The 239,074-nt window shown below is 54.1% G+C and overlaps 2 protein-coding genes across 2 annotated transcripts; both read left to right on the top strand.

The window, feature by feature from the left end:
• Positions 1–26,958: 26,958 nt before the first annotated feature.
• On the top strand, positions 26,959–175,859 carry HMCN2 (hemicentin 2; the record flags this gene model as incomplete). The annotated part of the gene is made up of 98 exons (XM_081237656.1): positions 26,959–27,208; positions 47,202–47,272; positions 48,467–48,625; positions 49,692–49,814; positions 55,982–56,153; positions 56,814–56,920; positions 57,799–57,919; positions 59,809–60,072; positions 62,513–62,657; positions 63,193–63,314; positions 65,137–65,409; positions 66,507–66,648; positions 67,125–67,252; positions 67,953–68,066; positions 70,326–70,475; positions 77,631–77,819; positions 78,542–78,637; positions 78,934–79,061; positions 80,708–80,852; positions 83,993–84,105; positions 84,233–84,392; positions 85,444–85,609; positions 94,771–94,898; positions 97,343–97,597; positions 98,254–98,340; positions 101,634–101,828; positions 102,741–102,871; positions 103,208–103,355; positions 103,766–103,892; positions 104,711–104,865; positions 105,851–106,129; positions 107,632–107,913; positions 108,570–108,678; positions 108,924–109,093; positions 109,977–110,131; positions 110,574–110,670; positions 111,143–111,238; positions 112,797–112,973; positions 114,731–114,888; positions 115,733–115,856; positions 116,283–116,458; positions 117,481–117,577; positions 117,773–117,892; positions 120,381–120,542; positions 121,380–121,661; positions 122,689–122,856; positions 124,013–124,126; positions 124,558–124,644; positions 125,378–125,569; positions 126,430–126,603; positions 126,733–126,846; positions 127,349–127,491; positions 128,082–128,232; positions 128,833–129,051; positions 130,686–130,799; positions 131,208–131,395; positions 132,039–132,135; positions 132,903–133,064; positions 133,239–133,352; positions 134,319–134,521; positions 135,231–135,312; positions 136,894–137,025; positions 139,724–139,867; positions 139,956–140,115; positions 140,203–140,327; positions 140,787–140,970; positions 143,229–143,326; positions 143,872–144,138; positions 144,868–145,058; positions 145,522–145,603; positions 145,698–145,834; positions 146,455–146,596; positions 146,683–146,827; positions 147,705–147,832; positions 148,673–148,829; positions 149,628–149,749; positions 150,602–150,766; positions 152,039–152,146; positions 152,379–152,513; positions 152,827–152,961; positions 153,518–153,708; positions 155,315–155,528; positions 156,805–156,939; positions 157,946–158,136; positions 159,543–159,624; positions 163,836–164,105; positions 166,243–166,392; positions 168,054–168,191; positions 168,293–168,414; positions 168,751–168,988; positions 169,136–169,198; positions 169,310–169,432; positions 170,121–170,255; positions 171,337–171,465; positions 172,050–172,367; positions 173,117–173,236; positions 174,085–174,211; positions 175,226–175,859. The coding sequence occupies 98 exons, from the start codon at positions 26,959–26,961 to the stop codon at positions 175,569–175,571; spliced, it is 15,219 nt and encodes a 5,072-aa protein (XP_081093782.1). The 3' UTR covers positions 175,572–175,859.
• A 10,362-nt stretch (positions 175,860–186,221) lies between these two features.
• Positions 186,222–237,270, top strand: ASS1 (argininosuccinate synthase 1). Its single transcript, XM_081237771.1, has 15 exons — positions 186,222–186,333; positions 193,325–193,434; positions 195,350–195,418; positions 197,082–197,270; positions 203,122–203,178; positions 205,158–205,232; positions 208,503–208,573; positions 209,148–209,178; positions 214,165–214,255; positions 217,147–217,231; positions 217,763–217,827; positions 225,971–226,102; positions 231,546–231,702; positions 235,694–235,759; positions 236,987–237,270. Exons 2-15 carry the CDS (start codon positions 193,330–193,332, stop codon positions 237,030–237,032), a joined length of 1,239 nt encoding a protein of 412 aa, XP_081093897.1. The 5' UTR covers positions 186,222–186,333; positions 193,325–193,329; the 3' UTR covers positions 237,033–237,270.
• The last annotated feature ends 1,804 nt before the right edge of the window (positions 237,271–239,074 follow it).

The following is a 239,074-nucleotide window of genomic DNA, read 5'->3' as shown; positions in this document are numbered from 1 at the left end:
CCAGATGGAAAGTTACAACAAAAGCAGGTCTTAGGTCAAATGCTGCCAAATGTCCAAATATTTACTAGGAAGCAAGTGCAAAGGTATAAAAGACTTGTCTGTCCAGCGAGTGGGGAGACCCAGGACCCCAGGGACCCCAGAGCACAGCCTCTGGCTGTGGGCTCTTTTCCCAGTTGGTTCAAAGATGCGAGTTCCCGGGAATCTTTCTAGCTATCGTTTATTTCCATCACCTCACACTTCTCCTATGAAAGATGACTTCTACCATCCTTTTGTAAATGAATCAACTCTGTGGTATAGGTTTCCATAACAATACATATTTGAAATGCTAATGTGACCCCTTCTGGAGAGCGGATTCCTGACCAGGGTATTTCATATACTAAGGGAGGTGGGGACGGGAGGTAATTAACACGCAGGCACACAATCTCTAATTCCACGATTCCCCCGAAGCACTGAAAGTCAGTGCGTGCATGGCAGCACACCCTTTCTGGGAAGCCCAGGATCTGGCTCAAAGGGCTGATGTGGAGGTAGCTGGGGCAATGGATCCAGAGTATGGTGAGCTCTCAGTGGGTGTAAACTGTCTCTGGAGGTGGCTCTGGTCTTTCCCAGGCAGTCTTGGGAGGTGTCTACAAGGACATGGTTCAGAGCCCCTGCTTCTGTGGGCGCATGACGGGTCATGGTCTCTTGTTCTGGGTCAGGTTGTAGTCTGCACTGACCTCTCCCTGGCGCAGCCTACCTTGGGATGAGGCCCTAATGAAGGCACAGATCTGGCCACTTCCTTCCTATCTGGGCCTCCTGATTTACCAGGATGGCTCAGACTGGCTGCCGTTCTCTGGGTGTGTTATTAGCATGGCTGAACCCCCCCAAGATGGACCCATTTTTTCCCACTGCGGGCCTTCCACCCTGTCCCCCCTGCCCTCTCGAAACCCCAAACTCATGTCTGCATGATAGAAAGCATCTCCTTAAATCACACTCCCCAGTGCTCGGATCAGGGCATCACCAGGCATGGAGAGGAGAGAAGAGTGGGTGGTGGGATGGAAGGTGGGGAATGCAATGCAGACCCCTGCCCTGATGTGGCCGCCCCCTCCCTGCCACCTTCCTGGTGGGCCCCCTGCAGCCTGCCCTGCCACCGGGGCACATCCCACTGTGACAGTGCCTGCCTCACATCCAGGGACAGAAACGTTATGTCCTCTGGTGCCGTGGGCTGGGGGAGCCTGATCAGGGCAGTGGCAGGAAAAGGGCTTTGAAGGTCTCCTGAGTTTAGGAAAAGTGAGCTTGCATAGGTATGGAAGACTCTTCTGCTTATTCCCATACCCTTTACCCCGCTTTAGCTGTGCACCGGGCTGCATGGATGGAAGGACTACATTTCCCAGCCTCCCTTGGAGCTGAGTGTGGCCACATGACTCAGTTCCTACCAATGGGGTGAGAGTGATGAACACAACTTCCCTTCCACTTCCCCCGTCCGGCTGGCTGGACCTTGGATTCCAAAACAGCTTCCCGGGAACCTGGGCCCCCGCCCCCACAAAGCGGCACACCAGCCCCGGACCGTTTACACTGGAATGGTCAGGAGGGAATCAAATAACCTTCTGACACGGTTAAGCCATCTGGGTCTCTGTGTCAACAGCCACATTTTTTTTTTTTTTTTTTTTTTTTTTTTCTTTTTGCGGTATGCGGGCCTCTCACTGTTGTGGCCTCTCCCGTTGCGGAGCACAGGCTCCGGATGCGCAGGCCCAGCGGCCATGGCTCACGGGCCCAGCCGCTCCGCGGCATATGGGATCCTCCCAGACGGGGGCACGAACCCGTATCCCCTGCATCGGCAGGCGGACTCTCAACCACTGCGCCACCAGGGAGGCCCAACAGCCACATTTTTATTCCACCTAATATACTGAGTGATCCCGCTGGGTCATTTTAAATGAGCTCATGTCACCTACAAATGTTTGCATCTAAACTCTCGATGTTTGCCAAAGTGATTTAGTAAAAAAACCGTACAGTGCAGCGTGCTCCCCATGTGGGCTCTTCTCACTCACGCCTTCCCATCCCCTCTTCCTTTTTCCTCTTCCTTTCCTGCTGTGCCCTCCTCTATGGGCTCAGGGGACTGGGGGTCCCAGTGGGAAGGACTCTTGGGGGAAGGGCTTTCTTTTGCTGAAGGACTAGGGATGTAGGGGGCGGGGCAGAGGCTCCCCTTGAGCCAGGAGGCCCTGTAAGGCTTGGCTAGTTGGGTTTTCCCTGGGAAACCTCAGTGAGGGTGGATACTGTGAAGGCTGGCCTCGAATTGGGCACAGGAAGGACCTTGCCAGGGGTTTTAAGATGGGGGGATGGGTACCAGACCTCCACACAGTCTATTCAAACTCCCACCTCAGAAACTGGGCCCTTTCCCCAGAGAAATAGTCATCACAGAAGCAGGTCTTAGAGGTAACAGATGTGATGAAAACAGCTTTCAGGAATTTCCTGGCGGTCCAGTGGTTAGGACTTGGTGCTTTCACTGCCGAGGCCTGAGTTCGATCCCTGGTGGGGGAACTAAGATCCCGCAAGCTGCAAGGCATGGCAAAAAATAAACACCCCCAAACAAACAAAAAACCCCACAACAGCAACAACAAAAAACAACCAGTAAAACGGCTTTGTTTAGAGACCAGGGAGGAATGGTGGAGAATTGCCATCTGACCGAGGGGGTCTCATTTTAGTCTCTGGACTGTTGGATGCCCCAGAGGTGAGGGGAAGTCTGTGATATTGTGGAGGGCCCACTTTAATTTTTGAGGACTCTAAAGGCCCAATTAATATGCTATGTATCCAAAGGCCTTCTTGCTTTAGAAGGAGATTTGTGCAACGTCAGAGGCCAGAGCCAGGACCTGGGGTGAGGGTGCAATGGGCCGGCCTGGGAGCAGAAGGGAGGGGCTCCCCGTCGCTGGGAGGGAATCATCATCGTCATCAGGGGAAACCTCCAGCCTACTCTGAAATCCGAATTCTACACCAAAACGCATGCCTCACACCAACTAACCCAGTGCTGGCTGTTTTCTCAATGATTTCCAGGCAGCAGCCTAAGGCTAACTGGAGTCCCTTCTTGGCTCCTGCAGGGATGAACCAGAGCCCAGTATGTGTATGCTGTGTGGCCACAACGTCAGCCCATGGCCTTTGATGAACGTGCCAGTGGCTCAAGAAGCAGGACACACCCCAGAAGATCATGAACCCCAGCCACGGGTGGGCAATGCCAACCAAGAGCCCCGCTATGGGGGTGTGTTGAGCCTTTTTCCCCACGTGCAGCCACCAGAGGGCCTCCTGCAGGAGAAGGAATAGCAGGATCTAGATGGGGAGGAGGTGGGGGCAGGAAAGAGCAGGTGCAAAGGTGCGGGGGTAGGATGATAGGAGAGAGCCACGTGGGGGGAGGGAGGAATGCACGTGGAGCTAGTGGCCACTGCCTCCGTGTCAGTGAAGCATCAGAGTTTTGCAGAATGTGTATCTCCCCAGAAAGCGGGGACTCAGGCCATGTTCCAGGAGTCGGTATCAGCACAGGCCTGGCAGTCTGAGCTCATCACCCTCTTTCTGTGCTCCTAGGGAAGGCTGGCTTCAGGGCTCTTCTCTGGAACGTGCCCATTCTGGTAGCAAAGTAATCCTAACACTGTAGAGCATGATAAAGGTAACAGCAACCCTGAACTGTTTGCTAGGATCTCAGGCATCATCTCATTTACTCCTTACGGCAGTGTCCCCTTGAGGCCAATCCTTGTATTACACCCCACATTTTCACACACAAGGCTATGGAGGCCCAGAGAGGAAGTGGCAGGTCCCATCTTCCAGTCTGTAAGGGGCTTCCAGGCTCCAATACAACTGTCTTGGCCAGAGGCAGGGTGCGGCGGGAGTAGCTTCTGTTAAGTCCAGATGTGGGCAGTGGCTGGTTGCCTCTGGTCTCTCCCAGATGCTGCTACTTGGGGAGGTGAGGTCTTCGGGGAAGGGGGCCTGCCCAGCTGGTGCACATCAGCAGCGGGGGCCTTGCATCTGGAGGGAGAAGCAGCTCAGAGGCAGGCTGGGGGAGATGAGGGGAGGGGGGCAGGGGCTGGGCCCAGGGAGGAGAGTCCCACAGACAACCTGCTGGGTGCTGGGGGCACCAGACCCTGAGAGTGCCCAAGCCTTAGAGCCCCTCTCTGGGCGGGGAAGCCAATCAGGCATAACTTACAAGAGCAGGTGGGAGGGGGCCGGAGGGGTGCAGGAATGGAGGTGGCCAGCGGGGCAGGGTCCCAGGGTGCCTCCTGGGCCGGCCTGGAGCTGTCAAATGGGGTTGATCAAGGGACTCACCCTGCAGGGTGTGGTCGGTAGCATCCCATGATGGGGGGCAGGGAGAGCTTGGCCCTCCCTGCTGGGCTGGGCCACATACAGCTGCTGCTCCCCTTTGGCTCTGCCACCACTACACCTGTGTGCTGTCCTCTTACACCCAATGGGGTAGCTACTGTCCTCATCCCCATTTTCAGATGAGGAAATTGAGTCCCAGAGAGGTTCAGTGGCTTCCCCAGAGTCACACAGCTAACACATAGAAGAGCAGGGATTTGAAGCTAGGCCTACTGGACACAAAGCCATAGCCATCACTGTGATCCGTCACTTTTGGCCTGGCGTCCCCTCTCTCGGGATGCCTGGAACTGGCACTTCCCAGAGTCTGATTTTCCACCAGGCCATAGGCTGAGTCCTCATGTGGAGAGATGTCACCTTCTTGATGCAAAGACGAGTCTGACCCTTGGCTCCCTGGTGCTGCTGGCCCCCAGCTGGGCATCCCTAGCAGGCTACTCCCTGCCCTGGATGCTGCAGGAAGAAAAAGATGCAACAAGCCAGCCACTCCCATGACCCCCACCCTCACCCTCCTGGCCGGTCTTGGGACAGGGCAGGGAAGGGTTTCTTCCACAAGGAGGGGTCAGATGGACCATCGTGGCCCAGGGAGGCCTGGAATTCCAGGGGCAGGGTGGGGCCTGGGAAAGCCCGCTCTCTTCAGTATTTTTTGGCTGGCTTCAAGACATCTCCAAGCCACCCCACTTGCTGTACCAGCTGGCTATAAATTAAACACTGCAGAGGAGGCGAGGGGTGAGGGAGGATTTTCCTCTTCTCCCAAAGTTTTCCACCTCATAATGTAGTTATGTTTTTTCCCTGGGTTCCAGTCCTGGCTACACCCCTACCAGCTGTGGGATCTGGGCTAATATCGACTGTGAACCTGACTGAGCCTCAGTTTTCTCACCTGTCAAGTGGGGATGAGAGAAGCCAGAAGCCCATTTCTCATAGGACCGTTGGTGAGAATCAATAAAATGATGTGTCTGAAGCCCTTCTGTAAATGGAAGCAGTTACTATTAGTGTTTTTATCCAGTTCTCCCTGCCCCAAAGTTGCTGCCCTTTCGTTTGGTCCAGTTTTGGTCCAGCAATATGGCTCCTAGCTTCTGTTTCTCACTGCCCCAGCCACTGGAGAAACTGCACTCCAGATCCTGATCCGGGTCCAAGTCCGAGAGGAAAACACCTTGAGTCAGGAGCTCATGCTGAGCCAGCCAGTAGCAGAGGCAGGCTCCCTCTGCGCTAACACTGCATCTGCCCTGCCTACAGATGCCCCTACAACTGCCCAGGGAGCTCTCTCTGGAGCATCTTAGAGCCCGAAATTCCTCGAGGTGGGAAAGGGACATTTTGTGCACACAGCAGGAGAAAGCCCCTGCCTCCCACTCAGGTGGGGCCCAGGTGTTCATGGTCAAAGCTGCCAAGCGCATCTAAGGAGGGGTTTAGACCTGCCCTTGCCCTTGCTGCTCCTCGCCCCCCCACTTTTCTGGAGCCAGGAGGATTCACAGGGAAGCTGGCCCCAGGGCCTGTGTTGAGTCTGCATCAAATTCAGCCCTGCTCTTTGGCAGCCTCTTTTATGAGAATCGATTCTTGGAAATTCCCCAGGTCAATACCCAGTGCAAAGTGGGCTGAGCTTCACTCGGGCCAGAGGAAAATTGAGAGGTTAGAAAGATGCAGGGGATGGTGAAGGATGTTAAAATGTTTCCCATAAAGTGAAATGAAATGATTTATAATGTGTCTCTATTACTTTACAAGTGGAAGGAGCTTCTCCAGGGAGCGCCAGCCAGGAGGACACACAGCCACTTTCAGGGTGTCACCATAACAACGCCCTGGCCTCATGTCAACCAGACGAGGTTCAAATCCAGTGGAAGCACGGGCTGGTGACTCTGACCAGCTTCTGTCCCAAATCTTTGTGTGTGCGTGTGTTTTACAATTGAAAGCATTATATCTATCTATCTATCTATCTATCTATCTATCTATATATATATATTTTTTTTTTGCAGTACACGGGCCTCTCACTGTTGTGGCCTCTCCCGTTGCAGAGCACAGGCTCCGGACGCGCAGACTCAGTGGTCATGGCTCACAGGCCCAGCCGCTCCGCGGCATGTGGGATCTTCCTGGACCGGGGCACGAACCCGTGTCCCCTGCATCGGCAGGCAGACTCTCAACCACTGCGCCACCAGGGAAGCCCGAAAAAATAATATATTTAACACCCTGGTGCTGTGAGTGTGCTACAAAAATGAAAGACCAAACTAAATTGTATCAGTGGAACGGGTTCAAATATTTAACAGATCCTACCAAAAACACAGGGGAAAAAAGATCTTTTTATTCCCATGAAGTTTGAGCACTACTTTCTGATACTATGTGTTACTGACTACACATCAGCAGTTACTAACTGAGAGTGTAAACACTCTAATTGTTTAGACATTAGGCAGCAAAGTTGTTCCTCTCCTGAGTCATTTTCTTTTAAATCGAGGTAAATCTCATGTAACGTACAGTTGACCATGAATCATTTTCATGCGTACAGTTCAATGGCATTTAGTACATTCATGATGTCGTGCAGCCATCACCTCTGTCTAGTTCCAAGGCATTTTCATCACCCTAAGAAGAAGCCCTGTTCCTATTAAGCAGTCACTCCCATTGTCCCCTGTCCCCAGTCCTTGGCAGCCACTAGTCTGCTTTCTGTCTCTACGGATTTGTCTCCTCTGTATGCTTCATGTAAGTGGAATCATGCGGTATTTGTCCCTTTGGGTCTGGCTTCTTCCACTTAGCATGATGTTTTTGAGGTTCATCTACGATGTAGCAGGTATCAGGGCATCCTTCCTTTTTATGTGCTCCCTATCCTTTAAGATGGGGGTCACCAAGCCCATATAGATCCCTGGGAGAGGGGGAAGCTCCACTCCATAGTGGGTTTGATTAAGGACAGACCCTCCAAGTGGCTCCCGGGATCTGCCTCCTGGGGTCAGTGTGAGACTCATACAGTGATGCACAGAAACTTTGTACATAGAAAACACTCAACATTCCTTAATTTTGTATCTATATGAGATGATGTATGTTCACTAAGCTTATCGTTGTAATCATTTCAGGATGTATGTAAGTCAAATCATTATGCTATATACCTTAAACTTATACAGTCCTGTATGTCAATTATATCTCAATAAAACTGGAAGAAGAAAAAAGAAAGAAAGAAAACACTCAACAAATGATACGATGATCCTCATTGCTATTCTTCCTCCAGGCAGACCTCCACAGGAAGCCCCACTGGTCAGAGGGTCTTTGACACATTAAACCCTAAGGGCCAGAGGCTCAAGTCCCATCCTAGGAATTCTCCAGATCTAAAGGCTGAAGTTTTCTCTCTCTGGACTGTGCTGGATGTCACTGTTCACTTGTGCTTTAGTCCCTGTCTTAATTTCAGATCCCCCAGAAAAGGTTGTGAGTTAAGGATTCGAAGGCAAGAGGTTTTTTGGGAGGTGATCCTAGGGAACTGAGGGCAACAACCTTGGAAGTGGGTATTATTATCCCCATTTTACAGATGAGAACACAGAGGCTCAGAGAGGCTGAGTAAATAGATATTAATATTATAATTGGACTCGATAGATTTTTAAATTGTATTTTTCTTTCTTTCTTTTTTTTTAAAGTGTAAAGAAACTGGAGGGACTAAGTGGTCTGTGGGTAGACAAGTTATTCTGGTTCTGTTTGGTACCATTGGATAAGACTTGTTCTTTTTTTTTTTTTTAATGCTAGGCTTATTTATTTATTTTTGGCTGTGTTGGGTCTTTTGTTTCTGTGCGAGGGCTTTCTCTAGTTGTGGCAAGCGGGGGCCACTTTTCATGGCGGTACGTGGGCCTCTCACTATCGCGGCCTCTCTTGTTGCGGAGCACAGGCTCCAGACGCACAGGCTCAGTAGTTGTGGCTCACGGGCCTAGTTGCTCTGCGGCATGTGGGATCTTCCCAGACCAGGGCTCGAACCCGTGTCCCCTGCATTAGCAGGCAGCTTCTCAACCACTGCGCCATCAGGGAAGCCCTCGTTTTTTTGTTTTTTAAAAAAATTTTATTGTAGTTGATTTACAATATTGTGTTAATTTCTGCTGTACAGCAAAGTGACTCAGTTATACATGTATATATTCTTTTTCATATTCTTTCCCATTATGGTTTATCACAGGATACTGAACAGAGTTTCCTGTGCTATACAGTAGGACCTTGTTGTTTATCCATCCTATTTATACTAGTTTGCATTTGCTAATCCCAAGCTCCCAATCCTTCCCTTCCCCACCCTTCTCCCCCTTGGCAACCACAAGTCTGTTCTCTATGTCTGTGAGTCTGTTTCTGTTTTGTAGATATGTTCACTTGTGTCGTATTTTAGATTCTACGTACAAGTGACATCATATGGTATTTGTCTTTCTCTTTCTGACTTATCTTAGTGTGATAATCATACTGATTATCTTAGTATGATATTCTCTAGGTCCATCTATGTTGCTGCAAATGGCATTATTTCATTCTTTTTAATGGCTGAGTAGTATTCCATTGTATATATGCACCACATCTTCTTTATCCATTCACCTATTGATGGATATTTAGGTTGTTTCCATGTCTTGGCTACTACAAATAGTGCTGCTGTGAACATAGGTAAATTGTATTTTCTTAAAAACACCACTTTCATGGCCAGAAAGCATGTTGAAAATGTTCAACTTAATTAGTAAACCAAGACATGTAGACAAAAATAAGTAAGAGACATTTTCATCTACCATATTTGTACAGATTTTCAATAGTGGGGAGGGTAGAGGAGAGTAAAGACTTCCACCCGCTGCAGACAGAAGGATATATCGGTACAGACTTTTTGAGGGCAATTTACAATATGTACCAAAAGCCATAAATACACACTCTCTTCAACTCAGAAACCTGCTTGTGGAAAATTTTCCATTGAAAATGATTATGGATATGTGCAAAAATTCAGCTACAATGTGCTCACTGAGTGTGAATAAAAGTAATAGCCATGATCACCATTGCTTTGTTTGTGTTGAGAAAAACAACTCAAAAAATGGAAATAAGGCAAAAATAGGGCTCGGAATCCCTTTAATGTCGTGGTAGAGCATTTTCTAACAAGCCCACGTGAGGGCCAACTGATTCTCTCAGGAGTTGTAACTTCCTTTGACTTTCTAATCGCCATCAATTAAGGATCAGACATTTTACAACTCTGAAGTTAGAGGATAATTTGTAGACAACTGATTAGGTGCAAAGGTTGTCTTTTCTGCCAGGTTAGAAAATAACCTCAAAGATGATCCCAGTGCTGTATCTAATTTAGCAATCTATATCCACATTCTTTCTTTCAGCAGCTATATACAACCCCAATCATTTCCACTCTGCCGATCCCCTTGCTAATGGACTTGGCCACGCAACACTATTTATTTGTTTGGGAAGTTTCATCATTTTGAAAAATTTGCCTTCACATATGTAATATTAAAGACAGGACACAACATACATGTCTCATTATAGGGCATTGGCTAAACAGGTTATGGTATACTCATGGTCCAATGGATTACAAAGCAGCCACTAAAAATCCGGTTGTAGGGCTTCCCTGGTGGCGCAGTGGTTGAGGGTCCGCCTGCCGATGCAGGGGACACGGGTTCGTGCCCCGGTCTGGGAGGATCCCACATGCCGCGGAGCGGCTGGGCCCGTGAGCCCTGGCCATTGGGCCTGCGCGTCTGGAGCCTGTGCTCCGCAATGGGAGAGGCCACAACAGTGAGAGGCCCACATACCGCAAAAAAAAAAAAAAAAATCCGGTTGTAGAAGACCCTTTCATGACATATTGTTAGTAAAAAAGAAGACTCCAAAACTATAGACACAGGATGATGTCATTCTTGTTAAAAACAGGGTGCTATGGACAGAATGTTTGTGTCCCCCACCCCCCAAACTCATATGTCGAAATGCTAACCCCCAAGGTGATGGTATTAGGAGGTAGGGCCTTTTGGAGGTGATTAGGTCATGAGGGTGGACCCTTCATGAATGGGATTTGTGCATTAAAAGAGGCCCCAGAGGGCTCCCTTGCCCGTTCTGCCATGTGAGGACACAGAGAGAAGAAGGCTGTCCATGAACCAGAGAGCGGCCCTCACCAGACATGGAATCTGCCAGCACCATGATCTTGGACTTCCCAGCCTCCAGAACTGTAAGAAAATAAATTTTTGTTGTTTATAAGCCACCCAGTTTGTGGTGTTTTTGTTATAGCAGCCCAAATGGACGAAGACACAAGGCAAAGACAGAGGTCTGAAGTTGTACTCACCAAGGTAATAACAGTGGGGTATCACTGGGAAACTGGTTTAAGGAATGGTTAAAATTCCATCATGTCTTCAGTTTTTCTAAATTTCTGTAATGAGCATGTCTTGTTTTTATGATAAGATAAATATTTTAATTTAAAAAGTCATATATACATTAAGTTCTTTTCAGAACTATATGTTGATAGCTCTTACTAATCTACATTAACTTTTTAGGCTTCTGTATTTTTTTTTTTTAAGAAGATGTTGGGGGTAGGAGTTTATTAATTTATTTATTTATGTTTGCTGTGTTGGATCTTTGTTTCTGTGCGAGGGCTTTCTCTAGTTGTGGCAAGTGGGGGCCACTCTTCATCGTGGTGCGCGGGCCTCTCACTATCGCGGCCTCTCTTGTTGCGGAGCACAAGCTCCAGATGCGCAGGCTCAGTAGTTGTGGCTCACGGGCCTAGTTGCTCCATGGCATGTGGGATCCTCCCAGACCAGGGCTCGAACCCTTGTCCCCTGCATTGGCAGGCAGATTCTCAACCACTGCGCCACCAGGGAAGCCCTTCTGTATTTTTAAATTTTATTTAATCATTTAATTATTTACTTATTGGCTGTACCATGTGACACGTGGGATCTTAGTTCCTGGACCAGGGATTGAACCCGCGCCCCCTGCAGTGGAAGCATGGCCTCTTAACCACTGCACCAGGGAAGTCCCTATTTTGTTTTTTGAATTGAAATACAGTAAAACTGGTTTTATTTTTTGGTGTAAAGTTCTGTGAATTTTTTAACATATGTATAAACTTGCATAACTAGTACCACCACCAGGATACAGAACAGTTCCATGACCTCAAACAAATTCCTGTATGCTGCCCTTGTAGTCACACCCACCCCTCCCCTAACCCACAGCAACCACTGACCTGTTCTCATCACTGTATCACTGTAATAGTTTTGTCTTTTTGAGAATATCATATAAACGGAAGTACGCAGTGTTGGAGAAGGTCACCAAGAGGACGTGATGGCTGGTCCACCCAAGAGCTGGATCCAGGCAATGAGAGGCTCCTCACTCCCTCCCTGTGCTTGGAGTGGACTTCTGCCCACACTTCCCACAGTGGGAGCTGCTCTCAAGGACACAGCCTTGCGCGAGTGTGGTGTAGTTGAGACCCTCTGGGCGACAGACGTGACTGCATCCAGGTAAGGCCTCTATAGACACTTGGAGCTTCTGGCTGGTAGGCGTGGAGATCTACTTGTCCAGCAGCCACCCAAGACAAGCCCCGTAAGTCAGTCCCTTTGCTTATGAACCCTGCCACCTACCAATCTGGAGTGACCTGCCTCTCTCTTTGGTCTCTCCTGTCCTCCAAATACAGAGGCCAGTTTCAGATTTCACCTGGGAAGCTCCAGAGGGTGTGAACCAAGATGCAGTGTGTAACCTTCTGAGGCTGCCTTCTTTCTCTCAGCCTAATGTCTTAAGATCCATGCAAGTTGTTGCTTGTTTGTATCAATAGTTCATCCCTCTTTGTTGCAGAATATTATGCATGTAGCATGAGGCTTGTTTATCCATTCACCCATTGAAGGATATTTGGGTCATTTCCCAGCTTTGGTGATTATGAATGGAGCTGCTATAAGCATTCACGTATAAGTTTTTGTATGAACATAAATTTTCATTTCTCTAGCGTACATACCTAGGAGTGGGACAGTTGGGTCCCACAGCAAGTGGATGTTTAACTTTAAAACTGACAAACTGGGGCTTCCCTGGTGGCGCAGTGGTTGAGAATCTGCCTGCCAATGCAGGAGACACGGGTTCGAGCCCTGGTCTGGGAAGATCCCACATGCTGCGGAGCAACTAGCCCCGTGAGCCACAATTACTGAGCCTGCGCGTCTGGAGCCTGTGCTCCGCAACAAGAAAGGCCGCGATAGTCAGAGGCCTGCACACCACGATGAGGAGTGGCCCCCACTTGCTGCAACTAGAGGAAGCCCTCACACAGAAACGAAGAGCCAACACAGCCATAAATAAATAAAACAACACTGATTTATAATCTCAAAAAAAAAACAAAAAACTGACAAACTGTTTTCCAGAGTGGAGGAACCATTTTGCTTTTCCACCTGCAATGAATGAGAGTTCTGGTTTCTCTACCTCCTCACTAGCATTTGGTATCGTTGGTCTTTTTTTTTTTTTTTTTTTAATCTTGTTTTTCTGCCAGGTATGTAGTGTATGTCACAATGGCTTTACTGTGCATATCCCTGATGGCTAATAATATTGAACATTTGCCTTCTATATGTCTTCTTGGGGTTGTTTGTTTTCTTATGGTTGGGTTTTCAGAGTTCTTTATACATTCTGGATACAAGTCCTTTATTGGGCGTGTGATTTGCCAATATTTTCTCACAGTCTGTAGCTGGTCTCTTCATTCTCTTAACAGTCTTTCACAGAATGAACATTTTTGATTTTGATGGGGTTCGTCAGTTTTTTCTTTTATGGATTGTACTTTTGGTGGTATGTTTAAGAACTCATTGCCTAGCCCCGGATCATGAATATCTTATCCTCTATTTTTTTTTAAGTTTTATAGTTTCATGTTTTTTCATATTTAGATCTATGACCCATTTGAGTCAATCTTTGTATAAGATGTGAAGTTTAGGGCAAGGTGTTTGTTGAGTTTTTGCATATGGATATCCAATGGTTCCAAGACCGTTCATTGAAATGATTATCCTTTCTCCATTGAATTGCCTTTGCACCTTTGTCAAAAATCAACTGGCCATAATTATGTGTGTCTATATCTGGACTTCCTAGGCTGTTCCATTGATCTAGGTAGCTATTCCTTCACCAGTACCACACTGACTTGATTGATAACTTCTGCTGTATAGTAAGTCTTAAAACCGAGTATTGTGAGTCTGTCCACGTTAGCCCTCTTTTCCAAAATAGTTTTGGTTATTCTAGTTTCTTTGTCTTTCAGTATAAATTTTAGAACTGGTTTCTTTATGTCTTAGAGACTGCTAGGATTTGTATCGGAATTGCATTAAGTCTACAGATCGGTTTGTGGAGAATTTACATCTTTACTTATTGAGTCTGCAATCCATCAACACAGTATGTCTTTTCATTCCTTTAGGTTTTCTTTGCTTCCTTTCATCAACACTTTGTAGTTTTCAGCATATGGATCCTATAGATGTTTTGTTAGATTTTTACCTAATTATCTCATTTTGGGGAGCTATTGTAAAGCAGTATTAAAAATTTTTTTTTTGATTTCCAGTTGTTCACTACTACTGTTATATAAATAAGATGAATTTTTGTGTGTTGATCTTGACCCTGCCACCTGGGTAAACTCACTTATCAGTTCTGGGATTTTTTGGCAGGGGGTAAATTCATTGGAATTTTCTATTCTGACAATCATGTCATCTGAAAAGAAGGACAGTTTTCTTTCTTTCCAGTCTATAGCCAGCTCTCTCCCCACCCTCACCCACTTTTTTCTTGCCTTGTTATACTGACTAGGATTTCCAGTATGATGTTGAAAAGGAGTGGTGAGAGTGGACATTGTTTCCTTGCTCCCAATCTTAGGGGGAGGGTGTTCAGTCTCTCAGCAATAAGTCTGACGTTAGCTGTATGTTTTTGTTTTTATTTTTGTTTTGTAGTTGCCATTTATCAGGGTGAGTCAGTCCACTTCTATTCCTATGGCTGAGAATTTTTTCAGGAATGGATATTGCATTTTGTCAAATTCTTTCTCTGAATTGATTGATGTGATCATGTGGTTTATCTTTTTTTTTTTTTTTTTATGGTACGCGGGCCTCCCACTGTTGTGGCCCCTCCCGTTGCGGAGCACAGGCTCCGGACGCGCAGGCTAAGCAGCCATGGCTCATGGGCCCAGCCGCTCTGCGGTATGTGGGATCCTCCCAGACCGGGGCACGAACCCGTATCCCCTGCATCGGCAGGCGGACTCTCAACCACTGCGCCACCAGGGAAGCCCTATCTTTTTTTTTAAAAAACATCTTTATTGGAGTATAATGGCTTTACAATGGTGTGTTAGTTTCTGCTTTATAACAAAGTGAATCAGCTATACATATACATATATCCCCATATCTCCTCCCTCTTGAGTCTCCCTCCCACCCTCCCTATCCCACCCCTCTAGGTGGTCACAAAGCACAGAGCTGAGGGGCTTCCCTGGTGGCGCAGTGGTTAAGAATCCGCCTCTAATGTAAGGGACACGGGTTCAAGCCCTGGCTCGGGAAGATCCCACATGCTGTGGAACAACTAAGCCCGTGTGCCACAACTACTGAGCCTGAACTCTAGAGTCCACAAGCCACAACTATTGAGCCCACATGCCACAACTACTGAAACCTGTGCGCCTAGAGCCCGTGCTCCGCAACAAGAATTAGCCCCCGCTCACCACAACTAGAGAAAGCCTGTGCACAGCAACAAAGACCCAACACAGCCAAAAATAAATTAATTAATTAATTTAAACAAACAAACAAAAACCAAAGCACAGCGCTGATCTCCCTGTGTTATGCGGCTGCTTCCTACTAGCTATCTATTTTACATTTGGTAGTAAGACAACCCTCAGAATGGGAGAAAATATTTGCAAATGAAGCAACTGACAAAGGATTAATCTCCAAAATTTACAAGCAGCTCATGCAGCTCAATATCAACAAAACAAACAACCCAATCCCAAAATGGGCAGAAGACCTAAATAGACATTTCTCTAAAGAAGATATCCAGATTGCCAACAAACACATGAAAGAATGCTCAACATCACTAATTATTAGAGAAATGCAAATCAAAACTACAATGAGGTTTTTCTTCTTTAGGCTGGCCATATAGTGGGTTACACTGATTGCTTTTGAACAGTGAACTAGTCTTAAATTTCTGGGATAAACCCAACTTGGTCTTGGTGTATTATTCTTTTCATCTATTTCTGAATTTGGTTTGCTGATGTTTTGTTGATGAGTTTTGCATCTTTGTTCATGAAAAATATTGGTCTGTAGTTTTCTTTGATTGTTTGTCTTTATCTGGTTTTGATATCAGGTTGTGTCATAGAATGAGTTACAAAGTGTTCCCTTCTCTTTTATTGGGTAGGATTTTCTCACCTCTTTGAATATTTGGTACAATTCACTAGTAAATTATTCAGGCAAGAAATCTTCCTTTTTGGAGGGCTTTTAAACGATAAATTCAATTTCTTTATTAGTTATAGGATGAGTCAGGTTATCTATTTCACCTTGGGTGAGTTTTGGTACTTTGTTGTTTTTGAAGAATTTCTCCATTTCATCTAAATTTTTGAGTTTATGTGCACAGAATTGTTCTGACTATTCCTTGTTATTCTTTTAATGTCTGTGTGCCTGTAGTCATCTCTTTTCTTTCATTCCTGATATTGATAATTTTTTTGTTTTCCTTTGTCAGTTTGCTGGCATTTTATCAATTTTATTCATCTTTTCAAAGAACAAGCTTTTGATTTCACTGATTTTCTCTGTCATTTTCCTGATTTCAACTTCATTGATGTCAGCTCTTATCTATTTTCTTCCTTATGCTTTGGATTTAAGCCTCTTTTTCTCGTTTCTTAAAATGGAAGCCTCGATTATTGATTTGAGACCTTTCTTTTCTAATATGAACATTTAATGCTATAAATTTCCCCCTAAACATCATTTTTCTTATCGATTTCTAGTTTAATTCCACTATGATCAGAGAACATACTTTGTATATTTTAATTCTTTTAAATTTGTTAAGGTTTGTTATGACCCAGGATCTGGTCTATCTTGGTCTCCTAGTTGCAATTAAAAAGAATGTGAATTCTGAAATTGTTGGGTGGAGTGTTCTATAATATGGCACAAATGAACCTAACTACAAAACAGAAACGGACTCATAGAGAACAGACTTGTGGTTGTCAAGGGGGAAGGGGAGGGAAAGGGATGGACTGGGAGTTTGGGGTTGGTGGATACAAATTCTCACATTTAGAATGGATAAACAACAAGGTCCTAATGCATAGCACAGGAAACTATATTCAATATCCTGTGATAAACCGTAATGGAAAAGAATATAAAAAAAGAATGTATATATGTGTATAACTGAGTCACCTTGCTGTACAGCAGAGACTGGCACAACATTGTAAATCAAATATACTTCAATTAAAAAAATGAAACGAACCAAAAAAAGAGTTTGAAATGTCAGTTAGATACAGGTGGTTGATGGTAGTGCTCAGTTATTCTGTATCATTGCTAGTTCTATCAATTACTAAGAGAAGCTGAGTCACCACAAGTAGCAGTTGCTCAAGTAGGGGTCAAAATGGCACTTTTGAAGGACAAGATGGCTGAGTCCTCATGGCTGCATTGGGTTGTTCATTGCACCATCTTGGGAGGCAGACACACATGGGTTTGAATCTCCACAGTCCCCCTGCTTCCTATGGGAGAATTCATGGTTAACAGCTGAGCTTCAGACGTCACCTATGTACATCCAAACACACACATGCCTAGAACTAACTTTTCATTTCTTATGACATTTTTGAGGAGGGAAGCTTCATGGAGTCTGGGTATTCACTGCCTTTCCCCCTCCCTGACCTCCTAATAAACGTTTTGTGGTTTTCTCTGAGACTTTGTGGGCTGATAAGGAGTAATGGTTAGAGAAGTTGGGGTAAGTTGAAAGGGGCTAAATTAAGTTGCATTTAAAAAAGAGCTCATTGCTATGAAGGAGAAAATACTTCATTTGGAAGGGAGTGAAGAGGAGAAATTTAGAGGCGCAGCTGTGAGGATGAGAGGGCTTCAGGGGAGACGTGTTGAAGGGGGACTTTTAGGGAGCTGAGCAAAATATCATGAGGTGTAATTCCCCCTCTGCCAATACTCCAAGAGTCTTCGGTAAAGACTGACTTGACTCTTTGATGCTTTTGAGTAGCACTTGTGTTTCTTCGGGCTATGATGTCTTGCCGAATTGGGCCTGAAGGTCAGACAGAGGCCAAGCTGTCATTCAACGCATTAATTTGTGCGACACCCTAAAGGAGCTTGGGGGAGTAGGGTTTCTTTCTTTCCAGGCCCAGAAGGCACAGAACTATGCTCCCTACGCCAGCAGGGGAGAATTGGCCAGAAGTTTACACGTCGGAATTCAGCGAACTCCTTAATTTTGAAAGAACTGTATTTAAAGTGGATCACTTCCTCCAAGAGCAGGTCATCAACTCCCTCAGAGCACAGTTGTCTGGTTACTTCAAAAAATATATTTTTCCCCTTTGTCAAGTTCACAGAACTAGGAGGAACCACTTTGGTAGTGGTGGTGGGGCTTTAATTAGAAATGTCTGGGGGAAAGAAAGGGGCAACAACCCATCCCAGATCTTGAACCCACTCCCTCCTGTCACTTGCCCCCAACTCTCTGGGTTTTAAATGGGAAGGAGATAATTAGAACCAATGATAATAATAGCTTGTTGTACCCAGCAATTATTGAGTGCTTGCTGGATGCCAGATCATTTCACATGCTGTGAAAGTGCCTAGGCCAGGACCTGACATTAGGAAGATGCTCAAAAAGTATTTGCTGACTGACTAATATTGGCCTATTCTGCCAATGATGTTTCAGTGCTCAGGGATTTTGTTCTTTTTAACCGTAAGTCAGCTGTCATCTCAAGAGAAAGACAGGCCCATGACGCCATCTCCTGAATAAAAGCAACACTTCTCCACCTTCAATATTTCAGACTTTTGTTATAAATGGCAGAAACCCAACCCAAAAGAGCCTAAACAAAAAAAGGGAACTTATCAATTCATATGATCACACCACAGAAAGTAGGGGGTGGGGAGCAGGGACTTCTCTCTCTTCCTCCCTCTGCATCTTGTCTCTGCTGGCTTCCTTCTCTCCTAATGCAGATGCCCTCCCCCCGCCCCCCCGCCTGGGGGTGGGGAACATGGCTGCTGGCATCCCCCCCCACTCACAGCCTCTGAGTCTTGTTAGCCTGGAAACAAGAAAGATTCTTCCCCAGTAGAAATATCCCAGGGAAGGATGTTGATTGGCCCCACTTGGGACACGTGCCCATCTCTAGACCAATCCTAGGGAAGTATTTTGATTGGCTCTACTTGGGTCACATGCCCATCTCTAGACCAATCACTGTAGCTGGAGAGATGGGACAGTATGATTAGGGTCACGTGACCCTCTTTGGTTGGGGGAAGTCTGTTGGTATCCGTTACCTGAAGGAATGGAGCAGTGTTCTTAATTGTAGGCAACAGAAGCTAACTTTTGCTGATTTAAGCAGTGCAACTGGGTGCTCACACGTGAGCTAGGGAATCATGCTTGGTGCTAACCAGGTGGAAACAAGCCCCCAAAGCCATCGCAGCCCCAGTCTGATAACTACAGGCTGTGGCTAGCACCACTGCCCCACCATGCCGGGAACGTGATCTTGTTGTCACTGCCACCAAGGGGCCAGCAGCTTCCTTGTCTGGCTGTGGACCCAAAGGCCAGCCTGAGTGTATATGATGGGTGCAGCCCATGACACCCATGCTTCAGCTGCAAGGGAGGATAGGAAATCAAGGAGCTGTATTTTAGTGTTGTGGGTGGCCAAAACTCACAAAAAACGTACACCACAGGGTATATACTGTACATTTGTGCGCGGCCACTAACCACTTTGTTCCTGGAGATTTTGTTCCTTCAATGTAGACCTGTTTCTACTAAATGTCAAATGAGAGGTAACCAGATCTCCTTCTGCAGTGGAGTCCACCCCATTAAATCTTGGCACTTGCAAGCGGCTCCTCTTCATGCTAAGAAGGTCACGACTTGATGTCTGGGCTGGCGAGCATCATTTCTCTCTCTCAGATTTTCCGAATGGGCTTTCTTGGGAAGCAGCTCCAGGCATCATCAATTTAAACATCTTTAATCCGATTTCTTCTGCAATTCTATGCTTTAAGCAGAGGTCAGCTGTTACAGCTCAGTTGTTAAGATGGGTCAGTTTCCTTGACGGACATCATTTCCGTGACACCTTGGATCCTTTGCTGGAGATTTCCTGAGGGCAAACTGAACTGGCAGGAAGTGAAAGGAGACACGGGGGTAGGGGTCCCGGGTGGTGGGAGAATTCATTATCCTCACTGCAGCGGCTGAGCTCAGCTTCACTCAGAGGCAGAGGGAGGCCCTGGCTGCCCTCCCCAGATCCCCTGGTCACTGGGAACGCCTTACTCTACTTTTCCATCCGCCCTCCTCAGGCAGCCAGGCCCTGCCTTAAAAAAAAATCTTTTTATTGTGGTGAAATACACATACCGTAAAGGTCGCCATTTAAATTACTTAAAAACATACAGTTCGGAGACAATTTGTACATTTACAATGTTGTGTAACACCACTACTGCCCAGTTGGAGAACATTTTCATCACCCCAAAAGGAAACCCCATGCCCACTAAGCAGTGGCTCCCTCCCGGCCCCTCCTCCCAGCCCTGGGCAACCACAGGTCTGCTTTCTGTCTCCATGGGTTTGCCTATTTTACATTCTGGGTATTTCCAGATTTGATGCACGGGATTCCATATACGTGGAACCATACATACGTGGCCTTTTGTGTCTAGCTTCTTTCATAATGTTTTTGAGGTTCATTCATATTGTAGCATGAGTCAGTACTCCATTCCTTCTTATTATTGAATAATATGACATATTTTGTTTATCCATTTATCTGTGATGGACATTTGGGTTGTTTCCACCTTTTGGCTAGTGTGAATAATGCTGCTGTGTTGGTGTACAAGTTTTTGTTTGAACACCTGTTTTCTATTTTTTGGGGTATACACTTAGGAGTGGAATTGCTGGACCATGTGGTAATTCTGTGTTTAATTTTTTGAGGAACTGCCGAACTGTTTTCACCGTGGCTGACCCATCTTACATTCCCACTGCCCTGCTCTTCTTGACCTGGCGTCTTTAAATGTTTTGCAGTGATTTTTCTTGGCTGTCACGCTTCCCTTCCATTACCTTGGAGTCAGGCTTTCAGAATCTTCTGGTTGACAAGAGCCAGTCTGCTGAACAGTCCAAGCTAATGTACTGGGAGAGGGTTAGGGATGTCTTGTCTGAGCCAAGTGCTGTATCACGGGGGCTTCTGGAGTTAATCCCTTCATTTGTGCCACTTAACACAGAGGAAGTGGTGCTGACAGTGGGCATTTAGTCCTGGTAGGAGGGGAACTATGGCTGTGACAGGAGTGGGGGGGGTCCCAATTTGGGGGCAGGTGGAGCTTTATAGAATCGCTGGCTTTAATGACCCTGTCCCCAATACAAAGACTGTCCAATTCTGACCTTGTTCTACAACCATCTGAGGGAAATTATTCAAATAATGGGCGAGTATAAATTAAGGGGAATTACTAAAGAAACTTGGGTACAGCTTATGGTGTTTTAAATGTACTGATTAAGCTCGTGAGTTTATCAAACAATGAATGAAAGGGCTTGGACTCTTCTTGTTCTATCCATCCATTCACACCACTTATTTATTGAGCTCCTACTATATGCCCGTGTGTGCTAGGGCTTGGGGACATGAAGGAGACTGAGTCAAATGTGGTCTTTGTCCTTTGGGGGACACTTTCTCATGGGTCACTTTCTGCAGTGGACAATCACAGCTCTTTCCTCAGGGCACCTCAGCACCTCCTCCAGGGGCTGGATTCCAAAGGCAAAACATAAGAAGTCTAGGTATAGAAAAATTGTTTGTTGATTCCTTTAACTACTCATGAAGATCACTGTACGTGGGTTTTTTGTGTGCTGCTTGAGTAGAAATAGTTGGGTAAAGCTGTGCACCATATGAGGGGAAACAGAAGGACAGGAAAGTCACAGTGAGTATGCTATTGGCTGCAAGTAACAGAGAATGCAATGCAATTGGCTTAACTCTGAAGGAAAATGCATCATCACATGTGACAAGAAAGGCATACATAGGGCAGCTCCAAAGTTCTCTTCTCTTTGCTCTTTTCTTCTCCCCAGGCTGGCTTTCCTCATGGTTTCAGGCTGCAAAGTTCCAGGGGTCCTATGCAGACACGACATCACTGGGTGGAAGAAGAGGGGCTCTTTCTTCCTTGTGCCTCTTTTTCTAGAAGCTTTATAGCTTAGCTTTTACACTTTGGCCTATGAGTCATCTCAACTTAATTTTAGCATACGGTGTGCGGTTGGGATCCAGGTTCATTTTTTTCCATACAGATATCCAACACCATTAGCTCAAAAAGACTTCCCTTTCCCATTGGCACCTCTGTCAAAAATCAATTGCCCAGGGATGTGCAGATCTATTTCAGGACTCTTTTCTGTTCTATGGGCTGATTCATCTTTCTTTTTGCCTATATAACTCTGTCTTAATTACTGTTGCTTTAGAATAAGTCTTCAAATCACGTAGTGTAAGACCTCTAACTTTGTTCTTTTGTGTCTCTTCTGGAGACACACTAGCAGGGTTCCTTCTTGTCCCATTGGCCAGGACAGCCTCAAATGCCCATTCCCAGCTCAACCACTGGCCAAGGGACTGGGACCACATGGGTGACCTAGCCCATCAGAATTTCCCTTGGAGAGGGGAACGGGTCACTTCTTCTTCAAATCACGTGGAAGAAGAGTAGACACCTGAACCTGAAAGTCAGAGGGGAAAGCCAGGCTTTCCAGGAAGAAATGGGTAAGACTTTAGGGTAAGAAGCCAAGAGTGTCTGCCAAAATGCACAAAGCAGTTCAGTGGAATTTTTAATTATAGGAGAGAGAGAGAACAAAAGAATAAAAGGGACATACAGTAAACCTCAACTCATTCTGGATATTCTTCCCAGCCACTGATGACGATGACAAAGGTGACATCATGGCCATAAGTGACAACAAGGCTTAGCACACAGCACAGTGAGCAATGACCCCTGCCAACGAGGCCAACGAGGCGGGCTCCTTCTCCCCCGATGACAGAATCAGGGGCTCGGCAATACATGAGCTCCATCCGGGGGATGACAGGCCAGGTCTGGGTGGTGGGGAGCGAGTCTTTGAGCTCTTGGCTCTGGCTTAGCTCTTGTCATTGTTCGTTCTTGAAGGCATGGGGATGAGTAACAGCTCCTGTAACTCTTGAGCTACTCAAATATTTCTTGGGACCATCTCGAACCATTCCTTATGGTACATGTGACTTGGAGGGTGGTCCCACAGAGGGACGGCTTCAGCAGTACATCACTCAAGTGCCCGCACACAGCTATGCCGATTCTGACTCCCTTGTCCCCCTCCTTACCCTCAGTAGCTCCATCTTCCCAACTTATTTGTCAGCTCCTTCGACTCCCCACTAGTCCTGTCCCCCGGGGCCCTCACTTAATGCTTCAATTCCTTCTAGAAGAGAGAAACAAGGCTTTGAGGCTGTTTCTACTTCTCAGGCCCTGGGCGTGTGACAGCAGAAGGATGGGCAGACTTATCTACACCATTGCTTCTCTCTCTCCCTTTCATTTTCCCCAGGCACGTTGGTGAGACATGGTAGGATATGACTTTACGGCATTTCAAAGGTGCTGAGGGTCTGAAACTTGAGTCCAAGTCCAGCCCAAGGAGCTGCCCACCCAGGTCCACGTTAGCTCCAGAAGTGCTGCTTGCAGGGAATCCTGTACAGATCATCCCCCCGTGTTTCTGAGGCAGAGTGGAGGAGCTGATCCTGGGTCCTGTAGAAAGGAAGGCATGGATGCCAAGTCCAGCCTGGACACAGGACTTCACCTCTCTGAGCCTCAGTTTCCCCACCTGTCACATGAAGGGTAAATATCGACCTCAGCGGAGATCTAAGGGGGTGTTTTGCAGGGTGTCTGGCACTCAATAAGAATCTGGCAACTGCTATCCATCATTAGTCTTTTCACTCTTTCAGAGGAATAAAGCAGTTTCCTTCAGGGAGAGGGCTGGGGTGGGATGAGGTGAGAGGTGGGTGTTAGAATCACGGAGCGTCTGATAGGACGGAGACTAGGACGCCTTTAGGGAGTGGGACGTGAGGAAGCGAAGGGCCCGTTGGCCGGGAGGGGCCACTTTTCTGGGACCAGCCAAGTATCTAGAGCCCTGGGTTCTGATCCAGACGCTCAGCTGGTCTTGGATCCCAGTGAAGACACAGTAGACAGGCCTGGATTTCCAAGCCAAGGCTGAGAGCAGGTGACGGGTGGGGGGAAGCCATAACAATGCACGCCTCCTTTAAGCTGATGGGCCAGACCCACGGGGCTCTCCGTAGCAAACATGTGGTATGCTAGGAAACAACTCCACTGAGACTACTCTTTCTGGAAACAGGGGGAGAATGTGGATTATCTCGAGTTCAAAAATGTGGGCTCCCAGGAGGTCTGTAAAGTCGAGGTGGGGTGGGATGGAAGTTGGTTGACGAGGTTCGGTTGTGTTTTCTCTGGCCTCCTGGGCCTCCTGTGCTCAGGCTTGGCACAGTGGGCCTCGTCACTTGTGTGACCATGTTTACATTCTTGGGAGCACTGAGCGCTGGGAAAGGCTCAGCTAGGCCATTCTGGATGACAGGTGCCTGCCCAAGGCTCCCTTCCACGGCAATTGGGGGAGGCTTTGCTACCATGAGCTCAGACGTTCCCTTGCATCCTTCTTGTGTCTCCAAGGGACCCCGGAGATGGTTCTAGAGTGGGGGAGTTGCAAGAACCACTGGAGGCCATCTTGTCAGCCCCCTTCCATCTCCCAGATTCTACAAATGAGGAACCAAGACAGAGAGGGCGAGGACCTCGGTCAAGGTCACAAGGCTATTTGGGGACTCAAATCCATGGTCCAACTTGTTCTTGTGATCAGCCTGAGGAGAAGCATCTTGCTTTCCTTGGGACCAGTTCTGCTCTCAGCTCCTCGGGGAGAAGGTTTATGGCTTCTTGGCATCTACAAGTTTGACCCTCTGAACTTCGACCTTTCTGAAATGCAAATTGGAACAGGTTGCTTCCTGAGGGACAGTCTTCAGTAGCTCTCCAGGGCCTCTGCAGAAACCCCACGTCCTCTGTAAGACACGTAAGGTCCCTCAAGATCTGGCCTTTGTCCTCTCATCTGTCGTCACCCTCCAGTTGTATGGCGTAGCAGTGGATCTCTCGTGTCCTCCTGCCTTTGCACATCCTGTTCCTACTCCTCGAATGCCCTTCCCCTCTTGTTCTTGAAGGCTTCTCAAGCTCACTCTGTGGCCTCTTCTGACTCCTGGGCTCAGCCACTCCTTCCTCTGAGCTCCCAGAGCTCTCGGTAATTCCTCTATTAGCACTTAGCTCACTGACTTAGAATTATTTGTTTACATGTCTCTTCTCCCCTGGGTAGGAAGCATGTCTTACACATCTGCATGTCCCCCCTCCCCCAGCAGGGCCTAGCAGAGTGCTGGACACCCAGCTTAGGCTCAGCCAATGTATGTATGCAGAGTGAATGACCGAAGGACTCATTTGTCCTCAAAGGTCCCCTGCACGGTGCCTGAAATGTCACCGTCTGTGAGCCCTGCCTGGTTCCTGGCTCCTGTTCGCCTTTGCCTTCCCACAGCTGGGGCCTCTTTTCTCTCTCCAACAGCTGGCCCAGCCCTGCCCAGATTTTGGGGCCAGCCACAGCCTTAGCACAGGAAGATTTAAAGAGCCAGTGTTCAGAAGTGCAGGTGACTCAACCTCCCATGAGCTGGACCGTGAGTTCTACTGTCACCTGGGTCTAGGCACTTGGTTCCTACCCTATCCCATGAGACAGGCAGCTCCCCGGAGACCATTTTCCCTGGACCCTAGTCCTTCTTATAAAAGGTCCTTGCCCTGGTCTAGAACTGGGTCCCTGAGGATGTGTGTCACTTCTTCCCCATGGCCAGCGCCCAGACATCGGGCCTCTCTGATACCCGCTGACCCATTTAGGTGGCAAACCTTCATCGGGCACCTACCATGTGCAGGTACTGGGTCTCTGCTGCCCCAGAGCTCAGAGTTAGGGTGGGAGGGGCAGAGAAGACATTGGTGATATAGTGTGGTCAGCAGTAGGACAAGGGGTCAGACAAGGGGCTGTGGGGTCACAGGGCAAGGTGCCGAAGTGACCTCAGAGGCGGGGTCTGAGCTGAGATGGAGGGGGAAGGAGAAGTTATGGGCAGGAGGTGGGGGGGCGCTTCCTCCTGGTTGAGGGCTCCGGAAGGGAGGGGCTGGAGAAATCCACCGCCCCCACCCCCCATAGAGACCCAGAACTTTCAGCCATGTCCATGGGGCTGCCTGTCCCTGTCCTGGAGCATGATCTTCTCAGGGGAGGGACTGAAAAGTGAGAGGACCAAGCTGGGCTCCCTCCCATGTTTCTCAGAACCAGGCAGGCCCACAAAAGCTGTCTCTTCTTTATTTATTCAGTCAATATCGAGTGAGTCCCCCCCACGTGCCAGGGACTGGGCTGGGGAACTGGAGGCTGACTGGGGGAAACAAGATGCAGCCCTGCCCTCAAGGGGCTCCTAGGCCGGTAGGGAGAGAGACGCAGAAATAAGCCATGAGAGCACAGGCTGAGCTGAGCAGTGGTGGGGTGCCCGACCCTCTCCAGGTGGTGGGAGGGAGCACTGTCTGGGAGGGGACGGCTATAGGCACCCAGGCAGCACCACTAGCATCTCCCCTGTGTCCCAGAACCCCCACATGAGATCCAGGGGATCTAGCGAGGCGGGTGGACAGAGGGGCATCCCCCATCCTCTGGAGTCATCAGATGACCTTAGACAATGTCTGATAACACCTAGAAGGCGCAGCAGAGCCCAGGGGCCTCGGAATCTTTCCAGAGCTGCCTTCTAATCGACTCTCTACTACTTGAGAGCTGAGTGACTGTGGGCTGATGACTGAGCTTCAGTCTGCTCATCTGTAAAATGGGTTTAGTGTTAGAGCCCCCCTCTAGGGTTGCAGCGAGCACTCGAGGAAATCATAACTATGTGAAAACGCTTAGCACATAGTAGCTGCTCAACTTCCGTTGCTTGATTATGATAACAGTAATAGACAACAACTGGGAAGCACAGATTCCTGAGGAAAGAAATGGAGTTACTGTGTGTGTGTGTGTGTGTGTGTGTGCGTGTGTACTGGGGGGTCAGTTTTTAGGGGGCTGGGTGGAGGGAGCCACAAAAGCCAGGGCCCGTGGGCAGCCCTCCAGGGCAGGGGCAGCGCCGTTCCCCCTCCCTCTCCCGCCCCCGCAGCGAGGCGCGCGGTCGGCGGGAGGCGCAGGTGTCCAGTGCCTCCCGTGCGTCCCCATCCCTTGCGGCTTTGGCCGAGGGCCCAGCTCCCTTCTGCCGTCCGCCCCGCGTCCTCCCCTAACCCCGGGTCTGGACTGGCGAGCAGCGGGGCCGGGAAAGTTTGAGTCACAGTGAGGGGAGCGGAGGAGGCGGGGCCGTGACCCTGAACGGGGTGGGCTCTAAGGCCGCCTCGGTCTCCCAGCAGGGGGACCCCGCCGCAAACCCACGTCCCGCGCGCACCGGCCGCGGTCCGACGGAGCGAGGCGCCGCGCTGCAGCCGTGCGTCGGGTGGCCGCTGGGTGCACCAGGGCGGTCGCGCTCTCAAGGCCCCGCGAGCCTCCACCGCGGCAGCCGCAGCCCCTCGGCCGCGCTCAGCAAAGATGCCCCGGGCGCTGCTCCTGCGGCTGCTGCTGGTGGTCTCGGCAGCAGCGGCGGTGGCCGGCGAGCCCGGGACGGCGCTGCCCCCTACCACGGGGGATGCCACCCTGGCCATCGTCTTAGACGTTACCGGCTCCATGTGGGACGACCTGATGCAGGTGATGCACGGCGCCTCGCGCATTCTGGAGCGCAGCCTGAGCCGTGGCAGCCAGGCCATCGGCAACTACGCGCTGGTGCCCTTCCGTGATCCAGGTAGCGTCCCCCCGAGCCCCCGGCGTCCGCCGCGCCCCTGGCCCGGTGCCCTGGCGCGGTGCGCTCACCTGCCCGCATTGCGCCCCGGGCGCACTGGACGCCCGCAGGCTGTACCGCGGCCCGGCGGGGGGCGCCTTCTCGACGCCTTCACTCTGCCCGAGGCCGGGCACCTGGGGCAGGCCTTGCAGCCGCCGAGCCCTTTCCCCGGGAACCTGCTCTCCCCTTCTCCCGCGTCTCCCAGCTTGCGTCGTCAGGCCAGTGACGGAGAGGCGGGGGCACTGCGTTCAAATGCCGCGCAGCCACCTCCTGGCTCTGCGACTTCAGCAAGTGACCTCACCTTCCGGAGCCGCACCTTCCCCCTTTAGGAAACGGGGCGAGAACTGCCTCCCAAACTTGCTGAGATGTTGAAATGGGTCCTTCGTGTCCAGGGCCTGGCACGCATGAGCCTCCGCAAGGTTTGCGGATTTGCCTTTGTTAATTCTTCCAATGCGCTCCCGTCGTGGGCTTCGGGGGCCAGAAGAGCCACCCAGGATGGAGAACTTCGCGTCTTGCCCCTCACCTGTTCTCGCGAGAAAAACAGCAACCACGTCGCCTCTACCCGCAGTATTCTCACTGCCAGGTCCCCCCACCTAACCCCTTCTACCCTGCAGACAGCAGCTCCTCGTCTGCAGCCCCCTATCTTTCAACTAGGTGTTTCAACTAGGTGTTAGGGGCATGCCCTTGAAAAGATCCCTGGGAGACCCCACTGTGGGGAGTTTCAGGGAAAAGAGCTGTGGAGCGTGCTTAGACTCCCAACTTTCTGAGTGGCAGCACTGCTTTTTCTCCAACATTTTTAATGAAAAACTTCAGACTTACAGCAAAATGGGGGGGGGGGTGAGGGTGGGAAATACATAAACACCTGTCTGCCCACCCCCCAGATCCTGTGATTAATTTTACTCCGTTTTATCACGTTTCTGTTAGTCACCTCTCTATCTAGTAGGATAGCTTTATAAAGCCAAAAAATAAAATAAAAATGGCAGATTCCTTGCAGAATTGCTCTGCAAAGTGTTCTTGTGCTGAAAAAATACACAGTGGCCCAAGGCTATATGAGCTAGTAAGCCCTTTTAGAAGAATTTTTCTTTATTAATCACAGCATCATTACAGATATTTGAAAAATGGGCCACAGTCGGTGTACATAATACCATGCAGCCCTTCGGCTGAGTGTGGAGTCCCTCTGCTTCCAGGAGTTCTGGGCTCTGTAGGGCTCTGCAGCTCAAAGCACAGAAGTCAGGGGTCTAGAAAAAGTTTCCTGGGAACATCAGAAGGACAGCTCCCGTCTGAGGGTCAGGGGGCAGCAAGGCTGGTGGAATTGTGAAGACGTGGGGTGTGAGGTGTGTCCTGGGGGTTTCAGCTCTGACGCAGGTCACCCTCTACCCCCCTAACTTTCTCACTCCCTTTCTGGGTCATTCTTGGGCTTCCAAAGATATTGCATTGAGAGAGCTTAGGGATCATTTAATCCAACGCTTCTCTTGCAATTGGAGAAACTGAGGCTCAGGACACGGATGGGACTTATGCAAGGCCACCTGCCAGGCTGATGTAATTTCTGATTCATAACCCATATTTGTCTCTAAAATGCTTGGCTGCACTTGTAGGGCAGGAGAGCAGCCTGTTGCAACCAGACATAGTGTCCCGGGACCCATAGCATCCTCACTGCCCCCTCTCTGGCCATCATCTTCATGAAGCCCTCATGCCATCCCCAACCTCTCCTCTCTGGGCGCCGAGCGCGTGTGTGACTCTCCAGCCTTCACTCCATCTTCTATGAAACAAAAAATCCCATCCTTCTCCCCACCCCTTGCTCCCCAAACCATACTCCCTACAGGCACCCCAGGTCCAGGGGAGGGGGACCTCAGCGTTTATTGAGTCTCTGCTGTGTGCACAATCTTGTGAGGCTTCCGGTGTGAAGGGAGCAGGGTTCACACCAAGGAGCCGGCAGTCTGCTGGCGACAAGCCAGGCAGAGGGTGGAAGTTGTCACTGCTGACGGCTCCTGACTATCGGCTAGCAAGGGAAAGGACTAACCAAAGGCTCTCTGAGGAAGCATCATTGGAGCAGGACTTGAAGCAGATGAAGGGAAATTTAGCAGCTTTGGACCATTTGGCAATGCTATAGCTGCCAGGGATGCAGTGGGACGGAGGTCTCCCTGAGCACATGGAACTCGCTGGGTGGTGGCTGACATGTAGGGGCAGGTGTGTGTGGGTGTGGAGCCAGGGCGTAGGAGGGGTGAAATGGGAAAGCGGGGAGAGACGAGATTGGTCCTGGCTGTGACTGTGGAGCTGAGGACTCGGAGCACTTAGATTTCCTTCTATGGGCCGCGAGCAGCCACTGAGGGCTTCTGAGCAGGGATTGGATCTGTGGTTTAGGTTAGGCTGTGTTTTTTGAATCAACCAATGGAATTCCCTTTGGTGGAAGAGGAGCTGAGAGTCAGGGGTTTTAGCTGACAGTTCAGGCCCCCCTAGGGCTGCATCCTGGGAGGGCCTTCTTAAAGGAACCCCCTACCTTCAACCCCAAAAACCATGCTTTGAAGGGCAAGTTTCAGTGGTTCTGGACTGCACATGCTTGGAGATAAACCAGAACCTGTGCTTTGGAAATATTTTTTTAAGTGTTTAAATGAAAAAAAGTGGTATGTTCCCAAACTGCAAAGTTAGACTTTTGCTAATGGTTTTATTTTGGCTGAAATTTAGGTTGTTTTCGGGTTTTCTCTATTAAAATGTTGCAAAAAGCACTCTGGTGTGTAAATCTTTGTCTGCATCTTTGATTGGTTTTTTCATTGGATTAAGTTTTTGGAAGTGGAATTCCTAGGTCATTATAAACACACTGAGTGGGTAGGCAGCTCTTCGAATTGTTTTCCAATGTTCTGGGAGTTTAAACTTCTATCAGAGGCATTTGAGGGGACCGTTTCAGAGCAGCTGCCCCCAACCCTAGGGATTAGGATAACATTTTTTTTCCTAATTCAAAAGATGGAAAATGATATCTTCTTATTTTAATGGCTAGTGAGACTCAGTAAGTTCTCAAGTGTTTACTAGATGTTTCCGTGTGTGAATTTCTTCTTTTGTAAATTGTCAGTTCCTTTACTCATTTTTCCATTCGGGGTTTTTAGTGGTCTTCTTATCAGTCAGTATGGGGACTTTATACTGATGATATTAGTTGTTTTTTGTTATGTGGTTAGCATTTCCTAGTCGTTTGTCTTTTAATATTTGTGATTCGTGATGTTCTGAAGTTTTAAATGTTTATGTAGCAAAATCTATTGCCTTCTTCCCTTTGTAATTTCTTCACTTTCATTCTCAGAAAGATTTTTTTCTATCACAAAATCAGTTAGGTACATGTTCTAGGTTTTTTCATTCGTTTTCTTTTTTTTCTCTTCATATTTAATTTTTTAACCTGGAATTTAAAAAAAATTGGCAGAGATATTAAAAATAATTTGATGTAATTCTTCCAGAACAGGATAATTGATGGTATAGTTACATTTTATCAAATAATCCTTTCTTTTTCATTCATTTAGATCCTGCCTTTATCCAAAATTACTTTATATCTATTCGTTTACCTGGGCTTTCCATTCTGTCCCATTGTATGACAGTTCTTGTGCCAGGAGCACATTGTATTCATTATTTGGCTTTATAATAGGGTAAATCCTACCTCCTATTCTTTTTTTGGGGGGGGGAGGGGGGATAGGCGGGCCTCTCACTGTTGTGGCCTCTCCCGTTGCGGAGCACAGGCTCCGGACGCGCAGGCTCAGCGGCCATGGCTCACGGGCCCAGCCGCTCCGCGGCGTGTGGGATCCTCGCGGACCGAGGCACGAACCCGTGTCCCCTGCATCGGCAGGCGGACTCTCAACCACTGCGCCACCAGGGAAGCCCCTACCTCCTATTCTTAAAATATATATATATATATATACCCCCAGCCTTATTGAAATATAATTGACACATACTATTGGGTTAGTTTAAGATGTCCAATGTATTGATTTGATACATTTATATATTGCAAAATGATTACCACCATAGCAGTCAGCTAATGCCTCCATCATGTCCCATAATTACCATTTCTTTTTTTGGGGTGAGGACATTTAGGATCTACTTTCTTGGCAATATTCAAGTACATAATACAGTATTATTAGTGATAATTACTATGCTGTTCATTCGATTCCCAGCACTTATTCATAACTGTAAGTTTGTGCCCTGTGACTAACATCTCCTCATTTCTCCCACTCCCTGATTCCTGGAAACCACCACTCTCCTCTCTGTTTCTCTGAGTTTCACTTTTTTTTTTTTTAGAGTCCACATATAAATGAGATCATACAGTATTTGTCTTTCTCTGTCTGACTCATTCCACTTAGCATAATGCCCTCAAGGTCCATCCAAGTTGTCCCAAACAGCAGGATTTCCTTCCTTCTTGTGGCTGAATAGTATTCCACTGTGTATATAAGCTGTATCTTCTTTATCTTTTCATTGGCTGACAGCTTTAAAATTTTAATAAACTTTTAATTAGAACAGTTTTTTAAAAAATATATATTTATCTTTGGCTGCTTTGGGTCTTCGCTGCTGTGTGCGGGCTTTCTCTAGTTGCAGCAAGCTGGGGCTACTCTTTGTTGTGGTGCGCGGGCTTCTCATTGTGGTGGCTGCTCTTGTTGTGGAGCACAGGCTCTAGGCACACAGGCTTCAGTAGTTGTGGCACGTGGGCTTCAGTAATTGTGGCCCATGGGCTCCAGAGCACAGGCTCAGTAGTTGTGGTACACGGGCTTAGTTGCTCCGTGGCATGTGGGATCTTCTCAGACCAGGGCTCGAACCCGTGTCCCCTGCATTGGCAGGCGGATTCTTAACCACGGTGCCACCAAGGAAGCCCTAAAACAGTTTTAAATTTACAGAATTATTGCAAAGAAGTTCCCATACACCCAACACCCAGTTTTCCCTTTCATTAACATCTTATATTACAATGGTACATGTATCACAATTAACAAACCGGTACTGATATGTTGGGGGTTTTTTAAAGATTTTTTTTGATATGGACCAATTTTAAAGTCTTTATTGAATTTGTTACAACATTGCTTCTGTTTTATGTTTTGGTTTTTTGGCCTCGAGGCATGTGGGATCTTAGGGATCCCAACCAGGGATCGAACCCGCACCCCCTGCATCGGAAGGTGAAGTCTTAACCACTGGACCGCCAGGGAAGTCCCCATATGTTATGATTAACAAAAGTCCATTACTTTTTTTTTTTTTTTTTTGGCTGCATTGGGTCTTCGCTGCTGTGCGCGGGCTTTGTCTCTAGTTGTGGCGAGCTGGGTCTACTCTTCGTTGTGGTGCGCGAGCTTCTCATTGCGGTGGCTGCTCTTGTTGCAGAGCATGGGCTCTAGGCGCGCAGGCTTCAGTAGTTGTGTCACGCAGGCTTCAGTAGTTGTGGCTCACGGGCTCTAGAGTGCAGGCTCAGTAGTTGTGGCAGACGTGCTTAGTTGCTCCGCGGCATGTGGGATTTTCCCAGACCAGGGCTTGAACCTGTGTCCCCTGCATTGGCAGGTGGATTTTTTTTTTTTTTTTTTTTTTTGCAGTACGCAGGCCTCTCACCGCCGTGGCCTCTCCCGCCGCGGAGCACAGGCTCCGGACGCGCAGGCCCAGCGGCCATGGCCCACGGGCCCAGCTGCTCCGCGGCACGTGGGATCCCCCCGGACCGGGGCACAAACCCGCGCTCCCCGCACTGGCAGGCGGACTCCCAACCACTGCGCCACCAGGGAAGCCCGGCAGGTGGATTCTTAACCAATGCGCCACCAGGGAAGTCCTAAAGTCCATTCTTTATTCAGACTTCCTCAATTTTCCCCTAACATTTGTTCCAGGAGCCCATTCAGGATCCCATTAAGTTGTCATGTCCCTTAAGGCTTCTTTTCGTTGTGATGGTTTTTCAAACTTTGTTTTTGATGACCTTGACAGTTTTGACGAGTATTGCCCAGATGTTTTGTCCCTCAGTCATGATTTGCCTGATGTTTTTCTCTGGTTAGACTGGGTAATGGGAGGAAGACCACAGAGGAACAATGCCGTTCTCATCATATCATGTCAAGGGTACATTCTATCATTATGACTTATCACTATTGACGCTGACCTTGATCACCTGGCTGAGGTTGTCAGGTGTCTTCGTTGTAAGCGTACTCTTTTCTTTCTCCTTTTCTGTACTGTCCTCTCTGGAAGAAAGTCACTTACACGCAGCTCACACTTAAGAAGTAGGGAGTTGTGATCCACCTCCTTGAACATGGGGTATTTACATAAATTGTTTGGAAATCTTCTGCATGAGAGAGTTGATTCTTTTCCATTTATTTGTTTATTCAATCATTTATATACATCAGTATGGATTCATAGTTTTATACCTTGGGTTATAATCCAATACTACTTTATTTTGTTGCTCAAATTTTTCCAACTTCAGTCTTTGGGACTCTTTCATTTAGCTTCTGTGTGCCTTTGACATACCCCTATTGTTGTGAATTTTTTTAAAGCACTTTCTTACTTTCTGGCACTACAGGATATTTCAGACCCATCTTATGTATTTCCTTCCCCAGTCCTAGAATTAGTCATTTCTCCAAGGAGCCCTGGTTCCATTGATGGAAAAATGGTATTAGACACCAGCATCTGAGTGCTAGGTGTGCTTGTTGCTACTGGGGTGTCACTGTTTCTGCATCTTTAGCTGACAGAGCAAGGAGATACATGTTGTATATGTAACCTTTGTGTATACCCATATCTATAAATAGTTCTCTGTTTAACTGTATCTGTATTAAGCTGAACATGAGTTCATTCTGATGTCTCCAGCTCTCATTGATTACCACGTGGATCCTTCCAGCCTCCTATTCTTGCTTATCTATAACCTCCCGCTCTGACAGTGACTAACCTGGCCCTTACCATTCACCACTTACTCGTCATTTACTTAATTTTCAGTTCTAGTCCACATTTATCGTGGTTTTAGCATTGCTAACTTGCACCCCGTGGAAAACAACTTTGTTCACTAGAGTACAGTTCTTTTGCCTTTAATCTTATAGATGCAACTCATTTCCAGAGTTACTTAGCCCTGCAGCTTCTTCATGTTCTTATTACTCATCTTCTTCGTTTTCAAAATATTCTTTTTTTTTTTTTTTGCTGTACGCGGGCCTCTCACTGCTGTGGCCTCTCCCGTTGCGGAGCACAGGCTCCGGACACACAGGCTCCGCGGCCATGGCTCGCGGGCCCAGCCGCTGCGCGGCATGTGGGATCTTCCGGGATAGGGGCACGAACCCGTGTCCCCTGCATCGGCAGGCGGACTCTCAACCACTGCGCCACCAGGGAAGCCCCAAAATATTCTTGAACATGTTTTCTTTTCAGGTGAAAAGTAGAAAACATAGTCAACTTCCAAAAAAAAAATTCCTACTGTGAATTTGCTCAGAATTGGGTTAAATCTTGATTTGGGGAAGAATTATCATTTAAAAAAATCTAATTGTTTTCCTCTAGGAAACCTCTTCCTTTTTTTTTTTTACATATTTATTTCCTTTTGTAAAAAACTTATAAGCTTTTTTTTCCCTTATAGGTTCCACCCATTTCTTTTTAAGATCATTTCTAAATATTTTGGGTTTTGTATGACTATTTTGACCAGGAATTTTTTTCATTACATTTTTTGCAAATGAGTATTCCTAGTATGTTGGAAAACAATTTATCTTCATATATTTATTTTGTTTCCAACTTTCTTACTGAAGACTTTGTAAAAAAACTAGTTCTAATTTTTTGGGGGGTAATGTTTTGAGTTTTCTTGGTTGACAATCACAGCCTGTCCAAACTGTAATATTGTCTCCTCTTTTCCAATCATATTTTTTGCTTGTTTGGAATGTTTTGTGGTATTTAGCACAGTGTTAAGAAATGGTGGTAGCTGAAGTCGGTCTTGTCTTGCTTCTGATTGTATATCATTGTATGATATTGGTTCTTCGTTTGAGGTTTTCTTCATCAGGTGAAGGAAGAGACTTTCATTCTTAATTTTCTAAAGGTAGAAAAAAACACCCCCAAAACAAAAATCCCAAATGGGGATGGTGCTGAATTTTAGCCAGTGACTTTCTGGCTTTGTTGAGATATTTGTAAGATCTTTCTCCTTTTGACCTCTGGATGTGATTCCTTCATTTTAAACCATTTCCACATTCCTTGCATAAGCCCTCCTCAGTCATTGTGGATTATTCTTTAATATACAGCTGGATTCTGTTTGCCAGTGTCTTCTTTAGGAGTTTTCCATTTACTTCAATATGTATGATCAGTAAATGATATTCTTTCTTTGTGCTCTTTGTCAAATTTGGCACCAGGGCTTAGCTCTTTCAGTGAATAACTGAAGTTATTGTTTCCTCAGAAAATTACAAATTTAAAACATGCTTTTTAAATGTTCTAATAACTCTCAAGAGATGCAAACGCTTTTAATCATTTTGTGTGCTTCCAGACCGTGTGTGTGTGTCGTTCACTTGTATACATATATACACTTAGTTTTTTTATTATATAAAAAACGGGATTATACTCTGCATACTGTTTTGCAACTTGCTTCTTCTCCCCCACATGCTATATCATGGATCTCTTTTTATGTTAGGAAATATTGATCCCCTGCATTGTTTTAATGACTACAGAAGGTGTTACAGGAGGGATCTTAATTTATCTTACCTTGATTTATCCAACCATTCCCACATTATGAAAAATAGTTTGCTTTCAGTTTCCTTACAATATACACACACATTTGCAAAAACATATCTATAGGAACGGGACTTCCCTGGTGTTCCCAGTGGGTAAGACTCTGTGCTCCCAATGCAGGGGGCCCGGGTTCGATCCCTGGTCAGGGAATTAGATCCTGCATGCATGCCGCAACTAAGAGTTCACATGCCGCAACTAAAGATCCTGCATGCCGCAACCAAGACCCGGCGCAGCCAAAATAAATAAATATTTAAAACCCACAACATATCTATAGGATAGATTCTCAGAACTGTAATTGGTTCGTTGTTAAAGCATATGAACATTTTAAAAATTTTAGTTGGTATCAGCAAACCGTCCTCCAAAAATGCTGTACCATCTAACCCTCCTACCAAGAGGAGTGTGAGACTGCTTTTTCCCCAAACACTTGCTGGCATATGGGGACGTCACTCTTCTCTTTTTTGCTAATTTGATAGGTGAGAAATGGTGACCTGTTTTAATTTGCATATGTCTGATAGAGAGTGACTTTGAGCATCTTCTCTGGGTCGCCAGGTGTGCTGTCAACTTTCCCCAGGGAAGAGGTGGTTTTAGGGACTTTGCTAGTGGCGCAGTCGTTAAGAATCCGCCTGCCAATGCAGGGAACACAGGTTTGAGCCCTGGTCCGGGAAGATCCCACATGCCGCAGAGCAACTAAACCCATGCGCCACAACTACTGAGCCTGCGCTCTAGAGCCTGCGAGCCACAACTACTGAGCCTGTGCTCTGCAGCAAGAGAAGCCACTGAAGTGAGAAGCCCTCACACCGCAACGAAGAGTAGCCCCCGCTCGCTGCAGCTAGAGATAAAGCCCGCGCAGCAACAAAGACCCAAAGCAGCCCCCCCGCAAAAAAAATTTTAAAAAATAATAAAGTATGTTCTGTTATAAAAAAAAAGTTTATTAAAAAAAAAGAAAAGAAACGGGAGGACTGAGTCCCGGAGAGGGGACACAATTTGCCCACAATGGTGGCAGATGGTGAGACCCTGCTTGGGGCCCCTGCAGCGGGAGGAGGGGGTATGTGCACACCCAGAGTGGCCCCAGGGTGCAAGCCCTGCTTTCAAGGAGGTGGGAAAGGCAGGCTCGGGGAAGAGTCCTGGACGTGAGGTCTTTCTGAGACTGGCTTTCTAGTGCCTGGCTGTGACCGTGACCACTGGGACACACAGACTGGGTGAGGGACTGGAGGATCCCCCACGTGAAGGGCTGGGTAGTCTTCCTGTGTGTGATCCTCATATGTCCTATAGGCTCCACACCCTCGTCTTATCGAGTGGAAAATACTTCCCTATGGAGAGGTGGTTCTGGGCCAAGCTTCTGGGGCTCATATGCTCAAGGGCAGCACAGTGGAGACAAGGTCATGGGTTTAATCATCCCTGCACCTGGCAAGCCCTGCTCAGAGGGAACCCGCGCCACATCTGCCCAGCTGTTTGGCAGGGGCCCACCTTCAGTCACGAGCCTCCTGCCCCCTCCAGGAGCAGAAACGAGGGCCTGGGGAACAAGTGCCATATGTCTGCAGCTTCATGCATGGTTGAGAGCTTGGATCTGGGGTCAGACGGACCCAGGTTTGAATCCTATCTCTGATGCTTCCTCATTGTAAGACCTTGGGCAGTTTGCTCTACCGCGCTAGCCCTCAAATTCTCACCTATAAAATGGAGATAGTAAATAGGAGACTTCATAGGTTTCTGTAACGTTTTTCTCAGTGAATGTATGTCAAGTGCATAGAACAGAATCTGGTGCTTAATAAATATTAAAACAATGGTAGCTGTCATCATCATCATCATCACCCTCATTTTTGGAGGCAGTATAGCCAGTGGCAAATAGAGCAGGCTTTGGAGCCAAATATGTGGATTTGGACATTATTCTAGATTGAACAGTGTTGTTACAGAATTCCTGTCCTTCCTAGAACCTCAGAATGTGACCTTTTTTGGAAATAGGGTAATTGAAGATGTAATTAGTTAAGATGAAGTCACACTGAAGTAGAGTGAGCCCTTAATCCAATGTGACTGGTGTCCTTATAAGGAGAGAAGAGACACAGGGAGAAGGATTGGAGTGATGGTGTGTCTACAAGTCAAGGAATACTGAGGATTGCTGGTATCACGAGAAGTGAAGAGGAAGAAGGCATGGAGCAGATTCTCCGCAAGAGCCTTCAGAGACAGCACGGGGGCTTCCCTGGTGGCGCAGCGGTTGAGAGGCCGCCTGCCGATGCAGGGGACACGGGTTCGTGCCCCGGTCCGGGAAGATCCCACATGCTGCGGAGTGGCTGGGCCCGTGAGCCATGGCCACTGAGCCTGTGTGTCCGGAGCCTGTGCTCCGCTACGGGAGAGGCCACAGCAGTGAGAGGCCCGCGTACTGCAAAAAAAAAAAAAAAAAAGAAAAAAGAAAGCATGGGCTGCTGACACCTTGATTTTGGACTTCTAGCCTCCAGGACTGTGAGAGAATGTACTTCCATTGTTTAAAGCCACCGGGTTGGGCTTCCCTGGTGGCGCGGTGGTTGGGAGTCTGCCTGCCGATTCAGGGGACGCAGGTTCGTGCCCCGGTCCGGGAAGATCCCACATGCTGCAGAGCGGCTGGGCCCGTGAGCCATGGCCGCTGGGCCTGCGCGTCCGGAGCGTTTGCTCCGCGGCAGGAGGGGCCACAACAGTGAGACGCCCACGTACTGCAAAAGAAAAAAAAAAAGAAAACATAAAAGCCACCGGGTGTGTGATATTTTATTACGGTGACCACAGGAAACCAGTACAGTTATTGACTACCACTTGCTAGCTGTATATGACCTTCAGCAAGGTCTTGGCATCCTCAATTCTAACAGGGAGCTGTTAATAGGACTGAGCTAAACACTGTAAAATAATAAGTACTCGATGCATTGAAGCTGCTGTCAGCATCCTCACCCACTTCTACCTCCACCACCATCATCATCATCATCACATCATCATCACCATCAACATCAGCAGCATCATCACTGTCATCATCATCATCATCATCAGCAGCAGCAGCAGCATCACCATCATCATCCACATCAACATCATGCTAAGAAGGGCTTTTTATCCAGATCCAGTCCTTCCTGGACCGGGTGAAGGAGGGAGATGGAGAGGGGCTCAAGCAAGCCCTCTCAGTGGGCAAACTCACATGGGGACATGCCAGGTGTCCTGCCCTGTCCTGGTACCTCACTCCGTCCTGCCGGAAGACAGGTCTTGAAATAGTTACCCTGCTGAAAACACCCTGTCCTGGGGAGCTTTGGCATGATGAGTGATGAAGGTGCGGTAGGTCCCAGGAATGACAAATGAAGCCGTGGACCGGCATTAATTAACGACAGGAAGGCATCTATCTCTGTCTCACTGCCTGGAGCTGTAGATGGATGGGTGGGCAGGTGGACAGTCGGGCAGCAAGGAAGACAGATGGAGAGAAGACCTCCGTGCTCCCAGCCCCGTCTGGGCATCTTGAAAGCTGGTCCAGCCCTGGAATGATGGGACTGGTCAGTAGCAACCAGCACCCAGAGCTGGTTTGGGGATTATCTGTTCAGTAAAAGGAAGAAATCAGACTAGTTTTCGCACATCAGTGCATCTGTGTATGTAAGTGTGTTCTCCCCTGAGAACCTTCTTTGTTCAGAGCTTGGGGCAGAGCTTTTAAAATGCCTGCCGTCTAACTCAAGAGGAATCACAAACACTTTTGTCCATCTGGCCAGCTCTCCCTTAATACGGCCAACCCCTCTGCATGCCCCAAATAACCACATTTGGTTTCCTGCCTCATTTTGGATCTGTTTCTCTGAGTGACGGGCAGCGGCGTGCTGTGGTGGGAGCGCCTGGGGATCAGGCAGGCTTGGCATTCAGAAATATTTGCTGGGTGTTGATTGTATGCCTGGCATTGTGCTGGGCACAGGATGTAAAGATAAAGGGTCCTGGACTTACCTGGTGGCGCAGTGGTTAAGAATCCTCCTGCCAATGCAGGGGACACAGGTTCGAGCCCCGGTCTGGGAAGATCCCACATGCTGCGGAGCAGCTAAGCCTGTGTGCTACAATGAGTGAAGTCCACGCACCTAGAGCCTGTGCTCCGCAACAAGAGAAGCCACCACAATGAGAGGCCCGTGCACCGCAACGAAGAGCAGCCCCCCTCACCACAACCAGAGAAAGCCCGTGTGCAGCAACAAAAGACCCCATGCAGCCAAAATTAAATAAATAAAAATTAAAAAAAAATGATAAAGGGTCCTGACTTGGAGCTGCTCAAACAGTATACTCAAACAGTATTTGTTATGAGTAAATAAATGTTATTCATTTACTCATTTGAACAGTATTTATTAAGCACTTACCATGTGCCAGACGCTGAGGTTGGCAGGAGTTCTGTGACGATGAACAAGAGAAGGGGTCACTGTTGGTGTGATGTAGCCAATCAACCCTAGTACCAAATCTTCCCACCTGACCTTGAAGGACTCTCTTCCCCTCTCTGACCTCAGTTTCCCCATCTTTTTAAAGGTGGGGGTCTTCAGATCCTTTCATTCTCAACATTGTTATATTTGGCACATAGGTTTGTAGTCAAATCATTTTTCTCCCCAGCGCATTCCTTTTTTTTTTTTTACTTTTTATTTTATATTGGAGTACAGTTGATTAACAATGTTGTGTTAGTTTCAGGTGTACAACAAAGTGATTCAGTTATACACATACATGTATCTATTCTTTTTCAAATTCTTTTCCCAATTAGGTTGTTACAGAATACTGAGCAGAGTTTACTGTGCTATGAAGTAGGTCCTTGTTGGTTATCTATTTAAAATATCACAGCGTGTACATATCAATCCCAATCTCCCTAACTATCCCTCCTTCCAGCCTTCCCTCCTGGAAACCATAAGTTTGCTCTCTAAGTCTGTGAGTCTGTTTCTGTTTTGTAAATAAGCTCATTTGTATCATTTTTTTTTAGATTCCGTGTATAAGAGAGATCATACGATATTTCTTTTTCTCTGTCTGACTTACTTCGCTTAGTATGATAATCTCTAGGTCCATCCATGTTGCTGCAAATGGCATTATTTCATTCTTTTTTATGGCTGAGTAATATTCCATTGTATATATGTACCACATCTTCTTTATCCATTCCTCTGTCGATGGACATTTAGGTTGTTTCCATGTCTTGGCTATTGTGAACAGTGCTGCTATGAACATAGGGGTCTAAGCCCATTCTTGAAGGAGACAGGATGGTGGAGGCTATGATAGGCAGGAAAATGCCCCCCCCCTCCCCTGCAGATGTCCATAGCACCTGTAAATCTCATACTTGACATGGCAAAAAGGACTTCGCAGAAGTGATTAAGTTAGGAATCTTGAGATGGAGAGATGATCCTGGATTGTCTACTTGGGCCCATTGTGATCACAAGTGTCCTTTTAAGAGGGAGGCAGGAGGGTCAGAATTAGAGAAGGAGATGTGATGACAGAGGCAGAGGGAGAGGGAGCTATTTAAAGATGCTACATTACTGGCTTTGAAGATGGAGGAAGGGGACCATGATCAAGGAATGAAGGAAGCTTCCAAAAGCTGGAAAAGACAAAGAAATGGATTCTCCCCTAGAGCCTCTGGAAGGAACACAGCCCTGCCGGAACCTTTATTTTAGGGCTTCTGACCTCCAGAAATGAATGTGTGTTGTTTTAAGACACTGAGTCGGGGACTTGCCTGGTGGCGCAGTGGTTAAGAATCCGCCTGCCGATGCAGGGGACACGGGTTTGAGCCCTGGTCCGGGAAGATCCCACATGCCGCGGAGCAACTAAGCCCGTCCACCACAACTACTGAGCCTGTGCTCTAGAGCCTACGAGCCACAACTACTGAAGCCCGCTTGCCTAGAGCCCGTGCTCCACAACAAGAGAAGCCACTGCAGTGAGAAGCCCGCGCACTGCAACGAAGAGTAGCCCCCGCTCGCCGCAACTAGAGAAAGCCCGCGCGCAGCAACGAAGACCCAACGCAGCCATAAATAAATAAATAAATAAGTTTATTTAAAAGAAAAAAGACACTGAGTCTGTAGTAATGTGTCACAGCAATAATAGGAAACTAAGACAGAGTTCTTAAAGTCCTTTCCAGGGATCTCCAGCCCAGGGGCTCCTCCAGGGCTTCTGGAATTTCCTGCGTCCCGTGTTTGCATACAATCCCTAGTCCTCAGCATGTGCTGGCCGAGTGCTTGGGATACCAGGAGGTTGGATGAGGCGGTAACTGCTGAGGGGCATTGCTGAGAGGTGTGCGGGAGTTGGAACTGGGCAATTTCTCAGAAGAATCTTCCTCCCTCTCAAAGCACAGAGTATCTCAGAACATTGTTTTTCCATGAAAGAAAGAGCGATTGTCAGCTCCCCGAGCAGGAAGCAGATGGACCGAAGAATAAAGGGTGGTCCTTCCAATTGGAGCACATTTAATTTATGATAACCCACTTTACCAACTTAATTTTTCTCATGTGGCTGTGAATGGGAGAGAATGTGGTCAGCCTAGCTCTGGTCCAGCCTTGGGAACTGTTGGGTAGTCTGACACCTGTGATGGGAGAGGGCAGGGCCACCCAGATTCAGAACTGGGTACCGCAGAGGCTTCTCTCAGTTTCCAGGCAAGGAGAAGTTGCTGTCGATTTTTGAGCAGGGGTGATGTGAGCAAAACTGGCCCCAAGGGCGGCTTCTCTGGCAAGGACAGGTAGATGGATCAGAGGCAGGAATGTCTGGGGATGAGGAGGACAGTTATGAGGTTACTGAATTTGCATCCAACGTCTTTACAAATGCCCTTACCTTTGGCCCAGCAATTCTGCTTATGGGCATATACCCCAAGGAAACAGTGGAACTAGTGCTTGAATGTAGCGGATATAAAGATGTTCTTTTTTTTTCTTTTCTTTTTTTTGCGGTACGCGGGCCTCTCACTGTTGCGGCCTCTCCTGTTGCGGAGCACAGGCTCCGGACGCGCAGGCCCAGCGGCCATGGCTCACAGGCCCAGCCGCTCCGCGGCATGTGGGATCCTCCCGGACCGGGGCACGAACCCGTGTCCCCTGCATCGGCAGGCGGACTCTCAACCACTGCGCCACCAGAGAAGCCTTATAAAGATGTTCTTAATAACATTGTTCATTATAAAAATTGGAAATAAAACAATATGGGCAAGACCATTATTGGACATTTATACAAAGGAAATACTTTGTAGCCATTAAAAATGATTTTGAACTGAGTATTTGACCTTCTGGAAGGATGCTTACAATGTGTTGTTCAGTGAAAAGAGTCAAATTAAAAATAGTATGTTATTTATACTTAAATGGAAATTCTGCTTCAAATAGTGTGCACTTATATAAGATTTATAAATATGCATGAAAGTTTTGAAGGTTATATATAAAAATAAGCGTATCTCTGGTTGGTAGAATTCCCTTCTTTTTCTGCATGTGAGGAATTTCTATGTACAGTTCGCAGAGAACAGTTGTCAAGAGCTCAGATTCTGGGACTCCCTGGTGGCGCAGTGGTTAAGAATCCACCTGCCAGTGCAGGGGACATGGGTTTGAGCCCTGGTCCGGGAAGATCCCCCATGCCGCGGAACAACTAAGCCCGTGCATCACAACTACTGAGCCCACATGCCACAATTACTGAAGCCTGCGCGCCTAGAGCCCATGCTCCACAACAAGAGAAGCCACAACAATAAGAAGCCCGCTCTTCGCAACTAGAGAAAGCCCGCGCGCAGCAACAAAGACCCAACGCAGCCAAAATTAACTAATTAATTAAAAAAAGAAAAAAAAGAGCCCAGATTCTGGAGTTGTACAGACCTAAGCGAATATTCTAGCTCTGCTGCTTACTGACTGTGTGTCTTTGGGGAAGTTACTTAGCCTCTCTGGGCTTTCATTTCTCCTCTGTAATATGTGGGTAAGAGTTGGACTTAACAGGTGGGAGGGAGGATTCAGTGGGCTAATAATACACAGGAAGCATCTCAGCACATAGGCTGGTACATAGTAAGTGCTTAGGAAATGTCAGAATCATTAATGTATATTTTTTAATGAATGTATATTATTATGTAATAAAGAAATAACCAACGTTGAGTAAAATTATTACTCTCCTCAGTCAAACTAACATTTGAGGACCTCATTGGAGCAAGACTGTCTTTGCCTGTCTGCCTCGTGTGAGATTGCCCAGCAATTGTGTGTTCAACCAGCCAGAATGGCCATCGTTAAAGTCTACAAATAACAAATGCTGGAGGGGGTGTGGAGAAAAGGGAACCCTCCTACACTGTTAGTGGGAATGTAAATTGGTGCAGCCACTATGGAAAACAGTGTGGAGGTTCCTCAGAAAACTAAAAATAGAGTTGCTATATGATCCAGCAATCCCACTCCTGGGCATATATCCAGACAAAACTATAATTCAAAAAGATACATGGACCCCTATGTTCATAGCAGCACTATTCATAATAGCCAAGATATGGAAACAACCTAAATGTCCATCAACAGACGAATGGCTAAAGAAGATGTGATATATATTTATATATACAATGGAATACTACTCAGCCATAAAATAGAATGAAATAATACCATGTGTAGCACCATGGATGGACCTAGAGATTATCATACTAAGTGAAGTAAGTCAGAAAGAGAAAGACAAATACCATGTAATACCACTTATATGTGGAATCTAAAATATGACACAAATGAACATATCTACGAAACAGAAACAGACTCACAGACATAGAGAACAGACTTGTAGTTGCCAAAGGGGAGGGGGGATGGGAGAGGGAAGGACTGGGAGTTTGGGATTAGCAGATGCAAACTAGTATATATAGAATGGATAAACAACAAGGCCCTCCTGTATAGCCCAGGGAACTATATTCAATATCCTGTGATAAACCATAAGGGAAAAGAATATATATATGTGTAACTGAATCACTTTGCTGTAAAGCAGAAATTAACACAACATTGTAAATCAACTATACTTCAATAAGATTTAAAAAAAGAAAAGAAAAAAAAAAGAATTGTATGTTCAGATCAGCAGGGCCAGCTCCTGTTTGCTGAGCCTTTTGCTCTAACCCAAGCCAGGTGTTTCCTTCCCTGCGTTTACTGGATTCTCACAATGATGGTTCTCAGCTAGGAGAAATGCATCATTTTACAGATGGGGAAACTGAGGCTTGGGACGGTGAAGTAAGCTCTGAGAAGCCGCATGACTGGTGAAGGGTGGAGCCAGGATTCCAGGCAGCTCTGCCTGAGGTCAAAGGTGAGGGTTTGGCTGAATGAGTCACTGCAGAGTTCAGGAGGAAGGCAGTGGAGAAGGCTTGGTCAAGGCCAGAGCAGGTGTGGAAGGGGCCGTTGGATGTGGGAATAAATACAGAGCAGAGAGGCAGGGCCCTCCAGGCAGTGATTCTGAAAGTATACAGCAGAAGAGCTGGTGTCCAGACCCCTCCTTGGTAATGGTGGATGAATGCCGGATAATTCCATGCGCTTCCTTTTCGAAGAAGGACTAAGGTCTGTTGACGAGTTGCCAAGTATGGAAATTTTTCTTAGGGTGACTGGAATTTAGAATTTTTTTGTTTTGTTTTGTTTTGTTTGCCGTACGTGGGCCTCTCACTGTTGTGGCCTCTCCTGCTGCGGAGCACAGGCTCCGGACGCGCAGGCTCAGCGGCCATGGCTCACAGGCCCAGCCGCTCCGCGGCATGTGGGATCTTCCTGGACCAGGGCACGAACCCGTGTCCCCTGCATCAGCAGGCAGACTCTCAACCACTGCGCCACCAGGGAAGCCCTGGAATTTAGAATGTTTGAACTAAAAATAGTCCATTACTAGAGTTCACCAAGGACTCAAATGAAATATTTCCTGAAGAAATCTGATGTCCACACCATCTTGCAAAACCCGCACTGTGCACATGTCCACATGGCGAGTTGGAATTCTGGCCATGTTCTCAGTGCACTGGTAGCCTTGTCTTATGTTAGCTGTGGCTTTCAATTACTGCTCTTTAATAAAAAACTATTTATTAGGGAAAATTTCAAGTATATACAAAGTAAGCAGAATAGTATAATGAATCCCTATATCCCCCTCACCCAGCATCACCAAATATTCAAAAAAATCTGCCATTCTTGTTTCATCTATATCTCCTCCCACCCTCCACTCCCCCACTCAACGATGATCATTTTTTACGTTTCTTTTTTTGTGAGGTAAACTTAACATACATTAAAATGGGCAAATCTTCGCTTTACACTTTTGACAAATGGATACACCCGTGGAACCCACATTCCCATCACAATATAGAGCGTTTCTGCCTTCCCAGACAGTTCCTTGGATCTCCCTATCCCACAGACAACCTCCGTTCTGATTTTGTTCACCTTTGATTAATTCTGCCAGTTCCAGAGCTTTCTGTAAATGGAACCATATAGTAGGCACTCTTCTGTGTCTGGCTTCTTTCGTGCAGGATTATGTCTGCGAGATTCATCCATCTGGTTGCCTGTATTGGTAGCTCGTTCCGTTTTCTGGCTGAGTGGTATTTGATTATATAAATGTACCTCAGTTTGTTTATTCATTCACCAGTTGATGGACATCTGGCTTGTTTCCAGTTCTGGGCTATTGTGAAAACAGCTGCTATGAACATTTGAGTACAAGTCTTGGTGTGGACGTATGTTTTCATTTGTCTTGGGTAAATACCTAGGAGTGGAAAGACTGGATCCTATGGTAGGTGCACGTTTAACTTTGTAGAAACTTCCATTTGTTTTCCAAAGCGGTTGAACCATTTTGGCATTCCCACCGGCAGTGCGTGAAAGTTTCAGTTGCTCCATCTCCTCGCCAACATTTGGGATCAGCCCTTGTAATTAATCCTGCTCTTTTCAAGTGAGCTAATATATGGATGGAGTTTCTGGAAGGTTTAGCTTTTGTTGGTCAGTCTGGTGTTGGCCAGTTGCTCTGCGGTCCGAAGCTTTATTTGCTCAATTCTCTGTTTCTTTGTCTTCCCAGAATTCCCTTCCCGCTGATGCGGGGTTGGGTGGGCTGGTAGCGGGGAGGTTTCTAGGGGAGTCATAGTCACAAAAGATCGGGAACTGTGGGTCTGGGGGCGGAACTGGAGGTTTGCCCCCTGCTCCATCTCTGGACCCAAACTGGAGCTCTGGGTCCAGTTTGGAGCGGGCGGAGGGCCAAGTGGCCTGACCTCCCTTCCAGATCTGACCCTGGCAGCCCTGGAAGCTGCTCCCCTACCACTTCCCCATTTGTGGAGGTCTCTGAGGTCCAGGCCTCAGCTTCTCTCCCCTCTGATGGTGGCACATCATGCAGTTGCTGCCCCAGCCCATGGGGGCTATGCTTCGGGGGGTCCAAGCTCACCTGGTCTTCTCTATCTTCCCTGCAGATATTGGCCCGGTGACCCTCACGGCCGACCCAGCGGTGTTTCAGAGGGAGCTGAGAGAACTCTACGTGCAGGTAGGCTGCCTCGCCCCTGGCTGCTGGCCCTCTGTGTCCTTTTGCCCAGCCCATGCCAGAGGCCAAGGTCTTTGCCCCACCTGGGGGCCAAGGTGGGACTTCCTGCAACTGCTATGACCTGCCTGCCAGCTCTGCCTGGGGCTCCCCCCCAGCTTGGGGGTCCTGCAGATTTTGTATTTTGGGGGGTTCCTTCCTTTATTCAGTGAACCAAGTACCTACAGGAGTCCCTGTGCCTGGCATGTAGAAGGTAGTTATTATTTACTGCATGGATGCAGGCTTGGAAGGAGGGGGTATGTGGTAGCTGAGCAAGGATTCAAGAGGGGTCAGTTCAGACCCCCAAAACCTGGCCCAAGACTGGGTCAGATGTTCCATGGCCTCCTCGGCTTTTGGGCCACACTGAACACCCTGGTTCAGCATACGTCTCCCCCACCCAGCCTCCTGAAGGCGGGGATCCCTCGGATAGGTCTAGCTCACCGCCAAGTCCCCCAGGGCCCAGAACAGGGCCCGGCACACGGAAGGGATGAGTGAACCAAAGAGAGAAGCGCTTACTGAAGTTACCACGTGCACACCCTGCTTCTGGTGCTGGGTGTGCGAACCTGGCGGGCAGAGAGCTCCTGGCTGGTGGGCGGGGAGGGGAGGGCTGTGTGTTTCTGTGGAATCGGTTCCAGGGCGGGTTACAGAGAGGATCTGAGGAGGCGGCGTGGAATGCTGTCCTCTGCTCGCCCCTCACCTCTCCTTCTCCTGGCGACCCCGCTACCCCTCTATCCTCCAAGCCTTGGCTAACACGTGGCTTCCTTGGCGTGTCTGTTAGATGTCCCGGTGGCTCCCATCCCTCCTTTCCCACTGGTAGCTGTCCTCACGATGATAACTAAATGCTCGTGTTGTGCTTGTTAATGTAAAGTCTGCCTCCCATCCAGACTCTGTGGGAGGGACCGTGTCGCTCGGGCATGGGTGAGTGAATGAGTGAATGAATGAGTGAATGAAGGAATGAGTGAGTGAATGAAGGAGTGAATGAATGAATGAGAGATGAAGCGGATTGGATGCTACACTGTGTCTCAGGGAAGGGAGTGGCTGGGGCCCTGGCCTGACCCTGGATGGGTGGGACAGGGGCCACTGGAGGGGACCCCCCACCTCCCTGGGTGGTCCCCACGGCGAGGAGGTGGGCGGCAGCCGCTGAGCTGCCCTGTCCTGCAGGGAGGTGGGGACTGCCCAGAGATGAGCATGGGGGCCATCAAGGCTGCCGTGGAGGTCTCCAACCCCGGCTCCTTCATCTACGTTTTCTCGGACGCCCGCGCCAAGGACTACCACAAGAAGGACGAGGTGCTGCAGCTGCTGCAGCTTAAACAGTCGCAGGTGAGCCACCATGAGGGGCTGCTGGGGAAGCTGGGGTCTCCGAGGGCCGCCCCAAGCCCCCCACTCCCTCCCTCCAACCCCCGCCGGACAGCTGAGCTGGTGCTTCTCGGGGTCAGCCTCCGCCAGCGGTGCCGACCAGCCCACTGACCGAGCTGGGCTGTGAGGTCCAAGTGTGTTCTCATGCTCCCGCCCCGTCCGCCAGGCCGCAGGCCTCCCTGGTGAGACCCCTTTTTTTTTTTTTTTTACATCTTTATTGGAGTATAATTGCTTTACAATGGTGTGTTAGTTTCTGCTTTATAACGAAGTGAATCAGTTATTCATATACATATGTTCCCATATCTCTTCCCTCTTGCGTCTCCCTCCCTCCCACCCTCCCTATCCCACCCCTCCAGGCAGTCACAAAGCACCGAGCTGGTCTCCCTGTGCTATGCGGCTGCTTCCCACTAGCTATCTACGAGACCCATTTTTGATAAAGGCCACACCACGCCGCTCCCTTCACACCCCGTCAGAGCCCGGGCAATCCATCTTCCTCCTGGCGTCGCCTCTGCTGCCCGTCATTCTCCTCCCATTGTCTAAGGGTCTGGAAGATGTGCTGGGGCTTTTGCTTCTTGCTTTCACAGAGAGGGGTTGGGGAGGAGATATGTGCAGGGAAGGAAGGAGGGCCCGCCCGCTGGAATCCTTGGGAAAGACCTCAAGGGCTGGGACGCCTCTCTGCTCTCCCGTCTAGAACAAACTCGGGTTCTCCAAGGTTCTTCTAGCTCTGCCGCCTCCAGGGCCCACTTGGAGCGGAGTCGATTTCCATTCCCTTCCTCGTAGATTTGAGAACGGCTCCCATTTATCGAGCACCTACTGTATTCCTGGCCCTGTGATGAACACGTGACCTGCATCAGTCCTGACCCGCACGGGGTGGGAACTCATATCATTCCCATTTTACAGACGCATCGCCTGAGCCCAGAGAGAGGAAGGGGCTTTCTCCAGGTCACTCCTCCCTGGTTCTGGCCCTGCGACTCACGCCTGTAGAAGGTGGCAGACGAGCCATGAGCCAGGCTGCCTGTCTCTCTTCTAGGTGGTCTTTGTGCTGACGGGGGACTGTGGTGACCGTACTCATCCTGGCTACCTGGCCTATGAGGAGATTGCTGCCACCAGCTCCGGGCAGGTGTTCCACCTGGACAGGCAGCAGGTGACCGAGGTGAGCTGGCCCTGACATGCTGCATCTCTGGGTGGCTCGGCCCATGGGTTGGTTGCCGTAACAGATGAGCAGTGCTGAGCGCTCACGTCACAGCAGGAAGCACAGGAAGCCCGGTTCTCAGGGATTTGGGGCATCATCTGGCCAAACCCTCTCACTCGCCCCAAAAGCAGGTGCTGAGGGTTTCTCAGTTTTGCCGGTAAAAAGATTGGGGCTTGAAGGAGCACCCTGGGTTTTAGCCCAGGTCCCCCAGGAGGTCCAGGCTGGTAGGATAGATCTAACAAAGACTGGCAGAGTGGGGGGTGTAGGGGGAGCTTCTCCCCAGAGTCGAGGAGCCCAGGAGTGGGGGGTGGAGGAGCATGGGGGGCGGCCATCAGATTTGGGCTGTGTTGCTGGGACAGGAAGTCGAGCTTGGGGACTTGGCAGGGAGAGGCTTGCTTGGCCCCGAAGCCTGATGTGCAGGGCTGCTGATGCCCCAGCACTGACCAGGTGTCTGTGTCCTCATCTCGGTCTTGGACCAGGTGCCTGCCCTTCCTCCCCTCCAGGCTCCATCAGTTGCTCAGGTCTCTCCCCGCTTTCCCTCTGCCCAGCACGTCCATTCCTCCCCAGGAGCCAGAGGGATCCTTCCGGTGGCATGTCAGTAAATGTTTCACAACCATCTCTCTCTGGAAGGAACAAGAATGCCCACTTCCATGGTGTAAATACTCCTACTTTGGCTGGTTTCAAGCTGCCGTCATGAAGTCACAGAGCATGGGATGTGATGCTTATAATCGGCTTTCTTGAGCCTGTATGAGCCGGTCCTGCATCCCACTGGATCCTCTCACTCACTGACCAACAGGTCCCACCCCATTGTCCCCTGGAACAGGTCCAGACCCTTATCTAAGCTCCGTCTCTCTGAGCCTATCACCTGTGCTCTCCCCCTTGCCCACTGCTGCCGCCCTGCTGGCCTCTCTGCTCTTTCTTCAGTGCCCCGTGTCTTTCCTCCCCCAGGGCCTTTGCTCGTGTGGCTTGTTTTTCCAGCTTCTCCTCCCCTGGCCCCTCATCTTCCCAGTCTTAGCTGAAATGCAGCTTCCTCGATTTCCCATCAAGATTAAGTCTCCTTTCATACCCTCTCCCAGCTCTCTGTACTGCTTTATATAATCGTAATTTTGCAGCTGTGCGATTATTTAATGCCATTAGGCTGTGAGCTCCCTGAGGCCAGGGCCCTTAAGTCCCTGTTTGCTACTGTATCTCCAGCACCTGGTACAGCCACCAGCATGGAGCAGGTGTTTGGTAAGTAGCTGGTGAATGGATGACATGGAGTCCCTTGTGCGTAAGGAAGAGGAAGATGAGAGGAACAGCATCTCTGAGGCCACCGCGGCCTCGAGCCAGCCCTGCCCTTGCCTCCGGGAGAGGGTATGGTATGTTGTATATTTATGATCTCCAGGGCCGTGTTTAGGTTAGCGCCTTCGCTCCCTGTTGAAAGATGGCGTTTATGGTTCTCTGCTACACATTAGGATTTATTTCTTTTGGCATGTCAGCTTGCTCTGGCACTAAGCCGCCCAAGCAAGGGTGGGAGGCATTTCAGAGTGGAATGATGGCTTGGTCCTTGTTTGGGGGGTTGTCCTGTCTGGGCAGTTGCTCAGGACCTGGGTTCCTGCTGGGGCAAATCAGATGTCAGGCATCTGGGTGGGTCGGTGGAGGACCACTTGCTCAGGTGTGGGGCTGGTCTCTCCTAGCCTCTCCCTCGAGCCATGGAACCTGGGGCGAACCCCTGGCTCCTGGCTGTGGTGCCAGCCTTCTGCCGTGGCAGCCTGGCCAGGCAGGACACGTCTGATGTGGTAGGATATCTGATGGCCAGGATTGGCTGCCCCTGGCTAGGGACCTGGATCCCTCTCCTTCCTGAATAGAGCTTCTGCCGTGGCAGCCTGGCCGGGCAGGACACGTCTGACGTGGTAGGACATCCGATGGCCAGGATTGGCTGCCCCTGGCTAGGGACCTGGATCCCTCTCCTTCCTGAATAGAGCTCTGTCATTCGTTAGCTTCATGCCTTGTACCTGGCCCCAGACATTTGGCAAGCCTGGGAAAGTAACCGGGGCAGCCAGGGCTCTGGTCATCCCCCCAGGAGAGGGAACAGTGCCTTTGCCCAAGCCAAGGGGGCTCCAGCTAGAAGAAGTTGCAAAAGTCCCCCAAACCCTGCCTGTGTAGTCAGTTCTTTGACCATGTCAAAGTATGTCCAGTATGGCAGGAAAGACACATTTTGCATTCTCTCTTCCCTTCATTTATCGAGCACCTTCTCTGCGCTGGTGCAGCTTTAGGTGCTGGGCGCCGAGAGATAATCCATCAAGCTCAGGTCTCTGTGCTTTCGGGCGTTTAGCTTTTTCCACCTTTGAGATTCCAGAGTAACTAAAGGAGGGTGAAGATCCTCTCCCCCTGGGAGGGGTAATCTGTAGCTTTTGCCATCCTTCAACGGACAGGGGAGGCAGGCAGTGTGACCCCTTGGGCCTGTCCCAGAGGTGTGCATTTTTTTTTTGGCCATGCTGCGCAGCATGTGGGGTCTTAGTTCCCCGACCTGGGATCGAAACCGTGCCCCCTGCATTGGCAGCACGGAGTCTTAACCCTTGGACCACCAGGAAAGTCCCCAGAGGTGTGCATTTTTAATTAGGACGTAGCTAGGTCCAAGAACCTCCTTGCCCCAGCACATCTGTCCCACAGGCTTCCCCCCAGCTTAGACCCAGCTCAACGTCCTGTCCCCAGCTCCAACAGAATGGTCAGAATTTCTGGGAAAGCCCATCATCCTGAAGCCCTCTGGGGTCCTGGAAAGTCCCATTCCGGGGACTCAGGCTCTTTCACTGTCCAGCAACAGCAGGTACAAATATGACAAATTGCTCAGAATCTGGGCATTAACCAGGGGAAAGGTGAACTGCCCTCTAAGACAGTAAGGGGGAGGGGGAGGGGGAGGGGGAGGGGAGGTCAGATTAACAGGTGGTTTGGATTAACAGATCAGGAGACAGGCCCTGGAGATGACCTCATCCTGGACCCTTCCCAGAGGAGGTGCGGTGGTGGGGGGTTAAGGTCACATGCTCTCTTCAGACCCCAGCTCTACCGCCTGTCTGCTATGTGACCTTGAGCACAGCACTTAACCTCTCTGGGCCTCTGTTTCCTCAGGTGCGCAGTTGGGTTATGAGGGCTACTGCCTGGAGAGATGGTGACAAGGGTAGGAGGAAGACCTCTGCATGAGGCCAGGCACCAGGGAGCCCTGGGTGAGGGTTAGTGGTGGCCATACCTCCAGCCCCTGTGCTTCTGTGTGGAGCGCAGAATACACCACCCCCCGCCCAGCTCTAGCGAAGCCCCCTCAAGGGTAAGAGCTTTCTCTGGAAAAGGTTCTCAGGAAAGTAGAGGCTGGGCCCTGTGCCCAGTTGTCAAAGGCCCTCAGTTTTCTGATCTGTGGTTCTTGAGGCCCATTTGGCGCCCCCGTCCCCAGCTTCCCCTCTCGGCTTCCTCACCCTGACTGTCAGATGCTTTGGGGGGGAGCCTCGGGGGATGATTTATCCGCTGTGAACGGCTGAGCGGCAACCATCTGGCCAGGGTAGCAGCGCCAGATTCTCTCATTCCTTCCCCATCAGCAACAGAGATGAGCCCCAGTGCATTGCTGGCTCCCAGGCACCCCCGTCCTGCTAACATCTGGAAGCCATTACCTTTGCAAATAAACATTACGCTTGCCCGATGAAGTCTCTCTGCTCAGAAGTTTCCCCCGATTCCTCTCTGAGTCCCCGGGCCATCGCCAGGTCCAGAAGGCTTTGCCCGCAGGCCTGGGCCCGCAGCCGCAAGAGGGTCAGCACCCCCAGGTCCCGAGGGGTGATGTGCTTCACAGGGCAGCCCTCATGGGCGGGCCGCCTCCTGATGGGGTCGCTGGCCTCCTGTCCCATCTCAGCCCTCTCGGTGCAGTAGCCTGAGCTCTTGGGCATCTTCTCTCCATCAGAAAATCCTACAAAGAGCTTGTAATGACAGTTGCAACACAGTAGCGGGTGTGACTCGTCTGGGTGATTGTCACCTGGTGCTGCCACCCACCTCCTGGCAGCTTTGCTCATTTCTGATCTCCTCCTGACCCCTGACAAGGCCTGGCCCCGGGGGGAGGAGGACAGTGGTCACAGAGCTGTTGCTTTGCTGCCGGGGAGCCGCCTCGCTTACTTCACCAGCTTCTGTCTGCCTTTCTAGCTGGGAGCCTTGGCTGCTGCTTCTGGTCTACCTCCACCTGGACAAAGAACCTTGTCCTCATTTCTTAACCAAAATAGGTGGGATCTTTTCAAGAGAAACATCACTTAGAAAGTTGGGCAAAACCAGATGAGTGAAGTAGCTCCAAATATAAAAACAGAGGAGTTTTCAGAACACAGAATTCTTGTCCAGTGATAACTGAAATCTAGCTGTACAATCTAGGCGCATATGCTCCAGCTCAGTCTGACCAAAACATATTCATTTTCCAAATCTCGAGCAATTCTTCCAATTCCCTTCTGTTTCCTTTCCCTTCCATGGAAGATCACATGGTAGGCAGAGCTGGAGGACTGTCATTTAGAGCGAGGAGGGCCAATATGTAGCATGCTAGATAGACACCACGTTCTAATTCCAGATCCATGGCAGACATTGCTGATCAATCACAGATGTTTTTCTAATTGAGGCTGAATGTGGCTTCACATTTCTCCAAACAGTATTCCAGGAAGTCACTTCCTGTTGATTAGAACTGGTAAGCGACAGGATACCCCTATGGTTGCTCAGGTATATTCTAAAGTCATGCTTGTAAAGACATACTTGTTCCTTTTAATTGATTTTTGCTTAAAAATTTTCTGTGAGAAGTGTCAAAGATATAGAAAAGGAAAAACAGGGACTTCCCTGGTGGCGCAGTGGTTAAGAATCTGCCTGCCGATGCAGGGGACACGGGCTTGAGCCCTGGTCCGGGAAGATCCCACAAGCCGCAGAGCAGCTAAGCCCATGTGCCACGACTACTGAGCCTGCGCTCTAGAGCCCGTGAGCCACAACTACTGAGCCCAAGTGCCACAACTACTGAAGCCCACTCACCTGGAGCCCATGCTCCGCAACAAGAGAAGCCGCCGCAATGGGAAGCCCCTACACTGCAACGAAGAGTAGCCCCTGCTCGCTGCAACTAGAGACAAAACCCGCTCGCAGCAACGAAGACCCAGTGCAGCCAAAAATAAATTAAAAAAAAAAAAAAGATAGACTCCAGCATAACCCACAATATCACCTGATAAAATGACTAGTACTTCGCTAGTATCAGCTGATGCCAAGCCCATATTCAGCTTTCCCTATTTGTCCTCAAAATGTCAAATCAGGATTTAATCAAGGGCTGTGCATTTCATTGGGTTCTTATGTCTGTTAAGTTTCCTTAAATCTGGAGTAGTCCACCATGTTTTCATGCCACTAACTTGTTGGAGAGGTATTGATTATACAATGTCCTGTGTTGTGAATTCATCTGATTGTTCCCTTATTCAGGAAAATAAGTGGTATGGTATTTTGGAGAGAGAGTTACCTGTTACCTGATTTTCAATGGGACCTGTCTGAAAGAGTAAGATTTCAGAATGAATAAAAGCAGTTGTAGAAACAAAGGATATAAGATTTCTCAGTGTTGTGACAAGGGTCAGGAGGGGGCTGCCTTTGCTGTCTGCTTAGAGACATGGTCCTGCTTAGACAGCATGGTGTCCAGATGAGCATGTGGTCTGAGGCCCCTTGGGCAGGGGATGGTGAACCACATTGCTCTGGGAGAGATTCCGGATCTCCAGAGTTCATCAGTGTGTAGGAGGCATCAGGAGGGCTTCCTGGAGGAGGTGATGGGTGTCACAGAAGTTGGCCATGTGACGAAGGAGGGAAGTCTTCCCAGCAGAGGTCATCCTTTGCTCCTTCTGTCCCAGCTGAGTCCTCTGGATGCCTTCATTCAGGTGTCACAGTTCTGAGCCCACAGGCCAAGAGGGTAGTGACGTGTGAATCGGGCCTAGTAGAGGGCAGTGGGGAGTGGTGTGGCCTCAGGTGACCTGGAAAGCCTGTATACTGCCTAAAAGCCACTGGGGGACCGGATTTTGCACACAGCTGGCAGCGTGTTGGGGACCCACCTCCTGTGGGCCAGACACAAGCAAGACATCACGGGCACCTGCTAGTGTCAGCTTCTCACACCTGCCTTCCAGGTGCTGAAGTGGGTGGAGTCAGCAATGCAGGCCTCCAAGGTGCACCTGCTGTCCACGGACCACGAGGAAGGCAGTGAGCACACGTGGAAGATCCCCTTTGACCCCAGCCTGAAGGAGGTCACCATCTCCCTGAGTGGCCCCGGGCCCGAGATCGAAGTCCAAGACCCGCTGGGTACGTGCGCCCCAGGGCTGGCCTCCACCTTGGCCCTGAGACTGAGCTGGGAGTCCAGAATGGGACAAAGAGAGAGGCCCTGGGGTGATAGGGGGTTTGGACATAAGGCTCCAGGAGCAAGGAGGGTAGGGGGAATGCCAAGTGAAGGGCACAGAGGGTACCCGTGGTAGGTGAGGAAGCAGGAAGGCCATTAGCAGCCCAGCTGGGGAATTAAAATAATGACAGTCCCTGGGCTTCAAGGATCACATGGCCTCTTCCCCGTGTTCCCTCAGGGGAACTCTTCAGTGTCCTGGAGAGTCCGTGGGGGCAAGAATTAGTGGCACATCGTAGAGATGGGAAGCTGGGGCTCTGGGAGGTGGAGTGACTTGTCAGGTCGCCCAGGGTCAGTGCGACTTAGACCCGGTGTCCTGGCCCCATGGTGCCCTGCGGATGTCCTGAGTGTTCAGGTCCAGAGGCCAGGGGTACAGCTGGCACCTGGGGAGGGATGAGGATGGAGATCAGGGTAAGATAGAGGCCCGGGTACCACCAAAGGCCTCTTGTCAGTTCCTCTAGGAAGCCCGAGGCTGGTTTTTGGAGCACTGTGGGTTCCAGGGGACAGGGTGGGCCGCTGTCACCCCCAGGAAGTGGTTGGGGACTAAGCGGCCCTTGGGGCTCCCACAGGGCAGATCCTGCAGAGGGACGAGGGCCTCGACGTGCTCCTCAACATCCCTGACTCGGCCAAGGTTGTGGCCTTTAAGCCTGAGCATCCCGGGCTGTGGTCCATCAAGGTAGGGGGCCTTGGGGTCCTGGGGTTGGGGAGACCAGCTTCACTGACCTGAGATACCACCTCCCTCTTGCCTGGCCCCAGGGAGCCTGGGGCCCTGCGAAGCTGAGAGCTGGAGCGTGGATAGTGATGTGGGCATATCAGTAGAAGTAGAGGGTCAAGAACGGAAGAGGAGTATTCTGCCTTGCGTCAGTGAGAGGAAGTGGAGTGGTTTGGGGTTAGTCAGGGAGCTTCTAAGAAGGGCTTACAGGAACCACTTGAGTGTCCAGGTGGGTGACTGAGCTGTCCTGTGAAGAGTGCACAGAAGCAGCAAGGGTGACCTTGGGCTCAGAGGGACAGGGCTGGCAGGGGGAGCGGGGTCTGCTCTAATCTGCAAGTGCTGGGGGCAGGCTGGGCTCCTGACAGAGTATCCTGGGATGGGGCAGGCTGCTGCTTCAGGAGGATATGACTCTTGCTGATCAGGCAAACACGTACGGAGCCCCTACTGGGCGCCAGGCACAGGGCTGTGTGCTGCAGGCACCGCTATCCTTCAAACTCTGAGCATCTTTGAGCCAAGAGCTCTCCTGCCAATGGGGAAGGCAAGGCAGGGGTTAGACGTGCAGGGGGACAGACCAGACCCGCGGGTGTTGGGGGCGGTGGTAGTGGGAAAGGCAGGGCAGCTTCGAGAGGGCCGCTCAGGACAGTGCCCTAGCTGGGTTTCTTCCACTTCATCTGGGGAGCATCGTGCTGGGCCCCCAGGGAGCAGGTAAGTTGCCCACCTGTATGCAACGGCGGGAGAATTCCAGCTGCCAACCCCAGGCCGGGTCAGGTGGGCCGCCTCCCGCCTGGAGCTGGGGTGCTGGGTTCGGATGCCCCGGTGACGTGGGCCTGGGCCTGTGCTAGGTCTATAGCAGCGGCCGCCATTCGGTCAGGATCACGGGCATCAGCAACATCGACTTCCGAGCTGGCTTCTCCACTCAGCCCTCCCTGGACCTCAACCACACCATCGAGTGGCCCCTGCAAGGTATGGTGCTCCTGGCCCCAGGGCGATTCAGGGCCACCACTCCCTCTGTCGGCTCCAGCCCAGGTGACCGTGGGACCATTTACCTTTAGAACTTCCTCCCTGCCCCCCCAAGGCTTCCAGGACCTCACGCAGTCCCCCTTACTACTCCTTCCCCTTGCTCTTTGTCGAGATTTGTCTGTCCAGAGCCCCACTTCTTCCAGTAAACACCAGGCTGGTCCAATACATTCAGAGGTGCTTGAGTGGACACCTTTCCCGAAAGGGGGACCAGTGTCTCACTCCAAGGGAACGAGTGTCCTGATGGACATTTAGATGCCCCTGGAGGCTGATAGCCTGGGGGGATGTTGGAGGCGCAGGATCAGTTTTCCAATGAGAAGCCGCGCACTGGGTTCTGAGGTTGCCTACATACCCCATCATGGCTCCACCTGGAGAAAGCTGGGCCCCCGAGCAGGCAGAGGCTTCTGGCTCAGGGTGCCAGAGCCTCATGCCAGGAAATGCCATCGGGTAGCCAGACCAGGGTCCCCATTTATAGTTTGGAAAATATGGTGTCTTGCCACGGGTCCATCCAGAGGATTTTGCTAGGACCAGCTGAGCAGAGATGGGGGGGACTAGACCAGGTCAGGCTAACTTGGGACCACAGAATAGTGACCCCAAATGGTGTGTGCTGGATCCTTAGGGCTTTCTTTCTAGTCTGTATCTCCTCTAATGTCTGTCATTCTTGTCAGCCCTTGTGGGTTTCCCTGCCAGGACCAGCAGTAATATCTTCAAAATGAGAAGGGGTTTGCTTGCTCATGTCGTGTTTGTTTTTGCCAGTAGGAGGGAGGGCAGGAGGCAGAGAAACTTAGTTCCTATTCTAAAGCCAAGAGAGAAAAGAAACCCTACATGAAGTGCTACAGTGGGGGTTGAAAACTGACCAGTCTCCAGTGGAAGAGGGTGAAGGGGCCCATCTGTGACCCTCTTTTGGTTTCTGCTTTTGATAAAGATGTGGGTCCCAGACATCCAAAAGAGACAGAGAAACAGCAGGGCAATTGCAAATGATAAATAGCGATTGATCTCAGTGCCAGGGGCACCAGGGAGTGGGCGAGGCTGTGGCTAACTGGACAGTGGGGGTCCGGGCCACAGGAACAGCTGCTACGTGCCGTTGGCTGCTTGTTGCAACGTGGGAATGGCGCCCAGCACTGACACACTCGATTTTTCAAAGGAATCTGGACCTCTAGATTTGTATATGCCCCTTCCAGATTGTTTGATATTTTTTCAAAAATTTGAAGGCACTTCCTGGACCACATCCTCTGGTCCCCAGTTTATGATCAGTGAGAGGAAAAAAACAATGAAGAGCCATCTGCAAAGGGAGCGACCTGACCGTTCCCACATAAATTTAGGAGATTATAAAACCCAAGTCCAGTTCTGTCTGTCCTGGGATAGTGTGAAAAGTACATTTCAACAAGATAGTAAAGGAAACCAAAGGAAAGATGAACATGGGGAAAGGATGGGCAGGGGTCAGCATTCCCAAACCGGGGCGTGTGTCTCACCTCGGCCGGTCCCAGAGCCTGCCTGACGACCAACAGCACCAGAGTTAGTGGCGGGGCAAGGGTGGGGGTACCCCTTCCCAGTTCTGCTCAGTGAGCACCCCAGTCTGCACAGTAGAGGGGATGTAGCCCTGGGAAGCCGTGGGTTGGAGGGACACTGGTGTTTCAGGACCACGGACAGTAGCAAGCCCCCGCTTCTCTCCTTATCCCACCCAGCATTAGTTAGCCCGGGGAAGAGGTGAGGGAGCGGGTGAAGGCCGGCCAAGCAGGCTGCTCTCTGACTGTGGTCCTGGAGGCCCTGCTTGGGGAGGATCGTGGAGCCCAGCACAGATGGCAGCATCTCCTTCCTCGCCTTTCCCTCTGCAGGGGTGCCCATCTCCCTGGTGATCAACTCCACAGGCCTGCGGGCGCCCGGCCGCCTGGACTCAATGGAGCTCTCGCACAGCTCAGGGCGGTCCCTCCTGACTTTGCCCACTCGGCTCCTCTCCGACGGATCCACCCATCAGCTGTGGGGCGGGCCGTCCTTCCGCACCCCGCAGGAGCGCTTCTACCTCAAGGTGAAGGGCAAGGACCATGAGGGAAACCCCCTCCTCCGTGTCTCTGGAGTTTCCTACCGTGGGGTGGCCCCAGGTGAGTGATTGGCTCATACCACCCCCAGCTCCCTGGTTCCCTCCCTTGGAGGCTCACTTCTTTCCGGAAGGCTCTCCTGATTAGATTAGATTAGATTAGGAAATACTTTTTCATTCAACTTCTCTGGGCAGCAGGCTCTGCAAGACATTATGCCAAATAGTGAGATGCTTCAGATGTAGCTTTCAGCTGAAGGATTTGCTGCAAAGTCATCCACCCATCCATGCATCCATCCACGCATCCATCCATCTGTCCGTCCATCCATCCACCTGTGCATTCAACATTCATTTTGTGTCGGTCACGGTACTAGGCAGTGCAGACACAGCAGTGGGCAGGGCAGTGGGCATGGGTATGCCCTTCCCTAGTCATAATTACTATCATAGTCAAAGTCATGGTAATAGTAATCTAGTCACCATTTTGAACACTTTCCATGGGACAGTCCTGGGCCAAGCGCTTGCCATGCATTAGCTCATGGAATGCTTACACCAGTTCTGAGATGTGTTCCCATTTTATAGCTGGGGAAGCCGAGGTCACCCATTTTATAGGGTTGCTCGAAGGGTTCCATAAGCTAATGCACATAACAAGACGGCTCCTGGGTACTCAAGAGGCTGCACACAGGACGTGGGAACCGTGGACCGGAGCCCTCCACACGGCTGCTGTTACTGTGACGTCATTGTAGGTCACGTTGTGTTGGTTCCCATGCGTGTGGCTTTTGCTGGTTTCCCGTGTGTCCCTGCGGTCTCACCATCCGGGCTGGAAGCTCCCAGAGGGCAGGGCAAAGTCTTTGGCTTTCCAGATCTGCCTCTGGTCCCGGGGTGGGGTGGGGTCTGAGTTCACTGGCCATCGGCCTCCTTACTGGGCTTCGTTCCCTCTTCCAGTCCACTCCCCCCTCCCCTGGCAGTGACCGGGGAGGAGTTCAGAGGTGGATGACACTGGCATTCCATCATCAACTTTGCTGGGGGTCATCCCATTTCATTTAAGGGTGCAGGGAAGGTGCCAATGTGCCGGTGGCGAGGTGGAGAACTTGGCGGACCCGAGTGGGTCAGGGCAGGGTCGGGGGCTTGGGACCCCTTCTTTCAGTCTCCTGGCCTCCACTCCCCTGCTGTGACCCCTGGACTTCTCCTCCCTTGGCCTTTACAGCTTTGAGGAGGAATTTTCAGGAAGCAATTTCAGCAGCCTCCGTTTCTCTCTCCTGTTCTTTCAGATGGCTCCCAGAGTTTTGAGTTTAGCGCTGGCTTTTGGTCTCCATGTCAGCTGTAGATTAAAGTGTAGAGGCGGGGTTGGGGCGGGGGGGATGTGCCTCCCCTACTTCCCGGGTCTGGGAGGCTGGGAGCTTGACTGAGAGAAGGAGGCTCTGGGTTTGGAGACATGGGGGTGGGGAGGGCGGGGCCTCAGCTCCCTGGGCTCTTCAAGCTCAAGGAAGAGGGAGCCGGAGCTGGGCCGGCAGAGGCTTCCAGTGCATGGGGGTGAGTGGTGGCTGCTGTGCATGCAGCTGAAGACGTGGCTGGATGGTCCAACGCCCCTCTCCCCTGGGATGTGGCAGGGAGCCTGTAGCATGATGTCACCCGCCGCCCTCCCACCTCCAGCTCTATGCTCAGAGGAGGTCTGGCACATTGCCTCAGCCTCGGAGCATTTCTGGTGGGGATGGGGGAGAGGGCAGTGTGAGGGTTGAGCACACGTCCGTGATCGCCCAGTGAGGCACTGACAGTCCAAGACGGACCCTGGGAGACAGTTCTCAGACTTTTCCACTGAAGTAATTCCAAGAGCCAAGGAAAGAATATGTATCACCCCAAGGCCAGGGTCAGGCGAGGGGGGCAGTGGCATCTGATGGGGTTCCCAAGAGGCTCATCCCAAGCTGTGAGATTTCATGGAAGTCTCTTATTTAATCTCAAAAATGCGTGTGAATTTTGTATTCACAGCCATGCTCCAAGTATGCTTATTTTTCAATAAAAAAGGTTTCCCTCCCACAACTTTGGGTCAAACTGACCCTCCAGGCAGACGAGCAGCCTCACAGCCCTACCCACACCCCTGGAGAGTCCTGTCTGGGTAGCATTACGTCAGATTTCAGGGCTGGTTTGACTTCTCTGCCCCACAGAATTGCTAAAATGGTGGCACAGGCTGGTCCGTCCTGGCCAGGCTTCTCACAAACCATAAAAACCCCATGAGTTTACATTGACGGAGCCGGTCCTGCCACATGCATGTGCCAGGTGCTTTCCATGCCCCATCTCTCACCAGCTCCTCACAGCAACACGATGAGGTCAGTAACCCAACTAACCCCATTTTACAGAGGTGGAAACTGAGGCTTCAGGAGGCTACGCGACCTGCTCTTGGTGACCACTGGGTGGTGGTGCCAGAGACTGTATCCCGGCCTTCTCTCCCCTGGCTCATCCCCGTGGGTCTCTGTGTCACTGGAGGAATCCTGAGTGCTGGTCCTTGCCCACAGGTGCCCCCCTGGTCAGCATGCCCCCCAGGATCCACGGCTACCTGCACCAGCCCCTGGTGGTCTCCTGCTCTGTGCACAGCGCCCTCCCCTTCTGGTTACAGCTGCGGCGGGATGGAGCCAGGCTGGGCCTGGAGAGGCACTTTCAGTGAGTGGCTCAGGGCCGCCCGTTGTTCCCAGCCCCAGGGCTCCTGGGCACCTGCTGCCCTGGAGGGATCTAAGGGGAGTGGGTGGCAGGAGTGGGACCTTGGTCTCAGTCATATTGTCCTCCTGGGCACCTCCCAGCTTGGCCAGGGATGGGGGAGGGTGGTTCCCTGAGGCTCCCACTGCTGCTGGGCCATCACCCCATGGAAGAGCCATGGGCCTTCCTCAGCTTCTGAAAACTCAACCCATGCAGGCCCAGCTCTGTGCTGGTCAGGGCAGGAAGGACCCTCTTGAGAACCTCCCTGCTATGGTTGGAAGTCCAGGGCTCAGAGAGGGGAAGGCACTTAGAGTCACATCGCGTATCATGGGATTTGCATGTCCTTGGCCGTCTGCCTCTTCTTACCAAGGCTCCAGGAGGATTTGCGACCTCCCTCCTGGGCAAGATTCAGGGGACCAAGCCCCCCAGTGTCTGGACGAGGCTGGGGGACCCTGACTGGGGGCAGTGCGACTGTGTGTCTCCAGCTGTTCTTTGTCCACAGGGGGTCAGGGAACAGCAGTTGGGAGATCCCACGGGCCTCCAAGGCTGAGGAAGGCACATATGAATGCACAGCGGTCAGCAGGGCTGGGACCGGACGAGCAAAGGCCCAGATTGTCGTCACAGGTCTGTCTCTTTGGGCCTGTCCGCGTATCCCCTCCCCACCCCCTTCCTGATTTTTCCTTCTAGGATTTCCTCCCAGGGTTTCTCCACCTGTGGGCAAGCATGCCAGCCAGCTGCTGGGGCCTGTCCATCATCCAGAGTCTGATGCCCACACGGCACCTGCTTGCTGGCTCCCCCCCCCCCCCGTTTGGGCTGTTTCAGCCATGAATGGCCTGTGAGTCTCAGCTGCAGCTCGGGCTGTGTCCCCCGCCACCAGCCTCAATCCCACCCCTGACCTCTTGGCCAGCCCCCAGGCCCTCACAGGGGCCGCCGTCCATCCCGTCGTTCTGAACCCTTAATGCTTCCAGGTCCCGCCGCCATGGCACCGTTGAGCTCAGGGAGGCTGTCAATGCCACAGACCCTCCTAAAATGAATGGGCTTTATTTTTAAAATAATGAACCTAAGCTGTCTTGAAGAGAAGAAAAGGGGCCCAACGAACAGGGAGAGATCAGCCACTCTAAGTTGTCCTAAACTCACACAAAATCACGCATGTTCCCTGTAGGAAGACTGGAAAATATAAACCAGCAGAAAAGATCGGAATGACCTGTGATCCCTCTGTTCTAGAGATGACCTTGGTAGCATTTTGATTTACTTTCTTTCAGACCTTTATCTATGTGTGCCTTTTAACAAAAATGGGATAATATTATACGTACTTAAAACAACCTGATTTGTTGTCATCTAACGCTGTAGCGGGTCAGCAAATATTTTACTATAAATGGTAAGTACAGAACAGTAGACCAGTGTAAGGAAATTTGCACGTGCATTTACTAGACTTAATGATTGCTAACCTTTTGCCATATTTGCCTTTTCATTTTATGGCCGAACTATTTTATTTTAAATTTTAATTTTATTGGAGTGTAGTAGATTTACAACGCTGAGTTAGTTTCAGGTGTACAGCAAAGTGATTCCGTTATACATATAACTGAATATATTCTTTATATACGTATAACTGAATATACGTATATTCAGTTATACATATATTCATTCTTCTTTTAGATTCTTTTCTCCTGTAGGTTATCCCAGGTATGGCTAAACTATTTTAAACTAAATGGTAGGCCTCCTGACATTTCAGTATGTATCTCTTTTAAAAACATAGATTTTCCCATATAATAAAGATTCTATGATTACACCTAATAAACTGAATAGTAAGCAGTGCCTTAATACTACTGAGTTTTGTCCGGAGTCAAATTTCCCCATTACTATACTTGAACATCATGGTCATTGACATGTGGATCCAGCTTTTCTCCTGCAGGTCCTGCAGACCGTCCCTGGATAGACGGTGTCTGACCTGTCACTTCTTACGACCTTTTCTTGTTGAGAGTGAGGGTTTCTTAGCTCTTTTCTCCTTTGGGGCAGTGGCCTTCCTCAGTTCCACGTTTGGCTGCTACTTGTACAGAGAATCGCTCTGTACTTGTTCCTCTTTCCCTCTTGAGGGTGATTTCCGAGGCTTTATCCCCCAGGGCGGAATTATTGGCTCAAAGGGTGCGAAGAGCGGTGTGGCTCTTGCTAAATATTGCAGTTGGGTGTTGTGTGGAAGGTAGGCACGCACGCGCACATGCGCACACACACGCGCACGCACGCATGCACGCAGCCCCCTCGACGGGTGTGTGATGGCCGTGGGGTGGCGCCGTCCGGGCATGGTGAGCAGATGCTGGTGAACGGCTCTGCTGGCTGATGTGTCCTGAGGCGTGCGGTGGGCTCCGGGGTCTGGACACCACCAGGGCCTGCAGGATGGCCCCCTCCCTGTGTCAACCCCTCAGTGCCTCCCGTACTCCTGTTCCTGCAGGCCCCCCGCCGCAGGTGGTCCCTGTCCCCAACGTGACCGTGTCCTCTGGAGAGACCGCCATCCTGTCCTGCCGGGTCCTGGGCGAGGCCCCCTACAACCTGACGTGGGTCCGGGACTGGCGAGTCCTGTCGGCCTCGACGGGCAGAGTCACCCAGTTGGCCAACCTGTCCCTGGAGGTCAGGGACATCACCCCCAGTGACGGCGGGCGGTACCAGTGCATGGCCAGCAACTCCAACGGGGTCACGAGGGCGTCCGTCTGGCTCCTGGTGCGAGGTGAGGCTGCTGTCCTCCCAATTCAACACAATACCTAGCATTTCCCTCCAAAGCCCATCAATCCATCCCTCTGCCCAGACGTCACCTCTGGCAGGCAATGTCAGCCCTTTCAGTGTTTTCTCAACCTTCAGAGGAAGAGGGTTCTGTAGCCTTCCAGCCTAAGTGTAGTGGTCTCACTGTTGGGAAGTTCATCCTCATATCTGACCTAAATTTCTGCTGCTGTAGGTCAAGCCAATTGCATTGAGTCCTGTCCTCTTCCCCTGCCATTGAACACCTCCATTACCTACCCCTCTCAATATGCTGGACAGAGATGGAACGGTGGAAACTTCCGAAAGCCCAGAGATCAGGCGTGCTTGGCGGGGGTTGGGTAGCACCGACCAGATGGGGGTGGAGGAGGCAGTGGGAAGAACCCACGTCGGGAGTGTTGGTGCCTGGATTAGGTACTAACCTAGGATTGAGGTCCACCCAGGATTTAGACAGATGCTCCTCCCTGGGGTGCTATCTCCCCAAGTGTAAAAGTGAGTGTGTTGGAACAAGTTTTCTCCCTTATGCTAGTGACTGTTGATTGACTGCCTAGAGTGTTGAGAAGGATTCTGAGGCCATATCTAGGCCACTGGTATGGGAGGGGCGTGTTTGGCATGTCTCGATGAGACGGCCCACGATGTCTGTTTGAGCCTGACAAGTCTGCTGCACTGTGAGCTTTCCGAGGGCCAGGAGAGAACCTACGTTTGCAGCCAATACTTGGGCAGACCTTGAGGTCCACTCAGGTCTCCAGCCCTGGCATCTCGACAGCTCCCTAAGCCTCTTCAAGGTGCTCAGCTCAGAGCAGAAATCCAGGGAGCTCAAGGCTCCCACTGGGGGGTATTGGGAATTCAGGTGCCCTTGTGGCCTGCGGATGTGCCTGGGAGGCCGCCTGGCAACACTCCCCAGTTCCCCAGCAAGCCGCTCCCAAGGATGCAGGCCCCTTGGGACCTCTGCTTCCTTTGTCTACACCGTCTGTGGCTGCCGGGAGGGGCCGGGGGCCCGGGGCTGGGTGCCTGGGACAGCACAACTGCTCTGACAAGCTCCTCCCCACCTGTCCACTCTCTGAACTACAGAGGCCCCACAGGTCAGCATCCACACCAGGTCACAGCACTTTTCCCAGGGCATGGAGATGAGGGTCAGCTGCTCGGCCTCTGGATACCCTGCACCCCACATTTCCTGGAGCCATGAGGGTCATGCCCTGCAAGAGGACAGCAGGTGAGGGCTCAGGGCTTGGAGGTCTGGGACTGGGAACAGGTGGACTCCCAGGGGACCTCTCCGAGCCTCAGTCTTCTTAACTATTAATGTAACTGGGGGAGTAGCATTTACCCTGCCTTCTTCCTGGGATGATGTGAGGCTGAGGAAAGACATCACTTGGGAAACATAACAGTGTGGGCTCAGGGGTCAGGAGCTACAGCTGCAGAATCCAGCAGACCTGTACTTGAATTCTGCCTCTGCCATTCAGGCTGTGTGACCTTGGGCAAGTCACCATACCTTTCTGAGCCCCATGAATGAAAAAAGAACATACGTAAAGTGCTGAACACACAGCCTGGCACAGAGCAAGGGGTCAGTGTAGAATGGTGTCACCAGTGATGTCGTTAGTTCATTTGTTATTAATAATGACTGGGGCAACCCCATGTGACCCAACCTAACCAGCCCCTTGCTGTTGAACACGTTTCATGGCACGACTCCAGAGTCCGCGTGGATGCCCAGGGAACCCTGATCATTCAGGGAGTGGCCCCAGAGGATGCTGGGAATTACAGCTGCCAGGCTGCTAATGACGTTGGCACAGACGAGAAGACGGTCACCCTCTACTATGCAGGTACTTGGGTCAAGGGTATCTGCAGGAGAAGGATCTCCAGCCCATCCTCCCTCCCTCCCTCCCATCCCCAGATACTTACTGAGCATCTACTTTGTGGCAGGCACTGGGGCCACAGCAGTGAACACAGGGTCCCCATCCAGGTGGAGCTTATATTCTAATGGGGAGGCACAAAGCAAACATGCAAACAGATAAATAAGGTACTTTCAGATGGTGAAGGTACTAGAACGAGCGCAGAGCAGGGTGGTGTGATGGAATGACGCGCCCCTGGGCAGAGAGGGAAATGGCTGGTACACGCAGGACCAGGCCCTTGCCGCAGGTGGGAATGGGAACAGCGTTCCAAGCAGAGGGATCGGGTGGGGCAAAAGCCTGGAGGTGGGAATGACTCTGGGCTGCCCAAGGGGCTGCAAGGAGGCTGGCTGGAGTGAGGGGGCGGGGGAGGGGGCAGGCAGCCCCTGTAGGGCCTTTTAGAACCTTGTAGGATTTCGGCTTTTATCTCAAGATCAATGAGGAACAAAAGGGGGTTTGGTCCCGGGGAATAACTGGCTTTGTAGAAACCAGCCGAGGCTACATCTTTCTGGGGTGACTGTCCCGGTTGGTGGGGCTCAGCCCCACCTTGTCCCCGCCGCCCCTCCCCCAGCTGCATTCTCTCTCTAGGGAGTCTGTGGGTTGGTCCCCAATTCCCCATCTGCTCCCCACACAGACCCACCGTCCGCCTGGGCCACGAATGCCGTGGTGCTGGCCGCCGTCGGGGAGGAGGCCGTGCTGGTGTGTGAGGCGTCCGGGGTGCCTCCGCCCCGGGTCATCTGGTATCGAGGTACACTGGGCGGGGGGAGGGGCCCGTGGACGGTCCCACTGGGGCCCTGGAGGGTCCGCTTTCCAGGACGGTCGTGGGCGGGGGGCACTCCGAATGGGGTGTCTGGAGAGAGGGGACCGTTTCTGGCAGCCCCACTCCCATCCCCAGGCCAGCGTCCACGCGGCTAATGCAGGTTGGCTCCGTGGTTAGGAGAAGGATCTAGAAGAGACCTCGATTTGAATTCTGGCTCCCCTGGGTGACCTCAGACAAGTGACTTGGTATCTCTGAGCCTGCTTCCTTGGCTGGAAAGTCAAAGATGGGTGGTTGTATGAGCATTAAATGAGTCCACGCGTGCAAATTGTTTAGAACGAGCCTGGCACACAGGCAGGGCTGTGTTCTTGATGGTGGTGACGATGGCGATGTGGTTGTCTGAGAACTAGCAGTAAAGGTAAGAGGGCTGTTCTCAGGCTCTCCTGAGTTAACGAGTGTAGAGGGTCTCGTCTGTGCCAGACGCTGAGCTGGAGTTTGATTGACAGGAGCTGCTCTTGCACCCACACCAGTGGACCTGAGTCCTGGGGCTCCTGCCTCAGAGGTTCCAGGGGCAGAACACCGGGCTCCTTCTCAGGCACAGGCACCTCCCACCGGGATGCACTCCAGCCTTTGCAGCACCTGTCTGTGGTCTTGTCAGAGCCTCACCTTGACACTGACAGGCAGAGTTAGCTCAGAGTTTGAGCATTTCGTCCATGGTCACCAGCTAGTGTTGGCAGAGACTTCGGGACTCCTTACTCTGTGCTCAGGTCACTGCCTGTGGTGGCTGAGAGCTCTACCAGCCCAGCCTGGGAGCCCCTTTATAAAGGGGGATCTCTCAATGGAATGTGGCTCGGCCTTAAAAAGGAATGAAATTCAAGCTGTACAATGATGAGAATGCAGTTACCACTTAAAAATGGTTAAGATAATAAATTTTATGAGTTTTATTTAAAATTAAATTAAAAATTTTCTTAATTTGACTCCTATGGCAAAGAAAAAAAAAAAAGAATGAAAAAAAGCAAAAAAAAAAAAAAAAGGAAAAAAAAATCAGGCTTATAGCAGCTGCTGTGTAGAAATTTCCCCCTACTTCTAATTTGCTGAATGGAGAAAAAAATCTTTTATTTATGGTATTTTCACAGACTTTGGCTCTAGTATGGTGTATTTAAGTAGTAAAAAAGTAAAAGAAAAATATTTTTTTCTTAATTTGGAAAAAAGGAAGGAAGTTTTGACACAACATAGATGAACCTCGAAAACATTATGCTAAGTGAAATAAACCAGACGCAGAAAGACAAGTATTAAATGATTCCAGTTATTTCAGTGGAATCTCATATATGAGATGCCTAGAATATGCAAATTTATAGAGACCAGAAGGAGAATGGTGGTTGCCAGGGGCTGGGGGACGGGGAACTGGGGAAGTTAGTGTTTAATAAGTAGGGTTTCAGTTTAAGAAGATGAAAAGGTCTTGTGGATGGGTGGTGGGAATGGTTGCATGACAATGGGAATGTACTTAATGCCACTGAATTGGACACTCAAAATGCTTCAAATGGTAAAATTCTGTGTTATGTATATGTATGTACCACAATTTTAAGTGTAAAAAGAGTTCAGAATCAGGGTGGTCCCTCAGGCCTCAGGAGGGGGAGGCCTGGAGTTGGGGTAGGGAAACAGTGCACAAGGGAAATGAGAATAAGGCCTCAAAGAGGCAGAACTGGGGGGAAAGTGGTCATCTCCGTGACCCTGGGCTCCTCCCAGAGCTGATCCAAGCCTCAGTCTGCACCTGAGCAGAGGGTGGGGATCCAGGAGGGAGGCCCAGGCAAGGAGTTCTTGGGTGATGAGCCTGTCGCATGCAGGGGAACAGGCTGAGACTCACTCGTGGTCACAACAAAGGGGCTCAGGGAACTGGACCCAAGGGTGCTGACTTTAAAATTGTGATAAAATTCGCCTAACATAACATTTACCGTCTTAACCATTTCTAGGTATCCAGTTCAGTAGCATTAAGTATATTTACATTGTTGTACAACCATCACCACCATCCATCTCCAGAGCCCTTTTTTACATTGAGCAAAACGAAAAATCTGTACTCATTAAACAATAGGGGTCCTGATTCTGGGGGGAAATCCTTCCTTCACCCACACCCCTCCAAGGTCCCTGCTTTGTGGAGTTGGCAGGAACCCAGGGTCAGGAAGGCAGCCTGATCCCCTGGCCTCCTGTGTTAACCACGGGTACCTGCCTGATGTTTTCTCATCTTTGGTCCAGAGGGTCTTGAAATGATTCTGGCCTCTGAGGGCTCCAGCTCTGGGATGCTGCGAATCCCGGTGGCTCGGGAGAGGGATGCTGGCGTCTATACCTGCCGAGCTGTCAATGAGTTGGGCGATGCCTCTGCAGAAATCCGGCTGGAGGTTGGACGTGAGTGTACACCTTGTCCCCACTTGCCCTGCCCCTCCTGCCTTCCCCCTTCCCCGTCCCCCACCACCTGCCCTATTTCTGAGCAGGGAGGAGAGAGTGGGACCCTGTAGCCTGCCAGGGGGGAATTTGCATCATTTGGATCCAGAGCACGTGGGATGGGGATTTTAGAGGGAGATGGTGTATGTGTTACCTCTTGCTGCGTAATAAATTGCCTTAAAACTATGTGGCTTAAAACAACAAGCATCTATTGTCTCATGGTTCTGTGATTCTGGGAGTGGCTTTGCTGGGTGGTTCTAGCTCCAGGTCTCTCATGGGATGGCAGTTAATACCTTGGCCGGGGATGTGGTCATCTGAAGGCTTGACTGGGGCTGGAGAATCCACCCTAAGTTCACTCATGTGGCTGTTGGCAGGAGGCCTCTGTTCCTTTCCCAGATAGGCTTCTCCAGAAGACTTCTTGTGACATGAGTTTTCCCAGAGAAAGTGAGTCAAGAGGGATAGAGATAGAGATAACATCCAAGATGGAAGCTGCAGTCTTTATAACGTCTTGGAAGTGACATACCATCACTTCTGCTATATTCTATTGGTCACACAGACCAACACTGGTATGTGGTGAGTGGAAGGGACCACTCAAGTGTGAGAATCCCAAGAGGCAGGGGTCACTGCCCATCACAGAGATAGTTTGGTTCCAGCATGGGTGTCGTCATATCCTTGAGACCTGAGTTCCAGTCTTGTCTTCATCACTTACCATCTATGTGCTTTGGTCAAATCATTGACCCTCAGTTTCCCCATCAGTAAAATGGATCTGACCACACTACCTCCTTTGTTGGGTGGCTGTGAGACTTCAGTGAAATCAGACACACAATGCTTAGCACAGGGTTTGGCCCATTGTGAGTGCTTAATAAAGGGAGAAGCTATTATCCCCTTTTTACAGATGGGAAGTTTGAATTCTTCTGTGGCTGATGCATGGCCTTGGCTGTGATTGTCATGATGTCTAAGTTCCAGGCCTGGATCCTGGGCACTGGGAATTGCTCGGAAGTTGTGGGCACAGCTCCTTGGCCTGCTGAGCCGGAGCGGATTGTACTCTGAGGGTTGACTGTGGCCATGACGGTAGAGGCAGGTGCTGGGAATTCTAGGGAAGTGCAGAGAATAGAGAATGGGCTTGACTGGGCCAGGTGGGATGGCCAAGGGGCTCCCCAGGGAGGCTCAATCAGGAGGGTCTGGCCCTGGGGGAGATGGTGCCTACTCAGGCTTGGGGATCCTCCCCATCTGTTCCATCATCTATTCCTCCAACATGTGGTCACCTGGTAGCCAGGCCCTGTGCCCCAGACCCTGTGTTGGGGCTACAATGGCATCTGCCTTTGTGTTTTTCTTGGTGTCCAGAAGAGAGATGGTAAACAGACCATTAGAATACTGTGTACTGAGAATTTGGAAGTGGCATCCTTGGGTCCTGTGCCCAGAGAAGGGGGCTAAGCCAACACTGGAGGCCGGGAAGGCTTCTTGGAGGAGGTGATGTCTAAGCTGAACCCAGAAGCAGTCAGGTGACGAGCTGGGGAGCAGTGTTCCAGGCAGAGGGGCCAGTGTTCCAAGCAGAGGGAACAGCATGTGCCGAGCTCCCCACGGCAAGAGGAGCAAGGCAGCGAGTGAGGCATAGAGAGGGTGAGGAGGGGATGCCGGGGCGGCTGCCCAGTTGTGGGTCACTCCCGGCCTTGGGCTAGGGAGCCTGGTGGAGTTTGGGCTTTGTTCTGTGGAGGCGGTAGAGATTTCTAGGGAGGAGATTGATGTGCTCAGACTTTCCCTATCTACAGTGCACTCTGTGACTGAGCTCTTGGTGGGGTGGGGTGGGGTGGGTATGGAAAGCCATAGGCCTAGAGCTTGATAATAAAAATATAATAAGTCTTCCATGAAATCTGTCACATGCCGGGCCAGCTCTAAGCACATTTCATATACTAGCATATAATCCTCATAACAACCTTTTGAGATGGGTCCTACATTATCCCTTTTATAGATGGGGAAAACGAGGCACAGAGAGGTTAAGTGCCTTGCCCAAAGTCACACAGCTGGTGAGTGGCAGAGCTGAGATCTGAACCCAGGGTCCGGGCCTTTAGCCCCTGGACTTGATCCTGATGCTCCCGGCAAGGAGGGCTTGGATGTTGCTTCTGCACTGTGAGCCTCGGGCTCCTCACCTGCAAGATATTTCTGGATGTTGTGTGAGTGAGAGATAAGAAAGGCCTCGGACACAGTGGGCTCTGACAAATGTCACTGTCCTTGTGATTAGTCAGTAGGTTCTGGGTGAGCAGAGAGGGTGCTCCAGGGAGGGCTGCCCTTGGCATTGTTACAAGCAGTCATCCTTTGCTCTGTGTTTAATTTCTGTCCAGCAAAACTTTATTTCTTTGGAGCCCAGGCTGACATGCCTGTTCCTTCACCTGTTAGCCATTGGTCTTGGGGTCTTTTCCCCAGGTGAGAGGTGGCGGGGGATGGCTGGCATCCCAGAGGCAGGCTTCTGGGGCACGGGGCCACTGGTGGCCTCTGGCCTCGAGGTCAGGGACAGCATGGACAGTGGCCCAACACTTGTGTGTCTGGGGCGAGCTGGCCTGGCAGCAGTGGTGGGAAATTCAATTTCCTGCCCATCTGGGTGGCAGCTGTGTTGCAGCCTTCCTGGCCAGGCTGGCGGAGCCTGCCAGAGCTGAGAACGCGTGGGCACTGTGCCCACTTCCTGCTGTTCAGCTGGGAACTGGCTTCCTGGTGGTATTTGGGGCACAGGGAGGACGGCAGCCTCCTCCTGTACTGCCAGCAGGTGCCTGTATTTGTGGACCAAGCCTGCGAGGTGATTTTGCATCCCCTCTGGACTTGGCATTTGGCTGATAAGAGTCCTGGAGCAATGTTCTGGTCCTGCTGCTTGTTTGGCCAAGTTATTTACCTTTCTGAGCCTCACTTTCATCATCTGTAAAATGGGGATGATACTGATAGAGGCTGTTCACAAGGACCTTGAGAGATTTAATGAGATAATGTGCTTCACTCAGGGCTCGAATAGAATACATAATCAGTGCACGGCCTGTGGGCTGGACCAGGCTGACAAGGGCCCGGCGAGGCAGAGTGAGGCGGAGTGATTATCACACGGCTGGTGTCTGGGCTCCACGGTCGGCACCCGCTCCTGGAGCTCAGTGCTCTTTCTATTACTTTTTTTTTTTTTTTTTTTTGGCCACACCACTCGGCGTTCGGGATCTTAGTTCCCTGACCAGGGATCGAACCCATGCCCCCTTCAGTGGAAGTACAGACTGAGTCTTAACCACTGGACTGCCAGGGAAGTCCCACTCTTTCTATTACTTTAAAACTGCCCTTGGGCTTCCCTGGTGGCGCAGTGGTTGAGAGTCCGCCTGCCAATGCTGGGGACACGGGTTCGTGCCCCGGTCCGGGAAGATCCCACGTGCCGCGGAGCGGCTGGGCCCATGAGCCATGGCCGCTGAGCCTGCGCGTCCGGAGCCTGTGCTCCGCAATGGGAGAGGCCACAACAGGGAGAGGCCCGCTTACCGCAAAAACAAAAAACAAAAAACAAAAAAACTGCCCTGAGCTAAGTTCCCTTTGCCCTGCTGGATTTCCCTCTAAATGGATGTTCACTCAGCCCTCTTTCTATCCTCTCGTTTTAGTCTCTGCTTCTTATTCCCAATTTGGAAGCCCCTGATTGCTGGGTGAGTGAGCAGGGGAGCTGGGGGTGTGCTTTTGTGGAAGCAAAGACCCTCTGGCCAGCCTGGGGGAGCAGGAGAGAAGCAGAGCTGGGCTCTGTGGCCAGTGTGGTCAGTATCTGGGTGGCTTCTCTATCAGGCACAACAGGCAAGGGCCCAGAGCCCATGATACTTTTAGGGCTGCTGGACAGGGCTCTGATTTTATTGCCATCAGAAGAAAAAAGTGAAGAATAATAAATAGATTAAAAACGAATCCAGATTGTGTTTGTCTTTATAAACAGTCATAAAATATCATTTAAAATATTTTTTAGGGAGGAGAGTCATCCTGCAGCCCTGGCCAATGGGGCTGTGGCTCCAGGCTCGACCGAACGATCTTTCTATGGGGAAAGGAGTCTTCCAGGGAGGCGGATGCGGAGGCCATCCCCAGCGTTGTCTCATTCACAGATACCCTGGAATTCCCCCTAAATGCAGGGCAGGGCCTGAGGCCAGCCTCTCCCGGGGCCACCCTGCCTGTCTACACAGTCTTTGGGCCTGAGACCCCCTCCCTCTTCTGACCAAACTGAGTCAGGACTGATTGGAGCTCTCCTTCCTGAGCTGGTGCATCCCCCACCAGCTCTGCCCCAGGACTCTGAGCCACAGGAACTGGGGGGATAGTGGAGGAGGCTGGCAGGCTACAGGGTCTCCAGACAATGATAAAGAGTCCTGGAACTTTAAGGTACTGGAATCAGGGTGAAAATAGTTCCCTCTTTCTGGATGGGGAACTGAGGCTCAGAGTGGTGAAGGGGTTCATCCACGGGTGTCCAGTGGGGCAGGGGCGGCAGGGGGGCCCTGCCCAGGCTTCAGGCCTTCAGGCTGGTGTCCCTTGCCCTGGGGCCCAAGTAAGAGGAAGGGACGGCATGACCTCTGCCAATTTCACTTTGCTGGGAAATCCCCGGGGGTGGAGGGAGTGGCCCAGCAGTGCTGTTAAATGAAGTCTCAGCCTTGGCCACACCCTCCTGTCCTGCCCCCTCCCAGCCTGGTGGCTGGCATCCTTGGTGGGGCTGTTCTGTCTTCCGTGGTGTTCCCGGTTCCCCCCGCACAGAGCTGCGTCCCCGCAAAAGCGCTGCAGCTGTCAGGTGATGAGACCTGGGCCTCTCCAGGGAGCACGGTAGCTGCTGTGATGTCTGGCTGTCTCTGGGCACTCGCAGCTCCTGACCTGGAAACCTGCCCAAGGTCAAGGCAGAAAGGGCTGTCCATGGGGAAATCCGGTGGTTGTGAGGCCAGCTCACGATCCCTCCCTGTCGAAGGTCACCTGAGTCTGTGAGGAGGGGTCTTCGAGCCTGAAAGCAGAGGCGGCTGAGCCTCGCTATGGGACCCTGGAAAGGGCATGGGGCTGGGAACCCGTCCCCACACCCGACATGCTGCAGGATCAGGGTGGGCCCCGCCCCCGCCCCTCCCCTCCCTCGGGCTTCAGTCTCCCATCTACACAGTGAGGAGACCAGAGGACCTTCAGCTCCGGTGTACAGGATTCTGAGGTCCCGCCTTATTTGGGGGACTTCAGTGAGGGGCAGGGGGATGGCTGCACAGGAGACGGAGTCACAGTTTTCTGGGCAGGATGTGAATCGGGATTCACCTCTGAAAGAAGACGGAGGAGATGCCAGGTTACCCCTGAGTACTAGGGGGTACGGGGGTGCAGTGGCTGAGAGCTTGGGTCTTAGCAGCAGCCAGACCTGGGCTCTGATCCCAGCTCTGCCACTGACTTTGAGCTGCACCTGGGGCAGGTTCCTTAATCTCCCTGATCCTCAGTTTCCACATCTGTAAAATGGGGTTGTGATAATACCCACTTCATGAGTTTACTGAGGCCATGAATGAACTCTAAAAGCACCATCACCATGCCTGCCATTTAGTAGGTTTTCCAAATGCTACCTTTTGTGCATGTTATTTGCTTACTATTATAAGTCAGCTGTCCTCTCTCAGAGGAGGAATTCAGGACGAGGCCTGCCTGGAGGAGGGAGGTTTGAGCTGGGCCCTGCCGTGGGCTGGGCAGAGCCGGGGAGGCAGGCTCTGGGAGTACCTGGCCCTGGAGCTGAGCCACGGCTCTGCTCAGGATGGGAAGAGGGGAATAGCAAAGCTCTGCCCCCGGGGCCAAGGCTCTGCAGGACCAGTGACGCCATCTGAGGCACCTAGATAGAAGACTTTCTTGGATTCTGAGCCGAGGCAGCTGCCAGGCCCCAAATGAGGAAGAAAAGCAACTCGTGGGTGGTGTCTGAGGTTGGGTCCAAGACTGTCTTCCTCCTTGCAGTGATTTTCCAAGTTGTGCTTCTATCTCCCTGGAACTTCCCTACTCCCTGAGGCCAAGAGGGAAATTTGATGTCATGATTTGGATGGATGGGGGAGATTTCTGGAGAGAGACAGCAAGAAAAAAAGAGGTGGAGGTTTTTCCACAATGCTGGATGCAATGGGTTCAAAACAGGCTGGGGACCTTCCTGGTTGTGGGTCTGGGGACAGGGACCTGAGGACAGTGCCCAGAAGCCTCAGGGAACAGGGCCTGGACCTGTCTGGCATTGGACCTGCTTCTGGCCAGCAGAAAGGTGTAAAGGATCATGAGCTTCTGTTTTGGGAAATAACTTATTTCCATGCCCACTCTCCCCCCCCAAATCATAAAAGTAAGACAGTGCTTAGAGAAAAACTTTGGAAGAAACACTACAAACCATTAACAGTGGTTACCTTGTGGAAGGGCATGGGATTTCGAGTGTGTGCAGCAAAAGTTAAGGAAATAAATCCTCGTGTGTTGCTTGGCTGTTTTATAACTCAGGTGAGCAGGGCTGCCCTTGTCTGCATCTGTTATCCTGGTGTCATTATTAATATGGCTCTTTTCACTCTTAAGTGTCCCATTTGGACCATAAAGTATAAGGTCAAGTTATTTATAGGCTTGTTTTGATTTTATAGTAGAGATTTATGTGCTTCTTAGAAAACGTTCAACAGCAGAGAAGGATGAAGCAAGGTAAAGATGAGCTAGAATCTCCCCGCGAAGTTGGCTCTTTGGGAAATGGTTGCCGGAGTCTAGGAGACCCGTGAAAGGAAGCTCCCGTGGCCCAGGAAGAGGGCAAGGGAGGTGACGCTCAGAGCTGGTGGGCCTCCTGTGGCTGAGGGTGACTTGCAGCCCCTCTGAGGTGGGCTTCCCAGGAGGTGTAAAGAGAAGAAGCAGGAATGTTGCTCCCCCGTATGGCTGGGCAAAGCGGGGTCCCTGAGACCCCATGTAGGGTGTGAGGACTCCATCCTGCCAAAGAGCACTTGCTCTGCCTTATCATCCTCAGGAGTTCTTCAGGGTGGACCCTGCCAAACTCCAGTTAGCCCTGGGAGCCCTGGATATGAGTCAGGCTTATGAGGGCGCGGCTGGAAGAGGGAAACCCCCCCCCCCAGCAACCAGAGGGGAGGCAGTCCTCCAAACAGTGCCCTGGGGGCTGGGTGAGGCTGACCGCTCACCTCCCTGCAGATGCGCCCCAGCTGACAGAGCTGCCCCAGGATGTCACCGTGGAACTGGGGAGGAGTGCCCTCCTGGTGTGCCGGGCCACGGGCCGCCCGTCCCCTATGGTCACCTGGCGCCGTGGAGATGGCCAGCTGCTGGGGCCTGGGCATGGCAGCAGGACTGGGCGGCCCGATTCAGGAGTGCTGTTCTTTGAAAGTAAGAGATTGGGGCTGAGGGAGGGTGGGCAGGGGAGACAGAATGGCTTCCGACACCCTCAGCCCCCAGACTGGGTGGCCGGGAGCAGGGTCCTGACCCCCAGTGCTGACCATAGGTCAGGCTGTTGCAGGGTCGTATTTCAGTTGGGTGACTCTGGTCACGTCATCCCACTACTCTGCACTGGTCACAGTAGTGATAATGACAATACCTACCACCTGGGTTTAATAACAGGCCACCTTAAGGAGCTATTGCGTGAATAATACACGTAAATCCCTTAGCACAGTTCCTGACACATATCAAGTGTCATATGTGGTAACCATCATCCTCACCATCACCATCACCACCATCCTCACCATCCTCACCGTCACCACCATTGTCCTCACCACCATCATCATCGTCGCTACTACTGCTTCTATTTACTACGCGCCAGGCCGGATGCTGAGCACTGTATTTGCATTATCTATTGACCCCTCCCAATCACACTACAGGCTGCAGTTATTGATAAATTATCCCCATGCTACACATGAACAAGCCGAGGCCTTCTCACCCTTCCAAGGCCTGCCTGTATCCCCCATCCCTCTCCTCCCTGCCATCCCAGCCCTCCTACCTAACCTCTGCAGGGCCAGACTGTGACAAGGGCGCGTCTGCATCTGGGGAGCTGGAGCCTGTGGGGCCTGGAGCTGTGCGCTGACAGTCAGGCCCGCCTCTTTGCTGCCCCTCAGGTGTGATTCCTGAAGACCAGGCCCCGTATGTCTGTGAAGCTCAAAATGTCTTTGGGAAGGTCCAGGCAGAGGCCCACCTCCTTGTGACTGGACATGGTTCGCTGGTGGATCTGGAGAGGAGGGTTTGGGGGGGACACCAGGCACTCCCAGAGACACCCCCCCATGACTGCCCATCCTTTGGGATAGGTGTGTCCACAGCCAGCTTCTCCAGGAAGAGCATCTGGACCCCTCCTTCCTGGGCAGTGTGCCCCAAGAAGTGCGCCCTTTGGGGTCCCCAATCCTGATGCTTCCGCTGGTTCCCTGGGGAGGAGACAGTGGGGAGTGGGGGCCTCTGTCCCCCGGATGCCCACCCACAGGAGTCTCGTGTACCCCACTGTCTCCTCTCCCTATAGCACCTCCACAGATCGCCAGCAGCGCCTCCACCGTCCGGGTGCTGGAGAGGCAGCCCGTGTCCCTGCCCTGCATCATCCTGGCTGGGAGGCCCCGCCCCGAGAGGCGCTGGCTCAAGGCCGGCCAGCCCGTGAGCGCAGGGCCCCTCTGGGCGCAGGGGAGGAGGGCGCTGTCACATTCACACCTCGGTCTCTGCTTTGCGGTTCCCCTGTTTTGGAATGTCCTCTTCCTTCCTGCTTCTTTCCAGAACCTTCTCTGATAACGCACTGATAGCATCCTTCACCCTCTAGAGTCCTTGGCCGGAGGAGCTTGTGCATCATTAGTGCTGTGGGTGGGGGCACAGACGCAATGCATTCGTCACCCCTGTTCGGATGATTCCAGGGCAGAAACGTGACCCGAGCGGCTGAGCATCTGCCCCAGCTGCCTGGCACACTGCTGGGTGCACAGGGGCTGCTTCGCCCATTCGCATCCATTTGGTTTTCTTTACTTCCCTCTATTTCCTTTCTGCCATTCACTCCTTCTTTGCCTCTCCCTTTTCCTCCATCCTTCTGGCCTATCCTCAGACATCCCGTGGTCCTTGTGCCCTGAAAGCTATAAAAGAGGTGCCCTCGCCCCAGCAGACAGCAGACGCTAGACACCCAGAGAGGCAGCGACTGTGTGACCAGATGGCTGCCCTGGTCCCGGGCCTGTTGTTCCAGTCCCTGATGCAGTGCAGACAGGGTCCAGCTCCCGGAGCAGGGAGGCTTTGCCAAGGCTGCTCGAGTGGGTGACTCCTTCTGCAGCCTGTGTCATTAGATGTGACCCCGAGGAGGACCCTGCCTGGGCACGTAGGCTGGGGCGGTGAGGAGCCTTCCTCAGTAGAATCCGATGGGCATGTGGGGAAGGGTGGCCCTGGGCCTTGTCCACACCAGGACAGGAAGTGGCTGGAGACGCAGAGCTTGTTTAGTTCAGTGGGGACACTGGGTGGACCTGCGCCTGCCCAGCTGCCGAGTGCAAGGGGCAGAGCCCCCCTCAAGCTCACTCAGCCTGAAAGGGCCTGGTACCGAGACAGCCCAGGAGCCTCTCCCGGAACCGGCGTGCAGAATGTGCAGTCGGGATCGCGGGACAGGGACAGGGAGGCTTAAAGCGGGCTCAGGCCTGGTGGAAAGGTTTTGGGGCCCCTCACCAAGGATGGACTGGCTGGACATCTTTATAGAGGTTGCCCCAGGCCCCATTCTGGACCAGCGCCACCTGCCCCACCCCGGTCCTGATGGGGACATTCCGGGGCAGCCACCAGGAGTTGCTTTCTCTGCTTCTCTCTCTGGGACCACATCTGATGCGGCCACGCCTCCGCTCTGCTCTGCATGGCTCTGTTCTCTCCCCACAGACGGGTTGTCCCTCCTCTCTGTGGCCTCAGTGTGCAAGGGCCTTGGAGCTTCAGCCCCGACTCAGTAAAGGCTCTAGCTCCAACCCTGCACTCCTGGGAGAGGCTCCCATCAGCCCCCTTGGGTCAGGTGTCTTGCCCTGGACCTGTTGGCCCTGGGAGAGTGGGGTCAGCGGGGGGCTGGAGGTCAGGCCCACCTGGCCCTGAGGGTCTGTGGGGGGGTGGATGAACATCAGGGAAGGGGTAGGAGCATCACCCCCCCCCAGATTCCCCCACCGTCTCCAAACCCCTGGCCTCTCTGTCCAGGCTGCTCCCTGCTGGCCTGGTGGGCGGTGAGGTTTCTGGGGTGCTCTCTCTTAGCTGGCTCTGAGTGGGGCCCTCAGCCCAAGCTGGTGCTTCCTCGCCCTCACCAGCTCCCACCGGGCAGCCAGCATTCCGTCCGAGCAGATGGCAGTCTCCACCTTGACCAGGCGCTGTTGGAGGATGCAGGGAGGTACACCTGTCTGGTCAGCAACACGGCGGGCTCTCAGCACAGGGACGTGCAGCTGGTTGTCCAGGGTGAGTCCTGGTGGGGTGGGGGCAGGATACGATGGCGGAAGGCACCGGGGTGGGGGGAGCTTGACCTTAAACATCTTTGTTTAGACAAATTGCACAAATAGTACATATTCACTGTAGGAAATTTAGAGATTGGACAACCTCCCCCCAAAAAAAACCCAAAACCCAAAAACAAAACCAACCAAACAAAAAGAAACCTCCCTTAATCCCAGTAGCTAAGAAGAACCAGAATAATTTTACGTTTTGGTGTGTATCTTTCATACTTTATACACACATGAGTTTGCACATGTACATATACACACACTGTATATATGTATATAATATATACATTGTATATACTCTTTAGATATGTTGTATATAAATTATTTTTGCATGATATATATTCTTTATATAAATTAGGTATAAATCTTTTGTGTACACATACATAGAAATAGTTAGAAACCAACTGGAACTAGGTAATATTACTACTGTCTTGCAACCTGAGTGTTTCTTGTGACAATGTTTTATGACTCTTTTCTGTCAGTAATACTCAGAAGCAGTGGTTTAAGGCTGCATGTCCCCTGTTTGGATGAGCCAGGAGTGTCGAACCTGTCCCCTAGTGTCCTGTTTCTCACCAGCATGATCACCTGGGGATAAACATCCTCATGCTCCACCTCTGCCCATGTGACCAGTTCTTTCCCTAGGATAAGCTATTGTTGTGGAATTGAGTTTTGACTCACAGAGATTGCACACTTTTAGGGCTTTTCGTGTATTTTGCCCAGTTACTTTCCCACCCACAGCGTTGGAGAGTCCCTGTTTCCCTTCACCCACCCAACCAGGTACCACCGTTCTTTTTAATGTAAAACAAGAAGTTTAAACTAAGTCTGGTTATGTTTTGTCATTTACTGCATATGTTAATATCCTCTTTTTGTTTGTTTGTTTCACTTGTTTTATTAAAACCCTGAGGGATGAGCGGGAAGAACTCATCATTCCCCATTTTGTAGAGGAAAACTGAGGTGCAGAAGAGGCTGGGCTTAGAACCCAGCTGTCCTGTCTGTTCATAATTCCAATTAATAAGAGTGATCAAAGGTTGGGCATGTGTCATGTGCCAGACCTCTGAGAGGTTGTGTGCAGGTTTCACTTAATTTTCCTAACTGCTCCAAGAGGTGGTTTTAAAAGACTCCATGCTTCTTTGAACTTAAGGAAGCTGAGGCTCCGAGATGGAGGTAACTCACCCAGTCACAGGATCAGCAAAGGCTGCCTCTGTAGAAAGCCTCACCCCCTAACTTCCCACCCTGCCCCACAGCCTCCTCTGTGCAGTGGCGATCAAGCCCATCTCTCTTGGCTAATTTCATTTCCATTCAACAAATGCTAATCGACTTGCTGGCTTTTGCCACCTGGGAAAATCCAGAAGTGCATTTCCCACCCTAAAGGAACTGAGTGTTACCGTCAGAGCCCTTGGCTTCTGACTTTCCCTCCCGGTTCTGGTTTTTCCATGCCCGTTTCCCCCTCCCCTGCTCCTCTTGGAGACATCCCCCCTTCCCGCCCTGTTTTAATGCCTGCAGATCTGGATGATGCCCAGGACGGATTTTGCACTTGTTTTCAAGTTCACTGTGTCCTGTGAACACTATTTTCTGCCGTTTCTCATCCGTCCATCCCCAGAGAGTGAGCAGGGAATTAGGGTTAATTTAGCTTTTTAGCTGATCAAGGAATACGGGTACCAAAAGATTAAGTGGTTTATCCAAAGTCCCACAGTTAAGAAATGGCACAGCTGGTTCCTAAACACAGGCTGCCCTACGTCTGGGGCATGAATTTACAGCAGTGGTGGCTGTCTTCTTCTGTTAAAATTGTTTTTTTAAAAAAAATCATGATAAAATAGGGACTTCCCTGGCAGTCCAGTGGTTAAGACTCTGTGCTTCCACTGCAGGGGGCACGGGTTCGATCCCTGGTCGGGGAACTAAGATCCCACATGCCACGTGGCACGGCCAAAAAATAAAAAAATTTTAACAATCATGGTAAAATATACATAATATAAAACTTACCATTTTAACCATTTTAAAGCCTACAGTTTAGTGGCATAAATTAAGTGGCATAAGTGGCATTCACATTGTTGTGCCACCAGGTTTGTTTGCCCAGTGCACCGCAAGCCAAAAGGCTGAGATGCTGAGGTTTGCAGCGGAGAAAGGATGTATTCACAAGGCAGCCAAGCAAGGAGGCAGGAGAACAAACTTCAGGTCCACCTCCCCAAAGGCCAGGGGCTTGGGGTATTTATGGGATAAGGAAGTAGGGTGGTCTTAGGCATGGGGAAAGGTGATTGCAGGTAGGGAAAAGGTGAGCTAGTCAGTGTCCTGTGCAGGTGTATCTGGGTTACATGCTTCTTCATGGGATGCATGTTCAAAAATGGAGGCGCCTAGCATGATCTGACGGTGGGGTTTTTGGCCCTCTGATGTCAAAAGGTCATTCACCAGATACCTGTGCAGGCCCAGTTTTAGGGTCTGTGGTCCCAACCAGTCTTAGCTGGCTTGAGCTCAAACTAGACACCAAGTTCCTGGAAAACAACTCAGACAAACATCTTATTGTTTAGGCTACATAAAGCTTGGAGGGTCTGCAATTTGCAACGAAACAATTAAGCCAGCTTGCTCAGTGAAGGCGGGCTCAAGCAGAGGGGTTTTTAGCAAGCTGTAAGACAAGCCAAGAATTTCTGTTAACCCCATGGGGCACAGTTTCAGGATGGGTTTTTTTAACCTTATGGGACACGGTTTCACAACCATCACCACCATCCATCTCCAGAACTTTTTCACCTTCCCAAACTGAAACTCTGTACCCACCAATTCCCCATTTCCCCCTCCCCTAGCCACTGGCCACCACCATTTTGCTTCCTGTCTCTATGAATTTGCCTGTTCTAGGTATCTTGTGTAAGTGGAATCGTGCAGTATTTGTCCTTCTGTGTTTGGCTTATTTCACGTAACGTAATATTTTCAAGGCTCCTCCATGTTGTAACATGAATCAGATGTTTATCCCTTTTTAAGGCTGAATAATATTCCATATGTACACATCACATTCTGTTTATCCATTACCCTCTGTTTGGATTGTTTCCACCTTTTGGCTGCTGTGAATAATGCTGCTATGAACTTTGGTTTATGAAATTGGTTTGTTTTTAAAAGTGCCACCTAGAATCCAGCCCACTGCCACCCACCATATCACCAATGAAGGCGTTCCAGCCTCTCTCCCCTGTGTAGCCTCAGGAGTGCCCACCCCTACCATCACCTGGACCAAGGTAGGTGAAGCCTGTTACCACAAAGGTAACCAGAGAAGTAGGCCCAGTGCATCATGGGGAGAGGAATGATGCAAATCGCCATGGGGTGTGGTGGGCTCTGCTGATGTCACCTGTGACTCTACCACAGGAAACCAATGCCCTGGCCTCCAGGGATCCCCACTACAATGTGAGCAAGGATGGTACCCTGGTCATCGCCCAGCCATCTGCCCAGGATGCAGGGGCCTATGTCTGCACAGCCACCAACGCCGTGGGCTTCTCCAGCCTGGAGATGCAGCTTTCTGTCAACAGTGAGTGATTGCCGCCCCTGTCCTGGGGGAGGGGCTTGGCAGGCATCAAGGCAGGGGCATGGACCATCTGACCTCACTTGCATCTTCCTTGCATCTCGTCAACCCTGCCTCTAAATTCCTCACGTCTGAAGGGCATGTAGACCAAAGCTGTCCTTCAGAGCACTGTCCCCTGTAGTGTGGGCATGCTCTAAGAGTGGTTCCAACACAGCCCTTGGTCACCGGATGGGGGGAAAGCGTCACATTAACGAGCCTTGGAAAGACACAAGGCCCTACACTGGACCCCCTCCCATCTTGGTAGCCCCTTCGCCCACCTTTCTCCCCAGCTCTTTGTGCCCAGACCCTTTGGCCTCCTTTCAATTTCTTAAATGATCCATCCCGCCTCAGGGCCTTTGCATGTGCAGTTCCTTCTGTTGGAATGCCCTTCCCTTACCTGTTCCAGCCTACTTCTCCCGTCAGTCAGATCTCAGTTCTCTCTGATCTCTGAGGCTGTGTCAAGTCACCTTGCTGTGAACTCTCTGGAATGTCCCTTTCTTAGTGCCCATCACAACTGTGATTAAATAATTAACTGTGTGTTGAACTGTTTGGAACCCGGTTTCCCTGGGGCCCTTGGCACAAAGGGAAACTGGGCATCATCTGATGGTTAATCCCATTTATTCCTGAGAATAAATGGGATAATCAAGGGCGAGAAGGGAGAGAGAGGAGAGGGAGGAGAGAACCTGCCAGAATGTCCCCAGGGAAGGGAGGCAGGATGGAGAGAAGCAAGAGGAGGACACTGGGGCAGGAGGGACCATGTCAGGGTCATCACAGCAAGACGAGCTTCCAGCGGGAGGATGGGGTAGACAGGTAGGGTGGGGTATGACTAGGGGAAACCATTGGATCTGAGCCCACCCTGAAACCTACACTCTGCCATTATAATAGAGCCCACCCACCTTCTGCAGCTCTGGGGTGGCAGTGCCACCTCAGCTTCCTGGGGGAGCCGTGCTGGTCCCCTCTGGGCTGCAACCCCTGACTCCGTGCTCTGCTCACACTCCTTGCATGATTCTACCAACAGCCAAGCCCAGGATCCTTGTGAATGGGTCATGTGACGCAGACAAGCCTCTGAGGGTCACAGCCAAGGCCAGTGACGAGGTGACCCTGGACTGTGAAGCCCAGGGCTCTCCACCCCCACTGGTCACCTGGGCCAAGGACTCCCTTCCTATGCCACCCGTCACCGACAGGTAACCCCAGTTGTGGGGCCTTGGGTCTGGGGATGGACGGAGCTTGGGGTTTGAGGAGACTGACCTCCAGGTGACCCGTGACCCGGCCAGTGTGTGGGACCCTGTGGACACCCCCAGGGGCATGCAATCCGATTACACACACAGCACTTTTGGCCATTGGCCTTTAAGGGAGCGTGGATGCCCTTCAGAGGGGGAAGGCCTCTGAAATAACACGCACGCAGTGCTTCACGCACGGCCGAGGGGTGCTGCGTGCAGGATCGCCTTCAATCTGCTCAGCAGAGCAGAACTGAGTGGAACTGGGGCTCAGCGAGGTGGGGTGACCTGCGTGTGGTCACTCAGCTGGGAAAGAGTGATGCCACGGCTGAGACCTCCTCCTGAGCGAGACACGTGCGCCGTCCGTGCCTGCTCCGCGGACCAGGTGTCTGGCAGCCGGGATTTCAGGGACCCTGAGAGTGGGGCAGAAAGGGAAGAGGTGCTGGGGCATCCTTCAAAGCCTGGCTGCACCTCCCCAGGCAGGGGTGTCAGGCGGGGTGGTTCCAGACGAGAAGGCCTCAGACTCCTGGGACCCTTGACCCTCGAGGAGTGGGGCTGTGGCGAGGGGGCAGCTCTGGCCGGTGACATCAGCCCTGGCGGGGCCTTTGAGAAGTTCCAGATGGAGGAGGTCTCAGAGCAGCCTGCTGTGCAAGATCCCACTCCTGACACCCACACGTGGGTCTCTACCTCTCAGAACATCTGTTTGGTGCACCCTCCCGTCCTTGAAGCCTGCACACCTGCACACGGCTGGGGTCCTGGGGCTGGGCTGGCGCTGTGCTGCCCCCATCCGCGCGCCCTTTGGTGTCTCTGCAGCCCAGGTCGTAGGTGGGGGAGGGAGTGGTCGTCTGCGGGAGCCTGCATCTCTCCGCAGAAAGCCTGGTCCTGGCTCCTTGGCTGGGCAGCCGCCTGGCGGGTGCTTGTTTATTTATGGTTTGTTACTGAAATGGCACACCGCATTTCCCATTTGTTCACCCCTCCTTGTTGTGGTGTGTTAATAGATCAGCCGGGAGCCATAAATCTGTGAGAGCTGCTTTTGCAATCCTGGAGTTTTGTTCTGTTCCTTCTCCCCTGGCCCCCTCCACTTCGCGCTGGCTTACGGCTTTCTCTTGAGGTTTATGAGATTCCAGGAGTTCACCTACATGAGGTGGGAAAATATGCCTGGAGGGTGGGGCTGGGGTGAAGGGCTCAGACCCTGGAGTTCATCAGACCTGAGTGTGGATCCCGGCTGCTTCTGTATTAGTCGGTGGCCTCAGGTGGCCACTGGTTCCTCCTGGACCGTTTCTCCATCTGTAAAGTGGACAAGGTTTAAACCCTGTTCTCAAGATACAGTGATGGATGTGTGATGCTTAGTATATTGTCCGTGGTGGAAAGTCACTCCCTTTGACAGCATTTTCCTGCTGCTGCTATAAACGAAAGCATCATTTCCAGCTTTCAAAAATTATCATCATCCTATCTGTCATTTAATTCTCACCAACTTTTTTCAATGAAAAAGCTTTATTGAGATATAAATCACATGCTTTCCAATTCTGCGTTTTTAAGTACATTCTGAGTTGTGCAGCCATCACCACAATTAACTTGAGAACATTTCCAGCACCTTCCTCCGCACAAAAAATCCCCTCACTCATTGGCAGTCCCTTCCCATCCCTGCCCGACCCCAGCCCAGCCCCCGGCAACCACTCATCTGCTTTCTGTCTTTGGATTGATCTCTTCGGGACGTCTCTTGTAAATGGAATCATGCGCTCTGTGGCTTTTTGTGTCTGGCTGCTTTCACTTAGCATGATGTTTGTGAGGTTCCTGCTTGTTGTAGCAGGTGTCAGGACCTTGGTCCTCTTTATGGCTGGATAATATTCCGTTGCCTGGATAGAGCCCCTTTTGTCGATTTATTCACCAGTTGATGGACACCTGGGCTGTTTCCACTTGCTGGCGATTGTAAATAACCTCATAGACCTTTGATGGTATTGACACTTCGTTTGCAGGCTCTGGGTCCCCGTGGTTCTTTGGGCCTCCCTGTGGCATATGACAGCTTCCCCGCGCAGAGCAAAGCTCCCTTTTCTGCCAGACACACAGTTCCCCTTAGTCCCACAGCCATTCAGGCAGAAGATGCAGATTTTAGAAAACCCATGGGAAACCCACAGGGAGCAGTGGTGGTGCGGGGGCAGCTTTGCTGTCTGTCTGCTCCCCTCCCCCTCTCCCTCCTCCACCTCTTCCTCTTCCTTCTCCGAGGGACCCCCAAGGCTCAGCTTCAAAGCTGCCATTCTGGAAGCTTGAGAACTTATTCTGATGAGTCGTGGGTGTTCCTCTACCTCCAGGTTCTGTGTTCCTTCTGCCTGGCTGAGCTTCTCCCTCTTCTGTGGTGGCCCCCTTCTCTGTCCTTGGATGGGGGAAGGCCTGAACCTATTCGGGTTGCCCGGGGCCTCTCTTTCCTGAACCTGTGCCAACCTTGGCCAAGGGCTGCGGTCAGGGTCACCAACAGACCTCCAGTGTTGGTGCTTCTTCTAAGCTCCTTGGTAACTCTGGTGCAATCAGGGTTGAGAACCACAACGTGGCCGAGCCTCTGAGGCCTCCTGCATCTCTGTTTGGGCAGGGGGGGTGGCCCTCTTCTCCTGCTGGCCATCCTGGAGGTGGGTGGGGTGAGCGGCATCATGCCCAGTGCCTTGAGGGGGAAACAGAAGCCATGGGGTGTGGGGAACTGGGATCCTGATCTTCTCACTTCCCGGGCTGGGCCCTAAGTGCACACCCACACACCCACAGACACACATAGACATGCACAGACATATACAGACATGCCCGGACACATATAGACATGAATACACATGGACAGGCGCACAGACAGACACAGACACACATAGACACACAGCCACGCACACTGACACAAACACAGATACAAACACATGTGGACATGCACACAGACACACCAGAGATGCAGACATGAGAACACGTGGACACACACATATCAGGCTTCTGGGCCAAGGTCGGGCAGGCCACTGCTCTTTCTGGAGAGTCTAGAGAATATTCCGAACTCAGGGAGCCTTGACCTCCTGGGTCAGAAAGTCCTAATGGAAAGAAAACATAGTAGGAGCTTGAGTAGCCATGAAACTCTAAACCACCCGCCTGTGTCCACGACCCCTTCCAGTGTGTTCTTGTAGATGCTTCTAGGGAATTAAATTTAGTGCATCTTCCATTCTGCCCTTATCATTGATATTTTTCCACATTTACCCATTTTCTAGATTCATCCTGGCCCACGTCATTGCTTTCCATTTAAAGGGCAAGATAACATTCCAGGGCGTTCAGCTCTCATCGTTGCTAAGCTCTTTCTCTGTTTGGGGCAGATGCTCCATTGCCAGTTTTTGGCGGTAATAAATGGGGCTGTTGGAACATTTTTGCACAAATGCTTCTCTTTATCTCCTGGGTCATTTCCTTGGGGTATAGCCCTGAAAGCCAATGGCTGAGTCCAAGCCTGGGAATGGTTATCAGGTGCCTCTTACCCTGTGGGACTGCTGTTTGTGAAAGGACCATTTGAGTTGTGAATTCAGAATTGAGAAGTCCACAGGATTTATTGAGCATCTCATGTGCCCAGGACTGTGCCGAAACTGTCTAGGAGAGAGAAGACATGGGCTCCGGCTGTGTGTGACATCAGGTAGCAAAAGACCTGAAGTCCCATCCCAGCCTTGCCCCCAACTCTCTGAATGAACCTGAACAAGACCCTTCCCCTCTCTGGGCCTCAGTCTTCCTGTCTGAGAAATGAAAGGGTTGGACAGAGAGCGCCTAGTGGCTCTGGTCCCATGATTCAGCCCAGGGATGCTGGGGCGAGGTGGTGTTGCTAGGCAACAGTGTTTGTTTCTGGTTCTGATGTGTATCTGGGACAGCTGCGAGTACTCCTGGCTTCAGCACTGGCTCCCGGGGGCAGCCGGCCAGGGTCCCACACAGGGCCAAACCAGCCGCATCCGGGGGAGGGGAGGGGACAGGGAGAGGATTGAGCACCCCGAGGATGCTGCAGGGCATTCGGCACACCCACTCCCTCTCATGGCCCAGCGGAGAGGTGGGGGCTGCAGCTGGGTTCTGATGATCCAGGAGAAAAGCTGCTTCCTCCGTAGAAGCGAGTGGCATGGCATGGACTGCCCGGGGGCCCCTCGTGGGGTCTTTACCTTGGTGGGTCTTCATAGCTCATCTGATTCCTGCCCTGGTGGCTGGGTGACCATGGACAGCAGGACTTCATCTCTCTGGGTCTCTGCAAAAGGGGTGATGATAGTAGGATCTGCCTGCCTTGCAGGTTTGGCTGTTGAGAGTTTCAAGTGACAGTGTGCGCGGAAGGGCTTAGCTGTGCAGTGGCGCATAGGAAGCACTCAAGTGTAGACAGCTGTCACCTGTTAGCATCTCTGGGTTTATGTTGCACGGGCTCAGAGGATGTGTATTCTCCCCTGTGCTCATATATTGTGCTTGGCCCTTTCGTTGGTATCCGGCCCCTCTTCCTAAACTGCTCCAGCTTCAGGTTTCCGTTTGGGGCTTCCTTATAAGGGTCTATGGTGTGGGTCAGGGTCAGAGTGGCCACTGGTGGTTGAAGGTGCTGTCCAGCCTGACTGGTGCTGGGGGCGGGGGGGATGGGCAATCCCTGCTGCAGGCTCAGACCCCACCCTGGCCCAGCAGACAAGCGCCCAGCATGTATCTGCATGTGGTGGACGTCTGTTGAGCGCTGTTCGACTGCGTGCTGTGGGTGCGGATCCGCCTCTGGTGGGCTCGGTTCATTCATTCGACAGCCTCCGCCCAGAAGGCTCTGCTCACACAGTGAGGTTGGACAGGCCCTTTAGAAACGGGGGCAGCAGGGTGAGCATGGGACACAGCAAGAGGGCCTGGGTGCAGGCCAACCACCCAGATTCTGAGCAGCCTGAGGACGGGGAGCATTTCCTTCACCCCAGTGGCCCACCTTGAACCCAGTGGCTCTTTGTCATGTGAGTGAATGAATGAATTTACGAGAAATTGGCTGAACTCAGCTCCATGGAACTCAGAGCAGGAGAAGTGTAACCTGCCTGCACTCGGCAGGGAAGGGTTCATGGGGGAGCTAGAGGCTGTGCTGCCTTGAAGGGGGTCTGGGGGCAGGAGAGCCGCACGGAGACAGGGTGGGGTGTGGGAAACAGTGTGAGTGAAGGTGGGAAGGGGCGCGTGTGTGGACAGGGACAGCTGGGATTTGCCACCAAATATTTATCGAGCACCTGTTGTGGGCCAGCCCCTGTGCTAAGCACTGGGAACATGGCAGGAACCACCTGGGCAATCTGGCCGCTCCCTTCACGGAGCCATCAGACAGCGACAGGTGATTACGGGTGTGTTAAATGCCATAAAGCCTCCAGGAGTGTGTAAGTGAGAGCAGGGGTCCAGCAGGGGCAGCTTCCCTGAGCCACAGAGGAGCTGCAGGGGGGACCCCAAGCTGGGTTGCAGCGAAGGTGTGGCCTGGGATTTGCACTTTCTATCAGATGCCCTTTGGTCTCTCCAGGCGGATACATCCCCCTTGGAGCTCAGAGGACCTGGGGGACACGGCAGGGTAGGTGGATCTCCCTCCCCGTCCCCCATCATCTGCATGGCTGTGTGATCCTCGCAGCCAACAGTGAAGCCTCCAGCGCAGTGGAGGTCCTAAACAGGAAATTCCCCTCGAACCTCTCCATGTTTTCATCTGGGCGCCACGCAGGGAGGCTGCTGCTAATTACACCACAGGCACAGGGCACACGGCAGCGCTCTCCCCACTTCCTCCCACCTCCCCCCTGCCCCTGACACCCCTCCACCCCCAAACCCCAAGGAGCCTTGGGAATGTGGAGAGAGAGCGCCCCGGGGGCGTGGGGCGGGGGCGGTGCAGAAGGGCTGCCCTGGAACCCCTAGACCTCTAGGTCCTGTTTGGTCTGCCCCAGGCCTCATACCTTTTTCCTATATCTGGTCCGAGTGGGGTTTGCTCTGTGCCAGGTCTGGGCTAGGTTCTGGGGATACGAAGGCAAATAAGATGGCTGGGGATGTGTCCTCTTAGGGCCCGCAGGTGACAGGTGGTCACAAGCCGGTGCGGTGGGGGTTGTGATGGGGAGGGCTCTGCAGGCCTCAGCTTGACCATTTGTAAGATGGAATTTCCATTCATTCCGTTTCCTCCTTTGTGGTATAGCGAGCAGCCTTCCCTTTCTAGGAAATGACCTGGGGGTCATCATGAGAAAGACAAGATGCCTACATTTATTGTTGAGAATTGTTTCCACTTTTGGAAGTTTCTTTCATTACTTTTTTTTTTTTATCCCAGAAGCTCCCACTTCCTCTCCTTTTAAGGGCTTGGTGAGGGAGGAAGCAGCTTCTCTAAAGTTCTTAGAAGAACTAGAAGGCAACCTCTGAGATAAAGGAGTCCAAAGCAGGCTTTTCAAATATGAAGAAATTGGGGTTCAGAGACGTTCTCTGCCCTGCCTGGGCTGGCTCAGCACGTCTATAGCAGAATTGGACCTCAGATCCAGAACTCTGGTGCTCAGCCTAGACCTCTTTTTGCTGACCCATGCGTCCCTGCTTGGCTAGTCGAGGTTTGTGGCAAAGTCCCCTGAGGGAACCGTGTCCCTGCATCAAGTGTGACTCAGTGTGTATGTTTCAGCCTCAAACTGATTTGGCTCGTGTTGGGTGGATATCAACATTATTTAACTTAAGAAAAAAAATTGTGGTTGAGAAAAGCCAAGCCAGGGGAGGGGAGCCGCACGGGGGAAATGTTTACTTGTCACTGAGACAAGAAAACATCTGTGTTGTGTTTTTTCCTTTTTTCTTCCAGTTTGGAAGATTAAGGGACCTACTTAGGGCTGCCCAGCTGATTGGGGGCTGGGGGACAAAACACAGACATGTTGAGGGGGGCGTGGTTTTTACTAGCAGCTGGGCTGTTTATCGAGCACTTACTATGTCCCAGGGACCATGGGTTTTGTGTGCATCGTGTCACTCCATACATGCCGTCTCCTGTGATCCCAGCTGAGGACACCGAGGCTCAGGGAGACAGAGTCCTTGGCCCAAGGTCAGCCTTCAAGAGGCCGAATGGTGGTGGATGCTGGGGCCACTTGCTGTCAAAGCCCAGTTCCCACCTGCTCCGCCGGGCTGCTTCTCAGGGCAGGGGCACTTCCCTGTGTCCTGGGGCAGTGCTCCCAAGGGGTGGTCGCCCTGAGGACCTTGGTAAAACTCTGATTCCAGCCTCCGCCCACAGATCGGAGTCTCTGGATGGGGCCTGGGAATCTGTATGTTTCACATATAGCTGGAAGATTCTGATAAGAAGCCCTGCTCTACAAGGGGGAATGATGGACCCTACCTGTGAGAGCTGATGGCGTGTGAGCCTGTGGCGCAGGAGTCCTGCTCCTGTGCGTGGGGACACATACATCAGTGTGCAGAGAACTCTGGTGGTGAAAGAAAGAAAGAACGAATGAAGAAGAGTGGGGGGGAGGAAAGATAAACCTCCATGTTTCAATGCCCACCAAAAGGAGAACAAATTAATCCAACTGTGGTACGATCACACAACAGACTACTATACAACAGTGAAAAGTGAATGAATTAGACCCACACACATACACATGATGCCATTTATATAAGAGTTTTAAACGAGGCAAAACTGCATTGCGTATCGTTATGGATGCACTGACGTCACCATGATAACAGCTGACCTCTGTTGAGTACGTCTGTTGCAGGCACTGTGCTGTGAATTAGGTCTTTCAGTTCTCTGGACAACGCTATGAGGGATAAGTACCACTGTTGTCTCTTTTTTCCAAAAGGAGACACAACCGAGGCACAGAGAGGTTAAGTGACTTGCCCGGCCTCACACAGCAAGCACGTGGCAGAACAGGGTCGGACCTAGTTGTCCCAGCCCAGTGCCTGGGCTCTAGAGACCACTGCCTGGTCTATCACTCACAACTGTCCTCAGAGAACTTGCCCCAGGTGCCCGCTGGATGCTCAGGGCAAACTGGACGAAGGGTTTGCTGGGTAGGGGGATTACAAGCCCACTTTACATATGGGGAGACAGAAAACCAGCAGAGCAAAGCTAGTCACCCGTGGTTGTCCAGAGAGTGAGTTGCCAGCAAAAGTGACCCGTTTAATAAGTGCACGTCCAGCACTTGGCTTGCAGCTGCGTGGGAGATGGGGCTCTTGTCATCCCTGTTTTGCAGAGGAGGGATCTGAGACTCAGCAGAGAGGGGAGTGGAGACCAGGACTGGAGCCCAGCTGCACCCTGATCAGCATAGGCGGGGGAGGAGCTGGCCCTTGGAGGTTACCACCCCCACTCCCCACCCCCGTGCCAGCTGCTTGTACTTGGGGCCCTGCTGTGGCCAGTGGCCGCAGCTGCCAACCCAGTTCTAGGGGCTGGCACGGAGCCAGCACATGTGGGCTGGTGACATCATATCTGCTGGGGCCCCCTCGGGTCCAGCCCAGCTGCAGGAGCCTGGCTGGGGGTCCCAGATCCCTGTGGGATGGGGGCCAGGTGACTTCAGCAAAGTGGGACAGGTTGGGGAGCACAGCGATGGGGGACCTCTACAGTTTCCTCCTGAGGGCCCAATACAGCGCCGGACAACAGGACACTGAAAAGCCCTGGATTCAGAGCCTGGCCAGACCTGGCAATTAGACGCAGAGGGTCTCTGGGCTGCAGCTTCTCCCTGGGAGCCGTTGGGGGGGACCTCCAAATGAGGCCTCATCCCCACTCTCAGGGCAGGGTCGAGGAGTGGTAGGCGTGTGCATTAGAGGAGGGAGAGTTACTGGCGACTAGGTACCAGGCCCTGGGCTGAGCCCATGTGGAATCTGTTCACCAGCCTCAGCCAGAGAACTTCTTAATGTGCCCATTTTACAGATGAGGAAATGGAGGCTCCAAGAGGTGAAGGGACTTGCTTCACCCAGCTGGGAAGGGTTCAAAGTTAAACCCAGCCAGCGGACTCCTAGTCTAGTGCTCTTTGTCTGTTATGCAAGTTGGAGGGGACCTGGCCTTGGCCTGTGGTTTGGGGGAAGTGGAGGCAGGGCAGGGGGAGGAGTGAAGGGTGGGTGGCGGACACTGCCTCAGTCCTGGCAGGCTTCCTGGAGGAGGCAGCTGGTTCAAGTTGGGTCTTGGGCCTTTCCAGCAGAGGTGGGGTCGGCTGGGGTCTTACCAGTGCCCCTCACTCCCACAGGCATTGCCTCCTCCCATCAGGCTCCCTGCATCTGGCCCAGGCCCAGGTGAGTGACAGCGGCCTCTACGAATGCACAGCCAGTAACCCTGCAGGGTCCGCTGCTCAGTACTACGTCCTCAGGGTGCAAGGTAAGGCCCTGGCTGGCAGCCTGTCTCACACCGCTCCTCCAACCCCCATCTTTCTTAGGCCTCTCATGCCCCTCCCCCGTCTCCACGCCAGGCTCTGTCACCCCCTCATGGCCCTCCAGTGTTTCTTCCATCAACTCTATTTCCTGTCTTTTTCAAGCCTTATCTCTCCTTCTTCTCACCCCTCGTCTTCCCCTCTCCTGAACCCCTTGGTTGAGCCCGGAGAGTCTGTTCAGAGGCCCCCTGAGAGCAGAGGGCAGGGCCCCTTGGCGTTGGAGACTTGGGCGTTGGGAGGGGGACCCACGGAGGGGGTTCTGGTTCCTGGCTCGGGCGGGGGCCCAGGAGTGCAGGTTCACCTGGGTGTCCAGGTTCCATTCACAGAAGCCACCCAGTCACTCCACCAAAGAGGCGGGGACCTTGTCATCTCCAGGAGCACGGGGATGAGTTGTCTGAGACAGGGGTCCTCTGACTGCAGCCCTCAGCCACTACTGACCTACATGCCGTTTTCATGTGGCCCACGAGTGAAGAATGATGTCTACATTTTTAAATGATTGGGGGAAAAAAGACAAATAATGTGACATGAAAATTATATGGAATTCAGGTTTCAGTGTCCATAAACACAAGCCTTATTGGAGCGCCATCACACACGTTCGGTTACATAGCGCCTGTGGCTGCTTTCACGCGGTAATGGCAGAGTTGAGTGGTTGAGACAGAGACCATCTGGTCTGCAAAACCTTTTCAGAAAAAGCCCTTTCCAGAAAAAGCCAACCCCTGATCTAAGCTGACTCCCCATTTTACAGGTGGACAGGCTGAGGTTCGGAGAGGGAGGGGCTCAAAGCTTCGCTATGAGTTTGCATGAGCATGGGAGTGAAACAGAGAAGCAGGAAGCAGGGGGATGAGCAAGCAGGGCCTCAGAGTCGGCAGATCTGGGTTTGAATGCTGACTCTGCCACGGACTGGCTGTGTGACCTTAGGGCAGCTGCTTGGCTTCTCTGAGCCTTGGATTCTTCTTCTATAAAGTGGAGGCAATAATGCCTATCCCATAGCTGTCAGAAAGGATGTTGAAGACATCAGGCATTCATCACGGTGGAAACTGCTGTTGTTTGCAGCAAGTGTTTTTAGGGGGGGTGGGTGCGGGCAGGGCATGTACACCCTCGTGCTCCTGGACAGTGAGGCTCTGGGCTCCGGGTGGGGGAGCTGATCTCTGCCCAGGGGCCAGCTTCCATAGATGGTCTTATCTTCGGGCTCCTACTCTGAAGCTGGGAAGGGATTGGGTGTCCTCAGCTTCCCCCAAGGGCCCAGGACACTTGTCCTCGTCTTTGAGAATTCTCCCGGGCTCATGCAGTCTGGCCCCACGGAAGCCACCTGGATTTCTGGTCACACAGACTCAGCCTTGGGGCCGGTCCAGCTCCTATGAGCCGACGCAGTGGGTGACTCTGGTCAAGTCACACAACCTTTCTGAGCCTCAGTTTCTTCATCTGCAAAATGGACATAGCATCACCCACCCCGTAGGAGGGACCAACTGGGATGGAGGATGGGAAAGTTGCTTGAAAAACACAAATGCAGAAGAAACAATACCCACTATCCTCCCCAAGCCAGGAAAGGGAAAGAGCGAGCTGGGAACCCTGAGAGTGAGTCTAGCCGCCGTGTCTTAGGCACCACTGTGGAGCAGGCTCCATGCTGGCTGCTCTAGTGCTGCATCTCATTTCATCCCAGGGCTTCTTTGTGAGGAGGGGAAACCGAGGCTCCAGCCAGTGTGGGGTCCTGTGGACGAGAGGGGCAGGGCTGGGATTTGAACCTCCCCTTCTGTGCAGGCTGCCGCCTGGGTTGACTCAGTCCCGCCGCCCCGTGGGCCTCAATGTCCCCATCCAGCACTGAGCTGGTGTTTCCCAGCTGGTGGTTCTCAAATGGTGCTGGGTGCAAGCCTGGGGGTAGGGATGGGGGTGGGGGCTGGGGAGGGGTGGTAAGGGAGTAAGCTGAGCACGGAGGATCGATTTTTTTTTTTTTTTTTTTGCGGTACTCGGGCCTCTCACTGTTGTGGCCTCTCCCGTTGCGGAGCACAGGCTCCGGACGCGCAGGCTCAGCGGCCATAGCTCACGGGCCCAGCCACTCCTCAGCATGTGGGATCTTCCCAGACCGGGGCACGAACCCGTGTCCCCTGCATCAGCAGGCGGACTCTCAACCACTGCACCACCAGGGAAGCCCGAGGAGCGATTTTTTGATGGCAACACGTGTATTCAAGGGAAAGGCTGATTCTACTCTTGCAGGGGGGTCCACACGGGATGTCCTACTGTCAATCGCCCCCCACAATGACGATTTCTGCTGGTTGGCGACGGCCAGGGGTGTGGGGAGCCCTGCAGCAGGCCGGGCCCTCTCTGTAAGTCTGGGCTCTGTGACTCCCCCCACCCGGGGCCCCTGCCTTGACACCCCTCCCCGTGGCCCTGTCAGTGCCCCCCCAGGTGCAGCCGGGCCCGCGGGTCCTGAAGGCATTGGTGGGAGAGGCTCTGGACCTGAACTGCGTGGCCGAGGGCAACCCGGAGCCCCAGCTGACCTGGTCCAAGGATGGGGTGGCCCTGCGGGGCGGGGGGACCGAGGGCTCCGTCCACTTCATGGCCATCCGAACCTCGGACGCTGGGACGTACCGCTGTGAGGCCTCCAGCAGCGCTGGGGTGGATGCCTGGGAGCTGGAGCTCAGGGTGCTGGGTGAGTCTCCCCTGAGCCCCAGAGCTTACCTCCCCACTCCTTCCCCAGCAGCAGCCGGGGCTTCTGAGCTGCTGGACCCCTTGCTTCCTCCCAGCCCCCGAAGCCGTGTCGGGCCGCTTTCGCCAGCCCTGGGGGTGCTCCGTCCTCGGGGTGGGGTGCAGGCGCCGTGAGGTCGTGGCTGAAGAGCAGCGGGCCAGCTTCTCCCACTTCCCAGCTGGACAACCATCAGCCAGTCATTTATACTCTCTGACCCTGTAACATGGGTCCAGTAACATGTGAGGGGTCAGTGAGAGAATGTGTGTGAAGTGCCTGGTGCATAGAAAGTTCTGGATCCCTGGTGCTAGCATTTTCACTATGATGAATTTGAAACACACTCAGAGAAGGCAGGGCAGGACGATCCTGAGCTCAGCCCCCCGAGCCCGCAGGGTCGTGCGTGGCACTGAGGGCTGCTCCATGGGCCACCCTGCAGGGGGTGAGCTGGTGCCATGGCCCTGACTCTCCCTGAGGCTGAGGACTGGGATGCGGGGCTTGTACCCCCTTATTCCAGCTGGGGTTCTGGATGGGAATGCCCCCTCCACCAGCCCTCGGCTCCTGGTGGGGGGAGCACCAGGCTTTGGGTTTGGGCGTGTGAGTGTGGCCACATTACCTTCCACCAGAGCCGCCATACTGGGGGCCCGATGAGACCAGTGGCCTGCTGGAGAAGGTAGCAGGAGAGAACGCCAGCTTGCCGTGCCCTGCCAGAGGTGAGGCTGGGCCCTGGGCTCTGGGCTGGGAGGGGGAGAAAACCCACCCATGTTTCAGTGCCCTTGGTCACTGTGGGCAGTGCGCGTGGGTATGGAGGCTTATGGGGTCCCCACTCCTGTCCAGGACCATGCCAGGAACTTCATCCCATCAGCAGCCCTAAAGGATGGGTATTCGCATTAGCTCTATTTTTTATTAGGGGCAATTTAGGCCCAGAGCGGTTAAGAGGGTTGCCTGAGGTCACAGCCAGAAGGTGACTCACGGAGTATAATCTGCTTTAACCCCAGCCCCGAGTGCCCGTTAAACCCTGGGCCCCTCTGCGCCTGGGGATTGTAACAACTGGGGCTGAGGAAGGCCCCAGGGTCCTAGGATCGGTGCTTGGTGGCCCCTGCCTCTCCCCAAGCCCCAGGCTTTCTCACAGGGCATGGATTCACGCAGTCCTGGGCAAACCAGTCCCTTGGGACCCCCTTTGGGCTACAGCACAGTGTGGGGTGGAGATAGCCACCCCTGGGTCAATTCCCTGGTGCCGGGCAGTTCACACCTCCTTTCTGAGCCTCAGTTTTCTCAGCTGTCCAGTGGGGTCACACCTGTCCCTCCACACAGGGCTGCTGTGAAGGCCCAGTGGACAACAGGAAGTTTAGGTCCCAGCACCGTGCCTGGCACATAGTAGGAGCTTGAGGAAATGTGTTGAATGCATTCCACTGTTCTGTAAAATCTCCCTGCGGCACCCAGTGGATCCCACTGGCTGCCAGAGTTGCTTCTGGCTTTGGGTCAAAATGGCCAAAATGTCTCCCCTGTGCTTGGATGGTGCTCTCTAGAAGGTCAGGTGTCTGGGTGTCTAAGAAGTAACTGGTAGCTTATAAAAAGCCTGGCAGGAGCCAGGAGAGCTGGTTCTAGTCTGCACTGCACTCCTCATGCCACAGGATCCAGGGAAGTCCTTGGAATGGGACAGAGGGAGGGCCAGGTAGGAGGCAGGTGGGAGCAGACCACCTGGAGGGGCCATTGTCCCGCTCTTGACCAGGGCGCCACCTTGTGCCAGTATCTGGTAACAGCAAGGAACCTGTAGGGCCCTCCCGGGACCACCAGCCCCGGCCTCCTGCCCTGATATCCCACAGTCACTCCCAACCCCAGCATCATCCCTGGTCAGCCAGGGGCCTGTCCTCTGGGCCTGACTTCAGCCAAGTCAGCATAAGCCAAGTCGCCTCCATCAAAACTGCCTGTCCCCGCCCCGCACCCCACCCCACCCCCCTTGGCCTTCTCTCTTTCAAGCAGGTGGCTGCCCGGTGGGCAGTGTTGGGCGCTGGTATTCACCAGCCATGTGACCTTGGGCTCGGAGGGCTCTGAGGGAGAAAGGAGAAAGGCTGGAGCACCAGAGGGCGTGCCCCATGGGAGTCCTGGTACCTGCAGTGGGTGGCACCATCTGCCTCCTCCTTGTGGGGTGGTACAGAGGCCAGGAGCCTGGCCACCAACTTGCTGGTGATTTTGGACATTGCTCCTCTCTTGGTCTCTGTAAAATGGGAGTGGAGGCAAGGTGAGTGGTTTTTCAGCAACAGCCCTGAGTCCCTGGAGCCTTCCTGTCACAGAGCCGTGGTGCAGTTCTGTGTGGTTAGAGCTCATTTAGGGGTTAGATGTTTGCATTAAAAAAAAAAAAAAAAAAAGCTTCCAGTGTTCAAAACTCAATACCCCTCAAGGCTGGCAGCTCTGAAGTCCTGGTCTCTGGGTGGCAGGAGGATGGGCTGGGGCCTTTGGGAAAAGATGAGGAGCTGGGAGGGGCATGTGTGTGTCTGTGGGGTGTATGTGTGTATGTTGTGTGTATGTGTTCACACATGTGTCTCCGTGGTGGGGAGCAGCTGGGACACTCCAGCAGGCATCCTGGGCAGACACAGAGGAAACAGCAGAGGGGTCTATGAGAAAACAGACACAGAGGATTAAGTAGCCCAAGGATCGCAGAACATGGGTGGCCCTCCTTTTCCCTCAGGGCCAGCGGGCAGAGTCCCCAGCACTTAAGCAGGAGCAGTCAGTACAGGGTGGGGTGGGGCAGGGGCCCTCCCGAACGAGCCGACACCCAGGATGCCTTGGATGTGCCGCATCTTGATCGTAGCCCCATTCCCCCCTAGATGGGGTGTCTCACCCCTCCCTCCGAAGGTGAGGATAAAAGAGCAAGTGAGGTAGAGAGAGTGTGCTTACAAAGCGCCCCGAGCTGCCAGGGGAGTCAGCAGATTGAGTGGGGGTGTGGTGCATGATAACTGGTATTTAGCAACGATTATGACCCCAATGGGGGGTGATGGAGGGGCTGCAGGCTGCCCTCCTGCTCAGCGCTAGCAGAGGTAGGAAGGCAGGTGAGGGCCCAGCAGGCAGGGCAGTGGGTAAGGGCTGCCCTCGTCCTGAGATCACTCTGCGGAGTTGGGGCTCACGTGACCCAGGCCCCGCTGCGACCACTGGGCGCCATGCCTCATGGGCACGTGTGCTGCTTGGAATGCTGGGTCATTCCTTCAACAACGATCTGAAGACCTACTGTGTGCCCTGGCCCAGTGGGGCAGCTGTTCATCCTGCACCCATTGTGCGCCGGGCCGTGTGAGCCGACAGGCTGGTAGCAGCGCCAGACACTGCACAGTCTGACGTGAGGAGTGTTGGAGAAGGTCCTCCAGGGGGACTGCGGCGCTCACGGTGGGGCTAGGGGTGTGTGGCCAGCGGTGCCCGCCTCATGCCTGTGAGGGGAAGCACAGGCCCGGTCCACCTGGGTCCTCCACCGTTTATGTGCGGATCCGATGGGACAATATGGGTACTGAGCACGGCGGTCTCATTCATTCATGTAGCACCTACTGTGTGCCAGGCGCTGGGCTTGCAGCTGGGGGTGCAACAGGGAACAAAGCAAAGACTTCGGACCTTGTGGGGGGAGACAGACAATAGGCCAAAAAAAAAAAAAAAGCCTAAAGAAGTGCATCTTCTGTACCTTAGGAAGTTGGAGATGGCGGGCAAAAGAGAAAACACAGGGCAGGTGAGGGGGCTGGGAGTGTGGATGAGGTGGGGCCTCTGCGAAGGGAACCAGAAAAGGCTCTGGCCCCTGTGCCTGTGGCCCTCGGGCCGCTGGGAGGCCACGTGGACACACAGCACTGGGTGGGGAGGTGACAGGTGTGTGAGCACCTGCTACTCCTCCAGCCTGGGGGGCAAGGAGGTACCTGAGACCTCCCTCCACCCCGGAGGGTCAGCATCACTTGCACGGGGGTGGGGAGCAGTGTGGGTGTGGACAGGGAAGGGGACAGGTTTTCGTGCTGATGACTCTGTGCCCTGCCAGGGACGCCCAAGCCACAGGTCACGTGGCGGAAGGGCCCGTCCTCAGAGCCCCTGCGTGGCCGGCCGGGCCTGGCAGTGCTGGATGAAGGCTCTCTGTTTCTGGCCTCGGTCTCTCCCACCGACGGTGGAGACTACGAGTGTCAGGCCACCAACGAGGCGGGCTCCGCATCCAGGAGAGCCAAGCTCGTAGTCCATGGTGAGCAGGGACCCCAGGGCTGGGGAACGGCTTGTACACACCTCCCAGTGGTACCCATGGAAGCCTGGGTGGGACAGCGCCAGCTCCCCAGCCTGAGAGCTCACCGCAGGGGAGGCCACAGGTCCCTGCCCTCCCCCACTCCGTGCTTGTTGGGGAGGGCTTGAGGGTGTCAGGAAAGTGGCAGGTTGCATGGGCATCCCCATCCCCAGAGAGACCTCCACGGAGACAGTGTAAGGAGAAGAACCTGGAACTCCATAAAAGGCTCTAAAATGGTCTAGTGAATTTATTCTAGAAGGCTCACTGATGGCAAATGAGAGTCCCAAAGCCCCCCTCCACTGAAGCTGCTGAAACTACCCAAGGTTCCTATTCTTCCCGCAGCAGGAAGAGCTTCCCACAGCTCCCGCCCCCTCCCCCTCCCCCCGCCCCTGGTGCTGTGTGCAGGGGGAGGGGAGCCCTTCTCCTCAACACGGGCTTATGGAGGGGGTGGGAGAAGCAGTTTTATGGTTCCCGGGAAATTTGTTTCAAAGACATACCTAGGCCCCATCTTCAGAGATTCTGACTTGGGGTGGGGGAGGGTACCCCCCTAGGTGACCACGACAGCAGTTTGGGTGGAGAGCCAGGTGGATCCCGGGGCTCCCGCATCTTACAAAGCTGGATGTCAGAGCCCGTAGACAGTTCCTGGGCACGACCAGCACGAGGTCCCAGGGCGAGGCCGCTGTGGCCATTCCCAGGCCCACGGGGCTCCTGATGGCCACAGCAGGGGCTGGGGCGGGCATCCTGGAACCCCAGAATCTGGTGAAGGGCGGGAGTTGGGGCTGCCCGTCCAGGTGGGGAAGAATGGCCCAGAAGGAGTCCGGGTGGCCGTGGCTGTCCTGGGAGGGGGCAGCTCCTCTATTTCTCCTTGCTCCCAAGTGCCCCCCAGCATCCGGGAGAACGGGCACAGGGCCAACGTGTCAGGCATGGCCGGGCAGTCCCTGACGCTGGAGTGTGACGCAAATGGCTTTCCGGCCCCCGAGATCACGTGGCTCAAGGATGGGCAGCAGGTGGGTGTCCCCTGGGGTGGGTGGGCTGTGGGTGGGATTTGGATAGGGTACAGACCTTCTGGACGGGTTCCTGCATGTGCCAGGTGTGGCGGGGAGGTGTGACAAGTGGCAGGTGTCTTTGGGGATGCACTGGGGCTCAGGGCCACGGAAGACCGTGGGCCCACGATAAAGCCTGAGGGGCTGCCTGGTGGAGAGGGCACGGCACCGTTCTGGGAATCAGAAGCCCTGGGTTCCCGTCACCAACCAGCTCCCTGGGCCTCAGTTTCCTCATTGCTGATGGGGGGTGCGGGGTGGCCAGACCCCGCTCACCAGCTCCCTCTGGCCTCCTCTGCCCAGATCCCCGAGGTGGGCAGCCACCGCCTCCTGGACGGGGCCCGGGCCCTCCACTTTCCCAGGATCCAGGAGGGCGATTCTGGCCTCTACTCCTGCAGGGCCGAGAACCAGGCCGGGACTGTGCAGAGGGACTTCGATCTCCTTGTGCTCAGTGAGTGAGGCTGAGCCCTCCCAGCTCCCAAGTGTGTCTGGCCCTGCAGCCCCTCCCCTTTTAGGTGGGGCGGGGGAAGGAAACTACCGGCTGGGAGCCGGGGGCATAGAGGGGCGCATGGCAGACCTGGTCCCTGTCTTCACAGAGCTATGGGGGCAGACATTAGATAATCACATCATTAGCTTTGTAATTACATTATGCATTATATGCTACAAAGGAGCGGTGGCGGCAGCTGAGGACGCACAGAGCAGGGGCCGATCCAGCCAGGGGTTTGGGGGAGCTTCCCATGAGGGCCGGGTAGGAGAAGGGAAGGGTGACCAGGCAGGGGTCCTGCATGTGCAAAGGCCCTGCAGCAGGCGGGGCTTGTAGGGGTTGAGGATTTTTCTCCCCCCACCCTTTCTCACCCCCAGTCCCACCTTCCGTGCTTGGAGCCGAGGCCGCCCAGGAGGTGCTGGGCCTGGCTGGTGTAGGGGTGGAGCTGGAGTGCCAGACCTCAGGGGTCCCCACACCCCAGATGGAATGGACCAAGGATGGGCAGTGAGTGACCCCCGACGGGTAGTGTTGGGGTGGAGCCTCGGCCTGGGCTGGTGGAGAGGGCCTCTGGGGAGATGGAACTCTGCAGGGTTAGAGCTTGACAGGCATTGCACGAGCCAGCCAGGGCCCAGGCAGAGGGCGGTGTGGGGCACATCCACCCCCCCGCCTGAGATCACCCAGGTGAGACCCTGCTTTCAAATGGCAGGGTTTTCTCATCACTTAGCCAGGCTTCCTTTCATTTTTAAAACTTTTTCAAAGGTGTTTTTTAAGGTATTTAAAATTTTAAGGAATTAATATGATGTTTACCATTCCAAAGTGCACAATTCAGTACGCTGCGTTCAGTAGTAAATACAAATACATCCACAGTGTTGCACATCCGTCGCCTCTGTCTGGTTCCAGAACATTTCATCGCCCCCACAGGAGGCCCTATACCCATTAGCAGTCACTACTCTGTTCCTTCCCGGCCCCAGCCCCTGGCAACCACTAACCTCTGTCTCTGTGAATTTCACTATATTTCATATAAATTTCATGCAGTCATACATATGTAGTCTTTCGTGTCTGGCTTCTTTCACCTAGCGCACAGTTTTCGAGGTTTTTTCATGTTGTAGCAGGTTTCAGTGCTTCATCCCTTTTAATGGCTGAATAATATTCCATTGTAGGGATGAACCACTCTTTGTTTATCTGTTTATCCATTGATGGGCACTTGGTACCTTTCAGCGACTGTGAATCTTCCAGACTTCCTTTTCCCAAGCAGCAGGCTCCCCTCTGTGTAGCCTGCCCCTGCCAGCTGGCCTTACGGACAGTCTTGACCACCTTTCCAGACCTGTCCTTCCGGGGGACCCTCGCATCCAGCTGCAGGAGGATGGCCAGGTTCTCAGAATCACCACCAGTCACCTGGGGGATGAAGGGCGGTACCAGTGCGTGGCCTTCAGCCCAGCCGGCCAGCAGGCCAAGGACTTTCAGCTCAGAATCCACTGTGAGCCCAACCCCTTCCCGGCCCCCACCACGGGCTGCCCACCGCATGGAGGGCAGACGAGGGCAGACACGGGGGCCTATGAGGAGCGAGCCCCCGGTTCCGTAAAGCTGGGGGGGGGCGGGGGGGGGTGGACCGCGAAGAACAGAGGGAATCTGGCCCGACGTTTCCCAAATCCCACTGTCCCCATCTGAGCTTCACAAGTTTTCCTATTCCTGATACCACTCAGGATGATTGTTTGCTTAAATCAAGTCACTTTTCTTTACACTGAAACTCATTTATGTAAAAGGATGTGTAACACATCAAAGGCAAGTAGGAAGCAGGGCTGCCTGGCCTTCGTGGGAGGAAGCTGTGAAAACAAATGCAACCAAAGAGGGATTTTGGAAACCCTTAGGCTGTGAGCTGCCTGCATGTGGTAAAAAGGGCAGAGTAGAAAGTTCTAGAAAGGTTACGAACATAGTCGCACCAAGCACACCAAACAGCCTTTTCCTTTGTCGTAATCAGGCAGGAAGGAGATTTGGGGAGGGTGTAGCTGTTCTGTTACGAGATGCATGCCCACGTGTCCTGAGGATCAGCTTAGGTACCACCCAAGATGTGTGACCTGCCCTGTAGGAACCCCGGATCCAGTTCGGCCCCTCGTTTTACAGATGGGGAGACTGAGCCCCAGAGAGGGGAAGTGACCTATGCGGGTCATACAGCGAGTCAGAGGCAAAGTGGGGTCCGGAACCTGACCTGTGGCTCCTCCCCCGCTTTCTGTGCCTCTTGTGATGGCCTGGCTTGCCCCCCACGTCAGCATGTCCCTGGCCGATATCTCCTGTCTGTCCCCAGAGCCCCCCGCCCCTCCTCCCACCCCTGCAGTAGAAGCCTGTGACATGTGCGTTGCTTGTGGCCCACAGACAGGTGCATGGGGCTGCAAGGGATGGGACACCAGCCACCTCGGTGCTGGGCAGGCTCCCTGTGACTGCCCCCCGCCCCTCATTGTCCTCAGCACCTCCCACCATCTGGGGCTCCAACGAGACAAGTGAGTTGACCGTCATGGAGGGCCACCCCATGTGGCTCCTGTGTGAAGCCCGAGGAGTGCCCACGCCTGACATCACCTGGTTCAAGGATGGGGACCCCCTGCTGCCCAGTGCCGGGACCGTCTACACCAGGGGCGGCCGACAGCTGCAGCTGGAGAGGGCCCAGGGCTCGGACACTGGCATCTACACCTGCAGGGCCAGCAACCCCGTGGGGGTCGTGGAGAAGGCCACCCGGCTGGAGGTTTTCGGTGAGCGGCCCGGGGTCGCAGCAGGAGCAGTGGTCAGCTGGGGCGAGTAGTGGGAGGGACGCTGGGCCGGGGTGGCCTCCGTCTGGCTCTAAAGGTGGGTGAAGGGAGCAGCCAGAGGCCCAGGAAAATGCGAATGAGGGGTTACCCAGGGAGAAGGGTCATCTCAGCTCACCCAGCCTTCCTCAGGCAGGTGAGGAAACCGACGCCAGGGGAAGGGCCTGTCTCGGGGCCCCAGCGGAGCCGAGTTGAGAATCCACGTCTCCCCCTCACGGTTTAGGGCTTCTCAGGAAATTGTGCCCACACCCCCATGACCACAGCTAATAACTAAGTGCTCTTAATTAGCCACATACTGTGGTCCAGACGCCCTGGGGCTCGTCACAGCGCTAGCTAATTTAATCACAGCACAGGGACTAGGGCCCTGGTCCCCCCACTCATGGGTGAGTGTGGTGGGCTCTGGGGCTGGCCCAGGTCACCCCGCTGGGAGGTGAGAGGACCCAGTTCCTACCTCGAGGGTCTGACTTGTGCTCTGTTAACCTCAGCATTGGCCTGCCTGAAGGGGCTTGGCTCTGAGGACATGTGAAGAACTCAGAAGACAGGGTGTGTGTAGGAAGGCAGAGATGGGTCTGAGCAGATGAAGTCTGAGAAGGCAGAATGCAGCCTGGTGGGGTCATTCTGGCCCCTCTCGAGGAATCAGCTCCGGAGCTCTGGTCCCCAAAGATACAAAGGGCTTGGGTGCTGGAGTCCTGGGGACCCCAAAGGGAAGTTGAGGTGTGTGGGGTCTACGGGCAGCCTCTGAGGTTGAGCCCAGCAGCCAACTCCAGGATTCTTATTCAGGGATCTGAGAACCTCCTGGAAACTGATGGAAAATGCACGTGTGTGTTTTCATTATATTTTCAGTGGGGCTAGTGACCCAGGCAATGTTGAGAAGCCCATGCCGTTCCCTCATCGCCCCATGTCTCCTGGCAATGACTCTGTGGGCCTAGCAACTTGGGGGCCCTCCCCAAGGGGAAGAGAGAAGCCCCCCCTCTGGCTACCCCCTTGGCCATCACTGGCTGAGTTAGGAGCCCCCAGAGGCTGGGCCGTCTGGGCTAGGGTCTGCTCGCTTCCTCAGGCCAGGCAGGGGACCAGTAGTAGGAGTAGAGACTCTGGTCTTGGGCCCTGGGGAACCCATCGCTTTGGGTTCAGCGGATCTTGAGACCTACCGTGTGCAGATACCGAAGACGCACAGAGACAAGTGTTGTTCCGCTCAGGCTGAGCTCACGGGGGTAGCAGGGTGTGGAGAGAGGATGCAGGCAGTGTAGGGGGGGTGGGGATGGCACCAAGGGGCAGAGGAGGGAGAGAGTGCTTCCAGCTAGGGTGCCGGGGGAGGCTCCCCAGAGGAGGTGATGATGTCTGAACAGGGGTTCCAGTAGTGGAGGGGAGAAGGCATTTCGCGTGGGTTGGGGTCTGGGAGGGACTTAACCAGGCTGCTGGTCCCTGAGCAGCCCCTGCCTCTTCCCTAGTCCCGCCCACCATTGAGGGCGCTGGTGGAGGGCCCCGTGTGGTGAAGGCCGTGGCCGGGAGGCCCTTGGCGCTGGAGTGTGTGGCCAGAGGCCACCCACCCCCCACCCTCTCCTGGCACCGCGAGGGGCTACCCGTGGCGGAGAGCAATGGGACGTGGCTGGAGGCGGGCGGCGGCATGCTGAGCCTGGAGAGCCTGGGGGAGGCGTCCGGAGGCCTGTACAGCTGCGTGGCCAGCAGCCCCGCCGGGGAGGCCGTGCTGCAGTACTCCGTGGAGGTGCAGGGTGAGCCCAGGCCTGCCCCACCCGAGTCACCTGGGCCGTGGATCCCCCCTCCCACGCCTAGTGTGTGCAGAGGGAATGGAAGTGACCAGTGCCCTGGACTGCATGAGACAGATAAGGGGACAGATGAGAACCCTGCGACCTGGGCTGGGGCCCCTCAGGGATACAGTGTGGGCAGGGTTGATTCCCGGGATCAAGGGTCCCTGCTCCTGCCCATGACCCTGGGCCAGGTCATCCAGGGTGAAGGACACCGCTCTGCCTTCCAGGAGATGCTCCCAGTCAATGGGATGGACATTTATACCCTGAGGCCCAAAGCTGGGTGGTGGGCGCTGGTCCCGGGGATGGATGGGGGCGCCCTTTGCCTGCTTCTTCCATTTCACGGACACTTCACAGCCATTAACTCTGGATAAGGCAGGGAACAGGGAGACGGGACTCCTGAGCCCTGGGTTTGGTGGGAAGACATTGAATAAACAGACCAATCCTGTGGGGAGGCTGAACTTGGGTGGTCCTAGAAGGCCTTCTGGACGAGGGCCCGTTTATGGGAGTGCTTGAAGGGTGAGGTGAAGCTTGGGCCTGGCTCTGGCTGCACTGGGACTTAGGAGAGCTGTAGGCCGGGATTTCCTCAGCACCAGACACCCAATGGTGGCTCCTGCCTACAGTGCCCCCGCAGCTCCTGTTGGCTGAAGGCTTGGGCCCGGTGACCACCCTCGTAGGACAGCCCCTGGACCTTCCCTGCCAGGCCTCAGGCTCCCCAGTGCCCGCGATCCAGTGCGTATGGGGTGGTGGAGGTCAGAACTGGGGGGCTGGGGGACAGGCAGAGAGCATGCTTTGGGGGTGGGTGGGGACGGGAGATGCTTCCCCTCCCAGGAGCATGAAAGAGGCCCTGGAGCCAAGGACCATGGAGCCAGGGACGTGAGAACAGGGGAGAGATGCTGCCTGGCCTCTTGGCCTGTCCTGTTGCCCCTACCTTCTCTAGCCTCAGGCTGACCTGTTCCCCTCCCCACATACCTTAGGTGGCTGCAGAATGGCCGCCCAGCCGAGGAGCTGGCCGGGGTGCAGCTGACCTCGCAGGGGACCACACTGCACATCGACCACGTGGAGCTGGACCACGCGGGCCTCTTCGCCTGCCAGGCCACCAATGAAGCGGGCACTGCAGGGGCTGAAGTGGAGTTGTCTGTGCACGGTGAGGGCGGCTTGGGGTTCTGGGGCAATGACAGCCCGAGATGCCGCGGTGGGTGAAGCCAGCCTGACAGACATGGGAAGGGCATGGAGCTGGTCTTCTCTGGACAGCATTTCTGGTCTGGACTTCCCAGCTCCCCAAAGAGACACAAGTGTGAGAGTGTGGTCTCAGGTGCTCACCACACTTGTCTACAAGCCTTCGATCCCCTGCCCAGCCTCCCCCCGACCCCGGCTTGCTCTCTTTATGCTGACCACGCTGAACTTCATTCAACTGTTTAAATACGTTGGCTTTCTTACCTCCAGTCCTGCAAATGCTGTTCCCTCTGCCTGGAACGTTCTTCCTCTTTGCCTGATTAGCTCCTCCCTATCTTTCAGGTCTGTCCTAAAAAAACACCCCTTCCTCCAGGAAGCCCTCCTTGATTCCACCATGGTTATAATCTGCACTGCCCAGCCTCTCGTGGCCATAGCCCCCCACCTACTGTATTGGGATTTCTCATTTGGCTGTTCATCTCCACTGCCCAGCTTGGGAGCTCTGAGGGCAGCACAGAACTTTCTCTGCTGTGTCCCTGTGCACAGTGCAGTGTGGGACACAGAGTAGATGCTCAGTGCACATATGGATGGATAATGGATGGGTGGATGATGGATGGATGGATGATGGATGGATGGATGATGAATGGGAGAATTTGAAAGGGAAAGACTAGCTCTGCCGGCTCTCAGTCTTGCGCTCTTTCCCCTAAGGCCAGGTGTCTGGAGGGTTGAGTGGGGGGAGGCTAGAGGCCAGCCCTGCAAGGCCACTCCCTCCCTCCCCAGGCATTGAAGAGGTTTCTGGGTGCCCACTGCACCCCTCCTGACCTTGACTGGGCCTCCCTGCCTCTCCCTCTGCCCAGAGTTCCCATCGGTGGTCATAGTTGGGGGTGAGAACATCACAGCCCCTTTCCTGCAGCCTGTGACCCTCCAATGTGCAGGGACTGGGGTACCTACCCCAAGCCTCCGCTGGTGGAAGGATGGTGTGGCCCTGGCAGCCTCGGGGGGGAACCTGCAGGTACGTGCAAGGGCCCCAGGGCTGGCAGGCCGACCTTGCACAGGGGGAGGGGCTGCTTTTTAGCGGCCCCGGGGAGCCCAAGCGGAACTCTGGCAGCCTGGGGGCAGGACAAACAGAGTCCACTCATCCTAGAAATGCTCAGTGGACCTTGGGGTACTGGGCCTGAAGAGGGAAGGGAGCCCTAAGCCTAGTCCAGGTCCCCGGAGTTTGAGCTCCCAGGGGGAGAAAATGGGGGGAGGGGAGTATCCCCAAGACCAGAGGGATCCCCTGGAATCTGAACGTGTGGCTCAGAACTCCACCCGGAACCAAGCTTGTGCCCGTGCCTCACTTCTCCTGCGCTGGGGTCAACAGCAGCCTGGCCACTTGCCCTGTCCCAGTGTTGCTCTGACCCCAGGCCCCGCCCACATCCTGGCACACACCTGCCGTTCCTCCTCTCCACCAGATCGAGAAGGTGGACCTGAGGGACGAAGGCATCTACACTTGTGCTGCCACTAATCAGGCTGGGGAGAGCAGGAGGGACGTGGCGCTCAAGGTGTTGGGTGAGGACGTGGGTGGGGGCGGAGCCTGCACCTGGGGTGGCGGGTGACTGAGTGCCCGCAGGGCTGCCGTGGGGGGTTGGGGACGGCTGGGGGCTCTAAAATTAATGTCACGTACTTAACTGTAGAAGTAGAAAATCATTTGCTCTGTGGTCACTTTTGGTGGCTTTCCACCGGATTTTCAGTGGACAGCCTTGTTCTCATTCATATTTATCTTTGCTTGTTCTGTTCATTTGGGGGCTCATTTAGGTCCTTGTGTATATGGGCAAATCCTGGCCCTTGTCATTCGTCCTGACTGTCTGGGGTCCACCTCCCCAGCGTGCCTGATGCTGGCTGTTCCTGGGGGGTCGGGCGCCAGGGTCAGCCTTGTTGCCCAGCCCCCCTTGGGAAGGCTGGGGAGGGGCACTGGGGAGGCCGAGATGAGCCACCCAGAGCCTGTACCCCTCCAAGCCAGGCCTCTCCTCGTCTCCCCTAGTGCCCCCCAATATCGAGCCAGGCCTGGTCAAAAAGGCAGTGCTGGAAAATGCCTCCGTATACTTGGAGTGTCTGGCTTCAGGCGTACCCCCTCCTGGTAAGTAAGACCCCTCCTCTTGGCTGAAAGCCACCTCCAGCCAACCCCAGTTCCCCATCCAAAGAGGCGGGGCAGTGCCGCAGGCACTGCTCTGGCTGTGCACAAAGCAGGATGAGATCAGCAGGCCTTCTCCCTCCCTCCCCAGCGTTCCCCTCTTCCTTGTCAACAGCTGTTTATGCAATGCCCATTACATGCCAGTCACTGCCAGGGCCCAGAGCCTTTGCACTGGTGTCTGAAACAAACCTGCCGGGTTTCTGCTGAGTTTGTGGCTTCACGGGGCTGCCCCGGGGCTGGCGGTGAGAACCAGGACCTCCATCTGGGCCTCTTCTCTAGACCAGCAGTTGAGCAAAGGTCTGGGAGCTAGGGCTAGGTGTGGGTGCCCGGCAGACAGGATGGGCCCAGGAAGGGGGTCCGTTTCCTGTCCCCCATCTGAACCAGGTCAACCCTGCTTTGCCTGGGGTGGTGAGCCCTGGAGGTATTTGCCCTCTGCCATGGGGAAACCCTCTTCTGGGATGGACCCTGGCAGGAGGTAAGGAAGTTGAAGATACAGTCGGTCATTACTAATTTATTTATTATCTCTTTATTAACTTTATTTTTAAATTGAAGTATATTGGTTTACAATGTTGTGTTAATTTCTGCTGTACAGCAAAGTGATTCAGTTATACATACATACATATATATATATACATATATATATATATATATATATATATACCTTCTTTTTTTATATGCTTTTCCATTATGGTTTATCATAGGATATTGAATATAGTTCTCTGTGTTATACAGTAGAACCTTGTTGTTTATCCATTCTATATATGATAGCTTACATCTGCTGACCCCAACCCTCCCACTCCGCCCCTCCCCCCACCCCCTTTCCCTTAGCAACCACCAGTCTGTTCTCTATGTCCACGAGTCTGTTTTGTAGATAGGTTCATTTGTGTCATATTTTAGATTCCACATATAAGTGATATCATATGGTATTTGTCTTTCTCTTTCTTACTTCACTTAGTATGATAATCTCTGGTTCCATCCATGTTGCTGCAAATGGCATTATTTTGTTCTTTTTTATGGCTGAGTAGTATTCCGTTCTATATATGTGCCACATCTTCTCTATCCATTCATCTGTTGATGGACATTTAGGTTGTTCCCATGTCTTGACTATTGTGAATAGTGCTGCTATGAACATGGGGGTGCATGTAGCTTTTTATAATTGGTCCATATTAATGAGGCTGCTGTTTTGGGGTATACCATGTTCTCCTCTAAAGATCTCCCTCATGGGTGGTCTCCTGGCAGGGGGAGGACATGAGGGGCTGGGCTGACTTTGACTCTCCTTGCTGCTGGCTGCCCCAGCCTGCATCCCTCTCTGCCTTCGGTTCCATCTCAGACAACGCTGCCCTGTTCTGCCCCGCCCCGCTTCCTGGAGAACACTGGCTTTCTCCGGTGCCTGAGATAAAGGCACACCATGTGGCCACCCAGGAAGCCTCTCCTGGATGCCCATGACACAGGGCACAGTCTGAAGGGCTGGCAGGGACCCTTTCATCTCTCTTCTCTTCACCAGATGTCTCCTGGTTCAAGGGCCACCAGCCTGTCTCTGCCCAGGAGGGAGTGACGGTGTCAGCTGATGGGAGAGTTCTCCTCATTGAGCGAGCCCGGTTTTCTGATGCTGGGAGCTACCGCTGTGTGGCTTCCAACGTGGCAGGCAGCACAGAGCTGCAGTATGGCCTACGGGTCAATGGTGAGCTGCCCTGAGACTAAAGGGATCCTTGTCCCCAAAGTTGTCTTGCATCCATTTGTCCCTCAGTCTGTTCATCCATCTGTCATCCGTCCATCCTTCCTTCCATCCATCACCCATTCATCCATCCTTCCTTTCATTCATCTTTCCTTCCTTCCATCCATGGATAATTTATCCATCCATCCTTCCTTCCATCCATCATCCAGTCATCCATCCTTCCTTTCATTCATCTTTCCTTCCTTCCATCCATGGATAATTTATCCATCCATTCTTCTATCCATGCATGGAATCACCCAACTGTTCTTCCACGGATCCAACCATCCATCCAGTCCTCTGCCTATCCACCCATCATCCATCCATCTAACCATCCATTTAGTCAAACATCAATTCCTCCATCTACTGAGCACAGGCGTACCTCAGAGATCCTGCAGGTTCATTCAGTTCCAGACCACCACAAGAAAGCGAATATCAAAATAAAGCAAGTCACATGAATGTTTTGGTTTCCCATTGCATAGAAAAGTTCTGTTTACACTATACTGTAGTCTAGTAACTGTGCAGTAGCATTATGTCTAAAGAAAGTACAGACGTTAATTAAAAAGTATTTTATTGCTAAAACATGCTAACCATCATCTGAGCCTTTGGTGAGCCGTAGTAGCAACAACAAAGATCACTGTTCACAGATCGCTCTAACAGATAGAACGGTAAGGGAAAAGTTTGAAATATTGCGAGAATTACCAAAATGTGACACAGAGACAAGAAGTGACCCAGTGCTGCTGGAAAAATGGCACCGATAGACTTGCTCAAGGCAGGGTTGCCACAAACCTTCAGCTTGTAAAAAACACAACATCTGCAAAGTGCAGTGAGGTGGAGCATAATAAAACGAGGTGCACCTGTACGTGCTCTGGGCAGACCCTGGGGCTGCAGCGCTGACCAAGACGGACCCAGGAGCTTTCAGTCTAGTGGAGGATATTGGATACTTACCCAAAGTACTGTTTCATGACAATTGTGATAAGAGCTAGGAAAAGTGAGGTACAACTGAATGCCTGGAACTGAGGCGCTGACCTGGCCTGGGGGGGTCCCAGGAGGCATCTTTGAGAGCTGGATGCCTAAACGGAGACCATGTGCAAAATGCTAAGGCTATAGAGAATTTGAGAAACTGAAAGGAGGCTGGGGGCTTGGAGCTTATAGAACAGTGAGAGGAGGGGCCAGGGTGGTGCTGGGGAGCAGATGGAGGCTGGAAAGATTGGGTCTTTATCCTGAGAGCAGGGGGTAGGTAGCTGGACACAAGGCTGGGACCCTGAGTGTCATGGCTCATGCCTCCCAGATACAACTGAATCTTCTGACCATTTTCTGCCCACGAGGGGCTGTCTGTAGGCTGATACCTCTGAGTTGGAAAGAAAAACCTGCCCAGGGATTCTCAACCCTGGCTACCCCTACACCATCCCCCTGATAATGGCCTCATGCTGAGCAGAAGGCCCAAGTTCAGGTGCTGCTTGTGCCAGTTCCTAGCTGGTCAGCCCTGGGCAGGTGACGTCCCTCTCTGAGCCTCAGTTTCCCGTCTGTGGCAGCCTCATGGTGGGGTTGGAAGGGTGAGATGAGCAACCTCAAGGACCGTGGAGTGCTGCGCCCATGTTGGGAGTGGCTGTTCCTAAGCTTCTGTTTGTGGCCGTGTGCTCCCGTGCGGGTACCCAGCCAGGGGCCCTGCCTGCTTCACCCCCAGCGGGGCTCAGCCTGTGCCCTGTGCCGCCCTCACCTTGCAGTGCCTCCCCGCATCACTCTGCCACCCAGCCTGCCAGGCCCCGTGATGCTCCACACCCCGGTTCGGCTGACCTGCAACGCCACGGGAGCCCCCAGCCCCATGCTGATGTGGCTGAAGGATGGAAACCCCGTGTCCACGGCAGGGACCTCCGGCCTCCAGGTCAGTGGGGGTGGGCGGTCCTGACTCGCCTCCCGGGTGCCGCAGTAGGTGCTGGGAGCAGAGGTCAGGGCCTGGGAGTGCCGAGGGGAGAGGGCAACAGTGATGGCCTGGGATGGTCGGCTGGAGGGAGGAAGAGGAGCTGCTGAACGGAGTCTAGAGCCAGGTGGTTTCCAGAAACATAATGCACACCACCAAGGTGAACCGAATATGTAATCTAAAAATTTCTAGTAGCTGCATTAGGATGAATGAAAAGAAACAGGTGAAACCAATGTTAATAATGCATGTTAAGGACTTCCCTGGTGGTCCAGTGGTTAGGACTCCTGGCTTCCACTGCAGGGGGCACGGGTTTGATCCCTGGTTGGGGAAACTAAGATCCCAAAAGCCTCATAACGCGGCATAAATAAATAAATAAAAGTGTCCTTTGGCTACTTTATTTATTTATTTATAAATAAATAAAAAGTGAATACTAAAAAAAACCTGCTGTATAAAAAAATACATTTTAGTTCACCCAGTATATCCAAAAAGTATCATTGCATCACGTGATCATTATAAAAAATCATTAACCAGACATTTTACATTCTCCTTTTTGTACAGACTCTTTGAAATCAGTTGTGCATCTTACACCTGGGGACCAGCCCTATTTCAAGGGCTCCCTAGCCATAGCCCTACTGCAGGGGACTTTCTCAGGACCGATGTTATTCCCCACCAGCCAGCAGAGGTCCTGAGGCCTGGGTAGAGCTCGAGGTTCCTCTGCATTGTGGCGGGCCCCGGGGGTCTGGGACAAGCTGCCCGCTGTGCCTGCTAGCAGGACCTGACCTCATGTGGACTTCCTTCTGGGCCACAGGTCTTCCCTGGGGGCCGGGTCCTCACGCTGGCCAGTGCCCGGGCTTCCGACTCTGGCAGCTACTCCTGCGTGGCTGTGAATGCAGTGGGCGAGGACCGCCGGGACGTCATCCTGCATGTCCACAGTGAGTGTCAGGCCCTGGACTTTGCCGGGTGCAGGCCGGCGGCTCAAGAAGGCGGGGCTGGGGCATCCCCGGGGGTTGGATGTGGGAGGTCTGGCCTGAGACTGTGTCTGCCTTCATGTAGGGGTCAGTTGGACCCCCAGAGCCCTCTCCTAGAGTGTGAGCTCCCCTGTTGTGGACAGGTGGGCGGGTGGGCCCTTTCCTCAGTGGTAACATCTGGTACAACTAAAGTACAAAATCATATTCAGGATATTGATGTTGTTATAATGCACCATCCTATTCAGGTTTGGGGGCCTCCTCTAAAGGTCATCATGGGGAGGACAAGAGGGCTGCAGCTCAGGGGGTGGGCCCTCATCCTAATGGTGACTTCCCATCCCTGGTGTTTGCTCCTGGCTGCTGAGACAGCCCCTGCCCCGCCCCCTCCCGCAGTGCCCCCAAGCATCCTTGGAGAAGAGCTGAATGTGTCCGTCGTGGCCAACGAGTCAGTGGCCCTGGAGTGCCAGAGCCACGCTGTGCCCCCTCCCGTGCTGAGCTGGCGGAAGGACGGCCGCCCCCTGGAGCCCCGGCCTGGCATCCGCCTCTCCGCAGACAAGGCCTTGCTGGAGGTGTGCGGCCTCCCAGGCCACCAAGGGGGCCCCCACTGTGAGCAGAGCTGAACCCTGAACAGGGCGGGCAGAGGTGCCCCCGTGAGCCTCAGTTCAGCTCACTGTGACCTGCAGACCCCTCCAGTCACAGGACCCAGCAGAGCTGCTTCCAGCCAAACAGGGATGGAGAGCGAAGCCCCAGGACTGAGCCCTCAGTGGCGGGGGGTGGGGGGGTGCACTTCCCTCAGGACCCCCACGAGTTTTTCACTCCTTGTTCGAAAGTCTCCTTGCCTTTGGGCATTTAAGGCCCTTCGTCTGGCCCAGCAAGGCAGGGGTTAATTAGGGTCAGGGACTCTGGAGTCACAGCCTGGATTTAAATTTTAGCTCCACCTCCTCCCGGGTCGTTGGGGGGTCATGTTCTGACCACCCTGGCCTCCGCTCTCTCACCTGTGAGCACCTGGTGCCTTTCTTCTGGGGTGGCTGGGAGAGTCCTAGAGAATGCCTGTGAGGCCCCAACAGCTCGTCCATGTCAGCTGGGGGAAGGGACGTACCTCTCCAAGGCGCAGGGAGAACCCTCCACTCCAGCCTGTTCTTGCTTCTCCCACCCCTCTACATCTTGTGATACGATCATTCCCAACTCTGAGCCCCTCTGTTTGGTTTCCTCTGCCTGGAATACCGCCCCCTCCTTCCCTTCATTCTACCAAGCCACAGCCTAGCTCCCTCACCCACCTAGGTCAGGATCTGACCCCTGAGGACAGGGTCCCCTCCGCCTCCTCCTTGGAACAGGACTGGGCTGTGGATGTGAAGTGGGGTGAGGCTGGCAGGGCCGCCATTTGTGCCCAGTCCATGTCAGGCCACCAAGGCCCTGGCTTCCAGAAACTTCCCAGTACAAGAGACGCAGCAGGTGCTACCACTGCTCTGTGGTTCCGGGTGGGAGGGGGGACTCAGCAACGTAAAGTGACATGCCCAAGGTCACACAGTCTGTCCGGGGGTAATCCCATCTGTGCCGCCCCTGCTGATGGGTTGTTTTTGCTCTCGGCCAGGTGGACAGAGCCGGGGTGGCGGACGCAGGCCGCTATACCTGCGAGGCGAAGAACCAGGCAGGCTGCTCGGAGAAACACTACAACCTGAATGTCTGGGGTGAGGGTCTCCTGGGCTGGGCTGGGGTCCCTCCCCCTGCCCCTAGGAGGGCTGGCTCTCAAGCCCTGGGGTTGGGGCTGCCTTGAGTGGGTTCTAGGACAGAGCCCTCCTCCACCCCACCCTCTCCTCCCCGGGGTCCCTTTCTTATCCCAGCCCTCAACTTCCTGCCCACCTCACCTCCTCTCTTTTACTCAGTCCCTCCAGTGTTCCCCTCACCAGAGCCTCGCACCCTGACTGTAACCGAGGGGCGCCCCGCCAGGCTGTCCTGCGAATGTCGGGGCATCCCCTTCCCCAAGATCTCCTGGAGGAAGGACGGTAGGATGGCTGACCTCGCCCAGCCCTACCCTCATTGCCCCATCCAAGGAGGCTGCTCCCTGCCCTTGCTGGGTGCCCCCATTCTTGTTGAGTTGGAGGTGGGTGGGCTTACAGCCCTAGGGGGTGTGGGTGCTGGTTACAGAAGGCCCTGCAGCCCCTCCTCAGCCAACGAGAGCTGGATTGATCCTCAGGCCTCACTTCAGATGTCTCTTCTTCCAGGAAGCCCTCCCTGACTTCCACCCCAGTCTAGGCCTCCTTGACGCCACCCCTGTATGTTAGCTCTTCATATTACCCACCTTAGTCCTTCAATGTCTGCTCCTCCATGAGCCCGTGAGCCCTGGGAGGCACTGTCTGGGAATTCAGCAGTGGCTAAGACAGTGCCCGGTACAAAACAGGTGCTCAATAAATATTTGGAATTCATTCATTTAACCAGTATTTGTTGAGAGCCTCTCTGTGCCAGGCCCCATTCTAGGTGCTGGATGTACGGCAGTGGATTGGGGCAGTCAGGTAATAAATGAGAAGTTAGTATAGGCATACCTCGTTTTATTGTGCTTTGCTTTACTGAGTTTCACAGATGTCGTGTTTTTTATAAATTGAAGGTTTATGGCAACCCTGCCTCCAGCAAGTCTATTGGTACCATTTTCCCAACATTTTCCAGCATTTGCTCACTTTGGGTCTCTGTCACATTTTGATAATTCTCCCAATATTTATAACTTTTTCATTATTATAATTATGTTTGTTATGGTGGTCTGTGATTAGTGATCTTTGATATTACTATTGAAAAAAGATTATGGCTTGCTGAAGGCTCAGATGATGGTTAGCATTTTAAAGTATTTTTCATTAAGTTATGTACGTTGTGTTTTTAAACGTAATAGTGCACACTTAATAGACTAAACATAATATTTATATGTACTGGGAAACCAAAAAATCACGTGACTCGCTTTATTTCGATATTTGCTTTTTGCGTTGGTCTGGAACCGAACCTATGATATCTCCGAGGTATGCCTGTAAATGACTTAATACCTGACATGATAAGTGCTATGGAGAGAAATAAAATCCAGGAAAGGGGAGAAGTTGTGAAGGGGGAGGGAGGTGGGATTTGCAATTTTAAGTTGGGTGGCCAGGGATATTTGACCAAGCAGATGTGGAGAAGGTGAGGGATGAGCATGAGGATATTGTAGGGAAAAGCATTCCAGGCAGAGGTGATGGCAGGTGCAAAGGCCCTGGGGCAGGGATGAACCAAGCTTGTTTGAAGAACAGCAAAGAGGCCAGTGGGGTTGGAGCAGATTCAGCAAGGGGACGGTAGCAGGAGATGGTCACCTGTGCGATGGGGGTGGACCAAAGGCTGTAAGGATCTCAACTTTTACCTTGAGCGAGGTGGGGCTTCTGTAGGGGTCTGATTTGTACTCTAGATGGTTCCTACCAGCATGATGAGAATAGAGCATTGGGAGCAAGGGTGGGAGCAGCGTGGCCAGTGAGGGGGCTCCTGCAGGGACTCTGGGCAAGATATGCTGGCACTTGGACTAGGTGGGTATCCATGAGGTGTTGGAAGGGGGCCATAGTCTGGATGCATTTCAAAGGTGGTGCTGGCCGGATTTTCTGACGGCTGGGATAGGGGGCTAAGGAGAAGGAGGAGTCGGGGATGAATTTTGGCCTGGCAGTCAGGAGAGTGATTCTGCCATCACCCAGATGGAGAGGCTGCAAGGGCAGGTCTGGGGGAGCAGATAGGGAGTTCAGGGCATTTAATTTTGAGATCTGTTAGACATCCAACAAGTTGGCAAGTGGGCAGTCAGACATAGGTGTCTGGAGCTCAGAAGAGAGGTCTGGATTAGAATAAATCCAAAAGTGACAAGACAAGTCGAGATCACCAGGGGAGAGAGCATGGACAGAGAATAGAATGTAAGAGCGAGGAAGAATGTCATGTGGCCACCTAGTCTCCTCCCCCTGCTGGGACACATGCTGATGGATGGCCAGAGCCCAGAGGGCCGCTCTGCTGTGAACAGGCGCAGGATATTGGAAGTTAGCGTTTAATCCAGTGCCTCTTGGTTTACAAAATCCTTCCCTGCATCGGGGTTTCCTTGCTGCCAGGTGTGCCAGCTGCTTGGTTTCCCTCCCCCATCTCTGTAGCTAGACGGATGGGTCATTCATTCGATAGCCTTCACTGAGCGCTATTATATGCCAGGCCCCAGAGAACCTCTAAGGATCCCAGGGGGAAAGGGAGTCAGGGTCTGCCCTCCAGGACAGCCCACGCCAGGGCAGGATTCAGACATGCCACCAGCAGGCTTGTCTGTGTTGGGGAGAGGCTCAGTGTTATGGGAGCTCAGAGTGGGTTCCAGGATCAGATTTGGTGCTCAGGGAAGGCTTCCTGGTGGAGGTGACATCTAAGTGGGCACCTGACGCATGAGCAGGAGCTGGCCAGGATGGATGGGAGGACAAGTGTTCGAGGTGGAAGGACCAAGGACCAGGGGCTTCATTCTCATGCATCCAGGTCAGCCTCTGCCCATGGACGGGGCCGGCCTTGGGCAGGTGTCAGCTGTGGGGCGGCTGCTGTATCTAGCACAGGCCCAGCCGGCCCAGGAGGGAACGTACACCTGTGAGTGCAGCAACGTGGCCGGAAATAGCAGCCAGGACCAGCAGCTGGAGGTGCATGGTGAGTCAGGCTGGGATGACCCGAACCAGGCGGAAGGGGCCAGAAGGGGGCCAAAGGGTGGGCAGCCAGGTGCCCTGGCAGGGCAGACCTCACCCCAAAACCCAAGCAAAGACAAAACAGGGCTGATGAGAGCACTGGCCTGTTACCCCTTAGCTCTCTGGCGTTTCAGCTGCCCCCTACCCCCAGCCAGCTTCTTACAGCTCCAGACCTCAGCGTGAGAGAGGGGGCAGCGTGATCCTAAGAAGCCCCCAATGGTCCAGAGGGGGAAAAAACACAGCTTGAAACAGTTGGAAACTAAAGAAATGTAACATTGATATGAAGCTCCTGTACGTGATGGAAACATAAGTCTCCATCTACTTCTCCTGCCGGGATGAAATTAAATATCTCAACCTTGTAAAAATCATTCTAGAAAATAAAACCAAAAAAATGCTGTTCAGCATCCTGGGGAGAACCCCACCTGTGGAATAATCCCTCACCCTTGGCCAGTCCTAACAGCTGTTTCAGTTCTGGGAAGCCTCTGGTTTCTAAGGAAGGAAACCCCTCACAAATCTTCAGGGCTGTTCTGTGAGCTCACTGTCCAAACGGCAGGCCTTCCTGTGATTCACAGGGTGTGGGAGAGGGGGCCATGGGGTACTTCTCTGACCCCATTATAGAGGTGCAAAGTGGAGGCCCAGAGAGGTGAGGTCACCTGGCTGAGGTCACCTGGCTAAGGTCACACAGCCAGCGAGGGGCATGGAGGAACACAGGCCAAATGGAGGCGAGCCCAGAGCCTGGCATGTGGCGCGTGTTTGGTGCCCGGCGGCCCACGTTCCCTGACGTGCTTTCTCCCCATGCCAGTTCCCCCTCAGATCGCGGGCCCCCGAGAGCCCCACACACAGGTGTCCGTGGTCCAGGACGAGGAGGCCACTCTGGAATGCAACGCCACAGGGAAACCCCCGCCCAGGGTGACGTGGGAGCGGGACGGCGAGCCAGTGGGGGCCGAGCCTGGCCTGCGGCTGCAGAGCCAGGGTCAGAGGCTGCACGTGGAGCGGGCTCAGGCTGTCCACGCCGGGCGCTACAGCTGCGTGGCCGAGAACGTGGCCGGGAGGGCCGAGAGGAGGTTTTCACTCTCTGTGCTGGGTGAGGACTGGCGGCCTGCTGGAGGAGGGCAGGAAGGGAACCAGACTGGAGAAGGCAAGGCTGCTTCCGTCCCCAAGCTGTGCTCCTGGGGCCACCCCCTTGTCCTGCCAGGAGTCAGACCCCTCTGGGTAGGGCTCCTGTTGAGAGAAGCTGCAAACGCTGCTCCCAAAATCAGGATTGGCTCCAAATACCCCTCATTTCCCTCCCTCCCTGCCTCCCGTGTTTGCTGTTCCCCTTCTCTGTTGCGGGCATTCTTTATCCTGCATGACTCGTATGTGATGGGGGAATTCGGGGGTCCCCGAGAGATCAGGAAGATCCTGACCACTGTCCTGGGAAATCAGGGCAGCTTCCTGTAGGAGGTGACCTTTTAGCTGAAATGCAAAAGCTGAGTAGGGGTTCGTCGGGAGCCGGGGCGAGAGGAAGAGTGCCAGGCAGAGAGAATAGACTCTGTGGAGGGCTGGGGCACATTCACGGCAGCTAGAAGAGCCTTGTGATTCCAATCTCTTACCGAGCTCCTACTGCATGCCTCAGGGTGGAGGCAGGGAGTGAAGAGAGACAAGGAGGGAGAGGTGGGCAGGGGTCCTTTAGGGAGGACCCTCTCATGTCTCCATCGTTGCTGGGATCCCCAGCCTCGCCCACCTATCCCTGCCTGATAGGGTGTGGCTTCCTTTCTGAATGGAGCTCTGCTCTGTGGATTTAGGGACCCATCTGGTGTCCCCCTTTGCTCTAATTCCCGTCTCGTTTGCTCAGTCTTTGCTCCGTGCCAGGCTCTGTGCTAAGCGCTCTACACATGTCCTTGTCGAAATCTCCTGGCATTCCAATGAGGGGTCGGGGACACTGGGGCCCAAGCCTGACACCAAAGCCCAGCCCGTGGCCATCACTCACGCAGCTCTGATCTTGTCGCTTCTGCTCCTCAGGCTTCCCTGACTGGGGGGCGGGGGTCCTCGGCGAGGGCACTGGTGGGAAGCCAAGCAGGAGCGTACAGCCCCCGTCTGCATCCTGAATGCGGCTTCTTCTCTGTGTCTAGTGCCCCCAGAGCTCATTGGAGACTTGGACCCACTGACCAACGTCACGGCTGCCTTGCACAGCCCCTTGACATTGCTCTGCCAAGCCACAGGCATCCCACCTCCAGGGGTCCTCTGGTTCCGAGGGGAGGAACCCATCAGCCCTGGGGAGGACACCTACCTCTTGGCAGGTAAGGTGCCACTCAGGGGAGTATCTGGTTATCGGGTCTGGACCTCTACCTCTGTCCATCACATGCCTGTGACCTCTGATCCTGCACTGCCAGGCTTGGTTGGCATAACCGTTTTAGCTGTTGGTCCCCTGAGAGTGCACCCAAAAACACTGGTCAGGTGAGGTGCTCCAGGAAAAAAAAAAAATCAGATTTAAATAAGTTTGGAAAAGGCTTCCTGTTCTGCTCTCCTGGAGACGCACAGTGACCGTCTGTATAGTCAAGGTTCTGATAAGTCCTGCAGAAAACAATTCTCACGGCACCTATGAAACATAGCATGGAACCGTAACAAACTTTGGGAAATCTGATCTAAGCACTTTCCTTTGAATATTCATCTTCCTCACAAAGTTGGTTTGTGATGGTTCTTGCTGGAATACAAATGGGGAAACTGAGGCCCAAGAGGCAATATCCCATCAGAATCTTTCAGGGACTTCAAGGCCCCCTGAAGCTCAGCCTCAATGACCTGTCAGTTGTTCCGTGCAGCCAAAGCTGGGATGGTAAATAAGTTTCCCCTTGTGCACCACTTCTGAGCACTTGGTGGGGGCCGCCAGATTCAGTGTGATGATATGAATTCAGAGACTGCATCTGGGCCCAGCAGAAAGGAGAGTGGCGATCGATTAGTGATGTCTGCCCTGGGTGCAAGAATAGCAGTGATGATGTGTATCTGTCTTCCTTGGGCTGGTCTTAGGAGATCCTTGCATTCCTCTGAGAGGAGCCGGTTCACCTCTGAGAGGTCCTTGGGAGAAGGTGGCCTTTTACCAGGTCCATCAGAGTCGAATGAGGGTTCTGATCTGAGCCAGGACTACATAAACCGTTGCTGTCCTTTTAGCCCCAGCCAACCCACAGAAGAGAGGGTAGCCAGGTGACAGATCCTTCTTACTAGAACAGGGTCCTCAAGTTTACCCTGGTGTAGGTCTAATGTCCAGGGGGCTCCATCTATCTGTTTACCCTCCTGGGCCTCAGTTTACCCGTCTGAGGAATGGAACATTGTGGGAGGCAGACACCTATACCTCTAAATATAACGCCTGGCATGCTCCTCTTCCTGGCGGGCGGCCTGGGCTCAGCTTGGGAGAGAAGGCTGCTCATAGCTGTGCTTGGAGCCCACTCCCCCGCTCCCCAGGTGGCTGGATGCTGAAGATGACCCGGGCCCAGGAGCGAGACAGAGGCCTCTACTCGTGCCTGGCAAGCAACGAGGCTGGGGAGGTGCGGAGGAACTTCAGCGTTGAGGTCCTGGGTATGTCACCGCCCCATTCTCATGGGCACCCACCAATCCTTTCCCTCCGGCCTGGGAGCTTCTGAGGGTGGGGTCTGGCACCGGCAGGAGGGAGAAGCCAAGCCTTGTTTTCTTTGCCTCATCAGCAATCTCTTCTCTGAGGCTGCCATAGCACTTTCCAGAAACAGCTGGAACTAACCCCAGATGAAAGGGGGAAAAGATTTTCAATACCACCCAACTGCCTTCCTCTGATCAGGGCCTTCTCCCAGAGGCACTGATACTTCCCTCAGCCAGCTGCTGAGGGTTAGGGTTAGGGTTTATTAAACTCACAGCCCCATGGAGGCAGGCGTGAGGGGATGGGGAAATGGAAAGAGGTGCCAGGGGCCCTTAGCTTCCTGCTCCGTGGTTGTTCAGCATGGTCAGTTAGTGTCTGTCTTCCCTGCTTCTCCCAGTTCCTCCCAGTATCGAGAACGAGGACCTGGAGGAGGCAATCAAGGTTCCCGAGGGGCAGACGGCTCACCTGACGTGCAATGTCACGGGTAAGGGACACACGCAGTGAACTGGAAGAAGGGTGAGAGGCAGCTCCGAGAAGGAGGGGGTCCCCGGAGATCTGGGCTGCCTGCCCCCAGCTCTACTGCTCCCCACGTAGGGTCTCTCACCATCTTGGCCTTTGCACTCTCTGTGCCTCTGCCCCAAACACTCTTCCCTACTCCTCATCTGACTTCAGAGCTTAGCTTCCAGGACCCTCCACAAGGAGTCCTTGGCTGACCCTTTGGGCCCATGGGCTCCTACAGGTCCCAGTGCTCCCCTATCCCAGCGCTGACCACACTGGACCATAGTGGCCTTGTGATATCTGTGTACCCCAGCCAGGCTCTGAGCTCCTTGAGGACCAAGGGCTACTTTGTCACCATGATTCCCCCAGTGCCCAGCAGAGTAGGATCCCATTAATGCTTGTGGGCTGGGAGAGATGGATGGATGGATGGATGGACGGATGGATGGATGGATGGAAGGGATAACTTGCCTTTCTGTCCTGCCTGTCTGTACCAAGCCATTCCTGCCCACAACCTGGGTAAGGAAAAGGCAATCAAACCACATAGGGAAGGACCCAGGCCAGGCTTGGTGGCTGCTTCTGTGTCTTGCCCTGTTGCATGGGTCTGGACTAAGATGGAGAATTGATGTCCCCTGCCCCATCTTGGAGCGGCCTCTGACCTCTTGTTTGACCTGGTCAAAACCTGCTGAAGCATTTCACTTGCCTCTCCCCTCTGCATACAGGCCACCCACAGCCCAAGGTCACATGGTTCAAAGATGGCAGACCCCTGGCTGGCGGAGATGCCCACCGCATCTCTCCAGATGGAGCCCTCCTGCAGGTCCTCCAGGCCAACCTGTCTAGTGCAGGCCACTACTCCTGTATTGCGGCCAACGCCATAGGAGAGAAGACCAAACATTTCCAGCTTAGCGTCCTGGGTAAGTGCTAAGCCTCTTCTGGCCGCCATAGGTGCCAGCAGGCTGGTACCAAGGTGACCAGCTCTTTATAGACAACTTCCCACAAAGCACTTTACTATTTTTTCTTCCACGTCAACAACAACAAAAATAATAATAACAACCCTATTGGCTGAACATCTACCATGGGCCAGGCATTTGGACAGGCCTGATTAGTTGAATCTTTTCAACAACCCTAGGAGGTGGGAGATGTGCTTATCCCCATGTCACCAATGAAGCCCTGAGGCTTAGAGAGGTGACAAGACTCCAGGCCTCAGGGTCGGGGCTCACACCCAGGCAGTCAGTCTCCCAAGGGCTGTCAGCATGAACTGTCTCATTAGGAGACACAGGGGTCTAGAAGTTGAGAGGAGCACAGATCTGTTTCTTAAAATGCTGTTGGTAAAAGGGAGGGTCCCCAGTGAGAGCTGAAAGAGAAAATGTGGGGACCAATGAAAGCAGAGCTATTCTACCCAGCAGAGAGTAAAACTCCATCCCCACCTCTGCTCAGAGAGTGGTAAAAATTGGAACCACAAACAGAATTGATAAGGCTCTGGTTAAATGAGTAGATTCTGGATGTTAAGAGACTATTGGGGAAATTGAGGCACAGCTGACCAGCTTCCCCTATGGTATTGCTTAGTGATGGAGGAGCCTAGGCTCTGGGTCACCGAGGCCTGAATTCAAGTGTGGCCACACGGTGCGTGGTTCCTCCGAGCTTCAGTTTCCCCTCTGTGCGATGCAAGTAGCAAAAGCACCGAAGCCAAGCACCAGGGTCTGAGGCTTTTCTGGGTCCTTGGGCCCAGGGTGGGGGATCTCCGTTAACGACCACACTCCCTGCCCCACCGCAGTGGTTCCCACCATCCTGGGGGTGAGCAGGGACAGCGCGGATGAGGAGGTGACCGTGACCATCAACAACCCCATCTCTCTGATCTGCGAGGCGCTGGCCTTTCCCTCCCCCACCATCACCTGGATGAAGGATGGGGCCCCGTTTGAGGGCTTGAACAACATCCAGCTGCTCCCAGGTGATGCCCTCGGGGCGGGGAGGAGGGAGAGAGGGGGCAGGTGATGGGACATCGGGCTGGGTCAGAGGAAGGGAGCCTAAGTGAATGACTGGGGGTGACCCTGGCCGCTGCCCCCCGCCCCCCAAGCAGGCACCCACGGGCTGCAGATCCTGAATGCCCAGAAGGAAGATGCGGGCCAGTACACCTGCGTGGTCACCAATGAGCTTGGTGAGGCCATGAAGAACTACCACGTGGAAGTCCTCAGTGAGTCAGGGACCCTCCAGGGCACCAGTTGGGTGGGCAGGAGGCGGCCCGGGAACCCTAGGGCTGCTTTTGACACCCCAGACGCCTTCACATGGCTTGTCTCCTCTGGTGGTCACTGGCCAGCCAGGGCCGGCTCAGTCATTTTAGGGCCGAGGACCTAGGAGGAGGGAACCAGTGAGCTAGGACTTGGGCCACGTGGACGCCCAGAGCCACACCAGTCCTGGCTTCCTTCTGCCACTCACACTGTGATACAACCAGAGACCCCACAACTTGAGACCTGGTACCCCCAAGAGGGCTCCCAGAGGTCACCCCAGGAACCCCCCCACCTCAGACCTGACCTGTCCCGTAACCATCTCTCCCCAGGAGCGGGTGGGTTTCCAGAGCCCCTCCACTCTCAGAGAGCCAGCACCTCGTTTCTGGGACACACCCGGGACCAGGGGGAGCGCAGGGTCTCAGCACCTCTTCTGCTGGCCTGCTCCTCAGACTGCTTTGTGGTTTTCAGTTCCCCCTTCCATCTCCAAAGATGACCCCTCTGGGGAGGTCGGCGTGAAGGAAGTGAAGACCAAGGTCAATAGTACCTTGACCCTGGAGTGCGAGTGCTGGGCCACGCCCCCACCCACCATCAGCTGGTACAAAGACGGACAGGTGAGCCCAGGACCCCCTGGCGGCCTCAGGCTCTCAGTCTGGTCCCCCTCGTCTGCTTGGAAGCTTCCAGAAAAGGCAGTCAAGACATCAGGTCCCAGAGCTGGCCTGGGCCCTGCCCCGCCCTTTGTATTTTAATAAGAAATTCAACTCTTTATAGGAAACAAGTCTCACGAACATTAAACCCTATATTCACCCACTGAATTCTCTTCTAATTTTTAAGTTGTATGGATTTGATGTTACAAAATTGTCGGGGTGTTCTTATCACTTTATGTTGTATTCCAAAAATTGTGTGAAAATAGAAGTACACTCTTCTGGGGACTTTCGGCCCCTCGTTTCTTTTCTTTTTTTTTTTTTTTACATCTTTATTGGAGTATAATTGCTTTACAATGGTGTGTTTGTTTCTGCTTTACAACAAAGTGAATCAGTTATACATATACATATATTCCCATATCTCTTCCCTCTTGCGTCTCCCTCCCTCCCTGCCTCCCTATCCCACCCCTCTAGGTGGTCACAAAGCACCGAGCTGACCTCCCTGTGCTATGCGTCTGCCCCTTATTTCTGTTGTCTGTTTCCTCTCCTTCCATCCTCAGCCCGTGACCCCCAGCCAGCGTGTGCACATCCTTGGTGAAGGACAGCTACTCCAGATCCAGCCCACGCAGGTCTCGGATTCTGGGCGATACGTGTGCATGGCCACCAACGTGGTCGGTGAGGATGACCAGGACTTCAGCGTGCTCATCCAGGGTGTGTGGGGCCACAGGGAGGCGTGGGGCGGGGGCCAGTAGGATTGTGAGGCCGCATAGCTGGGGGTGGGGAGTCTCAGTGCTTCTGGGGTGGCCTGGCAGGAGGGCTCTGTTCTCATCGCTCTCTGCATGTCTGGCCCCCAAGCCCTTGGCCTGGGCTCTTTCATGAACTAACCTTGTGACAAGGACATCCTTGCCCCCCAGGCCTTGGTTTTACCTTTGTAAAATGTGGGTGATCAAATCAAGTGACCTTGAGGGCCCCCCAGTTCAAAAAGCCAGTGATCCAAGGCATACACTCTGGCTAACGCTTAGTATCTGGCATTCTCCTCTGAGAAATATCAGCATGTCACAAGACTGAGTCCATTAGACACGAGCTCCAGAGAGAGGAAACTTATCCTAGTGCCCGGCATAGTAGTTGCTCAGTAAACACTGGTTGAAGGAGTGAGTGAATTTAAAAACTGCCTTGACTGAAGAGATTGGCTCAAACGGTGGAATTTCTGTGCCTGTGGGGTGGGGGGGCTGGGACGGGAATCTCTTTGAGCAGAAGTTCATCCCCGTCCCTCAGCTGTGGGTCCTAATGGCTTTGTCCCCCACTCCCCAGTACCCCCCATGTTCCAGAAGGTGGGAGATGCCAGTGCAGCCTTTGAGACCTTGTCCCGGGAGGAAGAGGCCCGGGGTGGGGTGATGGAATACCGGGAGATCGTGGAGAACAACCCCGCCTACCTGTACTGTGACACCAACGCGGTCCCACCCCCGGAGCTCACCTGGTACAGGGAAGACCAGCCCCTCTCGGCCACAGATGGGGTGTCTGTTCTGCAAGGTAGGCCAGGGCTGCACAGAGAAGCAGGGCATTTGCAGGCAGGCACCAGGCTCACACCCACATCAGAGCTGGTCTCCTCTGCCTCTCTGTAAGTCCTTGAGCTCTCCTGTGTGCTGCTTGCTGTGTGACCCCGGGCAGGGCATATGACCACTCTGGACCTTAGCTGCCTTTTGTAAACCGGGGATAGAAGTTCTTTACCGGTTTGAAGGCAAGAATGGGGTCCCCTTCTGCCTCTGGTTTTTAGAACAGAGGTTCTCATCTCGGCCGTGCCCACCTCTGGGCTTCAACATCTGTAATGTCCTGGCCCCTTTCTCTGGAGGTGTGGCTGGCTCCTTTATTAAGATCTCGTGACCCCAAATGCTGAAGAATCTCTCAGTTGGCTCTGATGACCACCCAGAGTCCAAGCTCATGGCTTATGTGACCTTTTAAATTTCTTCTTACAACTTTAAATATTACTTTAAGGTTATTTAATTTTTGTAAACAACTGCTTTATTTCAGAATAGTTTTTTGTGGATGACTTTGAATTAAAAGGCTCCGGGGATGGGACTTAGAAATGCCTGGCTTCCCTAGGGTGGCCCACATCTGGGAGGTATTCGAGACACAGAGCCTGGATGGGGTCCTGCCGGGTCCTGCCAGGTCCTGCCTGGTCCTGCCAGGCTTGGGCCAGTTGTGGCGCTGTCCAGCAGAGGGGGATGACGTGGGTTACAGGATGAACAAGATCATTCCAGGGTTTGTACTTTGGTACTTGCAGAAGAAGGTGGCCCCTTGGAGGTCTGGGAGAGGCAATGCTTACGGAAAGCTCGATTGACCTCTTAACCTGGCACTGCCCTCTGACCTAGGGACACAGTGAGCTCAGTCACATGCTGATTGGCCTCTGACCCTGGCCACTGACCCCTAATCCTGGGTACACAGTGGTCAGTCACAGCTGACTTTAATTCTGGCCCTGATCACAGATTAACCTCATGTATCGAGTGACCCCTCCCCCAGCCATGGCCACTGCCTCCCCAGATCCCGGGTACTGTCTCCTGGCTCCACACATAATGAGCCCCTGGTTGTAACCCTGCTCACAGCCCACCACATCCTGGGTCAGAGATTCCCCCAACCCAGAGTCCTGAGCACACAGCGACCCTAGCCCAGCTTCCACTAGAGACCAGCTCCAGTCCCACAGATGCCAGGGTCCGGCCCTGGCTGGCTCTTGTGCACAGAGGGTCCCAGGTGCTGCCCCCCCTATTGCCCCCATGCCCAACCACTGCCGCCTCCTGAGAGCCTCTGCCGACATGTGCCAAGCTCTCTGCCCCTTCCCTCTGCCTTCATTGAGGAGCTGGGCTCAGCACTGCTGGGCACTCTTTGGGAGCCTCAGTTTTTCCATCTGTAAGATGGGCGTAGTAACAGCACACGGAGTCAGAGGCCAGGGAAATGCTCAGCCCAGGGCCTGGCACAGAGTAAGCCACTACTGCGCTTTATTTGATCCCCTTGACCTGTGACCTGAGCAGAGCAGGCGATTCTCTGCGTTTCACAGATGAGGTGGGGGAGCGGGAGTGGCCAGGGGGGACGTGATGTGTCCCAGGTCCCCCCCAGGGGGAAGAGCGGGTTTCCTTGCCCCAGCTCAGGCCTCTGTCCCCATGTCCCCGCAGGAGGCCGGGTCCTGCAGATCCCCCTGGTACGTGCGGAAGATGCCGGGAGGTACTCTTGCAAGGCCTCCAATGAGGTGGGCGAGGACTGGCTGCACTACCAGCTGCTGGTGCTGAGTGAGTGGCCCGGCCTGGGGGCGGGCGGGGGGCGGCATGGTCTCATGCCTCCAGGTCCCATGAGGGGCCCCCTCCCAAAGGGGGTCCGAGTAGAGAGGATGTTCAGTTCTACTGTACTCAGACGTTGGTAAGGTAGGGGTTACGAGCTTGGGCTCTAAAACCAGGCAGGACTGGATTCAAATTGCAAGTGAGCTGCTTCCTAGCTGTGTGACCTTGAGCAAATCACAGCCCTCTCTGTGCCCCAGATTCCTTAGCTGCGGCAGGGCCTGGGAGTACTTGGTGGGCAGGGGTCAAGGAGCCCCAGCCAGTGCCTGGCCCCAAGTGGTGTCCTTGCCTCCACGCCCGCCTCCCCCAGGACCTTTCCCAGGGAGGCTGCCCGCTCCTCACCCTTTTCTCCCCCCCACCCAGCCCCACCTGTGATCCTGGGTGCCACAGAGGAGCTGGTAGAGGAGGTGACTGTCAACGCCAGCAGCACCGTCAGCCTACAATGCCCAGCCCTGGGCAACCCTGTGCCCACCATCTCGTGGCTCCAGAACGGGCTGCCTTTCTCCCCAAGCCCGTGGCTGCAGGTCCTGGAGGACGGGCAAGTCTTGCAGGTCAGGGCGACCCCCTGCTTGGGCTAAAGGCAGCGGCTGCTGTGACTCAGTGCTGCTTGTCTGAGGACCAATGAGCTAACCACGCTCTGTGCCAAATGAGGCTCTTTGCCTGAAACCACGTTGGAGCCCCTGGGATTTAATTCCGCCCACCAGATAATCGTATGTGAGCAAGCTTGCTGGGCTACGCATGGCACCTGAAAAGGACGCACAGGCATGCCACGCTTGGAGCCCAGCACGGCATAGGGCAGCCTTCCTCGGGAATGCCACTGAACGCTTACAGAGCTGTGCCCAGCACCTAGGAGCTCAGGCAGCTCCTCGGCCACCCAGTGTCCAGACACAGCCCCACGGGACCCCTGGAGTCCAACACAGCACACAGCACCCTCCTCGGGGCTGGGGGAGGGGACTGTTGTCACCATCTAGTTTGCTACAGGGAATCACCCATCAGCTTCACGTCCCCCCCAGATGTCACAGAAAACCCTAGATGGCTGTGGGGTGAGCCCCTAAGCATTGCTCCATGTAGGCAAAGGTGGTCTTCTGAGGGGGCTGCTCCTGGTCCCTGCCGTGCCTGGAATGGGTGGGAGGAACCCTCACACTAGTTTCTGGTGGGACCCAGAGCCATCCGGCCGGTGGCGTGCACCCACAGGTGTCCACCGCAGAGGTGGCCGACGCTGCCAGCTACATGTGTGTGGCCGAGAACCCGGCGGGCTCCGCGGAGAAGCTCTTCACCCTCAGGGTGCAAGGTGAGCTGGGCCGAGCAGGAAGCCCCCTGGGTTCCCCAGGTGAGGAGGGGCTGGTGCTCTGGGTCTGCCCCACGTGCTCCGAGGACTCACCGTGCGGGCAGACACAGCGCCTCGGTCCTTCCAGTGTCCTGGGCTCTGGGCCTGTGCCAGCCGTACCCCAGGAGCGCATTTGGGGGACCCTGATCACTAGATAATTTTAAGCAGCTTCGGAGGCTGCCGGCAGAATGGCTCTTCTGAGGCCTTACAGCACCATGATTGCGCATTTACTGTGTACCTGGCGTGGGGCTGAGTACTCTCCCCGGGCTCGTAGCTGAGAGGTTAGCCCAATTTTAGGGCTGTGGAAACAGACTCAGAGATGTCACCCAGGGGGACTCTCCCCGCCCTGGAGTCGGCCCTCTCAGCCTCTGCATTCTTGTGACACATATACATCTCAGTGGCCATGAGCTGTGCCTCCAGCTGTGGGGCAGCTGTGGCCTCAGGGCGGAGGGAGGATGGTGTTACTCAAGGTCTAGGACTCAAACCTGAATTGATATTCTGGCTCGGCCACTGAGCAGCTGAGTGACCTTGGAAAAGTGTCTCTCCCTCTCTGATCTCTAAGCCCCCGTGTTTGCATCTGTAAGATGGTTATGACAGATAGGAGCTGCTGCACAGTGAGACTGGAAGCTCCAGGAGCTAGCGAAGGCCCCGTGTTTCACTCGGTGGCTGTCCGCTCCCTGCCGGTATGCGTTGTCATGTGTCTTTCTTTATCCTGGTGGCCGCGGGGACAGTTCCACCACGAATCGCGGGTCTGAACTCGGAGCAGGTCACCGCCATCCTCGACAGCAGCGTCTCCTTCCCATGCGAGGTCCACGCTCACCCAAGCCCCGAAGTCACGTGGTACAAGGACAGCCGGGCCCTCTCCATGGGAGAAGAAGTCTTCCTCCTGCCTGGTGAGTAAAATGAGGCTGGGGACCCAGCTCTGAGGCTCTGTGGGAAAGCAGAGCTGCCTCCCCAAACGTGGGACGGGACTGGATGTCGGGGAGGGCTTTAGGACTGTGGACGTGGGGTCTGGGGACTGGGGCCTGTTCGCTGGTGCCAGGGGCTATCTCCCCCACCCCTGGCAGGCACGCACACGCTGCAGCTGGCTCGGGCACAGCCATCGGACTCTGGAACGTACATGTGTGAGGCCCTCAATGCCGCCGGCCGAGACCAAAAGCTGGTGCAGCTTAGCGTGCTGGGTATGTCCTGTCTGTCCCCCCACCTGCACTGTCCCCCACTCCTTCAATCAGCCCTCACGCCCTCAGACAGCACAGCCAGGAGAGGGGCAGCCGGCCCTGGGGGAGCCTGGGATGCCCTGTGCCCTCTGCTGCAGTGGTATCTGGGGGGCATGGTGGTTAAGATCCTAGCGTTTGGACATACTTGGGTTTGAAACTCAGCTGTGCACTTATTTGCTCTGTGACCTTGCGCAAGTCACTTCCCCTCCCTGAGCCTTGGGTCTCTCATCTGTAAGGTGATGGTTGGTATAAGGGTAAGATGATGGTATGTGAGCCCTTAGCCCAGTGCCTGGTGCCCTGTGAGCTGTGAAGCTGAGGAGGGGCCAGCAGGATAACAGCCAGAGCTGGCCCAGGAAGGGCCCTTCCCAAGCCTGACGGATCACGAAGTTCTCCGCATGGAATCTTTTTGGGGGCTTCTGGTCTTCAGAATCCTCCTGGGGAAAGGCTGGCCCAAGATGTCATGAGCCAGCACTCCCTGGAGGGTTCTTTCAAGCCCTGGGGCAAGTTCATCCATTTGTGCCTGTTCACCTACTGTGCGCCCGGCACCATGCCAGGTCTTGTGGGCTCACAGCTGGGCTGGGAGCTTCTACATTGGTTTGCTGGAGGGACATGGGCCTGTGGACCCCCATGGAGGGCCCTAACCTAGCTGGGGCTTGCCCTGTGTAGGAAAGAGCCTAGGAGGGTTGTCATAACATCTCCCCCGACTGGGAGGCTGAACCCAGAGAGGGCAAGAGGCTTTTCCCAGGTCACCCAGCAGGCCCTTGGCATGCTGGCCTGGATTCTCTTCTTCCAGCTCCCTGGGTCTGTGCCATCCCCTGCGGCGGGGTCCACTGCGTGACCTTGTCTCTCCATAGGCTGTTAGACTGCGGCCGGGGCCAAGGAGGACACGGGGAAGGCCACGCCCCTCACTCAGCTCATCTCCTTCCCCAGTTCCCCCAACCTTCAAGCAGGCTTCCAGTGGCCCCCAGGATGTGGTCCTGGTGAAGGCGGGGGACAAGGCCGTCCTGAGCTGCGAGACCGACTCACTTCCCGAGCCAGCCGTGACCTGGCACAAGGACGGGCAGCCCCTGGTCCTGGCACAGAGGACCCAGGCTCTGCTGGGCGGGCAGAGGCTGGAGATCCAGGACACCCAGGTGAGATGTCTGGTGGTGCGGGCAGCCGTGAGCAGCCCTGGGAATGTCGCCTCCTGGTCCTGGTGAGCCGAGGGTGGGCGTGGGGGGCAGCTGGGTGGCAAGACGGGGGGCTGCTGCCTCCTTGGCCTGCAGGACCCCAATCCAAGGACATTAGTAGCGTCCGGGGCGGGAGACGTGGGAAGAGCGCGGGGCCCCGGATCCGGCTCCACACTGACTCACAGAGTCACTTTGAGCAGATCCGCCTGCCTGTTGCCCCAGAATCCAGAAGCCTTTCCAGGCCCCTCTGGTTATGATTCCCTGGGCGTCTGTTCCACCTGCCCACACCCCTCCCTGGTATGGATTAGACACTCACAAGTGTTCTTTGGATGAACATTTGCTGCTCCTCTGGAAATTCACCCGGGCTCCGTCTCCTGACTCAGCGCCGTCCCCACTGTGAGGGAACCTTCTCCTCCAGGCTCCACTGACAGACATGCAGCCCCAGGGAAGGGTGGGGTCTGGATCCTGTGCACTCACCTTGCATGGGCCCTCCTGCATCTTAAGGCTCTTGGGAAAGGCCAGAGGGTCCCATCTCCCCTTTGGCTTCCCAGGCAGGACCAGCATATTTGGGGAGTCCCTCCTGTGGAAAGTTCTGGGACCTGGATGTTTTTGGGGAGCCGTAGGGATCCCCACTGCAGCCACACACCGTCTTCATGTGCTCTTTCTGTCCCAGGTGTCGGATAAAGGTTTATACAGCTGTAGAGTCAACAATACAGCCGGGGAGGCCGTGCGGGCCTTCATCCTCACGGTCCAGGGTAAGCTGGGGACCAGGCTGCGAGCGTTGCTGTGGTACCCCTAGCAGCACAGGGAGTTGCCAAGGATGGGAGGGGCCATAGCTGGAAAGGGAAGGTGTGGCTAAGTGTCTAGGGCACAAGATCTGGAATTGAAAAGACCAGAATCCGAATAGGACTCTGCCAATGACTTGTTCTGTGGGACTCAGTAGAGTGACTTTACCCCTTTGAGCCTCAGATTTATCTTCAGTAAAAGGAGCTAAAAGTAGTACCTGCCTGTGTGGCACACAGGAAGTGCTCCATCTATGGTCTGCCATGACTGTGTCTAGAAAGTGCTGGGCATGGGGCCTGGTGTGGAAGCACTGGGACAGGAGCCCTAAGAGATCAGACCCTCGGAGTGCAGGGGCCATGTCACCCCCGCCTGAACCCTGAGGTGCCTGCCCCAGCAGCTCAAGAACGAAACATAGATGGCATTTCATTGGGTGTAGCTCAAGCTGCGGATGAGGGAGAGCCTGTTGGAGCTGCCTAGGGAAGCAAGGCATGAAGGCTTGGCCAGATTTTCTCAGGATCAGCTATTGTGTCGGTTAGGGAATAGACTCAGCTGGGTAACAAAAAGACCCCAAAATACAGTGCATCAAGTAAGAGAGACGTTTACCTCTGTCATCCAAAAGCCCAGAGGTGAGTGTCTAGGCTGGAGGGTAGATCTGTACCTACCAAGTGGTAATTTAGGGAACAGGATCCTTCCATCCGGTAGATCTCCCATCCCCTGGGGGTTGTCCCCATCTATGTCGCATCCTGTCCCAGCCCACGAAGCAGAAATGAGCAGACATAGAGGGCAAGCATTTTTATTTTAAGTGGGTGATGCAGAAGTTGCATCTGTCCCCTGTGCTTGTATCCCATGAGTGAGAACTTTGACACCTGGCCACAGCAGGCTGCAGGGGAGACTGGGAAATGTAGTTTCTACCTGAGTGACCCCGTGTAAGATGGGATGGACAGTTTGGGGGGACACCAGCTGTCTGCTGCACATGCCAAACCCTGTAGCCTCTCCAAAAGGGGGACAGTGGATGGATTCAACCCTGAGCCATATTGAGTACCAGTGTTAAAAATTATTGACACCAGGTCTGCTGCTCAAAGCTCATAGCTTCTTCTCCTGGTGGCCACCTTAATGAACAGTGGGAAGGGAGGAATGTCTGGTCCTTGAAGGAGAAGATGTTTCATCCTGAGCACAGCTATCTCTTTTCCACTGGTAGTGGCTACCTGGGATGCATGACTTCATCCTGGCTGAGCAGGGGAGAGTGTTGGGATCAATTAGTGATGTCTGCCCTGGCATAGTCTAAGGTCTGCTGGTGCAATAGCCATGTATTTACCATCCTTGGGCTAAGTGGTCCCCGTCTGGGCTCTGCTTTGTAAATGTTTTGAAATAGCCAGCTGCTGGTTGTATTGACATTTGCGAATAAAACAACTCATATCATCATCAATGGCAAGGCATAAAATGTCAACTCCTAACCACAGGGAAGGGCTTCTTGGGCATCCCTGATCTGCCTGAGAGGAAGAAAGTAGGAGGCAGGGTCTTAGGGTTCTGGGAATCCGGCTTCTCTCCTGCAGTGCCCCCAACATTTGAGAACCCCAAGACGGAGACCGTGAGTCAGGTGGCTGGAAGCCCCCTGGTCCTGAGCTGTGCTGTGACTGCAGTCCCTGCACCTAGTGTTACTTGGCTGAAAGGCAGAATGCCTGTTGGTGAGTGCATTGGTCCTTATCGTTTTGGTGCCAAGTAATCCTTTATTTAATGCAATGGCAGTGAAAACAGAAGGGGTAGTTGGTTGTTAACGGTTCTTACTTGGCAAAATCAAAAGCTGGCAGTGCCCTGTTGGTCCCATCCCCCCCCCCAGTTTGTCTTTCAACCCTGTTGGCCTTGAAATCCCAACGTTGAGGACCATTCGAGTGGGGGCTCAGTGACTCCTTGTGTTTGTATCCATAGTCAGCTCCCACGGGACAGAAATGCAGAGTGGGTGCTGAGGGTCTAGCTGGCCCGACTCTGGGCCTGGCGTTGGCCCCAAAGCTGCTCCTTCTCCAGTAACTCAGCTCCGTTCGGCCCAGCTGTTGGTCACCCCCATCCAGGCCTTCAACCTTGCCCCGCTCTCTTCCTCTCCCCCGACCCGCCCACCTATCAGTCAGTACACACCTCGTCTTGTCAACATAAATGCCTCTGGTGCCAGCCCTGTTCTCCATCCATGGCCTTTCCCGTTCCAGCCACCACTGTCCACACCCCTGGGTGAGGGCAGCAGCCCCTACACTGCTCTCTTGGGTCTACTCCATGCCTCCAGTGCAGGCTCCACCGGGGCAGAGGGGATCACAAAGTGCAACTCTGCGTGGGTCAGTTGTCTGTTGAAACTGAAAAAGTGGCTGGAGTCCTCAGAACCACAGCCCAGGAGGCCCTTCGGGGCTGGGGCCAGCCCCCCTCTCCCTGCCCTGCTGTGCGCTCCAGACAGACCCAGCTGCTCTTGACTCCTTGCATATGCCTATGTCTGTCTGTCTGTCTCTGTCTTTCTCTCTTTCAATAACAGCTTTATTGAGATGTAATTCACATACTCTACAATTTACTCAATGAAAGCATATAAATCAATTCTTTTTTCTATAATCACAGACCATCCCCACAATCAATTTTGGAACATTTTTTTTCCAACTGTATATTTTCTTTTTTAAAAAATTGAAATATAGTTGATTTACAATGTTGTGTTAATTTCTGCTGTACAGCAAAGTGATTCAGCTTTACATATATACATTCTTTTTATATTCTTTTCCATAATGGTTTATCATAGGATATTGAATATAGTTCCCTGTGCTATACAGTAGAACCTTGTTGTTTATAATTTTGGAACATTTTTATCACCCCAAGGGAAATCCCTTACCCATCGCCTTCACTCCCAGCCGCCCCAGCCTTAGGCAGCCACTAACCTACTTTCTGTCTCTATAGACTTTCCTGTTCTGGACAATTCATATAACACGTGGAATCATACAACACGTGACCTCTTGTGACTGGCTTCTTCCACTTAGCATCATGTCTTCGAGGTTCATCCATGTTGTAGCATGTGTCAGTTCTTCATTCCTCTTTTAAGTTAATTTTTTTCTTTCATTTTTATGGCTGAACATTCCACTGTGTAGATATATCATGTTCTGTTTATCCATCTACCAGTTGATGGACATTTGTGCTGTTTCCACCTTTTGGCTATGATGGATAGGGTGCTGTGAATGTTCGTGTATGAGTGTTTGTGTGGCATATGCTGTCCTTCCTCTTTGATATATACCTGGGAGTGGAATTGCTGTGGACCCTGTTCTCTCTTGGCTCCAGCTCTTGGCACGTGCTGTTTCCTCCCAGAAATACTCATCCCAGGCTCCCCGGACCACCTCCACTTTCACCTGGCTGATTCAGACTCACCTTCAGGTCTCAGCTGAGACTTACCTCCTCCAGAAGCCTGACCTGGTCTCTCCATGCTCCGTCAGGGTTTCACAGGGCTGGGCACACAGGAGTGTACCTGTGTGACTGTCTCTGATGTATTTTGAACTCCTTGAGGACGGGGACCATGTTTCACTCATCTTTGATTCCCGAGCTCTCTTGCTGTTGGACATATAGTAGTTGCTCAATACATTTTGTGTTGAAAGACTGGCTGGACAGATGAGGATCTGGGGGAGGGCAGACCAGTCTGGACTGGTGCAGTTAGAGAAGGCTTTGGGGCAGAGGTGCTGCTGGAGAACATGAGGGGGAAACATTCTAGGCTGGGGGAGGGGTGCAGCCTGAGCAGAGGCCCAGGAGAAGCCCCTCACTGGACTCATGTTGGAGTCAGTGAGTGGCTGGTTCACCTTGATCAGTGCGGGGAGGGAAAGGTTGGAAGGAGGGTGGGAGATGAGGGCTGGGCCTGAGAGTCAACAGGAAGAGGAGCAAGTCCTGGACTCTAAAGGGAGCGGGGGGACTTCCCTCCCTGACTGTCCAGTGGTTAAGACGCCGAGCTCCCAATGCAGGAGGCACAGGTTCGATCCCTGGTCAGGGAACTAGGATCCCGCCTGCCACACAGCATGGCCAGAAAAATAAATAAAAATAAAAAATAAAAGGAGTGGGGTCCCTTGGGAAGAAATGTCCCCAGTGAGGGAAGTAGGGAGGGGTTGGTTGTAAGAACCGGAGCAATCAAAGGAGTCCAGGCTGGGGAAGTCCGTGACGTAAATGGCTAGAGGCCCTGCCCATGTCTGGGCCTCAGTTTCCCTATGAGCATAAGAAAGGGGTGGGTGATTCAAGGGTTCCCAGGGTCTTTCCAGCCTTGTGAGTGTGGGGGTCAGGCGCCCTCTGAGGGAGTCACGAGACTTCTCTGTCTGGACCCAGTGGTGGCACCTGGGGTGGTGGGTCTGAGCAGGTGAAGTCCTGCCATACCCCTCCGTCCCACAGAAAGCAGTGTGGCACGTGGTGTGGTCTCCCGGGGGGGCCGCCTCCAGATGAGTCACCTGCAGCCAGACCAGGCTGGCACCTACACGTGTGTGGCCAAGAATGCCCAGGGGGAGGCCCGCAAGGACTTCGTGGTGGCCGTGCTGGGTACGTCTGCACCCTGCGCCCCCTGTGTCCCACTCCCATGCCAGCCCCAGCCACTGCCCCGGGACTTACCACAGCCCCTCTGCCACAGTGGCCCCCCGGATCCGGAGCTCGGGAGCCACGCAGGAGCACAGCATCCTGGAGGGGCAGGGGGTGCGGCTGGACTGCGAGGCTGACGGACAGCCACCGCCCAATGTGGTCTGGCTGAAGGATGGTGGCCCGCTGGGCCAGGGTGCCGGCCCCCACCTCCGGTAAGACCCAGCCTGTGACATCCCCACCCCAGGAGGCAAGGCTGCAGGCCCTCACGCACCTGTTCCCGCTCTCCCTCCCCGGGGCAGGTTCTACCTGGACGGCAGTTCCCTGGTGTTGAAGGGCCTGAGGGCCTCGGACTCGGGGGCCTACACCTGCGTGGCCCACAACGCGGCCGGTGAGGACGCCAGGCTGCACGCCGTGAACGTGCTGGGTGAGCAGCTGAGGGGCGAGGAGAGCCAGGCCGCCCCACCGTCCCAGGGCGGCAGCAGCCTGGCCGCCGTAGGGCCTCCACTGGGGCACCTGGAGGGTGGTGCCAGGGCCCGGATACGGGAGCCCTGGTGAAGCCCCAGCCGTGTCCACTCTGTGAGCCAGGCCAGCCTGACCTCTCCAGGCCTCTCCCCCATCCTCAGACTAGGGGCACAACCGCTCCAGCCCGGGGACGCAGTGAGGGAGTCGGGATAAATGAGAGACCCATGCCCCCAGGCAGTGGGCTTCATCCTCACCTGGGTTGGGTGTGGGTCTAAGCCCCACGTGATGATTGCCACACGATGGCTGCACGTGGCAGAAGTCGAGGTATTGGCGCCACCTCCTGGGACTTCCCTGAGAGGAGCCCACCTCCCTGCCCAGGCCCCCTCACTGCCCCCGTTTTTCCTCCCTGCCCACCCACCAGTGCCTCCCACCATCGAGCAGGGGGCAGAGGGCACGGGGACCCTGGTGAGCAGGCCTGGGGAGCTGGTGACCATGGCGTGCCCTGTCCGGGGCTCCCCGCGCATCCACGTGAGCTGGCTCAAGGATGGCCTGCCCCTTGCGCTCTCCCAGCGCACCCACCTCCACGGCTCGGGCCGCACCCTCAGGTAAGGGAGTGGCTCCCCTACCTGCCAGCCAGCAGACGGCAGGCCCCAGATACACTCTTCAGGAAGCTTGGGCTTAAAAGCACATCTGAATGGTTTTTAGACTAAAAATAACATAAACATACAGAGGTTTTTGATGGGGAGAGTGGGAGGACCCCACCCCCGAAAGAGAACTTCACAGATGAAAGGGGCTCTGCCCTCAGGCTTTTACAGCCTAGTGGGGGAGGTACAGATCCGGGTGATGACACCTGGTGACACCTAACTCAGCCTGGCCCCAGGTAGAAGAAATCTGGGAAGGCTTCCTGGAAGAAAGTGCCTGAGCAACGTCTTCATGCATTCAGCAGCACTTAACGGAGTGCTTGCTGTTCCAGGTGCAGTTCCAGGTACTGGGATGGAGCAGTGAGCAAGATGAAGCCTTTGCTCCTGCAGCTTTGGGGAGGGAGGGGAATGGAAAATAAACAGGTATAAAAGTGACATGTCACAAGGGATGTGTGCTCAGAAGAATAACGTAGGGTGAGGGGATGGGAGGTGGCAGTGGAGGGTGCTATTTTAGGGTGGCCAGCAGTAGGCACTCAGATGAGGTGACACTTGAGCAGAGATGGAAGGCGATGAGACGGGGAGGTGAGTGGATTCCACGGCAGGAAGAATTCCATTCCTTCCAGGCAGGAAGAGCAGTTTCAAAGGCCCTGCGGTGGGCGTGTGGCTGTGTGTCCTAGAAACAGAGCTGGAGGGTCGGTTATGAAGGGGGCAGTCAGGTGACATAGGGCCTCGTAAGTCCTTCAAAAGACTTGGGCTTTCCTAAGGAGAGAAGGGAAGCCCAGCAGAGAAGAAGTCACATCATGATGTGACTTAAATTTTGTGTATGTGGTAAAATACACATAATAGAAAATTTACCATTTTAACCATTTTTAAGTGTACAGTTCAGTGGCGTTAAGTGCATTCACATTGCTGTGCAACCATCACCACCATCCATCTCCAGACCTTTTCATCTCCCCAAACTGAAACTCTGTCCCATTAAACACTAATTCCCCAGCCCCCTCCCCAGCCCCTGGCACCCAGCACTATACTTTCTGTCTATGAACCTGCCTTATTCTGAGTACCTCATATAAGTGGAATCATGCAATCGTTGTCCTTCCGTGACTGGTTTATTTCACTTAGCATCATGTTTTCATCCATGTTGTAGCATGTGTCAAATTTTCCATCCTAATTTTTAAGGCTGAGTAATATCACCTGGTATGTGTAGAACACATTTTGTTTATCCATTCACCCATCGATGGACACTTGGATTGCTTCCACATTTTAGCAGTTGTGAATAATGCTGTTGTGAACATGGGTGTTTGCTTATCTGTTTGAGCTTCTACTTTCATTTCTTTGGGGTTGTGACGTGGGTTTTTAGACGATCCTTCTGGCTGCAGTGTGGACAGCAGACTGTAGGGCCAAGGGCAGAGTGGGAGGGCATTTTAGGGCTGCGGCCACAAGCCAGTGAGACGTGGTGGGGCCTGGATCAGAGCCATGTGGTGGAGGTGCTCCAGCTGGCGGTGTTTGCGGAGAGATGGGGAGGGGTTGAGCAGGGCTCTGGGGTCTCTAGCTGGGAACCCGGAAGGCTGAAGTCCCGTTTTCTGAGATGGGTCCACAGTGGGAGGGGCAAGTTGAGGGGCGAGACTGGTGTTCTGTTCCAAGCTGTTGGTTGGAGAGGTTCTTGGACATACAGAGAAGATGGAAACCAGGCATTTGATACTCCTGTCGGGAGTTTAGGAGGTAGTCGTTTGGAGATTGTCAGTGAACAGTTGGTGTTGGAAGCCAGGATGGGCTGCAGGCCCCGGGAAGCGAGTGTGGACTGAGCCTGGGCTGCCAGCGTTAGGGTGGGTATAACAGACGTTTCAGGGTCACTGGGGACGTTGACAAGGGCGGCTCAGGAGGAGTGGTCGGGGCAAAAGGGGGTCTGAGAGACAGTGAGGGTTCAGGCAGTGGAGGCAGTGAGTAGAGACGAGTCTGGCGAGTCCTGAAGGCTGAGAGGAATTGTCTAGAAAAGGGGGTGGGAGCAGCAGGCTGTCCGGGGGGCGGGCCAGTGGAGCTTCCAGAACTTGGGAAGCAGGAAGTCTGGCTGCAGAGTGAGGTGGGCAGAGAAGGCAGCAGGGGTGGGGGGTGAGGTGGGGAGTCTCCCTCTCTCTCTCTCCCTCTCTCTCCCTCTCTCTCCCTCTCTCTCCCTCTCTCTCTGTCTCTCTCTCTCTCTCATCCCCCCCTTTGCTCGCGGGCTTCAGGATTTCCCAGGTGCAGCTGGCAGATTCCGGCATCTTCACCTGTGTGGCTTCGAGCCCAGCGGGCGTGGCCGACAGGAACTTTACCTTGCAGGTGCACGGTACGGAGCAGCGGAGTGGATTAGCGGGTCCTTCAGCCTTAGGGGCGAGAATCAAGGCTCTTGTCCCCTCCCCTCTGCCCATCTGGGTGAAACCAAGGGTTGGCCCTCAGGGATGTCAAGGCAGGGCAAATACTCAGTCTCTGATTCATTTGGTCACTCATTCATTGATCTCACAAGTAGTTGTTGGACACTAGTGTGCCAGGGCCTTGCCGGGGGCTGGAATATGGCAGTGAGCAGAGGTAGCCCTGACACCAGGAAGTCAGTGAGGGAAACAGCTCTGTAAAATTAAAATTCCACGCAACTAGTGATACCAGGGTAAGGAGAGGGTGCCACAGGAGCACAGAGGAGGGCATCTCCCCTGGCCTCGGGGGTTCAGGGAAGGCTTCCTGGAGGAGGTGAGGTCTAAGCTGAGGACTGGAGATGAGAAGGAATAGTCCAGGAGAAGGGCATTCTGGCCAATAGTTACAGTCTGTGCAAAGGTCCAGGGGCGAGGGCCACCTGGCACTGGATAAATTGGCTCATGCCCACTCTTTTGCCCTGTGCAGTGCCCCCTGTCCTGGAGCCGGTCGAGTTCCAGAATGACGTGGCGGTGGTCCGTGGCTCCCCGGTGGTCCTCCCCTGTGAAGCCCGGGGCAGCCCCCTGCCCCTCGTGTTGTGGATGAAGGATGGGGAGCCCTTTTTGCCCCGGAGCCTGGAACAGGGGCCTGGCCTACAGCTGGAGACAGCGGGAGTTGGCGACTCAGGGGTCTACTCCTGCGTGGCCGTGAGCGAGGCAGGGGAAGCGAGGAGGCATTTCCAGCTGACGGTGATGGGTGGGTCACCTGCCCCCAGCGCCAGCTTCTCTGGGCCAGGGACGGGACGGGGGCCCTCTGGGGGCGATGGAGGTGGTGAGAGAGGTGAGCACCCTGGAGGCTTGGGGCTTAGGGAGCAGGCCTCGCTGACCTGGCTGCAGGGGCTGGGGGCCAGAACGCTTCATTCTCCTGGGGCTGTGCCCCTCTGTCTTGTCCTCGGAACCTTGTAAAGCAGGAACAAAGCCACCGAAATCTTGGGGCTCTAAGTCTCAAGCACAAGATTTTGCAAGTGTTGTGCCCTATTGGAAAGATGCGTTTCCCTCCGTACTGTATCCTTTTTTTTTTTTTTTGCGGTACGCGGACCTCTCACTGTTGTGGCCTCTCCCGTTGCGGAGCACAGGCTCCGGATGCACAGGCTCAGCGGCCGTGGCTCACGGGCCCAGCCGCTCCGCAGCATGTGGGATCTTCCCAGACCGGGGCACGAACCCGCGTCCCCTGCATCGGCAGGCGGACTTTCAACCACTGCACCACCAGGGAAGCCCTCCTTGTTGGTTTTTAAGCGCAAATCATTGTCCCAGGCAGATGGGCCCATGGTCGGACGTGTTTAGGACCCTCCAACACAATCACCCCCCGCCTGTTTGCAGGCCCATGTACAGTCAGCATCTGGATGGTGGGGAAGAGGAATGAACCCCAGCTCCTAGTGTTCTGGGCGCGGCCCCCATGGCTGACCCAGGGCGGGGTGTCTTGCAGATCCCCCCCACATCGAGGACTCAGGCCAGCCTGCAGAGCTGTTGCTGACCCCTGGCACCCCCTTGGAGCTCCTCTGTGATGCCCGGGGCACCCCCCAACCCAACATCACATGGCACAAGGATGGGGAGGCCCTGAACAGGCCGAAGGACAGCAAGAGGGCCGGGCGGCTGCTCCGGGTGGAGGGTGTGCAGGTGCTGCTGCTCCGCCTGCTGTGGGGTGAAGCTGGGGATGGGAGGGGAGGGACCCAGTGGCACTTGGCAAGGTTTGCCCAGCTCCACTTTTATTCGGGGTATGAGCACGTGAAGAGGACCCCGCACCCCGGCCCTGGGCCATGCCCTTGGGAGCTCCCAGTCAGGTCAGACCCAAGGCTGATGCAGAAACCAGATAAATCCCTAACACCACCAGAAAAGAACTGGTACAGTCAAGGGGGACTCCCTGGAGGAGGCAGACTCTGCCCTAGCCCTAAAGCAAGGGTGAGCCAGTAATAGGGAAGAAACATCCCAGAGAGGAGAAGGGGTTGGTGGAAAAGGCAGGATGGCTGACTCAGCAGGCCTGAGTCTAAATCCTGGGTCCTCAGCTGTGTAGGAGGGAAATCAGATCAGGAGGTGGGCAGGGTGGGGCCAGAGGTAGCTGCTCACCCTGCTCCATCCCCAGGTGGGTGATGCTGGGCTGTACACTTGCCTGGCCCACAGCCCTGCTGGTGAAATTGAGAAGAGCTTCCGAGTCAGAGTTCAAGGTAGGGGGGTGCCAGAGTGGGGCAGGAGAGGGAGGCAGGATGGGACCTGCAGGGGTGGGTCCATCTCTCATGTCCTCTCTACCCACCTCACCAGCGCCCCCAAATGTCATTGGGCCCCAAGGCCCCCGCTTTGTGGTTGGCCTGGCCCCGGGACAGCTGGTTCTAGAGTGCTCGGTGGAGGCAGATCCAGCACCGGAGATTGAGTGGCACCGTGATGGCATCCTGCTGCAGGTGGGTGCCAGGCTGGGGACCCAGGGGCGCCGCCTTCCATCCCTCTCAGGCCCCAGACCCTGATGAGACTCGATCCCAGGTGCCGAGGGCCTGTTCTGTGCCGGTACTTTGTGTACCTGCTCTCCTGATGTTTTCCACCCCTGTTACTATTGTCACCCCCATACTGTGGATGGGGACACCGAGGCAAGGCTAAAATTTTCACCCCAGGGCTTCTGATGCGTATCTATGCTGTACCTTTGAGCTATGCTTAGTGGCTGTGTGGCCTGGGGCCAGTTATTGAGGTTCTGTGTGCTCACCCCTGAAATGGGGCCAATTTGCTGCTGTGGACCCAAGGATTGTAGATCTGGTGGAAGCTCCAGCTCCTAGTGTGAGCACGAGTCCCCCCTGCAACATGCCCGACAGGCAGAGCTCCAGGGAAGATGCTCTTTCCCTCCCAAAGGAGCCTATTTCCCCAGAAAGTCCTCAGCTGGGCATCAGTTCAGGGGTTGCAGACCGGCCCACAATGAATGGGGCAGAGACCACTGTCCGGCCCCGCTGGTTCCTTGGTCCTGGTGCGTGGGGGGCTGGCCTGGCCCAGCCCAGCACTGATGAGGGTCTCTCCACCCTGGGGGTCTCTACAGGCAGATGCCCACACCCAGTTCCCAGAGCAGGGCAGGTTCCTCCAGCTGCAGGCCCTGAGCACGGCCGACAGTGGCAACTACAGCTGCACAGCCCGCAATGCTGCAGGCAGCACCAGCGTGGCCTTCCACGTGGAGGTCCACAGTGAGTGGCCCCACCCCACCCGCCCTGCCCACCCCCCTGAGAGTGACAGGGTCCCAGCACCCGCCCCCTCTGTGCCTCTCCTCCAGCGGTGCCCACCATCCGGCCGGGACCACCTGCAGTGAACGCCTCCGTGAACCAGACGGCTCTGCTGCCCTGCAAGGCAGACGGTGCCCCCCCGCCCCTTGTGAACTGGCGGAAGGACGGCATCCCTCTGGATCCTGAGAGCCCCAGGTGGGAGCTGGTAGGGGAGGGCATCAGGGAGGGGCTCAGGTACCTCTTTATGGGTTGTAAATGGAAGCCCACCTGGGCAGTTGGAGCAGAAAGGACATGGGTCTTCTCAGAACCCAAGGACATACATGCCCATTCGTTAAGGGCGTGAGAACCCCTGGTGGCTGTCTGTCTGTCTGTCTAGTTTTGACTCTTGGTTGCTACTCTCTGTTTCTGTGTGTGAGGGCTTCATGCCTCTCTCTCTCTCAGACCAATTTTCTACACCTTCTTTCTCTAAGAACATGGCAGAACGGCTCCCCCCACACACATCCCCCCAGCCCCCGGCCAAGTTATAGCTGCTCTGTTCACACAACCTGCAGACCCTGGTGAGCTGTCTGTGAATCCCAGTTCCAAATTCCCAGGGCAGAGAATTCCATTGGCTCAGCCTACATGATGTGTTCATCCCCCATCCAACCGGCTGTGGCCGGGGACGGGGTCACACAGTACAGACATGGCCCCTGGGAAAGGGCAGTTTTCCGACCTTATCGAGGGGCTGTTCTCAGAAAGGGCTGAGGTACCACTGCCCTCTGGATCTTGGGGGAGGCTGGGCCCAGGTGGGAGCACAGGAGGCCCAAAGCAGCCCCCTCACCCTTTCTGATGCTGGGTTGTGGTGCAGGTTGCTGCCCAAGGCCGTGTCCCCACGCCCCACCCCCCCACCGACCTTGGCCTCACAGATGCAGGACTCCTGAGTTAGCATCCTCTTGCTCAGAAAGCCAGAGACCAAGGGGAGGGTCTTGCTGGAGACACCACCGGGTGTGTGTGTGTGTGGGGGGGTGTCCAGCTCCTCCCTAGGGACTTGCTGGTCTGCCAATATCCATGGCAACCCCTCCCTGTGTTCCAGGTTTCAGGTTCTGCCTGAGGGTTCCCTGAGGATCCAGCCAGTCCTCACCGAGGATGCCGGCCAATACCTCTGCCTGGCGTCCAACGCTGCAGGTTCCGATCGGCAGGGCCGTGACCTCCGGGTCTTCGGTAGGTAGAGGAGGGAAGGTGTGGGTTTTTTTTGCCTTCAGCATCCACCCCTGTCTGGACCAGGTACTGCTTAGTTTCTGGTTCATCCTAGCTGTCAGGAGCCAAGAGCAATGATCTCCAAATGTTTTTGACCATGAATCCTATTAATAAAAAGCTTTGAATGTGTACACTCAAAGATGCATATCGGGGCTTCCCTGGTGGCACAGTGGTTGGGAGTCTGCCTGCCGATGCAGGGAACACGGGTTCGTGCCCTGGTCCGGGAGGATCCCACATGCCGCGGAGCGGCTGGGCCCGTGAGCCATGGCCGCTGAGCCTGCGTGTCTGGAGCCTGTGCTCCGCAACGGGAGAGGCCACAACAGTGAGAGGCCCGTGTACCTCCTCCCCAAAAAAAGATGCATATTTATCTTTATGCATACATTATATACACTTACTACTATACTATTATATTGAATGACAAAATGTGCACAAGCTGTAAAACACTCAGAATCTGAGCCAGGTGCTCTAATCTGCTCTTCAATCCCGTTGATCACCTTGGTGGAGGCTGCGCTGCTGGGCCCTAGCCTCGGGTGGGGCTGCCGGGGAGTTGCGCCCTGGAGGCCCCACTCAAGGATATGTAGTTAGGGGGATGCCAGCCTCAGGCGTGGTCAAAAGCCCCATCGCCCCACCTTTGGGAGCCCGTTGGAAGATCCGCTCGGAGAGTTTCTCCTGCCTCCTCCCCCCTGCTCCCTCGGGGATGGGCTGAAGGTGGTTGGAGTATCTCCTGCTCCTGGGCTTTACCTTAGAGACCTCCGCCCTGCCCCCAGCCCCCACCCCGTCTCCTGATCACTGTTCTCTCCCCAGAGCCTCCAGCCATCACCCCCGGCCCCTCCAACCTGACCCTGACTGCTGACACCGCCGCCTCACTGCCCTGTGAGGCCAGAGGCTCACCCAAGCCCCTTGTGGTCTGGTGGAAGGATGGACAGAAGCTGGACTTCCGCCTGCAGCAGGGAGCCTACCGGTACTGAGCTGGTCCTTCTGGGAACGTCAGGAGATGTCTGGGGTGGGGAAGGGCGTGTCCGTCTCAGAGAGGGGGAGCCAGGCCAGAACCGAGGCAGGGGTGTGCTCGGGTCTCCCCAAAGCCAGCACCAGAACTTGTGTCCTAATTTCAAGGGGCCAGGAGGGTCTTTACACTAAGATACCTGGTCAGAGGTGGGGGCATTTGGGACATACAGCCAAATGGAAAATATATGGCCTTTGCAACCACTTTAGTCACTATTTAAGAACCCACGTAGAAGCCCAAGTTCATGCTGGTTGAGCCTGGACCCATGGCTCCTGCAGGAGCCTCGGTCTCCCCGTTTCTCAATTGCAGCTGACCCTGAAATGATCCCTGGGTGTATTAAGAGGTCAGTTCACCAATTAATTCACCAAATATTTGTTGTGTTAGGTTCCAGATCATCGTGGAGCTTTGTGACTAAGCAGGTGTTCACTGAACACAAGCAGTTCTGATCAGGGCTTTGGATATGGTTACAGTTACAGAAGTTATCATAGGTGGTGACTGTAGAAAATTTTTAAGATTATGGAGAAACCCAGAGGCAAACATTAAAATTGCCCACAAACTGAACAGGTAGACCTTGGGAGGTAGAAAATTCTAGGAGAAACTTCTAGAGTCGAGGCTGGGGGCCAGTTACAGGAAGGGAAAATAGTCATGAAACGCATCCCTCGCCTCCAAATTCCCCGGGTAGGAAGGCCACGGCTGGCTGGTTTCAGGTCAGCCCAGCCAGTCACTTAGCAGACAACTGTCTGTCTGTCTGTCCAGGCTCCTGCCCTCCAACGCCTTGCTCCTCACAGCCCCCAGCCCTCAGGATTCAGCCCAGTTTGAGTGTGTGGCGAGCAATGAAGTGGGCGAGGCCCACAGGCTCTACTGGGTGACAGTTCACGGTGAGTTCACGGTCAGGAGTGACTGTTCACAGCGAGAGCAGATGAGGGAGCGGGGATGGGGACAGTGCCTCCCTCTCCTGGGCGCTCTCTCTGCCTCCAGGGACCTGCACGGGTTCCCTCTGAGCCTTTCTGTGCTTCCCGGGTCACCGCCTCCAGGAAGCCCTCTCTGATCCTGCCCTCCCACACTGACATAACCCAACTCCAGCACAGTTCCTGGCCTGTGGGAGCTCGTAGGCGAGGCCTCTCCCAAGTCCAGAATGTTCTGAACCCAAATCTGACCTTGTCATCACCCCAGTTAAAATCCCTCCCACCATGGCTGCCCACCACCCTCAGGATAGAATGCATGGTGTCACCTGGGCCCAGAAGGTCAGCCCTGCTGACCCCCCAGGTTCAGCTCACCCCATGGCCTGCCTCACTCTGGGTTGCATTCATGCCTCTCAGCTTTTTGTTCCTGACCTCGGGGCCTTTGCACGTGCTGTTCCCTCTGCTGGACACTTTTCCCTTCACCCAGGCCATATCTGCTCTTCCTTCAGATCTCAGGTTAAATGCGGAATGCCCCAGAGGCCTTCTCTGGCCTCGCTCACTCTGTGCCCCCTCCAAGCTCCCTGGTCTTGTGAAACGCTCCCTGAGATACCTGGCTGGTATCTAGAGAAAGCAGTTCATAACTATCCCACACGCCCAGCAAAACACATCTGAGTGAGGAAATGTGACCGCTGCACCTCCCTCCCTGGAGCTTCGTCACTGATGTCACCTTGTGTCTCAGTCTGTTTATCTTTCTCGTCCACCTGGCCCCGTGGCTGTGTGTTCCCCAGGGGACCACAGCAGGGCCTCGAGCCTTGACTTGCGTTTCAGTGCCTCCCACCATTGCTGACGACCAGACAGACTTCACCGTGACCATGATGTCGCCCGTGGTCCTCACGTGCCACAGCACAGGGGTGCCAGCCCCAGTTGTGTCCTGGAGCAAAGCAGGCACCCAGCTGGGGTTGCGGGGGAACGGCTACCGTGTGTCACCTTCGGGTAAGTAAGGGTGAGCCACGTGGGCCTGCTGCTGAGGGGACACTAAGGGGCATTGCGCAGAGGCTGTGAAAGCAGCCCGCTGGGGCCTGGTGGTTGAGAAGATGGAAAGTTCTGGCCTGGCTCTGCCATTCCCTCACTGTGTGACCTGGGAGAACCCCCTCGCGCCCCCCACCACCTGGGCCTCAGTATCCCCATCCATGCACTAGAGTACTGATATCCCTCAGTCAGTCCCTGGTGCTAGTTGGTAAATTGGTGCTCCTTATGGCAGAATGATAAAAATAACAGCTACATGAGAGTTTTCATCAAGCTAGTTTTAGCTCATTAGAAGGATTGGCCTTTATTCTGAAATAATGCTTTTCTTAATAATTCGGTGTTGAAAGTGCCTTTCTTTTATGAAATTAAGGTGATAGTACGTGGTAATGTTTTAAGTGTCTTTGCTTGTTAAAATAAAAAGCTGACAACTTTATGGGGATTCTCTAAATTAAATGTATTTTTTAGTTGGTTGGTTAGTGAAATCCTAAAGTCTGTGAACCACTGGCTGGATCTGTGGTTTTCAAACTCTTCCAAAGCAATAGAACACTTCCTTCTGACACGTGGCTGTGGGGAAGCCCAACATGTGGGAGAAGCTAGGTTCTGGTTCCATCTGAGGCTGGGATGGGGGCTGTGGGGTGGACCAGAGTCAGGTGGGCCTCGCCCCCTTTGCCCCCTCAGCAGGCCCTCAGGGGTCCACAGGGGATGGTTTAGAAACCACCTCACCTGACTTGCAGCCTGTGGTCTGGGAAGGTTAAAATGGTGTTCGTTGAGCAGCCAAGGCTGAGGGAGAGAGGGCAAAGGGAGGAAAGAGGAGGCAGCAATCCGGGGAGGCTTCCTGGAAGAGGCAAGTTTTGAGCAGAGTGCAGCAAGGATAGCAGGGTGAGGGCCCGTGGAACCAGGCGCGGGCGGTCCAGGGATTCCAGGCCAGGTAGTGGCAGATCCTGGCACATCACAGCCAGAAGGGTCTAGAGATCATCCTGTCTGATTCCTCATTGTGCACCTGGCCCAGAGACTAGAAGTACCAGACAGCAGAAGGGACTTGCCTACGGGAATGGTCTGAGCAGGGAGCAGAGGCAGCCCCAGGATCCCCTGTGCTGCTTACAAATGGGCAGGGAGGCAGATTGACGGGCCTGTAACAGAGACACCAGGGTTGGGTGTGTAAGAGCCCTGCCGTTTCCACCCCTGGGACATCTGTCCCAGGCCCCCTCACCCCTCTCTGGGCCCTGTTCCCGCCCACAGGTGCCCTGGAGATCGGGCAGGCCCTCCCCATCCATGCCAGCCGATACACCTGCACAGCCCACAACTCCGCGGGCGTGGCCCACAAGCACGTGGTCCTCACCGTGCAAGGTAAGCGTCCCCGAGGCCAGACAGCGTGGCTCTTGGGGCGGGGAAGCCTGCGGAGGGCTAAGGATTCTCTGGGAGAAAAGAAATAGCCCGCCTGTGTGCTCCTTTCCGACGTTTCCGGAACCCCCTGTTCCCTTTAGCAGCCTCTCTCTCTGGTGCTCAGACGGCCCCTGGTTGGAGAGGCCTGGGTGTTAACGGTGTCCCCAGGGACCTCTGCAGCCCTGTTCCTTTGCAGCCTCCCCCGTGGTAAAGCCACTACCCAGCGTGGTCTGGGCGGTGGCAGAGGAGGAGGTGCTGCTGCCCTGCGAGGCCTCGGGCATCCCCCGGCCGAGCATCACCTGGCAGAAGGAGGGGCTCAGCGTGCCTGCAGGTGAGTCTCCTTGGCAGCCAGCGTGGGTGGGAGGAAGACAGTATGAACCCACGGTCCTCCTTCCGGCCCCCGCTTCACCTCCTGCCCTCCCGTCTCCCCTCACCACCCCAGAGCCCTTGATTCTGCCTGAGCACTCGGTGGCTGGGTTGGGAGGTTGGGTCCGGCTTCCGTGCTCGCTCTAACCCCTCGTCACCCTGTGGCCACAGCAGGTCACTTGTCTGGTCAGACAGAACAGCCCAAGCAGCCTTCCTGCCCTCCTCGGGGGTCCTGTCGCCCCAGTGACCGGCCCCCAATTCCTTCCCGCCAAATCCAGGGGTGAGGACCCAGGTCCTAACCAGTGGACAGCTGCGGATTATCCATGTCAGCCCAGAGGATGCTGGCAACTATTTCTGCATCGCCCAGAACAGCGCAGGCAGTGCCCTGGGGAAGACTCGGCTCGTGGTGCAAGGTGGGCCCCTGGGGGTGTGGGTGGGTCTGAAGTGGACCCCAGTGAGCTAGGGGCTTTGAGGCTCCTGAGAGCCCCTCCCTTCTCTGCCCAGCCCTGGTCCCGGGCGGGGTGTGTCCCCGCGTCCACCCCTACTCCAGCACGGCTTGTGGTTCTAGAAGGAATTCAAGAAAAAACCGGCTCCCATTTTGCACCCAAGGTCTGGCTTCAGACAGTAACTCCAGAGTCCTCTCTGCTTCCTCTGGCCCCTCCTGGGAGACTAGTCTGGTCATTCTTCGTTCATTTTGGCTTTCCAGTAGCAATAGCCATTTCTGTCCCTTTAGTCACTGCGTGCATGTGGGTGAGTGGGTCAGTCTGTCACAGCGTCACCAAACTCGAGAGAGTCCCCATGTTATCCAGACCACGGGGCCTATGACCAGGGGCCGGTGGGGGGCAGCAGACAGGGGTGGAGGAAGGGGCTGAGGATGTGTCAAGTGCCAAGGGCACTGGGGCAGGGATGGCGCACCCCAGCCTACCCCAGCCCAGCCCAGTCACCGAGGGGACCTCCCTATCCCCACAGTCCCGCCTGTGATCGAGAATGGCCTTCCCAACCTGTCCACCACCGAAGGCTCCCACGCCCTCTTGCCCTGTACGGCCAGCGGCAGTCCTGAGCCCGACATCACCTGGGAAAAGGACGGCCAGCCTGTGTCTGGAGCTGAGGGGAAGTTCACCATCCAGCCGTCCGGGGGGCTGCTGGTGAAGAACTCAGAGGTGAGGGCCTGGCCCCAGGGAGCAGAGGGAAATAGTAGTAACAGCAGGAGCAGCAAACACCTGCTGAGCACCCCCCTGTGTGCCATGCTCTGTGCTGAATGCCGTTCAGTTTCTTAATCCTGGAACCTGGGGAAGTAGGTGTTATCACCCTAGCTGCAGATGAGGAAACCGAGGTTCAGAGTGTACCCAGGTTTTGAAGACATGCTATTGCCAAGAGGCAGAACCAAGATTTGAACCAGGACCTCTATGGCTAGTCCCAGGGGGAGGGAAGGAGCCCTGGAAGAGAGGGAGGGGGGAGCGTGGCGATGACTTTGTGTCCCCAAACTGCCTCAAATGTTCTCAACCTGAGCTACAGGTGTGGGTGGAACCCCGGCTCCCTTCCCCCATCAGTGCTCATCATGTTCTGTAATTACAAAAGAAGTCACTGTCCAGATGGATGGGTGGCTGCTGGGTGGGCACATCTCGAGGAGGCCATGGGGGTGGGGATCCTGCCACACAGGGAGCCAGATGTGCAGTGGAGAGTGCACCAGCCCTGCTGGGATGCACCACAGAACTTCTCCTCTCGGAGAAGGCACCGAAAGCAGGACCCGCCTCAGGGATGATGGATGAGGTGAGCACAGGTGAGCGGAGTGCAGGTTCCGTTCTGAGCGCATAGGAGGTGCTTAGTAAATGGTGACTGTTACAGACGTGTGGTCAGGCTTAGATTATGAAGGCTGAAAATTCTATTAACAATCAAATTAAGAAGGAAAAAAAGGGAATTTTTTGGAGCCAAACTGAGGATTATAACCGGAGCGACCTGTTAGAAGTAAAGGCACGGTCACATACACTTTCAAGACAAAGAATCATGCATCAGAATGACATACTCTTATTTTACGTAAAGTTCACCAAAGACACATAGTCCGGGTAAGCAGGTACAAAGTGAACAGTGAGTCACCATGACCCCTTACGGAGCTGGGAAAGAACGCTATTCTTTTTTTTTTTTTTTTGGCGGTTCGCGGGCCTCTCACTGTTGTGGCCTCTCCCGTTGCGGAGCACAGGCTCTGGACGCGCAGGCTCAGCGGCCATGGCTCACGGGCCCAGCCGCTCCGCGGCATGTGGGATCTTCCCAGACCGGGGCACGAACCCGTGTCCCCTGCATCGGCAGGCGGACTCTCAACCACTGCGCCACCAGGGAAGCCCAGAACACTATTCTTTTAAGAAGTTACATTGCTAGCGTCAGAGGAAAGGAAAAAAAAAAAAGATCTTTACAGCTGAGCAGGCACACCCGTCCTTGAGGAGCTCTGGTTAATGTGTAATGCAGATACACACTGCACATTAGGGATGGAAGGACGAGGCCCAAAAAGACAGAGAATTTTATGTTTAATTTTTCTTGTCCTGCCTTAAAATATAAATTGTATTTCATCAAAGCGCACAGCCATATGAAGGCTGCAGGGAGGTGCAATGGTGAAGCCAAGCTGTTTGCTAGCTGTGTGACCTTGGACAAGTCACTTTGCTTCTCTGGGCTGGATGGTCCTTGGGAACCTGCCAGGGAGCAGGTCCCCAGGGGCATTCTGGCCCATGTTGGGGTGGGGGCAGTTCTCAGACTGACCCCTCCCTTTGCCCACAGAGCCAGGACGCTGGCACCTACACCTGCACTGCCGAGAATGCCGTGGGCCGCGCCCACCGCCGCATGCACCTCACCATCTTGGCACCGCCTGTCTTCACCAGCCTGCCTGGGGACCGCAGCCTGAACCTTGGGGACAGGCTGTGGCTTCACTGTGCGGCCCGTGGCAGCCCTACACCCCGAATAGGCTGGACTGTCAACAACCAGCCAGTCACAGGTCTGGGCCTGCTGGGGGCAGGTGGGACAACCTAGGATGTTGAAGAGGGTGGGCGCGGGGTTGGGGGGGTGACCCAACCTGGTGAAGAGGAAGAGGGTACCAGTCAGCCTGTGGGTTCTGGGTCCCCAGACTCGGCCCTGCGTTGGGGCACAGGGCAAACACACATGTGGCCCTATGTGACCAGTCACATGTCAGACCCAGCAAGAAGCCACCTGTGAAAAAGACTCAACCCTGGAGACCTCAGGGCCAGGAGAGGGGCCTGTGCTCCAGCCCAGCACTGCTTCTCCCATTGTGGGCCCCTCAACAAACTCCATTCATGGGGGGTTCTTTCCTCTCACCTGGGGGTCCCCAGTGGTGTTTAGGGGGGTCCAAGGCCTGCACAGGCCCTGTGGTGTATACAGTAGGTACTCAATCAATGTCTGCCGAATGGATGAATTGCTAAGTCTCCTCCACTGCAAAGTGATATTTTCATATCCTCCTATACCCAAGGCCAGGTGTTGGGAAACGTGTGCGGCTCACCTTTGCATACCTGTGCAGAAGGCTTTGCCTACCTGGGCAGAAGGCTTTGCCTCAACCTCACTGCTTCCTGGGCAGAGAGATCAGGAGAGAGATTCAGCCTCTCTGGGCCCAGCTCTTCATCTTGAAATAGAGATAACAGGGGTCCTGAGGGCGGAATGATTTAATGCAGGAGGCTCGCTTGGCAGGGCCTCGCCCAGAGTAAATGCCCCATCTGAGTAGCACTTGTCCTTATTCCTGGTGTAGGGGCACTATCTAAGGATTACAGGGCAAACAAAGGCTGTTAATAGCATCCATCTAGGGACTTCCCTGGAGGTCCAGTGGTTAAGACTCTGGGCTTCCACTGCAGGGGGCACGGGTTTGATTCCTGGTCAGGGAAATAAGATCCCACATGCGGTGTGGTACAGCCCCCCAAAAAAATTAATTAAAAAAATAGCGTCCATCTATATGTAACTCATGACAATATCTCTATAAGTGCCACATGTTAATAGGCCCCTGAAGACCTACCCTTGGCCACTCATCATACTCGCGGTGTGGACTTGAAAATGAGAAAAGGCAGGTCTTCAACCTCAGCCTCATCATCCGATCCTGTGCCTGCCACGATCGGATCCCACTTGCTTAGGCTTCCAGCAGGGAGGGGACACTTTGTGCCTTTATGAAACACCTGCTGGATACCGATGCCTGAGTTAAGTGTTCAGGGCAGGAGGTCCCTGGCACCCTGAGCTCAGAGCCCCCTGGGGCGTCTCTTTCTCTGCCACAGAGGGGGTGTCCGAGCAGGACGGGGGCAGCACACTGCAGCGGATGGCAGTCACCAGAGAGGACAGTGGGACCTACGTCTGCTGGGCCAAGAACAGAGTGGGCCGAGTGCAGGCGGTCAGCTTCGTCCACGTGAAGGGTAGGGAGTGACCACATGGTCTTTCTCCAGACCTCTGCTGACCCAACCTAGTGGGTTTTCTAAGAAACTGGCCTCCTAATCTCTGAACTAGTACCTCTCCACCCTGGCTGGGCATTAGGATCTCCTGGGGGACTTTATAAAATACCGAGGCCCAGGTTCCACCCCCGACTCCGTAAAGGTGAGGCCTTGACATCAGTATTTTTTACCCTCCCCAGATGACCCGCTGTAGGTAGAACTGAGATCTGACTCATCAGCCTAAAGCACTACCCTCAGCTGGATGGTGTCAATGTGGCAGGGGGATGGGGGCCAAGGTACCCTGGCAAACAATGCGTGAATCTCGCCAGCCTGCCGGTTGCTCCCCACAGCCCTGCTCCCCACAGCCCTGCACAGTAACCCTCATGTCACTGTGACTTGTATGTCCAACTTTAGGATGGGAGGGTGGGGCTCGATGGAGGGGAATGAGCTGCCCAAGGCACCAGGATTCAACTGTACTGTTGGTAGATTCAACCTCAGGAAACCGGCAAGGATGAAAACCAGCACAGGGCATCCAAGATGGTTTAAGAGTTGCATGAAATGAGAATCAGGGATGTCTTAGTGTTGCTATGTCCAACAGAGGTGTCCTAATGATTGTGTAGTCCTTGTTTTCCAAAGTACCCTGCCGCTGGGCTAATCCATCTCTGAGCACAAGTGTATGACACGCATACACTTTCTCCCATCCTGTGCCTGTCTCAGGCATCACTAATCAATCATAGCACTATTCCCACTCAACTTCAAATCCTTCTCAGCACAGTGTTCCTGGCAGCCACTGCCAGTCTAGTTCACTTGACCTGCGACATAGAAGCTGTATGCCATCCCAGATGTATTGACTCTACACAGCCGTGCTGAGCCAGCAGGAGCCTCCAGGTTCCTGGGGTCTGTCTGGCAGGCTTTTGGGGATGGATTTATGGGAATTTTAGCCTGAAGGAAACCTCCTTTCTCACTGCTTATCCACTGTCACCTTGTGCAGAGGCTCCTGTCCTACAAGGGGAGGCCTTTTCCTACCTGGTGGAACCCGTTGGGGGCAGCGTCCGGCTGGACTGTGTGGTCCGTGGAGACCCAGAACCCAACATCCACTGGATCAAAGATGGCCTGCTGCTGCAAGGCAGCCGGCTCCGGCACTGGCTGCAGAATGGCTCGTTGATCATCCGTAGGACAGAGGCAAGGCGGGGCCTGGGCTGGGGCCACCTGGGACAACCCTCCACTTTGTCTGATTATCCAAGATGGTTCTTTAGGTTGGCACCACCCTCTACAGTCTACAAAGCATTTTCCTGCCTGTACCCAGAGATTCTCGCCTGACTAACTAGGGTGACCTCCAGCCAGTGGCTTAATTTCTCTGTGCCTCAATTACCTCATCCATTCAATGGGGCTAATAATTGTTCTACCTCATAGATTTATAGTGAGAAATCAGTGAGATGACCCATACCAGGTATTTAAGCGTGATTGGTCCCTCAGTAATGCCAATATATGTTACTAATAACGACCCCATGGAGAAGAGTGAGCGGATAAGAGCTCATTTTACAGATGAAGATACTGAGGGTCAGAGAGGCCCACAGCCAGTAAGCACCTGAGGCAGGACCCCAGCCCAGGTCTCCTGATTCCTACTCCACACCAGTTCCAAAGCCTTGAGCTCGGGGGCAGCCCCTGCTTACCTTCCCTTCTGTGTCCCAAGTCCCAGTGGTCCTGCGGAATTCCACAGTTCGATGATGTCAAGGACTCATCTTTGGGGTCCTTGATCTTGCCCATCTGGGAGCCTGTCTCAGACTGATAAAGGCAGCAGCAGCAGCAGCAGCAGTAAGGGTTGCCGTGACCTGAGTATTTGCTGTGGACCAGGCACCGTGCCTCGCATTTAGGGAGCATGATTTCATCTGATGCTTACAACAATCTTATCGGTTATTATCCCCATTTTAGAGATGGGGAAACTGAGGCTCCAGAGACATGGGGAACAGTGGAGCCGGGATTCGGTCCCATCTTGGACCGATGCCCAAATCTATACTCTTAATTGCTGCCCGCTGACAGTCCCTTGGGAGTGGCCTCCGGGATATTATCTTCTGGGCGTGGACAGTGGCCTCAGGCTGCCCCGGCTCCATCTCATGGTGGTGCTGACACTCGGAAGCGAATCTGAGCCAGCATTCTTCCTGAGTTGCATCACTGCCATGGTCGTGGATATCCTGGGAAGAAACTTCCCTATCACCAAGGCCAGGAAGTGCTGGAACTCCTAATAATGTGCCGTGGAGTCATAATACTTTAACGTACACAATTTGGAAGAGGTGGATCTAAATCATGCTTCTGCAGCACAGAGCTCCCCTTAGAGCAATGAGTTGTCACCACCCCAAGTTCCAGGGGTGAAAGGGGCTGGATTCCCTTTGGGTTCTATTGACAAGCAGCCATGGAAGACCCTCTGGTGGAATCTGCGGGCCCCCAGCTGGTTTATGCTCTAAGCTCCTCCTGGTTAGATGGGTCTTGCTCCAGGTGCCCCTGTCTGTGCCCAGCTGTCCCCGGATGCTCCCCGCCCCCTCGTACTCCTCTCCTGAACGCCACACCCCCGCTCCCATGCCCACCCACAGAAGGAAGACGCGGGACAGTACCAGTGCCTGGCGGAGAATGAGCTGGGCGCGGTGGAGAAAGTGGTGGTCCTCGTGCTGCAGAGTGAGTCTCAGCCCCACCTTTCCTGGACCCTGGGTGGGGGCTGGGTGAGGTGGGCACCCAGTGAGGTGGGCACCCAGGGGGCAGCTGTGCCGAGGCTGCGGCTGCCACCGCACAGGCTGTGTGATGGGAAAGGAGGGCCATTCCGAATACTTATTCAGAACACACAGCTGAAGTCCCATGAACTGTCTCCCCAGTGTGGAATGGGAATTAGGGGCTGGTGAGTACTGGGGACCCAACAGCCAGGCCTGGGGGACCTGTTTATTCAGAACTCAAAACTGTCATTGAGATCATAGTGACAGCGCCTGTGTTTGCCAAGCAGGTTATAGCTAACAAAGCACTACGTGAGCCTCAAAGTAACCCTGTGAAATAGTCTAAACAGGGATTTAAAAAAAAATTTTATTGGAGTATCATTGATTTACAATGTTGCTGGTTTCTGCCGTACAGCAAAGTGAATCAGTTATACATATATATATATATATATATATATATATATATATATATACTCTTTTTTAGATTCTATTCCCATATAGGTCATTACAGAGTATTGAGTTCCCTGTGCTACACAGCAGGTCCTTATTAGTTCTCTATTTTATATATATTGGTGTGTATATGTCAGTCCCAGTCTCCCAATTTATCCCTCCCCCGCCAGAATGAAATAATGCCATTTGCAGCAACATGGATGAACCCAGAGATTGTCATACTGAGTGAAGTAAGTTAGACAGAGAAAGACAAATATCATATGATATCGCTTATATGTGGAATCTAAAAAAATGATACAAATGAACTTATTTACAAAACAGGAATAAATAAGGATTTTTAATGAAACTTTTCATTGAAGATGAACACACAAGGAGGAGGGCACATGTCACAAGAGTACAGCTCAATGAATTTTCATAACATGAACCCATCCAGGTAACCTGCACCCAGATCCAAAAATAGAACTGTAACAGTTCCCAGACCCGCCCCCCCATCATGCCCCCTTCCAGTCTCTACCCCCTCTCGAGGGGATCACCATCCAGAATTTTGCCTTTTTAAAAAATAGCTTTATTGAGACATAATTTACATACCATAAAATTCACCCATTCGTGTTATTCACCCTTAAAAAAGAAGGAAACTCTGTCACATGCTACAACATGGATGAGCCTTGAGGACGTTGTGTTAAGTGAAATTAGCCAGTCACAAAAAGACAAATACTGTATAATTCTAATTGTATGAGGTCCCTAGAGTAGTCGAATTCTCAGAGATGGGAAGCAGAATGCTGGTTGCCAGGGGTTGGGGGGAGGGGAATGGGAATTAGTGTTTAATGGATATAGCTTCAGTGTGGCAAGATGAAAAAGTTCTGGAGACGGATGGTGGTGATGGTTGCACAACAATGCAAATACAGTTAACACTGATGAACTGTACACTTAAAAACGAGTAAGATGGTAAATATTATGTTATATGTTTTTTACCACAATTTTTAAGTGAAAAAATCCACCCATTATAAGTATACAGTTTGGTGATTCTTAGTAAATGTATAGCATTGTACAACCCATTTTAAAAATATTTCCAAGTTCCCTCTGCCCATTTGTAGTCAATCTCCATTCCCACCTCCAGCCCCAGGCAACTGCTGATCTGCCTTCTCTCCCTATAGATGTACCTTTTCTGGTAATTTCACATACATGGAATCCTATGCAGTGTTTGGTTCCAACTTCTTTCACTTATCGATGTTTTGGGGGTTCATCCATGTTATAGCGTATGTCAGTACATCATTCCCTTTTATTGCTTAACAGTATTCCATTGTCTGGATTGACCACATTATGTTTATCCATTCCCCAGTTACTAGACATTTAGATTGTTTCTAGTTTGTGGCTCTTGTGAATAATGCTGCTGTGAACATCTGTGTATATGTCTTTGTGTGGATATATGTTCTTTCTCTTGAGATTCCTGGGAGTCTAATTGCTGGGTGACCTGATCACTGTATAGGTCACTTTTTAAGAAATCACCAAACTAGCTGTACTGTTTTACTTTCCTTCCAGTAGTGTATGAGGTTTTGGTTTCTCCACATCCTCGTCAGCACTTGGTAACGTCAGTCTTTTAAATTTTAGACATCCTTGTGGTTACAAAGCAGTATCTCACTGTGGTTTTAAGTTGCATTTCCCTAATAACTAATGATATTGAGCATCTTTTCATGTGTTTATTACTCTTTCATATGACTTCTTTGGCTAAGTGCCTATTTAGGTCTTTTGCTTATTTTTAAATTGGATTGTCTTATTAATGAGTTCTAAGAGTCATTTACATAGTCTGGATACAAGTCCTTTATCAGATAGATGATTTACAAATATTTTCTCTCAGTCTGTGGCCTGTATTTGCATTTCCTGTATTTTGCCTTTGAAGAGCAAAAGTGTTAAAATTTGGTGAAGTCCAATAGTATTTTATGGATTGTGTTATATTTTAAAAATCTTTGTTTAACTTAAGGTCACATTGTCTTCTGTAATTTTTACAGTTTTTGTTCTTATATTTAGGCCAAATCCATTTGAGTTAATGTTTGTGTGAGATAAGGATCTAAATTCCTCTTTTTTTTTGGCTTATGGATATCCAGTTGTTCTATACCATTTATTTAGATCTTTTCCATTTCTCTCAGTGATATTTTGTAGTTTTCGGGGTACAAGTCTTGTACTTTTGTTAAATTGATTACTAAGTATTGCATGATTTTGACGCTATTGTAAGTGGAATTCTTTTCTTAGTTTGATTTTTTGGACTTTTCATTGCTAATATATAGAAGTACAATTGATTTTTGTTATCTCGATCTTAAATCCTGCAACCTTGCTAAATTAGTATTTAGTTCTAGTAATTTTTTGGCAGATTCCTTAGGATTTTCTACATGTCCTCTATGAGTAGAGAGGTTTTACCTCTTCCTTTCTCCTCTGGATACCTCTAATTTCTCTATGTTGCCTATGGCATTGATTAGACACAAGGTTGAATAGGAGTGGCCAGAGCAGGCAGCCTTGCCTTGTTGCCAGCTTAAGGAGGAGAGCATTCAGTCTTACACTACTGAGTATGATGTCAACTATGGGTTTTTTTTTTTTTTTTTTTTTGCGGTACGCGGGCCTCTCACTGCTGTGGCCTCTCCCGCTGCGGAGCACAGGCTCCGGTCACGCAGGCCCAGCGGCCATGGCTCACGGGCCCAGCCGCTCCGCGGCATGTGGGATCCTCCTGGACCGGGGCACGAACCCGTGTCCCCTGCATCGGCAGGCAGACTCTCAACCACTGCACCACCAGGGAAGCCCCCAACTATGGGTTTTTATATAAGCCCTTTATCAGGTTGAGGAAGTTCCCTTTTATACCTAGTTTGTTGAGAGTTTTTGTCATGGATGGGGGTGAGGGAGGGAGGTTTCTGGTTCCAGACAAGATGGAATTAGAGGCACTTCTGCTTATTCCTCTTGCTAAGGACAGCTTAAAAACTCTAGACTTTATATAGAAAACAAACACTGAAAGACTCTGAAAGGTAGAAAAAAGAAGGATAGGCCAAGGATCTTGGGACCTATGGGATGATATGGCAGCAAATTCCCTAGTTTTTCTTTTTGCCTCATATATCCTGGGCAGGATGCTTGAGAAGCCAGCGACCTGGAAATACCATGGGCTCAGACAAAAAAAAATAAATGAGGGCCCCTCAAAAGTCTGCTATCTCTTGCTAAAGGACCAGAAAAAGGACAGCATATCAAGCTAGAAAACTTAGGTAATAACACCCTATTCCAGCCAAACACTATGAAAAACTGCAGCTTCACCCTAAACCCCATCGACAAAGACCAAGTGGGAAACCGACACTTCTGCGTTTTCCTTGCTGTCCCGAGGCACCCCTCTCCCCACACTGCGGACCCAGCCGTTCCGCAGCATGTGGGATCTTCCCGGACCAGGGCACGAACCCATGTCCCCTGCATCAGCAGGCGTACTCTCAACCACTGCACCACCAGGGAAGCCCCACAATCAGTTATTTTTAAATTAAGATATATAGGTTGTATTTTTAGACATAATGCTATTGCACACGTAATAGACTACAGTATAAACATACTTTTTATATGCTCTAGGAAACCAAAAAATTCATGTGATTGACTTTATTGTGATATTTGCTCTATTGAGGTGGTCTGGAACTGAACGCGCAGTATCTCCAAGGTGTGCCTGTATACCAAAGTAATAAGATGTTTCTAAAAGCTGCCCTGGGCCTCCCACAGGTGCCCCGGTGTTCCAGGTGAAGCCCCAAGACGTGACAGTGAGATCTGGCGATGCCGTGGTCCTGCGGTGCCAGGCCTCTGGAGAGCCGGCGCCCACAGTGGAGTGGCTGCGAGCGGGCCAGCCCTTGCGGACCAGCCGGCGGCTCAGGACCCTAACGGATGGGAGCCTGTGGCTGGAGCGAGTGGAGGCTGGGGATGCGGGCGCCTATGAGTGTGTTGCTCACAACCTCCTGGGCTCTGCCACAGCCCAGGCGTTCCTGGCCGTGAGAGGTATGGAGCCTCCCTGCCCAGACCTTTGTGGACAGGGGTGGGATTCCCTGCCCAGCGGGGCCTAAAACAACAGAAGTGTATGATCTTGCAGTTCTGGAGGGTGAAAATCTAAGATCAAGGTGCCAGCAGGGTTGGTTGCTTCTGAGATATGTGATAGAGAATCTATTGCAGGCCTCTCCCCTAGCTTCTGGTAGTTTGCTGGAGTTCCTTGATTGTAGAAGCGTCACCCCTCTCTCTGCCTTCATGATCACATGGCATCCTCCCTGTGCTCGTGTCTGTCTCTAAATTTCCCCTTTGTGTAAGGACACCAGTCATATTAGGTTAGGGCCCACCTTCATGACCTCATGTTAACATGGGTACCTCTGTACAGACCCTACATTCAAATAAGGTCACGTGCTCAGGTACCGAGGGTTAGGACTTCAGCACATCCTTTTAGGAGGACACAATTCAACCCATAACAGCAGCCTTACTTTTTTAATGGTAACAACTAATTTTTACCTTGTGTATGTTAATTGTAGAAAGGCCAGATAATTTTTTTAAATGTGTGAAGAAAAAAGTCATGATCAGTTATCTCCCATAATTCATTTAGAAATAGCTCAGTTAATTATTTGGGGTATATATTTCTACACTTTTTCTCTGAAGGTAAAGAGATACACTTTTTTCTTTTTACAAATGAGGTCAAATGTACAAGTTGTGTTTACAACCTGCCATATTTTCTTACTCCATCACGGACAATAGCCCATGACAATAAGCCTAGTCCACACCTTCTGTAATGATTTCATACCATTCCATAGGAACATGTTTTAAACTTAATTGCTGTTGGCTTCATTAAATAAACAACAGGTTTGTGGGTTTTGTTTTTTTTTTCCAGTTTCCCCTCCAAAAACTATGCCTGTGGTGCACATCTTTGTGTGCTGGACTGAATATTTCTATAGGATAAGTTCCTTCAAGGGACATTGCTATATAAAAGATATTCAAAGGCGTTGAGGCCCCCTAACTCTCTCCCTCCTTTCCCATAAGTCTGGGAGGGGCATCCTGGCCTTATGGGGGACAAGAGGCTGCTGAGTCACCTCATGTCTGAGAAGGTTACCAGTGGCTTGTCATTCCTGGCCTCCAATTTCCTGTCCCCTTCTAAAACTGCCAGGGTCACTCTGCTACCTTCTTATCTGCTGCTCCCAACACCTCCTTACCCCCTTATTACAAGGCCAGGGGAAGTTTCATGGCCTTTTCCTGTCCCCCCCATAAATCCCAGAGCTGCGGATATTGACGAGAGACATCCCAGATGGGCATCCAATCTCATCAAACCCCAGCTAAGGGCTGCAGGAAATGGCATTGCTTCCTGGAATCCAAAATTAACCAGCCCCCTGATCTATCCACTTAGGATCTTGGCAGTTGAGTGTTGTATGTTATTTTTTTGACAGATCATTGGCAATTTGTTGTCAATTTCCCCTGAGGGCTGGTGAGTGGAGAGGCAGGCTAGCTTCTGTCTATTGCAATCTATCCAAACGAGACAGCTGGCCCATTAGCCAGAGGAAGCAGCCCCCTGTGCCTGTATAATCCATTTGATTAGTGCTGAAGAGCATCTGCTAGCAGACTGCCTGGCGGCTGCTAGGAACTCAGCCCACCCCAGCTGGGCCAGCTGCAGGGCAGCTGGAGCCAGGGCCACTGATGGAATGGGAAGTGTTCAGGTGGCAGCATTCACTTCCTGGCCCGGTGCCCTGCCTCTCCTCCCTGGCTCCTCCAGTGTGCCAGGCCCCCCGCCCCCATCACTTGGCATTTTAGAACCCAACAGGTCTTTAGTGCATCTGTGGTCCCACCTCCTCATTTTATAGATAAGCCAACTCAAGTGTGGCTTGGGGGCCAGACTTGCCCAGGTTTTCAAGAAGGTGATGGCAGAGCCAGAATTAGAAGCTGGCACCATCCCTGTGTGGGGCTCCTCTTAAAAGTCTCCCTTCTGTCTAGAAGCCAGGATCCCCTGAGTGTTGAGTTCATCACCCATTAGCTGTGTGTCCTAGGGCAAGTTCCTGCCCCTCTCTGAGCCTCAGTTTACTCCTTCATGAAATGGAAAACAGTACCTGCATATCCCTGAGGGCACAGAGGTGGATAGTGTCACTCTTGTTCTCTTCCTTCCTCACAGGGGAGCCCCGGGGGAGCCGGGGCAGCATGTTTGGGGTGATCAATGGGCAGAAATTTGGTATGGCTGTCCTCAACACCAGCGTGCAACAGGAGGCACGTTCTGGGGTCACCACCATCTGCAGCAGCATCAGCCACATCCCTGCGAGTGTGGGTAAGTGGGGGCCAGAGCATCTCCTGCGTCTGGGGACCCTCCGACCTGAGCTGAGTCTGAGCCAAAGTGGATCGAGGTGCAGGCCACTTCCTCTCCACCCCACAGCCCCCAACCAAACAAAATAACTGCATTTAAGGTCAGCCCGAGAGTGCGAAATTACCAGTATTATGTGAATGCAGGGTCAGATTGTGACTTTTGAAACCACTGATTGCTATGTGAGGTTTTTTTCCCACTGTTAAGGCAAGAGCTGCTACAGAAGTGAAGGGGTCGCTAATAAGGAGTAAGGGATATGGGCTGCAGGGGACAGAAAAGGGGAAACGTGGAGAATAAAATTAGCTAGAAGGCCCAGAGAACCAAGAAATGTCCTCTGTCAAACAGATTCATAAAATAGTGTGTCCTAAGCAAATGGAATGTTCTGGAGAGACATTACAGACGCTGCTGTAATGGACCCTGCCATCTCACCCTGCCCAGGGGGGTCCTGCATCCCCTCATGGGGGTCCAGAGCAGGGAGAGGGCAGTGTGGACAGGGGCTTTGCTAAAAGCAGCCCCTCCAGAGCTGCCCTTGACCACAGACTGTGTGAGCAGTGGGAGGTCAGGGGACTCTGGCTTGTGGTGGGGGGGGGGGGTCACTCCGGGCTGGCTGTTGGCAGAGAGGGAGTGAAGTGAGACACTGCCCAGGTGTGGCTGCTTCTTCCAGCTTCAGGAGCAGGAACCATAGAGAAGCATCTGGCTCCAGGCCAGGCATGCCTGGCTCTGTTTAGTGGAAGCAGAGGCACAGGGAGGCCGAGAAGTTTCTGCTCCCAGGGACAGGGGCGCAGCTGGCTCCCGTGAACATCAGCCCTCTGGTACCTCTTCTGAGCCAGCAGTTTGGCTGAGAAGCTGGACCATCCCTGGTCCCAAGCAAACAGCATTGCCCCTTCCCCAGTCCCAGACCCCACCTGGCCTGAGAGGAGGGCTGGGCATCGTGGGAAGGTCTGAGAATCCGTGTCCAGGGCACTTTTGGGCTCTTTTTTCCAAGTCAGTGGTTTAGAACGATCCTCCCTCTCCCAGGCTCTTCTGGAAGGTGTCTGCAGTTTAGGAGACAGTTGATTTTCTGCTTGGTCCAGCATGTATGTAGTGATGGTCGATGCAGTCCCATGCTCTGTGGTGACCCAGTAGCCCTCAATATTTATTGAATTCAGTTGAATATTAAAGGCACTTCTTCGTATAAATATATTTTGCTAATTTTCACAATTACCCCACGAAGTAGGGTTTTTTGGGGGTTTTTTTTGCGGTACGCGGGCCTCTCACTGCTGTGGCCTCTCCCGTTGCGGAGCATAGGCTCCGGACGCGCAGGCTCAGCGGCCATGGTTCACGGGCCCAGCCGCTCCGCGGCACGTGGGATCTTCCCGGACCGGGGCACGAACCCGTGTCCCCTGCATCGGCAGGCGGACTCTCAACCACTGCGCCACCAGGGAAGCCCACGAAGTCGTTTTTGTCTTCACCGCTTCCCACCTTCTGATCTAATTACTGGCCCAGGCAATCACGGGCTAGGCCTGGGTAGGGAGGGAGGGGGCTGAGCTCTCCTGGGGGCAGTAGGGAGCTGCAGAGGGACCTTGAGCAGGACAGCGGCTGCCCTCGGGACCTGGCTCTAACCCAGCCTCTGTGTCCACCCCGTCCAGGGCCTCTGATGCGGGTGCTCGTGGTCATCATCGCCCCCATCTACTGGGCTCTGGCCAGAGAGAGTGGAGGTGCCCTGAACGGCCACTCCCTGACGGGCGGCCGCTTCCAGCAGGAGTCGCATGTGGAGTTTGCCACGGGTGAGTGGGGGGTCTCCCCGAGGTGGGCCAGGTGGGGCTGAGGTCTGAGCCTAGGGCCTCTCCCCCGAGGTGACTCCAGGCTGGGTGGGGATGGATTGCAGGGGAGCTGCTCACGATGACCCAGGTGGCCCGGGGCCTGGATCCCGATGGCTTCCTACTCCTCGACGTGGTGGTCAATGGCATCGTCCCCGAGAGCCTGGCGGACGCAGATCTGCAAGTGCAGGTGGGGGGAGAGCCCTGGGGTGTGCAGATGGGGTGCGCGCGCGAGACACTGGCATGTCCTGCCCCAACCCTCCCCGAGCAGCCGGGCCCACTTTCCTTCCTGACTCCCCCAGCAGGGTCTGGGGCGTGGCCTGGCTGGGCTGAGGGGAGGACTAATCCCACAGCAGGAGGATGCTCTGGCCCAGCTTCGCAGACAGATCAAGGGTGCTCAGCTGGTTGGAAGAAGAGCTGAAAGGCCCACCAGGCCCACACCCCAGCATCCCCACTGGAGGCTGAGCGTCCCTCGCCCCTTGGAGGTTGATACCGTGGTGTCCTCCTCCCCACCGGCCTGTTGCAGGACTTCCAGGAGCAGTACGTGCAGACAGGGCCTGGCCGGCTCTTTGTGGGCTCCACGCAGAGCTTCCTGCAGGACAGCCTTGTCTCGTTCCTGCGCGGCAACCACAGCATCCGGTACCACGCGGCCCAGGGCCCCCGGCCGCAGCTTGTGCAGCACCTGCGGGCCTCCACTATCAGCTCGGCCTTCGACCCCGAGGCCAAGGCCCTGCGCTTCCAGCTCTCCACGGCCCTGCAAGCTGGTGAGGCCCCCGTCCCGTCTCCACCCCCCACTGCCCCAGCCAGATGCTGCCAGGGCCCCCACATGGGCCTGGGCTCTCTATCCCCGGGCGCCTTGGGCACTGGGGCCCTCGTGTCCTCAGGGTCTCTCCCCTTTCTTTGCCTAGCAGAAGAGAATGACGTCGGCTGCCCAGAGGGCTTTGAGCTGGACACCCAAGGAGAGTTTTGCGTGGGTGAGCACACCTCCCCACCCCGGCAGGGACGAGGGAGGCCTCAGCCTGGGAGGGACGGAGGGCTGGAGGGCCTGTGAGCGCAGACCACCGGACCGCTCCCCCTGCCCGCAGACAGGGACGAGTGCTCGGGCAGCCCCAGCCCCTGTGCCCACTCCTGCCGCAATGTGCCCGGCCGCTTCTCTTGCTCCTGCCCAGCTGGCTTCACCCTGGCCAGGGATGAAAGGACCTGCAGAGGTGAGTGGGCCCCAGGTGGAGAGGCTCATCTTGGACCTGGCCCAGGTGTGCTCAGGGAGATTCCGGGGCTGGGACCCTGGCCAGGGGGCACATCCCTCAGGGGACATGAACCTAAGGGTTCCCATGCCCTGTTCCCACTGAGAACTTCTTATTTTGAGGGCCACAGAGGGGAGAGGCTCAAGTACTGACAGGCGATAGGGATCTCTAAAGACATGCATGTGGCCACCACGTGCTCACGGCACGCACACCCGCTGAAGCTTTCCCAGCCCTCAGCGGGCATTTCCAGTCCACCAGGCTTGGAAGTGAGCTGATACCCATCTGGCCCTCTTGCCCTGCTTCCCCCATAATGAAGCTGCTGGACGATAAATCTGACCCTGAGACGCTGTCTGGACTCTGATCCCACACCTGTGTCCCTCCATCCCACCAGTGGGGCCTGGTGTGGCCAAGTCTCTTTGGGGCACCCAAAGGGCATTGTGTGCAGCCTTACTTCAGATGCTACAGGCCAGGGCCTCCGGGTCCCTCAGAGGAGGCTCTGTGTTTCTGGGGCTGCGGAGATGATGGACAAAGCTAGCAGGAGGGGTGGGGACCTTCCTGCCAGGGGCTTCTGGGCCTAAGGACGAAGCCTGTGTGGGTAGGCTGGGCCTGGGGACAAGTGTTCATGCAGCCCCTGCCCACGTCCCCCCCACAGATGTGGACGAGTGTGCTTGGGAGGCCGATCCTTGCCGAGAGGGACAGCGCTGCATGAACCTGCTGGGGTCCTACCGTTGCCTCCCTAACTGCAGGCCTGGCTTCCGGGTGGCCACTGATGGAGCCGGTTGTGAAGGTGACGGGGGCATGGTGCCGGGCTGTCCTGACTCCCGGGAACCCAGTGATTGCCAGGGTTCAGCAGAGGGCATGCTGTGTGCCACTGGGACGCTGGGCCTGCAGGGAAACCGGAACTCTCTTGGCAGAAGGAGTCGAGTGAGGCCAGGGAGAAAGCCTGAGCTGGGCTCAGGAGGTCTGAGTCCTGACCCAGCCTGGCTGCTGGTGACTTGAGTCCCTTTGGCAAGTGTCTTTTCCTTTCTGGGTCTCAGTTTTCTTATCTGTCTGGTGAAGGGGGACCAGGTCAGGGATGGCAAACATGTGCCACATCTACTGCCACTTCCCCTCTTTCCCCTCACGGATCATGGTCCAGCCCACAGACAGCCTCTGAATCCTTCTCAACACAGCTTCTCCAGCTACAGTGGCTACTATGAATCAGTTGCAGTGGGCCTTTGAGACAAATCCTAGGTGCCACCCCTGGATGGGTGACCTCTAGGGTCCTTCCTGTTCTAGAATTCTAGGCTCTCATGACTGTGGGTCCTCCTGGTTTCCCCAAGAGAGGCCGTCAGTGGAGGGGGAGAGCGTGGTAAACTTGGACTCAGAAGAGGCAGCCATCCCATTTCATCCCATTTCTAGGCTCCTCCTGCCTTCCTCCCGCCCTCCCTCCCTTCCTTCTCACCAGTTTTTGAGCCCGGCCCATATACCAGGGTCCTAAGCCCTTCATGTGCATGATCTAGTTTTCTCCCCATGATCCCATGAAGGAGTCCTATCGTGACCCCATTTTACAGATGAGGAAACTGAGGCTCAGAGAGGGAGAGTTACTGGCTCAAGGATCAAGAGACATGGCAGAGCTGAGTCCACACCCAGGACTCTGCCTCCAAAACCCACCTTTTAAGCCCCTTTCTTCTTTTGGACCCAGAACCTTCTTACCCTCCAAAGCTGGTATAATTAGGAAGGGTGGTTGCAAACGCTGGCATTCCTCCTGGTGGCACTGAAGTTGGAGATGGGGATGGGGATGAGGCCCAGATGCGGAGACACATGGTATGTCCCAGGGGGAGGGACTGTGGGCTCAGCGCCCCCCGCCCTTGCCCCTGCCTTTCCAGATGTGGACGAGTGTCTGGAGCAGACAGACGAGTGTCACTACAGCCAGATCTGTGAGAACACCCCAGGCGGGCACCACTGCGGCTGCCCCAGGGGGTACCGGGTCCAGGGCCCCGGCCTGCCCTGCCTAGGTATGGGGAGAGCCACCCCCTCCCTGGGACACTGGTCAGCACCCACAGCTCACGGGCAGGGATCGGTTATGACAGGGGTGACATTGAGTTCTGTGAATAGAACAGCAGCCAACACCGATTGCGTGCCCACCATGTGCCTGATCCATGCTTTGCCTGCTGTTTCCCACCGAAACCTCACCCCCTGCCCGGCAAGGTCACCTTCTCTGGGAGCCCAGGAGGAGGAGGCGGGTGGAGAGAAGTGGGTGGGTCTCAGAGAGGCTTTGCAGGTGGAATGGACCTCACCAGGAGGCTGAAGGGAGGGGTGCTGAGGGACACTGGGGTCCGGAGCTCAGAGCTGGGGGTGGGGTGGGGGGCCTCTCTGAGCAGTAGAGGCTGGAGCGGGAGAGGAGGCTGGGGTGGTCTGGGAGAGGAGACTGGGGGTGGTCCAGGAGAGGGAGGGCTTGGGGGCAGGCCTGGGTGCAGCGGGTGAGGCAGCTGGATTCTGGGGAGCGCCGGAGAGCAGTGGAGGCGGCTGGAGCCCGGTGGAGCGGCTGCAGTGAGCCCTGAGCCACCTTGGCACCCTGCCTGGTTCTGCTCCTCTCCAGATATCAACGAGTGCCAGCAGCTGCCCCGGAGCTGTGCCTACCAGTGCCACAACCTCCAGGGCAGCTACCGCTGCCTGTGCCCTCCAGGCCAGACCCTCCTCCGAGACGGCAGGACTTGCACCCCGCTGGAGCGCAGTGGACCAAACGCGACCACCGTCAGCCACTGGGACCCCTTGGTGGCCTGGCTGCGTCCCCGCGCCCCCGTCCCTGGTGGGTCCTACCACGCCTGGGTCTCCCTCCGACCGGGCCCCAGAGCCCTGAGCGTGGGCCGGGCCTGGTGCCCGCCTGGCTTCATCCGGCAGAATGGCGTCTGCACGGGTAAGACGGAGCCCCAGCCGTGCCCACTGGGGACACACCCCGCTATGTTGTCTCAGGCTCCTGGGCTGGGCGTGTGGGCACCACACCCGTGTTCAGAAACCCAGGGTTCACAGGCAAGCCGGGTAGGCGGTGCAGGCAGACGGAAGCCTCCTCGCTACGAGGTTTCTTGGAGTCCTGGCTGTGCTCATCAGCTAGGGGCTTCCAAAGCGGATGAAGTCCTTTCCAAACCATTTGACTTCAGGACACTTTACCCAGAGGGAAGGCAGAGGTTCCCAGGAACCCACTTTGAGAACATTCCTCTTGGTGTGCAGAGGTGAAGCAGTCAGGGAGGGAAGGAGTATGTTCCAGGTTGACATGAGAATGTGAACAGGGACTGGGGGGTGCGACAGGGGCAGGGGGTGTCGAGGAGAGTCCCTGGGCCCTGCGGAGACTGGCGCCGGGCTGCAGAGGTGCAAAGGGGGAGGGTAACCTGGAGGGCGGATGTGCTTCAGCGTTGCCACCTGGGCAGAGGGTGTCCTGGAAGCGCTGTCTCCACCCCCATGCCTTGGTGCGCGTCAAGCCCAGGGACTCTCCTAACCTCGCAATCCAGGGTTGGGTGGGGCAGGGCAGGGAGAAGGCCCAGGTGCCTAAGGCAGGGACTTCCCTGGCTTGTCCTGAGCCCTGCGGTTAGTCGTGTGGCCACCTGGGCATCTGTGACTCAGTGTTTCTCTGTCCCCATCCCCCCACCCCACTCCCATGCCCCGAGCCAGATCTGGACGAGTGCCGGGTGAGGAACCTGTGCCAGCACGCCTGCCGGAACACCGAGGGCAGCTACCAGTGCCTCTGCCCCGCTGGTTACCGCCTCCTCCCCAGCGGGAAGAACTGCCAGGGTGAGCAGGAGGGGGCTTCTCACACCCAGTCTGCTCTCTCCAGCCCCTTCCCAACCATCTCATGTGAGGGAGGGGCAGGGAGGGGGTAAGTGCCACCCCCAGGTGGCCAGAGCCAGGCCGGGACCCACACTCCAAGCAGGAGCTCAGAAACTGCATGGGCAGGCTCTGAAAACAGCCCTGGGGGTCGACTGCTGCTCTGCTGTGTGTCACTGGGCAACTCACTTCACTTCTCTGTGCCTCAGTCTCCTGGTGAGATGGGGCTAACAGAGCCCTCCCCTAAATGCTGGGAAGAGACGTGTGGAGGGCGGGCACAGAACTGGTGCTCGCAGCAAGGCAGCTGCTGCTGGGAGTAGCAGGGAAGTCCTCCAACTCCCAGGCCAAGTGCATTTTCCCTAACTAAGGTGCTCTGGGGTCCAGCCAGTCATGCTGCTTTTGCCCTGTAAAGCAGGAATCATGTCTGCCTTGCCAGTCTCCATCCCTCCCTCTCTGTCACGGGGGTCAGTGAATGTCCTCTGAGAGAGTGGGGCTCCTATCGGGGGCAGAGAAGGATCATGGGCAGTGGCTGCTCTGGGTCTGAGGGCAGCCCTCATCTCCCCCAGCCTCTCCACCCCAGCTCTAGGCTCAGGAGGTCCCCAGAGTGCCCACCTGGGGAAATGGGGAGGTGCTAGGAGACTGCCACCTGGGCTGTCATGGGTCAGGCTGGCTGGGGACCGGGGAAGGGGCCGTGCACCTTGCTGCCCTCGGAAGGCATCTCTCTCCCACTTAACCCTGCCCCATGCCTTCCCTGGCCCCTCCCCACTTTGCTCCATCTTTTCACCCCCCATCTCTTCACCTACCTCCCCGCCCAGACATCAACGAGTGTCAGGAGGACAGTATCGAGTGCGGGCCCAGCCAGATGTGCTTCAACACCCGCGGCAGCTACCAGTGTGTGAACACGCCGTGTCCTGCCACCTTCCGGCAGGGCTCCAGCCCTGGGTAAGGGCTGAGCTGGCTGGGGGATGAATGGGGAGGATTCCCTGCCAGGATCTGGGCAGCCGACACTCTGGCTCCTGTATAGCCAGAAGGAGGAAGGAGGGCCTCCAGGAAGGCCCCGTCTCGGGCAGAGACCCTCTTAGGGTCAGTGGGTCAACCCTGCCAGGACTCCTGGGCGGGGCCCCTGAGCTCACGGGGCAGTGTGCCCTCAAGCACTTTCCTGCAGCCACCTGGGGTGTGAGCTCACCTGGGCAGTATCATTTCCTGCACAGTGATGCTTGGGCCATGCACGGAGCACAGGGGGCTGGGAGACACTAGAGTCAGGAGAGGACTGGAGGGAGGAAGGGGTGCTGGGAGATGAACACACAGGGACACATGGGAACACATGCATACATTCAGGAAACTCTGGACCCAGGAACACACATGCAGGCGCATAAACCCCACCCAGAATCCCACACAAAACCCCAGGGCTCAGACATGCACAGCTACACAAACACAAAATACATTTCTCTCACTGTGGCTACAGACACTCCTAAACACGCACAGACATGGGGACGGACCTTGGCTGACACCAGCTGCAGCTGTTAGGGAAAGGATCCTGGGGTGGCGACTTGCCCCGGACTCTACTAACCAGGAAGCCTAGGCTGATGTGGGGGGAGAGAGGGAGTGGGCACCCTTGGCAAGGCTGAGCACGAGTCTTTGAGCATAACCCCACCCCCCCCAAATCCAGAGCCCGTGACTCAGCTCTGGGGCTGCGCGGGACCTGGAGGTCTGTAAATTTTATCACCTATGGGGGGGACCTGCTCGGATGGGAAAGGGCACGTCTCTGGCTTCCTGGGGCCTCAGTTTGCCGCTCTCTAAAATGGGCTAACAGTGGCACTTGTAGAGAGGCACAGGGCGCGTGGGGTGGGGGGTCGGCACATGGCTGAACTTCGGGGATCGGGGGTGAGATCCGGTTTATGCGACCGGGCACGCTCAGATGGCAACCCAGAGTCCGTCGGTCTGTCCCGCCCGCAGGACGTGCTTCCGGCGCTGCTCGCAGGACTGCAGCGCGGGCGGCCCCTCCACGCTGCAGTACAAGTTGCTGCCGCTGCCCCTGGGCGTGCGCGCCCTCCAAGACGTGGTCCGCCTGGCCGCCTTCTCCGAGGCCGGCGTCCCCGCCAACCGCACGGAGCTTAGCGTGCTGGAGCCCGACCCGCGCAGCCCCTTCGCCCTGCGCCCGCTGCGCGCCGGCCGCGGCGCGGTCTACACCCGCCGCGCGCTCACCCGCGCGGGCCTCTACCGGCTCACCGTGCGCGCCGCGGCGCCGCGCCACCAAAGCGTCTTCGTCCTGCTCATCGCCGTGTCCCCCTACCCCTACTGAGGGTTGCGGTCATGGGCAGCGGCTTTGGGGCCAGCGACCTCCGGGGATGGGGGGTGGAGAGGCCCCGGCCGCCCCGCCCAGGTGGCCCTTGCCCACGCCACCTGCTGTGGCAAGCGACGTCATCTTCTCCTGCCCCTGTGCGTCAGCGAGACCTGCAGCAAACACGACCCTGCGCGCAGCGCAGCCTTGACCCCGGGACAGCGAGAACCCGAGCTCCCCCTACTCCCCCGCCCCCACTGTGGGGGTGGAGCCCGGCAGGCAGGTGACAATGGCTGCCCTCAGGTGGCAAAGGGCAAAGGGTTGGGGTGAAGCCTGACCAGCTTCTCCAGGCTTGCCCCAAGCCCCAGGGGAAACTGGCTCGGGACACAGGGCACCAAGACACCCGAGGGGAGGGGCAGGCCCTACCCTGTGGTGACGGCAGGAACTGTGACCCGCCCATACCTGGCACTGTCATGCTGAACCCGGTGTGTGTATGTATACTATAAAAACGTTTGCTTTTACCAATTCGATTTCTTGATCCAGTTATTTTGCTTTGGTAAGGAGGGGCTTTGGCTGGGAGGGAGACCACCACCCTTCTGGTCCAGGAGCACCAGAGGAGGAGTCCAGGAGCCTCTAATCTTTATTCGCAGGGTGGCTCTGGCACCTTTCTGGGCTCAGTTTACTCATCCAAAAATATGAAAATGCGACAGTGTCCCCACCCCCAAGGCTGTGGGAGAATTAAATGAGAAGGAAATTTATCACACAGACAGCAGCTATCCATGGGAGCAAAAAGTAATGCTTAATTAAGAATAATTCCTAATTATATTTAATGAAGTAATTAAATTTAATCATTCCGTCATCCACCAAAGATTCATTAGGTCCTGCTTATGTGCCAGGCAGTGAACGTGAAAATCCCTGTGCTTGTGAGCTTATGTTCTTCGGGGCAAAGGGTTTATAAACAGCAAGGAAATGAAGAGTGAAATGTGTACTTGTCCGTCAGTGAGGGTGCTGGGGAGAAAACCTAGGTTGGGAAGTGCGGGTTAGGGGGGCAGTTTTTAATAGGCCGTCAGCACGGGAGCAGAGACCTGAGGAAGGTGAGGGACAGACATCTGCAGGAAGGGTGTTTTGGCAGAGGGAACAGCAAATACCAGGGCCCTCTGGCAGGAGGATGCTCTGGGGTGGAGGTCTGGCAAGGAGGTGGGGGGGCGGGTAGCTGGAGCTGGGGGTCGGTGGGGGGAAGGAAGAGGGAGGTGTGATTAGAAAGGTTAGCGGGTTGGGGCAGATCGTTAGGGTTCTTGGCTTTGACAGGGGGAGCTGGGGAGGGACACGATTAGAATGTCTATGTATGTATTGACCTGTCTCCAGTGTGCTGGGACAGGACTCCTGAGAAGCCCAGTGCTGCTTTTCCTCCCACTCCCCCCGACCCTCTCCCTGCTCTCCTGCCTGGGCTGCCTGCAGCCCCTGCCAGCTGTCCCTCAACACAGTCTGGCAGAAGGAGGCTGTCTCTCTTGCACGTGGTTCTGGAGGGGAGGGATCCTTTCTTCCCACTGTCTTTGGTCACTGTGACTCTGTCACCCACCCCTTAGCATCCCCGTCTCTCATCTGGGCAGCAAGGAAAGCTGAGTTATTTCCCACTAAGGTATGAATGACCATCAGCTTTCATAAACGGAGCCTTCCAGCAATGCTGGGGTGAACGGAGAAGGAATCTCTCTCTGTGTGCATTTTACAGATGGAGAAAAGGACGCCCAGAGGGAACATGGCCCAGTCAGTTGCTTGATAGGTGACGGGTTAATGGTTAGACGGGGACTCCTGACTCCCACCAACAGCCCCAACTGAATCTTCCCCAGGGCACTCCCACTTTCAAAGCTGGTTTCTTTTTATTTTTTTTTGCGGTACGAGGGCCTCTCACTGTTGTGGGCTCTCCCGTTGTGGAGCACAGGCTCCGGATGCGCTGGCTCAGCGGCCATGGCTCACAGGCCCAGCCGCTCCGTGGCATGTGGGATCCTCCCGGACCGGGGCACGAACCCGTGTCCCCTGCATCGGCAGGCGGACCCTCAACCACTGCGCCACCAGGGAAGCCCAGCTGGTTTCTTTTGAATCAGAGGTCTGCAAACATCTTCCGTAAAGGACCAGAGAGTGAATCTTTTTGGCTTTGGGGAACGTATTAAACTACTCCCCTGGCTGATGCAGCGCAAAAGCAGCCGCAGTCAACACACAGAGGAGGAACGTGGCTGAGTTCCAGTGACACTTTGTCTGTGGACTCTAACTTTGAATTCATGTAATATTCATGTGTCGTGGAAGTCTTTTTTTGATTTTTTTCAACCATTTACAAATACAAAACCCATTCTTAGCTTGCAAGCTTTACAAAACCAGTTAGGGACCATAGTTTGCCAATCCCTGGTTTAAAGCACAGAAGTTACCAATGGTGAAATTTCAGGCTGGGTGGGGAGAGATTCCAGGAAGGAGGGAAGCAGGGAGGGAGGGAGGGGCTTCCCAGTTCCCCCTCATACTCCATTTGTCCAGGCCCCAACCTGTAGAGACTTTACTTGGACTGAACTACCCTCATTGTGCAGCCCTAGGGGCCATGGGTCACAACCTGAACCCTGCCGTTTGCTGGGCTGTTAATATTTTATGGAGCCAGGGACTTTGCAGCCCATGCAAGTGTCAGCCCTGGGGCCGTGGCATCGAGCGCTGAGAACTGCTGCTCTCTCCTGCCTCGTGCTCCCCAGACTCACCCTGGCCCTTCATGTTTGTCAAAATACCATTTGTTGACTGTTCAATGCCCTATAGACCTGAGTTTATTTAATTCTCCCAGGAAGTCCAGAGGCAAAGAATATTATGTCCATTTCACCGATGAGCGATGGGGGCTCAGAGAAGGTGAGCCACTTGTCCAAGCTCACACAGCATGGAGGGGAGGGGAAGAGAAGGACTCAATGCAGGCCCGTCTGACTCTGCAGCCCAGGCCTCCAGCCTCCCCTGCCTCCATTCTCCGAGGAGGGAAGATGGGGAGCAGAGGAAGGTCCAGGCACAGAGGCTGAAAAGGAGGGACATCAGCCACTCAAGACCGGAGGAGCTGCCAAGGGAGTGTGCGTTCTGTCGGCCTCCTTTCTCTCCCACCTTCTCTTAAATTTCCCATCTGAGGCTCTGAAACAGAGGCAAGTGAGAAGGAGTGATTGCTCAAAGTCCTACAGCAAGCCAGGGGCAGACTTGGCCTGGAATCCAGGCTGCAATTCCGAGTCTTGTGCTCCCCACTCCACCCACATCCACAGGATGGTTGCCGAGGAGAGGAGGTGCCTCCCAAGGGAGCTCAGCCAGCTCCAAAGGGGTGTTTTCCGCTCTGCTTTTCCAGCTACCGCCACCATTGGCCAGGGCCCCATCCAGCTGCCTGACCTCTGAGGCTTCTCTGAACCATCAGGGGTGGAAAACAGCCCTGCAGGTCACTCATTAAACTCCCTGATGCAGCTTTTCCAAGAACCCACACTGGACTCTATGTTCCCTCTGGGCGGGGACTGGCAACCTGGGGTCCAGCCCAGAGGACACTCTTTGTTCCTGGGGCCAGTGCCCAGGCCTGGACAGCAGCAAAGTGGCTTCTGGTGCCAACCGTGAGATGGTTGCTGGGCGAGGTGCTTGGGGTCGCTACACAGCCAGGCCCCTCCACGACCTGCAAGTGCAGAGCCCTTGAGTGGCAGAGGAGAGACGGAGGAAAAGAGGGACCTACTCCACGGTTAGGTACACAGGCTGCATCTATGTTTTTAGGTTGCCAGGGGACTTAACAAGGTCACATCCATTGAGTGTGCCCTTCAGTTCAGACAAGTTGACCCCACAGTCAGAGCTGACCCTTGGAAAAGGCACCCTGGCTGCAGTGTGGAGGGTGCATTAGAGCGGACAGGAAGACAGGTGAGGTGTCTCCTGCAGAGGTACGGGTGAGAGGTGATGGTGATCTAAGACCACAGCAGTGAGGGGAATTCCCTGGTGGTCCAGTGGTTAGGACTCGACACTTTCACTGCCGTAGGCCCAGATTCGATCCCTGGTTGGGGAACTTGGATCCCGCAGTCTGCATGGCACAGCCAAAAATAAATAAATAAATAAAATAAAATAAAAAGGGAAAAAAAAAGAAAGACAACAGCAGTGGGGAGAGGGGGAAGGGACCAGAGCCCTCATTTTCCTCTCTTTTGTTGCTGGAGATTTCAGGCAGCGACTGTGTGCCAGCATGAGAGACAGCATATGACAAAGGACCAATGGGGTGGGAGGAGGGAAAGGGGTCAGAGAAGCATCCCCAAGGAATAGTATGTGCAAAGACCGTAAGACAAGGAAGAGCTTGGCACATTGAAGAAATTGCAAGCAGGCCAGTGCAGCTGGAGTGCAGTGGATGAGGGCAGAAGAGGAGGTACAGGGTTCTAGATTTTATCCTAAGAATGATGGGGGACCATCAAAGTCCTCATAGAAATCATTTCAATTCATTAATATTTCAGAATTCATTATCTCTACACTTTAAAAAATCTTTTAAAAAAAGATATCTACAATACCATTATCATACTTTCAACCATTATCATATTATCCAAAAATCAACAATAATTCCTTGCTATCATCAAGCATCCTGTCAGTGTTCAAACTTCCAATTGCTCATAAAGATGGTATTTCTTTTTTGCTTAAAAAACCACCCCCAGGATCCAAATAAAGTCTACGTTATGATTGATTACAGCCTCTGTGTGTCTTTTAAAGTTTCCCTGTCTCTCTCTTTTTTTTTTTTCTTAAAAACAAACTTTATTGAGATAGAATTAGTCTGGGAATGCAAGGTTGGTTCAACACCTGAAAATCAAGCAATGTAATTTACCACATTTACAGAATAAAGAGAAAATCATATCATCTCAATAGATGCAGAAAAAAACATTTGACAAAGTTCAGCCCCTACTCATGACAAAAACATAAAAGCGAACTTCTTCACCTGTGAAAAACATCTAATAAAAATCTACAACTAACATCATACTTAATGGTGAAAGACTGAATGAATGATCCTCTAAGATCATGAACAAGCCAAGGATATCCACTCTCACCAATTCTATTCAACGTTGTACTGGGGTCCTCACCATTGGAATAAGGCAAGAAAAAAAGGTACAAAGATAATACAGGGAAAGAGTAAAACTGTCTCTATCCACAGTCAACATTATTGTCTGTATAGAAAACCCTAAGGTATTTACAAAAATCTACTAGAATTAATCGGCAAATTTAGCAAGTGCAGAAGACAAGGCCAGTAAACAAAAATCAGTTGTGTTTCTATATATTAGCAACAACTGATTGGAAAATAAAATTTTAAATATTATTTACAATAGTATCAAAAAAACTTAAAATACTTAGAAATAAATTTAATGAAAGATAAGCAAGACCTGTACACTGAAAACTATAAAACATTGCTTAGACATCTGAGTCAAGATGGATCTTTCCGCACTCCTATTGAAAATGAGGACATTTGTACCACCGATCAGAGATGCCCCCGCATGCCAGGTCTTCGTCTTCTCTAACTAAAAGACTGGGGCATTTGCCTGAGAATAGGCTTCCACCTGGCAAGTCATCCAAGGTGTCCAAAAAGATATCCATCTCAAAGCTGGGCTCTGGAGCAGCCATACCTGTGACCCCAAGAAACCCTATCTCTTCTAGCACAAGAGCTGACCTGTTCACACTGATGCCACAGACCCCAGCCCTTTCCCATAATAGCCACACATTCTTTCCCAGATGGAGGAAGTCTACTCTCGCCTAGTCCATTTACAACCCCTGATCACCAGCAGGGACCTTTTTTTTTTTTAATTAATTTTTATTGGAGTATAGTTGCTTTACAGTGTTGTGTTAGTTTCTGCTGTGCAGCAAAGTGAATCAGCTATACGTATACATACCTCCACTCGTTTTTAGATTTCCTTCGCATTTAGGTCACCACAGAGCATTAAGTAGAGTTCCCCGTGCTATTCAGTAGGTTTTAATTAGTTATCTATTTTATACATAGTAGTGTATATATGTCAATCCCAATCTCCCAATTCATCCCACCTCTCCTTCCCTCCTTGGTAACCATAAGTTTGTTTCTCTACATCTGTGACTCTATTTCTGCTTTGCAAATAAGTTCATCTGTACCATTTTTCTAGATTCCACTTATAAGCGATATTATATGATATTTATTTTTCTCTTTCTGACTTACTTCACTCTGTATGACAATCTCTAGGTCCATCCACGTCTCTACAAATGCCACTATTCCATTCTTTTTTATGGTTGAGTAATATTCCATTGTATATATGTACCAATCTTTATCCATTCCTCTGTCAATAGACATTTAGGTTGCTTCCATGTCTTGGCTATTGTAAATAGTGCTGCAATGAACATCGGGGTGAATGCATCCTTTCGAATTCTGGTTTTCTCCAGATATATGCCTAGGAATGGAATTGCTGGGTCATATTGTAGCTCTGTTTTTAGTTTTTTTAAGGACCCTCCATAATGTTCTCCATAGTGGCTGTACCAATTTACATTCCCGACAACAGCATAGGAGGGTTCCCTTTTCTCCACACCTTCTCCAGCATTTATTGTTTGTAGGTTTTTTGATGATGGCCATTCTGACCGGTGTGAGCTGATACTTCATTGTAGTTTTGATTTACAGAAATGTAGATCAATGGAACAGGATAGAAAGTCTAGAGATAAACCCACGCACCTATGACCAGCTAATCTATGACCAAGGAGGCAAGAATATACAATGGAGAAAAGACAGTCTCTTCAATAAGTGGTGCTGGGAAAACTGGATAGCCACATGTAAAAGAATGAAGTTAGAACACTCCCTGACACCATACACAAAAATAAACTCAAAATGGATTAAAGACCTAAATGTAAGGCCGGATACTATAAAACTCTTAGAGGAAAATAGAGGCAGAACACCCTTTGTCATAAATCACAGCAAGATCTTTTTTGATCCACCACCAGAGTAATGAAAATAAAAACAAAAATAAACAAATGGGACCTAATTAAACTTAAAAGCTTTTGAACAGCAAAGGAAACCATAAAAAAAAGAAAAAGACAACCCTCAGATGAGGAGAAAATATTTACAAATGAAACAACTGACAAGGGACTAATTTCCAAAATATACAAACAGCTCATGCAGCTCAATATCAAAAAAACAAACAACCTAATCAAAAAAAGGGGTGGAAGACCTAAATAGACATTTTTCCCAATAAGACATACAGATGGCCAACAAACACATGAAAAGATGCTCAGCACGGACCTTTTTTTTTTTTTTTAATAAATGTATTTATTTATTTTTATTTTTGGCTGCATTGGGTCTTTGTTGCTGTGTGCAGGCTTTTCTGTAGTTGCGGTGAGCGGGGCTACTCTTCGTTGTGGTGCACGGGCTTCTTACTGGGTGGCTTCTCTTGTTGCAGAGCATGGGTTCTAGGTGCATGGGCTTCAGTAGTTGTGGCACTCGGGCTCAGTAGTTGTGACTCGCAGGCTCTAGAGTGCAGGCTCAGTAGTTGTGGAGCACAGGCTTAGCTGCTCTGCAGCATGTGGGATCTTCTCAGACCAGGGATCGAACCTGTGTCCCCTGCATTGGCAGGCGGATTCTTAACCACTGTGCCACCAGGGAAGCCCTCAGCAGGGACCTTTGAAACTCTAGCTCTTGTAGCTCTGGATCCTGCTGGTCTGTATCCTTAAAAGATTCTCACCTGAGATTTCATGTCAAATAAGGAACTGTTTTGTGACACTTGCTATATTTCAACATTATCTCAGAGCTACACTTCTGATCTAAAGCACATATTGAATTCACCACAAATGAAGACCATCTCAAGATGTAGACTGACCTGAGTTTCTTTCTCATTGCTCATATAAACAGCAATTAATTCTTTTGAATAAACAGTTTTAAGTATTTTTTAATGTTTGGAAATTTATAAAGATATAAATAAATGGAGAGATATACCACGATCATGGATTGAAAAACTCAATACTGTTAAGATGTCCATTCTCCCCTGGCTGATAGATTTATTGCAATCCCTAATCAAAATCCCAGCGGGCTTTTTATATAAACAGACAAGCTCTTCCTACTATTTCTATGGAAATGCAAAGGACCTGGGATAGCTAAAATAGTTTTGAAACAGAACAAAGTTGGAAGATCTATACTATCTGACTTCGAGCTATAGCAATCAAGATGGTGTGGTATTGGCATTAGGATAAATAAATAGTGGAACAGAAGAGGGAATCCAGAAATCGACCAACACTTACATGGTCAATTAATTTTCAACAAAGGTGCCAACACAGTTCAATGGGGAGAGAAAAGTCTCTAACTAATGTTGCTAGAGCAAGGGGGAACCGATATGGGAAGAAAATGAACCATCCAAGTTCAGTCTCTTCTCACCTTGATCTGTGCCCCTGGGCAACTATCCACCCTGGTGCCCAGTGGGCAGGGCCCCTGCTGGCAGTTAGGCCTGTTTTCCTCTCAGGAGGGCTGTGACCTCACTGCCCTTCACGTAACCAGTGCCTATGCATCAGGAAGGGACAGTTCTCTGGGCTGGAGCCATTTCTGCAGCAGGGAGTAAAGGTCCCCACAGCCTGTGGCCCTGGGACTGAGGCTCTGGCTCCTCCACCAATTCAGTTTAAGCTTGAGCTAGAGTAGAGGGTTTGGGCTAGAGCTCCAGACCCTGGGTTCTAGTCCTGCTCTGCCACTTACATGCTGTATGGCCTTGGGGAAGATACACCCTCTCTCTGAGCTGCAGGTTCCTGTCTGTAAAATGGGGATGACAATACTAGCCACTTCATACAGGGTAGCCGTGAAAATCAAATGAATGTAAACATAAAAGAGTGTTTAGTGATAACCGTGAGGGTTGTGGGTATGGCCCAGATCTAACCAGACATCCTAGGGAATGCTGACCTTACCTCTTCTTCCACCCCATGCCCCCCACCCATACCATCCTAGACTGGAGGGGCTCAGCCCTCACCCCACCCTCTTCCTAAGGTCTGGGTAACGGGGATTCTCTCTGGGGCCACCATGACTTTGGGGAGCTTTGGAAAACGTTAGGTCTGCCTGCCCCAGGTTCCCTCTCCACTTCCTCTGCAATAAGTCCAAGGAGGTGGCCCCTCTCCATCCATGCCTTCCCCAACTTTCTCGAAGGGCAGTGACATCTTAGAGGAAGAAACGAGGAGACTCCAGGGCATGGAGACTTAAAGACAGGGCAGAGAGGATTCCCTGGTGGTCCAGTGGTTAGGGCTCCGGGCTTCCACTGCAGGGGGCATGGGTTCGATCCCTGGTCAGGGACCCCTGAGGGAGTGTTGTTCTGTGGCTGCCCCTCACTCGCCCGCTGATAGTGTGGAAGGCCAGGGGCGGCTCTGTGAGGCCCCGACGTGGCCCAGTGAGTGGACTAAGGGGTTTCAGCCACCATCCCAACCTCCTGCAGGAAGGTGACTCCAGTCACCACAGTCACCCAGCCCCACTGGGCTCACAGGGGCCCCCTTGTCATCACGGCCACTTCTGGGGCTTGGGTGCCAGAGGTTGGGGGGCTCACAGGAAGCTGCGGCTTTGCTTTTAAGTTGGTTTGATGTTTCCTCCCTCCTGAAGGACTCACAGCTACTCATCTGGCCGAGGTGCTTGAGGGACTGGACGGGAGTGTGGGGCAGTGGGACAGGGGACTGGGCGGCAGAAGGAATAAGAGTGACTAGACCAGCAGCCTTCACCCCTCTCTGCAGAGGCTCGATTTCTCTGGCTGCTTCTTGGTTGTAGGAAGGGGCCTGGGACAGGGCTGCCTCCTTACCGTGACCTACACCCCTACGTCTTTTCCATGATGGCTGGATGGCTAACCTGGCAGGGCTGCCTCAGGGCTCCCACCTCCAGGGCAGGTTCGGGGCCGGGAGGATTTGGGAACCTGACCTCTGGGGGTGAGTCCTAACTGAGGCGTTGCCTTGGACAGGTTGTGGGACCAGCTGTTTTACTGGGTTGTGGTTGCAGTGATTGGTGCTTTGGGGCCTATAAACCAGGCTGGAAAACTTCTGACACAGAACCTTCTGGAGGCCAGACGGGACACAACTCCCCGTATATTTTGTGAACCTCAATTTTCCCTGTTGTTCAATGGGTTAGCAGTTGGCCAGTCTTCTATTCACTATTTACTGGGTGCCCTTGGGAGTTTGGTCAGGTGCCAGGCTCTGGGGAGACAGCCAGGAACCAGCCCTGGACTGAGGGATGAAACCCCGACCTTCTAGGGCCACCTCCACCTCAGTTTTCTCACCCATACAATGGGCTCCGGCTCACGGGGACTAGAGAGGGGGGAAGGGAGGGGCTTTGAGGTCTGTAGAAAGGCCACCACAAGACAAAAATGGGCATGAAACTCACAAGCCTAAGGGACTTTTATTCCACTCCCACGGCGAAGCGCTTGAGCGTTCCCCACGGGCGAGGCGGCAAGTCTGGCAGGAGGGCCTGTCACCCTGTCAGTCGCGAGGATTCCAGCCACTACCGCGCCCAGGGGAGCCGCCAGACCCTGCGGCCAGGGCGGGGGACCGGCCGGGAGGGTGTGTCGGCAGCTGGGTGGGCAGGAGGGAAGGAGGGAAAGGGGAGGAGCGAGGAGGGAGGGAAAGACCTGGCCCCGACCTCCCGCCGGCGGCCGCGAGCGCTGAGCCGCTCGGCGAGGGGGCCGGGCCCAGGGGCGGGGTCTGTTGCTCTCTTCCTCGGACTTGTCCCCGGGCCCCGGCCCTGCCCTCTGCCCCGCGCTTATAATCCGGGATGCGCGCCGCAACCATCGCTGCTCCGCCGCCTGCCGCCGCCGCCTGCCTCCCGGTAAGGAGTCCCCTTCCCACTCCCCAGCCTAGGTCGCCCTCTGCCCGGACCCCACCGAGAACGAGCCGAGGAAACGGAGGGGGCCGCGCGCCCCGGGCTCGGACCTGGACAGGCGGGCAGGGGGCCGACGGCCGGACTCCTGTTGCTCAAACGCTTGGCGGCCGGATTCCTGGCTCCCTTGGGCCGCGGAGAGGGGGCCGGGGCGCGAGTCCGGGGATCTGAGGCGCAGGTTGGGCTACTTGTCGCCTTTGCGGGCCGAGGTCCTTTCTGGATTTTCCTTCTCCGATCCGATTTCCCTTATGCCGCGAGCCCCACAACTGGAGACCTTGGGAACCCGGGGGGTGTGAGGATTCCCGATTCTCTCGGCCCCTCTCTGGCCCTGGTCTCTGTCTCCGCCTCTTTTCCTCTGCCCGCAACCAGAGGTCCAGCCTCACCGCTGCGCCTCGCGCGCCCCCGGGGCTTGGGCATCTCGGCCCCTCCCACAGCCCCAGCCTCAGTTTCCCCCGGGCGGGTCGCTCCGGGCTCCGGGTGGCCCACCCCGTGCCTTGGGTGTGTCTGGGCTCCCTCCCCTGCAGGGGGCGTCCGTCGCGCGGCTCTGCCTTCTGAAAGGGCTCTGCGTTCTCTGGCCGGTGGGGCGGGGGCCTCGCCTGGCCGCGGTGCCCGGTTTCCGGCTGGCACTGGTCTGTGGGAGGGGCCGCTCGTCAGGAAATGTCAGCCGTCCTGATGCCTGTTGCCTTTGGCCCCTGAGGCGGCCTCGCCCTCCAGGGAAGGAGGGTCTCTGTGAAATGCAGGAAGCTCCTCTCCCATCCCGCCAGGGCTCTTCCCGTGACCTGGCTGCCTCAGTGCTCCTCTCTGCAAAGTGGGGCGTCTCCTCCCGAGAGCGGCGCGGTCTGGCTGCACATCCCGGGTAGGAGCAAACCTGTCCTTTCCCCAGGGATGGATCAAATCGGTCCTGGGCTTTGATCCCTCCCCTCCACACCCAGGCTGGTGATCGAAGAGGGCAGGTTCTGGAGGCCCGCAGACCCCAGCCCGGAAGGCAGGCACAACTCCACAACTGGGTGAGCCTTCGGGTCAGCCTCCCAGAGTCCTAAGCCTCAGTTTCTCCATTCGTCATGGCTGGCACAGGCTCAGGGCTCAGAAAACAGTAAGGGGATGTATACTGTTGAGAAGGGTGTCTGGGTCCGTTCACTCCCTGTGTCTGGGGAGCGACTCACCGGGTGCTACCAGGCTGGGTGTTCAGAACAGGAGACAGGGTCCTTGCCCTCCTGTCTTAGGTTCTGGTGGGGGAGGGAGACAGTAGAGGCAGAAACAGCCACGAAGGGCATGGGAACTGGATCGGAACTGGAGGAGTCTCCATTCTACACTCCCTCTCCCTGCCCATCCCCGTCTCAGAGCCAGGGCAGGGGGTCCTGTCCCGGTGGAGCCACCTGTGGTGGAGCCACCTGTGCGTTATGCTGAGAAGTAATTCTGGCTCTGCCGAGTGCTCATGAATGAGTGGTGAATGCTTCCGGCTGAGCGCCTAGATCCCAGGCCAGGCACAGGATAGGGTGGAAGGAGGCCCCCAGTCAGCACAGTCTGAGCCCCCCTGAGTACCCACAGGTGCCCCCGTCAACTGCCTGCCTCCCCTGGGCATGTGTGGTCAGTTGGCTCTGATGGTAACCGTTTCCCTGGCCCAGGGCCCCAGGAGCCTGACTAGCGGGGGGCCAGGCCCAGACTCACCTGCTGGGCAAGCACTTTCCCATGCCCCATCTCATCTTCGTCCTGTGGGTCCTGGGAGGCAAGCCAAGACAGCCAGATGCCTTCATCCGAAAGCTGAGCGCACAGCCTCTGAATCGAGCGCGAGCGCCTTGCATCCATGCCGAGAGAGATAACCTCTGGAATTCAAGGTCTAAGGCTCTGATTTCTGCTGAAACACTTTGGGCAAAGTTGATCTACCAGGCCTTGGCTCCTTCCTGTGGGGCAGACGCCCTCCCCAGACTTGGGATAGGCCAGGCACCCATAGGCATTTCAATATAGTAAACAAATGAATGAACTCATGCTTTCTTCCATAACCAAATGCTCTGGAAAGGGTTTAAGTGCCTGTCACTGGGGCCTGGTGAGGTCCATTTAGTCTTCCTACCTCCTACCTCAGGACATTTTCGTCGAAACTGGAGACCCAATCTTCCTAAGCCAAGGCACTCCCAAAGGACCCCCCCGTACCATGGGCAGAGGAAGTTTGCTGGAGTGGTGGTGTCCCGAAGAGAGCCTGGCATTCCTGATTTGAATCTCAGGCCCCAGGAGCTTGCAGCTGAGAGCCAGCTCAGGGTGTAGCCTAGAGCACCCCTAGTGCCCTCAGCTTTCTCATCAGACACAGAAATCCTTCCTCTGTGTCTCACCAAGTATGCAGATGAAATGAGCTGAGTGTGTCAGGCAAATAAATGTTCAGGCTGAATCCTGACACTTTGACCTCCTGGTCGAAGTGTGGAATTGCCCCCTAGCTCTATCAGACACGAATGAGCGCAGCAAAAGGATAAGAGTTGCGGTCCTAAAATGAGCAAACCCCTAAGTCAGGGAGAATTCTGTGGCCTTGGCGGAGCTAGGCTTTTTAGAAACTATAATGAACTCAGCTCGACTGAGTTAGAATGGAAGGGGAGGGGTTTCCAGGGGAGCATTCGTGTTGCTGCAGCACAGAGAAATAGAATACTGACCGGTGATGGTTGAGGATTTTGTCTGGCAGACAAGTAACGGGAGGGGGAGACAGTCTGTGGTCTCCTAGAGACCAAAGAGTGTAGGGCAGAGAGCAGTAAAGACCAGGTGGTCTGCAGTCAGCCTGGGTTTCTATCCCAGCACTGCCGTCCACTAGCTTGAGACCTGGGCAAGTCACTAACTTTTCTGAGCCTCGGGTTCATCATCTGTAAATAGGTGGTAATAATAGTCCCCGCCTTGAAATGATGCACATGTGGCACTACACATAGTAACTGCTCTTGTCATCCTCCTAGCTTTGACATTTTAGAGCCACATGAATTTTCTTAGTGCTGAGCAACTGCCCAGGCTGGCCTGACACATTCACTGGGAGCTGGCAGGATGGGTCTGGCGGGGGCACTGGAGAATGCCCGCTGCCTTGCCAACTAAGGCCAGGCTGGCAGGCATCTTGGCATGAGGCCCTCTTCTTCCTTTCCCAGGTGTCCCTCTTCTGGAGCAGGATGTCTGGGCTGGCCCCGGGAGCTGGGGGCATGTGGTCATGCCCCCAGTGGTCATGTGCAGTGGTCATGTGCCTGGGAGCTGGGGCAACTGCCCTGCGCCCTTCATGGAGGGTGGGGTGGCGGCAAGGCTGGGGCTGGGGGAGGCCGAGACTCAGGAGCCCCAGAGCCCCAGGAGTCCAGCCCCCCCGGGCTGGGGGAGGCTGAGTCCTCAGGCAGGAAGCCCGGTGTCCTGGGGTGTCAGAACCAGAAGGGCTTTCAGGCCTTCAGGTTGTTGTGCAGGCGGCGATATTGACGCCTAGAGAGTGAGGGGCTTGCCCAAGGTCAGCCAGGACCCAGTGGTAAGGAGAGTTTGGTGGGCACAGGTGTGGTACCCAGCTCTGGGCTCCTCCTGGAATCTCACGGAATCCATGGTCGCCCTGTGGAGGGATGGGCTGTTCTTGCTCCCGTTTGCAGGTGAGCAGCTTAAGCTGCTTGAACCCAGGTCTGGAGGACCCAGCCACGGTGCTATGCCCCTAGTCTCTTCCACTCTCCCTCCCCCAAATGGAGGCCTCAGCTTCCTTCAGTTTCTGCCCCACGTAGTCTGCCGGGATCTCACTGGCAGGGACCTCACTGGCTGAGGGAGGAGGAAGCTTCGCCAGGAAGGGCGGAGCAATGCCAGTGTCAGATTATATCATTGTCTCAGCCCACCTGCCCAGCTAATCTCTGGACGTGCACACGCAGACTCAAACGCCACACACACACACACACGTGTGTGTGTGTGTGTGCAGACACAGGTGCATGCATGCTGTCTCAGGTACATTCTCCCCAAGAAATGCAGGCACACATATGCACACGCATGCACACACACACACACACCCCTGCACTCAGGCACACACTCCTCGGTGCACCCATTCCATCACGTGTCTGAGACCCAGAGGCTGAGGCCCTCTGTAGCCGTGCATGCACGTGGCCTGGCAGGCAGGAGGGGCTCACAAGTTTCCGGATGAGAACGTGCATGGAATTCCAGACTTGGAGGGGATTGTAACCCTCTCTTTTTATAGGTGAGGAACTCACCCCCAGGCCGCAGAATCAGCAGCCTTTCTCTGAGTGCCTGCCATGTGCCAGGCGCTGAGAGATGGTCCCTGTCCCCACAGAGCTCACAGTGGGCAGTGGGGGCAGTTAGAATACATTGTGACTGTGCTGTGATAGGCCATGCATCAGGCACAGGGGGATCACTGAGGCAGAACAGGGCAGGCCCAGGAGGTCTGTTTCCATGGAGCTGCCCCTCCCCCACTCCGGTGCCCATCCTCTGGCTCCAGGGCCTTTGGGAGGTGGCACAGCAGGGGTGACTCTTGGGCCCACATCACCTCTCCCTGTCACTCCAGGGTGTCTGAGCCACCTGTGGCTTCCCAGACCACACCTTGTCCCAGGGTTCCCCTTCCTTGCGCCTCCCAGAGAGGGGAAGCCTTGTACTTATGAGTCCAGCTGATCTGGGTTTGAATCCTGACTCTACCACTCACCAGCCAAGCAAGGCCTTGAGCAAGTTCCTTAACCTGAGCCTCAGTTTCCCTGTCTCTAAACTGGGATAACACAAGTGGAGGACTCAGCTTATAATGGATACCTTCATTATCTTGACTGTGGTGATGATTTCCTGGCTGTAGATACATGCCCAAACTTACTAAATTGTACGCTTTAGATATATGCAGTTTATTGCATGTCAATTATATCTCAATAGAGCTTCACAAATATGCAACATTACACCCCCCACCCGACCAAACCACCAGCCCCTTCGCACACGAACACACGGCTGGGAGCACGCACACTGCAGCAGGGCGCTGGACGGGGCTCTGGGGCTCCTGAGTCTCCCCACTCAGCGAGGCTGCCCAAAGGGGAGTCCAGGGGCTGGGTAGGCTGGGTTCATAGCTTCTGGTGTCAGCCAGCTGCCTGCATTTGCAGGGTGGTTCGCTGAGCCATCAAGACAGATTCTGGAAGCCCGCAACCCACACCTCCAGCCCCAGGCACTTCCTACCTTGAGTCCTTCCTGCCTCCCACCCACCTCCTCCCCTCCATCCTGGATGGCCTGTTGCCTGGCTGTGGTTGCCATGGGCATGTCTGCTGGCCCCAGCTGGCCTGGGACAGCCTGGCAGGTGGCTGAATGCCCACCGAAGGGGAATTGTGGACATCCATCCATCCGAGCTGCCCCCAACCTCACTGTTCCATGAAGTCTTTCCCCTTCCAAGTCCAAAGGGCAGTAAAGACATGTGAGCCCTGGGACTGGCTGGCAGGTGGCCTGGTGAGATGCCGGGGACAGCACATAGGATGTGTTCTTGTCCCTCGGCTGGGCTGGGTTCTACTGCAAAGGGCTGGGTGACCACTTTGCCTCTAAACCTCCAGGCACACAAGAAGTCTTCAGTATACAGGAGCCTGCATCCTTGGGGAGAGGCCCTTCCGGATGAGTCCCACATGGATCTGTGCAGTGATGTCCACAGCCTTTCCCAATAGATTCTATTAAGGACCCTGACTTTGGTCAGTCTCCAGTGCAAATGCTCCCACCAGACACAAGCACACACCCAGGAAATGCAGGATGCTGGGGCCATGTCCATGGAGGCTGGAGACAGATGGACTGGATCCAAATCTGGCCCTGCCACCTGCTGACCGTAGGACCTCAAGCAAGTGACCTCGCCTCTCTGACCCTCGGTCTCCTCTTCAGCAAAGTGGGCACATAACAGCATCTACTCTCAGGGCCGTGTGGAGAGTGGGGGCCTGATGCAGCCCTAGGGTTCAAGGAGAGCCTTCTGGGTAGAAGGAACAGTGGTTGCAAAGGCAAGGAGTGAGGAGGCCCTGGTGCCTTCTGGAAGCTTCAGTGTAGCTGAAGAGAGGGAGGGATAGCGTGGGACACATCTGTCCTGCTGCAGAAGGACAGATCCACCGTCTGTACGTCCTGGTTACCTTCCTCCTCTGGGCCTCAGTTTCCCCCTCTGCACATGGGGAAGTCGGTCTCTGAGCTCCTCCCAGCTAATCATTTTGGAGCTGAGTTCATTGAGGTGTTTGGGGTCTCTTGTGTTTCCCCTTTCAGAGGTACTTGCTTTTAAAAAGAGCCTAAAGTCCCATTGTGTGAAGGTTCACTGGGGCCCAGGTGGGAGAGGTCCAGGGGGGCATCCTATTCCCTGTAGAGCTGGGAGGCAGCCCTGCATGCTGGGAGGAACCCAGGTTCTGGAGCCAGACACAGACACGTGCTCTGTGACCTCGAGCTGGCCACTGACCTCTCTGAGCCCCAGTCTCTGCTGCCCCGACATGCGTGACAGCTCCTACCTCATGCGGTCATATTCGGGGTGCAGGGTGATCTGTACGAGTCCCCCAGGGCCATGCCTCACTCGCACTGGCCCAGCCTAGCAAGGAGCACTTCTGACTGGAGATGTGTGGGCTGCCCGAGCCTCAGGGCCACGGCCTCTCCCAAGTCTCCTGATGCGGTGCCCGCTTCGCGTCGTGACCTTGACCCTGTCGTCTTCTCTAGCTGGTGGGGAACTGGCTCCGAGACATGCCTCCGCCTGCCAGGCCCCAGCGTGGTGTGTGTGGGTCCCCTGAGAGGGTGTCGGGGGTGGAAGGCATGAGACTGCAGGAAGGAACAGCGCCTCCGCTGGTCCTGATGTCAGACGAACATCCTGTTTCACACCTCGCAGTGGCGGCCTGTCCAGGGGATAAGACTGCCCAAGGCCGAGGTCGGGGCTGGGGGACAGGCCAGAAGGGAGCTGTTGGGAGGGGCTGGCGGACGGGGAGGGGGCAGGGCTGGCTCTGGGTCACTCACATTCTTCCTCATCTCCTCCCTCCAGACGAGATGTCCGGCAAAGGCTCCGTGGTTCTGGCCTACAGCGGGGGCCTGGACACCTCCTGCATCCTCGTGTGGCTGAAGGAGCAGGGCTATGACGTCATTGCCTACCTGGTGAGGGGGCGCCTGGCATGTGTGTCTTTCTCCTGTCGGCCCTGCTGTCCATCCAGCCCGCCCACCTGCCCACTGTCACTCATCCAAGCCCAGCTCCCCGTCTCTAAGCCTGTCTGGAACTGTAGGAAAATGCTTCTCGTTTACTGCGTCTTTCTCTTCATCTGTCGAGTGAACACCTTGGAAGTCCCCCAGGTCTGAGATGCCCCCCAGATCACAGAGGAGGCCGAGTCTCCATGCAAGTAACTGGACAGGGGGCGCAGGAGTGAGCGTGGCGGGGCTGCTGGGCCAGCCTGCCTGGAGAGGGACCGAGGGCTTGAATCTGCTGAAGGCCACGAGAAGGCATACAATCTTCCCCTTTCCCAAAGCCCTCAATAATTCAGCAAAGAGTGTAGGATCCTACACTGGCTAAACTAGACGAGCCCTTGGAGATCACCTAATTCTGGGATAGCAAATAGGTCACGGGCCATAGGTTATGTATGATGCCATCCCCCACCCAGGGTCCATAGCAGACATCCCTAATTAAACCAGCTCAACTTCTGATAAACCTGGACATAACCTCTGAATCTTTCTCCATGTGACTGTGCAAATTCTAGGAACCCAGCTTAAGCCAAACAAAACCAAAAATAAACAAAAAAGAAAACCAAAATAATACAGTTCTTCATATAACTGAGAAGGCCAGGGGTATAATGGCTTCAGGCAAGGCTGGATCCAGGTGCTTATCCAGATCTGCCTCCATCTCTGCTTGGCTTCATTTTTGGCCTCTCCACGGGGCAGGCAAGGCTCACATCATCATACCCAAGTTTTCCCAGAGAAAGGAGAGCTTCCTGCAGAGACTCTGACAGAAGGGCCAGGGGGGACTCTCATTGACTGGCCTGAGTCCCTGCCCACCATGCATTTGTCAGTATGTCTGTGTCTCGGAGGGCTCGTCCCTACGGTGAGCAGGGACGTGATGTGCTCTCACCCATCCCTGTGGAAAGGGGTCCCAGGAGAGAAGTTTCTCTTTGCAGAGGAAGTGAGGATGGCACTCTGGGCAGGAAAAGTTCAGCTGTTGTCAAGAACCGTTTGTTTGCAGTTGAAGTCAGTCTACCATCCGTAACAGTGCTGACCCCGGGTCCCTCAGGTGGGGGAGGGGAAGTGCCTGGCTCACAGTTGCCTGCTGAGAGAGAGCCAGGGCTTTGAGCGGGTGCAGAGAGCCCGGGGTGTGTGCACCCTGTCAGCAGCAGCAGCGGTGGGCCGTCCAGATCCTGGGCTCCCCCCAGGCAGATTTAAAAGCTGGGTGACCTCAGAAAATCTGGGAAGATTCCAGAGTCTGTTGAGCAGAAGCCAGGGCCAACGTCTAGGCAGGAAGCCAGAGTGCAGCCAGCAGAAAAACATGCCCGTGTCTACGTGGGGCTGTCGGAACCGGAGGCTGGGCTCCAGCAGGGGGACAGCTGGGTGCCCATAGCCCAGGCCTCAGCCTCGAGCCGGCGGCTCAGGAGCCCTGGGACAGTCAAGTTGCTGCACTTGGCTGGGGAAGTGAGCTGAGAGTCGGGCAGCTGCTGACTATCCAACCTTTTTACTGACTTTGGGGGAAGAGTTAGATGGGTTCAAGGGAAGCCTTAGACCTTCAAGGCAGTGACAGCAAATGTTGCAACCTAGCAGCCTGGGTGCACAGGGCCAGGCTCGGCCCGTCCTTCAACCAAGTATTAGCTCTGGAGAGTGCTACAGCTTCTCCAGACCCTGGTTCGTGCCCTTTCTCCTTCCTACTTTGACCTCAGCGATCCAGTCGAAACCACCGCCATCTGAGGGCTGTTGTGTGTGAAACACACTTGCCCAGGGCTCACCCCAGGGTAGGGGAGGGGCCGGGGGGGGACATCCTTCTCAGCTCTTCTTTCTGCCCCTGGGTTAATGCGTCCTCTCTGCTTCTGCTCCTCAGGCCAACGTGGGCCAGAAGGAAGACTTTGAGGAAGCCAGGAAGAAGGCGCTGAAGCTTGGGGCTAAAAAGGTACCAAGGGGGAGGCAGGGTTTGGGGCGGGAATGGGATTTGACCTGGTGGAGGCAGCTGTGGGGGGTCCTGTCCCAAAGCTCCTTGTCTCTTCCACGCCTTCCACCTGGTCCTCTTGCTTCCAGGAGTATAAGGTCAATTCCTTCTGCTTTTGGTGTGCAAAGGGCATCACCTTCTGGTCTCCCCCAGCCACTCTTCTACCCAGTCACCTCCCCAGCCCACCTCCCCATCCGTCTGTCTTTTCCTCATCCATCCATCCACCTGCCCATCCCTCTTTTACCTCGCTGTCCATTCACACATCCACTCACTCATCCATCCGTCATCCATCTACCTGTCCATCCCTCCTGGCTCTCTGTCCATCCACCCATCCTTCCATCCATTCAACAGAATCAGTGCATTGACTGAGCATCTAATCATGTGGTGAGCAGGCCCATAAGGTGAACGTGGCCAGCGTGGTCCCTGCTCACATAGGCTAACAGTACAAAAGAAACGCAATATCTGCAAAGCACAATAAAACACAATAAAACTCACATCAGAAGTATTAGGAAGCTGTCAAGTTCACGGTGTCAGATACAAGTTTTCCATAATTCTAACTTTTACTGGAAAGCTTGGCAACAAATTCTCAGTTTTCCTTGAAGTGATGGGGTCACTTCATTCTTATGAAAATGTTGGCCAAAAACCCAAGTCTGCATTGACCCTGTTTTGTCTGTCGGTCCTTTGTTCAAGAACGATGTTCTATGAGAAAAGGGGCTAGTTGAGCTAATAACTCACTTGTGAATGCAGCAGATATGCTTCGTGTATATTTCACATTTTGTACTCGAGTTGAGATATAACAAAAGTTAATCATTTTTTACTGCATTTTCAAGACCACTCTTAAGAGAAATCTGCACTGTGAGAGCAAGGTGTGAGGAACACCATGTCTGCGGAGTGTGGTGCCTCTGCCCTGATTTGTGCTAAGGTGCCAGCCCCTTCCCCCATCATCACTTTTGCATATTCAATGTGAATGTCAACAGCGTGAAGAAGGCACATATCAACTGAGTATCATAAAAAATGTTTTCAGTCTCCCTGAAAGGGTCTGGGGAACTCTAGGGGGTTTACATTTCGAGAATAATTCCTCTAGATTAGGGTTTCTCAACCTCGACACTATTGACATGTGGCTGACTGTCCTGTGCATTGTAGGATGTTTCACAGCATCACTGGCCTTTACCCACTAGAGGCCAGAATGACCCCCACAACCCATCAGTTATGACAACCAAAAATATCTCCAGATATTGCCAGCTGCCACCTGTGGGACAAAATAATCCCTGGCTTTTGTGGATTACATCGAGATTTAGATCTTAGATTTAGATCTTGTTTCATCTCAGGCCCAGAATGCTATGTTGGGAGGGATTTAAGGACCACATCCAGTTTCACCTGGATGGTCTATCAGGATCGATTAGTAATGTCTGCCATGAGTGCAGGAGGGAGAGTATCTGCATTGTATGCTGGATTGACTTATGATGTCTACTACAGATGCAGAAGGGAAAGTGGAGGTACAGCTTGCCCTGGGATCCATTAACAGCGTCTGCCTTAGATGCAGGCCCCTTGAGGCCCCTGGGACTCTGCTTTCTGGCTGCATCCCATCCCTGCCGAGGCTCCCTCTCATGGGCTCCTCTCCCCCTAGGTGTTCATTGAAGACGTCAGCAGGGAGTTTGTGGAGGAGTTCGTGTGGCCCGCCATCCAGTCCAGCGCGCTCTACGAGGACCGCTACCTCCTGGGTACCTCTCTCGCCAGGCCCTGCATTGCCCGCAAACAGGTGGAGATCGCCCAGCAGGAGGGAGCCAAGTACGTGTCCCACGGCGCCACAGGAAAGGTGAGACCAGGATGGACGGCTGGGGACGGACAAGGAGGCAGGGGTCCTATGAGGGGCACACAGGCAGCCAGGCAATGGACGGTCCTCAAGCAGTTGTAGGTTCTCCCCCAGCACAGTCAGGCATGCAGAGGACAGACTGGCCCATCCAGTCTGAATAAGAGGAGTGGTTTTAGTAGTGAGTTAGGGACGACCCTGCCCTGTACCCCGAGTGTGTGAGGCCCATGTGCCTGTTCCACATGCGGTTTGAGCAGTGTCACCCCGTTTTGCAAACTTGCTGCTGAGGCGCAGGGACCAAGGTCACTGTGGGAGTCTCCGTTTAATGCAGTAGGCAGGGTCAGAGACCACGAGGTAGCAAAGGGCTTGAATCCCAGCTGTGTGGCCTTGGGCGAGGCCCTTGCCCTTCCTGAGCCTCAGCTTCTTCACCTGCAAAATGGGGGTGAGGCCTTGTCTTGGTTTCCCGGGGCAACAGCACCACAGACTGGGCGGCATAAACACCAGGAATGGATCCTCTCACGGTTCTGGAGGTTTCGGAAGTCCAAAATCCAGGTGTTGGCCGCCATGCTCCCCCTGAAGGCGCTAGGGAAGGGCCGCTTCCGGGCTCTCCCCTGGTTTCAGGTAGCTCTGGTGTCCTTGGCTTGTGGGTGCATCACTCCAGGCCTACATCTTCATATGGCCATCTCCTCGGGGCATCTTCACATCGCCTGCCCTCTGCACGTGTCTGGTTCTGTGTCCAAATTTCTCCTTTTTATCAGGACACCGGGTCATACTGGATTAGGGCCTGCCCTAATGACCTCATCTTAACTTGATTACTTCCGTAAAGGCTCTATCTCCAAATAAGGTCACATTCTGAAGTATTGGGGGGGCGGTTAGAGCTTCAACTTATCTTTTGTGGGAGACACAGTTCAACCGATAACACACCCGCTACTTCCGGCCCTTGTGTGCAGGAGTGCAGACTGAAGGATGACCCTGGGGGTGGAAGGCAGGAAAGCCCTCAGCCCCTGTCCCGCAGGTGGCAGGGCTCAAGAAACAAGATTCCTAACGATGTAGGCGACTGTAGGCAGTGTTACTCTGGAGTCATGAGCTCGCAGTTAGCGGACACGCCACCAACAGCTTGCTCCAGGTTGGGGGGCAGGGGGCCTACCTCTCAGCACGCATGTCCTGACCTGACCCAGGCCCGCCCCCGACAAGGCTGGTCGAGGCAGTCGGGAGTGGGGGAGCAGGCCCTGGCTCAGTGTGACGTAGGGACACGCACAGCTCAGACTGTGACAGAGGAGGTGTGACTTGGGGGTGGCCTTGCAAACAGTCGCCCCACCAGGTGGTCGTGGTGTCTTTGGAAGCTCACTCATTTGCCTGGTGCTCGGTCAGCCGGCTCTTACTGGCGTCTGTACAGGGCTGAGTGCGTGCTGGACACCGGAACAGTGTTGAACTGCACGGGCCCTTTTTCCTGCCCTCAGGGGGCCTGTGTCCTAGCGAGGGAGAGAATGGATGCAGGAGAGGGTGGCAGTAGGGTCAGTGCCAGGGGAGCCGAGGGGGAGCCGAGGGGAGCCGAGGGAGCAGCAGGCAGGGGCCGAGGGAAGGCTGTCGTGCAGAGCATGGCCCTGAGGGAGGAGGAATGGGCACAGGAAGAGAGTGCCAGGCGGAGGGAACAGCCTGAGCAAAAGCCTGGAGACGAGGGTCCTGAACGTGTAGTGGGAGCTGTAGCCTTGGGAGGAGCGGCTGGGCCGGGGCCATGCTGCGGGGTTTGGCTTCAAACCCCCAGGTTGGACAGGGGTGGCCAGTGGCCCTCCCCCACCCCCATGGTACGTAGGGGATTGTTCTGGACTGAAACCATGGGCTCCTGTAAAAGAAGCGGACTGGTGAGCGTGGCCCTAGTTTTCACTAACACCCTAGTCGTGAGCACATTTTGAGCGGGGTGGTGAGAATCATAGGCGGAGCAGTGGGTGGGCCGGGCCGTTTGGGCAGAGACCTGCATACCGCCTTCCACTCAGGCGGTAGGAGAGAGTACAGAGGAACCCAGAGGTTCAGGACTTGGGACTTCGGGGCCAGTACAGCTGGGTTCACATCCTGGCTCCCCTGCTTTCACACTATGTGACTTCACCCCATGAGTCTCAGTTTCCTTATCTGTAAAATGGGAATAAAATAGAACCCGCTCATGGGGCAGTTGGGAGCTGTGAGTAGGATCATTCCAATAAAGAGCTCAGCATAGACCTGGCATGTCATAAACACTCAATGAGGGGGAAGTGCCCTGATTGCACGATCATCAGGCCTGTACTGGGGCTTTGAGAACAAACATCAGTGCAGAATGAACCTCTGAGACATCTCACCTGTCTGTGATGAAATGAGCTGGGCAGTGAGCTCCCTGTTCCAGGAGGTATTCAAGCTGAGGCCAGGAAGTGAAGATTATGGAAGGGCTCCTGCCTGGAGAAGTTCCCTCCAGAAGTACCATCAGGACTGAGGAAGGGTGACTTTCAGGGCTAGTGGAGTGAATGTGTGTGTGGTGGGTCTGCCCCTGGCCTGGGAGGCCCTTGGGGGCCAGGGAGAGACACCCCCACACACACACTAGACTAGCTCACATGCAGCTGGGAATAGCTGCCAGCGGCTGTGTGCGCTGCTCCATTTGGCCACAAGAGGGCACCAGAGGTTTGGGTTTGAGGCCTTCCGAGGCTGACCCTGCAGGGAAGCGGCCCTGGCCACTCAGGGTCCTGTTTCCCACTCCGGTTCTGCGGGGCTTCGGTTCTGAGAAGAACACCCTCTGCGGCAGTTCTGTAGCCTCTTGAGATTTGGGGACGTCCCTGCAGTTCATGCTCAGTGTCCACAAGGGGGACAGTCAGACTTGAAACAGCACTGGGGGGCCTCCAAGACCAGCAGCGGGAAGGCCACAGGGGATGGTGGTGCCCGGTGCCCCCCACCCCGAAATCTCCCATCTCTTCTGGGGGTTGATGGGCAAGGCGTGCTCCTGTGCCTCAGTTTCCCCTTATTTAATAGGACCTGGAGAAGCCCCCAACAGCCTCTGCAGACAGTTTCCTAGAAGAGGTGGGTGTGAGTGAGGAGGAACTGGAGGGCCTGGACTGGGGTCCAGAGGGACGCCAGGCTTGAGGCAGGGGGTGGTGGGGAGGGAGGGGCCAGCTACCTGCAGGGGCTGGTGGCCTGCTTGGCTCGGGGGGAGGGGGGCTGGAGGGCGCGCATCAGTGACTTTACACATCAGGAGATGGGTGTCCAGAATAAGTGAGTGTGGCCTGCAGGAGGCTGGCACCCAGGGGCAGATCTGGGTAGGACACTTGGCCGAACTTTCTGCAAGGGATTCACAGTGAAGAGAAAGAGCTGGGTGTAAGCAGACTGCAGGGGGGCTTCCCCAGATGGGGAGATTCTAGCAGGGACCGTCCTGAGCCCCCGGCCTCTCCCAGCTTCTGGCTCCCGAGTCGGGCGATGGAGAGACCCAGGGCCTCCGGGCCCTTGTTCCAGCCCCGCCAATGTCGCCTTCATGCATTGGCTCACTGAACCCCCCACTGAATACCTACCCATCCCTGGCTGTCCTCCACTCACTGGGACACCCATACAGGGGACTTGGGAGCCCTGACCCAGCAGGGGGTAACGGTGATGCTGAGACCTCCAGGGGAGTAAGAGTTAGCCAGGGAGGCCAAGGAGGAAGGGCATCTCAGGCCGCAGGAACAGCCTGTGCAAAGGCCTGGAGGCCAGAGGCAGCTTCTCACCCAGGGCCCAGCCCAGGCGGCACCTGGTGCAGAGAGAGCTGGGGTCCACCCCTTCACACCCCGCCGGGACCCTGAATCCTCCCCACCAGAGAGCTGCACAGAAGCTGGGATGGCCCTTCGAGGGCCCCCTTCCTCCCCCCAGTTTTGGAAGAGGGGCCTGGAAATAGGAGCCTGAGACTCGGGAAGGGGTGTGGCGGCAGGGGGTTTGTAAATGGCGCCATCTGTATGGCGAGGCCAGGAGCAGATGGGAGAGCCCCGTGCAGTCCCCGAGGGCGCAGCACCCACACTTACACATGTATATCAGCACGTGGACACACACGGGGTGTGTGGGACCTGCTACACCTCCTCCCCGGCCCCCGGGGAACCTGACAGGGCCACCCTGGGGCTGGGGCTCCTGGGGTCAGGGAGGAAAGGATTGGACACGCCTTGGCTCTTGTCTGGGACAGAGTTTGAACCTGGGGAGCCTGTCTGGCTTCTGAGAGGGTCTCTGGCTCGGGAACAGATGGGTGTCCCCATGGCGATCCTGATGGGCAGACCCCAGCCCGGCATGCCCGTCCAAGGAGGCACAAGCTGCCATTGTACTGGGGGAAACTTGAAGCCCTGGAGAAAAAAATCATCGGGATATGCAACACTAGACCATATGCTTTACGAATCTAAAATAAGTCTGCTTTTTACTGTAGACACCATTGCTCCAGGAACTGTGCTGGTCACTGCCCCTCGGGCAAGTAGTATGGCCTGTGCCTCAGTTTCCCCATCCGTGAGATGAGGATAATAATAGAACCCACCTCAGGGGCTGCCGTAAGGGTTCAGTGAGTTATGCGTGGGGCTCAGACCCGTTACCTGATGACTGTGAGCTATTAGGATGGGAGTGGTGCCTGCTGGCTGTGTGTCCCTGGGCAAGTGACTCCTCCTCTCTGAGCCTGAATTGCCTCATCTGTAAAACAGGGTTAAAAATCCCGCTGGTGCCAGGTGGCTCTCCTGTGTGGCAGCCAGCGCATGGTAGGTGCTCACTGAAGGGATGGGATGGAGGGTGAGTGGGGCGGCTGGTCCCGCGCAGCTTGTGGCCCCGGGAGATACCGAGAGAGGAGCGGCCTCGGCCCCTTAGCTCCTGGCTCCGAGCAGAGGGGCTGAAACCTGTATTTCCGCGTCGCCTGACAAGACTCCGGAAAATAACATGTTATCCCCGCTGCTGCCTTGCTGCGCCTGTGCAGTTTTCACAGTAGGCGAGAGGTCCCTCTGATATTTCCACAGCGCTTAAGCCTCCCTCCAGGCTGCCGAGCTGATGGGAAGTGGGCGGGCGGCTGGCAGCCATTGTCTCTGAGGACAGGACGCAGGCACGGGGAGGCAGGGCCGCCTGCCCAAGGCTGGTGGGGGCCGTGGGGGCCCAGTGCCCGGGCTTGGGCCAGGCCCTGTGCCCCTGGACGTGTCCCTTCCACCTCTGGGCTTGTTTCCCTCTCTGTGCAGAGGAGCCCTCGGTGGTCACCTGGATCCACCCCTCCCCCAGCCAGCCACTGTGTAGACAGGGAAACAGGCTCCCAGAGGAGACAGGACTCCCGGTTTTCTGGACAAAGCACCGTGGAACCATGGGAGTGGGGTAGGCGGGGCCAGGCAGGTGGGAGGCCCTCGGGAAGAGGCTGACAGTGTGGGCAGCTCGGGGGCTGCCTGGAGTCTCGGCGGGGCCAGGCCTCCAGCCCTACATGTGTGTGCACCCCCTGAAGTGCAGACACACGTGATGACCCGTGTGCACGCCCCCTCACACACCAGTGCACACAAGGTCACGACCATCACAGCTCAGCACACAACGGGCACGTGGGCATCTTGCGGACACATAGACACACGTCCTGCACACTTGAGTGCCCGCGCAGCTCAGCTCTGTACTCAGGGAGTCCTGGGTTCGAGTCCAGAGCAGAAAGCCCTCTCCAGGAAAGCCCAGTCTTCATCTTTCAAACAGGCTCATAGGACCCACCTCAGAAGGTTGTGAGGTTGGAGGTGAGCACATGCGGGGAAGGGAACCACCCAGGGGGTCCGCCCTGAGTGGCCCTTGGGTGCATCGTTGAAGGTCACGCCGCATGGCCCCCGCCCCCGCCCCCCGCAACTGGTCCCTGTTCTGTGGCTCCTGACTATCCCGTTTTATGTTTCAGGGGAACGACCAGATCCGGTTTGAGCTCACCTGCTACTCACTGGCCCCCCAGATTAAGGTAAGATGTTGCTCGTCCCCCTAGAGGGTGGGCGCTGGGGGCTGAGGCCCCTGGGGGTGTGGGGCATGGGGTTCTGGGAGGTTCTCCAGACAGGGGCCTTGTGGTGGGTGGCGCCCTTTTTCCCCATGGAGAGCTCCCTTCACTCGCGCCAACTGCAGGGGGTCAACACTCTGTCCCTGACCATTTGTCCTTCCCAAGACACCGCCCAGGTGCCTGGGTGGGTCAGGCACTGGACGGAAAGATGAGGCTGCCCGTCCGCCAGGGTCCTTGCAAAGCCGGGTCTGGCTTCCCGGGTGCAGATTGGAACCATTCTGAGACACGGTTGGCCAATATCTGGGCTGCTCACAGCCCTCTCAGCCCCAGTGGGGGCCACCCAGCTAAGGCCCTCCTCCTCCCGGCTGCCCGAGCCCTGACCCCCAGGGTCTTGGATTCTTTCCTAGGATGGGAACCAGTAAGATCAGGCTTCTGGGTATCCAGTGCACAAGGCCGAGCCATAGACATACACTGGGTGTCACAAACACAAGACCCAAGGGTGATTGCAGTTTTTCTAGTGGCCACGTAAAAAAAAAGAAAAAAACCAAGATAAAAAGCAACAGGTGACATCATTTTACTATGGTTTATTGAACCCTATGTATCCAAAATGGTACCATTCAACATGTTATCGATGTAAAAAAATGATTGATGTTTTACATTCTTTTGGTACTAACCCTTTGAGACCCACTGTGTGCTCTACGCTTAGCTGGGACCGGCCACGATTCGGGCCTTGGTGGTCACACGTGGCGCCCGGGTGCCATCTTGGATGGCACAGGCAGGCGTGGGTCCAGCTCCTTTGAGGCCACTTCGGGCGAAAGCTACAGAAAACGTGCCCCTCCCAAGCCCACAAGGGTCCCTAAGGGGTTTCATTTTTTTTCTTTTAAGTGGAACATCTTTCTCTGTCCCTTTAACCAGCCAGCAGCTGCTTCGGGGGTGAGAGTGGCCTGGAGGTGAGCAGTAATGAACTCTAATGATCTGTTTTGACCCCAAACACCAGGCGGCTGAGAAGCCCCCGGAAAGTAGCTGCCTGTTGATGCTGTAGGCGGATGGGCGTGAGGCCCTTCCCCGACCCCCATTCTCTGTTCCCCCAGCAGCTTGGGGGGCCAGGGTGTCCGGTTTCTGGGTCTTTGTCTGCACAGGCCGAGGCCAGGGGTGGGATGGGGCTGGGGACAGGGCCCCAGGCTGGTCTCCGGGAACTAGAATGAGACCAGAGGGTGCTCCGCGCCCAGGCACTGCTCATTCCAGGCCTGGGGGACCCCACTCACGCCACTCTCATCAGCTTCCCAGCCCGGAAATCACACCGGCTTCTCCGTCTAGATGACACCTCCACCCCAATTAGGCTGCTGTCGGCAGAGGCAGGGGCCTGGCTGGCTCCACGGCTGAGTGGGAGCTTTTGTTGGGGACTTGTCCCCGACCCCCCAGGCTGGTGGGATGAATTCGGTCCCTTCAGTCAGGTTCCAACTCCCTTCCTTTCCCCAGCCAGAGCAGCCCCGGGGGAGGGGGAGGGGAGGGCAGCGAGAGGGGTGGGCCAGGGGACGTTGCATGTCGCGTGGGCCTCACTGCAGGGCCAGGCAGTGCAGCTGCAGCACCGTGAACCCCTCCTTAGTCACCAGGGGTGCGGGGTCCTCACCCTCTGGACAGGGGTGCCATCAAGAAAGTTGAGGCCTCTCTAGTTCAAACCCTCAAGTCTCAGTTGGAGAGACTGAAGCCCAGAGGGGCAGGGACCCGCCTGGGGACGCACGGCCATTCTGCCACAGAGCTCGGGCCTCTCCAAAGCCACCCTCCAGGATGGCAGGCCGTGTCATTCCCCTGCCCACACCCCGTGGGCTACATAGAGCCCCCACCCAGGTGCCCAGTGGAGCCTCAGGCCCCTTACCAGAGCGGCCAGCTCTGCGGCTTAAAGCCAGGAGAGGCTGCCCGGGCCTGACTCCTTGCCCCGTGTCCAGGTCATCGCTCCTTGGAGGATGCCCGAGTTCTACAACCGGTTCCAGGGCCGCAACGATCTGATGGAGTACGCGAAGGTATGGCCAGACCCCACCCACCATCACCCCAGCCCTGGGCCAGTGCCCTCCAGGCACAGCCCTCCAAGGGGGTTGTCTGGGCCAGAGGCACGAGGCTGGGACTGATACCCACGCCTGGAGACTGAACCTCTGCCCTGGCTGCTACCCTCTGCCCCGTTACACCTGTTCCCTGGGCCGGCTCCGCAGAGATGTGGTCACTGCCAGGGGCATCTCCCAAGGGAGCCCCCCGACCGCCGAGCAGGAGGGCGACGGGCCCCCTCTGCTTCCTGTTCCAACTGCCACCTCTGCGGTGTGTGTCACTCAGGGGACGGGCAGACGGGGGGTGTGGGCCCGGCTGTTCTGTGCCCCTCCGTTACCTCATTGTCCCCAGTGCTTTCCCAGGGACAGGTAGGCGCTCCCAGGGGCAGAGGCAGACAAAGACTTTTGTCGCACCAGCCCTTTTGAAGTACAAGTTGCAGTAAAACATATTAGAAGTTTTGCATCAAGATCCTTAGCCACTCCCCAGGGTACCTTTCTTTTTAGCGACTCGATGGCAGCCCTTGACAAACAGCCTCAATCAGTCAGACAGGGGAAAGCAACCCCGTGCACACACCAGAAAATTGCTCGGGGTTTTAAACAGCAGTCACCAGGGCTGGCTGCGAGCTCTGGCCGCGGCCAAGGGGCCGCGTGGTAGGGGACGCTGCGGGGACGCAGCCCTGCCCCTACCGCCAGCATCCCATTAAGACCTGGAGAGCTTGGAGGAAAGCTCTCCTCTACCATCTGTTGTTTTATTATTAAAAGGGGAGTTTACAAGAGCAAGCCCATATGTTGCCAAACAAATTTTCAAATAGCAGAGCTATTAAGAGAACAAGGTTAGGGGCTTTTTTCCCCTCCTCGGTCTCCTTGATGATACAGAACACGAAGCACGTTTTATCTTTAAGAGCAATGAATGGAGACCCCCGCCCATCTACATTCTTACGCCTGCAGTTGTGGTTCAAGAGGGGGCTGACCCATACGCGCCCTTCATTTCCGTGAAGCTCCCAAACAAAAGCGGCTCCTGGTTTTTCCAGAAAAGATGAATTTCAGGAGTATTGTTGCCCCTCCTTCCCAGATTTTGGGGAGAAGGCCCTTGGCTCAGCTTCTGTCTCAAATAACCTTTTAAACAGGAAAGTTTGCCCCGGAGAGATGAGTCTGTGTCTCCGGCCACCGACCCTCCCTTGGAGGCTGGGATCAGAATTGAGCTCTCGGCAATCTGACCACATTCTAGGACGGAGGCAGTGTCCCTGCACCCGGGGAGTGACCAGAATGACTGAGCAGCAAGCAGACTCTGTCCAAAATTCAGAGCCAGGCAGCTGCTTCAGCTGAGACGAAAATCAATGGGGCTTTCAAGATTCGTTAAGTCGCCAAGGCCACAAGGTGCTGTTAGGAGACTCATCAAAAACATGCATTTGCATCACTTTCCACCTCCCCGCAAATCCATCGTCCAAGGGAAAAGCACTCAGAATCACCCCATCCTTATCACTGTCACCATAATTCTTTTAAAGCCAGTGTGCAAGGTCGGGGGCTGGAAAGCAGGGCAGTCTCCTGTGTACACGCTGAAGATGGTTTTGTTTTCTGTTCTCAATTGCATCCAGAATTTCCAGTGTGTGTGTGTTGGCGGGGAGCTCAGGATGGAGAGGGGAGGGGAGACAAATCTCTTTGGTTGAGGGACTGTGTTTACCATTTGTATGTATCTCTCTGCTGAGGAAGGGCTGCCCGTCCTGTTCTCCTCTCCTCCGCCCCTTACCTCCCGCTCTGATGGAGCCCCAGTGGGAAAGAGGAAAGGCAAGCATGTTTCCAAACCACCCCCACCCCCCCGCGAAGAAAGGCTCCAGGGAACCCGACTGCTGGTTTTCTCAATCCCCAGCCCGGGGAGTCCTCTCTGAGGGGATTTCAGCCCATCTGGCACAGGGTCCCGGTCCCCACACCTGGCCACTCTATCTGGAGATGGCACAGGGCAAGCGTGTGGATTTGACTCTGGGCAGCTTCACGGGGGACAAGGAGCCCCCTGACCTTGATCAGCCTCTAAATGAGGTGTTCCGTTTGCCCATGCGGTTTACATGGAAACAGTATGCTGTTTCTTTTAAAAGGAGCCTCTGGGTAAAGCTTGACAAAAATCAAGAGGGGATAACCTAATTTATTTTGAAATTTTAAGGTGCTGATGAAGGAAACAGCGGCTCCCTGGAGGAAGCCTCTAGAATCTTAGTCGTGGTCATGAGCTGAGCCTGGGCAGAGCCCCATTAAGAGAGATGGGGCGATGCTGGTGGAGGCTGTGGGACCCTGGGCTGGCCAGGTTGGAGGACCCACCCAGGGGGCGAGGTGCTGAAAGGGGGCCTGGGAGGCGGAGCGGACGATCTCGCTGACTTAAAGGGGGCCAGGCTGGGCCACTCAGCTTTTGTGCCCGGTAAGCCCGGGAGGGGAAAGCAGGATGTAATGCACATGCTGGGTCCAACCAGGTGTCAGCCAGGGCAGCACGGGGCAGCTCAGGAAGCCAGCCACATCTTTAATCCAAAAGGCCTTCCAAGTGTCACCAACAGCCTTTCAGGCCCAGGGTCTCCAGAGGGATAACTTTTCTCCTTGAACCAAGGCATGGATCATCTGGGAAGCAAAGCATAGTCAGAACCAACAGGGAGGATGGGGGCTATTCCTTCTCAGGGCTGCAGAGTGATGTGTGTGGTGACGGCTGGGCAGTGGGGAGAAGTGGCCCCGAGAAGCGCCCGGCCACACCCCGTAAACAAGTGTCCTGAATGAGCAGCTCCCATGGGCGCCTCTCGCTTCCTCGGGTGAATGTTAAGCACCCCTGTGGGTGCAGATGCCTTGGCTGAGATCCATATTGGAAGTTGGGTCCATTCCAGCTCCTGGCTCATAGGGCCACGGTGGGGGTCAGCCGGTGGTGCTGGGAGACCCTCGGCACACCGCCTGGCACACTCTTAAGTGCTTCAGGGAGCACTTGAAGTATAGACTCAGAATCTTCTGGAAGAAACCTCCAAGGCCAGCGTCCACTCCACAGCATCTCAGACACAGGATCTTATAGTTTCTGCCTGGGCATGTCTGGAAATGGGCCCTCACTCCCTCCCTGAGCAGCCTGGGGGAGGGGAAGGAAACCAGGGGTTGCGTCCAGGGCCTTGCCTGCATGGGAGCCAGAGTTTGGGGATGTCTCTGACCTTGAAAGAAAACCAAGGCAGCTGGGCCTGACCCTTGTGTCTACTTCAAGCTGCCTCACGCCAACGCGGTGTTGCCTCTTACCTGCAGCAACATGGAATTCCCATCCCAGTCACCCCCAAGAACCCGTGGAGCATGGACGAGAATCTGATGCACATCAGGTAAGATGTCGCCCACCTGTCCACCGCTCTGCTTAGCGTCAGTGAGCGCCTGTCCGCATCGGGCCAGGATGTAGTGGTGGCCCACACGACACATGGTCCCTGCCCTTATGGAGCCCGGGGGCCTCGAGGAGGACAGGCCACCTCATTCCCACCTCTTGCTGCAGTTCTGCTGAGTGCCAGCCGTAGATAAAGGGCACCTGGCCTCGGCTGGGGTGTCAGGGAGGGCTTCTCTGAGCAAGTGGCATTGGAGGTTAAAACCTTAAGGATGAGGAGGGACCGGCCGGGGCTCAGGGAAGGGCATCGAAAGCAGAGGGAACAGCATCGGGGAACAACCCTCTGAGAAGACCCCCTGGATCTGGCGCCCTGAAGACTGAGGGAAGTGTCCCAGGCCCTTGCTTGTATCCTGCAGCTCCCACGGCCAACTGCGGTGGGCCCAGAATGTTCCAGGCGGGCTTGGCAGCAGTTGCTTTGGCGGAGATGAAAGGACAGACTGGACTTACGTTGGGGGTGGGGGTGTCAAGGCTGTGTCCCTCTGCCGCCCTCCACTGACCCCCATCTTTCTTCTCCCCTACAGCTACGAGGCTGGAATCCTGGAGAACCCCAAGGTAATTCCCCATTTCCCCAAGCCGGCTGTCTAGCGGTGGCTGCTCCGTGCCGATACTGTCTGGTGTGTTTGTAGCCTAATTTGAAATTTCACGGGGGGCCGGGCATGGGGCTGGGGCCGAGTCCTGTCTATGTTCCCCGACCCTCCCCACCGGGCGCCCCGCCGCCTGGCCACTCCACACTGCGTTTTAAGATCCACCCCCCTCTCTGGTGCTCTTTTTCTAATTGCTGTTGGGATGAATAGGAGAAGGAAATATTTCAGGGCAGCATAGAGCCAGAGTGTGATTGTGAGACAATAAAGAAGCAATTAGGCAGATGAGACACTTGTGGGAGGGCCGAGCCTGTGCCCTCTCAGGCTGCTGCTGCCATCGGGGGAGGTGGCACAGATCAGAGCCTCAGGACCCATTCGTCTGGGCCTGTGCCCGCCTGCGTCAGGCCGCCCTGATGCCCCTGTCCCCAGCCTCCCAGGCTGGGCCTCGGCTGTGTTTGAAGTTTAGGATTTCTCTCCCTGGGGGGTTTTCCTTTGTATCTCCCCCCGCCCACCGTGGGAGATGGAGCGAGATCTACCCTGGGAAGAGAAAGCTCTCTTTGTCCCTGAGAGACTGTGTCTCAGCCTGGCTCAGCCCCCCCACACCACCCCCACCCCCACCGGCGGGCGGCTGCTTTGGGGGTGGGGTGCTCATCTGATGTTAGGGGAGAAGTGTGCCGGGAGGCCGGGCCTGGGGGGTCCAGGAAGACCAGCCGGAGTGGAGGAGGCTGGGTGCTTCGGGGGAGGTGGGGTGGCTCCCCACAGGCACCAGGCCTCTTGGTCGGAGCTGGCAATAATAGAACGCGTACCAGTGACATCTCTGGAGCCCGGCCTGGCATTCGCATTTTCCCGGCTCACTTTCCTGGGCGGCTGCCTCTGAGCCTCCTAGTTTCGTGGGTGAGGAAACTTGAGGCCCAGGGAAGTGACTCGCCCCGGGCACCAGCTGCTCGGCAAGGGAGCAGGCCTGGTGGCCGTGTCGCCCCATCGCAGGAGTGGCCCTCCAGCCTCTGTGGTTCCCCAGCGACCCGCACCTCCCTTCCGCACCCAGCTCAGTCCAGCCGTGTCACTCAGGAGAGCCTGGGCCTTCGTCCCCTGGGGGCTGCCTGCCGGCCCCAGGCTTTTCCAGTTCATGCTCTGCCAACCCCACGGCACTCGGGCCAGCCACCCCTAATTAGCCAGTCAGCCAGTGCCCAGGGGGGCAGAGGGGGCCCGGCTTGCAGGTGGGTGTCCCCCAGGCTCCAGGCCTGCTGGGCAACCATCCCACCGCTTCCGTAGTGGCCTGTGGCGCTCTCACCTCAGGACTGGGGAAGCAGAGCCAAGGCCAGAGGGGAAATCGCGCCTCAGGCAGAGCCGGGCAGTGCAGGTCCCCTCCCCTCTCCTTTCTAATGAGGGCAGTGGATGGGTAAGTAAGTGCTAAAGAGTGCATTTTTCAGGATTCTACTACCCAGTCAAGGTGGGAAAGTTAGTGCTTGGCTCCCAGAGATCTGAAACCTGGGTCTGAATCCTGACTCTGCTTTGATTGCTGTGCAACCTTGGGCAAGTTACCCAACCTCTCTGAACCTCTGACTCTTTATGCAAACAGTGGTAAATCACAACACCTCTCTCCTGCGGCATCGGAAGCACTTGGCCTGTTCCTAGCACAGGGCAAGGCCTCAATCATGGAGCCAGGGGTCCTGCCCTCCCTCCTCAAGCCGGCTAAGATTATTTGCGGGGGAAGGAGCCAAGGTTCTCTCAGGACCCCTCTCATCAGGCAGGAAAGGCTGGGCTGCGTGTGAGTTGAGGGGGAGACAGCATTCCCGCTGAGAAGTGTAGGGCCAGGCCGAGGGACTCAGGGTCTGGCCACTGTGGCCCTGCTTTCCCAGGCAGCTCCGCTGCAGCGTGCGGGCCAGGGGAGCCTGTGGTCCTCTCGTTGCCACCAGTAGATCCCAGGAATGAGGGGGAAGCCGCTAGGGGCCCGGGGGCACTACTCTCCACGGTGGAGGAACGCTGTACCCCAGGCAGCCCCGGGCCCCTTGGAAGGCGCTGGGGAGACAGAGTTTCAGGGAACTGGTGCCCCCTCCCCCTCTCCAGAAAAAGCCCGAGACCTGCTGAGGGGAGGGTTTGAAGGCAGATGGCGGAGCCATTTTCTGCCTCCATGAGGGCTGATTGAAGGGCAATGAGGCAGCTAATGCGAAGAAAGATAGAAATTTACTTGCTTTAACTTCATACGGCCCACAGTGAAAGAGCGCATTCAGTTGCCGGCCCGCCATATCTGATGGATGAATAAACCATTTGCAGCATCCATCATGCCTGTACATCATGGTTTAGTTCATGGGCCATTTGCTTTCAATTTCTCCTTCTCGGCCCTGTTTCATGCTTTCTTTCGCCCTCTCCCCATCCCCCCCCCCCACTCTCTCTCTCTCTCTCTTTTTTTTCTTCACTCTCTTCCCTCCCCCAACACCCCCCCCCAAGATGACATTGGAAGTGAGCCCTCCCGCTGGGATGGATAAATAGATGTTATTGATACTCAGCAACAAACTATTTGTCATTTGAACTGGGCTTTTAGGAGGGAGAGTAAAAAGAAGGCAGGCGTGAGCCACCTTGGAATGCAAAGCAAATGTCACTTTATTTCTATTTAGTTATTTTATTTAATCGGTGCTGTCAGGGTGTCAGAAGCCTCCTACTTCCCACTTCAGAGAGCTGGGATGCTGGTCCCTCGAGGGCTTCCCACCTCCTCTCTCCTTCCATCCTGTTTGTGGCTCCGTTAAGTGTTTGGGAACTGATGGGCTGGCAGGCGCAGAACAGGTGGAGGTGGGAGGGAGGCGGCCTCAGGTGGAGGCGCCGGGGCTTTCAGCGCTGGTACCTGCTTTGAGTTCAGGCTGGGCTGGACAGCCAGTGAGGAGCCCCGGGCAGGTGGGAAAGGAGCTCTGGAGTCCTGTTGGTCACCCAGAGGTCCCAAGCCCTGTTTCACTTTGCCTTATGGCCGAGGATGGCCCTCGGGCCTGTCTGTTTCCAACGAATGTGGTGGTCGGCAGGACCCAGTAGGGCCTGGGGAGCTGGGCATTTCTCTGAAACCAGCCTGATGCCCAAGCTGTCTCTGGCCACATCCCTGGTGCTGTTTCTCCGCAGAGCCGCTGGGAAACAGCATGGGGTGATGGGAAGAGCACAGGATAGGGATTCTAGGGTCCTCGGGGCTGAGTCCCAGGCCGATGGGGTGGGGTGGTATGATTTGGACAAGCGGCTTCTCTGGCTTTAGTTTTCCAACTGGTCCATGGAGGCATCAGGCTGGAGGTCCTTAAGGACCCTCCTCCTCCTTGGGTCTGTCTTGGAGTTCCGTTCTGGGTTCTTGTTCCTGCCCCACAGAAGGAAACAGATGAAGGGATGCAGCTGGTCTCAAGCCACACAGCCCTTTGGAGGTGTGAGGGCTTCATCACTGGCCCCATATGAGCTCAGAAGTAAAGCTAGAAGGATCAACTGTCCCTGTTCGCCCAGGACTGGGGGGTTTCTCAGGGTATGGGAACCAGGATGATTGGTCACCCTGACATAGAGCCAGCAGGCAAAGTGACCGCAGATGAGGGATCTGAGGCACTCCTGGTGGCCCCACCTCTCCTGGAGCAGCTCTTTCTCGGAGGGTGGCCTCACCAGGAGGCTGTTCCAGCAGTCCTATCTCCTGCAGGGCAGGTTACAGCTTGCACCAGGCCCTCTCTGGCATCTTCTTGGGTGATTTTCATGTCCAGTAAAAAAATATAAAAATTGTCTATACATTTAAATTGTAAGGCAGTCTAAGGCAGGTATCATATCTCCCCCATTTTACAGATGAGAAAACCGAGGCTCGAACCAGTGAAGCAACTTAGCCAAGACCCCACAGCCTCAGGTCTCGACTCCGGCTTTGGGGGTATTTTCCACCACTCTGAAATCCAACACTTCATTGTTGAGGGCCTCGTGGGCTTCCTGCCCTGGGCCATGTGGCCCCCACCTCCACACAGCACACAGGGTCGCACCTACAGTCCCCCTCCGCCTCTAGTTCTTCCTCCATAGATGGGGTAACACTACTTGACCTTCTTACCAAACGGGGCTGCAGAGAACACAAAGGAAGCTGCAGTTGCAAAGCGGCATGGGAATGTTTGCAGGGTTTTGAAAGGCAAGCTTTAAGGGACTGCACTTCCCAGGATGTCGGCAGGGGGATAACAGTGCTGGGCCCTGGCATGCCCCGCGCCCCCACCAACGGACTTGAGCAGTCGGGCCTAAAGGGCCCTGGCCCCCCACCGTGGCAAGTGTCCAAGCCACAGCCTGGGGGCGGGTCAGGGCCTCGGGAGTGGGAGGCAGGAGGGACTTGGAGGGTTCCAGGCAGCCAGCGGCCCCTCCGCTGCTGCATCAAGACGAGGGAGAGGCCCATTTTCCAAGACGCCCAAGAAAAAAATATACATAAAGGTTGATGTGTTTTCAAATGGGTTTTTGCTTTGCTCTTCTCTTTTCTCCCTGTGAGTATTAACCTTGGGGACCCCGGGGACGGCTCTGCTCGCCAGAGCACCTGCTGGGGTCATGCGCAGTCATTAGCTTTTCGGTCGGTGCAGAATAAACCCCAGTTCCCGGTGCCGGGGAGAGCGTGTGCGCCTGAGCCACTCCCGGGAAGCCCGCCTAGCGCCTCGCTCCCCCAAAGTCACGCTTTTCCTGCCTGACTGGCTCCTCCTGCTATATTCTACCTCCAGCTGCGGGGGCGTCAAAGAAAAAGATGAGATCAAGTTGAGGGGAAAAATTGTCTGATTTCTTGAGCCCTTTGTTTCCCAGGCCCCTGGCAAGCGGGGCTGGCTCCGGGTGGGGGGCTGGGAGGCCTGCTGGACTGGCCAGCCGATGGCAAGTGCCAGCAGTGCCCTGGTTCTGGAGAGGGGCGCAGGAGGCTGCATGCAGGGTGTCCAGGGACTGGCATGGCACGGTTTGGCTCTGGCACACTGCCCTCCAACCTCTTTCTGTCTTTTGTCAGAACCAAGCGCCTCCAGGCCTCTACACAAAGACCCAGGACCCGGCCAAAGCCCCCAACAGCCCAGACGTCCTTGAGATCGAGTTCAAGAAAGGTAGGTGCCCTCCTGTGGGGGACTCCAAGGCGTGGACTCTTGGGGCCCTGGCTCTTTTCCCCTCCTTGCCTGGGAGACTGGGCACGAATCCTCTGCATCCCTCCTGTGTTCCTGGAAGCCAGGGTCCAGGCTGGGGCTTCACATGTTCCCAACTGCCCCCTCCCCAGATGGCGTGATCTGTGGAAGCCTCCAGGCTTGGGAAGAAAGCACCCTCTGCTGATGTCTATCAGTTCGTGGGCACCAGGGCTGGAGGGAGCATTCTAGTCCCCGAGCAACCACTTGCCGACTGCTTTGGCCCTTTGGGGAAGTCACTCCACTTTCCTGGCCTCAGTTTCCTCATCTGTAAACTGGGGATAAAAGAGTATCCACTGCCTCGTGTTTTCATGGTAGAGAATAAGATCTGGACGAGGTGTATCCAGCGCAGGGCCCTGCACCACAGAGGTGCTCAGCCAGTATGAGTCTTACAGAGCCAGCCTCGGGGGCCCCCCTGACGCCATAGCTAGTCCTAAGTTAGCTGCTTGATGCGTCTCCCTACCCCCCATCCTGGGTTCAAAGCTGCTACCACTCTTGCTTGTGTCCTGATCTCATCATCTCGTCTGCTACTACCATCAAGAAGTGTTTGCTGGCCTGAACTCAGTGCCCAGCCTTGAGCCTGGCACCAGGGACAACCCCCTTGCCCTGAAAGATGGAGGGAAAGCAAGGCATGCTGGGTAATGGAAGGAGCAGGACCAGGTTCAAGGCGAGGGCTCAGAGTGTCCAAGGAGAGGACTTTCCCAGGAGGCTGCAGAAATCGGAGAGGCAGAGATGGAGGAACCAAGAGGGGCGTGAGGGCATCCCAAGCCCAGGCAGGGAGGCTGGCCCTTCTGTGGGCCAGGCAGCGGCAGGGAGGGAGCAGAGGGAGGGGGCTCTGCAGAGCGGCCTTTCCCAAGGCACCTCTGAGGAGCCGGAGGACGGGGAGGGGCAAGCAGGGGCCCGATAGATCCCCGGCTCTCACCTGCCAGTGTGACCTTGACAACCAGCTTCACCTTTCTGGGCCTCAGGCTCACTCGCCTATAAAATGGGCCACAGAAATGATGCTCGCGGGTGCCGAGCACGAGGTATGGAGTGAGGCACTGGGAAAGAAGCCTGTTGATACTTTAATAAACTGCCTCCTCCAGGCCTTTCCCAAGAGCCTGGCCAAGTCAATGGGCATTTTCATCAGCCGCCCCCGCACCCCGACCCCGCACCCCGACCCCGCCCCACCGCTATCAGTTCAAACCCTGGAATTTCATGCCCCTTGGGGACCAAAAGGCCCTTAGTCTAAGGCCCCTAAAGGTAGCTGGAGCCCCAAGTCCATCTCAGGCCCACTCTCTCTGACCCAGGGCTGTGCTGGCGTGGGGCCTCTTCGGGCATGATCTCTGAGAAGATGGTGAGATGAACCCAGGCAGCACGCCCCACCCCAGGTCCCCCGGAAAACTGGGAGGGCGGCGAGGGTGGGAGGTGGGCAGGAGGCAACAGAGGGTCCTGAACACAGGCTCTGACCCCCTTTCCTCCAGGAATAGGGCAGCTCCGAGGGCTGAGCCCGAGAAGAAACGTGATCCGTTTTAATGATCTGGGGACTGTCTGGAAAAAAAAGAAAAACGTAGACGGGAGGAACCCTCCTCGGCTACTCCCCATTCACTCTCTAGTTAATTTATTTGAAGTTTTAATCTAATTATTAACTATTTTAAAGGCTAAGAGGCTTTCTCTGGCAGCAGCACCAACAATGTCAGCTCCTCTCTGGGGCAGGCCCCATCCAAGGCCCCGTGAGGGCCATAATAGGACCCGGAGGGAGAGAAAGGGAGAGGGGAGAGGCGGGGGGTGGCGAGAGGGGCTTAAGGTTCATTATTGGGCAGACTTACATTTAATAGCAATTTACAACCAAGTTATAAAACCCCTGGAAATGGGGGTTAAGAATGGTGAGGCTGACAGCCCCTGAGCGAAGCCCCTCCAAGCGGCGCCTGGCTAATAAAGACTCGAAAGCCGCTATTGAGGCCTGATTGGCACCCGATGGCTGGCTACATGGTAATGAGCTGGGCAGATGGGTGGGGGATTAGCCGCCAACTTTGAACAGCTTTTCTTTGTCACTGTTACAGCTCTCTTGTTAGTCCTCTAATACATTTATTGCTCATTTCACACCGCTCGAGAAAGTGCCCCTTGCTATTCAAAGTCAACCCCGAACCCACACACTGCCCCCCTCCAGCCACCCCCCCCACCCCCGACTTGGCCCTTCCCTCTCCGAGCGGCTGCCTCCCTCCTGCCCTCCTGCCACCCCAGACCCAACTTCTCAGAATGCAGACGCCTCCAGCACCTCGCCTGCCGGTGCGGGCATCATGTCACCCCCATCAATCAGATGGCTGTGTGCGGGTCTGGGGTACAGGGTTGGGGCTTGGGGGTCCGCCTGACAGACGTGGCCGGGGGCCGTGTGTGCGTGTGTGCGTGTGTGTGCGTGTGTGTGTGTGTGTGTGTGAGCTCAGCCGCACCTCAGCCAGGCGCTCCCCCCCACCCCGTAACTGGTAGGACAGAAGGTACTCCCGGTACTCCCTGGTAAGACAATGGTGGAGCGTGAAATTCAATTAGTTCAGGGCCTGGTTCCAATTTCACAGCCCCTAAATGCAAAAGGAGCAAAGAGAATGGGAAGGGTGGGGGAGAGGTTTTTACTGCGCTTTCCCTTTCATTCTGGGGGGCTTTCTCGCCCCTTCTCTCTCCCCAGCAGGCCTCAACCTGCTCAGGGCTTTTCACGGAGTCATTTGGAGTCCATTTCTGTCACATCCATTTAAGGCGTTTCGGGGGGAGGGAAGGGGCGGGGTAACAGGCACAGCTCGTCCGCTGAGCTCCAGCCACGGGCCCACTGCGCTCTCCTCCCGCCCTAGGGGTCCCTGTGAAGGTGACCAACGTCAGGGATGGCACCACCCACAGCACGGCCTTGGAGCTCTTCCTGTACCTGAATGAAGTCGCGTGAGTGCCCGCAGCCCTGCCCGGCCTCCTGGGAAGCCACCATCTTGGGCAAGCACCAGCCCGGACCACTGGGGCCGATGGTCCCAGCCTGAGGCTGAGGGGCCAGGGAGGACAGGCCAGTGTCCTGCAGTCAGCCTCGGCCCAGCCCCATCGCCGTGGGGTCCTCTGGTTCCGTGGGAGAGTCCTGGTGGCCCTCAGCCTCGGAAGGTAACACCCCCAGGGGTCTACTGCCCCCTAGGGATGGTCCGGGACTTCCAAGCTCTCTACTGGATCTGAGACCAGGGTAGAAGGAAAGATGAGCAGTGGATAGGGCTGGGTGCCACGTGAGGCCCGGGACAGAGATAAAGGAAGTCGCACGTTGAACTCGCTGTGTGTCCTAGGAGAGCCCTTCCCTCCTTGGGCCTCAGTTTCCCCACCTGTCCAATGGGTGTTTGGACCAGGGGGCCTGGCTCACATGTCCTCTGAGTCTTGGATCCCGAGAGGGTGCCTGACGCCCTGCCTGTGACCCCAAGTGACCGGTTCTCCCCACAGGGGCAAGCATGGTGTGGGCCGCATCGACATCGTGGAGAACCGCTTCATCGGGATGAAGTCCCGGGGTGAGTCTGCCCGCCGCCCTCAGGGGCATGCCTCGGCTCCGAGCGGCCCCTAACACGCCAGTCACATGCGGGTGTTGCTACTCCCAGGCTGACTTTGGGCAAGTCCTTTCACCCCGCCAGACGGTTTCCCTCCTGTGAAGTGGGGATGAGGGGCCCTTGGCCACTGATGTCTGAAGGCATCACGAGAAGAGCTGTCCCAGGGGCAGGGAGAGGCTCAGAGGAGAGAGGAGACGGGGGCCAGGCCTGGAGGTCAGGCTCTCCTGTGGCCCTGGGGCGGGGCGGCCAGGCTTAGAGGCAGACCATGCAGGGCTGATTTCGTGGTCATTAAGGCTGCGTGGACGAGGCCAGCTGGCCTGGTGGGGTGGGAATCCCGCCAGGGGTGGGCGCTGTGAGCCAGCCAGGGCCTGAGGGCCTGTTCCAGGCTCTGGCATGGCATGGGGGCGGGGTTCTGCCTTGGCGCTGAGTGGCTGCCACCTTGGCTAAGCTGCCTGGCCCATATCCACCTGTGGCTGGGCCTGGAGGGAGGATAGGCTGGTCCCCAAGCAGGGGCTCTGTCTCCTCGTAGCTAGCAGAGCCCCATGGTTCCCTATCAGTCACTCATCGTGTTGTCTGGACCACACCCTCCCCCCATCGATATGAGGGGATCTCCTGTTCCCCAGTGGTAAAGCAACGCTGCGTGCTTCCAGACTTCAAGATGGAGGGGCAAGCTTTCAGCGGTCAGAGTCCCTGGGCTGGGCACTCGAGTCTTTAAGCACCGGGGATGGGGTTGAGGCCTCTTGTGTGGGCAGGTGCTTAACTCGCTTTGCTTAGGGTCAATTTAAAAGGATGACACAGCCAAATGAAACCAGGGCAGGGTATAGCCATGGCCCTTTGTCTGTCTTTCAGGGTGCTTTTACTAAGATTCTAAAGTCCAAAGAGAGCCGATGGCTGGGTTTCAGCGGTTAGAAAGGGCACTGGTCCGGAGGCAGGATGCTGGGGCTTTCATGCCAGGTTCGCTGTGCCTTGCTAGATGACCTTTGACTTGTTACCTCTGGGCCTCAGTTTCCCCAGGTGTAATGCGGTAGGCATGGGGATGGGAGCTGGATCATTCTGGTTCTGACCTGTTTGAATTTATCTCAAAAGGGGAGGAAGGAAGGAAAGTGGCTTTACCTGTTTCGTGTGTTTTTTCCTCTTCGACACACATATACTCTGTGAGAAACAACCTAATTGAAACTCTCTCTCGGGAAGGCCTTGTGGAGAACAATATTACTAATTATCTTCTCCCTTTTATCCTCACTTACCTTTGTATCTTACCTATATTAACATCTGATTAAATGTCCCTTTGTCTCAGTCTGCCCTTGGGAGCCAGCACAATGCAAACTATCCAGGGCAGACCCCGGAGGGATCTTGGGGAGCCAGAGACCAGCACCCTCATTTTACAGACAGGGAAACCACGGCTCAAAGTCACAGGCACCAGGACCAGGACTCATGTCCAGACACAGAGAGGCATGGAGTGGAGGGCTGAGAGACTGAACTCTGCTAGCTCCGGGTTCTAGCCCATGTGTAATAGCAGGAAGTGGCCCAGTGGAGGAACTTCATAAACGGCAGCAGCCCCACGGGGATGCTGAAAGGGCAAAGGCAGCCTATGCCCTCTGGGTACCGTCCAAGTGGCTCAGAGATGTCCACGCGGGGCCTATTGTCACATCCCTCCCATGCCCACGGCAGGCATCACTAATTGACTGTGGATGCTGATCAGTGCGGCTGACAATGGAAAGATAAGGGCTGGCCTGAGGTCACTCTGTGAAATGGCACGCAAGTGAACTTGAACTGAACGGAAGGAGGTAGTCATAAAGGCGCGAACTGGGCTAATCTGGGAAGACATCCTGAAAGAGGTGGCAGGAGAATAGGCTTCAACTGGTAGAACCTGGAACAGAGTGGAGTGGGAGCCTTCCAGCGGGAGTGGTAGAGAAGGTAGGAGGAGCCCCAAGTGGCCAGCTGGGTGGTGGGTTGGGTCTGAGGCTGACTGACCCCCGGGAGGCACATTGAAGGGCTGGTGTCAGGGGCCAGGCCCTGTTTACCACGCTTGACTCCCCATCTTGGTTCCATCACCATTGGGAAAGCAACATAAGCCTCTCTGAGCCTCAACTTCTTCATCTGTGAAATGGGTTGTGGTGCAGATCAGAGACCTGTTGACCCATAGCAGGAGCTGTGCCTGGATGGTAGACTTCCCACCTTTTCCCCAGAACTGGGGGCGTCATCACCACTGAAGGTGGGAGTCATGAGATTAGCACTTGGTTCCGACTCCCTTGGCTTCTGACCACCCACCTGAGGAGAAGATTCCTGAGGCACAGCCCTGACTCTGCCCAGGTACTGTGTGTGCACCTGTGGGGGGGGGGGGCGCTGTCCCTAAAAGCATAGCATTTAGCCTGAGCGTGGTACAGTCTTTGGGGAAGACAACCAGGGTTCTAAGTCCCAAGGACTTGCTGTGTGACCTTAGGCAAGTTGCTTTCCCTCTCTACGCCTCTCACCAACAAAGGTGGGCACACTAGGTGATCTCACCGTCTCCCTCTGGAAGTTCTAACTTGCCTATTTTCTGACTTGGGTTGGGGGGTGAGAAAAGAAAGTTGCTTCATAATTTTAGGGGGAGGTCTTGTTTTTTATTTCTCCACTCCCCAATAATTCACTGTGAGAAAGAAAGGCAGGGGGTAGGGGCAATAAATGGGGACGAAGTGGATTCACCCACAGGTCTATGGTCACGGGAGAAGCTGTTAATTGTCAATTATATTGAGGGCACAGCAGGAAAGTGCTATTGTTTGTACCTTGGTATACAAGGGGGAAATGTCATTTGTATTCATTTTACAAAGCTCGCCATTGAAATCCGTTAAGGGCTTGGGGTTTTTTGGGGTGGGGGTGGGTGGCGGTGGACGGGTAGGAAGTTGGGCAGTGCTAGTGCCCTGGGTCTGGGGTGGCCGGGTCAGCAGCACTCGGGGCCGTGGGGTCAGCGGGCCGGGGGCTGGGGAAGCTGCAGATGGAGTCGCTTTCGCTGTATTGTGGCTGTTCACATCGTCATTATCACATTATCTTTTTAACTCTGGAGGGGGGCTAGTTAAGTGAAGTAAGTGTAATCAGCGGGGAGGGGAAGCGGGGTAAGGAAGGCAGGAGGGAAGCAGGGAAGGAGCCAGCACGGGTCCTTCCCTCGCCTGCTCTCCGGCTGGTCCCTCTCCTCCCGGCCCTGCCCTGTGGGGCTCACCCCTGCCTGCTTTCTGTTCTTCCCTCCACCCCTCCTGTCCACTCCACCCCTCCTCCACCCTCCCATCTCTCTCCCGCTCTCCCGTCCTCCCTCACTTCCTCCTTACTCCTCCACTTTCTGGCTAAGAAGGAACAAGGGTTGCCGCCCACCTGTCCAGGCCTCCCAGAGGCTCCACTCAGATAGAATGTTCCAGAGTGGAGGGAGACCTGCGAAGCAAAGGTGTTTGCATTCCCAGAAGCCTGGAATGGCCAGACTCAGAGGCCTACCCTGATTCCCAGGATGGGGCCTGTGGGGTTCCAGGAGGACAGAGGATGGCTAGAGCCCCACCGGGACTTGCCTCCCCCTCACCATGGCAACCGCCTCGATCCTTGGCCCTGGTACCTAAGCGGGGAGCCCCTGGGCTCCAGCCAGGCTCCCTTCCCCTGGCCTTTCCAAATCCCTCCCTCTGGATACTGCTTTCCCAAAGGATCGGAGGCTCTGGTCCAGGTGCCCTAGCCCCCAGCCCCGCCCCCGCCCCCCAGCCGAGTTGGCAGGTCCCACTCAATTCTGCCAAATTGCTCAATCTGGGCTAACCTGGCAGCCTCGGGAACAGATGAGAAGGATTTAAGCGGTGGCAGCTGTCTCGGTCCCCACCTCTTCCTCCTTGGTCCCCTCTTGCCCCAGGCTCGGCCACCCCCCAGCTCCTTGCCCTTCCTCCCCACCCGCTCCTTGGCAGTAATTATGGTGTGATTGAAGCTGCTCCACGGAGAACCGCTGACACCTCTGTCTTTTTCCTGTAAACACGGAGAGATGAAAATAGACACTTGAATCCGCTGCGCGTGTCACTCCGAGGATGTCTGCCGTCTCTTCCACAGCGACACCGAGACTCACCTGTCATTTCCTCCTCCTTTTTGCGCAGTGGTTTGTATGCCGGCTGTCAAAAGCCCCAAATCCATCGTCTTTTAGCATCAGGTTTCTGTCACTGGTTTTTTTAAAGTCATTTTTTTTCCCAGAAGAAATACACAGAAATCATCTGTACCCCCTACCCCTGTGGAGAGGAGAGGGAAGATCTTTAAGATACACACACACACACACACACACACACACACACGACAGCAGCAACCTGAAAACAACAAGCTTTTTGATCAGTCACAATTAACTTTAACACCTTCTAAGGAAAGGAACAGGAATATTAACTGTGCTCGTGTGTTTCACGGCTGCGGCTTTTCTTCTTGCCTGACTCTTCCTGCGGCAGCCTTGGAGGGTTGACAGCTGTGAGGCTGGTTCTAAGGGCTCAAGAATGGGGGACTCTGCCCGCCAGGCAGGCTCTGCTCTTTTCCTGGGGAGCCTCTAAGGTGGGGCAGTAGCGGGGGGCCCTAGGGCAAGCATAGCTCTTCCTCGATGGAAAGTATGGGTGTCCTCTCGCCCTGCAAACCACCGGTGCTGTTCCCTCTCTGGACTGCGGGGAAGTGGTGCTAGCGAGCTGGCTTCAGCGTTCCAGAGACAAAACCACCAGTACGCGCTGGGGGACAGTGTCTGGGTGCCCACCAGCGTCTGGGTGCTCACCTTCAGGCAGGTCTCGGTGGAAGTGAGAAGGACAAGCAGCAGACACTTGCAACCTTCTCCTTTTCTTCCGGACAGGTGGCCGGGGCCTCAGAGGGGAATGAGGTGGGCCAAGGTCACATAGCAGAGCTGAGCTGTGCACTCTCCATAAAAGTATAAGTTGCGACGGACTGCTGGTCTACAAATACACCTTGCACCCTGCCCACAGCTGGCCAGATGAAGACGGGAGAGCAGGAGACAGCTGGGATCTCCAGGAGCTGAAAATGAGGAGGGCCCCTGCTCTTGGCCTGCCGTGTGAGCGTGTGTGCCAGCACGAGGAAGGCTTTGCAAGTTTCTGAGTGTTTACAAAATGTGGCAAAAGTAATAATGAGGAGGAATCAGAAGGCCCATTTCTAGTGCAATATATATTGAGTTCTTAGTGTACACTAGGATGAGAAGACAAATAGGGCTTTGTTCTTGTCTTGCTTTTGCTGGCTCTTGGTGATAAAGTTTACGGGGTGATTGAAAACTTGCTCCTTTCACATTGCGGTCATTTCTGCCATTTGGGGGAGGCAGATATTTCCAAAAGCTCTGCGCATCTCTACCTTTGGAAACAGACTGCTGAACCATCAGGCCTTTCTCAGTGACCTGGGGCCATTGGGAGCCACTTGTTTGTGGCACCATACTGTCCCCACAAGGAGCAGCCCCAAATCCTATGCTGAATTCTTGTCTGCTTTTCATAGGGTTTTTGTGTGTCCCTGCACCCCCCCCTCTCTTGCTGTCACCTTCTCTTGCGGCCACCCGTCTGACTCCAACCCCATCAACCTTTCTAAGCCCTTTCTGGGTTGTGTCTCTGAGCCATTTTGCAGACGTGGATGACGGAGCCTGTCTGAACCATGTTTATAAGGGTAACGACGAAGACTAGTGAGAGCCTGAGGAACTCCCCAGAGAATTGAGGGCTTGGGCCTGGTGTGTAAACTTGGGGATGTGGGTGTTTTCCTACTGGGGAGACATTTACTCCCACAGCTGATTCAGGACAGCAGAGGTGGCCCAAGAGCCGCGGCCACACAAGTGAAACAGGACAGGCACGTTGTAATCATATCAGCTCCTGGTCTCTTTGATGTGCACATGTCCCCCGAGACCAGGATATCAGGGGTTTGCAGATGAGAGACTCACCCCGCGCGCCCCTGCCAAGAGGCTCTTTTCCGCTAGGGAACACCTCGGAGCGTTGGGAACAGCCCAGGGTCTTCCTCGGCCACAGCACCTCAGACTCGGGTGTCCTTTTCATGCCCGGTGAGCACTGGATCACTTGGCAAAGGCCCTAAGAGGCAACCTGGAGCAGAGATGGAAAACCTAGATGTGCAGGTTCCACTCCCCCTGGGCAAGTCATGTCCCTCCCCCGGGCCTCTGTCTTCCCATCTGTGCAGTTGGTATGTTGGGCCAGATTAGCGTTTGAAGGACTGCTTGGTGGAGCCCAGGGTTTGCAGGGGGGCCTCTGCGCCCCACGGTGGGACACTGTTTTCGATTGTATATGCTGAGCTTCCACCTAAGACTGTTCGAATACAGCATTTGCAGCTAAGTTAGGAGAACGCAGGTGATCCTCAAGGTCAGAAAGCCCTGACCTTCCTGTGGTTCCCAGACTTAAAGATGAAAGACTAGAGAGGTTCTCTAAGGCGAAAGTTTCTGGCTACTCACATCAGACACAGCCTTGCCCATGTCCCCTTTGGACTTCAGAGTTGAAACAATCTCCTTTCTGGTTTTGGGGGTTTTTTTAAGCATTTTTCTAAATTGTGGTAAAATATAGAAAACATAAAGCTTACCATTTTAACTGTTTTGAGTGTACAGTTCAGTGGCCTGAAGTACAGCATTCACATTACTGTGTAACCATCACCACCCCCCATCTCCAGAACTTCTTCATCTTCCCAAAGTGAAGCCCCGTTAAACACTGACGCCCCATTTCCCCTCCTCAGCCCCTGGCACCCAGCATCCTGCTTAGGTCCTATGAATTGGATTCTTCTAGGAGCCTCACGTAAGTGGGACCACACAGTATTTGTCTTTCGGTGACTGGTTTATTTCACTGAGCGTCCTGTCCTCGGGGTTCATCCGTGGTGTAGCGTGTGTCAGAACGTCCTTCCTTTTTAAGGCTGAACATTTCATTGTATGTAGTTATATCTCACTTTGTTTATCCACTCATCTGTTGATGGGCATTTTGGTTGCTTCCACCTTTTGGCTCTTGGGCATAATGCTGCCATGAACCTGGGTGTACAAACCCTTTCTGTGGAAAGACGAGGGCGGTCAATTTTGAGGATAACTGAAAACTTGCCCCTTTAACGCTGTTCCCGTTATGTGGTGGGAAGAAAGGGACTTTGGGGGGGGTGGCATTTGTGGGGATGGGGCGGTTATTACCCCTCCCTCAGGACAGTGGACACGGGGCAGGTTTATCCAAGGTGCTCACCTGAACTTGATTCACGAGGCTGCACTGCTGGGAAGAGGGAGCCCGGCCATGTGCCCGGGGGCCATCCTGCCTCTTGGAACCTTAGTGCCCCCACATCTGGGGTGGTGCTCCTTATAAGACCTTCCTCTCAGGGCTACACTCAGCCAGGGCCAGGCGCCCCTTGTCACTTGGAGACCATGCAGTTCAAGCAGATTGTTTAGCAAATGCAGGATTTGGGCCTGAGGTGATGGGGAGGGGACCTAGCAAGACCGTCTTCCCATGGCCTTTTGGGTTTGGCCCCCATCACCTGCTGGTCCACAGGGCAGCAGACAGTGCTGCTCAGGGACTCGGGGGCCTAGATTCGGTTCCCAGCTCCACTTCAGCCAAGTTCTTTCTCCTTCAGGGCTCAGTTTCCCCGGCTGTACAGTGGGGTCAGCACAGGTGACCAAGGCAGTCAGGATTTCTCTGCAGAGACACAGCTGCAGGCGAGCCGCCGGCTGAAGGTGGCCTGTGTGTGCACACGTCCACGCGCGTGCATGCGTGTGCACAGCCGTCCCCTCCCCTGGCTCCCTGGTGGAAGGCAGGAAGGGACATCCGGGGCCCTGGGCTCCACCAGACTCAGTTTAATTACAGGTTTTCAGCTGCGGGCCGGTGGGCACGAGTTGGGAAGGAGCGGGGAGCAGCTCTGAAACCCTGTTATTTTCCAGCGTCTGAGGGCCTCTTCAAAGGGGGGCATCTAGACATTTTCTCCACAAGCTGCAGAGTGGACTGTCGTGGCCCCAGCATGAATATAATGACGGATGCATTTTGCAGCAAGCTGGGAGTGAATGGGTCCGACTGGCTTGTCTCCTGTCAGACGAGTCATTATTATTTTTTTCTTTTTGTCATTTGCTGACACTTTGGGTTTCATGCGTTTCTCTCTTTTTTCTTCTTCTCCCCCTGCCTGGAAAAATGGCTAGGTATCTACGAGACCCCAGCGGGGACGATCCTTTACCACGCTCATTTAGACATCGAGGCCTTCACCATGGATCGGGAGGTGCGGAAAATCAAACAAGGCCTGGGCTTGAAATTCGCCGAGCTGGTGTACACGGGTGCGTAGACCCTGCAGCCGCTCCCCTCCCTCACCCAGGGGCGCCCTCCTCCAGTCCTGCCTTGCTCGAGAGCCCGAGCTGGAAGATGCAGGGTGAAGCGGGGTGGAGAGAGGGCAGGGGACGAGGAAGCGAGGAGGGGACGTCGGGACCTGCCTTGTTCACAGGTGTGGAGGGAAATGCACCAGTTCCCCAGGCTGTCCCGCTGCCTCCGCCACCTGCGACCCGCATGATGGCCGCATGATGACCCGCATGATGGCCGCAGGGCCAGGGAAGCATCTTGTGTCATGCCTATGGCTGCCAAGTTTTATCCAGCACGTGCCGGGTGCCTGGCACCGTGTGGGAACACAGGTCATCCTAGGGGGCTTCCCAAGTTTTCTAAGAGAGCTGCGGCCAGAAACTGAGGCTCCGAGCAAAAGGAGCTTATATAAAGTTACATAACTGGATGTGGCCTAGCTGGGTTTGAGCCCAGGTCAGCCTGTTTCCAGGCAGAACCCGGAGCCGCTACAAGAACTGCCTCAAGCAAGGGAAAGCCTACCTTGACCAAGAACGGGGCCCCAGGCCTGGGCATTGCCTGGGCCAGATCCCCACTGGGAAGCCACCGGGACGGCTGAAAGCCCAGCGCATGTGTGGAGTGTGGGCTGGGCTCCATTCTACAGGTGAGGAGACCGAGTTTCCGTGCCTTACCTGCTGTCACAGAGTAGAAATCCAGTCCTCCCGACTCCAAATCCATCCCACACGTTATACCAGGGGTGACCAAATCCAGCCCATTGCCTGTTTTTGTTCAGCCCATGAGCTAAGACTGGTTTTTTTTTTTTTTTTTTTTTTTTTTGCTGTACGCGGACCTCTCACTGCTGTGGCCTCTCCCGTTGCGGAGCACAGGCTCCGGACACACAGGCTCCGCGGCCATGGCTCGCGGGCCCAGCCGCTCCGCGGCATGTGGGATCTTCCGGGATAGGGGCACGAACCCGTGTCCCCTGCATCGGCAGGCGGACTCTCAACCACTGCGCCACCAGGGAAGCCCTAAGACTGGTTTTTACATTCTTCAATGGTTGGGAAAAATTTTTTTTAAATAATACTATTTCATGGCACGTGAAAATTATAGGAAATTCAAATTTCAGTGTCCATAAGTAGGTTTTTGGGCACCGCCTTGCTCATTCGTGTCCATGTTGCCTGTGGCTACTTCAGAGCTACACTGGCAGAGCAGAGTAGTTGCTAGAGAGGCCACGTGGGCTGCAGAGCCTAAAATATTTACTATCTGGCCCTTTCCAGAAAGGGCTGACTCTATTCTATGACATTAACATCTCCCTAATTTGAGAAATCACATCAAACAGCCCCTCTGAGCTGTTGGGGGGGACAGGCTGCCGTCTATGGGGGCCTGGATGTCAGAGGGACCCCAGGAAAGTTAATAGTAATAGTAACTGCCTGGTAGAAGCCTCCACCGCCCTCACCTCTTCCCCTCGGCCCCCACTCGGAGGTTTTGTTTCCTCTGAAACCTCCTAATCGCTGGAACTCAACTCATCTCGGGGTTTCAAGGGGACATGGTGGTTACTGGCCGGCATTAGTTTTCCCTCCCATTGTTCCCAGGAGCTTTGAAGCCCAGTCTCCCCCTTCCCAGGTACAGACAGGTGTTTAAATAACATTGTCTCCTGCGGGCTCTCTTGCTCAGCGGGGTTTCCACATTGAAAGGTGGATTTTGGTTACAAAGTGGGAGAGTCGTTAAGACGCGGCAGGCTGCGATGGGGGGACAGCACCTGGCCGGGGCTGCTCCTGCTCAGGGGGCATCCGTGGAGGCCAAGAGGGGGCCAGGCCGCCAGCCTCCCTCCCCATGCTAGATGGGCTGCCACCTCTCTTTTTAATTAATTAATTTATTTTTATTTCTTTATTTTTATCTGTGTTGGGTCTTCGTTTCTGTGCGAGGGCTTTCTCTAGTTGCGGCGAGGGGGGGCCCCTCTTCATGGCGGTGCGCGGGCCTCTCCCTATCGCGGCCTCTCTTGTTGGGAGCACAGGCTCCAGACGCGCCGGCTCAGTAGTTGTGGCTCGCGGGCTCTAGAGCGCAGGCTCAGTAGTTGTGGTGCACAGGCCCAGTTGCTCGGCAGCATGTGGGATCTTCCCAGACCAGGGCTCGAACCCGTGTTCCCTGCATTGGCAGGTGGATTCTCAACCACTGCGCCACCAGAGAAGCCCGGCTGCCCCCTCTCTTGCTGCCCAGCCCTGAGCTGGGCACTGACGGGGATTATCTAATCTTAGCTGCACAGAGGTGAGATGAAGATGCTTGCCCAAGGTTTCACAGCTGCTGAGAAGTGGCTTGGAGCCCAGGACAGGCCGGCTTCAGAGGCCAAGTTCTTGGCCACTCCAGCAGATCCGAGGTGGGTAGGAAGCTGGGCTGGGGCCATTAGCAAGGGGTGATCAAGGGGCGCAGTGATGTGTACAGGGCAGCCCTGGGTGTCAGGAGCACAGCTTGGCCCTTGGTGTGGGGCTGGCATCCCTGGACCAGGCTGCCTGGGTTGAGTCCTTGCTGTCACCCACCGAGCCCTCTAAATCCCCAAATGTGACAGTGATTAGGTTTGAAAGGAAATAAAATCTGAGTGGAGGCTCCTTCCAGGTAGCTGTTATTGACATTAACTTCGCCCAGGTGCCTGTGACGTCCAGGCTCCCACAGATGTCAAGGTCGGCCTCTGGCAGCAGCCTGTCCCCACCCCCCAACAGCTCAGAGGGTCGGTCTGTTTGATGGAATTTCTCACATTTGGGATGCATAAAGGATAGAGAGCAGGGATTAGCTTGAGCAACTTACTTGACCTCCCTGTGCCTTGGTTTCCACATCTGAAGAATGGGGATAATTCTGCCTGTCTTAGTGAGGACTCAATGCATTAATATTTGCAAAGCCTCCAGGACAGTGCCTGGCATGGTCTCTGAGCATGGACGCAGGAGAACGGGGCCTTGCCTCTGGTTGGCTTTATGACCTTGAGTAGGTCTGTCTCCTCCCCGAGCCTCAGTTTCCCCTCCTGTAAAATAAAGGGCACAGACCCAGGTCCCTTCTCCATTCTGTCTAGCTCCCCAGTTATAGCGCCATCACTCTGCTATGGCACTCAGCTTCCTCGGAGCCCCTGTGGTCTCGGGGCCCAGGGAGACTGAGGCCCTGGGAAGCCCTTCTGCCTCGGTCCCACTCCTAGCTGCCCTGAGTACTGTGACCACTGTCTCCCCCTCCTCTCACCCCATCCCCAGATTTCCTGATCTGCCTGTATGAGGTTTATACAGACCCCCTCTCTCCAGGAGCACACTGGCCTCACCCCACAGGGTCATTCCGGCAGGACCCCAGCTTCAAGACCCATCTCATTTAGGGGGTATAGCTCACCTCTCCCCTTACCTCAGTTTCTTCAGCAGTAAAATGGGTATAATGCACAGAGGGTTGTCATCCTGATTAGTACAGAATTTGGCCCAGCTCCAGGCCCCACCCACTGTGCATCCCCCAGCCTGGGACACGCAGGCTCTCCCCAGTGCGCACTCAGGACTCACTGCCCTCCACCCCAGGCTGGGTCTGCTGGGAAGAGAAATCTGAGCACAAGGCCCCCATGGCGGGAGGGGAGAGATCCTGAGATAAAGCCCAGGCCAGGCACTCCCGCAGGGGTCTCTGCCCCCATATCTCTGGCTCCATCTCCCACCTCTCTTCCCGCCTGGGAACCTAATGGTCTAATTATCCTGACTTAGAAAGATGGCCGAGCCACTGGGGTATGGTGGGGGGTGGCCATCAGTGTCCCCTCCCACGGGGCTCTGGGCTAGAGTCAGGAGCACTCTGGATCTCGCTGTGTGCCTTTGGAAAGGTTCTTTCCCTCTCTGGCTGTCTGTCTCCCTGTACACAGGGAGGGCTGGCAGAGGCCATGTTCAAATCTTGAAAGAAAAACCTCTCACTGAATCCACACAACCCCCCCGGAGAATGGTTAGTATTACCTCCTTGTGCGAATGAGGAAACTGAGGCACAAAGAGATCACGTGGCTTGTCAAGGTGGAACCAGAGGTGAACTCAAAAGGCAGGACATCGGAGAGTGAGGACGCAACCCCTTCTCTCCCTGCCCGTCCCTCCCCCATGTCTGGAAGCCACCGGACCCATCGTGGAGAAGGCCTGCTCCCCTTTCCCACGGAGGGCCTCAGCAGGTGCCCCTGGAGGCCAGGGCTTCCAACAATAGCCACAGAGCCGGGGCTGACCCAGCCCTTTATCAGGGCAGGAGATCGCGCACCATCTGGCCTCACAGCTGCCCAGGTGGGCTCACCTTCCCGGCTCCGTTTCAGAGAAACCCTACCCCTCTCGCTGTCCCTCCCCCAACCCTGGCCACGGCCCCCCTGCCCTCGGCAGAAACTGAGAGGAGCCACTGTCCAGACCCTGGGCAGACGGGGGACTGAGCACGCGGCCCTCTTTGGCCTGAGGGATCTGGGGGACAGATACGGGTGGGGCAGTGCATTTCTCAGGCAGCTCGGGGATGTCGCAGATGTAGACGGGAAAGCTCCAGAATGATCATATGAAGCGCAGTTGTTAGAACTTGGGCCGACTGAGGTCAGGTCCAGGCCCCCCCGCTACAGCCTGTGTGATCGCGGAAGAGTCTCTCAAATTCCCTGAGCCTAACTTCCTCGCGCAGAAAAGAAAGAGGCTAAGAGGTTTTTCTCCTGTGACTGGGAGGGTTCAAAGAGCTGGTCCAGGTAAAGAACTTAGCGTGGTGCCTGTGCTTCATCTGTAGAAATCTTTGCGTGTGAAAATATTAGCAGTATTTTAAAGACAGGTCACTTATTTCCAAGGGCTCTGCCCATCCTGAGGGGTGGGGCTCTTCCCAGCAGCGTTCACAGCAGCCCCTGAGCCCAGGGCCTCCATGTACAATAAGCCTGCTAGTCCTGGGAGGGCGAGGCAGTGTCATCCCCACTCAGCAGATGGGGAAACAGAGGCACAGAGAGGTGAAGGCCCCACACACCTGGTCTTTCTGACCCCAAACCCACCACCCAGCTGGGCACCCCCATCGCTCGGCCCCGGTAACATATGTCTGAGTCTTGCTTGAGGTCTGCTGCCCTGATAAGACTGAGCCCCCTGTGGGCAAAGGACGGGGTCCCTTCACCAGTGAATGTCTGTGGTGTGAAGCAGCAGGTTAGATCCCCTCCTCCTGACCCTTAGGGGGTGACTGCATTGCAGGGTGTAGAGGATGCCTCCTTACCCCCAGGAGCCCTACAAGGTCACAGGACAGGGGCAGGCGGGCTTGGTCCTCACTGTTGTCATTTACAAGTGCATGTCGTGCCAGAACAACGCAGTGAACAAGGCAGGTGCGGGACTGCCCTCCCAGGCTCACGTCTGCCATGACGGGGTGAGGCGCAGGGTGCCTTTCCTGGACCCCAGTCCTCCCCACATCCTGGCCCGAGGCAGGCACATGGTGGGCCTCCCCGGCACACTCGCTTCTTCCTCCCTGCAGGTTTCTGGCACAGCCCCGAGTGTGAATTTGTCCGCCACTGCATCGCCAAGTCCCAGGAGCACGTGGAAGGGAAAGTGCGGGTGTCCGTCTTCAAGGGCCAGGTGTACATCCTCGGCCGGGAGTCCCCACTGTCCCTCTACAACGAGGAGCTGGTGAGGTAGGCGCCCCACCCCTGCCCCCAGCTGGGCACAGACCCTCATGTCCAGTATCTCCTCCGACTGGCTTTCTCAGCAGAGATATGCCCAAGCACGTGTAGGGTATGGGGGAGACAGTCCTGAAGATTATCCATACCACCTCTGCCCCCATGGAATGTACAGGCTAGATGGGGAGAAAGGCCCCAATCAAAGGATCACCCGAGTGCAGGATTAGGGAAGGAGGTGCCAGGCTGTGGGGAGATACAGGATACTTGGGCTGGGTATAATAACGGGGGTGTGGGGAAGTTTCCCCATGGAAGTCATTTCTGAGCTGGTCTCCCAAAGAAAGGAGTGAACCAGGTGGAGAGGGGGCAGGAGAGTTTCCAGAAAGACTGTCCTGTGCAGAGGTTCTGAGCCTTGGAAGAACCCAGAACATCCCAGGCACTACAAGAACTCCAGAGTGTGAGGGTCCTGGAGCCAGATCTTAAAGGGAAGGACACATCAGATCTGTGGGGTTTTGAGGCCCCTCTTGCTGCTCTGGATTTGAGGGAGGTGGGAGCTGGCAAGGGTGGACACAAGGGATCCCCGTGGGACATGCTGGTGGCTTGGACCAGGCTGCTGGTTCTGGGAATAGAGAGCAGCAGATGGATTTGGCAAATATTTAGGAGGTGGGCTTGAAAGGGCTTGGATGGGGAGGGAGATGGAAAAGTTCAGAACCACCCTGGGTTTTCTGGCATGAGCCGCTGGGTACACTTTGGTGGCAATGACTGAGTTGAGGGAATGGGGCGGGGGGGGGATCATGCATTTGGATTTGGACAACTGCAGCATGAGTTTTCTTTGAGATAGGCCAGGAGATCTATAGTCGGCCACTGGACACACAGGGCTAGAGTTGAGGAGAAACATGGTCTGAGGACACTGGATGATGGGGCCAAAAGGAGACAGCCCAGGGGAGCGGCAGAGCTGGATGAGAGGGAGCCAGGAGGGAACCTTGAGGAGCTGCCTCCCGACGGGCCAGGCTGAGGGCACTGAAAGGACGTGGGAGAGGCTGGGGAGCCCTGGCGGGCTGGGTCCAAGGTAGCAGTTGCCTATCAGCTGCACCTGTGTTTGCATCCTGAATGATAGACTGGCCTTGACCGAGGAGCAAGGTGTTCCCTCTGGAGTCCACCTGGCCAAACAAGAGGTGGGGACAGGCAGCCCCACCTGATACAAGTCCCAGGTCCAGCTTGGCTCAGGCTGAGGCCAGCTCTCCCCTCCCGGAAGCCAGTCAGGAATTACAGTACGAGTTTTGTTGAACGGTCAATATTATTTTTCTCTCTCCCTTCTCTTTGCCGTGTTGCGTTTCTCTCCCCACCCCCCCGCCCCCTTCAATCTTCCTAAACACTTTAGAAGCCATAAATAGAGCCGAATACGTTTAGATCAGTCGGGGTAAATGTCAAATTATCTTCTCTCTTTCTCTCTCTGGCTCTTTCTTCCCTCCCCCTCCAAATCAACAGCCTCTAATAATCTGTCCAACCCTTCATTAAGCCTTACAGTCTCACTCAGGGAGATTAAATGAATAAAGTAAAAAGGGAAAGGGGAAAAAAAGAGAGAAAAGCAGGAGCATTTATTCTCACTGCGTCTCCGACCATTTCCCTTTTCTTTCTGATTTCTACATCGCTGACTTGAAAGCCCTTGAGTGACAGTGTCACAGGGACCAGCGAGGAAACCGCGAGAGGTAGCAGAACTGGAAATGCCGCGGCACAGTAGGTAGAAAGTGCCGTAATTATAGAGCAGGTCAGAGCCACTCGAATGAACAAAAATAAAAGCACAGAGGTTTTCTGTAGACCGTCAGGGGAGGTAAAAAAAAAATCATTGTCAACTTGTTCCACCGGTACCCCCTACCCCCCGAAACCACAAATTGTAAAAGAGGTTTTTCGGTTCCCGAGAAACACCTCTGGGAGTACTTCAGCAGTCCCGTGGGACAAGTTTGTCCCCGGATGTGGGCGTCTCTTTGCAGGGGCTGCTGGGGTGGTCTGAAGGGCCTGTTTGGGGGCAAGGGGGTGGCAGAGTTTGTTTCGACTCGTGAGACACGGAGGTGAAAGGACGGATGCACGTGGGGAGCAGGAAGGGGGTCCAAGCCCTGCTTTCTCCCTGGGCTGAGCACAGGGGCCCTTCCAAAGGGGACAAGCACCTCAGACAGCGGGAGCGAGGCCAGGAGTCCGAAGCCCGTGCGATGGTTCGGGATGGGGGTGTGGAGGCACAGGGCGGGGTCATGTGAAGCTTCGTTTATCACCCCAACAAGGTCTGCAGAACCTATTCGAGGAGGCTGACGCTTTAGGTGGGTCCAGCCTTTCCCTGCCTGGTGAGGGGTGCCGAGCTCAGCCCCTCGGATGTCTGACATCTTCTCCCTTTACGGGGAGCTTGCTAGTCGGTTCCTGGTGGCTTCAGCCACCTGAGCCCTGGAGGGGCCGATGGAGGTGAAAAGGAGGGAGCACTGAGAGCGTGGGAGTTCCAGCTTCAAGGTCCCCTGAAGGTCAGGGCGAGGGCGTGGCAGGGGGAGGCACGGAGCCCAAGTCCTGACAGGCTGCAGGGCAGCCGGGCGCAGAGACCCCGTTTGTTGTACAAAGCCCACAGTCCACAAAGAGCCAGTCAGAGGCACAGCCTCAGGGTCTCAGAAAAATGGCAGAACCCCTCTGCCCTCCTCCTCCCCGATCTCACCTCTCTGGAGAAGGCTCCTGAGGGGACAGGCCACCTCCTTGTCATCGAACCTTGAGACTGCTTTGTCCTGAGGCTGGAGTTCTGCAGACATGAAGACAAGGGGCTGATTCAGGGCAGGACGCAACAGGGACCCGTGAGAAACGGGAGGGACCCCCTTCCCCCAGGGGGCTCAGAGGGTGGCCTCGTGGAGTCAGATCTGAGACCACAGCGCCCTGAACTTGTCCTCAAAGACCATATCACAGTCGTGATTATCGAAGGCAGATGGATGACTGATTGCTTATGTCTGCACTCACCGCCCCGCCACGTGGGTGCTGCTCTTGTCTGGTTCTTGTTTCCTCAGCACCTGGCACAGCGCCTGGCAGGTAGTAGGTGCTTAATAAATACCTGAGTAAATGAATGAGTGACTGAATGATGTTAGTAAAACTGAGTGCTTACCTGGTGCCAGGTGGCAGCTACATCATTTCACGCGGAGCCAGTGATAAGGCTGAGAGCCCCATCTCACAAGTGAAAGACTGAAGCTCAAAGAGCAAGAATATTTCCCCTAAGGTCTATGGCAGGGGTGGAGCCAGGATGCTCACCCAGGTGGCTGGACCTGACTGACTGTGGTTGGGAAGGGTTCCAAAGCACAGCTAAGCGAGAACTCCCAAAAGATGAAGGCTGTCGAATCTGGAAGATGGAAACTGCAGATGGGGGGGGGGGGAGTCTGTTCCATTGAGTATAGCAGGGGTTGACTGGGCACTTTTCAAAACCAGCTGGCATCGGGTAGGTGCCCAGATTTGAGGATGGATTAGACTCGGTCTCACTCAATGGGCAAACAAGGTGAAAAAGACGTCGTGGACAGATCTTAACTGCTGGGGCCTCTCTGCAGCTTGAGGGATGCCGTCACGCATATCTGAGGCTGTTTGGTGTGTAACTCCTGGCCTCCCAGGCCTTCAGGCCACTGGACATCACCAGCTGTTCCTGGGCACTCGTCGAAGCCCTCCACAGCCCGAGGGCAGAGCTGGCTCCAATGCATGTCCTGAAGTTACAGATGCAGTGCTCTGGTTCGTGGGAGGAGTTCACTGGGCTGGCGCTGGCTGGACCAGGACCCAACCTGCCCATTTGTGTAGCAGGGATATGGCTCCCTGCTCTGCAGCCCCGGCGTGATCCCCGGCCCTGGGTAGGGCTCCCTGAATTGAAAGGAATGGAATGAAAAGCCAAAGTGCAGGGAGTGTTGGATCAACACTGAGGAAATGCCTGGGTGTCTGTGAGGCTGAGGTCCCTTGGATGCCAAGGCCAAGGCCCGGGGGATGCTGACGAGCCCCTACTCTTTTGCAGCATGAATGTGCAGGGAGATTACGAGCCAGTTGATGCCACTGGTTTCATCAACATCAACTCCCTCAGGTGAGCAGCTCTGGGCCCTGATGGGTCCTCAGACCCTCCAGGTGTGGGGAGCAGGCTCTGATGGGACCTCAATGCTCTGACCACTGCTCTGCCCTAGACAAGCCCCACCTTCCTGTTCCTCCACCCACCACATCCTCAGCGCCTGCTTTGGACCCAGCCTGCTCCCATCCTCTGCGGGGCCAGAAGGCACACTTGTGACAGCCAAGAGCAACAGAGGGTCCTGGGCACTTGAGTTCCAGGTTTCTGGGTTCTGCTCTTTGCCTCTGACACTCGCTCCCACCCTCTCCAGCCACTAGGAGCCCCTTTCCTGGGCAGGTTAGCAAGGGAAATGGCCGAGGGGTAGAAAGAAGCCACAGAAGGTCACCTGGCTGGCTCCTGCCTTCACGTCCACATACATGAGCTCAGGTCTAACTGGAACCATGGATCTCCATGGCCCAGTGGGGTGATACACACCATCTGAAGCCACTCAGACCTGGCTTCGAACCCTGCCTCTGCAGTTTGGTCTCAGAACCCTTCTGAACTTCTGGAAATCATAGGATGTTAACCGTACCTGCCTCACAGGTTCAGTGAAAGTTTGATCTGAGTCCGTGGAAATCAAGCACTCTGCCCAGAGCCTGGCACCCAGGAAGGGCACAGGGCCTAGCAGCAAGTGCTCAGTGGGGCTGAGTCCAGAAGGCCTGTCTGTCCAGCTCTGGGTTCTTAATCCCCATCTTCCTTCTCCTGGGGCTTGGGGTCAGGAAGAAGGCATGAGTTTCTCTCCTCTCGCTGATAACATGCCCCCAGCACAAAACCATTTTCTCTCAGAGCCAGCCTCCTGTCCCTGGAGCTGAGACTGGGAGAGACATGGATTCCAGCCCCACAGTCACCTCCACCTCCCCGCCTCCTTCACCCCGTTTGTGTTTTATGACTCTATAAACCCTTTTAAATGGCTCTGAACACACCGGGTTTTCATAATGGCCTCTTCATTTCTCCCATTGCCAGTTTAACGCTTTGTCTTAAACAATGGCAAGCAATGTTTTCCCCCTAAGATAAATTAATTACATTATCCTGATTGGAGGGCAGGAGGGGCCAGAGCAGGAGAGGGAGAGAGGGAGAAAAAAAGACAACTCCACACACATCTTAACAAACAGCTGCCCCCGCCACCCCACCTCTGCCTGAATTAATTGAACTGAGTGCATGTTGTTATTGTTAATTTACATTCTTCTTTGTTTTGAATCTGGTTTACAGGCTGAAGGAGTATCATCGCCTCCAGAGCAAGGTCACCACCAAATAAACCGGCTGATAAACGGGAGCTGGGCCTCCTCGCTTTGCCCATCTCCCAAGTGCAGCCGCTAATTGTTGTGATAATTTGTAGTTGTGACTTGTCCTCCAGGGCTGGCAGTGCAGTGCGGGTGCCAGGCCCCGGCTTTGTTCCCTGGTCCCCTGGAGCCTGCAGAAGTGGTCAGCAAACGGAAGGGGTGGGGGCCGGCTGCAGTCAGGAGCTGTAAAATGACGATTAAAAAAAAATGATACATTGGTCTTTTGTTTATTTCTGCAGAGAGAAGAGTAAGAGAGAGAGAGAGTGTGTGTGTGTGTGTGGGGGGGGGTGAATCATGCTTTTCTTAGACCGACCTTTGTGTTTTCTGACTTAAGCACTGCCGAAGGCCACCTTTTGCCAGAGAACCTGTTTATCTGGAAGAATCGACCCCTCTCTCCGGCAAAAAGCATGGAATCCAGAAGCACCCACCCGTGTCAGACCCTAGCCCAGCAGCCTGGCATTTTGTTACCAGCTGTGCCCCTGTGGCACATGCCAGGGAAACCGAGGAGAGTTTAGGTGACAAACTTGGGGGCAGTCGTGCCCACAGCCCGCAGTGAACTCCCGGGAATGGTGGCCACGACTGACCACACCAGGCTTCCCCACCGTGGCTGGGTGGCCTGAAGTGTCCTACATCAAGGAGGAGAAAGAAGCCCAGTAAGAAGAGCAGCCTGAGCACAGAGGACCAAAACACAGACATAATTTGGTGGTGGTGGTGGTGGTGGTGGTGGGGAGTGTTTACCTGGCTTACACGGTTCCCTCCACCCTTCCTCCAGAAACCACGGCCCAAAGCCGCCATGTTGGCACTTGACTCCACCCCTTTGGTCATATCTGATTGGACCATGGCTGGGCACCTGACTAGAGCTGGGCCAATCAGAATGTCAGTCCCAGCAATGGGGCCCAGGGAACCGGCCAGAAACGAGGACAAGGGAATTTAGCCGTGGTGGGATGCCCTGTGGCTGGAAAAGCAGAGAGGGAAAAGGGAGTGATGGGCAGAGTGGGGTGTCCGGTTTAGAATCCCAGTTCCCATCCTGGTAGGCCTCATGGAAGCTGGCGGCATTTCTTAACCTGGATTCTCTGAGACACTGTGCTGTTCTCATAACCAATTACCATTTAGAGCTTAATTAAGCTGGTGAGAGAGTTTGTGGTATTTGCAGACAGAAGCACTGTTACCGGGAAGACTTGAGTGCTGGTCGCTCTGGACCCTTCCCTGGTTCTGACCTCCACTCCATTGCCTTCGTTAATGAGGGTTTCTTTCAAAAGACATTTTGTTTTTAAAACTTGTTTTCCTCTTATTTTGAAGGTTACAAATGAATTATTCAATGAACCTTAACTTTGTGCCAGACACTTTGCTACACGCTTTATTCATATTATCTCTTTGAATCTTCAAAATGACACTGAGGTAGATGCTTTTATCTCTGTTTGGTGGAGGAGGCAACTGAGATGCAGAGGAATTGCTTTGCCAGCTTTCAGTCAGCCAGCAAGTGACAGAGCCAGGAACCAAACTCTGGCCTGGCTGACCCCCCAAATCTTGTGTGTTTATGTCCTTAACCATCATTGGGCTGCATCTTATTAAAAAACAAAACAAAACAAAACACAATCTTATAGAAATAACTATCACCCATCATCTCACCACCCAACTATAAACACTGCTTATACTTCGTGAATTTCTTCTCAGTCAAATTTTTCTATGCTTATAAATATTTTTACAGAGTTATTTAGGATAAAGTATTCTTTTTTCTTTTTGGCCGTGCCACGTAGCATGCAGGATCTTAATTCCCCCACCAGGGATCGAACCCATGCCCCCGGCAGTGGAAGTGGGGAGCCTTAACCACTGGACGGCCAGGGAAGTCCCTAAAGTATTTTAAAAGCAAGTGTTTGACCTGCTTTAAATTAACATGACACCATAAACAGTTTTCTTCATCAAAAACTCTTAAACACTTTCAACAACTATGTAATATTCTATTATATTGATAGCTGTTAACTTAACCTTTCCCCATTTATAGATTTAGTTTTTCACT

Source organism: Mesoplodon bidens (assembly GCF_964165515.1).
Source record: "Mesoplodon bidens genome assembly, chromosome: 6".
In the NCBI taxonomy this organism is placed as follows: Eukaryota; Metazoa; Chordata; class Mammalia; order Artiodactyla; family Ziphiidae; genus Mesoplodon; species Mesoplodon bidens.
This window is presented reverse-complemented; position numbering and strand designations above follow the sequence as displayed.

Excerpts from the sequence above, each read along its gene's own strand:
- ASS1 (XM_081237771.1), top strand. The coding sequence starts at position 193,330 with ATGTCCGGCAAAGGCTCCGTGGTTCTGGCCTACAGCGGGGGCCTGGAC. Across the intron at positions 197,271-203,121 it reads CCCACGGCGCCACAGGAAAG|GGGAACGACCAGATCCGGTT; the intron begins GTGAGACCAGGA and ends TTTATGTTTCAG. Across the intron at positions 226,103-231,545 it reads CGCCGAGCTGGTGTACACGG|GTTTCTGGCACAGCCCCGAG; the intron begins GTGCGTAGACCC and ends TCCTCCCTGCAG.